Source organism: Nycticebus coucang, chromosome 16 (genome assembly GCF_027406575.1).
Source record: "Nycticebus coucang isolate mNycCou1 chromosome 16, mNycCou1.pri, whole genome shotgun sequence".
NCBI classification, from domain to species: Eukaryota; Metazoa; Chordata; class Mammalia; order Primates; family Lorisidae; genus Nycticebus; species Nycticebus coucang.
The window spans coordinates 72,300,799-72,589,156 of NC_069795.1; the positions used below are offsets into that span (position 1 = coordinate 72,300,799).

The 288,358-nt window shown below is 42.2% G+C and overlaps 3 protein-coding genes across 9 annotated transcripts in view; 1 reads left to right on the forward strand and 2 right to left on the reverse strand.

Annotated features, from left to right (window-relative positions):
- Positions 1-2,873: 2,873 nt before the first annotated feature.
- Positions 2,874-64,224, reverse strand: HSPBAP1 (HSPB1 associated protein 1). Of its 3 annotated transcripts, none has more exons than XM_053565495.1 (8): positions 64,055-64,224; positions 52,561-52,746; positions 43,423-43,604; positions 17,188-17,324; positions 13,688-13,859; positions 10,619-10,702; positions 3,670-3,780; positions 2,874-3,546 (listed from the first exon to the last, which is right to left on the reverse strand). In XM_053565495.1, the coding sequence occupies exons 1-8, from the start codon at positions 64,116-64,118 to the stop codon at positions 3,013-3,015; spliced, it is 1,470 nt and encodes a 489-aa protein (XP_053421470.1). In that variant the 5' UTR covers positions 64,119-64,224; the 3' UTR covers positions 2,874-3,012. The 3 variants fall into 3 exon arrangements, with proteins under 3 accessions (XP_053421470.1, XP_053421471.1, XP_053421469.1); XM_053565496.1 differs by having other exon boundaries at positions 64,038-64,164; XM_053565494.1 differs by lacking the exon at positions 64,055-64,224 and adding an exon at positions 61,615-61,715.
- A 967-nt stretch (positions 64,225-65,191) lies between these two features.
- SLC49A4 (solute carrier family 49 member 4) lies at positions 65,192-177,819 on the forward strand. The gene is made up of 9 exons (XM_053565240.1): positions 65,192-65,922; positions 76,597-76,690; positions 100,157-100,422; positions 108,199-108,328; positions 119,638-119,746; positions 129,455-129,522; positions 134,021-134,148; positions 159,645-159,827; positions 165,978-177,819. Exons 1-9 carry the CDS (start codon positions 65,583-65,585, stop codon positions 166,091-166,093), a joined length of 1,434 nt encoding a protein of 477 aa, XP_053421215.1. The 5' UTR covers positions 65,192-65,582; the 3' UTR covers positions 166,094-177,819.
- Positions 177,820-194,773: 16,954 nt separating this feature from the next.
- Positions 194,774-288,358, reverse strand: part of SEMA5B (semaphorin 5B) — a 117,347-nt gene continuing 23,762 nt past the window's right edge. For 2 of the 5 annotated variants that reach the window (XR_008374932.1, XR_008374934.1), the window contains exons 2-23: positions 234,394-234,597; positions 229,557-229,656; positions 225,505-225,550; positions 212,668-212,730; positions 212,212-212,310; positions 211,499-211,712; positions 210,534-210,819; positions 207,922-208,057; positions 206,652-206,859; positions 206,331-206,538; positions 200,426-200,543; positions 200,094-200,275; positions 198,952-199,095; positions 198,613-198,760; positions 198,265-198,490; positions 197,889-198,107; positions 197,267-197,437; positions 197,015-197,164; positions 196,667-196,711; positions 196,046-196,251; positions 195,126-195,831; positions 194,774-195,090 (exon numbers count right to left, since the gene is read on the reverse strand). Coding sequence is in view for 1 of the 5 variants with exons in the window: in XM_053565338.1 (XP_053421313.1) it covers positions 195,673-195,831; positions 196,046-196,251; positions 196,667-196,711; positions 197,015-197,164; positions 197,267-197,437; positions 197,889-198,107; positions 198,265-198,490; positions 198,613-198,760; positions 198,952-199,095; positions 200,094-200,275; positions 200,426-200,543; positions 206,331-206,538; positions 206,652-206,859; positions 207,922-208,057; positions 210,534-210,819; positions 211,499-211,712; positions 212,212-212,310; positions 212,668-212,730; positions 225,505-225,550; positions 229,557-229,656; positions 234,394-234,547 (3,282 nt within the window). In the remaining 4 variants the exon portion in view is untranslated. Of the gene's footprint in view, positions 195,832-196,045; positions 196,252-196,666; positions 196,712-197,014; positions 197,165-197,266; positions 197,438-197,888; positions 198,108-198,264; positions 198,491-198,612; positions 198,761-198,951; positions 199,096-200,093; positions 200,276-200,425; positions 200,544-206,330; positions 206,539-206,651; positions 206,860-207,921; positions 208,058-210,533; positions 210,820-211,498; positions 211,713-212,211; positions 212,311-212,667; positions 212,731-225,504; positions 225,551-229,556; positions 229,657-234,393; positions 234,598-288,358 lie in introns of all 5 variants that reach the window. The other 3 variants (XR_008374935.1, XR_008374933.1, XM_053565338.1) reach the window with 3 other exon arrangements.

Sequence of the window (288,358 nt, forward strand, 5' to 3'; positions counted from 1 at the left end):
AGGGGCTGGGCTCTCAGTGTGTATCTTACCTTTTGGGGGTAAGACACAACTGTAAGAGGAACTTTACCTAACAAATGCAATCAGTGTAACCTGGCTTCTTGTACCTCAATGAATCCCCAACAACAAAAAAAGAAAGAAAGAAGATTACAGGAAGGGGTACAGGTACAGTTTAGTAGTAAATCTGAAGGTCAAACTGATCCCAGCAAGTCACCCTACTGCTTTGTACCTGTGACAAATCTTGGGTTGGCTCTAAACCCAGAGATTCTTAAACATTTTTGGTATGTGGATCACATGAAGTGTTTCCTGAAATTGCAGGTCTGACCCTATCCCAAAGGAATCAGATTCTGTAACACTGTGGTGGTGCCCAGGAATCTGAATTTCTAGCAAATGATGCTGATATCCCTGACACCCAAAGCTGCATTAGGACTTTCATAGGCCCCAAGCACTTTTGCCTTTGTGGGATCCTTACTACATAAAAAATAGTAAAAACTATGATTTGCAACAGCATTGATATGAGCATAAATGTAACTGATTACATATTTTTCTGATTTTAAAAGAAATTAAAACATCTGTGTGGACCCCTAAAAGCATCACAGGCCTTTGCCACTGTGCCTATTTGGTAAGTCAGCCCTACTGATACCTTGATAATAGGACATTCAGGCATAAGGCTGAAGACTGTATTTTTGTTTAAAGATGCTTTCTCGTTGTTTCCCAGGCTGGATTCAAACTCCTGGGCTCAAATGATCCTCCTGCCTCAGCAAATGGAGTAGCTAGGATTATAGGCATGTGTTATTGCATTCAGCTGAGCTGGTATTCTTTAACTCCCTTGGCCTCTGGAGGGTTAATTAATCTATGGTTTCACTCACTCTGGTAGGTTCACCTGTGAAATGGAAGATGAAATGGGATCCAGCTACCCAATTGGCTGCTAGCCTCCCCTTTCAATATCTTTTCTCTCAACCAAGCTTTAAGATAGTTGGTTGATCTGTTAATTGTCTCATCATTGCTGTCTATAAAATCAGGAAATGATCCCCCACAGTCCATTTACTCTTAGAAATCTATTCATACCAAGGACTTAACTCTCTTCCGAAGTTTCTGTCAATGATTATTACCTCCAACTGAATTAAATTTTTTGTTCCAAAACAACTTTTAAACTTTTCTGATCCCAACCTACACTACAAAACTTTATCTCACATATAAAGTTTTAAAAGTTTTCAAATATATACACATATATAACTGGAAAGTTTTAAGTTTAAAGTTTTCAAATATATACACATATATAACTGGAAAGTTTTAAGTTTAAAGTTTTCAAATATATACACATATATAACTGGAAAGTTTTATAAAATATATTACCCTGAAATATATTTTCTAAAAAGTTTCACAAAATAATATACTATTCCAATTTACTGAAATTATCTACTCTATTCCATTTTTTTTATAATGCTGGTCTCACACACTAAATTGATTTTGTGACTAATGGATCACACTCAACAGTTTAAGAAAGTTGTCAAAAAAGTAGCAAGCATAAAAAGTAAAACATCTGAAGATGTCTATTTCTGCAATAGGCATCTACCTACCAAGAAAAACCAGTATCTCATTCCTGGCCATAGAATTCTCTACTATAATGTATTTGATGAAGTATGCAGACAAGATCTCATTTATTATTTGCTGAAATAGTTAATGAGCACCCACTACGTGCTGGACACTGAGACTTTCTGAGCAATGATCCGCAAGTTCCTGCCCTCGTGGAGTTACATTCTGGTTGACAGCAATAGATGATAAAGAAACACAGGGGTAAATACATACTGGTCAGAAGGTGGTAAGTGCCCAGAAAGGCTCTTTTTAAACCCTGTGTTCCCTAGGCATGATCACATAACAATGCTCTCCCTCACTCACAGAAGATACATCCTTTCTTTGGAGTTACTGACATCCTCAGCCTGGGGACAGTAGGATAAGGCCAGCAATCAATTCATCTCAAAGGTAACTTTGCTCATCTTTCCTATTGTGTATTTGTTTCATGAATGGTTACTCAGAGATCAATACACTTTCCTAACTTCCAAATTCTTTCTTTTTTTTTTTTAGGTATGTTTATTTATTTAATTTTTGTTTATTTATTTTATTTTATTTTTTTGGCCGGGGCTGGGTTTGAACCCACCACCTCCGGCATATAGGGCTGGCACCCTACTCCTTTGAGCCAAAGGTACCACCCCTCCAAATTCTTTCTTAAACAATAATAGTAACTATCCCCAGATTTTCTGCAATTTCACAAACTAAGCTTTTAGTCAGTGTTTCAGGAGTCAATATCATCCAGTCCTTTTTATTGCCAGTACTAGTTATCCTAGATATCCCAGTTCCTTCCAGAAGGAGGCCTCATACTGCACCCCAAACTACTTTTCTCCTAATTATTATCCTGCTCTGGATGGCATGAGTTAACCAGTTAGAATTCTGCAGGTGTAACAAGTGAGATTACCTCAGAGTGAGGCTAGAAATCTACCCAATGGGTCTATTAGACTAGGGGTTGGCAAAGTTTTTCGGTAAAGGGCCAGTTAATATTTTGGGCTTTCTGGGCTACATAGACTCTGCCACAAGTCAACTGTGCCATTGTAATCCTAAAGCCACCACAGACATTTGTAAACTAATGATGTGGCTGCGTTCCAATAAGCTTTATTTGTAAAAATAAGCAGCAAGCTGACTCTTGGTTGAGGCTGATAGAAAGATTAATTCCTAGTGGGAATACCTGGGACTTACATTTGAGATGGGCTGAAGGATGAGGTGAGGGAGAAAGAAAACACACTGAGGAAAAAAGGTCTACAAATAAAAAGGAGCTAGTTTGGCCAGAGAGGAATGTGCATGAAAGAAGGTGGCAACAGACTGAAATTTAATTAGGTAAGAATAAGTACATTTACAAACATGTGAAAATTGATCTTTTGCTGTTCCATATTTCATTTCACAATTATACTATTCAAAAATATGTAATTTTGAAAACATTATTTAAGAAGTCGTCTATTAGGATCACAAACTTCTTCCTTGTATCAAAAGTTGTGCCACTATCCTGGTTACTTGTGGATTCACCAAGCAGTCCAGCAAGTCATCTGTAGAAATAAATGTTTTAGAAGGGGCCATGGTTCTATTTGAAGCAATTTGTTCCACAATTGCATCCTCACAATTACTTATCATTTGGTGCTTTCTGGCACAATGCAATTTTCCAATCTGTTCTCCATCTTTGTCCGCCAAGTCTTTACCATTACAATCAAATAGGTCTCTTCTTTCTGAAGGTTGTTCTTCAGACCTCTGTGTTACAGGGACCAGATCAGGGCCAAAGGGACTCGCTGTCTCTGGTTTTACTGCTCCCTTGGTTGAGTTCTGACTATATGTTTGGCCCACCTCCATGTGGCTGCTCACATTTAATTCTTCCTCTTTTGTGGGCTCTGTGTTTGTTCCCAATGCTTGGGTTTCTCCTGCCTTAGATGTTCTGTAATGATCAAAAAGGGCAGAAACAGCTCCATTTAAGTAGTGACAATTCACTGCATGGGATGTTTCCTCAACCTAAGGGAAAAGAAAAACCCTTTAGAATGGTTATATACATTTAGTTAAATTTGAAAACAAATATTCTAGCCAGGGTTGGTGTACCACAAGAAACTGTCATGATGAAAACCAGAAGCAGCCTACCTCAGTAGGGTTTAACCAAGCTCTGGTATTTTGCGGATTCTCTGCAGTTTTTAGGGCACAGACAACTATGCGAGTGATGGCCTCCTCTACCCGAGCTAGGTGATCCTCTTCCTAAATCAAGATTAAAAAACACATTTTTTAATTATCATTTGTGTCTCATGGCTTAAAAAAGAAAAGAGTCTCCATTCAATTATTCATTCATTCAATTCATTTAGAAATGGGGTCTTGCCATGTTGTCCTATCTGCTATTGAACTCCTGACCTCAAGGGATCCTCCCTGACTCAGCCTCCAAGTCAGTGCACTCAGCCACTACACTCGGGGCAGTCTCTTTTAATCGTGTCCTATTTTCTGTTTAATATAAGCTTTATTACAGAAGGAATGAGTATACTATTGGTAGAAATACAGTTTTTCTGTACTCACTGTCATCTGCCATCTAGAAGAGTTGTAAACTATTTCAACAAAATTATGTATTCTGTGTATAAGACATAGGCCTTAAGTATGAACCACCTTATGATGTTTTCTCCAATTGTTTTTCTATTCTTTGACTTGAGGGATAGGATGAATGCTGCACCACTTGAAGAGAACTAGAATCTCTACTCTTCCACATCTATGTGATTCATAACAGGAATATCAGAGCCTGGAGTTAGCTTGAGTTACATAAGTATAGTAGGTTTAATTTGCTCCAGAAATCTAGGATCAATGTTAGGGAATCTAATGACATAATTTATTGCAACACCAGATATTTATTAAAGAGAAATATTATCTGATTATCTTTATCAATTCAATGCCCTTCTTAATTTTAAAAAAATAAGGAAAGTAATAAAATAGGAACTGATGGATACTTAATATGATAAAACATATACAACTCAGCCCCAAATCTAGTATTTCCCTTAAAGGAAAATCACGAGAGGAATTATCTATAAAGTCAAGAACAAGACAAGGATGCCGACCTCCCCCCTGCTATTCATTATTGAATTGTAATCAGGCCAAAAATGAAACCTCACAACAATTACAGGCAAACAAATTGGAAAGGAATAAGTAACATTATTTTAATTTTCAGGGAATCTGATAGGCATGTGAAAACCCATGAAAGTTAATAAAAAATTACTACAAAATAAAATAATTCAAATCAATGCAAAAATCAATAGCTATCATATATACTAACGATATCCAGTTGAAAGCTATGTGTACAGTGGAAGAGAAGACCTTACCATAGCAGCAATACAATAGTACTCCCTTAGCTACAGTTTGGCTTTTTACAGCTTCAGTTACCCAAAGTCAACCTCCGTATGAAAAGATTAAATGGAAGATTCCAGAAATGAAGAATTCATAAATTTTAAATTGTGTGCTGTTCTGAGTAGCATGATGCAATCTGTCACTCCTGCTCTGTCTTGGGACACGAATCCTCCCTTCGTCTGATGTATCCACACCGTATACACATATATACTACCTGCCCCTGAGTCATTTAGTAGTCTCAGTGATCAGATCCACTGTTGTAGTACTGCAGTGCTTGTGTTCAAGGAACCCTAATGTTACTTAAGAATGGCTCTCCGTGCAACTTGGATATGCCAAAGACAAGCTGTAAAACTTTCCCTTTAAATGAAAAGGTAGTTCTTGACTTAATCAGGCAAGAAAAGAATAGTAAATAAGATCTATGATAACAAGCCTATCCACGAAATTGTGCAGGAGGAAAAATAAATTTGTGCTAGTTTTGCTGTCACACCTTAAACTGCAAAATTTGCAGCCATACTGTATGATAAGTGCTTCATTAAGATGGAAAAGGCATTAAATTCGTAGGTGGAAGACACAAACAGAAAAGTATTCTAATTGATGGCAACTGAGTTTAATACTACCCTCAGCTTCAGATGTGGGATCCTATGAGAATAAGCAGGGCTTATTATATTAAGGATAAACTTTGAAATGTGCAAAGCTCATGCAAAGACAACTTTAAACACTCTTGTAATTAAAAAAAAAAAAAACCCTAAAACTTGGTCAAATGAAAAAACATTTTGTCCTTGGATAGGACAATTCAACATCATAAATCTCATGTAATATGGATTGAATAAAAATATCAATAGGTCTTTTTCCTGAAGCTAAATAAACTGAAAAAAATAAGTACAAGAATACTAAGGAAACACTACAAAAGAAAGGCAATGAAAAAAGTTGGCCCCGGGCGGCGCCTGTGGCTCAGTGAGTAGGGCGCTGGCCCCATATGCCAAGGGTGGTGGGTTCAAACCCAGCCCCGGCCAAACTGCAACAAAAAAATAGCCGGGCGTTGTGGCGGGCGCCTGTAGTCCCAGCTACTTGGGAGGCTGAGGCAAGAGAATCGCGTAAGCCCAAGAGTTAGAGGTTGCTGTGAGCCGTGTGATGCCACGGCACTCTACCAAGGGCGGTACAGTGAGACTCCGTCTCTACAAAAAAAAAAAAAAAAAAAAGAAAAAAGTTGGCCCTACAGATAATAAAAACATATTATAATAGGAAAACAGGAGGAAAGACCAACAAACAAAAGAGACTCATACATGTATAGATATCTGGTATATGATTAAGTAAACATTTCAAATCGCTGGAGAAAAAAAACACACTGTAAAATAAATGATGTTCCTGGCAATGCTATTACCATTTGGGAAAAGATAAAAATTAGATCCCAACCTTACATCATATACAAATAAAACCTCCAAATGGATAAGAGACCTAAATGGAAAAAAAAAAAAATGAAACAATCTAAATTATAAAAGAACACATTGGTGAATTCCTTTATGATATGAAAAAAAAGGGTAGATTACCTTGGCTTTCTAATTATGACTCAAAAACCAAAAAAATGGTTTTGCTGAAGCTGCGAAAGAAACAAGCACTCTTAGACTACTGTTGCAAATACTAAAGAGCACGATGGCAATGAAGCAGAATTTAGCAAACCTAACAAAATTAAAGACACATTTACCCTATACCTGGCAAATCCACTTTTAAGAAGCTCCCCCAAAGAAGTGCTGCAACAAATATAAAACAATGTCCTCAAAAGATTATTCACTGACACTCCAGAGACTAAAAACCCAAACACCCATCCACCCATGGGAGAACTACGAGTGACAGTGGAGCACCCAAAGATGGGATGCTATTTAGCTCCTGAAGGAAAAATGAAGATATCTCTGTAACACTATGGAGTGAAATTAAGGTTTATTGTTAAATGAAAAAAAAAGCAAGATGCAGAACCTGTAAATAGATTATTTTCTGTAGAATAAAGGGAAGAAAATAAGAAAATACCAATAAGCATATAAACATGTCTTTATTTATATACTTATTTACATATATGTATTCATTTATATACATATTTACAAAAAGATGCAATGAAATAATAAAAAATGGGAACAGAGATGACAGGGGTACTTCTCTAAATATACCTTTAATACTGTTTTCACAAGTTAAATGCCTTGAAAACAAATTGAAATTAACGAATGTTCCTGAATATCAGATTAGTAACATAACCACAAATGAAAAGTATATCTTTACAAGAAATTCTGAACAAAAGTACTTCGAACCCTCTTAGTGAAATACAATCTAATAATATAAAGAATTACAGGGCGGCGCCTGTGGCTCAGTGAGTAGGGTGCTGGCCCCATATGCCGAGGGTGGCGGGTTCGGACCCAGCCCTGGCCAAACTGCAACAGAAAAATAGCCGGGTGTTGTGGCGGGCACCTGTAGTCCCAGCTGCTCGGGAGGCTGAGGCAAGAGAATCACGTAAGCCCAAGAGTTAGAGGTTGCTGTGAGCCGTGTGACACCACGGCACTCTACCCAAGGGCAGTACCGTGAGACTCTGTCTCTACAAAAAAAAAAAAAGAAGAATTACAAAGAAATTTAAATTTTACTTGAAAGCTTTTGCAGTTAGTTTATAATATTAGTATTGGAATTTTAGAAGTATAAATTTGACATCTTAAAAAATATATTACTGGATAAAACAAATAAGTAAAGCTATTACTGTTATTAAGGACCCAGATTTTCAGTGTAAGAAGAGAGATAAAAATACAGAAACAAATCCTATAATGTAAGCTTGAATTAGAAATATATCAGTATTTGTCTACCTCACATTCTAGCTGCATCACTCAAAAAGCCTAGAAACAACAGACACCCCAATGGCAACGAACAGCCTTAGAACCCATATCTTGGTTTCTAAATACCATTCCCCACTAAAATTAACCATAGCTACCTGGAGAAATGATCACGTTCCAGGTTTGGAGCAAGAAAGGTGTAAGGGATCTTGGGACATATTCTTGTGCCAGATAGCAAGGATATACTTAAAAAAGAGCATGGGCCTACTTGAAGGAGTTTCACTAAAAGCACACACCAGACCCAAATTCAAAATTATCTTGGCAAGTAGGAATGCTTAACCAAAGCAACAAGTTGAGAATTAATAGGGATGGGCCTGGTGCCCATACCACAGTGGTTACGGTGCTAGCCACATACATGGAGGGTGGTGGGTTAGAACCTGGCCCAGGCCAGCAAAACAACAATGACAACTGCAACAAAAAATAGCTGGGCGTTGTGGCGGGTGCCTGTAGTCCCAGCTACTTGAGAGGATGAGGCAAGAGAATCGCTTAAGCCCAAGAGTTGGAGGTTGCTGTGAGCTATGATGCCATTGCACTCTACTGAGGGTGACATATGAGACTCTCTCCCCAAAAAAAGAAAAAAGAAAATTAATAGGGATGACTGTCAAGTACTGGATTTAGACCTAAAATCAGCTTACAGGCTAGTACAGGATAGGGAACAATCTGACATGATAGCAGATCATGCGAAAATCAGCGTGCATATTTTAGAGCTGACTATAAAATGAAAGTGAGATATGATTACCAAAAAATGCTAGTGCAATATTGCACTCTCAGTCATGTGAGGTAGAAATCTTACACTCTACAAAATGAGGCCTGTTGGTATTTAGTTTTAGGCATTATGAATTAAAAGGGCTATTATTCACATAATAGCTCTCTTCCTCCTCCTCATAGCAAATTCTTTTTAAATACTTCCCATAAGCCAGGCACTAATACATGCTTTTACATGTGTTGCTCAGTTTAAGCTTCACAATATCCTACTGAGAAGGGTTCAATTACAATCCTCAGGCTAGACCTGGTAGCTTGACCATTTTGGGAGGCTAAGGTGGGAGGATTGCTTCAAGCCAGAATTCAAGACCAGCCTGAGAAACATATTGAGACCCTGTCTCCATAAAAAAAATAGAAAAATTAGTGGGGCATGATGGTATGCACCTATAGTCCCAGCTACTCAGGAGGCTGAAGCAGGAGGATTGCTTGAGCCCTGGAGTTTGAGGTTGCTGTGAGCTATCATGACTCCACTCACCCTACACGACCCAACAGAATGAGAGTCCCTGTCTCAAAAAAAAAAAAAAAAATTATAATCCCATTTGCAAATGAGGAAACTGAGGTTTAAAAAGAGATTATATAACTATCTAGGTTAGACAGCTAACAAAAGTAACCTGTAACTTAAGCTGCCTTATTTCAAAATATATGACTAGAATGGTAATGAATCCGGAGGCAAAAAAGTCATATATAAACATATCATTAGGGTGGTGCCTGTGGCTCAGTGAGTAGGGCGCCAGCCTCATATACCGAGGGTAGCAGGTTCAAACCCGGCCCTGGCCAATCTGCAACAAAAAAATAGCCGGGCTTTGTGGCAGGTGCCTGTAGTCCCAGCTACTCGAGAGGCTGAGGCAAGAGAATCACGTAAGCCCAAGAGCTGGAGGTTGCTGTGAGTCATGTGACGTCATGGCACTCTATAGAGGGCGGTAAAGTGAGACTCTGTCTCTACAAAAAAACCCATATCATTAAAGAAAGCAGAGGTTTTGAGCTTGGAAGAAGAAAAGGAAACACATGGAGAATTCACATTTTAAAAAGATGACAGCTCTACTGTTTAACAATGAGTGAGCTTCCTTAGGAGGTGAAACATCTGACAGGGCATTGTTGATGTGATTTTCACATTGGGAGTAGAAGTGGACTCCACGGACTCTACCTTGAAATCTACTCCAATTCCAGTTCGGAATGCTACAAGTAGAATTTCTAACTGTGAGGCTACTGATCTCTCACCATACCACTCACCTAAGCCCCAAGGGTTATACCTGTTCTCTTCTCTAAGCCAAAGCAACAGCTTCCTATTACCATATTCCTTAAGATCCACTGATTCCAGCCCTTCTCATTACCAAAGAACAGAAAAAAACCAGACAGGGGAGAGGATGTGGCTGCCAATGACAGCAGAGAGATGCAATGTAGACTTTAGGGCAGGGAGAGCAGAGATGCGGTCAGGGCCTCTGGGTAAAGAGTGATTGCATTAATGTACACAGCTATGATTTAATATTAATAAAAAAATAAAAATAATTAAAATAAAATAAAATAAAAAGAGAGCACAGATGCAATTAAGGCTCCAGGCTGAAGAGACAGACTTCAGCAGAAAGGGCAGCTATTGTAATTGTCAAATAGAGCAGGCAACTAGGATTAAGCACAGCAGATTGGAGGGAAAAGGCCTCTGGCAGAAATGAAATGATAAAAACTTAACATGTAGAGCCAAGACTAAGAATTCTGCAATTAGTAATGACCTGAACCAAGAAGTGGATATATTCTGCCGGATGGTCAGGGATGGGACTAGCAGTGTAGGGCACATATGGCAGACCCAGCCAGGCCCAACACAATTTTCCTAACAACGCTGTTCAAGAGAGAGGATTCTACATACCAACATTAGGGCCTACTGCGTGTCCTTAAAAGACAGAGAGTACCACATCCCTGAAATTCCTATTTCAGACCTAACCACCCATCAACAGAGGATGGAATGCATAACCAAATTATAGCATTTTACAACAAAGAAATGCTGGCGGGTTACTTAAAAAATTAATCACCAAGTTGTATCTTTTATATCTTTTTAAAGCAGAAACTCCACTTATTTAAGAGAAATTAAAAAGTACCAGCTCAATCCATGAGTTTATACTGACAGTGACAGGATCAATGGATTCTACGTAATGCCACCAGTGTCTGGGAACAAAGAGAACCTGAAAACCAAAGAAAAAGTGGTTAGTGCAAGAACAGGACGTTGCATTTTTACGTCAGAATCAGACTTTCACTGAAGCTTCTAGCAATAAAAAAGAAATACAAAGGAATTCACAATAATATTGCTGAGGGACAGGGAGAGAAGAAAAAACCTCACAATCCTTTTTTCTTTTTTTTTCTTAAGATAGAGTCTCACTTTGTCACTCTTGGTAGAGTGCCGTGGCATCATAGTTCACAGCAACCTCAAACTTTAGGCTCTTGCCTCGGCCTCCTGAGTAGCTGGGATGACAGGTGCCTGCCATTAAATTTTTTCTATATTTAATAGAGACAGCGTGTTACGCTTGCTCAGGCTGGTCTCAAACTCCTGACCTCATATGATCCTCCTGTCTCAGCCTCCCAGAGTGTTAGGATTACTGGCGCGAGCCACCACACCCAGCCCTCTATTCTCCTTAATTGCCAGGCAGAAGCGGCACATGCAAAGGAGGTGGGATTACTGAGGGAAACAAAGTAGGTTAGTCTTATTCTGCAGAAGGAGTAACAGGAGATAAGGCAGGAGAATTAGGTTGGGTTAATAGAGGACCCTGAATTCAGAATAAGAATCTGGATTTTATCTTGTACACATTAGGAGTCACAGACAAATTCTGATTGGGGGATGGTTAAAATTGTGATATTAAGAGACAGTCTGGGATGGACAGGAGATTCTCATAATAGGTCACTTATTAAACATTAAGATAGGAAAGTGTGGCCAGGTGTAGTGGCTCACCCTGTAGTCCCACCCCTCTGGGAGGCAAAGGAGGTGGGAGTTGGAGACGAGCCTGAACCAAAGCGAGACCTTGTCTCTAAAAATAGTCTGGCCTTTGGTGGGCACCTGTAGTCCCAGCCACTCAGGAGGCTGAGATATAGGGTCACTTGAGTGGCAGAGTTTGAGGTTGCTGTGAGGTATGAAGCCACCACGGCACTCTACTCAGGCTGTCAGAGCGAGACTCAAAAAAAAAAAAAAAAAAAAGATAGAAGGTGTACTAAACAAAAGCAAGGGCCAGAGTCAAAAACTCATAGGATATGTCCCATGGAAAGGAGAAGAGAGCACATGAAGCTGATCTGAAGTTTGTGGGCTTCAGATTCAGGAAACTAGTGGCACTTGTTATCAACAAGGCAGGACAGGCAGATAGTGGATGAGTCCCTTTTAGGAAAATTGGGAACTAATGGGCCACTGGGTGTAGCCATTAGGTAATGAATGTCCTATCACACAGTATAGTTTCAGTAATGTGGGGAGAGAAAGCCGAGTTATGGTGAATTAAGAAATAGGCAACATGTAAGGAAAACTGAGGCAACAGACAAAACTAGTTATTCAAATGTGGCTTTACAGACAACAGAAAATGAACTGACAACCACTAAACACCAGTAGAATGACTGTGAGTAAAACGATAAAAGAGGGAAGTAAGTGTCGTGGAATATGTGAAGAAATTGGAACCTTTATACAATACTGGTGGGGATGCAAAATGGTATAGCTGCTATGGGAAGCACTTTGGCAAATCTTCAAAAAGTTAAATACAGAGTTACTATGTGACCCAGCAATTCCACTCCTAGGTCCATACCTAAGAAAACTGAAACCATATGTTCATATAAAACTTGTATATGAATCTTCATAGCAGCATTATTCATAATAGCCAAAAAGCAGAGATGCAAAGGTCCATCAGCTGATGAATAAATAAACAAAATGCAATATATCCGCACGAAGAGGTATTATTCAGCCGTAAAAGGAAACGAAGTGCTACTAACATCTGTAACAAGGATGACCCTGAAAACATTATGCTATGTGAAAGAAATCAGATACAAAAGGCTATGTATTATACTGGTGCACTTATGGGAAATATCTAGAATAGGCAAATCAATAGAGATAGAAGATAGATTAGTGGTTGTCAGGGGTTGAGGAGAGAGGTAAATGCGGGGTGACCACTAATGGGTTAAGGTAACTTGGTCAGGTGAAACTGAGTTGGCAGTCTGAGTGTGAAGAAAGTAAGAAAAGAGCCGGTGAAAAGGGCACAATGGAAGGAAGACAGGCAGAGGAGAGGGATAACTTGCAGGGGTCCTCAAACTACAGCCCGCGGGCCACATGCGGCGGTGTGATTGTATTTGTTCCCATTTTGTTTTTTCACTTCAAAATAAGATAGTGCAGTGTGCATAGGAATTTATTCACAGGTTTTTTTTAAACTATAGTCCGGCCCTCCAATGGTCTGAGGGACAGTGAATTGGCCCCTTGTTTAAAAAGTTTGAGGACCCCTGAAAGTCTACTTAAGAGATAAGAAAATCTTTCAAATTGTTAATAAATATCAGACACCAAGTGCCAATGTTGCAAAAAGAATTTTCCCCATTTAGTACAACACCTTTGGGAATGTTTCATAGTTATTTACGAAAGCAAAATCCATTTTTGTTTAAAAGTAAATAATCCTTGGGTGGTGCCTGTGGCTCAAGGAGTAGGGTGCCGGTCCCATATGCCAGAGGTGGCGGGTTCAAACCTAGCCCTGGCCAAAAAAAAAAAAAACCAAAAAAAAAAAAAAAAAAAGTAAATAATCCTCAGTTCCTTATTCCTCTGTTGGCATATCGCCTGGATGCATTCTGACCTGCGTTTATGTGTATGGGTTTGGTTCCTTCATAGTTGAACAGGTATTAACTATGAATAAACATTCCAGAGATACTCACTCATGCCTTGAACATTTTCTCTTAACCTAAATGAAAATGCTTTTGTAGGGACTTGTCTTCCTCCACAGTCCATTCTCCTTTTTACCAATAGGAGGAGCTGTGTTCTCTCCTCCCACCTCCTTCCAGGACCTGTGAAGCAGAGATGTCTATATTCCAAGCTAGTAGCTTAGGAAGCTACCTTCCAATAGCAGAGCAGAGGAAGCACACAGCACAAAGACACAAAGACTTGAGAGAGTTTCAGCTGTGGCATCCAGGGACAGGTCATTAATGTTTTAAAGCCCCATTACCTGGCCTGGGCTCAGTGTAACTGTATGTCTTTGAGCTTTCCGGAACTCAGGAAAACGCTTTAAATCAGGGTTGACAACATTGATTTTACTGAACACACTAGATTCTTCATAAGGGATTCTAGTTGGATAAAGCAAAGGAGTATCTTCAGGAGGAAAGAGATGCCATCTTTTCCTAATTAAAAAAATAAGATTAAGTTAGTACTCTGAACTTGAGGCAATACATGTAAGAATGTACTAGCTAAGAGTTCATTTTTACTAATTTAAATTCAATCATAAAGGAATACAGGTCACCTGGCCTGTCCTTAACTTGAGGTTAGAATCCCTTCTGCAGACACTTGGTGGAAGGTAGCATAGCAACTGGTATCTCATGACCCCCTGCAGCAGCCCCTTGTGTTGATAGGACAGGATCTAGTTTGTAAGACCTCTCTCATTACAAATCAAAGTCTGCCTCCTCATAAATCATTTCTATCCCTAATTCTAGAACTACCTAGAATAGCCCCCACTTCCAAATATCTGTTTTCTTATTTTATCCAGTGCAAATACCCAAAGCTCCATCTATGGATTAGCTCCATCTAATGTTTCCAGACTTCTTCTAGTTTTGGCTACAAATTCCTTAAGATAAACATTTGTTAAGTTACCCCTTATCGAAGAGACATGCACAAAAAATGTCACATAACTAAAAAGTAGTTGTATAACATAGGAATTTTCAAAAACAGAAAATTCTACAATGCTTCACTTACAATATTTTTGAAAAATGGTGGCAATAAAACTTAACTCACAAAAACTAGACATACCCCACTTTATGCTAACAGAGGGAGGACACTTGAGGCAAAAAGGGGACAAGTATGAAGAAAGAGGAAACAAAGACAGACAAAAATGAATAAATAGACAGAAAGTCATTTTGGAGCTCTGACGCAGCCTATCAATTTTCATAGCCATCAGCTTAAAAACCACTAAAGTTTACAACCTATTTGCTTCGATCTCAAAGCTCTGAAATGATAAAACTGCTCCATCCCACTGTACCTATGACAGGTGTGGAAGCAGTTTTCAGTGTTGAGTATACTTAGAATGTTAGAGCTGGAAGGGCTCTGAAGTGATGGTCCATCCAATTTCCATTTCAAAATAGTGGCAGAGAGACCCATTGTGCTGTGTCACTCACTAGGCTAGTGGTTCTTGGCAGACCCGGAAGGAGGTCACAGATCTTCTGAATTCTCCAGATCCCAAATGCTTCCTGTGTACCACAGCAGTATTTCCCAAAGGAATAGCCATAATGATAACCATCCATCCAATCTGCTTTGCTTGGCTTAAAACGTAACATATACACCCTTCTTTCTGAAAGGATATTCAATTACCACGTCATCCCCCTGCTTAATAAAAGTTTTCATGGTTCTGCATGCTGAAAAAATAGAGACTGAGCAGTGTCTGTCTGAGAGTCTATCAACACTTTCAGGCTCTAACGTGCCTTTCTAGCCCAATTCCCATCTCCAGTGCAAACTGGTAGGACAGCTCACAGGGTCCCAGGTTCCTCTGTCCCTCCTATCTGTCTGTGTCTTTGAACACTTATCCATCCTTTAAAGCCCATCACAAACGGTAGCTCCTCTATGAAATCTTTCCTAATCTTCCCAGCAGGAATACTATCTCTTCTATTTTTCAGTTTTAGAGCTCTATGAAACATTCCTCCAGGAGTGTCCAACTATTTTTCTTCTCTGCTGCACACTGGAAGAAGATAAGTTGTCCTGGGCCGTATGTTAAATACACAAACACAAACGAAAGCTGAGGAGCCAAAATAGGTCCATACGGCCTGCAGGCTGCAAGCTGGACACCCCTGCTAGAGCACGTACATTCTGCCTTGTATCACAGCTACTGGTGGGCTTGCCAGCACGCTACCGTAAGATCTTTCAGGTTAGACAAGGTGTCTTACTCGCTCATCACTGTACTTTCTATAACATTATGGTACCTACAAAGAAGGATACTCAATGGATAATTATTTACTGAAGTTATTTTATTGCTCCAGAGCTAAATGAGGACAAAAGGTATGTTCTATTACAAAGTTTAAAAAATATATATTAATTTTATATCATAGAAAAAACTCAATTTTTTTTTTTTTTTTTGAGACACAGTCTCATTATGTCGCCCTTGGTAACGTGCCATGGCGTCACAGCTCACAGCAACTTCCAACTCCTGGGCTCAAGTGATTCTCTCAGCCTCCCAAGTAGCTGGGACTACAGGCACCCACAACAATGCCTGGCCATTTTTTGTTACAGTTGTCATTGTTGTTTAGCTGGTCCAGGCCGGTACTCGAACCCACCAGCCTTGGTGTTATGTGGCTGGTGCCGTAACCACTGTGCTATGGGTGCCAAGCCAAAACTCAGTGTTTTTTAAAAAATATTTTTCCAACTTGAATTTCATTGGCTTGTTTCCCAATTCAGAACCCACAGAAAACAGCTATTTAAAATGATGCCTCTCTCAGCAAATTAAAGGTTATTACACTATCAACTCTGCAAAGGAAGAGACCATGTACATTTGATTCAGTGTTGCATTCATAGCATGTAGCAAGGTACCTAAGATATTCTAGGCCCTTTAAGAAAGATTTAATGAATATATTTTTACTATTCTGTAATTTTCTGAGTTCTTCAGATGTGAAATGTATCCACAGACATATTGTTTCTATTGAATCCACTCATAATCCTTATACATGTTTAACTCATCTTTGAACTTGCACTTTGCCATTTCTGTTTTTCCCTCTGTACTGCCCTATAAATATCCCAAACTGCCAGCAGAGAAGACTGGGGCATCATGAATTAGGGGGTAATAAGACTGCGCACACATCTGACTACACCCTCCAAGTGGCACAAAACCTTAAGACTCTCTCACGTAAGTCCAGAAACCAGGTATATCAAAAGCATTACCTGACTGAACCCTTGTATCTCCTACTATCCACAGACAGATGGAGATTAAAAACTGGCCTACAGTAACAATATATTGTATTATGTCTACAGGTAGACACCAACTAAAATTTAGAGTTGAAAGGATCCAGTATTTTTCAAGCTGGGCTCTCTGCCATCCCCTCAGGGGAAGGAGGATAATAGCAAAGTGTCTTCCCTTCAACACACTGCTCTGTGCCTATTTAGATTTGAAGAAAGGATGTTCCTGCTTTAAATAAAAGTTTGAAAAACTTACGAATGTATACTCTAATGTAAAAGAAACAAACAAAAAACTAAGCAGAGAACTTGTCTACTAATATGAGGGTGGAATCCCAGAGTTCTAGGATCAGCTCTCTGAAGATAATTCTCATCCTGGCTGACAAACACATAAGGAAACCACCATTTCACCTGTTCTCCTCACTTCACAAAGGAGGAACCAGAATTAGAGGTGAAGAGTTCTGCTCTGGTCATGAGGCAGGCTGACAGGGTGGGGCTGGGACCAGGTCTTGGGTCTTGCTGCCCACCCAGTGCTCACTCCTCTCCCTGTCCTCTCCACCCCACTCCCGCTCACATTACCTTCCTTGTACCTGGAACACTAAGTTGCAGCCATAGGAGTCCAGATGGCAGGGTGTATGGGACCCCAGGGAGCCGATCCACAAGGTACTTTCCCGTCCATTTCTTCCAGGAAACCCAAAGTCAGACCACTTCACATCCTGTTGGAAAGAAAGGTATAGTCCATCAAGAACCAACCAACTCCTCTATTGTACATTTTCACTTGCAAATGTTTCCTGGCACTGGTGATGTTCTCTTATCAAAAAATGCTACAGATGAAAAGAGGTTAGGTTTCCAGGGCAGTTCAAGAAATCTTTTCAGCCAATAATGTACTTGAGTAACAGCACTAATTGTCATTTAACAAGTATTTATTGACTACAACATTCGGGAACTGTTACAGAAGCTTGTGATGAATCGTCAAACAAAACAGACAAAAATGCCCACCCAGACCAAGCTTCTATTTTAGAGGCTGCATAAGGACAATAAACAAAAGATATAACGATGGAAATATCTAGGGGAAGAATGTTTCAGGCATTGAGAACAGTGAAAATGACAGAAACAGCATTATCGGGTGGTGCCAAGGCTCAAAGGAGTAGGGTGCCGGCCCCATATACCGGAGGTGGTGGGTTCAAACCCAGCCCCGGCCAAAAACTACAAAAAAAGAAACAGCATTATTTCAAGTAACTCTGAAACTCAATTTAGGAAGTCAGAAAGCAGTATTCCCTTTAAGCAGTGTAGATACTGTGGGCACAAGCAACTTACTAACTTTTTATACTTCAATGACTACATAGAAACAGATTTCTCCTAGGTTAGTGGAGTTACTTAAACTATTATCAATACTAGAGCCTTAGCTTATCCCTACTATATCAGAGCCTCCAGGTTACAACGTATCTTTGAAATACATATCTATAGATGACTTTTGGTATTACTCCCCAAAGTCATAAACTCCTTAAATGCAATAAATTTTGGAACAGAGCCAGCACAGTGCTCTGGACTTGGACTCTCTTTATTTCCAGTTCTGGGGACAGATCCTGCCCAAGTTAACTACTAGGAAAAGCCTATGCTTATATGGCAATAGTGAGTGCACTCGCAGCACAGAAAAGGAGGGTCAGACAGAAACCCAGATCCATAGGATTAAAAGTATTTATAAGCTGAAAAGAAAAAGAACATAGTAAGCAGGCATGAAGGATTTATTTATTGTAATCATGAATTTTCCTTTGGGTTTTAAAAAACAACGCCAAAAAACTAACGTGTAGATCATGGTCTTAAATGCTGACGCTTCTTTTCTTAGTATCTGCGATCTAAATTTTCTATTTTTAGAGGCAAGCCATCAATAGCTGTATTCAAAGAGAAAGAGGACTTAAAAAAAAACATTTAATAGTTTTGAGGAAGACTAGAAAGAGTGCTTTCATTCTTGTTTTGAGTAATGAAAATAGCTGAATACGTGCACATAATTAATGTCCATCATAGAAAAGGGAGTTTTTGCAGGGTCAGCACCACTATAAATACATGTGGCTCACTTGCAACAGTTCCCAAGGGAGGGAAAACCACGTTTCTTCTGTATACAGCCCATAAGCTCCATGTAGGGACCTGGCTCAGGGTCCATGTTTGAAATATTTTGGTTGCTTGGGAGGGAAAGAAGAATCTGCTCACCACAGGTAAACAGTTCAGGCCAATAACTTTTTTTTTTTTTTTGATTCAGAGTCTCACTTTGTTGCCCTCGGTATAGTGCACAGCAACATCAAACTTTTGGGCTCAAGCGATCCTCTTGCCTTAGCCTCCCAAGTAGCTAGGACTACAGGCACCTGAAACAACCTGGCTATTTTTAGAGACAGGGTCTTGTTCTTGCTCAGGCTCATCTCGAACTCCTGAGCTCAAGCAATCCACTCGCCTTGGCCTCCCACAGTGCTAGGATAACATATGTGAGCCACTGTGCCCAGTCTCAGCCAACAACATTTTTGAACATCTGACATATACCTGATATGATGCTGGGTGCTTGCAATATAAAAAGGCCTACCCTTCAAATCTAACAATGGGAGACAGTCCCATAAACAGAGCCTTTCAATCTGTATACTGTGGCAAGTGCTGTGACAGAAACAAGCAGAGAATACTCTAACATCACCGCACAAGGGCCCTGCAACCAAGCAAGAAACGTAGGGGAATCTTCCAATTAACATGGTCCTTGAACAATTTACCACAGCTCAGTCTGAGGAATTTAACTAAAGGTAGCTGAAAAACATTCAGGATAAAAAAGGAGATTTTTCTTTTTTCTTTTCAAAAATAATTTAATTAATGATCTTTAAAATTTTTCATAGTACACCTAAGATCCTTTCATGGCACACCAGTTGAAAATCACTGCTCTAGAAGGTGCTGGGCCTGGGAGCCTATCTCCTGGCTTCCCCAGGTGAGATCCTTTACATCTGGGTAACAGCCCACAAGCATGGAAAGATCCAGGCTGAGCTGGTCATCTGGGCACCATGGCACCACTGGGAACTGACAACCTCGGGTCTTTTCCTCGGGTAGAAGATTATCAAAAATGCATCACTTTTTATCATATTCTTCCCACTTAGTACACAGTACATTGTCATCACTGATAAATTCACTCATTCATTTGTTTATTTCTTGTTTTTTTGTTTTTTTCAGTTTTTGGCCAGGGCTGGGTTTGAACCCACCACCTCTGGCATATGGGGCCAGCACCTTACTCCTCTGAGCCACAGGTAAGAGTAGCCTATTTCTTGTTTTTAATGTTATATTCCATTTCCACTCTCCTCCCATGGGTCCTCTGCTGATGTGTTGAATGGGATCTTTTTGTTCCATATGTATCCTTGCTTTATGTGCATGCACGTTTCACCATGTCTTAGCTTCCTCTTTCTGTTCATTTTATTTTTCTTTACTTCTTTTTTAAGCTCAGGATCCCGTCTTTAGATCCATGCATGTGGGTGTATGTACACACACTGAGTTTATCACATTCTGACAAAACTTCCAAGGGAAGGGCGGAGGCAGAGGGGACAAAGCACGTGCAGGTTGTATCACAGATGAGTCAACACAGGAGTCTGGGGCAAGGAAGGCGAAGTCCCACCAAGCGGAGTGCAGGGTGTCAGGAGCTTTCTCCTTGGCCTGCATGCAGACCCACAAGCCCAGAACAGACTCCCAGCCCCCACAGACACCACATTCAAAACTATCAACCTGAAAAGGGGAAAGGAAAAAAGGAGCTGAGATCACAGCCCAGTGCGTCCTGACCGTGTCACTTGCTCTCTGACAAACTCACATCTTCAGGATGTCCGTGGTGGCCCAGCCTCACACGGTCCTACACAGGCCACACTACTGACGGGATTGGGAGTGTATACATGGCTCAGGTCACTTCTCTATCAAGTCACAGGAAAGTTCTCCTTGTGTCCTGGGCATGGAAATTTGGCCTGAAGGCTGCCGAGGCTGGGGGTGGGGTACACTGCTCATCAAATGTGACCCAGCTTTTTGGCAGCTCTACTTGCTCTCTCCACATCCATCCACACAGAACCAGAGGAATGGGCTGACTTCTTAATAAATCAAAGCCAGTTTCATTTTTTGAAATTGAAATTTCACAGGTCATCAGCCTACCTCGTGGCCCCCTGCCCTTGGAGAGGATGGAAAAATAATTGAAATCGTATGAGCCAGTTTAATTAGAAAAGTGAATGTGGTTTTGAGTGAAGGCCTGGATTCCTGGTCCTTGGTGGCAAACTTGACCTCCCCTTCCCAAGCCTAAACCCTATGGAGATAGGGTTCTTCTCTAACTTCTTGCCTGGGAAAACTATCTCAATTTAAGAGGCAAGAGGTTACCAACCTTCCCAGAGATCAAGACTGTTTATCACCAGAAAAAAATCCCTGAAAGGTAAACAATTCACCAACACAGTGGGGTGTATCCAAACCTGTGATGGCTGACTGCCCCCACCCCACTGCTCCAGCCCACTGGAGTGACCATTTGCTTGGGTGAGCTGTAGACACACTTATAGACAATACAATCTCATCGATGATCCCAGTAGTCAGAACTTGGTATGAAAAACTTTCATGCTTGCAAATGGCTCCAGAAATGATGACATGGGGAAAGCGGGGAGGGGCTATGTAACTTCACCTTCACTGAGGTTTCTTATTACACATTTCTGAACATTTTTTGGGAAATCTGATGTGTGGTTCCTATTTTAGCAGAGGCTACACCAAATCAGGTGGGGTGGTGGGAACAATTAGTTTGCTTGCTCTTACTCAACAGCTAATTGAGGAGTTAGGCAAACTTCCAGAAATCCATTCTTTGAATAGTTCCTACACTCTCATCTTGGACATCCTAAGTAACATGCAAAGAAATACGTGCTGGTGGCTAATGAAGGAACTTGGTTCTCCCTTAGTGGGTGTGCAGGAGTTTTGGAAGCTGTGCTTTGGGATTTGAGTAGCCATTTCACTCAAGCAGCCTTTTCTAAGTTCTAAAACGTTTTCTTTTACAACCCAGCCACTCACAAATCCCCCCAACTCCCTAAAGCTAGGAACATGTCCACACACTTCATAGGGCTTCCGTGGAAATCTTCTTACCCCGACAAAAAAAGACCCTTCCATGAGACCCTGACCCCAGCTGTGCAAAAACAACTTCCATCCCAAAGAAATCAAGGCAGGTGGTGTCTTTTTTAGTGATTTTTGTTTTTTTAAATTGTAAATGGACAAAAAATAGTCATATATATTTATGGAGTACAAATCAATGCTGTGATTTATGAATACAACATGGAATAAGTCGCTCAAAATACATTTACTTCAAATACTTAATCATTTTTGTGATGAGAACATTTGAAATATACTCTCTTGGTGATTTTGAAATGTACAATATACAGTAGACCCTCCATAGTTGACCACCTGCCTGCATTGACCACTTCCTTAAGTTGACCTAATTTTCATAGACCAGACACGCATCACATGGCCTCAACGGGAGTTCCTTATGTTGACCACCTCCGTATGTTGACCAGTTTGTCACACCTCTGGAGTGGTCAACTTACAGAGGTTCTACTTTATTTTTACCCTATTCACCACACTGTGCAATATATCTCAAAGGAAAATACAAACTTACTCCTCCTGTCTAATTGAATCTTTGTGAACCACCGGACCACCATGTCCCCATATGCCCACTAGCCCCAGCCGCTGGTAACCTCCTTTCTGCCCTGTGCTTCTTTGAGTTTGATTTTTTAGACTCCACGCAGAAGTGAGAACATGTGGTAGCTGTCTTTCTGCGACTTGCTTATTTCACTTAGCATAATGTCCTCCAATGCCATCCATGCTGTTGCAGCCCATTTTCAGATATTTACCCAAAATATTCTCAATTGGTATGTCAAAGAGATGCCTGCCCTCCCAGTTTCACTGCCACCGTGACTTCACTGTGAAGTCACGGAATCAGCCTAAGCTTCTGCGAGCACCTTGTAAACCTCAAATCTCCCACTTCCCAAACTTGAGGGTGGGGGGGGCGATTGGTGAATGGCTGCGGAATTGCCTCCAGCTGCCTGAGCTTTCCAGATAACCTGTTTTGACCCTGCAAACTAATTTCTCAGCCATATCAAATGCAGACCAGTAATGACCTCTAACAATGTGGACCTTAACAGCCAAGTGTCTCTGAGCCAGGATTGGTTTAAGCCAGATACGCATGCAAAATAGAGCTGGTAAAACACTAAAGATTTTTAAAATATCTCTTGTTAAACATGTTTTTCCAAGACCCCCAGCTATCTAGTATGCTTTCTCTTATTGGCTTAGTGAGGTGAACTACCATTCCCCCATAGACCTCCCTGCAAATTGCTTTTCAATAATCCCAACACAACCTGCTGGCAGCCATATTGTACATAACAATGCAACTCGCAAATACATCACCTGCAATTATAACTGTAGCTTTGATATAAGAGCAATTTAAAGATAGAGAATCTGGGTCTAATTAAGGCAGCTCAAGCTCAGACTGATAAGGGTCACCTTCATTACAGCTCAAGTGAGCTGAAAGCAGCCCTAAAGAGTCAGGAATCAGCTGGGAATATTTTTGAGTCCTTTCAAAGCACACCTCATTGTAAAACAGGACGCTGGCTCCTGCGTGTACTTCCACGGACTCATTAGCAGAGTTTTACTTCCTCCCTGGGTCTACCCCTGCAAAACATTTTCTCAACTTTTGAAAGAGATAATGACAAAGGGAGGTCCCATTCGAGAAGATGTTTTTCCCATATCAACCCAGTGAGCCCTCCTCCTTGAAACACTGCAGTGGCTTCCCACCCCTCATAGGATCATCTGGTCTCCTTGCTGTGGCCCACAGGATCCTACAGCACCGGGTCCCCTCTGCAAGTCCAGCCTTAACTCACTGCCTGCTCCCCTCGTTACAGGATTCGGCAGGAACCGTTCCAGACTCACTGTACTTATAATTGCTGTTCCCTCTGCCCAGACTGTTGTTCTCTGCTCTTTGCATAGCTGAGTCCTTCTCATTGTCTCAGACCCAGTGTCACCTCCTGGCAGAGGTCTTCTCTGACCATTCTACAGCCCAAAAGTCACCAGTAAAGTCGTCATACACAGGAAAACGGGAAACTGCAGCTAAATGTACCTTTATTTACAAAATATTCACTAAAAATTTTACAGAGGGGGCCAACATGTACAGAATATTTTGTATAATTTTGTAATGAATATTTTGTGAATAAAGGTACAGTATTTAGCCACAATTTCCCATTTTCTCCATGTATGGCAACTTTAGGGGCGACATTTGGTACACCCTGTATTTATGCCTGCTTCCATTCTGCCCTATTTGATTCCTTTGTGTGACCTCTTTGTTCACTTTGGAAATTTGGGGAATTTTTTTTTTTTTTTTTTGAGACAGAGCCTCAAGCTGTTGCCCTGGGTAAAGTGCCGTGACATCACAGCTCATCGCAACCTCCAACTTCTGGGCTCAAGCAATTCTCCTGTCTCTGCCTCCCAAGTAGCTGGGACTACAGGTGCCCGCCACAATGCCCAGCTATTTTGTTGCTGTTGTTGTTGTAGCCATCATTGTTGTTTGGCTGGCCCAGGCTGGATTCAACTTGCCAGCTCAGGTGTACGTGGCTGGCGCCTTAGCCGCCTGAGCTACAGGTGCCAAACCAAAAACAAAAAAAGGAGATTGTTTCTTAGCTAAGAAGAAACAAGTTAAAATAATTTTTTTTTTAATTTCAGATTGACATAAGGGTACAAACAATTAGGTTACATTATTTGTGTTTGTTAGTTAAAGTCCAAGTTGTAGTTGAGCCCTTCACCCAGGAAGTGTACCATATACCTTTACATTGTGCCTATTAGGTGAGAGAACACCAAACCTCCTCCCTCCTTCCCCCTCCCCACTTGAATGCAGTTGTGTTTTTCTCTAATGTGCGCATGTAGTTTACTCAACTACCGGTTTCGTATTAGTATTAAAGTACAATGGATACTTGCTTTTCCATTCTTGTGATATTTCCCTTGGGACGATATTCTCCAAATCCATCCAGGTAAATACAAAAGATGTAAAGTCTCTATCTTTTTTACGGCTGAATAATATTCCATTGTATACAGATACCATAGTTTACTTATCCATTCGTGAGTTGAAGGGCACTTGCGTTGATTCCACATCTTGGTGATTAATGAATTGAGATGTGATATATAGTCTAGTGCAAATATCCTCATGGTAAAATGACTTTTTTTCTTCTGGGTAATATCTAGTAATGGGATTGAGGGATCAAATGGAAGGTCTACTTTTAGCCCTCTGAGATTCTCCATACTTCTTTCCACAAGACTATATTAGGTTGCAATCCCAATCCCACCAACAGTATACAATTGTTCCCTTGTCTTCATACCCAGATTGGCATCTATAGCTTTGGGATTATGTGATGCTGTTCTCACTGAGGTAAGGTGATTGCTCAAGGTGGTTTAAATTTGAGGTAAGGTGACTGCTCAAGGTGGTTTAAATTTGCATTTCTCTAATTTTTAGGAATGATAAGCAGTTGTCATGTGTTTGTTGCCATTCGTCTGTCTTTTGGGGAGAAGGTTTTGTTCATGTCTCTTGCCCAATGAATAAATGGGATTGTTTGCTCTTTTCCTGCTGATTAGTTTTGAGTTCTCTGTAGATTCTGGTTATTAGCTCTTTGTCAGATTCTGAACATAAAAATATCTTCTCTCATTCTGAAGACTATTTGCTTTAATTGTTGTGTCCTTAGCCGTCCAGAAGCTTTTCAGATTGATCAAAACAAAAAAGGGGAAATAACAACAGATACCACAGAAATTTATAAAAAACAAAAACTTCTCTGATTACTACAAAAAACTCCATCCCCAGAATTCGAAAATGTGGAGGAATTGGACCAAAATATGGAATCACACTACCTCCCTAGACTCAACCAGGAAGAAATAGAAATCTTGAACAGACCAATATCAAGCACTGAAATTGCAACAATAAAAAAGCTTCCAACAAAAAAATGTCCTGGACCAGACAGTTTTACAATTCTACCAAACCTTCAAACAAGAATGTGTATTTATATTGTAGAACCTATTCCAAAATGAGAAGGAAGGAATCCTCCCCAACTGTTCTATGAAATCATTTTACCATAAGGATATTTGCACTAGATTGTTTATCACATCTCAATTCATAATCACCAAGATGTGGAATCAACCCAAGTGCCCTTCAACTCACAAATGGATAAGTAAACTGTGGTATCTGTATACAATGGAATACTATTCAGCTATAAAAAAGATAGAGACTTTATATCTTTTGTATTTACCTGGATGTATTCGGAGAATATCCTCCCAAGGGAAGTTCTATTTGTTCTATGAAGTAAATATCACCCTGATACCAAAACGAGGAAAAGACCCAACAAGAAAGGAAAACTATAAGACAAATTTCACTAATGAATATCAATGCAAAAATACTCAATAAAATTCTAGCAAACAGAATACAGCAACACATTAAAAAAATTATATGTCATGATGAGGAAGGCTTTACCCTGGGGATGCAAGGTTGGTTCAACATATGCAAGTCCATAAATGTAATTTACCACATAAACAGAAATAAAACAAAGATGTTTTGATCCTTTCAACAGATGCAGAAAAAGCATTCAACAAAATTCAACATCCTTTTCTGACAAGAACACTTAAGAAACTAGGCATAGATGGGACATTTCTTAAACTGAGAAGAGCTATCTATGACAAACCCACAGCCAATATTATACTAAATCAAGTAAAACTAAAAGTATTTCCACTTAGAAATGCAATCAGAATGGATGTTCACTACACCATTGATATTCAACATAGTGCTGGAAAGTCTAGCCAACACAATCAAGCCAGAGAAGGTTATCAAGAATACCCAAATAGGGGCTTGGCACCTGTAGCTCAGTGGTTAGGGTGCTGGCCACATACACAGAGGCAGGTGGGTTTGAACCCGGCCTGGGCTCACTAAACAACAATGACAGCCACAACAACAACAACAAAAATAGCCAAGTGTTGTGGCCGGCGCCTGTAGTCCCAGCTACTTGGGAGGCTGAGGCAAGAGAATTGCTTAAGCCCAAGAGTTAGAGGTTGCAGTGAGCTGTGACACCATGGCACTCTACCGGGAGACACAATAAGACTCTGTCTAAAAAAAGGTAGCCAAATTGGGAAATGGGGAAAGAGGAGGTCAAACTTTCACTCTTTGCTAAAGATATGATCCTATATTTAGAAAAACCCGGGAGTCAACCATAAGACTCCTGGAAACAATCAAGAAATACAGTAATATTTCAGAATATAAAATCCATGTCTACAAATCAGCAGTCTTCTTTTACACCAATAACAGTTAATCTGAGAATTAAATCAAAGACACAATACCCTTCACAGTAGCTTCAAAGAAAATGAAATACCTGGGAATATACCTAACAAAAGATGTGAAGGTACTCTACAGAAAGAACTATGAAACCCTGAGAAAACAAACAGTAGATGACATTAACAAATGGAGGAACGTAACATGCTCATGGCCGAGAAGAATCAATGTTGTTAAAATGTCTATACTACCCAAACCAATCTACCGATTTAAAGCCATCCCCATTAAAGTACTAATGTCATACTTTGAAGAACTTGATAAAATAGCTCTTCATTTCATATGGAATCAGAAAAAACCCTGAACAGCCAATACAATTCTAAGAAATAAAAACAAATCTGGAGGCATCACTTCACCAGACTTCAGGTTATACTACAAGTTTATAGTGATCAAAACAGCATATACTGGCACAAAAATAGATAGATCTCTGAAACAAAATAGAAAACCCAGAGATGAAACTAGCCTCATATCGCCATTTGATCTTCAATAACGCAAACAAAAGCATACACTGGGGAAAAGAATCCCTATTTAGTAAATGGCGCTGTGAGAACTGGATAGTCACATACAAAAGACTGAAACTGGACCCACATCTCTCACCACTCACAAAAATTGACTCATAATAGATAAGAGATCAAAATCTAAGACATGAAACAATAAAAATTCTAGAAGAAACTGTGGGAAAAACTCTTGACAATATTGGGCTGGGAAAGATTCTATGAAAAAGACCCCACTGGCAATTGCAGCAACAACTAAAATAAATACACGGATCCTGATCAAGTTAACTGACTCTATTTTAATACACTCTCAAGGAACTGATGGACTGACTCCTGGTGAACAACCATTCTAGAGACCTGCTTCACAAATAACCTCAGGAGAAAGATTTTTCTACAGGGATTGGAGGTGGAAGGTAGTTACTGAATGAGAAACTGAGGAGAAATTTAACGTCTTGTCTGGCACAGAAATGACTTACGAAGCTAATTATTTTGGAACAATTAGATAAGGTGGTAATATAAACTACCAAAAATTCAGCTGCAAATTGGCTGGGAACCCCAGACACAGTGTGCACAGAACCTTGTATCCATGGCATGTGACATTCCATGACCTGGACATCATACTAATGCACTGTCAGAAAGCACTTTATTTTTAAGCAACTGAATTATACCAAGGCTAGTATCAGGCCTCCTGTCTTTTTCTCACTGACTGTTGCCTAGCATGTCTTTTCAACCTCATCTTATAAGTAGATTTTAGGAAATAACCATGGGACCCTCCATTCACACATTCATCCCTCTTCAATTTAATCTTGTTTGTTTTACCTGATGGTTCACAATGTTTACATGACTTGCAACCTTCATCTTTTGTCCTAACTTCTCTCTGATTTATCACAACTGACCTTTAAACATGTATGTTCAATTGCTAACAAGTTATCGCTAGCTAGTTATTGAATCCTTACAGTCGACCAGGTCCTGACCCTAACATTTTGTATGAGGCTTCGCCTTTAATCCTTATGTGACTGAAGATAGTTTTGTCTATTTTATACAGAAATAAGGCCCAGTACAGGTGTTTTGACAGTACTATAAAAACAAAAAAGGTCAAGGCATTTTGGTTGTCACAAATAATAGGAAAGTATGCTATAAGTATTAAGTGGATGGGGACCAGGGATGCAGCTCAACATAACAAAGAAAGGTCTTGAATGCTGAAAATTTCACATGCTGGAAAAAATCTGTTCTTAAATATCTGAGGCTAGAACTCTACTTGACATATCATCAAAGGACTTTTTTGCATGGCTTTAACATTTTCTAGGAACATAATCATTAAGTAAGTCAAAGGAGGATTGTACTTTTGTTTTTGCAGCTTTCCCAAGATATGCCTTGTAGCTTTACCAAAATGTTCATCATATGGAAAAATTAAGTCACTAACAGCAGTGAAACTTATGACATCTGGGTCCGCAATGTATATGCCAGTATTAGCCTGAACTTCTATTGTCATCATTATGATGACTCTACATGCATATATATACAAATACATGTATTTAGCCCTTATCTCCAAATGCTAAATATAAATAGCATTGCAAATAGTTGGAAATATTCAATGCTTTTTTATTTTTTTTATTAAATCATAAACACATAGATCATGTATACACTAATGCATTTATGCAATACATTGCACTAATTTCATATAGAATTAGGAACACTTATATCACACTGGTTAATATATACCTCATCTCGTTTACTTATTCTGTTTACCTAATTGTATAAGACATTTATACTCTATACTAATAGATCCGACATGTACCCTTGCATTATGCACCATAGGTGTGATCCCACCATTCACCCTCCCTTGATCTGACCTCCAGCCTCCCTTTCCGGGGCCCCCTTCTCCATCCTTCATCTTAGGCCATAGTTGTGATCTATTCTTCATATGAAAGTGTGAGTGATTGTATTATGGTTTCATAGTAGTACTGAGTGCATTGGTTATTTTTTCTTCCATTCTTGAGATACTTTACTAAGTAGGATATGTTTCCAGCTCCATCCATGTAAATGTAAAAGGGGTAAAGTCTCCATCTTTTTTAAGGCTACATAATATTCCATGGTATACATATACCACAATTTATTAATCCATTCATGGGTCAATGGGCACTTAGGCTTCTTCCATGACTTGGCTATTATGAATTGAGCTGCAATAAACAATCTGGTGCAAATATCTTTGTTATAAAGTGATTTTCGGTCTTTTGGATATACACCTAGTAGAGGAATTGCAGGATCAAACAGCAGGTCTGCTTTTAGATCCCTGAGTATTTTCCATACTTCTTTCCAAAAGGGACATATTAGCTTGCACTCCCACCACCAGTACAGAAGTGTTCCCTTTTCTCCACATCCACACCAACATCTGCAGTTTTGGGATTTCATTATGTGAGCCACTCTTACTGGAGTTAGATGATATCTCAAAGTGGTTTTGATTTGCATTTCTCTAGTGATTAAAAGACGATGAGCATTTTTTTCAGGTGTCTGTAGGCCATGAGCCTGTCTTCTTCAGAGAAGCTTCTGTTCAAGTCCCTTGCCCAAAATGTAATGGGATTACTTGTTCTTTTCTTATTAATAAGTTTGAATTCTCTGTAGATTCTGGTTATCAAACTTTTGTCAGAGCATAACCTGCAAAATATCTTCTCCCATTCTGAGGGCTGTCTGCTTGCTTTACTTACTGTGTTCTTGGCTGTGCAGAAGCTTTTTAGTTTGATCAGATCCCAGCAATGTATTTTTGGTGTTACTTCAATTGCCTGGGAGGTCCTCCTCATAAAGTATTCTTTCAGGCCAATTTCTTCAAGTGTTTCTCCTGCACTATCTCTAAGAACCTTTATAGTTTCATGTAGAGGTCCTCAAACTTTTTAAACAGGGGGCCAGTTCACTGTCCCTCAGATTTGGAGGGCAGGACTATAGTTTAAAAAAAAAAAAACTATGAACAAATTCCTATGCACACTGCACATACCTTATTTTGAAGTAAAAAAACAAAACGGGAACAAATACAATCACACCGCCTCATGTGGCCCGTGGGCCGTAGTTTCAGGACCCCGGTTTCATGCCTTAAGTTTAAATCTTTTATCCAGTGAGTCAATTTTTGTTAATGCTGAAAGGTGTGTGTCCAGCTTCAGTCTTCTACAAGTCGTCAGCCAATTCTCCCAGCACCATTTGTTAAATAGGGAATCTTTCCCCCACTTTATATTTTTGATGGGTATATCAAAGATCAAATGACGATTAAGTGTCTGGGTTCATCTCTTGGTTCTCTATTCTGTTCCATACATCTACCTCTCTATTTTTGTCCCATTACCATGCTGTTTTGATCACTATAGATTTATAGTATAGTTCGAAGTCTGGTAGCTTGATTCCTCCTGATTGTTTTTATTTCTGAGTAATGTCTTGGCTATTGAGTTTTTTTCTGGTTCCATATAAGATGAAGTACTATTTTTTCCAGATCTTTAAAGTATGACGGTGGTGCTTTGATAAGGATTGCATTACATTTGTAAATTGCTTTGGGTCATATGGACATTTTAACAATGTTGATTCTTCCCAGCCATGAGCATGGTATGTTTTTCCATCTGTTATCATCTTCAGCTATTTCTTTTCTCCGAGTTTCATAATTCTCTTTATAGAGATCTTTCACATCCTTTGTTAGGTAAATTTCCAAATATTTCATCTTCTTTGGCACAACTGTAAAGGGAATAGAGTCCTTGACTATTTTTTCGGCTTAACCATTACTGGTATATAAAAGTTACTGATTTCTGAGTATTGATTTTGTATCCTAAGATGCTACTGTATTCCTTGATCACTTCTAAGAATTTTTGTGGTTGAGTCCCTGGGGTTTTCCAGGTATAAAATCATGTCATCTGTGAAGAGTCAAAGTTTGATCTACTCTGATTCTATTTGAATACCCTTGATTGCCTTCTCTTGCCTGATTGTGATGGCTAAGACTTCCATTACAATGTTAAAAAGCAGTGGAGACGAGAAGCAACCTTCCCTGGTTCCTGATCCGAGTGGAAATGATTTCAATTTTACTCTATTCAATATGATATTGGCTGTGGATTTGCTGTAGATGGCCTCCAACAGTTTAAGAAAAGTCCCCTCTATACCTATTTTCTTAAGTGTCCTGTTCATGAAAAGATGCTGGATATTGTCAAAAGCTTTTTCTGTATCTATTGAGAGAATCATATGCTCTTTGTTTTTTAGTTTATGTGATGTATTATATTTAATAGATTTACGTATATTGAACCAACCTTGAGACCCTGGGATAAAGCCCACTTGGTCATGGTATAATTTGTTTAATGTGTTGCTGGATTCTGTTTGCTAGGATCTTACTGAATATTTTTGCATTTATGTTCATTGAAGATATTGGTCTATAGTTTTGTTTTCTTGTTGGGTGTTTTCCTGGTTTGGGGATCAGGGTGATATTGGCTTCATAGAATGGGTTGGGAAGTATTCCTTCTTTTTCGATGTTTTGGAAAAGGTTAAGTAATATAGGTACTAGTTCCTCTTTAAAGGTTTAGTAGAATTCTGATGTGAAGCCATCTGGTCCTGGACTCTTCTTTTTTGGGAGATTTTGTATAGTTGATTCCATTTCAGTACTTGATATGGGTCTGTTCAGCATTTTCAATTCTTTCTGATTGAAGTCTAGGAGGTTGGCGTGCTTCCAAGTATTGGTCAATTTCTTTCAGACTTTCATATTTCTGAGAATAAAGTTTTTTATAGCTCTTAATTTTTAAAAACTGAACTTTTTCCTACAGCTGCAAGGATCCGATCAATTATGTCTTCTTATGTGTTGTGCTTGACTACACATTGAAATACATATTTGCTTAAATTTTTCTGTATTTTAAAGCTTAGGCATTTTAGCAGTTTAAAAAAATTAATTACCTTACCTGTGAAGGTAATTATGTTACCTGAAAATTGCATTTCAGAATAGCAAAGGGGACACAGGATCTGATAGGAGAACTATGGTTATACCATTTCTGCAGCTTTCTCAGGGTGGACCACATATCTCCATACCTTTGTTCCTGCCACTGCCTCTGTGTGGCTGGTCTTGTCATTGTCCCAATTCATATTTTTCATACCCCAATTAATATTTCTCTTTTAAGACTCAGTTTAAATGTCACTTCTTTCAACCTTTCTGTTCCCCTCCAATGCAAAGTTAGGCATTCTCTCTACTGGACTGCCAAAGCACTCTGCACATTCTTTGCTTCTAACCCATTCCCCTCCTAGCAGCAACAGTGATCTTCTTAAAATCTATTAATGAAAATCTAATAACTCACATCATTCCCTTGTTTTGCATGCAGAATTAAATCCATATACCCTCTACCATCTCATTGGTAGCTCTGATGAGTATGACTACAGGGTTTCTTGGCCTTGGTCATTAAGACTTAGGACAAAGCTCAAGTTTAAACAATACTCCTAATACAGTGTGAAGAGTACATGTGGGAATACTTAAGGGAAAGTCGTCTTGATATGCTTGCATTACTAGTAATAATTTTATAATTTTGAAGTCAATATTCAATTATTAATTGTTAGTAGATTAGAAATATTATTAGGAATAGGGAACTAAATATGGACAAGGGGAGACAATAATAGAGGATTGATGAGGACGCAATTTCCTGGCTTTGAATGAAAAGCGTGAGACTCTGTTACTTTAATATCCTGAAGCCTGGAGTGTTGAATATCCCCTCTCCCCCTCACCTGCCTGTGTAGCCTTGAGACCGTTTTTCTGCCAGGGTAGGGCTATGTGCTCCAGGAGAGTGCCTTTTGGAAGTTAAGAATGTTTGAACTTTGTTTAACACAGAAAGACTTGCTGCAAACCAAAAAAGAAGAAATACCTCTTTTTTTCTGTCACCTTAATTGGGCCAGAGGAGTCTGTCTGTCTGGACACAAGGCTGTCAGAGTATTGAAACATCACATTTGTGATGTGTGACTGTGAGTCAGCTAGGATTTGGTCCTTGCATCAACCTCTAATTGACTACCTTATCAAGACTCTGTATTGGGCGGCGCCTGTGGCTCAGTCGGTAAGGCGCCGGCCCCATATACCGAGGGTGGCGGGTTCAAACCCGGCCCCAGCCAAAATGCAAAAAAAAAAAAAAAAACCAGAAAATAGCCGGGCATTGTGGCGGGCGCCTGTAGTCCCAGCTGCTTGGGAGGCTGAGGCAAGAGAATCACTTAAGCCCAGGAGTTGGAGGTTGCTGTGAGCTGTGTGAGGCCACGGCACTCTACCGAGGGCCATAAAGTGAGACTCTGTCTCTACAAAAAAAAAAAAAAAGACTCTGTATTACGACCATATACCTTTAAAAAGTAAAAAGTAGCCAAGTAAATCCATGTAATCAATGTAATTAGTTGTGGAGTTAGTCCAGTTATAGAAATGCAGGAAGAACCATGACAGGATTGTTTGCCTTGCCTTCATAAAATTTATGATTGTAAATTTATGACTTATTTCACATTGATGTATGAAATAAATACAGAGCTAATCTGATACTCAAAGCGGCATACTGGAAGCTTCATGAAGAAGGGTGTGCTGCCTCCTGAATCCCCACTGCTCTTAAAACTATCTCTTTGTCTTTGTCTATTATTTCTCTATTAATTCTCTATAACTTTCGTAATAATTTTCTGTTGGTTTCTCATCCCACCAGGCCCCTAGGAAGTAGACTCATAATATGTTGGGGCTGGTTCCCTGACACAGTGACTGACGACAGCCATCTGGGATAAGCAGCACAGAATTTAGCAAGCCCTCGCAGAGTCTGCAACAACAGAAGAGGAATATCCCATATCACAGTGTGCATTTGAGTTGGTTTCTAGTTTAAAATGAATGTGGTATCCATTCAAAATGATGATATACTGGTTTTTGGAGGTCAGCTTCGTCATATACCTGATCTGACTACTCACTATGTTTTTCAGTGTAGTCACTGAGAACTTACACATTAAAACATGTTATTTTATTTTTATTTACTTAATTTAAAGTTCTTTAAATTAGAGGTAAGATATTTTAAAAATTTTTTTAAATTATTATATATGCATGTGATTACATCACCTACAAATTGCATTTCAGGATCATAAAGGGAATGTAGGATCTGAGAGAACTGAGAATCACTGCTGTACCACATCTACTTGAATCAACACATACTGACTAATTACAAGTGACATGCTAATAAAGGACTAAAATTCAAATTCACTTGTAAGACAAAAACGTCTCTACTACCGAGAACTTTACAATCTTCATGAGGACACTAACCTGAAATAACAAATAAACTACAAAAAAAAAAAAGCCTGAGGTCAGGTTCTATCACTGTTGCATAACTACACAATAAATTAAAAGGTCAAGAATGGCTGAAATTTGTTTTTACCCTTCTCCATCTTGGTTCCTCAATATGGAACCAATACATTAGTACTTAATAAGTAGATCTGAACTTTGTTCCTTTCCCTCCCTCTGCTTCAGGGAGGATAGTAGCCTACCAGCCTATCAAGTTAATCACTAAATAAAATGACTCAGCCAGAGGGCCTGCCCTTGAAACTGCTAACCCTATGGCTGCCTGAGAACTGTTAAGTTCTCTGACTTGAAAAACCTTCCTCTCCTGCTGGGAAGGGTATTCTTAGCCATGCACTAAGAAAGACCTGAGGACAACGGGAAGAGGGCAAGGCTCACCCTTGGAATCCTCCCTTAGATGATGCTATTTTCTCCCAGTTCCTATACTTGCTGTATGTAGAGACCCTGGAAATCTGGTTTCAATTTTTCACTGAAAATTTTTCTATACACACTATGGGGCAGGGGTAGGGAGAATTCTGTGCCTCTCCATCTCCTCCTCCCATTCTTCCTGTCCATAAGCAGGGTATGGCAGAAACTGCTCAACCTTCTTCATATTTAATCCCTGATTTCTTTCATGGAAATAATATACTCAGCTAAGAGGCATCCACATCCAGCCTCCCTCATAGCTAAGCGGGGGCCTGAGACTGGATGCTAACCATGAAGCAGAAAGTGCTGGGTGGGACTGCTGGCAAATTGTCTAAAAGGAAGACAGAGCCCGAAGTATACTTTTGTCCTTCCTTTCTCCTTTCTGGTATACAGTATGATAACCTGGAACATAAGACAGCTTTGAAGAATGACGCCATGCACTAAGGATAGAGAAGAGAAGAACTTGAGTTCTTCAAGTGTGACAGAGCTTCCTGGCCAGCCTACCTCCAGACTTTTCTTACATGGGGACAAAAAAAAAAAAAAAAAAAATCACCTTTGTCCATTTAGTTAGGCTACTTCCAATGTGGCTTTTCCATTATAAAAAACTAATCCTACTCCATACTGATTCAGGAGGTTAACCCATAGAACCTTGTCTTTCCCCACAGTGAACACAACAAATGCTCAAATATTGCTGAATTACTCATATAGGTAACTAGATCTATTTTTATCCTTACTTGAGGGAGCTCCCAAGTCTATTCTAATTAACAAGTTAAATAAATATTGAAAAATCAAGCACCATTTAAAAAGTACTATGCAAGTACCCAAAACTTCCATAATTCTATGGCCTAAACCAAAGAAGTGAAGAAAAACTAGTAAGATGCTTAAAATATAGAATGATGCCCTTTTCTGGCACCCCCACCATATAAACCAATAATCCCAAATAATGCATTCTTAAGCCGTTCAGTTCTAAAGGACAGTATATCACTTGGTAAAATATTTAAAGAGTATTTTCACATATTCATTAGTCAGTGAAATGATGTGTAACTAAAAAATAGTAAGACTAATTTTATTTGCCATACACAGAAGTTAGTTGTCAGAAATCACAATTTAAGGTCATCTTTCAGGTTATAGGATATTTTCTAACTATATCAGTATATTTATCAATATATATAAATATTATATGTTTATCAGTACATGAATTTAGTTCGTGGAAGAAAAGGAAGAGTTAACAGAAGGAAACTCAAGTAGAGGCTATAAGTAAAAACTTGTAAAACTAGAAGAAAGTTGAAGAGAGCTAAGAGTTTCTTACGAAGACTGAAAAATGCTACACTGATTAACTAGAAGCCACAAAAAAATTGAAAAGGCTGAAGCCAGGGCTTAAGTCAAAGCATTCTCTGCAAGGCCCTAAAGATAAGAGAAATATCAAAATAAGAAATGGTAAAAGTAGGAAATAAATATGCTTGCGCAATCATTCAAATATTTATTATGTACTCGGGACTATGTTAGTAGTTTGTTTGGGAGAACAAAAAGGTATAAAACATAGCCCAAAATAACAATCCAAATAAAACTATAGGAATGAAGCTGGATATATGGATGTGAGTACAAGTGGTTAAGATGAGGTTAAAAGGCTGTATCTGAGCCAGGCTCTAAGACCTAAAACTTTAACAGGTAGAAATTGACTCACTGGATAAAAGATTTAAACTTAAAGCATGAAACCGGGGTCCTGAAACTACGGCCCACGGGCCACATGAGGCGGTGTGATTGTATTTGTTCCCGTTTTGTTTTTTTACTTCAAAATAAGGTATGTGCAGTGTGCATAGGAATTTGTTCATAGTTTTTTTTTTTTTTAAACTATAGTCCGGCCCTCCAAATCTGAGGGACAGTGAACTGGCCCCCTGTTTAAAAAGTTTGAGGACCTCTACATGAAACTATAAAGGTTCTTAGAGATAGTGCAGGAGAAACACTTGAAGAAATTGGCCTGAAAGAATACTTTATGAGGAGGACCTCCCAGGCAATTTTAAGACCTAAAACTTTAACAGGTAGAAATTGAGAGGGCCACGAGCAAAGGCCAGAGGGTAAAAGAAAACAGAGGCCAGTGAAGAGACTGGAAAGGGACTTAGGCAGGACGGACAGGTAAGATCGGCCACATTGGGGAGGGTCTTAAATCCTATCCCTATGTAATTTTAAGTCATAAAATGTTGAAATATTTTAATTTTAATTTAGAACATGACTTGAAAAGTATTTTCATATGAAACTGTTTTAGAATTAATTAGAGAAGTCAGAACTAAAAGAATAATTACAGAAGTGATGTTGTAAAGCAGAGGTTTTCAAAGTGATCATAAGACTCCTTGGGGGGGCGCACTGAGACCCTTTCAGGGGATCTGTAAGGTCAACACTATTTTCATAATACTACTAAGGTATTATAATAGTGCAAAAGCAATAGTGGATAAAATGTTATTATTGAGATAGTAGGACCAATGGATACAATGGTGCAAAAGCAATAGTGGATAAAACTCTTATTATCAAGATAGTAGGACCAAAGTGTAGTAGTAATGCTGTATTTTTTAAAACAGCTTTATTGGGGTATAATTGACATACAACAAATAGTATCTATTTCAATTGTATAATATGATGAATTTTTACATAGATATATAGCTGAGAAACCATTACCACAATCAAGATGACTAACGTTTTCATCAATCCTAAGGTTTCCAAGTGTCCCTTCATAACCCATCCTACACCCTCATTTTCAGACAATACCTACTTTCCATCACTATAAATATTTTGTAAGACTGAGAATTTTACAGAAATGGGATCACAGAGTAAGTACTCCTTTTTCAAACTGACCACAAACTAAACAAAGGAGACAGACAAAGTAAATATCAGATCAAGGAAACCCAAGGTACAGATAAAAGTTTAATTCATTTCATCACGACAAAAGTTCAATTCATCAAGAAGATATAATAATCCCAAATGTGTTGGAACCTATTAACAGCTTGAAAATAGATGAAACAAAAACTAACCAACCTAAAATGACAGAAAGGCAAATATACAATTAGAGTTGGGGGATTCCAATACCTCTTTCTATATAACAGGTGGAACAAATATACAGACAATCAGTTAGGATAGAGAAGATCTAAACAATCAACTTGAACTAATGGACATGTATAAAAGACTCCAGCCAACAAAAGGATATGTATTATTTTCAAATGCACATGGAACGTATATCAAGCCTGACTAAATTCTGGGCTGTAAACAAAATTCAGTAAATTTAAAAGGACTTAAATCACACAGAGTATGTTCTCTGAAACACAACAGAATTAAATTAAAAATCAACAACAGGAAGATGGCTGGAAAATCTCCAAATACGTGAAATTAAACATTACAACACTGTGAGAAGCCCAAGGTACGTGGAGAGGCCCAATAGCAGGGGTCAGCAAACTGTAGTCAGAGGGTCCAATGTGGCCTATCAGCCTGATTTGCATGGCCTTAAAGCTAAGGATGTTTTTCATATTTTTAAATGGCTGGGGGGGAAATCTAAAGAAGGATAATATTTTGTGATATGTAAAAAATATATAAAATTTTAAATTTTAAATAAATAAAATTTTATGGAAACACACACACACACACAAAAGAAATTAAACATTACACTTCTAAACAATCAGTAAGTCAAATAAAGCACAAGAGAAATTAGAAAATATTTTGGGCCGGATATGGTGGCTCACACCTATAATCCCAGCACTTTGGGAGGCTGATTGGAGGCCAAGGATTCAAGACCAGCCTGGCAACAGAGTGAGACCTTATCTCTACAAAACAATTTAAAATTAGCCAGGTGTGGTGGCACACACTTATAGTCCCAACTATTCAGAAGCCTGAGGCAGAAGGACTGCTTGAGCCCTTTGAGATTGTAGTGAGATAAAATTGTGCCACTGCATTCCAGCCTGGGTGACAAAGACCCTATCTTGCCACTGTACCTCCAACACTCCCAATAAATGAAAATATTTTGAACTGAATGAAAATGATTTTGGGGCGGCTCAGTGCCGGTAGCTCAGTGGTTATGGTGCCAGACACATACACAGGGGCTGGCAGGTTCCAGCCCAGCCTGGGCCTGCTAAACAACAACTACGATGAAAAAAAATAAAAAATAAAAATAGCTGGCCATTTTGGCAGGCACCTGTAGTTCCAGCTACTCAGGAGGCTGAGGCAAGAGAATTGCTTAAGCCCAAGAGTTTGAGGTTGCTGTGATGCCACAGCACTCTACCCACGGTGACATAGTGAGACTCTGTCTCAAAAACAAAAGTATCAAGTATACTGAAATGTGTAAGCATTTGGAAAATCTACATATTGTATTTTACACTGTAAAATGTGCCCCTTTTTGGCCCAAATTTTTGAGGGAAAAATAAGGATGTGCTTTATACACGGGTAATATGGAAATCCAGGGTCATAGGCCTTCCCACCTGGGCCCACCATGCACTCGAGGCTCCAGTCCAGGCTTCAGTCAAGCACTGCAGTCAGGGGAGTGGGTATTGGCAGTGCTGTGATCATGTGAGGGGAGGGCCAAGGCCCAAGGTCTGTCCACAGGAAGGGGACTAGAACTCCCATGTAGGCCCTAAGGAATAAACTGGCTACCCATGGGCTGAGGAGCCTCAGAAGCTCCCACCACCAGATAGGGGGGTGACCATGTCTACTGTAGCCCTGACACAGCAGGGAGGAAGGGCTCCTGGGAGAAAGGGAGGCGGCCTTCACAGAGAAGGCTGTGACAGGGTAGTGAAATCTGCACATTTACCAGGACAGCATTAGCTCTCCCGGCCATGAGTCAGCCACTTTCTCAGGGACCTTTTCCTAGAAGTTTGAGCCAAAAACATGGGAGCACATTATACACAACATACAGTAACCCAGTAAACCAATACTTTCCAAATGGCCAACAAATGACATCACGTAAGATCTATCCTGTGTAAGACAGACCAATAGATTTTATTAATGGAGTACAATGAGTTCATTCATTATGGTTTCAAACTCTATACTGCAACTAACAAACCTTTAAGAAACTGCCCTTTGTCAAGTTTGTGTGGTTAAATCCACAATTATCTGAAAAGGCTGTTAAAATACTCCTCCCCTTTTTAGCTGCATATGTGTGTGAGGCAAGATTTTCTTCCTATACTTCAAACGAACCAACAAATTGCAACAGCGTAAATGGAGAAGCAGATACAAGAATCTAGTTATCTTCTGTAACCTATAAATACTGCATGTACAACCATTATGTACCCACAATAATTAAAAATTAAAAATAAAAAAAGAATCCAGTTGTCTTCTTCAGCCAGATGTTAGATTTACAAAAATGTAAAACAATCTGCCTTTCTAATGACACCCCCAAATTTTTTAATATAGTCATTTTCTTAAAAATATATTATTTATGTTAACATACTTGACATTATTTCAAGTTAATAAGTATGTGGAGGCTGGGCCCGGTGGCTCATACCTATAATCCTAGCACTCTGGGAGGCTAAAGCATGTTGATTGCTTGAGATCAGGAGTTTGAGACCAGCCTGCACAAGAGTGAGACCCCCATCTCTACTAAAAGTAGAAAAACTAGCCAGGTAGGCACCTGTAGTCCCAGCTACTCAGGACTAGAAGTCAGTGCTGAGACAAGAGGATCTCTTGAGCCAAATACACTGGGGTTGCTGTGAGCTTTGATGACACCACAGCCCTCTATACAGGACAAGAGTGAGACACTATCTCAAAAAAAAAAAAAAAATGTTTTAATGTTTAACTACTCACCATTTTATGACATAACATAAAAAGCTTGAAGTAGCATGTAATAAGACTTGGTGACTGAATGAACTACAGTATAAAAGCAAGACAACAACTTAGGTATGTATGATGTAAGACTCGGTGCTCTGAAAATGCTGAGATAAAAGATGATATAATCTTAATGGAATTGGTTATTCACAGAATTGCCATAATGTGAGCTGACAGAAAACTCATTCAACTAAAAATATCAGATTTTATAAGGGCTCAATTAGAATTCTAGCATTACCAAAGGCTGCCTTTTATATTCACACTTAATGGACAAGTCACTTATCTACCCAGTGCTGCCTTGCCTGGGATGGGACAGAACAAATGATGGGATCAAATCAGAGATTCCATCAAGGCAAAGTGACCCTAGTCTCAGTATAGGTGGAAGGCCCCAGTACCATCTGCAGAGACCCAAAAGGGCTGAAGGTACTTGATCCCTCAGTAGGCACAGTAGTAATTAAAGCTCTGGAGTAAAGCTCTGGAGGCAGATTACTGGGATTATACCCTTCTTAATTGTATAATCTTGGAAAAAGTTTACTTAACCTCTTTGGCCTCATTTTTCTTTAAAAAAGGGATAATTATCAGATCATAGAGTTACTTTGAGGATTATAAATGTAAAGTACCCAGAAAAGTGATAAGATCAACTAAGTACTTGATAAATATTCTTGTTACACAATGTTTACATGAAATATGAAGGAAGAAGGACTAGACTAATCCACAGAGCAGCAAGTGGGGAGTATAAGAAATCTAACAGAGTACTAAAAAGTTAACCATGATTTCCTACATGTTTCAGGTTCTTTAAAGACCTATAGTGATCACAACTAAGCTTACACAAAAAAACACCTACCTCAAAATTATCATTTAAAAATGAATAAATAGTAGACTTTGTAGGGGGTTGGGATTCAGAACCATTACTGAATGGTTTCAAAACCAATGCATTTCTTTCATAGCTATGAGAATAAAAATATATCCTCAACTAATGTACGGGGCAAAGCAATGCTGTATATTTTTCTTCCTTTTTTTTTAAATAAAAAAGCAAAATTAAGCCATGCATGGTGGCATGCCTATAGTCTAGCTACTTGGAAGGCTGAAGCAGAAGGATCCCTTGAGCCCATGACTTTGAATATAGCCTGGGCAACATAGAAGACCACATTTCTAAAAAAAATAATAATAATAATAAAGGACAGCGACAAAATATTGGTAGCTGTATTATAACAACTAAGTAAACATTAGCATTTACATCTTGACACAATGTGAGAAAGAAAAATATAACCTGAATGGAGAACTACTCAGGAGCCAAACAGCTAGCAGCCTCTGTGAGAGGAATGTCCAGAGTGGGGGTGATAATTACAGGCTGGAGAGGAGCAGGGGATGAATGGTCTAAGTGATGATATTTTGTTTTGTTTTTATTTTATTTATTTATTTATTCTTTAGAGACAGAGTCTTACATTGTCACCCTGGGTAGAGTGCCATGGCCTCACACAGCTCACAGCAACTTCCAACTCCTGGAATTAGGCGATTCTCTTGCCTCAGCCTCCCAAGTAGCTGGGACTACAGGCACCCACCACAACACTCAGCTATTTTTTTGTTGCAGTTAGGCCGGGGCTGGGTTTGAATCCGCCACCTCAATATATCGGGCTGGCACCCTACCCATTGAGCCACGGGCACCAGCAGGTCTAAGTGATGATAAAAGACTTCTCTCCACAAAGGTCTAAGGGCAGGATAAGGGACTCCAGACCTTGACCTGAGTAGAGGCAAGGCAGAGTCATCCAAACTGCTCCCATTCCCACCCCACATCCAAGACACATGGAAACCAGAACAGAGAGATTACAAATCACCCCCACAAAATGAACTGGCAGTTTGAGGTAGAAAACACTTGAAGGAAAGAGGTAGTCTGGAAACTGCTGTCAGTTATGTCAACACATGGCAAAGTTACTCCCACACTTCTGCAGGGTTTCTACTACCGAAGACTAGGACCCAGTCTTGGGTCATAAACCACCAGGGAATATAACTGTCCTGAACTCTCAGAGCAGGCCAAGTGGCAGCAGCGGCCTGATCACAGCTTGAGGAAAGCTTCTTCGTAGTCAGCTTTGTACTTCCGTCTGCCTCACTGACAGAACAAGAACTTACACGAAGTCAGGAAGAAATGAAGTTTTATACAGAATCTATGCTTCTAACATGCTCCAAACCAACTCAGACACTGTTTACAGGCAAAAGAAGGGTGTGCTGGAAGCTTGGTGAGTAGGAAAAGAGAAGGCTGCCCACCTGTGTGAGGCAAACGTTACCCTTTTCTTGAACAAATTGTTTGACTTGAATGGGTAAAATACTCAAGACTCAGAGTGACTACTTATGAGAGAAAAAGGCAATGAAGGAAGAAGATGCCAGAAAGATTCTAAATTACAATGTTTTCTCAAGAACAAATTCTTACCAAGAATAAAATGAATGCACTCACTTACCTGGAAAATATCTGTCTTGTCTTCAAATAGACTTACGAAATATTTATAATCAGCATAAGCCCAGAATTTAGAATGATCAAAATCTCTAAATGGTCCAGAAAGACTAAAATAGTCACAGTTCCAGGTCAGAAACTCTTCAAGTGTAGCTTCTACATAACTACATGTAGTTTCAAACTGAGGAACTGCAATGTAAAAAAACACAACTTTAATGTAGAATGAACACATTTTCTAAATATTGGGTTTTTAAAAAGAAAGATAATTTCAACAAAAACTTAAGTATCTTAAACACTAGTTAAAAATTAATTTTGGGCTCAGAACCGGTAGCTCAGCAGCTAGGGCACCAGCCACATGCACTGGAGCTGGTGGGTTCGAATCCAGCCTGGGCCTGCCAAACAACAATGACAACTACAACCAAAAAATAGCTGGGTATTGTACCAGGCACCTATAGTCCCAGCTACTTGGGAGACTGAGGCAAGAGAATAGCTTAAGCCCAAGAGTTTGAGGTTGCTGTGAGCTGTAACACCATGGCACACACCAAGGGCAATAGTGAGACTCTGTCTCAAAAAAAAAAAATTTTTTTTTAAATAAATAAATATTAAAAAAAAATTAAATTTTGTACTTGCTATGTAATTAGAACCATTTATAACACAATACTTATGATCAAATAAACATGTGTAAGTATAAAACAAGGGTGTCTAACACGCAGCCCTCAGACCACCATGTGGCCAAACACAAATTGTAAACTTACGTAAAACATGATGGTATCTTTTTATAATTTTTTTGATGGAACTCAACTGGATGGTTCCCAAGCATGAACTTTGTAGACGTCATGTCACAATGTCACATAAATAAACATACAACAAACTTGCTATTTGTACACATGTGTGGCTTCAGTTTTACAGTAGTGTGCAGCTTCCAGTGAGTTATCTCCCCAGCGCAGATGGTCGAGTTGACACCACCAAATATTACAGATATTCCTGGTAACTTGGTGAGGCAGAAATTATCAATAATATTTCAACCTCCATTGCAACATTAGGCATTCGATGTTATTTAGAAATCAGGTAAGCATTTTTATTTGACTATTAAGGGCACCTGCACACCTCGGCAGGAACGCACACATTGCCCACCCACCACACTTTACAATCGGTCATTGTCCTACAGACAGATGAGATATGGAAGGACCCCAATGCTGATGTCTATATTCCTGTCAATTAATTTTCATAATAAAATTAAACACAGTCCCTTATCTATTATTATTTTTTTAATCCTAGCTTCTACAACCTCTCAAAAGAAAACAGAACCCACAAAAAGAAAAATTATGGATGAAGGAATATTAGTCAAAAAAAAGTGGATAGATGACTGATCACTTTTTTGTGGAGGCAAATGGTAAGGCTCTCTGCTTAATTTGTAGGCAATTTGTGCAAGTTTTCAAAGACTATAATTTGAAAAAGCATTTTATGCAAAAACATGCTGCCAAATTCTATGCATATGAAGAATTGTGTCATAGGATGGTGACATAAAATGTCATAAAATGGTGAAACTGAAAAAGTCTCTCTTCTCAACAAAATTGTTTTTTAAAGTTACAACTCAGCTCGATTCCATTGTAAAAGCTAATTATGTGGTAGCATAGTTATCAATAAAAAATCTAAATCATTTACTGATGGTGAGTTTATCAGGCAATGTATGGAAAGCACAGAAGGTATAATTTGCCCTGGAAAAAACGGGGATATTCCTAAAATCAGTTTGTCTCACCAGACTACAGCCAGGTGAACTGAAAAAATTGGAAAAATCTATCAAAAGAAGTTTGGAGAGTAAAGCTGCTAATTTTAAATTTTATGTTTTGGTGATAGATGACAGGGCTGCTGCTACAAATAGGGCTCAACATGCCATTTTTATTAGAAGTAGTGATGACAAACATAATGTCACTGAAGAAATAGCTTCTTTAGCTCCACTGAAAGATATGACTAAATCAAGAGATTTATACGAAGATATGAAAAATGTGTTAAAGCGATTTTTTTCCATTGTCACCATATCTGGTATAGTTACTGATGGTGCCCTAGCAATGGTAAGTAAAAGGGAGGGATTTGTACAATTAATAGAAAACAATGCAATTGTTGCCCAAAACTCACATTTGATGAAGTATAGTTGCAGAGTACGTCAAGAAAATTTATTCATAAATGCTTCAAAAATGGATGTCATACAAATCATCATTAAGACTGTGAATTTCCTAAGTGCCAAGGGATTGAACCATCACCAATTCCAGGAATTCCTTAAAAATAGCAATGATGACTATAGTCACATCATTTACTTTTCAGAAGTAAGCTGGTTAAGTCCAGGCCAAATGTTGAAAAGATTATGATTTGCCACATATTATCAAATTGTTCATGGTATCAAAAATCAAATTTGTGCCAGAACTTGACGACAAAAACTGGCTTACAAGTTTAGTATTTTTAGCAGATTTAACTGCTCATTTAAATTAGTTAAAATAAGTATCTTCAAGGTGAAAACAAACTCATCATTACAATGTTTTAAACCTTAACAGCATTCCAAATGAAACTAAAATTATGGCCAGCTCAAATTAAGGCAAACAATTTTATGCAATTCAACAATCAGCTAATAAACACAGTCCTGAGAACAGCAAAAAATATGCAGCCTTGCTTTTTGATTTGATATGAGAATTTGAAAACAGATTTCAAAATTTCCAAGACATAAGCAATATTTTGGATCTTTTTGTGACTGAGTACAGTGTAGAGTTTTCCAGAGGCTACATGACATGTGTTGATCAACATGTTACCTACCAATTTTCAAATGGTATACATAGAGTTACCATCCACCACTCAACTTAAAAGAAAAATTTGAGGGCGGCGCCTATGGCTCAGTCGCTAAGGCACCGGCCCCATATACCAAGGGTGGCGGGTTCAAACCCGGCCCCGGCCAAACTGCAACCAAAAAATAGCCAGGCGTTGTGGCGGGCTCCTGTAGTCCCAGCTACTCGGGAGGCTGAGGCAAGAGAATCGCCTAAGCCTAGGAGTTGGAGGTTGCTGTGAGCTGTGTGAGGCCACGGCACTCTACCGAGGGCCATAAAGTGAGACTCTGTCTCTACAAAAAAAAAAAAAAAGAAGAAAGAAAAATTTGATCATGTCTCTTTACTGAACTTTTATAGATCCTATCTTTCCAAAGACAAATATCTCTCACTTCACAATCATGCCTTATTCATGTCATTGCTTTTTGGACGCACCTATATTTTCAAACAACTATTTTTAAGAATGAAGCATATTATGAGTAAAATTAGAAGCAAAGTATCTGATGAACACCCTGAGAACACACTGAGAAGTGCAACTACTTCCACCAAACCAGATACTGAGGCATTAGTTTGTCAAATACAATGTCAAATATCCCACTAGTATTATGTTACCTACTTTTCTGTTACTTTTATGATAAAATTTTTCAAAAAACCCCAAAGATGTTCTATTACTCAGATAGGTACATTTTCTATATTAGTGGTTACAAACTTGGGACCTGCTGGATGCTTTTTAAAAAAATCTCTGAATAGGTCACGGCATAATTAGGATACTGTGTGAGGACTTCTTTGCTTATTTGTGGTGGCAGTACCATGAAAATCATGCATGGGCCTTTTTATTTGCTTATCAGCTTTCATTAGTGTTTATGTATTTAACGTGTGGCTCAAGACTACTCTTCTTTTTCCAATGCAACCCAGAGAAGTCAAAAGGTCAGACACCCCTTGTATAAAACATGGGTTTAACCTTAAGAAAACTGTCTTCTATGACAGACTGAATTAGTAAACCAGTGGAATATTTCAGATTATCAATTTTTCAAGACTTCTTGGGAGGGGGGTTCTGTGAGGTCAAAACTGTTTTTATAATAATACCAAACCACTATTTGCCTTTTTCACTCTCATTCTCCCACGAGTACAGTATAGAGCTTTCCAAAGGCTACATGACGTGTGTTGATGTCACTGCTCTGACAACTCGTGGAATAATTGCTTAGCTTCTTATGCTTTAAAATGCCTCCATTTTCGTTTCTATAACCCACATCAGCAAAAACACATTTGGATACTCAATATTTTTTAAGTATTTAGGGATCTTAATGTAGATCTTGATGTAGATGAGCTACCACATTGTTTGACACATAGCTGAGCTCAGTAAATGTCAGGCACTACTAGTATTTCTTCTTAGTCATTCATATACCAACTTGAACCCCTTTAAAAGTTAGCTGAATCAGGGCAGCGCCTGTGGCTCAAGGAATAGCGTGCTGGCCCCATATGCCGGAGGTAGTGGGTTCAAACCCAGCCCTGGCCAAAAACTGCAACAACAAAAAAAAAAAGTTAGCTGATTCAGTAACAGGAAGAGAAGGGCATTCCAGATTCTTCTTTCAATGTCTGTTTTATTTTCCCTCCTTTTCTGCCTGAACTGCTTAGGATTATCCCATCATGTTTTTTCCCTTTTCTTCCTTTTTGCTAACCCACAGACTGTCATAGAGGTAATAGAGGCAGAGTGTAAGTCAAAGAACCCTCCTAATTCATCTACTTCATCAACTTGTCACGTGGCTTTGAAAAGCAGGAGAACTTTACTAGGACACATCTATTTACAAGATACAAATCTACATATTAAAGAGCTATTTAAACTGTAATAATTTTGTGAGGCACTTAGGGACTAACATGCAGTAAACCATCCAGCTATCTATCTATCTTTTTTTTTTAGAGACAGGGTCTCACTCTGTAGCCTAGGCTACAGTGCAGTGGTGTCATCACAGTTCACTGCAACTTCTAACTCCTGGGCTCCATTGATCCTCCTGCCTCAGTCTTCCAAGTGCCACCAGGCAGGGCTAATGTTTCTTTTTCTCTTTTCTGGTAGAGATGGGGTCTGGTTCTTGCTCAGGCTGGCCTCAAGCAATCCTCTAGCCTTGGCCTTCCAAAGTGCTAGGATTATGGTTGTGAGCCACCTCACCCAGCCTATGATCTCTTAATATTGCTAAAATTTTGACCAAAAAAAAAGTGCATGTGGTAGGCAAGAAAGCCTCATAATCCTGGGAAATAGGAGTCATTTCTAAATCATTTAAGTAAACTCCACATCAACCTAAAGACATTATACTGTCTTCTAAGTTTCACCTCCTAGAATTTACAGCAACTGACCTTTAAACTGAATTTAAAGGCTTCAGTGGAGCTACTTGCCCCTGGGGTGAACCAAGCAGAGCTTTTTAGTTAGGGCCAGTATCATAGACAAGTCGGCCTTGCAGCCCCCACTCGAGGACTGGCCTCATTAGAGACTCCACTTAACTGTCACAGCAAGCTCTGCATGTTAAAAAATGAAAATCTACAAATGTAAAAATTACGTATGAGATTTCTACTGTCAGGAGAAAATTACAAAGAATGGAATGAATGGAAATAACAGACCTTTTCATTTACATGATTTTAAAATGGATTCTTTTCACTCTTTCCATGTAGTAACAGCACCAGAGGTACTGTATTGATTCTGTAATGATAATTTTTCTGGGTAGTACAGTTGTTCTTCTTAGCTTGTCTTATGCAAAGGACTTATTCCTTTCTCATTTTATCAATTTTGTTCCTTCATTTATTGTTGAAGTAGCGCAGACAGCTATAACTTTCATCCCACTTAATAAGTGTTAGGTAAGAAGCAGCTCAACTGAGCACAGGATTTCGCAGTAGCAGGTAAATTGAGTTTGTTTTTAATTCTCATAAAAAAGGGTCCTAAATTTTTTTTTTTAATGGCAAGTAACAAATATGTCTTCTTTTTGTTACTTTCATCATTTTACAACCAAGAAAAAATTCATGGGAGCTCGGCATAGCACTTTTATTCATCATTCTATCCCCCATTTACAGATGTTTAGGGTTATTTCTACAACTGTTTGCCAAATTACTGTCACTGCTTATATATCTTGGAAAACAAATGTGATCCAAAATGTTTTCAAAGAGCTATGTGATGTTCAAGATCTGCTTCCTAAAATAAACTAAGGAACACATGACCTTCAAAAATATCAACTATTAACACTACTAATTTAAGCATTCCAGGAAAATTGTAACCAAGACCTAAAACAGAAATAAGAAATATATTCAACAGAAAAGAAACAAAGTTATTACTTTTAAGATCTTATACCTGTCTACTTAGAAAACTTACAAGAACAAAACCTACCTAGACTAATAAGTAGCTGAATACAAAATAAACACTCAGAAATAAAAGGCTTTTATCTATGTACTAATCATAACAGTTAGAAAAATATAATAGACAAAAAATTACTTTCAGATGAGTTATAACAAATTTATGATATTTTAAGAAACTTATAGACCTATATGAAACTAGAAATATTTTTACTGAGAGACAAATAGACTTGATAAATAATTACAACTTATTCCTGTGTAGAAAGATACAGTGTTATAACAATGCAATTTTTTTTCCAAATTAATTTACAGAGCTTAATGAATTATCATTTAAAATCCAAATAGGATTTCTTTAAAGTTAGTGCTTTGTGTAACTATATAGTTCACTTAGGAGAATAAAATTCAGTAATATTTAAGAAAGAGAAGAGTAATTAGGGAGGATAAATTGTGCTTTCAAATATTAAAATATATACCAGTGCTAAAATAGCATTTTAAAATTGCTTTACTGGTCCTAAAACTGATAGCTTAAAAAGTGGCCCACCAAATGATACTGGAATATTCAAGAAGATAGCATATAATAATGAGTTCCAAAGCCAGTAGAGTAAAAAAAGGAACATACAGTAAAATAAAATTTCCCAAGTGAGCAATTTGTAAAAAATATCCAGGGAACACCAAATATGCAAATGAAAATGAATATGAAATGGATAGAGTAAAATGTAAAAAGGAAATCATTATTCTATTAGAAGAAAACATTGGAATATTTATCTATATACAGAATAGAGAAGGAATTTCTAAAGAAATGAAGGGGGCAGCTCCCGTAGTTCAGTGGGTAGGGCACCGGCCACGTGTATCAAGGCTGGCGGGTTCAAATCCAGCCCAGGCCAGCTAAAACAACAATGACAACTACAACAACCACAAAAAAAAAAAAAAAAAAAGCCAGATGTGGTGGGCCACTGTAGTCCCAGCTACTTGTGAGGCTGAGGCATAAGAATTGCTTAAGCCCAAGACTCTTATTTGTAATTTAAAACTTGTAAGCAATCTAAATAATCGAAATAGGTAAATTTTAAAATAAATTATGATACTACCAAACAATGAAATATCAGGTAGCCACTTAAATAAAAGTCACATTTAATGTCAAGAGAAAATGCTCAGGATATGTTAAGCAAAAACAAGCAGGCTCTGAAAATACAAGTTTATTTTTAAAATACCAAAAGGCCTGCATGAACATATATCAAAGTATAACTAGTGATTATCTCTGGGTAGTTCCATAGTATTTTTTTAATTTGGAGAGGGCCTTTCTATTTTTTCAATTTTCTTTACAATGAAGACGTCATACTTTTTATTTTTAAATTATTTCTATTTAAAAATAACACTTGTTGCTGGGCGCAGTAGCTCACGCCTATAATCCCAGCACTGTGGGAGGCTGAGGTGGGAGGACTGCTTGAGCTCAGGAGTTTAAGGCTTGTCTGAGCAAGAGTGAGACCCCAACTCATGAAAAAAATGGAAAAACCCAGCCAGGCGCCATAGCAGTGGCTTTGGAGGCTGAGGCAGCAGGAGATGCCCACAGCCCAAGTCTGAGGTTGCAGTGAGCTATGATGCCCTTGCACTCTGCTCAGGACATAGGGTAGAACTCTGTCTCGACAAAATAAATAAATAAATAAATAATAATATTTGTTGAGCATTTACTATCTGCTAGGCACTATTATAAATGCTTTATGCGTACAAAAGCATTTAATCTTAAAAATATTTCTAACATATAGAAAAGTTAATTGGCTTACCCAGGGTCAAATAGCTTAAATTTGAAGCAGTGCAGGCTGACTCCAGAGATGGCACATAAAGTGTGTGTGTGTATATTAAAGCATCCATGTCTGAGAAAATTCAAGTATATTGATTCATGTTGTAGTATGTATCAGTGCATCACTTCTTTTTATTGCCAAATAATATTCTACTGTATAAATACGAACATTTTGTTTATCTACTCATCAGTTGATGGGCACTTGAATTGTCTATTTTTGGCTACTAAAATAATGCTCTATGAAGATTCATGTACAAGTTTCTGTGTGGAGATATATTTCCATTTCTCATATATCTGTCATAGGAGTATGGGGATTCTAGACATCAAAAGCAAAATAATTCCATGAGCTACACTACCAGGTCAAAATGAGAGAAAGAAGCTTAAAGCAGCTAGAAGGGATGCTGGGGAATTTTCTAGTTCCCCCAAGCTATTAACAGAAATTCATAAGCCATTTCACCACAATGCCTAAAACACTACAAATTTCTAGACTACCAAATGTACCCCTATTGATATACATTATGAATACCAGACAGCAGTTATGAACTTCTTTGAATTAGAAATAGCAATGTTTCTTTTCTTTTGTATTAACTCAATTTTAGAGTTAATGGTAATCACTTTATTTGACAATAGGGGAAAAAAATGAAAATTTTAGATGTCTTCATAGAGAAAGAGGAAGCAGGCAAAAATCTATTTGCTTAAGAGAATAAAAAAACCAAGCTTTACATATGTTTCATGTTTGTGCAATGCAATACATCTCAACAACAAAGTAGAATATAAAATTGTAACCAAGTAATTATGCAACTATAGATAGGACTGAAGCCACAAATAAAAAGACACACTGTACATAAGTAATAGTGGGCAAGACTATTAGGTTGGCATTGGTATTTTTAGTCACATGGAAACAAATAATTTCATGCTAATAAATACTTATTAAGTGTCTACCACATTCAATAAAACAGGATAATGTCTAGCAATGTACACATGATACATGAACAAATATATTTCATAGGCTGTTAAAGGCTGTTTAGTCTTAAAAAAACAAATAAACAAAACCTAGGATGAACTGTTCTTCCAAACTTCCAATAAAATTTTCCCATCTACACAATAAATGACCAAGAAAGAATTCCCTAAAAATAAGGAAACCACTGCTGAGAATGTGATAATGCTATTAAAGAGACATTATTATCAGGATTACTTATAGTGCTACCTGTGCTTATGCTTTTCATTCCCATCCTGAATCGCAGCTGTTTGCCACGAAGAACCTCAGAAAGGTGGGTAGCATTCCAGTGCCGTGATGGCCAATCACAAACCATGTTACAGAAGATTGCAGGTTTTTGTAAAGACATTATAATTTCTTTTGCTTTCTCTGGAGTAAAAGGTTTGACATGTTCACCTAGAAAGAGAAATGAATAGAGCAACAGACAGAAAACTATAAAGTTGTTTCATACAATATGAAGAAAAATGGCTAATATTGTTTCTATTATGGCAAACCTTTCTGTGTAATTCCACTGCATTTACACTTCACTTATTACTGTTTATATAAATATTTGGCCTCAAAAGACCATAATTCTGAAGTGATTTTTCACATATTAAATTTGGCCCTGCAATCCCATTATCAGGTATCTACCCAGAAAAACAAAAATCATTTTACCACAAAGACATTTGCACTAGAATGTTTATTACGACTCAATTCATAATTCCCAAGTCATGAAGCAATCTAAATGCCCACCAACCCATGAACGGATCAACAAACTATGGTATGTGTATATCATGGAGTATTATTCAGCCATTAAAAAAGATAGAGACTTGGGCGGCGTCTGTGGCTCAGTGAGGAGGGCGCCGGCCCCATATGCCGAGGGTGGCGGGTTCAAACCCAGCCCCGGCCAAATTGCAACAAAAAAATAGCCGGGCGTTGTGGCGGGCGCCTGTAGTCCCAGCTGCTCCGGAGGCTGAAGCAAGAGAATCGCGTAAGCCCAAGAGTTAGAGGTTGCTGTGAGCCGTGTGACGCCACGGCACTCTACCGAGGGCGGTACAGTGAGACTCTGTCTCTACAAAAACAAAAAAAAGATAGAGACTTTACATTTACCTGGATGGAGTTTAAATACATTCTTCTTAGTAAAGTATAGCAAGAATGGAAAAATAAATATCCAATGTACTCCATACTAATATGAAATCAATATGTAAACATGTTCCTAAGAACATTAAAATACTATTATAGTCCAGTTTGGGGGTGGAGGGAAGCAGGAGGGGGGAGGACATATGGCACAAGGGGGGAGGGGATGAGGCGGGATCTCACCTAATGTGTACATTGTGAGGGTGCATAACACGCCCCCTGGGTGAGGGGCTCTTCTACAAATGGAATTTTACCCTGGAAGTGAGAACAATGTAACCTAAATATTGCACTCTCATATTAATTTGATAAAGTTTAAAAAAAATAAATAAATTTTACTTTGTTAAGATAGAGTCTCACTCTGTTGCCCCAGGCTAGAGTGCTATGGCCTCAGCCTAGCTCACAGCGACCTCAAACTCCTAGGTTCAAGTGAGCCTCCTGCTTCAGTCTCTAGAGTAGCTGGGATTACAGGCATCTGCCACAATGCTGGGCTAATTTTTCTATTTTAGAAATATGGGGTCTTGCTCTTGCTCAGGCTGATCTCAAACTTCTGAGCTCAAGGGATCCTCCTGCTCCAGTCTCCCAGAGTGCCAGGATTACAGGCGTGAGTCACTGTGCTCAGTCCATATTAAATTTTAAATGTATAAATATTGGTAAATGTTTGTAATTTTCAACATCAAAAATGAAGTTTTAATCCTAAAAAAAGCTTTCCATGGTTCAGCGCTTGTAGCTCAGCCACTAGGGCACCAGCCACATACACCGGAGCTGGCAGGTTAGAACCCAGCTCAGGCCTGCCAAAGAACAATGACAACTACAACAAAAATATAGCTGGGTGTTGTGGCGGGTGCCTGTAGTCCCAGCTACTTGGGGGGCTGAGGCAAGAGAATCGCTTAAGCCCAAGAGTTTGAGGTTGCTGTGAGCTGTGAAGCCACAGCACTCTACCAAGGGTGACATAGACTCTGTCTCAAAAAAAAAAAAAACAGGCTTTCCAACTATTTCTTTAAATTTAAAGGGATGCAATTTTTTGAAATTATTATTTTCCAAATAGCAGGCTACGTAAGAAATGCTGACGGGAATGACTCTAGAATTAAGTTGCTGGAGTTAGCAACAACTGTACTTGTTATATCATATGTTTATGCCAGAAAGACTGTTGGATTAATACAGCAGTCATTTGGGAGGGAGATTATTTTAAAAGGATAAAGGTGCACTGAGATGGCCATCAATATTAATCCTGATTTCAAGTGCACGCATGAACAGTACAGAGGACCTGTACAAACCAACACTGTGACTTACTAAGTACTTAAATAAATTTCATAGGATCACAGAATGTTAATCCTAGATAAGACAGTAAAATTAATATTTTTAAAATAAAATAAGTTTCTCTTTAACGACATCTTAAGATGGAAAGTTTAACCATCTTAAGATGGCTAAGTTTTTGAGAAAAGTTAAAAAATGCTTCATACTCTAACCCTGGAAACATATTTATAATTCTCAAGAACAAGCAGCTAGTCTTCTATTTGTGTTACTTAATGTGCAATTATACCTATTTCAAAAAAATTTTTAAAGCTTATAAATAATCCAAATTTCTCTATTACTCAACCTTCTTCTAAACTGTCTGATAAAAGGAAAAGGGATGGGGATGGACTCATCAAAGAATTTGAATAATTTGTGCTTGTCTAAATGTAAGACTTATTTTTAAATGAAATGAAAATGTAAATCAATTTAGCACCCTTCCTCTGAGAAGATAAAACTTAGAATTCTTTCCTAAATCCTCAGTGAAAGTGTGTGGGCCCTAAGACCCCTGGGGCTGACACCTGAGAGCAACCTGTTATCTTCACAGTCATCACTCAGAAGTCAGAGGATCAGTGTGGATGCTTACAGGGAAAATGCAGGGAGTCAGGGTATGATACATGCAGTGAGGAACAGAGAAGGCACCCTTAGTTCTCAATGTGAAAGAAGCCCCAACTTTATCTTTAAGTGACGTTTATATAGTGAAGAACCCTGTAAAAGATAATAATATGTGACCAAAACTAAAATTTTCTGTTTTTCCTTGGGATGGTTTCTTTTTGATTTTTTTTTTTTTTTTTTACTCTATATTTTTAAGTTTTGCTAAACCATTGTGGGGGAGATAAAATTTCTTCTCTCCCTCTTAGGGTCCACAGCTGGGACTCACATAAGACAGGCTAAATGGGGAAAATTAATATAAACTTAATTTACTAATTTTCAAATCTACATGGGAGCCCTTGCAAGAAAAATGAAGACCCAAAGGAGGAGTCAGATCCTAACACTTATATACTAGGTTGGACAAAGAGTAGAAAACTTTGAAGCCACGGCAAAGACAAAGGGACTGGGTCAGTTAACTGTGGAAAAGTGACTAGGAAGATAAAGGTTAGTTTAACAAGGTTTGTTTGTACAGATTTCTCTCAGCCTTGATTCTCCATCTCTGGTTACAAGAATTTCTTCTATTTCTCCTGGTACAGAGAGGGCAACTTTCTCATACAAGTTTCATCTCCTGCTTTTGGGAAGAAAAAGGAAGGTCAGAGTATCTTCTTGCATCTGCTGTTTTTCAGAGCCTTTACCTCAAAATAATCAGTATGCCAAAGCAACAAATTGGGAGATGGCATATTTTGATCCTCTAGTACATTCATGATATGCAGTATTCTGCTGTTCATAAATAAGAATTGGAGGTATCCTTTGGTAAACAAGTAAGAAAATGAAGTATAAGTCTGAAAGAATCATCCTGTAATCTAGTAACTCATGTTGTAGGAATTTACTCTAACAAAATAATCATAAACTATATACATATCCATATTATACATAGCATACACCTACACACAAAGTATCTACCACATTATAATAACTAAAAATATAAATAACCTATGCCCCAGGGTAGAAAAATATTTACTAAATTGTGACGGAACAATCTCATGGTACATTATATCCTTAAAAATGAGAATGAAGTCTGTGTGGAAATGTGTAAAGATGTGGGATGAAATGGGATGGGATGGGGAGAGGAGAGCCTGAGATGGACTCAGAGAGCTACAATAGCCAAGAGAGAACCTGAACAACAAGGGGTGGCAGGAAGGAAGGTGGAGATGGTAAAGATGGAGAAATACTAAGAGAAAAACATCACAGACTATCACAGGGGGTTCCCAACTTCTTTTTTCTGTGCACATTGGAAGAATAAGAGTTGTCTTGGGCCATACATTAAATACACAAACACTAAGGAAAGCTGATTACCAAAAAAAAAAGGTCCATGCATGCTTTTTGTGATAACTGACACCACAGACAGGTAAGCAAAAAAAGTCCTTACAAAACCAGCATGCAGCCTGTGGGCCACAGGTTGGAAACCCCTGGCCTATTACAACCGGGGTGGTGGGTCAGAGTGAGATTTGGCCAGAAGACTAAGGTTTCCAGACTTGGTGATTTGCCATAAGAGAAAAGTTAGGAGCAACAGCTCATTCTGTTGAAAAGATAAACAGTTTGATTTTTGAACATAAGCATCATAACGACCATGTATTTGTTTGATGCTTAACTTTTTAGTGTCCCAGAATAAGCATTAAAAGTGCCCATCTGATCCTAAAAGAAGCTGGTAAAACACAGGCAGAGAGATTTTATTTCCATTATCCAAAGAAAGAAATAGAAGCTCAGATGTCCAATCAAGTCCTCTATATATTGCAAGGCCAGTGCTCTTTCCATTGCACGATCCCATTCCCGAAGAATTACAACTGTGTAAATTGGGGCTAAAAACTCAGGAGACAGAATATAACCGGCAAAGATAAATATGTTCAGGAAAGCTTACTTCACAGACAATAATTTACGTGTGCTCTGGGGAGAAAGCAAGGCTTTGGGGAGCATGTGCCTATGTGAAGGTGGGTGCTACACCTGAGTAGAGACTGCTAGTTCCCCATGACACCGATTCTTTCCTCAGACAAACTTGAGTCAGGCTTTCAATCTTGTGCTAGGTCCCTCTGTGCACGCCCTTGTAAAATCCAGTTTTAGCAAAGAACTGTGCTAAATCTTTTCTTTTGGGAGTAGGAGGGAAACAAAGTCTCCCTCTGTTGCTCTGACCAGTAGTATCACCGTAGCTCGTAGCAACCTCAAACTCCTGGGCTCAAGTGATCCTCCTGCCTCAGCCTCCTGAGTAGCTGGGACTACAGGCACATGCCACCGCATCCAGGAATTTTCCTATTATTTTTTTGTAGAGAAGAGGTCTAGTTCTTGCTCAGGTTGATCTTGAACTCCTGAGCTCAGGCAATCCTTCTGCCTCAGCCTCCCAGAGTACTAGGATTATAGGTGTGAGCCACTGTCCCCAGCCAAGAACTCTGCTAAGTCACTTTATAAGAACCACCCCCACACCTGGTATTGAGTATTCCTGATAGCTGACCAGATTCCACACCTTCTATCAACCTCCAAATGATGTCTGATCACCCTGGCCTGCCTTCAGCAAGAATCCTGTTACGCTGGTTTTGCCAGAATCCCCCTCCCCTACTACTTACTCCTTGGCTCTAAATTCCTACTTCCCCATGCTGCAATTGGAGTTCAGCACAATCTCACTCCCCCACATGTAAGATTTTATTGCAGTAGTCCTTATAACCAATCGTGATAGTCCTGCATAATGTTTTCCTTAATGTGCTTTAACAAGTATCTCTGGATACTTTTTTCTTTAACACCTACTTACCCAATACTCATTCTCTTCTTCCTTACTTTAAGCAAAGGGAGTGACTGAAAAATTATATTCCCAGACAGTAAAAGCAGAGCTGTATCTGAAAATCGCCGAGTCAACCTTTTTGCCCTTGGCCTCCTCTCTTATATGTTGCCTAGAAAGCAGATTTAATGAGAGACAAAAGAAAGGCCAAGGAAATTGCAAAAATTTTTGGCCTGCTATTGGCCAAAAGAATGGAAAGATACCCATTTTTGTGTGACCAAATACCATTAGTAAATGTGTACCTCCATAATCCTTTTCATAAAAAACAAACTCTCATAGTAAAGACTCTTATTGGTGCAAAAGACTGTAAAATATTCAACTTGTGAGCATTTTGTTTCTAGAACTTTAAAGAGCAGAGAAAATGGAAGCATCAGTCCTTTTGGGGTAGGGATTTATTTGTTCTGCTTATCTTACATCAGAGCCAATAGATCACATGGCTTTGATTTCTGATTCTCACATTTAGGTAGACATATCTGGTTAGCCTTCCACAAATACACAGGCAACAGTAAAAATTAAAACTGTTTTGACAAAACAGCTTCAAAGAAATACATCTGTTTTCCTCTGGCATAATGTAAAATTTTTTAAAATGTTTAAAGATCTGATCTAAAATTCCCAGATATCTCAGAGATTATTTAACAGTAGACTTTAACACTAAAATATGCTGAGAAAACATCTGGCCTACTGACTGGTATTTACTAAATGCCAAAACATTTGCCAAATGAATGAAAGTGCTATAATAAAGTGTGAATAAAACACAGTAGTAGGATGTTAAACATTAATAGAAAATTAGCACATTTACAGAACTTCAGGCCCATCAGTGAAATAAAACAATCAGCTGGTTGTGAGATAAATTAATTTGGCTTCTAATAGTTTAATCAACAATGAACTGGTACATTTAATTAACAAATTTAAGTGTTACAATTTCCTATGAAGAAGAAAGCAATGCTATGTTGTATTAATTCAATAGCCTAGGGATGCACCCAGTCATTCAGTGCCAGGAGCATTTGCAAAGAGCTATAAAAATTCCGAAACAACATCAACAGCCTTTAAAGGATAAGTATATTTAGGTCTAAACTTGCAGCAAGGAAGAATTTCTAACTAGATGACTTAGAAACTGCTGAAAAAACAGACTAGTGATCTAGGTATTGCACAATAATCTTTTCTCTCTTCAAAACAGCATGTTACTCAGTCCATTTATTACAGCCTTAAGGACAATTAACTCTTTGAAGATAGTGAAGCACCACTGAAAAGCCAATTGCTTTTTTCTCCACTTTTTTTAATTAATGCAAAGTACAAGATCATTTGAAACCTAATTCCTCTAAATTTGCTAGACTTCTGCTTCAGTCAATTAACACCTGCCCTGGATTTATATCTGAGATTTGGAATGTAAGACAAGAATAAGGAACATTTACCAGGCTTCCAAAATACTCTCTGAACACTGATAGACTACAATGAAGATCTGAAATTAAAATAATTTTGTCTCTCATGTCAGATGTAATTTAACAGAAAAATTATAGCTACTAAAAAACCTTCGGAAGGTGACATAAGAGTAAGTTACAAATTATAATACAGAGAATCACTTTAGTGATACATCATGAATTAAAAACTGGGTCTTGGCATGGTGAGGTAATTTATATCTGAATGCATACATGTTGAGTGTATGGTCCTTTCCCATGGAAGAAATCACAAATGTTAGTGTTGTGGCTATCTGACGTAACCTTGTCAATACCATTGCTGGGTGTGGCAGTGAACACCTAAGGTTCAGGCTGGACACCTAAGACAGTAACATGCCGGACAGTTACTAAAGGTTCACGAATTTTTTAGTTTCTGCCCATCATGCCCAGATTACCTAGAAAATTTGTCTTCTTAAAAAATGGCTCATAAATAATATTTACAAATGCAAAAGTAATACTAGTCTTAAACCTAAAGTTAGGAAAAATAAATCTATTTAGGAGTGCTGTCTCAACCATTCCTAAAGGTTTTTGCAATGTTCCCAGAGTATCTTCAAAATTTCTACTAAAAGTTTTCCATCTAACTTTACTAAGTAAATTTTCCATAATTCAAAATAAATGATTATTTCATCTTACTGTTCACTAAAAATATCCAACAGTAGGGTCTTGAAGAAATATTTCCATATAATAGTTCACACAGAATTATTATAAAAGCCAAGCAGTGGAAGCAAAACAAACATCCACTGATGGATGAATCGATAAGCAAAATGTTTAGGCATACATAGAATATTATGCAGCCTTAAAGAGGAAGGAAACCTGGTCCCATGCTACAACATGATGAACCTTGAAGATCTTATGTTAAGTGTAAAGAAGCCAGACACAAAAAGACAAATACTGTATGATTCTACTTATATGTATAAGGTATCTAAAGTGGTCAAACCCATGATTTTCCTCTTCTTCACTTCAACTTTTCTGTCTTTAGCCTGCCCTTCTATGGACTCAGTGGACACAATCTTCCTCCTTTTCACCTGTGTTCTCTGTCACCACTCCCACTCTAGTAGAACCAGTCTCCTCACATTCCTCCCCGCCCTCCACCACAACATGCCATGGGCGTTTCTCCACTTACTTCTCCCTAGACTCACCTTATCTAATCTTCAAAAACTTATTCTAGGAAAGACAAACCAACCCAATTTAGTTCTTTTCTATTTCAGCCTCCAGAGCACTTAATACGTATAACATTAAGTACTATGCCCCACTGATTGCATCCTACCTCGCAGATATATCTAACACTACAATTCTTTTTGTTTGTGGCTTTTTTTTCCTGAAAATGATTATTTATAAGCTATATAAGGGTAAAGACTGTCTTCTGTCTCACCATATGAGAGAATCCCCTGTTTGCAGTGTGCATCCAAATATTTTAAAATAATGGAGTGGTAATACATTTGCTCAAAAATGAACTTTTCTATGACTCTCATGATAGTCCTCACTGTACTGAACATACTGACCCTTTCACCTGAATTTATTTCACATATGTATTTTTCTTAACTTTTGTATACATCAGCCTTATCTAATTTAAGGCAAAGTATTCTCTCACAGACTATCTTTTTTTTTTTTCTATTTCAACATTAATCAGTCACCAAGGCTGGCACTTTCTATTAACATTAGTAATGCAAATGGTCACCATTCTTGAATACCTAATTGCTGCCAGACACTATGCTAGACAATCTATATACATTATCTTTAATTTTCACAATAATCATGCATTTTACAGAGGAGGAAACTGAGGCTCAGAGGGATTAAGTAGCTTGTCCTCTAATCTTTCCCCGCCAATCTACACTCTACCCTCAGTCAGAGTGATCTTCTGCCAACAAAATCTGATCATGTTACTTCCCTGCCTAAAGTTCTTTATGGCTTCCCACTGTTCTAACATCTGGCTCCATAACTGAGCATTAAAGTGACCTTCAGCATCCCTTTTTTCTCATCACTCCTCACCAACTTCTTTCAGTTCCTGGATCATGACATGCTCTTTCTCCTTTTGCCTCTGGACTTGGTATGGAGCTCCCTTTTTCATGCATTCAATCAGTATGTATTAAGTGCCCACTATGTACATGGCATTGTACTTGCTGCTGGACACAAAGTAGTACTTAGGATCTAATGGAAAAAACAAATAATAAACAAATAATTACAGATTGTGATAAGTAAATGACAGAAATAGATGCTATATAAAGAACACCTAAGATTTGTACCAGAATGTTTATTGCAGCCCAAATCATAATTGCTAAGTCATGGAAAAAGCCCAAGTGCCCATTGATCCACAAATGGATTAGTAAATTGTGGTCTATCTACACCATGGAATATTATGCAGCCTTAAAGATGGAGACGTTACCTCTTTCATGTTTACATGGATAGAGCTGGAACATATTCTTCTTAGTAAAGTATCTCAAGAATGGAAGAAAAAGTATCCAATGTTCTCAGCCCTACTATGAAACTAATTTATGATTTTCATATGAAAGCTAGAACCCAGTTATAACCTAAGAAAATGGGGAAGAGGGAGAGGGAGGGGAGGGAGGAGGACAATGGGCAGAGGGAGGGTGTTTGGTGGGATTATACCTACGGTGCATCTTACAAGGGTACATGTGAAACTTAGTAAATGTAGAATATAAATGTCTTAACAATAACTAAGAAAATGCCAGGAAGGCTATGTTAACCAGTGTGATGAAAGTATGTCAAATGGTCTATAAAACCAGTGTATGGTGCCCCATGATTGCATTAATGTACACAGCTATGATTTAATAAAAAAATAAAAATAAAAAGAAAGAACATCTAGGGCTGGAGGTGGAAGGGAACAACCCTGGCTGTCTTAAATAAGTCTGGTAATGTCTGGAAAGATTGAGAAAACAGCTATATGAAACAGGAGGGAGGTGAGGGACAAGAGACACTGCTAAAGACATAAGCAGAGCTCAGACCCAAGATTTTTATGGCCACGATTAGGAATTCTTGGTTTTATTCTAAGGGCAATAAAATTCATTTAAGAATTTTATATAAGGGAGAGTCACTTGTTACTGCTGAATGGAGAAGGGATTGAAGGGGACAGAGATACAAGTCAGGAAGGCATAGTAGTAGTTAAGGTGAGAAATGTGGATAATTTGGACTAGAGTATGAAAATGAAGGAGAAAAAAGGAGATTAGATGCAGAATTGAACTGACTTACAAAGCCATCTGCTAAAAGTAAGAGAAGCAGAGAGATTATAGAGAGAATTGTTATTGAAGAACGTTAGAAAGTAGGCTTTCTAGAGAAACAAAGATCAGAAAGATCTCAGGCCCATACTGAGTGAATATTCAACAGTCTGGCAATTTTCATTTTATAATATCATCAATTTGTGCAGGATTTTTCTAGCTATAGATGCAGGTTCAAAGAGGACAAAAGGTTAGGTTCATCTGGAGTAAGAGTTTTCTCTCAATAAAATGCAGAGAGGGACAAGAGAATAATGTATTTTCAAGGTAGAGCTTACAACTAAAAACTATGACATGCATATGAAACTGGAAAAAGGCAATCAGTGGACAGAAAATGGAAGGATCAACGGATTGGGGGTACACATGAAGCTCAAGAATTGTCTCCCTGGGAGAAAGGGGTCATTTAGTAGGAGGTTATAATTTGTTTTTCTGCTTGGTATGGGTATCTCCCCCTCTAGGCAACTATTTGATCACCAAATACATCTCTCCTGCACTTTTCTGCTCCTTGTCTTCCTCAGCCCCCAGCACTACTACCTGATTTTGTCACTATCTCATCCAACCAGAATAGCCCATCTCAAATAATTTCTTCTTTCAAGAATTTGTTTTCCCCACTGGGGTCCCTTCTCCCAGTGGGTGTACTGTAGATAATTCATGTGACCACATATCAAGTCATTCTTTTTCTTTTCTGGGCTCCTTTACTCAATGTAAGTATTGAATGTTCCTTGGGAAAAGGAACATCAAACATTCAAAAGCCTCCAGAGGCCGTGGCACTATCCAGAATAGGGATCTCAGGCTCAAGAGCTTCCAAACCTCATCTACTTGCTAAACCAGGGTTCACTGAAATCGAATCAGAGCTCATATACCCTGTCTGCAAAATCCCAAATTATTCCCATTCACCTCAAGGGCTGGCTCCAATTCCACATGTTTAAGTTTAATCCACTGACATTCAAAACACCGCTATGAGTGAAACAGCACTGGTAGAATACACAGATACGAGGATCGTACGTTGATCAAAAATCTGAGTGCCACAATTCCAGAAATGCCACGTTCATTAGAAAATACATAATTTCCCTCATAGCCTAATGCAAGACCAGAGAAACCTGGGCCGGGGTTAAGGAAAACGGCCACCCGAGAGGTGCCATGGAGAGTCAGCTGGCACCGGGTTAGCACTCTGGGTCTCACCTCAGTCTGCCACATACCTTCCTCCCGTCCAGCGCCAGTTGGACCGGTCGGACAAGCGGTCGCCCCCGAGTGCGCGGCCATAGCTATTGGAAGACGGGCTGTGTCGGAACCCAACCTGGAGAGGGCCGGAAGTGTGGCCAGAGAACAGGCCAGATCCGGGGTCTGGAGCCGCACTACAGGAAGAAGTTCCCGCCGCTCCTGCAGGTCTCCACCGGAAGCGCTGGCACACTTGGGGGTCACGTGACGGGTGCTGGGCGGGGCTTGTGCCTTTGTTTTGATTCCGGGGATTTGAAATGCCAGCACGTGGTGTGGGTGGTGGCGCCTTTTAAAGTCCCCAGAACTCAGCTTTTTTTATAGTCTTAGTTCGTTTCCGCTTCTCCTTGTTTTCTAGTTAGGTCCTTACCGTCCGCCTTGGCTTTTATCCACCCAACAGGATTGGAGTTTTAGTGGGTGGTTTGTTGTTCTGTGTGGCTCCGGACGGTGAAGTGGGTCTCTGCCTTGATTTACAGGGCAACCACACGTTTACTAGCCTCGAACACTAGGGTAACTCTGCGCTTCTCTTCCACCTGTCTTGCCCTCTGGCAGCCATGGAACGCCATCTGGTTTTCGTGGCTGCCGGAATGCGACCCTCAGGCAAAGCAGTCTTTAATTGCGTTCCGTGTGACTCCTTTCCCGACTCAAACAAGCCAGATTGCACGACTTAGGTTTTTAAGAACACTGATGGACAGCTGTCAGGGCTTCTGGATTGGTATATCAAAATAAACAGCTACCTGATAAATAGATCAACAACTTCCACCTTTCTGTTCGTTTACTCTTTGATCAAAAACATAACCGGAGATGGATCTAGGTCACTTTGAGACAAAAAAAACTGACAGCATTAATCGGCATATCTTTATTGCTCGCCTATTAAGTGACAGACAAAATGGATAGAAAGATTGTATCTTTTTTATATACGGATGAAATTGGCCAGTTTACAATCTCATTTGATATGTAACACACAAAAATAACTAAACGGGGCAGTACTAACTGAACGTGGAAATCAAACAGGAAATTCCTGGGACTCAACAACACCTCAATTTTACCTTATCTCCTCCTATAATAGAATCAAGCGTTAGGTTAAGTGACAAGGGGTCACCAAGTTACTGGGCGCAAGGTTTAACTGAGCACTTCCTCCAACAACCCCCGGGTTTCTTAACAGCCTCCCTAGCCGTTTCCTTCTCCCCAGCTGTGCTGCACTCCTCTGATGCGTTCCTCCCAGCTATGATTTCGACGTCTCCCGACCCTCCCTGTGGGGCCCCGGCTCTTGGCCTGCTCTGACTAGCCTTTCCCCACCGCCCTCCGGGGAGGGCGGATCCCGGCCTCCTTGCAGCCTGCCCCGCCTCCTCCCCCGGCCGCTCGAGCAGCGCAGGCGCAGCGGGCGCGGCCGGGAGGCTGAGGGCGAGCCCAGCAACCTCCGCCTAGCACTCCTTCCGCGGCTTCTGCGCTGAACTTGTCGGCGGCGACGCGGGCAGCACCGGGCTGGGGGCCCGCGGGCGGCGCGTTGCCATGGGCTCGGGCTGGAGCAGCGAGGAGGAGCGGCAGCCGCTGCTAGGGTCCGGGCTCGGCCCTGGGCCGGGGGCTGCCCGGAGAAGCCAGGAAGCGGCGGCGGCGCTGCCCGAGGCGGCCCCGGGTCCCGGGCGGGTGTACGGGCGCCGCTGGCTGGTGCTGCTCCTCTTCTCGCTGCTGGGGTTCGCGCAGGGCCTGGTGTGGAACACCTGGGGCCCCATCCAGAACTCGGCGCGCCAGGCCTACGGTTTCTCCAGCTGGGACATCGCTCTGCTCGTGCTTTGGGGGCCCATTGGCTTCCTGCCCTGCTTTGCCTTCATGTGGCTCCTGGACAAGAGAGGTGAGGGTCTGGGAGCGCCGGCCGGCGCTGTCACTCCTGGGAGCTGGCTCCTGTCCGAACTCCAGGCCTGCCAGTCGCCTCCCTTGGCTTCGTTGTCTTAGGGGTTGTGTGAGGTGACAGAGTGTTGCCGGCATCCCATTCCTAACTTAGGAACCCTGCGTCCCCACAGCGACAAATATGGGAAGGCTGCTTTGCAAGTATTTGTTTTTATCAAGGCCCTTTATGCAACACCAGGGATTTAAGCGATCTCTAAACCTTCAAGTTTTTGCGTATCGTGGGCATCAGAGCCTGTGCACATGCTGTGTATGTTTTTTTACACCTGACAAAATGACTAATGCATTTACTTCAAAGATGTTGGGGGATGTTGAGGGCGAAAGGTCAGAAAATAAACTGATGATGCCCAGATGTAAGGAAGTTGAGTTGGCTTTGTATAATAGGTGACTCCAGCCTAGAGCTATTGGCAAACTCAGATCTGAAGCTCTGGTTTGTGGACGGTGGTGCACGGCAGTTTTGAAATGTGTGTATGGACCAGGTGACTTTTTCAGTACAGATTTATGACTCTCAGGTAAAGCTTACAGATGAGTGAAGACTATCATAGAGGGGTCTCTGGACATCTCACTTTGTCACTTATCGGTGTGAATCTGTGAGGAGGGAGAGAAAGGTCACAGGGCTGAGAATCAAGGCATTAAATTATACCACATAAATGCAGGTGAATGGTTGATAATGGTGGTCCACCTTTAAGAGGCTGTTGTGCAAGATTTTAGATTCATTAGTTAGGTAATGATTAGGAACTACTTTGTATAGTTTGTGTTGCAACCTTTTGTAAATTTTGTTGAAATGATTTCTTTAGTCATATTTGGAAAGTTGTCAGGCTGCTGGAGCTGCTATATCAAAATACCATCAACTGGGTAGCTTATAAACAACAGAAATTTCTTTATCACAGTTCAGGAGGCTTGGGATTCCAAGATGAAGGCTCAGGCGTTATCAGTATCTGGTGAGAGCCTGCTTTCTACAAAGTGATCTTTTCATTGTACTCACAGGGAGGAAGGGATGAGGAATCCCCCTGGAATTATTTTGTAAGGGAATTAATAACCAGCTATGAGAGATCTACTCTCATAACCAAATCACCTCCTAAAAGCCTCTCCTTTAGTCCACCACTTTAGGAATTAGGATTTCAAAATACGAATTTGAGGGAGACAAAACATTCAGACTATGGCAAAAGTCTCAAGTGTAAGTAGGTGTAGAACTGTAATCTGGTACATAGTTAACGCTCTAATTATTTGTTATTACGAGAATAAAAGGCAGGATTGGTATTAGCAGATATGCTCCCTCCTACCCTCCCGACAGTTCTTTATAGGAATCCATACGAAAAAGACTAAGGAATTGTTGACTGTGAATTCATGAGTGGTTAACGATGTAGCGTCACTGCTAAAATAAAAAGAAGACAATTTTCAGCCTAGAAGTGTGGTGACAGGAAGAGAAATAGTTTGATATGCTCTACATTACTGTGTAGTTCCGAGCCTTGATCTTGAGAAGGCCATTTGACAGCTTGAAGTACTTTAAAGGTTGTGTGATGTGAATGACAAAGGGTGTAAAAATCATGTCTGTAAGATGAAGGGAACTGAATATGTCAAGCTTCAAAAAGAAACTTGAGGCAGAATATAGAATATGGGAAGATCAAGTGAAAGAGGAATTATACTTTATGTATAGTTTTAGAAGGAACTAGATTGAGTGACGTTACAAAGAATAGAACTCAAAGCAGTATAAGGAAGAACCTTCTAAGAATTTAAGATATCCAGCCCTGGAAGGTTATGTCTTTTTTTAGATTTCAGATTAACAGGAGGGTACAAACAATTAGGTTACATCGTTTGCATTTATTAGAGTCCAAATTGTAGTTGAGCCCTTTACCCAGGAAATTTGCCAAATACCCTTCCATTGTGCACTTTAGGGGAAAGCACACCAATCCCCTTCCCTCCCCCCCACTTGATTTTAGTTTTGTTTTTCTCTCATGGGGCTTAAAGTTGTTTGTCTACTGGTTTCATATCAGTATTGAGTATATTGGATACTTGCTTTTATGCTTGTGATACTTTACTAAGGAGAATATTCTTTAACTCCATCTAGGTTTAATATGAAGGACGTAAAGTCTGCATCTTTTATGGCTGAATAGTATTCCGTGGTATACACATACCACAGTTTATTAATACATTCATGGGTTGATGGGCACTTGGGTTGATTCCACATCTTGGCAATTGTGAATTGAGCTGCAATAAACATTCTAGAACAAATGTCCTTATGGTAAAATGATTTTCTTTCTTCTGGGTACTTAGTGATGAGATTGCGGGATCAAATGGAAGGTCTGCTTTTAGTTCTTTGAGGATTCTCCATACTTCTTTCCAAAAAGGCTGTCTTAGTTTGCAATCCCACAGCCGTGTAAAAGTGTTTCCTTTTCTCCACACCCACACCAGCATCTACAGGTTTGGGACTTTGATGTGGGCTATTCTCAGAGAGGCTAGGTGATATCTCAAGGTGGTTTGGATTTGCACGTCTCTGATTATTAGGGATGAAGAGCATTTTCATGTGTTTTTGTTGGCCATTCATCTGTCTTCTTGGGCAGAGGTTCTGTTCATGTCTCTTGCCCAATGATAAATAGGATTGTTCACCCTTTTTTTCTTGATTAGTTGGAGTTCTCTGTAGGTTCTGATTATCAGCTGGAAGGGTGTATCTCAAGTGGTGTAGAACTTTCAGATAGAACAAATGCTTATGCTGAGGATGTGTGCTATGTGCTGAGTAAGAAAGAGTTTGTTCCTGAATGGAGATTTTCTTTTTCATTTTTTGTCATTGTTGTTGTTTACTTTTTAACTAAATTATGGACTGTATACATTTCACTAGTTTTCCCATTAATGTCTCTCTCTTTTTTTTTTTTTCATGTTCTAAGATTCAACCTAGGATCCCCTGTTGGATTTTGGATTTAGCTATAATTTCTTCTTGGTCTCCTCTACTTTGTGACAATTCCTTGGTTATTTCTTTATAGGGTTGGCTAAATGTAGGGGAAAATGCTATTTTGTAGTTCTTTTGTATTTTTTCTCTATATCAGGAGCATTTTTCAGTATTACTTCCAAATTTTAGCCTACCTTATTTTTATCATAGAAAAATTTTAATTTTCACCCCCCTTATTATTAATATAATTGATTTACTATCCATTGCCATATAAATTATAAACTACCTATTTATAAAACAAGTTACTGCAGTTCTTCCATATTTCCTGTGGCTATACGGTAAATTCAATTTTATATTTCCTGTTAGATGAAGCAATAAGAAGTACATTTAAAAATTCTCTCTTTTAGGGACTTTACCTAGCAAATGCAATCAGTGTAACCTGGTTTCTTGTACCCTCAACGAATCCCCAACAATAAATTAAAAATAACAAAATTCTTTCTCTTAGGAGGTAGTTTTTGTTTTCAGCAGAAGAAAGCAAATACACTTTTTTTTTTTGTAGAGACAGGGTCTTGCCATAATTGCCCAAGCTGATCTCAGACTTCTGCCCTCAAGCAATTCTTCCTCTTTGGCCTCCCAAAGTGCTAGGATTACAGGCACCCAGCCTAAAGCTAATACACTTTCATATGTTGGCTGTCCTGCTGCAGGTGTCCTATCTTCACACACAGAGAACAGGTTCTGGGCCTCCCTAGAGAGTGGTTAGTTGTCTGGCCTTCATACTGCTGTTGGCCCCTCCTAACTTAGCACAGAAGACCAGTTATCTTCCTGAGGTGGGCTTTATACCTACCTACCCCTTTTCATTTACCAGCAAGGAGACAGAAAAGGACTAGCTAGGGAGATAATAGAGCCAGAAGCAAGTTTGCCCTCAAAGAAATGGAAGAAAGTTTCAAGGAGGTAGCAACTAATTGTGTGTTACTACTGAGGATATCATCACAGAACTCCATTCAACTGTGGAGATAACGGGCAGCAAACAAAATTGAATATTTAGTACGTCAGATGGTGATAAATGCTTTGGAGAAAAATAAAGCCGAGTAAAGGAGGAAGAGGGGAATGTGATTTGGTAGTATTATACTTTATATAGCATGTCAGGGAGGCCTCACTGTTGAGATGCGTTTGCTCAAACTCCTGAAGGACAAAGGATGCCTGACATGTCGATTCTGAACAGAACTTTTGGCTAGGGCAAAAAGAATGGCTAAGACAAGTGTTCTAAACTTGTCTGGCATATCCAAGAAAGAGCAGCAAGGCCTGTTGACTGGAGTAAAGCCAGTGAGAGACACCTTCAGAAACATGGAAGCCACGTCATGAGGTACCTTATAAGTCATTGTAAGGATGTTGGCCGTTGAGGAGTGAATAAGGCTTTGAGCAGAAGAGTAATACGATGACTTTTCCATTGCCTTGAGAACAGGAAGACCAGTTAGGCTAGTGAAATAACCCAGAAGGGAGCTGATTGTGGTTTCTAACCAGGGTTGATAGTAGCAGAATATTTGAGAAGTGGTTAGATTACAGATAAATGTTGAAAGTAGACTCACCAGTATTTGTCGATGGATCAGATATGGGGTTTAAAGGGAGGAGAGGATTCTTAAGATGTTTCTGAACCTTTTGGTATTGGTAATTGGGAGAAAGAATAGAGCTTCGTTTCACTAGAAGATTGTGGAAGGAGCATTTTGGGACTAAATGGTAATAGAGATCAGGGATATAAAATGCCTATTAGATATCCACGTAGACAGATTAAAATGTCAATTGGGATGTACAAATAAGTTGTTCAGGGGTGAAGTCTGCACAATAAATTTGGGACTTATCAGCCTATTGATGGTATTTAAAGTCACAGGGCTGGATAAGATTGCCTGTGGAGAGGGTTTTAGTTTCCCCAGGGAAGAAAACTGAGCTATGGAGCATTCCAACATCTAGAGGTTGGGGAGATAAGAAAGAACCAGATAATGAGGGCTGAGAATAGCGTCTTAGATTGCATATCTAAGAGATGCATATAGAGATCTTTGGTGCCCTTTAAAAGAATCATCTCAGTGGAGTAGTGTAGAAAATTCAAAATTAAATCTTTTTTTTTTTTTTTTTGTAGAGACAGAGTCTCACTTTATGGCCCTCGGTAGAGTGCCGTGGCCTCACACAGCTCACAGCAACCTCCAACTCCTGGGCTTAAGCGATTCTCTTGCCTCAGCCTGCCGAGCAGCTGGGACTACAGGTGCCCGCCACAACGCCCAGCTATTTTTTGGTTGCAGTTTGGCCAGGGCCGGGTTTGAACCCGCCACCCTTGGTATATGGGGCCGGCGCCTTACCAACTGAGCCACAGGTGCCGCCCTCAAAATTAAATCTTAAGGAAAGAAATTGAAGATAGTGAATTTAGACGTTTCTTTCAAGAAATTATGCCATAAAGGGCAGCAAGAGAAATGGCAGAGTAGCCAAAGGAATTGTGGCTACTGAAGTGTTTTGTTTTTTTTTTTTTTAAGGTAAACAATATCAAAGTGAAATGCAGCATCCTATAGGAACCAATAAAAGGGGGGAAATTGGTGATGCTAGCAAGGCAGGGAGGAACCATTGTAGCCATGTGCTTGAGTAAGCAGGATGGGATGCTGACCCCCAGAGCACTGGTAGACAAGGTGGCCTTAGAAGCATTAGCTCCTAATTCTTCAGTAGTAGCACAAGAAAAGTATATAGATGCAGATGGCGGGTGGTAAGAGCTACAGAAGTTATCTTGGCTTATACACTAGAATCTCTTTGGTCAACATTCAGAGGTGGCCATGGTGGAATAACAGGAACTGGATTTATTCTTTCATCCTATCTAAAAATTAAAAAGGAAAAATTAAAACATATGAAACTAAATAAATTTCAAACAAAACCGAATGTGTGAATCAATGGTTTTCAGACATGAGATAACAGGCCAGGGCAGGACATTGTCCCCTACGATTGCTTCAGCTTACTGCCTGGAGACAGTTTCCAAGCCAGCAGAGCAAGGATGGGGAGCCCAAACAGAGCCCAGTAGTTTTCCTGAGTTGAGACAGATTTAAGATTTTGAAGAGGCCAACATAGCTAGAATTCTTAAGATAGAATACCAGAGAGGAGGAAGCTTGAGAGAAGAAGTTCTGTATCTATACGGAGTTCCCTTTGAGTCTTCAAAAGAGTACTAGTCAGCAGATACTCATGAGAAAATTACCCAAGACTGGAAAAAGAACCACCAAAAAGAGCAGGCAGAACAGTTTCCAAAGTTTCACGTAAGGTTGGGAATAGTTCACATTCCCAACAGCTGGGATGGAAATCCTCTATAAACATACAACATGTGTTCAAGAAGATGGAAGAAAGCGTGAAGTAAGGAGAGGCATGGAAGACATAAAAAGACCAGTACTGAACTCCTAGAAATGAAAACTAAAATCAATGTCGGATATTGAAAAATACACTGATAGGATTTAATAGCAGATAAAACATTCCAGAAGAAAACATCAGTGTGAACTCGAAAATACAGCAATAGAAACTATCCACAATGGAACACAGAATTAAAAACTGAAACAATCAAGCAAAGAAACATGAGCATTAGTGAACTATGGGACCAGGACAATTTTAAATGACTTGATAAACATGTAATTAGGGCATGGAGTGTGATGGGATGGTGCCAAAAAATTTAAAAGTTGAAGAAATATTGGCAAAAAATTCTAAGCTTGATGTTATTTATAAACCCACAAATCTAAGAAATTCAAGAATCCATTAGAAGCAGGAAAACAACTATACCAAAGCATGTCACAATCACCTTGCTTAAAACCAGTGATAAAGAGCAAGTCTTAGAAACTTGGATAGAAAAAAAGACTTGGGGGCCGGGCACTGTGGCTCATGCCTGTAATCCTAGCACTGTAGGAGGCCGAGGCAGGTGGATTGCCTGAGCTCACAGGTTCAAGACCAGCCTGAGCCAGAGTGAGACCCCATCTCTAAAAGTAGCTGGGCATGTGGCTGGTGCCTGTAGTCCCAGCTAGTAGGGAGGCTGAGGCAAGAGAATCATTTGAGCCCGAGAGTTTGAGGTTGCTGTGAGCTATGATGGTAGGGCACTCTAGAGGGGAACAAAGTGAGACTCTTGTCTCAAAAAAGATTTGGGTGGCTTTTGGGCAGGGAGGGTGACAGTGATCTAGAGGTGGCAAGGGAAGCACTCTCGTCAGGTAAGAGATTTTTCACTGGGGTAAGAGGTGGAGAAAAATGTTTGGAGAAGAGCTTGAGAAGGTAGGAATCCCACTGATTATGTCTGAGCATTCCAGAAGGCAATAGAAGGTTGCAGGAGGTGTGGAGGTGGTGGAGGGATAAGGATAACTGGTGAATCTTGAATCTTTTCTTTCTGATGTGTGCAAAAAAACCCCAGCTGGGCGTGGTGGCGTGATCCCAGCACTGTGGGAGGCTGAGGCAGGAGAATTGCTTGAGCTCAGGAGTTTGAGACTTGTCTGAGTGAGAGGGAGACCCTGACTCATTAAAAAAATGAAAATTCCAGCCGGGCTTTGGGGACAAGTGCCTGTGATCCCAGTGGCTTCCAGAGGCCGAGGCAGCGGGATGCCCACAGCCAGAGTCTGAGATTGCAGTGAGCTATGATGCCATTACCCTCTGCTCAGGGAATAGGGAGGGACTCTTGTCTCAACAACAACAATAACAACAAAAAGAAAAACTGGCATGTATTAATCCTTATAATTGGACTGGTAAGGCTGTGAGCATTGTGGGTAGGGAGAAAGGGGTCCATGCTTCTACAGGAGCAAGCAGAGTTCATCTTCAGTCCTGCTGATGGATGACAGTGTGGGGTCTGGGAAGGGTGTTCTTAGCAGACAAACTTTTTGTTGATTTTCATGCTTCTATTGTATGTGTATTTGTGTGTGTGTGTGTGTGTGTGTGTGTGTTTTCCCATCAACTTTGCAACCCGATTCTTCAGACACCTGTTGTGAAAGTTACATTTCTGTATGCAGTGGGACCCCAGCAAAAAGAGTTATCTCATCCATTGAAAGGAAGCTTCCTGGAGTGTCTGGATGCCATGTATTAATAGAAAAATTATTTTTATTTTTAATCATGATTGTTTTTCTGAAATTGTTCTAATGTTAACTTTATCAGATGGCTTTTTCATTCCCATCCTGCTACCATAATCAATCACTTAGGGTCTATTTATATAACAGTACTACATGTCTCGTAAGGCTATTTTCCTGGGGTCCTCATAACTCTTCTCCCTAGAGGAGATGATATCTTTTTAATTACATGGAATTATAGAGTCATGCCTTGTCAAGATATGGGTAACATGAAGAAAGCATTCTATTCAAGATTGAGTGTCAACTAGGATAGATTAAACAACACTTGACAACAATTAAAAACATGTAAGAAAGCCACCAACTTGTATGTGTCAGATTGCTTTAATAATCAGCTTTTTAGCCTGGGCGCAGTGGCTTATGTCTGTAATCCTAATACTCTGGGAGGCAAAGGTGGGAGGATTGCTTGAGGCCAGTAATTGAGACCAGCCTGAGCATGAACGAGACCCTGTCTCTATAAAACAATAGAAAATGTAGCCAGGCATGATGGTGCATGCCTGTAGTCCCAGCTACTCACGAGGCTGAGGATCATTCAAGCCCATGAATTTGAGGTTGCAGTGAGCTATGATGAGGCCACTGCACTCTAGTTCAGTGACAGAGAGAGACCCTGCCTCAAAAAAAAAAAAAAAAAAAATTCAGCTTTTCACTTCTTCATTCTTAGAAGTTCATATTACCTATTATGTTGTCATATATTTGGTCAAAAGCATGGTTAAGAAAAGTATGGTAGCCTCCAGCAATAACAGTATAAAGCCTTGTTATTTGGACCATACGGCCATAAACAGTGCCCCACTGCTGCTTGCTTAGTGTCTACTCACCTTAATTATAAACAAACTCTTTAGAAAAAAACAGACATCAGGTAGAATGTAAGTCATACAGTCACAAATCTGTAAAATTCTATTCAGTATCTCAGATGGTACCCTGTATAACCATATAAGAATAACGTTATGCAATTTTAGGATATTTATGACTATGTATATACATTTCATTAATTACACTCCGTTTCCTGTGGCTGTGATGAGGTTTTAAAATCTGTGTTCTGGTACTCTTTCTGTATTCCTTCTGTCTAATAAAATCCTATCTTACCACTGGGGGGAAAAAAATCTGTGTTCTGGGGTGGCGCCTGTGGCTCAAGGAGTAGGGCACTGACCCCATATACCGGAGGTGGCAGGTTCAAACCTGGCCCCAGCCAAAAACTGCAAAAAAACAAAAAAATCTGTTCTGTTAGTAGAAGCAGTAAATGTGCAGTATGTGTGTATTCCTTACTACTGAGTTGTGCATAATTTTCTGTGGTATTATTTCTGCCAAATTGTATTAATCATATTCAGATTATGTAAGAGTATTTATTAAGTTAACTCAGTTCCTATTACAAATTATCCTCAATGTAGCATGTGTGCTTGAACTGGATCTCAAGTTTATTTTCCTTGCTACGTTTGAGCTGTATAATTATAGTTTTGTTGACTTTCAATTTCCTTCAAGCAGAGAAGCTCTTTGAAAACTAAACATTTAACTAGCTACCATCTGCCAGAAAAAAAAAAAAGAGAGGGAAGAAGAAGAAGAGAAAGCTCTGGAAAAAAAAAAAAAAAAGAAAACTTATATTCATCAGTTTCATTCTGTTCTCTGTGTGAAATGCTTTCAAGGCAATGTCAGATTAGGGCGAAATTTGAAGGAATGTGGCCACCTTTGCCATAGACCTTAGTTTGAGCCACCTGTGTGATGTAGCCACCAAAAAACAGTAAGGTAATGTTAGCTCAGTGTTAAGCATTCCAAGAATGGAAAGGTAGAGTTCTATTATTAAATATATTCTGCCATAGCTAGACTATTGTGTCTATTTCTTATTACCTTGTTTGTTTATTTTTGTTTTTATACTTCTATATTATCTTTTGCCCTTTTATCCACATGACCAGCCAGTGGTACACATTTTCAAATAATTGTATTTTCAATAATTGTATTTAGAATACAAAGGGGAAAAAACTATCTGATTCAAGCTATCTTCTAAAGTGCTTATTTTTAATACCATTTTTCTTTAATGAAAACCAACTAATAAATCAAGAAAGACTAAGAAGACTGTTTTTTGTATGAATAAGCAAAGAGTTTTAAAGGACTACTTCCTGTGACTGTTAAATAAGCATTAGCTTTTCTTGATTATAAGATAAAATATGTGCCTGACCAGGCATTGTTTTTTTGAGAAAGCAATAATCTGTCACCTTAAAATAAGGACAGTTTTTAGAGGTTTTTTTTTTATTAGCAGCTTGAATTTGAAAAAAACTTGAATCATTATATTAGAGATATAAAACTAAAATACCTAGTCTTTTAAATTATTTTCTGTATTTTTAGTATTATATCTAAACAGAACATTCTAGACATTCATTTAAAAAAATTAAAGCTAGTAGAACTCTTTCCTTTATCCTTGATATGATCATCTTAATTTCATATTAAAGTTGTTAATAGAATCATTTCATTTTCAGCATGTAGGGTTGGTTGGGTTTTTTTCTCATGTTGGAAGCTATAGATAAAAGTCATAATATTAGAATATAGTTATCAGTATGATTGAGTAAAAATAAAACTTTAATCTTAAAATTAGCCTTAAGAGAAAAATAGAAATAACGTGGATGTTTTTATTTCTTTTTAGGTCTTCGGGTAACTGTGCTTCTGACATCCTTCCTTATGGTTTTGGGAACTGGTCTAAGATGTGTACCTGTGTCAGACTTAATGCTTAAAAGAAGGTAAATCCTGTAACTAACTTAAAAATATTTTCCTATATTTTCTTTTTTATTATGACTATGTTACATATGTTTATTTATAAGCTTTTAGTAAACAGTTGCACTTTTAAGAAGATCAATACAGGGTCATATTTATAGAAGCATGTTTTTTTTTTAACCCTAATGGTGGACATTTATTAATTGTCATATGTCATATACTAGTTGTTGTAGAAATGAAAAATATAAGTTAATCTTCATGGTATCTAGGAGGTATGATAATCATAAGAAAATAATAGTATAACATACTATGTAAAAGGTCTGACAATTAATTTTTCAAATTTCATCATAGAAAAAGTGCTATACCTCATTGCTGAATATCACTATGATCACTTTTGAAGTACTCTCCTTGGGAAACTATGCACCAATGCCAGTGCCTAGTCCACCCTTCAGAGCAATTTTGGAACTCTTTTTTTTTTTTTTTTTTTGGAAGGGCCATCAGTTGTTGTCGTATGAGGTCTGACAATTAAATTCACAAACTCATCCTAGAAAAAGTGCTACACATACCTCATTGCTGAATATCACGTTGGTCACCTTTGAAATACTCTCCTTGGGAAGCTGTGCACCAACACCAGTGCCTAGTCCACCCTTCAAAGCAATTTTGGAACTCTTTCTGGAATGATTATCATGCGGTGGTATGGCATACAAAAACATGCAATAGGCAGCACCCGTACCTCAGTGGGTAGAGCGCCAGCCACATACACTGAGGCTGGCGTGTTTGAGCCTGGCCCAGGTCAGCTAAACAACATTGTCAACTACAACAAAAAAGTTGGGCATTATGGCTGGTGCCTATAGTCCCAGCTACTTGGGAGACCGAGGCAAGAGAACTCCCAAGTAGCTGGGACTATAGGCGTCCACCACAATGCCCGGCTATTTTTTGTTGTAGTTTGGCCGGGGCCGGGTTTGAGCCCACCACCCTCAGTATATGGGGCCGATGCCCTATCTACTGAGCCACAGGTGCCACCCTACAGGCTGCTCTTCTTTTTTTTTTTTTTTTTTTTTTTTTTTGATTTTGGCCAGGGCTAGGTTTGAACCTGCCACCTCTGGCATATGGGACCGGCGCCCTACTCCTTGAGCCACAGGCGCCGCCCTGCTCTTCTAAGAATAGACTGAAACTGGAGGTCACAGTCAAAAGTAAGACCAGCTGTGAAATCAGTATGGTAAACCAGGTGAGAGATGATATTGGCTTGGGCCATCATGATAGCAATGGTGGTGGTGAGAAATGGTCAGATTCTGATAGTTTTAAATATTATATTTAAATATAATTTTATTCTGATTATATTTTGTTTTATTCTGATTATATTTTGGTCCATTTTATGATGGACCAGATGTGGGGAATAAGAGAAGAATCTACAATGACTCTATGCTCTAGGAAGTTGTGGGAATGGAAACAACAGCACAGACATGAGAGAGAGCCTGAGAAAGAAACTGGATGCAATTGGGGTTTCACTGTAGGGACCCTGAAATTATTGATTCCATTAATAGACAGGGAAAAAGTCAGGGAGAGCAGGGGGGTGGATTTTAAGGACAAGATGAGGACTTTCACTTGGAACACGATTTTTCAACTTCAAAATAAATGTTCATTTTTCAATTTTCAAAGTATGTTCTCTTTCCAAAAAATGTAGGGTACAAGTATTCGTATTTTAAAAGGAAGACAGAAAAATCATCTGGGTTTTTATGGAACACTAGTCATCATTTCCCATCCTTCTGAGATAGATTTTTAACACATGAATTTTATCGATGTGTTTGAGATGCTTTTGATTTTTCGAATGTCTAGGTGTTTTCTTAAGCATTCACAGTTTTTAAGTACAAATTTCAGTATAAGCTTGAAGTCAACAATGCACAAAATGCCTGTTAGTATTTTTATTAGCTTTTCTTCTGTTTTGGGCAATTCATACTATTACTTCTTTATAATAAAGTATATCTCTTTATATCCTTTCCAGATGCAAAATTGTAGGAATTATAAAGAGTTGACTTTCCATCTTGGTTGAGAAACTGGTATAAAAAAGAAATAGAATTTATAAAGAAATGTAAGCAAAGATAGAACAGATGAGAAAGAAAGAGTTCAGAGAGATTGAATCTTTCATAAAAAGGGAGTATAAATTGAATTTTCAAACTTACATGTTCCATCTATAAAGAATATAGGAATATTAACCCCTTGAAATACGACTCTATTGTGTGTCCATAGAGTACTTAAAAGCAGTCGCATTAACGATGCACTATGCAGCTCTATTTTTAGTAGAGACTGGATCTTACTGTTGCTCAGGCTGGTCTCTAACTCCTGAGCACAAGGGATCCTAGCACTTCAGTCTCCCTGAGTGCTAGGATTATAGGCGTGAGCCGTTTTGCCCAGCCAGAAATGACTTTTTTAAAGAATCCGAGAGCTAAAAAGGCCTTCCTACTAAGATACAAATCCCAGAAGCCATGAAAGAAAGATTTAATACACCTGACTATATAAAAATGTAGAATTATCTTCATGATTAAATGTATTATAAAATAAATTCAAGTTACATATTCTTCTTAGCAAAGTATCTCAAGAATGGAAGAAAAAGTATCCAGTGTACTCAGCCCTACTATGAAACCAATTTATAGCTTTCATATGAAAGCTATAACCCAATTATAGCCCAAGAATATGGGGAAAGGGGAAAGAGAGGGGAGGGGAGGGAGGAGGGAGGCTAATTGGTGGGACCACAGCTACAGTGCATTTTACAAGGGTACATGTGAAACTTACTAAATGTAGCATTTAAATGTCTTAACACAATAACTAAGAAGATGCCATGAAGGCTATGTTAACCAGTTTGATGAAAATATTTCAAATTGTATATAAAAGCAGCACATTGTACCCCATGATTGCATTAATGTACATAGCTATGATTTAATAAAAAAAATCAAGTTAAAAACTGGAAAATATTTGTAACAATAAGACAAATGGGTAATTTCCTTAGTTGAAAATATTCCTTTCAAATCAGTAAGAAAAATAGCAACTCAGCAGGATAATGGGTAATGGATAGGAGCAAGCAGTTACAGAAATTGAAATACAAATGACATAAACTTTTCATCATAATTAAAGAAATGAAAGTTAAAACAGCAGTTAGATGTCTTTTTACTGGGAAAGATGAAAAAATATGATGATGTTCTGTGTTGCCTAAGAGGTAGAGGAAAACAGCATTGCTGGTGTGTGAGCAGTTTGGGCATCCTGTATGGAGGGCACTTTGGCTTTTATTTATTAGATCCAAATGCACATGGCCTTTAATCTGGAATTTGCACTTACCGAAAATTAACCCACATACAAAGCTTTATCATCACCTTGCAAGGATTACCATATTTGTTCAGGTTTGCCTGTCTTTGAGAAGGCTAGATGCAACCCAGATGTTTCTATAGAAGATTGGTTGTGGTGCAGTGTATCATAGATTAGTACATAGCTGTGAAAAGAAATAAAAGTTCTACAGGTCTCCAAGGTACATTATTAGGTAAAGAGGCAAAGTTTAGAACATCGTGTTTAATATACTCCTACTTAGAAAAAAAAAATGGGAAAAGGCCTATTTTTGGAAGAAACCATTACCATTGGCCCTTTCTAGCATAGGGGCCTAAGGAATTAAAAGTCTGGAGTAGAAAGAAAATTTACTTTTTATTTGATGCTTCCACTCTTGGGAATATTTTTACCATGTGTGTATATTGCTTTATATCATGTTATATATGTATATAGTTAAGTAAAACTAGAATGACCACATCATAGCTTTAACAATAAGGAAAGATAAGGAAGGGTTAAAGTATATATAAATTTCTCCAATATAGAAATTTCAAATAAAATACAAAATGAATAATATGTAGAGTTAAAAACTAAGAGTCTTCTCTGTAAAATACATAAGATTCTGATTCCCCTGGATCAATGTTTTTAACCACAGACTACCTGCTTATTAAAGATACAGATCCCCGGGCCCCTGCCAGCCTACTCAGTTAGGCTCTGGAGTGAACCCTGAGAATGATCTGTAATGGTAACAAGCTCTTTTAGTTATCTTATGCCCTTTTAAATTTGAAAACTACCCCTCTGGGTACATAACATCTTCACTTTAAGAGTTAGTTGACTTAAGCAGATTATATTGCGCTTGTCCATCCTACAGTGTAATCCCATATCGTGTTTAATGTCTTATTTTAAAGCTCATTAAACTTTAGTCTCTGTTTAATAAATCCATTTGCCCCAATTTGACTTTTTGTATTAAAACTCTAGCGATCAAGCTTCATGACTATATTTCCACAGGGTGGTCAAACGGGTTTCATATAAGACAGGTGGGTAAGAAAAGCATTTAACAGTGGGGAAAGAGGAGTAAAAGATGTATATAATTATCTTTAGACCTTTGAGAAATACTTTCTCACCTTCTTTTATTGTCTTTTGAGATATGATGGGTATTTCTGAAACATTTTTCTCAAAAGCCCACAATGTTGTAAATGAACTTTTTTAATTTTTTGTCTAATATTTTATACATTTAAAGAAGTAGATAAAACATACATGTACAGTATGTACATACATGTACATTTGAAAAATCATCAAATAGATACTTCTGTAGTACCATCACTCAGCTTAGACTCGAGAAGTCCTCTCCGTGCTCCTTCCTGATCATCATTCTGTCCCTGCCTCCTGTACATCATTACAATCAGGAATGCGGATAGGATTTTCAAAATAACCTCAATTGAAAGTTATTAGGAATATACTGATGATGGCGGACAGGACGGACGTGTAGCCCACCTCTCCCAAGCCACCAGTTGTTCTTATATTGCTGTTGTTGTGGCTATTGCTTGTATGTTTATGTGTCTCCGTCTGTCTCTGTATCTATGGGCCCATGTGCCTGGTAACCTTTGTATCTGTTTATTTGTTCATTTGGTCTCAATGAGCTTGGTGTTACGACCTCAACTCTGAGCTCCTAACACTCCCCTCCACTCTCACTCCGTGATCTGGAGACCTGCCCCCCCAAGAGTCCAGACTCTTGGGTGAACTCTCAAGAGGTATAGACAGGACCTGGACTGCAGCTGGCCAGTGCTGACTCTGTAGCAAAGGAGCGAGAAGACGACAGTCGGCTGAGAGGGAATTACACTGGAGCTGTGGTGCCCCGAGGTGCAGAGCAATAGCCGTCTTCAGCAATAACAAGGCCCACCCCCAGATATCCCATAGCCTCTCCTCCTGTCTTCCTGGGCAACCAGATGAGGCCGAGCATCTTCTCAGATGGCAACCACCATGGAACAGACCTGGGACTGAAACACAGGCCCCGTGAGTAAAGGGTTTTCCTGAGACGGTACCGACCTGGGTGGAACACGGGGACTAGAAAACACACCCGCAGAGCCGGGAAATTCCCAGGGTGGGGCTGATCCAGAGGACCGCTCCACTGAGCCTAAGACGCACCCGGCCCTTAGGGGATCACTAGCCTATAGACAAAGGAGGCCAAGAGGCTACAGCCAACAACTGATTGTGCTGCGAATACAAACCCCGCAGGACTAAAGACAGGGCCTGAGGCACAGGTTCTGGGAACTCAAATCAGCCTCTCCTCTGAAGAGGAATCTGGCAAGGTCAGAAACAAACTCTCACAGGGTTGTTCCCTTCACCCAGTAACATAAACTAAGCATGGGGCTGGAACTGAGTGAACACCTCCAGCCTCCATCAAGTGCCCGAGGTTGACAGGCCACACCACCCCCTGCTGGATAAAGACAGAGAATAGCGGCCTAGTGGAGCAGACACAGACTACCCTGTGACTTAGGCAGGTGCAAACCCCTAGAGTATCTGCTTACTGCAGACAACTGACTGGGTCACAGCCCTGTGGGGCTAGCAGCGACTGGGTGTGACAGAGCTGCAAGGTGGGGAAGGAGGCATCAATCTTCCCAGACTGATCTATTTACTGGTGGCTCTTCCTGACTCCACGCAGCACTGGAGCAAGCCATTTTAGAGCAGTCACCAGACCCCTGTGATCTAGTTCCCAGGGACCTCTTGAACTCTCCCACCCAAGGCAGCTGCTGACTGAGACATTGACTTGGACCTTTTGAACTAAGTCACTCACCTGGGAACTATCCAGGTGGTGCCCTGGGTGTGTGGTTGTAGGAAGGTTTGATTTTCCTTTTCCATTTGTTGCCTGTGGTGGGTGGGGTGACTTAATTGCTGGTATTTCTCCACAGCTGAGACTTCAACCCAGAGTAACTGTTTCACTAGGGTCACATAGAAACAAGCTGAAAACAAGACAGAACCACTTAGCCCCTCTACACCAAACAGGGCCCCAGTTTCTCAGGCCACTGCACTGTACGGGTCCTCAACAAAACACCAGAGGAAAATCAAAGGGAGTAAAACAATTATGGGGCGGAATCAGTGGAAAAACTCTGGTAACATGAATAACCAGAATAGATCAACCCCCCCAAGGAAAGATACGGCAGATGTAATTGAAGATCCCATTCACAAACAACTGGCTGAGATGTCAGAAATCGAATTCAGAATTTGGATGGCAAACAAGAATAAAAAATGGAATTAGGAATTCATGGAGAAATTCAAAAGCTGTCTCAAGAATTTAACGAATTTAAAAACAAAACCACCAAAGACTTAGACACACTGAAACAAGAATTTGCAGCCCTCTAAGATACGAAAAATACAGTAGAATCCCTTAGCAACAGAATGGACCAAGCAGAAGAAAGGATCTCCGACATTGAAGATAAAGCCTTTGAACGCTCCCAAACTCTCAAAGAGGAAGAGAAATGGAGAGCAAAAATGGATCAGTCACTCAGAGAGCTCTGGGATAACTCGAAGAAGGCAAATATCTGTCTCATAGGAATTCCTGAAACAGATGAAGTGGCCTCACTGGGTGCAGAGGCCCTTCTGCATGAAATTATGAAAGAGAATTTTCCAGACATGCCTAGAGAACCTGAAATTCAGATAGCAGATAGCTTCAGAACCCCAGCACAACTCAACCCCAATAAGACATCCCCCAGGCATATCATAATTAACTTCACTAAAGTTAACATAAAGGAGAAAATTCTCAAAGCGGCCAGGTGAAACAAATCTATTACCTTCAAAGGGAAGAACATTACAATGACTGCAGATCTCTCTGCTGAAACTTTTCAAGCCAGAAGAGGGTGGTCATCAACGTTTAATCTCCTCAAGCAAAATAACTTTCAACCCCAGATCTTGTACCCAACTAAACTGAGTTTCATTTATGACGGAAAAATTAAATGCTTTAATGACATACATATGCTAAAGAAATTTGCCATAACTAAACCAGCTCTTCAGGATATTCTCAGACCTATCCTCCATAATAACCAACCCAATCCTCTACTACAAAAGTAAACTCACTCAGAAACTTCTGATCAAACTCCAACTTCCACAATGGCAAAAGGATTAAAAATGCCCACTGGACTTTCAAAAAACTCAATACCCCAAATTTCACCAAACTTATCAATACTCTCCATTAATGTGAATGGCTTAAACTGCCCTCTGAAGAGACATAGGTTAGCTGACTGGATACAAAAAATCAGGCCAGACATTTGTTGCATACAAGAGTCACATCTTAACTTAAAAGACAAATACAGACTCAGGGTGAAAGGATGGTCATCCATAGTTCAGGCAAATGGTAACCAGAAAAAAGCAGGAGTTGCCAATTTTATTTGCGGATACAATAGGATTTAAACCAACAAAAGTAAGGAAAGACAAAAATGGTCACTTCATATTTGTTAAGGGTAAGACTCAATATGATGAGATTTCAATGATTAATATCTATGCACCCAACCAGAATGCACCTCAATTTATAAGAGAAACTCTAACAGACATGAGCAACTTGATTTCCTCCAACTCTATAATAGTCGGAGATTTTAACACTCCTTTGGCAGTGATGGATCCATCCTCCAACAAAAAGCTGATTAAAGAAATTCTAGATTTAAATCTAACCATCCAGCATTTAGATTTAGCAGACATCTACAAAACATTTCATCCCAACAAAACTGAATACACATACTTCTCATTAGCCCACAGAACTTACTCCAGAATCGATCACATCTTAGGTCACAAGTCTAACCTCAGTAAATTTAAAGGAATAGAAATTATTCCATGCATCTTCTCGGACCATCATGGAATAAAACTAGAGATGAGTAACAACAGGAATCTGCATGCACATACAAAAACATGGAAGTTAAATAACCTTATGTTGAATGATAGCTGGGTCAGAGATGAGATCAAGAAGGAAATTGCCAAATTTCTGGAACAAAACGACAAGGAAGACACGAACTATCAGAACCTCTGGGACACCGCAAAGGCAGTTCTAAGAGGGAAATTTATAGCACTGCAAGCCTTCCTCAGGAGAACGGAAAGAGAGGAAGTAAGCAACTTAATGGGACATCTCAAGAGACTGGAAATGGAAGAACACTCCAACTCCAAATGCAGTAGAAGAAAAGAAATAACCAAAATCAGAGCAGAATTAAATGAAATTGAAAACAAAAGAATAATACAACATATCAATAAATCAAAAAGCTGGTTTTTTGAAAAGGTCAACAAAATAGATAAACCTTTGGCCAACCTAATCAGGAAAAAAAGAGTAAAATCTCTAATCTCATCAATCAGAAATAACAAAGACAAAATAACAACAGACTCCTCAGAAATCCAAAAAATCCTTAATGAATATTACAAGAAACTTTACTCTCAGAAATACGAAAATCTGAAGGAAATTGACCGTTACTTGGAAGCACGTCACCTTCCAAGACTTAACCAAAATCAAGTGGAAATGTTGAACAGGCCCATATCCAAGTTCGGAAATAACATCAACCATACAAAATCTCCCCAAAAAGAAAAGCCCAGGACCAGATGGTTTTATGTCAGAATTCTACCAAACCTTTAAAGAGGAATTAGTACCTATATTACTCAACCTGTTCCAAAAGGTAGAAAAAGAAGGAAGACTACCCAACACGTTCTATGAAGCAAACATCACCCTGATCCCCAAACCAGGAAAAGACCCAACAAGAAAAGAAAATTATAGACCAGTATCACTAATGAATATAGATGCAAAAATATTCAACAAGATTCTAACAAACAGAATCCAGCAACATATCAAACAAATCATACATCATGACCAAGTCGGTTTTATCCCAGGATCTCAAGGCTGTTTCAATATACATGAATCTATAAATGTAATTCAGCACATAAACAAATTAAAAAACAAAGACCATATGATTCTCTCAATCGATGCAGAAAAAGCTTTTGATAACATCCAACATCCCTTCATGATCAGAACACTTAAGAAAATTGGTATAGAAGGGACATTTCTTAAACTGATAGAGACCATCTACAGCAAACCCACAGCCAATATCATATTGAATGGAGTTAAATTGGAATCATTTCCACTCAGATCAGGAACCAGACAAGGCTGCCCATTGTCTCCATTGCTCTTTAACATTGTAATGGAAGTTTTAGCCACCGCAATTAGGGAGGAAAAGGCGATCAAGGGTATCCACATGGGGTCAAAAGAGATCAAACTTTCGCTCTTCGCAGATGATATGATTGTGTATCTGGAAAATATGGAAGTGATCAAGGAATACAGATACAGTATTCTAAGGAATACTCTTAGAAGTGATCAAGGAATACAGCAGTGTCTCAGGTTACAAAATCAACATTCATAAATCGGTAGCCTTTATATATACCAAAAAATAGTCAAGTTGAAAAAACAGTTAAGGACTCTATCCCATTCACAGTAGTGCTAAAGAAGATGAAATACTTGGGAGTTTATCTAACAAAGGACGTGAAAGATCTATATAAAGAGAACTATGAAACTCTAAGAAAAGAGATAGCTGAGAATGTTAACAAATGGAAAAATATACCATACTCATGGTTGGGAAGAATCAACATTGTTAAAATGTCCATACTACCCAAAGCAATATATAATTTCAACGCAATCCCCATTAAAGCTCCACTGTCATACTTTAAAAATCTTGAAAAAATAATACTTCGTTTTATATGGAATCAGAAAAAACCTCGAATGGCCAAGACATTACTCAAAAATAAAAACAAAGCAGGAGGAATCACACTACCAGACCTCAGACTATACTACAAATCAATAGTGATCAAAACAGCATGGTACTGGCACAAAAACAGAGAAGTAGATGTCTGGAATAGAATAGAGAACCAAGAGATGAATCTAGCTAATTACCGTTATTTAATGTTTGACAAGCCAATTAAAAACATTCAGTGGGGAAAAGATTCCCTATTTAACAAATGGTGCTGGGTGAACTGGCTGGCAACCTGTAGAAGACTGAAACTGGACCCACACCTCTCACCATTAACTAAGATAGACTCTCACCGGATTAAAGATTTAAACCTAAGACATGAAACTATAAAAATACTAGAAGAGAGTACAGGGAAAACCCTTGAAGAAATTGGGTTGGGCAAGTTTTTTATGAGAAGGACCCCCCGGGCAATTGAAGCAGCTTCAAAAATACACTACTGGGACTTGATCAAACTAAAAAGCTTCTGCACTGCCAAGAACACAGTAAGTAAAGCAAGCAAACAGCCCTCAGAATGGGAGAAGATATTTGCAGGTTATGTCTCCGACAAAGGTTTAATAACCAGAATCCACAGAGAACTCAAACACATTGGCAAGAAAAGAACAAGGGATCCCATCGCAGGCTGGACAAGGGACTTGAGGAGAAACTTCTCTGAAGAAAACAGGTGCACGGCCTTCAGACATATGAAAAAATGCTCATCATCTTTAATCATCAGAGAAATGCAAATCAAAACTACTTTGAGATATCATCTAACTCCAGTGAGACTAGCCTATATCACAAAATCCCAAGACCAGAGATGTTGGCGTGGATGTGGAGAAAAGGGAATACTTTTGCACTGTTGGTGGGAATGCAAATTAATACATTCCTTTTGGAAAGAGATACGGAGAACACTTAGAGATCTAAAAATAGATCTGCCATTCAATCCTGTAATCCCTCTACTGGGCATATACCCAGAAGACCAAAAATCACACCATAACAAAGATATTTGTACCAGAATGTTTATTGCAGCCCAATTCATAATTGCTAAGTCATGGAAAAAGCCCAAGTACCCATCGATCCACGAATGGATTAATAAATTGTGGTATACGTACACCATGGAATATTATGCAGCCTTAAAAAAAGATGGAGACTTTACCTCTTTCATGTTTACATGGATGGAGCTGGAACATATTCTTCTTAGTAAAGTGTCTCAAGAATGGAACAAAAAGTACCCAATGTACTCACCCTTATTATGAAACTAATGTAGGTCCTTCACATGAAAGCTATAACCCAGTTACAACCTAAGAATAGGGAGAAGGGGGAAAGGGAGGAGAGGGAGGGGGGAGGGAGGTGGAGGGAGGGGGATTAATGGGATTACACCTGCGGTGCATCTTACAAGGGTATATGTGAATCCTAGTAAATGTGGAATGTAAAGGTCTTAGCAAAATAACTAAGAAAATGCTATGAAAGCTATGTTAACTAGTGTGATGAAAATGTGTCAAATGATCTATGAACCAAGTGTATGGTGCCCCATGATCATATTAATGTACACAGCTATGATTTAATAAAAATTTAAAAAAAGAAAAAAAAAATAGAAGGGAAAACCTTATGTATTGTACCTCTCTCACTGTGGCCCTAAGAACACTTGCTTTAAGTTTTCTCTTTATGATTGGAAGTCTGCGAATACTATGCATGAATAGTATTTATGCATTTATGTATTTATGTTGCTATGGAACCATAGTTTTCCAGTTTCTTAATCTCAACTCAATTTTTTTAAATGCTTATAAAGGCAAGCTAATGTAAAAAAAAAAAAAAAGGAATATATTGCAAATATTTATTTATTCTTTTCTTTGAAATAAGGATTTCCCTTGGCTTTTTTCTCTTAATAACAAAAGGGACAAATAGGGTGGCGCCTGTGGCTCAGTGAGTAGGGCACCAGCCCCATATACCGAGGGTGGTGGGTTCAAACCCAGCCCCAGCCAAACTGCAACAAAAAAATAGCTGGGCATTGTGGCAGGCTAGCTACTCGGGAGGCTGAGGCAAGAGAATCGCCTAAGCCCAGGAGTTGGAGGTTGCTGTGAGCTGTGTGACGCCACGGCACTCTGCCAAGGGTGATAAAGGGAGACTCTGTCTCTAAAAAAATAAAAGGGGACAAACAATTAAAACTTTTATTTTATCTGCAACAAAATGATTAATAGGAAAAAAATAGACCAGAAGCAGATATTGATAATAATATCAATTATCAAGCAGATATTGATAATAATTTGACATGTAATAAAAAACATAAATCAATAGGATTGCTAAATAAATCTTATTTTATTAAATGGAGGTTTATCTGGTAAGTGTTTTTGTAAGTTGATTACATGTTAGAAAATAAAATTTTCTGTTTACCATGTATGAAAATGTATGACTGAGGGATTGGAGAACTGCATGTTTAAAATGAGAGAGAATAAGGGAAAATTAATATTTTCTGTTCTTTTTTTCTTTTGTTCTATCCTTAAATGAACAATTCAGAGAGAAAATGAGTCTTATCCCTAAAGAGACTCCATTTTTTCAAGCATAAAAACAGTGAATGAAATCACAAAGGGAAATCCTATTTGTGTCCTATTTGTGATAGGACCTGAGTTAGGCTAACATCTTGACTGTATCAACATTATGAACCTTTATGCTTCAAAAAAGATCGTTAAATTATAGTATAAACTGGGAGAAATAATTTATAAGTATGACAGACAACTGATACATAAATATATGAGAATTTTTGAAAATTGAATAGAAAGACAAAAGGACATAGACAAGGCTAACATGTTGATTCTCAGATTTCATCATTTAAATTTATAATTCAACAGGCATTTATTGATAGTCTATGTATGTAAGGTACAGGCTAAGCTATGTAGAAAGAGACCAAAAATATAGAAGCTCAGTAAGACAGAAGTTTATTTTTCTCTCAAAAGATAGTGGGCTTTTCAAGGCAGCGAGGCAGCTTTGTTCCACAAGGTCCTCCAGGGACCTAAGTTCCTTCTCTGTTGTTACTCCAACATCCCCTAGGGTGATATCCTTGTCCTCATCATAGAAGCAGGTGTCTAGCCCATGGGAAAGCAAAGTAGGACATCCAAGGCAAGTGACTACATCTTTAGGTGGTGACTCAGGGGTTGTATGTATCATTTCTACTCAAGTCTCATTGGTGCAGACTTATTACCAGGTCACACCTATCTGCAAGAAAGGTTGGCAATGGAGCTCAGTAGCCATGTACCCAGTTAAACTCACAGATGCTACAACAAAAGAAAGAAGGGAAAATAGGTATGTAGAGATAGTTAGGAGTCTCTGCATCAGATACCGCTGTGTATTCATGTACTCCCCTCTTCCTATGCAGAGAACATATTCATCCTTCCTCAAAGGAGAAAACTCAAAGTCCTGTCCAGTTATTGCATCCACCTCGAAATCCAGAATCTCTGGGTTCTGTCTCATCATTGTGGCTCTCAGAGAAACTCATTTGATTGTTGTTTGTGGTTTGGCTTTGTCCTCTGGCAGTCTCTTATTTAAGTCTATTATCTTCAGGGGCCACACCTGAAGTGATTGTTGGACACACTGTGCTTCTTGAGGGCTACACAGTGAAGGCTTTCCCATTTCACTGCTTGGTGCTGGTTTGGCAAGCTGAAGGTTGCTTTATGGATTAAGAGCCTTAAACTTTTATAAAAGTGTTTTGTAGTGTCTTGGCAATATGTATGCTTCCCTCAAACACTTAGTAATCTTCTGGTCTGTTTACATCTAGTAGGTTCCAGGTAATTGTAACCACTGGTTTTACTCCTGGTTATTTACACCTATTATACGAGTGTGTGTGTGTAAAACACTTGTTATACTTCTGATTATATGTAGTTCTGGTTATACCTGTTTTTTACACCTTTATGAGCTTTTGTGCTCAGCCCATCCCATTCCTCAATGTAGTGGTGCCTACCTTGATACTATCTGAAAATAGGCCTGCTAGGAAAATTACACTCTTAACCTAATCTTTCTACTAGACTGGCTCTGAAAAACATTTTATTTCCTGCCATTTGGATTCAGAAGCAACCTGAGGCTTCAAATTCCTGGATTCTCATTAAATTTAGATTGCAGGCCTCAGGGAAAGAGAAACTCTTTAGCAGAGCTCTTGTCTTTCCACCTCTGCTTGCAAATCAGCTAATGCTTGCCTGGCTTCATATCTCTGTCCCATAGCGTCATCCTAAAATCGTAAAGGGGCAGGAAACAGTAATGTTCTGATTTTTTTCTAGCCAGTCCCAGATCATCACAAACATTGGTATTGCTGCAGCCACAAGTCACCAGCCCATGTGCCTTTACAGCCTACAGCCCAATCCCTAAGTCAGTTCCAAACACGTTGTGTCTTTGTGAATGCAGCACCTCAATTCTTAAACTAAGTTCTTGATTAGAAAACAAGTTAAGCAGCTTTATAATGAGGAAACCACAAAATACAGTGGCTCAAACAAGATAGTATTTCTTTCCTATAGTCCAGAATAAGCAGGTAGGCCAAGGCATATAGGCAGTTCTGCTCCACAAGGGAATCTAGGGACCTGCATTCTGTATATCTTGTTCCTCTAAGGCAGTGGTTCTCAACCTTCCTAATGCCACAGCCCTTTAATACAGTTCCCATGGGTCACGACCCACAGGTTGAGAACTGCTGCTCTAAGGAGATGACCTTGACAGTATATTCAACAGTTCATTAGAACTGTAATCGCACTGCATTCCTCAGGAGGAGGGAGGCCAGGAAGGGCGCTTCTTGTCTTCATGGAGTTGATCTTGAGGTCTTCCCACCCTAATGTCATGGACTTGAATTTAGTAATGAGCTAGCTGCAGGTGGGAAATGTATGTTGTAGTTTACCCCGGCAAAAACTTGGGGTGCTCTGTAACTAAGTAGACACTGGAGGATAGGTAATTGTCTACACCATAGGCATATTGGCTACCAATTTGAGAGGAAAAGTTCATTTTGTATCCTTACTTCATACCACGCATCAAAATAAATTCAGATAATCTAAACGGTTTAGCTGGAAAACTATATGGGAAATTGATCTGGTTTCTACATGGGAAAGGTATTTTTTCTAAATATGAAAATAAAGGAAAATTATAAAGAGAAAAATTGATAGACTTGACTACTTACAAATATGCTTCAAAAAAAATAGACCAACTGGAAAAAGTATTTGTCAAAGTAAAAGCAGTAACAAGGTAATGTAGATAAATATATAAAGCATTCATTCAAAATAAGAAAATACAGAAATATAAATAGAAAAAGGACTAATAATCATAAAAGGACTAATGTAAATTAAAGACCAGTTTTTTGGTCTAACAAGTGTGGTAAAGAGAATAATGTCCCCCCAACCCCGCCATCTGCATGTTCCAATCTCCTGAATATATTAGGTCCTATGGCAAAGGAGAACTATGGTTGCAGGTGGAATTAAGCTTGCTAATCAGCTGGTCTTAAAATAGGGAGATTATCCAGGATCATACAGGAAGCCCCAGTGTAATCACATAAGTCCTTATAAGAAAGTCAGAAGAAATAGAAAAGGGCTCAAGTTGCAGTTGTTGGTTTTGAAGATGGAGGAAGGGAGCCACGAGCCAAGGAATGTGAGCAGCAGATTCTTTCCTGGAACCTCAGGAAAGGAACAGAGCCCTACTAGCACCTTGATTTTACCTGTAGAGACTCATGTTGGACTTCTGATTTACAGAACTGTCAGATAAATGTGTTGTTTTAACACTAAGTTGTGATAACTTGTTAAAACAGTAATAGGAAACTAACATACCCAGTTGTGTGTTTGTGTGTGCTCAATGCTGATAAAGCATATACACTCAACCACTACTGTTGTGAATGTAAATTACAACAAACCCCTCTGAAAAACAATTTGGGAGTATATTTCGTAAGGCCTAAAAGGTTCATACATTTTAACTTACTGACTCTAAAGAAATAATCTGGAAAGTAACTAACATTGTCACACCAGCATTATTAATATCAGCAGATAGTTATTGGAAAAAGCTACCCAACATTAGGAAAATGGTTAAATGAATTTTTGTAAGTCTGTGTAATATAGGATATCACAAAACCATTAACAAATGCCATTATAAAGAATTGTTAGGCTGGGCACAGTGTCTCATGCCTATAATCCCAGCATTCTGGGTTTCACATATGGAAGGATCATTTGAGACCAGGAATTCAACACCAGCCTGGGCAACATAACAATACCCTATCTTAAAAAAAAAAAAAAAAAAATCTTAGCCAGGCCTGATGGCGCATGCTTGTAGTACCAGCTACTCAGGAGACTGAAACAAGAGGATCACTCAAGGCTGCAGTGAGCTATGATGGTGCCACTGCAACTCTAGCTGGAGTGACAAAACAAGAAAACCCTGCCTCAAAAAAGAAAAAAAAGAAGATGCTAAAGTTATAATGATATAGTGAATAGGTAAGTACATTCAATATGCTATCTGTGATCATCTATGCTTCAGTAGTGATTGAGTGAGAGAGACACATTGGAGGAAAAAAACTGAAAGAAAGAAAGGCCAGAAAGTGAGAATATTAGTAGTGGTTGTCTGAATTGGGATATCAGATTTGTAGATGATTTCTTTCTTGTCTGTGCATTTCTTTTCAAAATTTTCTAGTATGAGTATATATACTTTGAAATTAAGAGGACAAAATGAAAGTTATGTGACAAGAAAAAGGTATGAGACAAAATGGAGGGAGGTCAACATCTCTCAGAGCAGGAGTAAGGCCATTTTCCCCACTGTATTACTGAAAGATTATGTATTTGACCTTAATAAAAATCCTGGGAGACAGATAAAGTATCTTCAGAGAAATTGAAACAGAAAGGGAATGTGATTCACCAAAGATTATATTTACAGTTAATAAATTTAGCCAAGACTAGAAGCTGAGTCTTCTAATATCTTATCCGATATTCTTTTCACTGTTTTTTATGTATTGTCTTCTGTAGCTGATACTTGGTAAGTCATTATTACAGACTTCCTTAGGACCAAGTTTATATTCCTGTTAGTGTCTAACTACAGTGGGTATTTAATAGATATTTTTATTCTACTCCTAATTGGCCAAAATTATTAAAATTTTTATAGAAGAAAACTGAGGCTATGATAACAAAATCTTTAGAAGGCTCATTACTTTTTTAGCGTCATCTCTATTTCTTCTTTCCTAACTTCCTTTTTCCTTCAGTTAATTCATAACAGCTCTAATGTTTTGTTTTGTTTTTGCCCTGTCTTTTCTTGGGGTAGATAATCATGAGTTTAATTTGATGTGGGATAATTAGGAATTTTCAGAGTTTCTGAAATGTTGTCATACTGAGTTTTAGAGATAAGTATTTTTATGGATTGTAAATTATTTCATATTAAAAATACATAGAATTTAAGAATACAGGACTTCACTGCGGAAATATCTGTTACGTTTCTAAAAAGCCAACTCTAATGTTATCACCAATGCAGGTCATAATATACTTCTAAAATGGATCTTAGAATAAACATATGCCCAGTGCTACAAGCCTTTGGCTCTAAGAATCTTGGATTTTCTTAACATTCAGTGATTTTTATTATTACTGTCACCAAAGAGAACCTTCAGAATGAAACCATGTAAGAGAGTGGAGAGATTTGTAGACTGGTGAATCACAGTTCTAATTGTGATTTCTAGTCCTGGCTTAGCCAGTAGCTAGTTATATGATTGTAGCTCTCTCCAGTGCTTTTTAGAGAAAGGAAAGTTATAAAATTATGCATGTCATTTTAAATGTGTTATTAACCTTTCTGGAAGGGGATGGGTTACCTAGGTAAGGTGTGAAGTCCCTTCCAGCTATAAATATTTTAATTCTAAAGCATCATATTATTATAAAATTTAAGAATTGTAGATATTTGTTCCAGGTGGTCACAAAGCAAAAGGTTAGGATACCAGAATATTAAATGCAAGATAAATGTCAAGTATCTAAGAAAATATGAACTGTAGTTTGAACTTTGGCTATTGGCATTTGTTTGAAAGCGATAGTACATTAAGAAATATGAAACGGAATGCGACTGTGGGCTAGTGCCATCTCACATGCCACTGCAGACCTGTCCGCTCTGTGGGCCGGGGCACTGTTGAGGGCAGAAGGTGCCCAGGACAGCAGCAGGACTCTTAGGCACCTCTCCTGGCCTCTCTGGGTCCTCTCCAAGGCCTGCCGCAGACCAGCAGCCTCAGCAGTCCTGATGCCAGTGGGCAGCACCCCGTCCTCCCTGTCTGAACCATCTCAGTTTGGCCAACGCAGGAGAATCCCAGACATCTTCACAGTAGTCTTCCTCTCAGCCTGCTAGGGACATTCCTTTCTCTTATCTACTCTGCCTGGCTTTCAGGGATGGGCAAATCAGGTAAGGAGAAAAAAGGGAAAATGAAAAAACTTGAGGAGGAAAGAAAAGGGAGTTTGGGGGGGGGGGTGGAGGAACAGGGGCAGGAAGGTAAGAAGTCAGCCCAAGGAGACAGGGATGGAGAAGGAGGGAGCACATCTGCCCCTGACAGCTCTCCCAGCTTGACTGGTGCAGAAGTGGAAGTGCAGTCAGACCCTTGACTGACGCCAGGTGCCGAGGTACTGCTCAGGCAGCCAGAGTTTGATGCCCTGAGTTAGCTAGCCTACTTCTGGAAATAGTCTTTCTGCTACAGAGCTTGTTGCTGGGGAGAGAGACTGCCTCCTCATGCCCCTAACTTCTGCCCAAGTCCCCTGTCCTTGGACAGTAATGCCACTTTGGCTTTACCATCCTAAAACATCTTTGTTTAAAGTTTATTTTGAGAAGACTTGTTAATCATTTTGTTTTTTGTATTGTTGAATTTAAACTTTTAACAATTTATAAATGGTACTGATCTGATGTGTGCATCTAGAAACTTCTTGAGGTTTTGGAAACGCATTTCAGTGACTGCAGGTCTCTGTACCTGGATCAGTCCATGCCTTCCTGAGGACATCCACATTGCCTCAGCTCCATGGGAATGGGGCCTGTGGAGATTGAGAAACCACAGTCCTGACCCACAAGGAACTTAACTTTTGCTTAGCCAAATAAAACTGAGGCATGTAAGGATGAAATAGAAAATTTAGCATTAAATTATGATTGACTTCTCTTTACTGAAGATGGTGAATCACTTCTCCTTTTTATTAATTTTTTTTTCTTTTTTTTTGAGACAGAGTCTCACTCTGTTGCCCAGGCTAGAATGCAGTGGCATCAGCATAGCTCACTGCAACCTCAAATTCCTGGCCTGAAAGGATCTTCCTGCTGTACCCTCCCAAGTAGCTGGAACTATAGACACACACCACCACACCGAGCTAATTTTTTCTGTTTTTAGTAGAGACAGGATCTTGCTTTTGCTCAGGCTGGTCTTGAACTCATGGGCTCAAGTTTCTGAAAGCCAGCATCTTTCACAAATGCTTAGAAAGCATGAGGACAGTAACTAATTGCATTTTATTTTTTAATGTTTGAAGGCAGAGAGACTTTTCTGTTCAGATTGTTCATGTGAGTTGGGTGTTTTTTCTTTTTGGTTCACTAAGCTTCAGTTCACTGTACCTCATTTGTTAACTTTTGTTCCTACATCTGTTTCTTCTAGAATGAATAGTTTAAATCCAAATTTTTATTTCCTCTTAATTCTGACTTTCATCCTCAATATTTCACTGAAACTGCTTCTACTCAGTTCACAACCTCTGCCTCGTTGAATTCAGTGGTTACATTTCAGTATCATAAACAATCTTTCTGTTTGATTTGATACCGTTGACCACTCATTCTTATCTTTTTGAACTCTTCTCCCCAGAGGCTTTCTTCTTTCATTTTTTCCCTGCCTTATGATTTTTCCTTTCCAATCATTTTTCTAGATTCTTCTTGCTCTGACTATTTAAAAAATGATATTCTCTAGTGTTTGTTAACCAGCCTGGTGAAACCCCAATGTATATCCCATAGCTCAGGCTTCTTTCCTTACCGTCTGGCCTATATTCAGCCACTTAATAGACATTTTTACAGAGTTATGGGTACACCCCAATATCCAATCATTCACCCAGCCATACCTGTTGTATTACCCTAGCAGTTTTCCAGACCATCCTTCCTCCATCTCCTCACCGTTATTGCCAGTACCACCTTACAGTTCTGCCACCAGATCCTTGTCCTGGACTTCATGGCTGAGAGTGTCCTGTCCTGGCTTTCCTTCAGCCTTGCCATTCCCTATGGGTGAAAAGTTCTAGGGCCAAGGGGATGTATGCACCCTCTCCTCCACCTGCTAGTTTAGGCATTGGCTACACAAGACTCCAGAAACAGGCCTGGTAACAAGCCTGTTTCCCAGATCTGCTCTTCCAAGGGGAGACTGCATGCCTGGTCTGTACTTCCTAGGCTTAAGGGGTGACTAAGCGGCAGTTGTTTGGAAGGGGATAGATAGAGTTTCACCTTCACCTCCAGGTGAAGCCCCTGATGTTATAGGCCAGGGCCAGAGGTCAGAAGAGAAGGAGGACATGCTGGGGCTTCTGTCTGTGCTCTTGTCACAGGCTCCACCACCATTAGGGCCAGGCCTAACTATTACTTTCTTTTTCTTTATAGGTGTATTCCTCCTATAATGCTGATAGGCCACAACCTATTCTTATGGGCAAGGGCTTTAGCATTTAATTTTACATTCTCATAAGCCTATCACATGCCTTACCAATACACAGTGAATACTCAATACATGTTTGCTAAATTAAATAATGAATGCACCTTGAATATTTTATAATTATTTCATTTCCTTTATTATCATTTTAAAGAGTTTATAGTAAAGAGTTTGTATGATTTTATTATATTGTAGGGCCAGAATTTTTCCAGAAAAACATACCTCTAATTTTGCCTTACCATTAAATAAAAAAACTAGACTTTAAACTTAAAGCAGAATTTTATTTTTAAATATGTTTTTACAAATTAATTTCATAAAATAGGGTAAGTTAATAGTAATGGTAGAAAATAGTGTCAGGCAAATGTGAAAATCATGATATTATAAGTTCATGTAATATCATGGTCACCAAGATAACAGTGCTTACAACTAGTTGTAACATATTAGTAACTGCCCAGCCCTGAGAGACTCTGGGATATAAATGTGAGAAGGAGGAGGATTAAGTTCTGAAAAACTAAAAGATGCTAGCAAAAGTGAGACTGGGTTTTCCTGTAAGGTTTCTCATGAATTCAGAGGCTAATTCTAAGATCCTGTAGGTTTTCCTGCTGAGCTCATTTGTAAATAATGTGTATATAATGGCTTTTAATGCAAACGACATGTGTTTATAATTAATTTTTAAACACCACATCAGCCTGTTTTAATTCCTGAAATGAGTTTTAATGATGATAATTAATATGCCCAGCGTTGGCCTCCCAAGTTCAGTGACCTTTAAACTGAGAACTCATCTAAATGTCCCTTCTGGTATTCCTGCTTTGGATACTGCTTGAACACATGTATAGCATGTTGTAGTAAGAAATATTCTGATCTAAGAACTGAGTAAACTGAACTCCGATAACCCTAACATTATCTCAAACTCACACCTCCTGTGACTCCTACGTGTGCTGCTGGAATAATACTCTGTGATTCCACTGAAAGATAACAAAGAGTTAAGCCCTGGAAATAATTTAAGTTTTGTATACACTTATCTTAACTCTAAGGAGTCATATTGTTTCTTGTTTGTTTCTATTATTTCTTCCATGTTCACCTTCTACCCTTATATTTTCAGTCATAATCATTTATTCTAACCCTTCTCCTTTTAGTTGACATGAGTCTTTCAAACACCTCATCAAAGGTATTCAATATCAAAGCATTACCTTTATGAGAGGTCACACACTGTCTCATTGTTGTGCCATCACGAGTCATGGGTAAAACCACTTAATGACATTGCTGCAAGAACATTTCTATGATGAAATTGCTGTGGGAGAGCTTCTAACTTTTATGACGACAGATATGGGCAGCCCTAATTCCACGTTTCACCTCCCACTCACTTCTGCTTGTATGTTAGGGCCCTTCCTCTCCCCATACACTTGTTTATCATATCTTTCTGCATTCAGAATACTTTTTTTCTAAGTGGCTTAAGATGGCAATTGCTCAAAAAAAAAAAAAAAAAAGGATTTGAGACTCACATGACGCTTAAAAAGCCAAACAGGAAAAGGAAAAAAAAAACCAGTATTATGAAAACATCACATGTACTGTCCCTTCCCTTTCTTCTAAATCCACAGCAAGAGAGGTTGATGTGCCTCCATTTCTTGTCTATACTTCTTTGGACTTCTGGCTTCTTTTCCCTGCCAAAGCTGTTATTAAATGTGAATGTGTATGTTGGGGTGGGAGCATTTGGAGTGAAGCATTTGGTCAGCAAGGAACAGGTGTGCTTGATAGACTATCAAGAAAAGGTGAGCAAGAAAACACGTGGAAGGGAAGCAAGACACTACTTTTCACTCATCCTTACAATTAAAGTCAAAATCAAAGTATGCAGACGAGAAAGGGACCAAGGGATCCTGTGGTTACAGTACCTCCACCAAACAGATCTCAATAAATGTGGATTGAACTTAAACCAGTATCTTCATTTAATAGAAGAAATGGAGTCCCACACGGTTATACATTGCCCAGGACTAGCTCTGAGTTTGGCCAGAACCAAGGTCCTGCAATTTCTCCACCAATTTTTCTTCCCTTAAAAGATACCAGAATAACTTTTTTATTTAATTTCTAACACCTACTAAAGAGTAAGTATGAAATGTTGAGCTCAATTAATAAGTGGCAGTTTAATGGAAAGAATATGGATTTTGGAGTCAGACCTAGATAATAAATCTCAGCTTAGTCTGTAAGCACTTGGGCAAGATTCTTTTTTTTTTTTTGGAAACAGTCTCCCTCTGTCACCCTAAGTAGAGTGCCATGGCATCATAGCTCACCGCAACCTCAAACTCTTGGGCTCCACGGTTCTCTTGCCTCAGTTTTCTATTTTTTAGTAGAGATGAGGTCTCACTCTTGCTCAAGCTGTTCTTGAGCTCCCAAGTTCAAACAGTGTACACTGCCTCGGCCTCCCAGAATGCTGGGATTACAGGCCTGAGCCACTGCGCCCAGCCTTGGGCAAGATTCGTGATCTTTCTAAACCTGAGCTTTCGTATCTCAATAATTGGGGATAATAAAGTGGCCACATACTGTTATTGTAACAATTAAACAAGGTTATAAGAAGTACTTTGGTGTGTGGCACAAATCAGAGACTTCAGTAAATAATTGTGAAATGAATAAATGGTGGTTATTACTATATTTGATAACCCTCTTAGAGAATCAACATACTTTTCAGAAGGTAAGTCAACTAAACCTTTTAGATGTGTTAAATTCTTTAGATAAATATAATTATTACCATATTTAAACTGTTGTTTGCCTAATTTCTTTTTACATTAGAAAATGTCTGCTTCAGATACCTCACAGTCTTTTAATTTCTTTAATTCCAGATTAATTCATGGAGGACAGATGTTGAATGGATTGGCAGGCCCAACTGTAATGAATGCAGCACCGTTCCTTTCCACGACGTGGTTTTCTGCAGATGAACGGGCCACTGCCACAGCAATTGCATCAATGCTCAGTTATCTTGGTGGAGCTTGTGCATTTTTAGTTGGACCACTTGTTGTTCCAGCTCCCAATGGGACATCACCTCTTCTTGCTTCAGAGAATAGCAGGGCTCATATTAAAGATCTCATAGAGACTGTATTATATGCAGGTAATTTGAAGTTTATTTTCTTCCTGTTGTTCTTTGTCTTTTATCCCAGCCCTCTACTTTTTGTATACCGGATCACTTCATGTGAAATACTTAGGATGACTAAAACATAAATATGTACATAATGTGCTTTCCTTATCATCTCATGTGGAAATGCCTATTTAAAACTTAGGCACTTCCTAGGAAGTTAAGTTTAAAATGTATTCTTGCTATATGGAAGGTTATATCTTAATTTTACTCTTCTCCCCATCTACAGTTAAGCACTGTATAACATATTTTCTCTGTCTTCTCTAAATATCTTATCAGCATATAAAACTAAATCTCATGATTGACAATAACATCTATTAGTAGATGTTAATCCCATTTTCACCGTTGCAGTCTTCCCATTATTTGCCATGTTCTCTGTCCTGTGTACCTTGATCACCTGCATTTTATTCTTCTCTTCATTCCCTACTCTCTGTGTGTTTAGTGTATTAATCTGGGATATTGACCTTCCCCAAACATCCTCCCAGATACTTTCTCTTTTTATTTCTAGAGTCGAGTACTAGTCTGAGCCCTAGTCTACTTTTTTTTTTTTTTTTTTTTTTGAGACAGAGTTCACTTTGTCACCAGGCAACCTTCAGCTCCAGGGCTCAAGTGATTTCTCTTGCCTCAACCTCCCAAGTAGCTGGGACTAGGGCAGTGGTTCTCAACCTGTGGGTTGCGACCCCTTTGTAACAATGAAAATACATCAAGGCGTTAGGAAGGTTGAGAACCATTGGCTAGGGGCATGTGCCACCACACCTGGCTAGTTTTTCTATATTTGGTGGAGTTGGTCTCAAACTCCTAGTCTCAAGCAGTCCTCCCACCTTGGAATCCCACAGGGCTAGGATGACAAATGTGAACCTCTGCCTAGTCCACTCTTGTATTTCGGGCATTTGCTATATACTAAGCACTTTGCTAATCACTAGGAACTGGTAAGGTCAATAGTGAGATAGTTATAATACAAATAGAGATATATAGAGGTTGGGACCTATAACTTGCCTGGGTTTAGAGAAGAGGAGTCAGAGAAGACTTCACCAAGAATGTAATAATTAAACAAACGTAAGAATTTCATAGGAGTTCACCAAGTGTTCAAGTAGTTTAGGGTATTTACAAAGGAAACAGCAACCACAAAGGAAGGGAAGCTATGGAAGAGTTCAGCATGTCCAGGGAAATGCACAGTTTTTTATTGCTGGACTAATGTAAATGTGTGTGTTTGGGTATAGGCTACAAGTGGCCAAAAATGAAGGTACAAGGATAAGGGACCAGATTATGCTGAACTTTTTATTTATTTAGTCACTTACCAATTTAACAAACATACTTTGAGCCTTTGTGGTTCTGTTACTGTGCTAGACACTGAGATAGATATTTTTCCTTCTTACACTGCCCTGAATGATACAGACATATAAATGAATTGTTGTGAAACAGAATGATGAGTGGTATAAATCCAAGGCCTACACTTGTGCTCAGAGTTTGGACAAAGAGCCCCTCACCCAGATTTTGAGGGTGAAGTAGAGCTTCCTGGAGATAGAGCATCTGAGATGGAAGCTGGAGGATGAGAGAGAGCCACGGATAGTAGGCATGAGGAAGAGGGCACTAGAGAGGGAAGCCAGGCCCCGCAGCCCTTCTAAGCACAGCTAGAGGGGTTGAAGTTCACCATGTAAGCAAAGGCCACATTCTGAAGAACTGTTATGTCAGAGAGTTATATGATGACATTTACTCCTCAACATACATTTTAGAAAGTTTAAAACTGAAAGCAAGAGTAGTGGCAATATAGGAAGCATTTATCCCCCTCCCCCAATAGATAAGGAAAAACTTGAAATGTAAAAATAATAAAAGTGAAAGCAGATGTGGTCATACAGTTTTTTTTTGTTTTGTTTTTGTTTTTGTTTTTGTTTTTTTGTAGAGACAGAGTCTCACTTTATGGCCCTCGGTAGAGTGCCGTGGCCTCACACAGCTCACAGCAACCTCCAACTCCTGGGCTTAGGCGATTCTCTTGCCTCAGCCTCCCAAGTAGCTGGGACTACAGGCGCCCGCCACAACGCCCGGCTATTTTTTGGTTGCAGTTCAGCTGGGACCAGGTTTGAACCCGTCACCCTCGGTATATGGGGCCGGCGCCTTACTGAGTGAGCCACAGGTGCCGCCCCATACAGTTTTTTTAATTGAAAGCCTAAGCAATGACTGAATCTTTTAAATGACTGGGTTTTAAGTGCCATTAGGCGTGTTTTGATGCTGTGCACATCCTTTTGGGTCATGGTTTCGATGCAGTCAAGAAGCCCTCACACAGAGCTTCCCAGTATTCCTCTAGTGCTTTCATATTTGCCAGTTTGCCTTTTGGAATATTGTCCCATGATTCTTCATTCCATTAAATATGCTTTGCTAGACTTAAGAGGTTAAAGACTCTTAAATTACTTCAGACAATGGCACTATAAGAAAAGTAAACTACAGATAAATTTTTTTTTATGAATGTAGACACAAAAGTCATGAAGAAATACTAGCAAGCCAAATACAGCAACGCACAAAAAGGTTGAAATACTATTACCAAGTGGGATTTATCCCAGGAATGAAAGATTTAGTTTAACCTTCAAAACTCAATATATATAAATAACATAAATAGATTAAAGAAAAAAATGACTTTTAATAGATACAGAAAAAGCACATGATAAATCCAACACCCTTTCAAGACAGAAACAATGAACAAACTAGGAATAGAAAGGAGCTTGTGCAGCCTAATTCAAAGCATCTACGAAAACCCCACAGATAACATATTTAACAAAGACTGAATGAATGCATTTCATCTAGAATAAAAAAAAGGCAAGGAACTTTTGCTATTTTTTTTTTTTAACATTGTGCTGGAGGTTCTAATCACCATCACTGAGCAGGAAAAAGAAGTAAAAATATCCAGATTGGAAAGTAGGAGATAAAAAAGATATCTATTAAAAATGATGTGGTTTTAAATATAGAAAATTCTCTGAATCCGCTAAAAAACATTAGATCTTCTAAAAACAAGCTCAGCAAAGTTTTTTGATACAAGATTAATATGTAAAATATCAATTATATTTCTGTATATTGGCAGTGAACAAGCCAAATATGAAATTAGGAAAACAATTCAGTTTATAATAGCATCAGAATAAAATGTTTATGAATAAAATCAACAAAGTGTAAAATTTATGATCTGAGAGCTTCAAAACACTGCTGAAAGAAATTTAAAAAGACTTAAAAACTGGAAAGGAATTCCATATTCATGGGTTGGAAGGTTTAATTTTGTGAAGAGATTCCCAAATCTATCTGTAAATTCAGTGTAATTTACACTGTTAAATAGCTAAAACACTACTGAAAAGAACAAAATTGGAGAACTTATGCTTCTAATTTTCAAAACTTACTACAAAGCCACACTAATTAACACAGCATGGTGCTAGCATAAGGATAGATACGTGAATCAGTAGAATAGAAGTGAGATTCCAAAATAACAAACCATAACATTTATTGTTTATTGACTTTTCACAAGGGTACCAGGATAATTCAGTTAGGGAAAAAGTCTTCAGTAAGTGATACTGGAACAACTGGATATCTACATTCAAAAGAATTTTAACCCCTTTCTTATACTGTACATAAAAATTATACCTAAATACGAGAGTTAAAACTATAGAACTCTTAGATCACAAACTTTGGTCAGGCAAAGTCTTTTTATAAGGGACACCAAAAGCACAGGTGATAAAAGAAAAATATATAAGTTGTGCTTCATCAAAATTTAAAACTTCTGTACTTCAGAAGACCCCATCAAGAAAGTGTGAAGACAACCTGCAGAATAGGAGAAAATTGTTGCAAATCGTGGATCTGAAAATGGACTTACAGCTACAATGTATAAAGAAGTGTTACAACTTGACATAAACAGACAACTCAGTTAACAAGTATCAAAGAACTTGAACACATTTCTCCAGGGAAAATATATATATATTTTTTTGCTCTTAAGCACCGCATTGTTTAATCAAGCTGTATTATAAATAACATTTTAAAATTGCTTACATACTTTAAAAAATTGCTTAGCTAGTAACATACATGTTCTGTGTTTGTTACATGACTTTGTCATCATCATCTGCCCTGTTTTAATAAGTTTGCCCTAATTTCATCAGCAATTCTCCTTATACTTAGCCTCATGCATGTTAATTCTATTATCTTAAACCTTCTGCCCTTATCTTGGATTCTGAAGATTTGCTTTACTTGTTTGTTCGTTTATTTTTAATTATTATTTTTTTTAATTTTTTTTAATTCATTTGTTTTTATTGTTAAGTCATAGCTGTGTACATTAGTGCAATCAAGGGGTACAATGTGCGGGTTTCATATATAATCTGAAATATTCTCATCAAACTGTTCAATGTAGCTTTCATGGCATTTTCTTAGTTACTGTATGTAGGTATTTGTATTAGTTATTAATTTAGTATGTTTCGCCTGTACCCATTCTAAGATGCACCGTAGATGTGGCCCCACCCATTACCCTCCCTCCACCAAAACCTCCCCCCTCCCTTCCCCTTCCTATATAAATGGCCATAAAGCACATTAAAAAGTGTTCCAAGTCTTTAGTCTTTAGGGAAATGCACACCAAAATTATAGTAAGATACATTTTACACCCCGTAGGATGGCTGTGACCAATAAAATGGAAAATTGGATGAAGTGGAGGAATTAGAACCCTCATATATTGAGGGAATGTAATGGTGTCACTTTTAGAAACAGTATAGCATTTCCTCAAAATGTTACACAGATTACCATATGCCCCAGAAATTTGATTTCTAGATGTATACCCAAGTGAAATTAAAACATCTATCTATGTAAGAATGTATGTTTGTAGCATCATTATATATATGATATAATAGCCAAGAAATAGAAACAACCCAAATGTTTACCAACTGATAAGCAGATAAATACAATGTGGTATATCCATACACTGGAATACTATTTTACAACAAAAAAGAATAGAATACTGATACATGTTCCCATGACCCTTGAAAACATTACACTAAGTAAAAGAAGCCAGTCACAAAAGACACATATCCTATGATTCCATTCACATCAAATTTCCAGCATACTCAAATCCATAAAGACTGACAATAGATTACTGATGCCTGTGGCTGAGAGATTTGGAAGTAATGGCTGTGGAGTTTCTTTGGGGGATGATGAAACAATTCTAAAATTATTTGTGGTTATGGTTGCCCAACACTGTGAATATGCTAAAAAACCATTGGATTGCACACTTTAAACGTGTGAATTTTACGTTATGTGATTATATTTCAATGAAGCTGTTTACAAAAATGCCTATAGAAAGATAATCAAAGAATATGAACAAGGCAATCACAGAAGAAAAAATACAGGCCCAGAAAGGTGGCACCATACCTATAGTCCCAGCTACTTGATAGGGTGAGGAGGGAGGGTCTTTTGAGCCCAGGAATTCAAGGTTAACAGTGAGCTGTGATCATGCCTGCACTTTGGCCTGGGTAACAGACCAAGACCCTGTCTCTAAAAAAGAAAATGAAAAGAAATGAAAATGGCCAGTAAGCATATGGAAGATGCACATTTAGCATTATTAATAATTAAAAGAACAATGAATTTAAAAAATTGTTAACTTCTTGTTGCTCCTCAGATTGACAAAAACCAAGGAGAAGGAGCACACAAAAGAAAAAAAGAAGAAAGAAATCTGTTAACAGTTCTATCTTTAAGAATCAGGAATCTTTGGATTTCTAATTGAATTAAATAAGACTACCTATGGTTAAGTGTCTTAAAGGAATATTGTCCCTTTTGCTGAGAATATAGCCCTAGGATTTTTAGGTCATTAAATATGAAATATATGATTTTGAATCCCAAGTTTAGTTTATTATATCTCAAACAAGAAGCAGTACAATTAATCAAAGTATGCACCTAAGCTATCAGCACAGTTTTGCCATCTTAGTGGTATGCCAGCAGCAAAGAAGCCTGGAGAGCTAATGGTGATGAAGTCATGAAAGACATTTTCCATAGCTTGTTGAGAATTGAATATTTTTCCTTGCAAGAAGTGGTCCCAGGGCTAGAAGAAATGGTAGTCTGTTGTTGCAAGGTCTGGTGAATATGGTGTATAACAGAGAGCTTCCAAGTTCAGCTTCTGTATTTTGAATGTCAGACTTTGCTGCTAGCTCACGTATAGGTTGAGATAGATTCACTTCCACTACAGCTTTCACCTCTTCATCATCCACGTTGGTCTCAGGCCACCCACATGCCTCATTTTCAAGATTAAAATCACCAGAACTGAACTTCTCTAACCATCCACATACTGTGCATTCATTAGCCACATTCTTCCCAAACACTTCATTGGTATTTTGAGCTGTCTGCACTGCACTGGTTCCATAATAGAACTCATGTTCAAAAATAACATAAATTTTTGACTTATCCATGGTTTCACAAAAATTGCTCTAAAAAAAATTTGAAAGATAAATCACAAGGCAAATTGTGCCTCTGAAAGAATGAGGATGTATTCACAATAAGAAAAAAAACAAGTGTCGAAGTGTAATGTCAGCAATATCAACTGTCAAACGTATTACTAAAGGAAATCAGACATTTCATATTTAATAACCTAATAGAATTACCCAGCCAAAAGGACCTCTAAAAATCACTAAATTCAGTCCATTGGTTGACCCAGTAAGAGTGAGGGATTCACCCATATTCAACTTAATTAGTGGCATAAGCAGGTCTATACTCCAAGTGTCCTGACGTTTCTGCTAGTGCTGTGCTTTTCTACTAAATTGTGTATAGTTATCAAAAGCGGGGACTTCCAAGTGCCAGCACTGGGGAGGGAAGGATCAGGATGCCTAGCAACCCTCCCTATTATAATGGCACCAAACTAAGATTATTTGGATGTTCATTTTACTTCTCTCTTTATTTTTGAGACAGAGTCTTGCTCTGTCCCCTGGACTACAAGGCCATGGCCTCAGCCTAGTTCACAGCAACCTTAGACTCATGGGCTCAAGCAATCCTCCTGCCTCAGCCTCCTAAGTAGCTGGGACTACAGACGCCTGCCACAACACCCAGCTAATTTTGCTGTTTTTAGTAGAGACCAGGTCTCGCTTTGCTCAGGCTGGTCTCAAACTCATAAGCACAAGTGATCTTCTGCCTTGGCCTCCCGGAGTGCTAGGATTATAGGCATGCACCATTCCTAGCCTGAATGTTCATTTTACTTCTGATTGTTTAATATTCGGCATTAGTCTTGTGTTTAAATTCTCTCTTTCTCTTGGTTTCTTATTTTTAAATGCTTTCTTATTCAAATTTCCTGTGCAGTCTGTAAGTTGGATCTGTCCTACATTGTGCATCAGAATATCCTATCGTTGATCATTCAAATTTCCTATTCTGTTCTTACCAGTTTTCTGAATCATTTTTTTTCTTTCTGAATACCATGCTTAATAGACAGTCTTCCAAGACCTAGTACTATTGGTTTTTAGTGTGTTTTCTCCATAGGGCAACCCTCGTTTACTCCCTCAGTCTTTTTGTCTATGTGCTATACTGTAGTACATGTACCATCGTGCTTTCTTGTTTATACTGTGGCTTCTTTCCTGCGACCTGCTGAAATTTGTTACTCCTAGACTGAGGTATAGCAGCCAGGTACTTTATTTTGCTTATGCTTATATTGCCTCTGGCTTAGTTGATGTTCAGTAAGTACTTGTTAGATAAATGAATACTCAAAGCTTTCAACTATTTGTGTTGCCCAGTTAACATTTTATTTATTTTCTTTTCTTTCAGAATTTGGAGTTGTCTGCTTAATATTTTCTGCAACACTAGCTTATTTCCCACCCCGGCCTCCTCTTCCTCCCAGTGTTGCTGCAGCTAGCCAGAGGCTGAGTTATCGGAGGAGCTTTTGTAGATTGTTAAGGTAAATATAGTTAGAATCATTGGACTGTTCTGATTAATACCTTCAAGATAATCTCACTTTTTTTTTTTTTTTTTTTTTTTGTGTGAGGTAGAGTCTTACTCTGTCACCCTGGCTACAGTGCAGTGGCATCATCCTAGCTCACGGCACCCTTGACCTTCTGAGCTTAAGTGATCCTTTTGCTTCAGCCTCTCAAGTAGCTGCGACTGCAGACATAGGCCATTGTGACCAACAAATTTTTCTGTTTTTAGTAGAGATGGGGTCTTGCTCTTATTCAGGCTGGTCTTAAACCCCTGACCTCAAGCAAACCTCCAGCCTTAGCCTCCCAGAGTGATGGAATTATGGTTGTGAGCCACTGTGCCCAGCTTAGATCTTTGACATTCTTAGAATGGTCTTACACACTATAGGCCATTATTTGGAACTTAAAGATCTAAGACTTTTGTTGACTATATTTTTAGTCTTTTTCTCGTAATTTTTAACAGATTTCCATATCTAAAAATAATTTTTTTTACCACCTATCCATCCAAAATAGTTTTCTTTTTTTTGCAAGAATCCAAACCATGTTATAGCTGGCCAAATTTTAAGTTCAGATCTTAAGTCATTTAATTGTCTGTTGACATTTAATTGTGATTTCAGACACCTAATTTTCTTTATTCTTTTTTGATCATTGAGAAGAAATTTTATGTAATATTCAGTATGTATTTGCTGAAAATGACCCTTTATATTATTCGCTTAATTATCTTAAATTTTCTTTTCACAGCAGACATTTCGTTTTGCTCTGCTGAAGCAAAGTGCCATTTCCATTCATTGTGAAATTTGCAACATACTTTCTTCCATTTCAGTCTGTTTATTTTCTTTCTATATGAGATATTTAAATAAGCAAATTACACTGTCATTTTAGTGTATGAAAAAATAATTAGAACTGAATCGGTTCATTGACACAAATAAGATCAGTGATGGATTATAATACTAGAAACAAGACAGGCCCCAACTTGTGCTCTATAATAATATCTTAGCATTGCAGCTGTTAAAGCAAAGTATAGTCCTACTAGAAAAATTAAGTTGTGTTTAATGGAAAAATATTTTCCACTGCTTTTGTTTTTAAACTTAGATTTTAAATTATTTAAAATAAAATAAAATTAAAAACTCATTTCCTCAGTTACACTAGACCCATTTCAAGTGCTGTATAACCCTGTTTTTCAAATGTTAGTTTACAGCCAACTAATTTAGTGAGTTGACTGTTATTCTTTTTTAAGCAAAGGAGAATGGGATAAAATAGGAAATATTATTATATCACACATAGGAAGGATACATACATATGGTTTTGGGACATTTGTTTCAAAATATACGTATGTATATTGAATAGGTCACAAAGTAAAAATAAATTTTTTACTCTGGGGTACAGTAAAAAGATTTTGAAAACCACTTCTCTGCAGTACCTGGTACATTGCCTTCCACATAATAGGTAAAGAAAAATAAGAATTAAGTTGAATTGTGATTGATAGCACACATTTTCAAGATGATAGTTATAAATGGTAGGTTTTTTTTTTTTCTTTTGAAGCTATTTAACTTTTTTTCCCATGCAAAGCCAGTGGTAGACGTTAGATAGCAATAGCTGGAGAATTGGGTGGGGTCATATTATGAAATACTAATATATTCCATGGAAAATGAGTCACTGAAGGATTTTAAGCCCAGGAATTGTGTACAAGATTGTTCTGATAAGGAAAAACAATAATTTAAATCACCCTGTCCATGATATACCCTATGTTTACTTCAGTTACTTAGAGTCAAAATCTTCATTCTCTATTTAAACCATAAAGTATAAGATCTTCCTTCTGTATAAAAAGCCCTCTTCACATGGGCCTGACATTCCTTTTTCTCTTTCCTTACTTACCTGTTCTTGCTCTGTGATTGCCATCTTCTGCCTTTGGGCTGTCATGAGTTCTGTGGGCCTGTGGTGTCCTGTTCCTCTAGCCTACCAATATAATTTTCTTTGGTCTTGCGAAGAACTCCTGAAATCATCACTTTCTGGATTAATCATAGTAACTGTCTCTCTGGATTTTGATTCCACTGTCGGGCAAAAAGTCCAGTTAATGGTTACGCACCAAGGTTTCTACCACAATTATTTATTTATTGTCCATATGATTCCCTTTTCTTAATATGCTATAACCTGTATGCCCTAGTACAAACATTTCTCTTCCTTTATATGATGGCTTAATGTTTGATGATGATGGTTATCGCTTTTGTCTTTTAGCCTTCCTGAGTGGAGAGTTGAGTTAAGCATATTCCTTACTTCCAGGCACATGGACACATTTATTCAGTTATTTTTTCTTTTATTCTTGGGCTTATGTTTCTCCTTCGTATTTTCCTGTATCTCCTAATCTCTATGCTTTTGCAATACATGTATTGTTTTGTATGCATCTATATTTAATTTATCTAAATTATGGCATATTATACATCTTATTCTGTTTGACTTTTTCTACTAAGCTTTTTTTTAACTTTTTCTTTTTTCTTTTTTATTGTTGAGGATTCATTGAGGGTATAAGAAAGCAGGTTACACTGATTGCATTTGTTACATAAAGTCCCTCTTACAATCGTGTCTTGCTCCCAAAAGGTGTGTCACACACCAAGACCCCAAACCCCCTCCCTCCTTCCCTCTCTCTGCTCTCCCCTTCCCCCACCCCCACCATATCATTAATTGTCCTCATATCAAAATTGAGTACATAGGATTCATGCTTCTCCTTTCTTGTGATGCTTTACTAAGAATAATGTGTTCCACTTCCAACCAGGTTAGTGCAAAGGCTGTAAAGTCTCCATTTTTGTAATGGCTGAATAGTATTCCATGGTGTACATATACCACAGCTTGTTAATCCATTGCTACGTTGGTGGGCATTTAGGCTGTTTCCACATTTTGGCAATTGTAAATTGAGCTGCAGTAAACAGTCTAGTGCAAGTGTCCTTATGATAAAAGGAATTTTTTCCTTCTGGGTAGATGCCCAGTAATGGGATTGCAGGATCAAATGGGAGGTCTCGATTAAGTTCTTTGAGGGTTCTCCATACTTCCTTCCAAAAAGCTTGTACTAGTTTGCAGTCCCACCAGCAATGTAAAGTGTTCATTTATCTCCACATCCACACCAGTATCTGCAGTTTTGAGATTTTGTGATGTGGGCCATTCTCACTGGGGTTAGATAGTATCTCAGGGTGGTTTTGATTTGCATTTCTCTAATAATTAGGGATGATGAGCATTTCTTCATATGTTTGTTAGCCATTCGTCTGTCTTCTTTAGAGAAGGTTCTATTCATGTCTCTTGCCCATTGATATATGGGATTGTTAGCTTTTTTCATGTGGATTAATTTGAGTTCTCTATAGACCCTAGTTATCAAGCTTTTGTCTGATTGAAAATATGCAAATATCCTTTTCCATTGTGTGGGTTGTCTGTTTGCTTTGGTTGTTTCCTTAGCTGTACAGAAGCTTTTCAGTTTAAGTCCCATTTGTTTATTTTTGTTATTGTTGCAACTGCCATGGCAGTCTTCTTCATGAAGTCTTTCCCCCGGGCCAGTATTTTTCAGTGTTTTTCCTGTGCTTTGTTTGAGGATTTTTATTGTTTTGCCTTAAATTTAAGTCCTTTATCCATCTTGAATCAATTTTTGTGAGTGGATAAAGGTGTGGGTCCAGTTTCAGTCTTTTACATGTGGATATCCAGTTCTCCCAGCACCATTTATTGAATAGGGAGTCTTTCCCGCAGTGTATGATCTTGTTTGGTTTTTCAAAGATTAGAGAGTTGTAAGATGTTAGTTTCATTTCCTGGTTTTCTGTTCAATTCCAAATGTCTATATCTCTGTTTTTGTGCCAGTACAATGCTGTCTTGACCACTATGGCTTTGTAGTACAGCCTAAAATCCGGTATGCTGATGCCCCTGGCTTTGTTTTTATTACTAAGAACTGCCTTCACTATATGGGGTTTTTTTCTGGTTCCATACAAAATGCAGAATCATTTTTTCCAAGTCTTGAAAGTATGATGTTGCTATTTTAATAGGGATGGCATTGAATTGGTAGATTGCTTTGGGAAGTTTAGACATATTAACAATGTTGATGCTTCCCAGCTATGAGCATGTTATGTTCTTCCATTTGTTAATATCCTCTGCTATTTTCTTTCGTAGGGTTTCATAATTTTCTTTATAGACGTCATTCACCTCTTTCGTTAGGTATTTTCCTAGGTATTTTATTTTCTTTGAAGCTATCGTGAAGAGAGTTGTGTCCTTAATTAGCCTCTCATCTTGGCTGTTATCAGCATATACAAAGGCTACTGACTTGTGGACGTTGATTTTACATCCTGAGACATTACTGTATTTTTTGATGACTTCCAGGAGTCTTGTGGTTGAATCTTTGGGGTTCTCTAAGTATAAGATCATATCATCACAAAGAGAGTTTGACCTCCTCTGCACCCATTTGGATTCCCTTTATTTCCTTGTCTTGCCTAATTGTATTGGCTAAAACTTCCAGCACTAAGTTGAATAGTAATGGTGCCAGAGGACAACCTTGTCTGGTTCCAGTTCTAAGAGGAAAAGCTTTCAGTTTTGCTCCATTCATCCTTTAGGTTGTCTATTTGCTTTGGTTGTCTCCTTAGCTGTACAGATGCTTTTCAGTTTAAGTCCCATTTGTTGGAAAAGGATGCTGGATTTTATCGAATGCTTTTTATGCATCTATTAAGAGGATCATATGGTCTTTGTTTTTGCTTCTGTTGATACAGTGAATAATGTTTATGGACTTGCATATATTAAACCAGCCTTGCATCCCTGGGATAAAACCTACTTGATCATGATATATGACTTTTTTGATAATAAGCTGTAATCTATTGGCTAGGATTTTGTTGAGAATTTTTGCATCTATATTCATTAGTGAAATTGGTCTGAAATTCTCCTTTTTAGTTGAGTCTTTTCCTGATTTGGGTATCAGGGTGATGTTTGCTTCATAGAGCATGTTGGGGAAGATTCCTTCCTCCTCAATTTTTTGGAATAATTTCTGCAATGCGGGAATAAGCTCTTCTTTGAAGGTTTGATAGAATGCTGGTGTGAAGCCATATGGATCAGGGCTTTTATTTTGTTGGAAGATTTTTTATTGTTTCTTTGATCTTAGAGCTTAAAATTCATCTGTTCAGGAACTCTGTTCCAGGCTAAGTCTAGGGAGAGGGTGTGATTCCAAATATTGATCTATTTCCTTCACATTGTCTAATTTCTGGACATAGAGTTTCTGGTAGTATTCAGAGATAATCTCTTGTATCTCTCTGGCATTTATGATTGAGGTTACTAGAGATTTTAATTTTCTGTTTCTACTTAGTCTGGCCAAAGGTTTGTCTATTTATTTTTCAAAAAAACAACTTGTTTCATTAATTTTCTGAATGCTGCTTTTGTTTTCAATTTCATTGATCTCTGATTTAATTTTGGATATTTCTTTTCTTCTGCTGGGTTTAGGCTTAGATTGTTCTTTTTTTTCCAATTCCATAAGATGGTGTATGAGTTTGTTGATGCACTCTCTTTCTGTTTTTTGAATGTAGGCATCTAAAGCAATAAATTTTCCTCTCAGAACTGTTTTTGCAGTATCCCACAGGTGTTGGTAACTGTGTCATCATTGTTGTTATGCTCAAGGAAGTTAATGATTTTCTGTTTTATTTCTTTCTGCACCCAACTGTCATTCAACAGAAGGTTGTTTAATTTACATGCCTTTGTGTGGAATTGAATTTTTTTGTTGGAGTTGAATTCCACCTTTACTGCCTTGTGGTCTGAGAAGATACAAGTTAAAATTTCAATTCTTTTGATTCTGTTGAGGTTTGTTTTGTGTCCTAGAATATGATCAATTTGGGCGAAAGTTCCATAGCGTGATGAGAATGTATATTCTTTATCTTTCAGATGGAATGTTTTATATTGTCTATCAAGCACAATTGTTCTAGAGTCTCATTTAAGTCCCTTATATCTTTGTTTAATTTGTGTTTAGTGTATCTGTCCAGCTCTGTAAGAGAAGTGTTAAAGTCCCCTGTTATCATGGTATTATAGGATATCATATTGCTCAGACTGAGTAAGGTCTGTTTCAAGAATCTGGGAGCAGTTAAGTTGGGTGCATAAATTTTTAGAATTGAAACATCTTCTTGTTTATTAAAATGTCTATTTTTGCCTTGACCAATATAAAGTGTCCATCTTTGTCTTTTTTCACGTTAGTTGCTTTAAATCCACATGTATCTGTAAATAAGATTGCAACCGTTCTTTTCTTCTGAATTCCATTTGCCTGACAAATTGTCTTCCAACCCTTAACTCTGAGTTTTACTTTGCCTTTTGAAGGTAGGTGTGTTTACTGCAGACGGCAAATGGATGGCTTATATTTTTTAATCCAATCAGCCAATCTGTGCCTCTTCAGTGGAGAATTCAACCCATTAACATGTATTGAGATAATTGATAAGTGTGGTAGTGTTCTATTATTTTGTGAGAGTCCATTGCTTAGTTTTATCTTTTGCATCATTGTGGAAGTTAGGTTCTGTCCTTTAATTTCTGAGTTCCTACTTTGCTGTTGATCCACCGTGATAGTCAGTATGTAGAACAGGTTGAAGTATTTCCTGTAGAGCTGGTCTTGTGGCAAATTTCCTCAATGTTGCATGGTAGTAAATGATTTGATTTCTCTGTCAATTTTAAAGCTTAGCTTAGCAGGATATAGAATTCTGGGCTAGAAATTCTTCTGTTTAAGTAGGTTAAAGGTAGATGACCATTGTCTTCTTGCTTGAAAAGTTTCATTAGAGGCTCGGCGCCTGTGGCTCAAGCAGCTAAGGCGCCAGCCACATACACCTAAGCTGGCAGGTTCAAATCCAACCCAGGCCCGCCAAACAACAATGACAGCTGCAACCAAAATTAGCCAGGCATTGTGGCAGGCACCTGTAGTCTCAGCTACTTGGGAGGCAGAGGCAGGAGAATCGCTTGAGCCCAGGAGTTGGAGGAGGTTGCTGTGAGCTGTGATGCCATGGCCTCAACCTAGGGTGACAGCTTGAGGCTCTATCTCAAAAAAAAAAGAAGAAAAGAACAGTTTCATTATAGAAGTCTGTAGTCACGCTGATGGATTTGCCCCTGGAAGTCAACTGATGCTTAATCCTGGCAGTTGCAAAATCTTTTCTTTTGTCTTGACTCTTGACAGGTTCATCACAATGTGTCTTGGAGAAGCTCTGTTAGAATTGAGGCGACCTGGAGTCTGATATCCCTCTGAAAGGAGTGTGTTTGAATTCTTTGTGATCTTTGGGAATTTTTCATTTATTATATTCTCTAGTATGGCTTCCATTCCCCTGGGGCATTCTTCTTCCCTTTCTGGGATACCTATAACTTGTATGTTTGAATGCTTCATAGAGTCCCATAATTCTGTCAGTGAACGTTCTGCTTTCTCTCTCCTCTTTTCTGCCTCTTTAACTGAAGTTATTTAACTGAGTTATTTCAAGAGCTTTGTTCTCTACCTCTGAGATTCTTTCTTCTGCATGGTCTAATCTGTTGTTGATACTTTCTCTTGCATATTTAAGATCCCTAATTGACTGCTTCAGTTCCTTCATCTCTTCTATATCCTTTCTATATTCTTCATATTATTCATCTTTTATTTGATTCTGTTTTTGGATTTCCTTTTGGTTATTTTCCACTTTATCATCAGTTTCCTTCATTGTTTCCATCATCTGTATTCTAAATTCCCCTTCTGTCATTTCTAACATTTCTTTATAGGTGTAATCCTCTGCAGTAACTACCTCATGATCCCTTGGAGGGGTTGCTCTGGACTGGTTTTTCACATTGCAGGATTTTTCTGCTGATTCTTCCTCATGAGTGTTTTCTTTTCTCTGTTTCCTTGCCCTAATTTCCTTTTACTTCCTCTTGCTCTTTAAGTTACTGTGCCTCTGGCCTAGGGTTTCTATGAGTCCTTTTGGTATAAGACCAGAAGCATGAGAAGATTGAATAGCAAGAAGGGGAAAAAGATTAAAAAAAGAAAACCAAAGAAAAGAAAAAAGAGAAAGGAGAGGGGTTGAGTGAAAGGAAATATTGATAAAAAGAAGAGAGGCACAGAAAGAGGGAGACAGGAGCAATATAGGTATACAGTAGGGTACCTTGACCCATCTTAGAAACCCCCAACATCTTGGGGTGTTGGGTTTGGTGGTTCCTTTGAGGTCAGCAGCTCTTTGCCAGCCTGTTCAGACATAGTACCTCACCTCCACCAATAGAGAGGAAGGACAAAATTGATATAAATCAAACCAAAACAAGCAAACAGAAAACTTTATGGGATAAAAGTTTTTTTTTGGGGGGGGGGGAACAAAATAATAGGGATAGAAACACTAGCAAAAATGAAGTTCTAATTGTTAAAGAAAGCAACAATGGAAAATTATGTTTAAACTAGAAAAATGAAGAAAGAAAAGAAAGAAGAAAAAAGAAAGGAAAGAAAATTTAGAGGGAAACTGTTGAAATTAAGAAATAAAAAACAAAAACAAAGCAGCAGTATGTGTATCTTGCTGAATATTGTCTGGGCAACAGGTGATCTTCTAGGGTATGAGATGTTAGTCACAATGCTTGTACAGCTATACAAAATGGAGAATGGAGTCCTCTGCTGATTTCTCAAACCCCGTAGGGTGGAGAACCTAAATCTTTCCTCAGCCCACTTAAAAAGCACTTTAAACTGTTAACCTTGGCTAAGCAGAAGCTTTCCCAGGAAAGCCCTTCTGAAGTGGCTGCCTGCTTACCCAGTGTGCCAAAACTGGTCTCACTCTATGCCCCTGAGGGCCAAGGCTGTAAGGCGTCTCAGTCCCCGCCTTTAGGCTGCTCAGACACTAGATTACTCACCCAAGGTCTCCCGCCTGATCCTGGCTCTGCCACCCTAGGGCGGAGCTTGCTGGGGCAGTTCTTCCACAATGGCTCCGCGGCCCACAGCCAAACACTATTAGGTCTGTCCAGCTCAGTGCCTCAGTCCGTGGCCCTAAACACCTCTTAAAGTACTCCACATTCTCGCCCAAGTTCTCCCAAGGTACTTCAACTGAGTGCCAAGTCCCAAAAAAAAAAACAGCTCACCAGTAAGGCCTTTCCAGTTTGCAATCTCACTGCTGCTGTACTTACGGCTGCCGGGGGGATTAGACCAAATGAACACATGCAACCACTTGCCAGTTCTCCACTGCTTTTATTCTCTTCCTGGGGTCCAGAATTCTTTTGCTGACTCCCTCTGTCCCCAGCGGGATGTTTCTGGGTAGATCCCACCATCCAGAGATGCCTGGAGTCTTCTCTCCCCAGTCTCACCATGCCCAGTTGCAAGGAAGCTGTTTCTCGGCCCCTCTCTTGCTCCTCCCTCCCTTTTTTTTTTAACTTTTTGTTTTGAAATGTTACAGAATATACAAAGGTGAAATAGTATAACCCTTAGAACCTAGTATCAACAATTATCAATTAATAGCCAATCTTGTTTCATCTCTGTTCCACCTACATCCTGCTTTCCTGTATCATGAAGCAAATCCCATAAGAAAGATCATTTCACATAGAAATATTTCAACATGTGCAACACAAGTTAAGAATATAAAGACTTTTTTTAACATAAATATACCATTATCTTACCTAAAAGCTTTTACCAGTAATTTGCTAATATAAATCAATATTTAAATTTCCAGTTGTTTTCATAGTTTTGGGGTTTTTTAAATAGTTTGTTGAAATCAGGGTTCAGATTAGGTCCACACATTGTAGTTGATGCGAATGCCTTATAATCTACTCTGGTTCATAGCCTTGTATCTGTAGGTTTCTTTTCTACCTCTCTCTTTTTCCTTATAATTTATTTGTTGAGGAGTCAGCTGTTTTATCCAGATGGTCTAGATTTTATTGATTGCCTCCACATACAGTTTGACATATTCATCTGTCCTTTGTGTTTCCTGTAAGTTATCAGTCATAGGTATGTTCTAATTCACGTTTTATTTTTGCTTTTGTTTTTCTTTTACAAGACTCTATAGGGGATGGCTACCTTCTTTCATCAGGAGGAATGTGATATCTGGATAGCTCTCACTTTGTGATGTTAGCACTCTGTATTCAAGATACAGCCCTATTGCTATGTCTACATCTAGTTCTTTATACTCTGGTATTATCACATTTTATCTACCAACTCCCATTGTGTGCCCAGACTGCCTCTAATTTATTAATCACCACAAATACTACTATAGTGACATCTTCATGCACATCACCATAGACCTAAGAATTTCTTTAGAAAATAGACCCCACAGTAGGTTTGCTAGGTCACAGGATAGTCTAAACTCAGTTTGCCAAGTATTACCATACTGCTTTCAAAGATGTCTGCACATAGGCCAGGTGCAGTGGCTCACCCTGTAATCCTAGCACTTTGGGAGGCCAAGGCAGGAAGATCTTTTGAGCTCAGGAGTTCAAGAGCAGCCTGAGCAAGAGTCAGACCTGTCTCTACTCAAAAATCCAAAACTTTTTGAGCTCCTTAATACACAAGCAAATGCTCACTGTAGCATTTTGGAGTTGGGATTTTCAGATTAGGGTTACTAAGTGGGTAAATTTAATGCAGATATTCAAAATGTAATGAAAATGGTATAGCCACACTAGAAAATGGTTTGCAGTTTTAAAAAACAACTTAACCTACTACCATAGGTTGAATATCTCTTATCCAAAATGCTTGGGAACAGAAGTGTTTTGGATTTGGGGTACTTTTAGATTTTGGAATATTTCGTGTAAAAAACATTTGGGAAAGAAAATTATATTGGCTTATATATTTGTGAAATATTAATATTTGGGGGCAGTTACCCAGAAAAGTGATTACATAGATAATTGTGGGATGAGGGAAAGGTGTAAGAAGGAGAGTTTTCCTCATATTTTAATGACCTTTCAGTTTTAATTCATTTGAATTGTATACCCTGTTAAAATTTTATATTAATACAAACTTTAATTAAAATAAAACAAAAATGAAAGCTGCTATCTGAAAACAATACAACTAGAAAATCACAGTTTTCTTTTTAATCTCGTCTTTTTCTTCTATCTTGTTTATAAGAAGAAATAGTAATTTATCCTTTTAATAAGAGCTTTTTTTAAGTAAACTACCTATTCAGTTCATGAAATAATATTATTTATCTAAGAAACATCAGTTTTAAACAATATGAACAATAAAAATAAAAATAATTTTATTTTTGTTAATATTGTTAATAAACTGACAAATATTTTCTATTTCTGATTCTGGTGTTCCACTTTCCACATGATTTGTATTTTTCATGAATAAGAATTTAAATTCTAGATTTTTAATTTGTAATGTTCTATTTTTCTTTCATAGCAACTTGAGATTTTTGATGATTGCTTTAGCATATGCCATACCACTTGGTGTATTTGCTGGCTGGTCTGGAGTTCTGGACTTGATTTTAACACCAGTGCATGTCAGCCAAGTAAGTATTTTATTTCTTTGTGTGTTGTAGGTGTTTTGCTTCATTTAATTTATAAATACTGGTTATATGTGTTCTTAGTTTTAGCTTCAAAGACTGGGTAAAACTTTGTCCTATTGTTGCAAAAGTAAGAACTATATGGCACAGTTGAAAATAATGTTGATTTTCTTCCTTGATTTTGACAACTGCCATGAATTATTGATGATTCTAATGAACCAGAAAAGAAAAAAAAAAAGAAAATGTTAGTTTTGTTTGACTTCTCTGTATCTTTCCCAGAGTTAATTGAATATTTGAATATCCTTTTTTGTGACATACCTGTTCTATTGCCCACTGTTGGGCTACCCCTTTCCTACTGATGTGTAAAGAAGAGAGATGTACAGAAGGAAGCTCCCCAGAAGATTTTGGGGGTTTCCAGTGGGTGTTAGCTAGGAAATGGGCTGCACATATAAAGGGCAAAGCTACTAGAAATTGTTCCAATTGAGAAGTCAGCTCTCAATTTAAAAGCTGACTAATTTTAAGATTATCAATTTATCGTTGATCTCATTGGTTTCACTATGACACAACTAGGTGGCAGTCTTTTTCTAAATGTATTTAGCTTGAGGTTTATAGGCCTTCTTAAAAACCAGATTTGATATCTCCTATTCATTTCTGAAAGTTGTTAGAAAGTAGCTCTTCAAGGCTTATGGTCCATTATCTCTAATTTCTCTTTTAGGTACTCTAACTATGAATGTTAGAGCTGTGTTCCCTGTGTTTCTTACTCTGTTTTTGGAATTTACCATCCTTTTACTTTTCTTCAAACTGAGTATTTTATTTAGCTTTTCTTCTAACTCTCTATTTCAGTTTTTAGCTCTAATATGCTATTAAATTCATCTATGAGTTAATTTTAATTACAGTATTTTTAAGTTATAAAATTTCTATTTGGTTCTTTTTTATACTTTGTAAATTTCAGTTTTTAAAGTTTGTATTTCATTTTTTCCCCTTTTTTAAATTACAGGTTAATGCGAATATACAAACAACAAGTTCACAATATTTGAATTGGCTAGAGTCCCTCCTATAGTTGTGTCTCTCACCCAGAAGATGTGCCATACACCCCTACATTGTGCACATTAAGTGAGAGCATACCAACCTCCCCCTCCTCCCCTCTCTTCTCCTCCCCTCCCTTCCATATTCCCTCTCACCCCAACTTGAATTGATTGAGTTTTTCTCCTAGGTGGGCATGTATTAGATCGTCTATTGGCTTCATATTAGTATTGAGTACATAAGATATTTTCTTTTCCATTCTTGTGATACTTTACTAAGAAGAATGTGTTTCAATTCCATCCAGGTTAATATAAAAGATGTAAAGTCACCATCTTTTTTTTATGTCCTAATAGTATTCCATAGTATACATATATCACAGTATTCCATAGTATATATATACCATAATCCATTCCTGGATTGATGAGCATTTAGGTTGTTTCCATATCTTGGCAATTGTAAATTGAACCTCAGTAAACAATCTAGTGCAAATGTCCTTATGATAAAGTGATTTTTTTTTTCTTCTGGGTAGATACCTAATAGTGGGATTACAGGGTCAAATGGAAGGTCTAATTTGAGTTCTGTGATGATTCTCCATACTTCTTTCCAGAAAGGCTATATGTGCAGTCCCACCAACAAAGTAAAAGTGTTTCCCTCTCTCCACATCCACTCCAGCATCTACAAAGTTAGGACATTGTCATATGGACTAATCTTACTGGGGTTAGGAGATCTCCCAGGGTGGCTTTGATTTGCATTTCTCTGATGATTAGGGAAATGCTGAGTATCTTTACATATGTTTGTTAGCCATTCATCTGTCTTCCTCAGAGAAGGTTCTGTTCATATCTTTTGCCCCTGTGATAGATGGGATAGTTTGCTCTTTTTTTTATTGATTAATTTGAGTTCCTATATATCCTAGTTATCAGTTCTTTGTCAGATTCATTATATGCAAATATGTTTTACCATTCTGAAGGTTGTCTATTTGTTGTGTCCTTAGCTGTGCAGAAGTTTTTGAGCTTAAGTCCCATTTGTTTGTTTTTGTTGGTGCTGCAATTGCCTCTGAAGTCTTCTTCATAAAATCTTTCCCCAGGCTGACATGCTCAAGAGTTTTTCCCACACTTTCCTCTAGGATTTTTATCATTTCTTGTATTAGCTTTAAATTTTTTTTTTTTTTTTTTTGTAGAGACAGAGTCTCACTTTATGGCCCTCGGAAGATTGCCGTGGCCTCACACAGCTCACAGCAACCTCCAACTCCTGGGCTTAAGTGATTCTCTTGCCTCAGCCTCCCGGGTAGCTGGGACTGCAGGTGCCCGCCACAACACCCGGCTATTTTTTTTTTTTTTTTGGTTGCAGTTTGGCCGGGGCTGGGTTTGAACCCGCCACCCTCGGTATATGGGGCCGGTGCCTTACCCACTGAGCCACAGGCGCCGCCCATGCTTTAAATTTTTTATCCAACTTAAGGCACTTTTTATAAGTGGTGAAAGGTGCAGGTCCAGTTTCAGTCTTTTACCTGTGTTTATCTAGTTCTCCCAACACCATTTATTGAATAAGGATTATTTTCCTTATTCTGTGCTTTGGTTTGGTTTGTCAAAGATCAGATGGCAATAAGATACTGGTTTCATCTCTTGGTTTTCTATTCTGTTCCATAGACTATGTCTCTATTTCTGTGCCTATACCATGCTGTTTCGATCACTGTGGACTTGTAATATAACCTAAAGTCTGGTAGAGTGATGCCTCCAGCTTTGATTTTATTACTAAGAATTGCCTTGACTATAGGGGATTTTTTTCTGGTTCCCACATAACAAAGAACACTTTTTTCCAGTTTTGCAAAGTATAATGTTGGTGTTTTAATGGGGATTGTATTGAATCTGTAGATTGCTTTGGGTAGTATAGACATTTTAACAATGTTGATTCTTCCCAGCCATGAGCATGGTATGTTCTTCCATTTGTTAATTTCTTCTGCTACTTCCTTTATTAGGGTTTCATAATTCTCTTTGTAGAGGTCCTTCACCTCTTTTGTTAGGTAAATTCCTAGGTATTTCATTTTCTGTGAAGGGACTTGCATCTTTGATTAGCTTCTCAACTTGGCTGTTATTGGCATATACAAAGGCTACTGATTTGTGGATTTTTATACCTGAGACATTACTGTATTTCTTGATCACTTCCAAGAGTAGTTCTGTGGTTTCGTTTCTGGTATTTTCTAAGTATAAGATCATGTCATCAGCAAAGAGCAAGACTTTGATCTCCTCTACCCCCCACCCCCCACCCCCTTTGGATACTCTGTATATGCTTCTCTTGCCTGATTACATTGGCTAGAACTTCCAGTACTACTATGTTGAATAGTAGTGGCGATAGAGGACATTCGTGTCTGGGTCCAATTCTAAGTGGAAAGGCATTCAATTTGATTCCATTCAGTATGATATTAGCTGTGGGTTTGTTGTAGGTGGCTTCAATTAGTTTATGAAATGTGCCTCCTATGCCTATCTTCTTAAGTGTTTTTCTTATGAAAGGATGCTGAATTTTATCAAATGCCTTCTCTACATCAATTCAGAGGATCATATTATGGTCTTTGTTCTTGCTTTTATTGATATGGCGAATTTATGGATCTGTATATGTTAAACCAGCCTTGCATCCCTGGGATCACTTGATCGTGATGTATAATTTTTTTTAATAAGTAGCTGTTTTTTAATTTTAGCTTAGCTAAAATCTGCTAAGATTTTATTGAGAATTTTTGCATCTATATTCATTAGTGAAAGTGGTCTGTAGTTCTCCTTTTTAGTTGGGTCCTTTCCTGGCTTAGGTATCAGAGTAATGTTTGCTTTGTAGAACTTATTGGGAGAAAATTTCTTCCTTCTCAATGTTTTGGAATAGTTTCTGTAGTATAGGTACAAGGTCTTCTTTGAAAGTTTGATAGAGGGCAGTGCCTGTGGCTCAGTGAGTAGGGCGCCAGCTCCATATACTGAGGGTGGCAGCCAGGTGTTGTGGTGGGCACCTGTAGTCCCAGCTACACAGGAGACTCAGGCAAGAGAATCACCTGAGCCCAAGAGCTGGAGGTTGCTATGAGCTGTGACACCACAGTACTCTACCAAGGGTGACAAAGTAAAACTCTGCCCGCCCCCCCAGTCCCCGGCCAAAAAAAAAAGAAAGAAAGAAAGGTTGATAGAATTCTAGTGTGAAACCATCTAGTCCGGGGTTTTTTGGGTTGTTTTTTTTAATTATTTTATTTTTTTTTTGATCTCAGTGCTTGATATTGGTCTCTTCAAAAGATCTGTTTCTTCCTGGTTAAGTCTGGGAAGATGTTGTGATTCCAAGTATTGGTCCATTTTCTCCACATTTTCAAATTTCTGGGCATTGAGTTTCTTGTAGTAGGGATAATCTCTTGGATCTCTGTGTTATCTGTTGTTATTTTCCCTTTTTTTGTTTCTGATTAAGGTTATTAGAGATTTTACTCTTCTGTTTCTAGTTAATCTGGCCAAAGGTTTATAGATTTTATTTATCTGTTTAAAAAAAGTGAACTTTTGTTTCATTAATTTTCTGAATAATTCCTTTGTTTTCAATTTCATTAGTTTCTGGTTTAATTTTGGCTATTTTTCTTCAGCTAGGTTGGGGATTGGATTGCTCATCCTTTTCAATTTTATTAAGATGATTCCTTAGGTCATTGATATGCTCTCTTTGTTTTTCAGGTTTAGGCATCTAATGCAGCAAATTTTCCTCTGAGAACTGCTTTTGCAGTATCCCACAGGTTTTGGTTTCGTTGTTGTTATGTTTAAGGAATTTAACAGTTCTCTCCTTTATCTCTTCCTTGACCCAACTGCCATTCAGCATGAGGTTATTTAGTTTCCATGCCTTTGTTTGGGGATGAAAAGTTTTATTATAGTTTCGTTCCATCTTTATTGCCTGTGGTCTGAGAAGATACAATATATTATTTCAATTCTTTTAATTTTGTTAAGGTTTTATTTGTATCCTAGGATATGATCTATTTTGGAGTATGTTCCATGGGTTTACAAGAACATATATTCATTAGCTTTGGGATGGTGTGTTCTGTATATGTCTATTAAGCCCAATTGTTCTGGGGTTGCATTTAAGTCCTGGTATTGTGGTTTAGTTTCTGTTTAGAGAATCTGTCCAGTTCTGTCAGAGGGGTGTCCCTAGCTATTATGGTGTTATGGTATATCATATTGCTCAGACCAATTTAGGTCTGTTTCATAAATCTGGGAGCATTTGAGTGTCTAAATACTCTCACATGAAATGTCCTCTTATTTTATTGTTTTTCTTGACCAGTATGAAGTGACCACATTTGTCTGTCTTTAGTTGCTTTAAATACACTTTTATCAGAAAATAAGATTGCAACCCCTCATTTCTTCTGATTTCCATTTGTGTGAAATATTATTTTCCATCTCTGTACCTTCTGTGCTGGTTTTCCTCAGCTCCAGACCTCCTCTCTGGTTCCTGGAGTCCACCGCTGCTTTACTGTGCCCCTGTTTCTGGGTAGTTTTTTGCTGCCAGAAGTGGCAATAGTTTTCTTTCCCCTATCTTACCACCAGTGGCTTGGCTCCAACAAGATGACAAATGGTGGGCTTAGCTAGTATAATGAATTTGGCATCCACATGTCCCCTTTCCAGTGTGGAAGTCTCAAGGTTGTTAGACTTCTTACAGGATGTCTCAGAATCCCAAATAAAAGATTATAAAAAGGATGAGTGGAAGCTGCAAGACATTTTATGGTATACTTTTTTTTTTTTTTTTTTTTTTAGTTAGAGTCTTACTTGGAACCCTTGGTAGAGTGGCGTGGCATCATAGCTCATAGTAACCTCAAACTCTTGGGCTCAGGCAATCCTCTTGCCTCAGCCTCCCAAGTAGCTGGGACTACAGGTGCCTGCCCCAATGCCTAGCTATTTTTTTTTTAAAGAAGGGCTATATTTCATATTTTTATCTCTATGTGTTCAATTATATTTGACTGAGTGCTAGAGATGATATATAAAAAGATGTAGAGATAATTTAAGCTTCAAGATGATGTCATTTTCTTCCAGAGAGAATTTATAAGTTTTTTGCTGGCAAGAATGTAGGAATCACCTTAATCTGGTTTCAGGATTGAGAACATTTAAAGCTGGGCTTTAGTCCTCAGAATGCTCTTCTATTTCCAGTTCCCCCCAGTCTTAGAGTATAGCCCTTTAGAGTACCCATCTGAAAGCCTGGAGTTTTCATAAGGCCACTCCACCCCACAACAGGCCCCCAAGCTCCTATTTTTTCTTTCCTAGGATAATGAGGTTGTCAATGACTTCTCAGCCCCTTAGCTACCTTTTCGGAACTCAGCAGACAACTCTGAAGGAAAATTGTCTTCAAATACAAGGCTTGTCTCTCTGTGTTTCTTTTGCATCCTAAATCGTGGTTTTATAATTCTGTATTACCTTATTGACTCTATGATGCCTTCAGATAAATTTCGCCCCAGGTTTTCTAGCTCTCAACGAAAATATTAATCCATATTGCTGCCTACTACACCTGTCTTAGTCTCTTGAGCCTGCTATAACAAAATGCTTTAGATTGGGTAATTTGTAAATAATATAAGTTTATTTCTCACAGTTCTAGAGACTAGGAAGTCCAAGATCAAGGCATAGCAATGCAATATATGGTGAGGCCTCATTCTGTGCCTCCAAGATGAGACCTTCATGCTGTCCTCACATGGCCCAAAGGGGCAAGGTAGCTCTTTTCAGCCTCTTTTATAAAGGCAATAACCCCATTCATGAGGCTAGAGCCTCCTAAAGGCCTCACTTCTTAATATTATCACATTGGAGATTAAGTTCCAAAATAAATTTTGGGGGTACGCATACATTTGGTCTATGGTCTATAGTAGTATTTTTACAATAGGAAGAAAGCCTTCTTTTTGGTTTTCTGATCTATTTTTTCTGGATGGCAAGTATTCCGAGTGTGCTCAGCTCTGATAAGCAAAAGTGTTGCACCCATTTACATAATATTCATCTTGAAGATCTGTGCTTCATTTTATAAATCTCCAAGTAACTTTTTCTGTACAGACTTAGATACAGAGATCATCAATTATATAAGATATTAAAGAGAAATTTAAAGTTAAATGAAAGCAATAAATAAATAAAAGCAAAGAAGTATTTATTTATCGGGTAGGCTTTTATTAACTAATGTGAATGTCATGGCCAAAGGAAGCAGAAAAGCACAAAATGGCCTGAAAGGCCCAGCACTGGTATAGTCAGATGCGCAGTAGTCCTTACCCTGGCACAGGAGCCTACTTACCAGGGGGATATATAGAAACGTTTGCAGATGCCTAATAGCATTAATTGGGCTTTGGACAATGGATAGTGATTTGCCTCAAATGCCAATGATATGAAAAACTGTAGAGATCATTTAAGCTTCAGGATTAATTTTACCTTTATCTAAAGAGCATTTATGCTTGCTCCCAGTGGCAAACAGTGATAGCACAAAAGACTTGTGTAAAGTGATTGTATTACTTAGAGTATGCTAAGCTGCTATGAGAAATAAGCCCCCAAAATTCTGAGACTTAAGAAGAAATTTGTCTGGGCACAGTGGCTCATGCCTGTAATACTGACACTTTGGGAGACTGAGGTAGGAGAATTGTTTGAGTCCAGGAGTTCGAGACCACCCTGAACACAACTGAGACTCCATCTCTACAAAAAATAGAAAAATTAGCCAACCATGATGGTGCACTCCAGTAATCCCAGCTACTTGGAAAGATGAGGCAGGAAGATCGCTTGAGCCCAAGAGTTTGAGGTTGCAATGAGCTATGATGATGCCACTGCCTACTAAGCCGAGCAACAGAGCAACATAGTATCTCAAGGGAGGGGAAAAAAAAGAAGAAGAAATGTATTTCTTATTCAGATAGCAATCTAGGACAGTGAGCATAATACATGTAATCTAAGACAGTTGTCCACAGTTTGGAAATCTGTTTTTCTCAGGGTAATTTAGAGATTTACACTACTTTGTCCCATAGAACCTCGTCGTTATATGCATGGGTGCAGCTGAATGACCACACCCAGATTGCAGCTGGCAGAGGGAAAGAAAGCATAGAGGAGGCATACTGCTGTCTTCTAGCTTCTAAGGTGAAGCTGGCATATGTCGCTTCTGCTCACTTCTGTTAATGAGAACTTAGTCACATGTTCACATGTGCCAGATAAGAGCTGGGAAGTATAATCTAGCTAAGTACCCAGGTAGAAGAAATAAACAGGTTTGGTGGTCAGCTGGCAATCCCTATCACAAGTATAGTAAAAAATATGATTCAAAAAATAATAAAAGGTAGAAGTTAGAATGGACAATTCTCAAGTGCCAGGTCAAGTTTAGACATTCTTATAGCCAGAAGAAAAGCCAGTAACTATTTCTAAGCAGGGAAGTGGTATGATTTGGACAATAGCAGACAAAGAGTATTCTAAAGAATTTAAGAAGCTATTGCAGGTGTCAGGAAGTAAGAAATAAGGTACAGAAAAGCAAACATGATGTTCGTGGGAGGTGGGGGAAAGGAGACATGATGTGCCAGTGTTGTTAGGGACACATGGAACTTCATTGATAGCAACAACTAACATGTATTGAGCGCTTTGCATTTATTTACTTATCTAACCCTCCAAAAAACCTTATCCCCACTTTACTAATGCAGAAACTGAGTATGAATTGGAACAAAAGCCAAGCCATGAAGTTAAAGATACACAAGTGTTGAGGAAATATAGGCAGCATTTGTAGATTTCTCTAAGAAAATCATGGCCATGAAGGTAAGAGAGATAAGAGATGGAGAAGTATCATTGGGTATTAATATGTGTAATAACAGCCTGTGTTTACTGAACACTTTCTGTATGTTGGCCACTAATCTAAGTACACAAATTTTCTCATTTAATCCGTTTTACAGATAAAAGGACATAGTTTATCCAGAGTCACAAAGCTAGTATATGGCGGGTCTGGAAACATTTCTCAAGAGAGAAACAAGCTGTACAATTGAAGCCTGACTCATCTGCTCTTTCTGGATCCACTCTCTTGCTCAGCCCCACATGTCTCTATTTCTTTCTCTCTCTCTCTTTTTTATTTTTGGTTGCCTAATGTTATAGCACCTATTTATTTCCTGGTAGTTTCATGTATGTTGATAATGTTGAACATCTTTCATTTTTTCTTGTTTCCTTGAGTTTCTACGACAATGTAAGGCAGTAACTTGAAAAATATTTGTTTGATGACATTGACAATTTTGTTGGTTTAAATATTTAAATAAAAAGTTAGGCTCGGTGCCTGTAGCACAGTGGTTACAGCGCCAGCCACATACACCAACGCTGTCGGGTTTGAGCCCAGCGTAGGCCAGCTAAACAACGAGAACTGCAACAAAAGAAAATAGCCAGGCATTGTGGCAGGTACCTGTAGTCTGGGAGGCTGAGGCAAGAGAATCACTTGAGCCCAAGAGTTTGAGGTTGCTGTGAGCTGTGACGCCATGGCACTCTACTGAGGGCAACATAGCAAAACTCTGTCTCAAAAAAAAAAAAAAGTTAATCAGGACATTTACTTAGTTAAATTTGTGTTGAGTAGTTATATGTGAATCCATTTTTATCCATTTTTTAATGCTATTTTCAAGATGTAAGATGTGTTACCATTTAGCTATGAACATTGCTTAGAGGATTTTTTTCATTCCTTCTCAATTATAATATGGTAGTCTTATATTAAATGTGTCTACTACTTTCTTAACAGGTCGATGCTGGCTGGATTGGATTTTGGTCTATAGTTGGAGGCTGTGTTGTTGGAATAGCTATGGCAAGGTAAGACTATTTTATGTTAAACGTGTAAGTAGACAGAAGAGGGGGGAAAAAGCCCAAGGAAAAATAGGCTCCCTTAAATAAACATAAAAATTCAGGGAAACATAAAACAGGCAAAGGTCAGAAAATAGCCCTTGTTCAGGTTACAGGAAAACTCAATATGCAGTGGATAGAATTGGCCACCGTAAGAAACCTTCTCAGGAGTAGTCATTCTAAAACTTTTTTTAGAAATTGGAAGTATTTGCAGTGTAATTAAGCTGCCTCTCTCCTTTTCTTTCCTTGTTATTAGAGGACATTTATAAATAGAACCCAAAGAAATGTGATGTAGTAGTAAAGGCAAATTAGTAGTTATGGAGACTAGCAAAGCATCGAAAAGAATCATTTGTAAGAGCATCTCTAGAACTTTCCATGAAAAGGTAGTATCCTGATTAGTAAATGCTTATTTCTGGTCTTTTTTTTGCAGATATGTCCCTATGGTTTTTCCATTTGATGAAAAAATTTCTGTAAAGACTTCCAGTTTCATCAGACTCCCTATGATCTTAACTTATTATGGTAGCCCATTTTTTTAGAATGAGTCAGAAGGGAAAAAGGTCTCATCCATCCTAAAAAAAAGAAAAAGAATGAAAATGTCACTGTTTTAGGTATCAGCCTATCACACTGCTCTTGATGTTCCAAAGAGAGAACATTCATTCACTTCTTAAATCATTTTACCCTGTTTAATCAAAAAGAAAACTGGAGGGGAGGGAGGGGGGAGGATGGGTAGAGGGAGGGTGATTGGTGGGATTACACCTGCGGTGCGTCTTACAAGGGTACATGTGAAACTTAGTAAATGTAGAATACAAATGTCTTAATACAATAACTAAGAAAATGCCAAGAAGGCTAGTTAACCAGTGTGATGAAAATATGTTAAATGGTCTATAAAACCAGTGTATGGTGCCCCGTGATCGCCTTAATGTACACAGCTATGATTTAATAACAAAAAAAAAAATACCTTAAAGGAAGAATAAAATTCTTTAACAGGTAAAAAGGTAAAAAAACAAAACTGGGCAGTCAGCTTTACCAGAAAGAGGAAAATCTAATGACATGTTTGGAGAGATCAAAGAAGATATGTAAATCACCTCAATATCTAAATACTTAATTGTAATTGACATGAGATAATATTATATCTAAACCTTATAGTTTGCATAGTGTTCTGGATAATGAAAGAATAAATTGATGCAGTAATTTCTAAATCACTTTATTTCAGGTTTTCCTAAGTTAAGAAAATGTAAGAATATAATATTAAAGCTAAAGAAGTGGGATTGGGAAATACTATTTGTAAGAAATCACTGATACTAAAGTACATTGACCTGTCACATTTTGACAAGAATCATACCTAATTTTTCTAATTAAATCTCCAAGCCAGTCTCAATGAGTCATCGTTGATCAATCCTATTCTGAGCACTAAATAGGTCAAAGAGGGAACCATTATGTATCAAAAATGACATCTTACATACTTTATTTTCTTTCGATGCCCCTTAATTTTAACTATATATAGATGGAACAGGAGGGGGCAATTAGAATGAGGACATTTCTACTTTTAATTTGTTTAAATGGAAGTTCTGAAAAAATCAGGACTCCTCTTACTCTGGGATCTGAAATCAATTTTAGTTGTCTCCATGGCCTAAAATTTTTAATTATTTTCCATTATCATTTTTGGGATTCCCTGGAATGGAATCTCCTTATAGACATGAGTGCTTTGAGTGATTTTTTTTTTAATTACGTTGTTAAAGGCCATTATTCAAGGTTATACTTTAATGATATCAGTCTTTTTTTTTTTTTTTTTTTTTAGAGACAGAGTCTGATTTTGTCGCCCTCGGTAGAGTGCAATGGCGTCACAGCTCACAGCAACTCCAGCTCTTGGGCTTAGGCGATTCTCTTATCTCAGCCTCCTGAGTAGCTGAGACTACAGGTGCCCGCCACAACGCCTGGCTATTTTTTGTTGCAGTTTGGCCGGGGCCGGGTTTGAACCCTCCACCCTCTGTATATGGGGCCAGTGCCCATCTTACTGAGCCACAGGCAACCACCCTACTTTTTTTTTTTTTTTTTTTTAAGACAAAGTCTCACTTTGTCATCCTGGGTAGAGTGCCATGGCATCATAGCTAACAGCAGCCTCAAACTCTTGGGATCAAATGATCCTCTTGCCTCGCCTCCCAAGTAGCTAGGAATACTGGCACCCACCACAGCTATTTTTAGAGATGGGGTCTCACTCTGACTTAGGCTGGTCTTGAACTCCTGATCTCAATCCACCTGCCTTGGTCTTTCAGAGTGTTAGCCACTGCACCCGGCCCATATAAGTATGTTTGAAAGGACTAGCTCCCCAAAAATAGCAGGCTACAGTAGTCAGTTTATTCTTGTATCTTGCAGTTCAACTCTGATTTGTACCAGAAAGTTTTTTGTTCTCTCATACCCTGTCATCTTCCTACCTGACAAATAAGTATACTTAGCACACACAAACGGAAATCACGAAAGTGTTTGATAAACATAGAATTAAAACAAAGTTTTTTGGATTTTCTTGAGAAATGTTTCTGTCTACCTGTGGAGCCTTTTTCAGAGTATGTAAGAATTTTCAACTTGTGAAATATATTAGATACAAACAAACCTAAGTCACTGGGCAAATGTGCATTCATTTTTCCCACCAAAAGATGGCATCAGCTCTCACAGATACTCACATAGATCAGCTCTCATGTTAGTCTAAAAAATGCTTACCAACATGATTAACAATGTCAGATAAGTGCAAAACAGAAATATTGAAAGCGTTGAGAAAGACAGTTACATAATTATACTAGAAATTAAAATCAATTTTCAAAAGTTTAAAGTGGAAAGAACATGGTAAATGTTATATTGGCGATGGAATAAGGACAGAATAAATTGTTTATAGTCACAGCCTATACAGTCAACAATTAATCTGCAGGTGAGAAAAAGCAGTTGGCAAATGGAAAAAAAAATTCTGGCATAATTGAATGATAAGTATTTCTACCAGGTACCTTTTAGTTTCATGTTGATTCAGAAAAAGGCAGAGATTTTGAGAACTTAAGATACTATAAAAGTCCCAAGCTTTCAGAATAACATTCACTCTTTCTGATGCTATATTCTTGCATCCAGGAAGGTTACAGTCTGGTAGAAAAAACAAAAAAGTAAACAAGACAATTTCCAATAGATAAAAAATGCTATGAAGTGGCTCAGCACCCGTAGCTCAGTGAGTAGGGCGCCAGCCACATAACACTGAGGCTGGTGAGTTTGAGCCTGGCCCAGGCCTGCTGAACAACAGTGACAACCGCAACCAAAAAACAGCCAGGCATTGTGGCAGGCGCCTGTGGTCCCAGCTGCTTGGGAGGCTGAGGCAAGAGACTCACTTAAGCCCAAGAGTTGGAGGTTGCTGTGAGCTGTGATGCCATGGCACTCTACCAAGGGGGACATAGTGAGACTCTGTCTCATAAAAATAAATAAATAAATAAATGCTATAAAGAAAGAAAGCAAAGTGGAAACGTGAAGAGGAGAGCTTCCTCAGTGAGCTTGGAGGGCTTGTTAAACCAAGATGAATGATCTGAGGCATAAGAGTGCAGTGTGAAGGTGGGAGTTATTGTGCCAGCATTCTAGGCAGATAGGACAAGGACAGAAGCTTCAGGTTGCTGTGGGAAGCAACCTTAGCATGTCTGAGAAACAGACACATGGCTGTCCAACTGGAGAATAGTAAGGAGAAGGGACAGCAATGACAAGGACCAGATCATGTCGGATCTCAAAGGGTCTGGTGTAAGCATTTGTGTTTTTTCTGTAAATGAGTTTTGAATTTGGGGACAGCCATCTTTGCAAGTGTAAGTCAACAAATTAGCCTACTTTCTAAAACTGGGATAACAAGTGCTCATTATAGGATGTTTGGAAAGTATAGACAAATGTAAAGAAAATAAAAGTGGCATTTAAAAGCTCAGAATCCATCCTACGAGTTATAGATCCTGAGCAGAGGTAACATTTTGTGTGTTTTGTAAGAGAAAAAAAAAAATGTATCACAAAGTAACCTCATACTGGGAAATTTGTTAAAAATCAAAACAAGAAACTAGCTTTAAAAAGAATGTATGGAGGTAAGGTGGCACGGTGGTTTGCACCTGTAATCCCAGCGCTCTGGGAGGCCGAGGCAGATGCATCGCTTGAGCTCACAAGTTAAGAGACCAGCCTGAGCTGGGAGACCCCACCTCTAAAAATAGCTGGGTATTGTAGAGGGCTCCTGTACTCCCAGCTACTTGGGAGACTGAGGCAAGTTGAGCCCAGGAGTCTGAGCTTGCTGTGAGCTATGATGCCATGGCACTCTACCAGGGGTGACAAAATGAGGCTCTGCCTCAAAAAAAAAAAAAAAAAAAAAAAATGCACGGAAAATTCTTCAAGTAATTATTAATGAATGTGTGTCATTGATTTAAATAATATTTTTAAGTCCAGCTAGAATTAATAGAACATTGTTTCTTTTCAGGTTTGCAGATTTTATCAGGGGCATGCTGAAACTAATTCTTCTCCTCCTGTTTTCCGGGGCTACATTATCATCCACATGGTTCACCCTGAGCTGTCTGAACAGCATCACACACCTGCCTTTAACCACAGGTGAACAAAAGCTATTTTTTACTTCAAATAAATGTTTTTATGTAACAGAAGCATACATACACTGACAATAGGAATTTTTCTTGCTTTCTGTAAGTAATTGTTAAATATATCAAAAGATTTCCCTTGTCCAGTCATGCAGCTATCATCCCATCTAACAAGCGTCCAAGAAATAACTAAAACATATTTTAATTGGTATTTTGCAGATGGAAAAGAAGTATACACATTAGCATAAGCACATAAAGCATAAGAAAGCCTATATTTTTAAAAATTCATATTGGATCATAATGCCAAGATTTTTTTTTTGTACAAATGTCTTTTTTTTTTTAATTTTTGATTTTTTATTTATTTTTTTTTAATTTTTTTATTGTTAAATCATAGCTGTGACATTTGTGCGATCAAGGGGTACAATGTGCCAGTTTCATATACAATCTGAAATATTCTCATCAAACTGTTCAACGTAGCCTTCATGGCATTTTCTTAGTTACTGTATGTAGGCATTTGTATTCTGCATTTAGTAAGTTTTGCCTATACCCATTCTAAGATGCACCGTAGGTGTGGCCCCACCCATTACCCTCCATCCACCCTGACTTCCCCCCTCCCTTGCCCTCCCTTGGCCCTTTCCCCATATTCTTGTGCTTTAGTTGGGTTATAGACTTCATATGAAAGCTATAAATCAGCTTCATAGTATGGCTGAGTACATTGGATACTTTTTCTTCCATTCTTGAGATACTTTGCTAAGAAGAATATGTTCCAGCTCCATCCATGTAAGCATGAAAGAGGTAAAGTCTCCATCTTTCTTTAAGGCTACATAATATTCCATGGTATTCATATACCACAATTTGCTAGTCCATTCGTGGGTTGATGGGCACTTGGACTTCTTACATGACTTAGCAATTATGAATTGAGCTACAATAAACATTCTGGTACAGATGTCTTTGTTATATTGTGACTTTTGGTCTTCTGGGTATAAACCTAGTAAAGGAATTATAGGATCGAATGGCAGGTCTATTTTTAGGTCTCCAAGTATTCTCCAAACATCCTTCCAGAAGAAATGTATTAGTGTGCATTCCCATCAGCAGGGTAGAAGTGTGCCCTTTCCTCCACATCCATGCCAACATCTCTGGTTTGGGGATTTTGTTCTGTAGGCTACTCTTACAGGGGTTAGGTGATATATCAAAGTAGTTTTGATTTGCATTTCTCTGATGATTAAGGATGATGAGCTTTTTTTCGTGTGTTTGTAAATCATGTGTCTGTCTTCTTTAGAGAAGTTTCTCTTCAAGTCCCTTGCCCACCCTGAGATGGGATCACTTGTTCTTTTCTTGCTAATAGGTTTGAGTTCTCTGTGGATTCTGGTTATTAAAACTTTATCGGAGATATAACCTGCAAATATTTTCTCCCATTCTGAGGGCTGTCTGCTTGCTTTACTTACTATGTTCTTGGCTGTGCAGAAGCTTTTTAGTTTGATCAGGTCCCAGTAGTGTATTTTTGATACTGCTTCAATTGCCCAGGGGGGGTCCTCCTCATAAAATATTCATGCAGGCCGATTCCTTCAAGAGTTTTGCCTGTGCTTTCTTCAAGTATTTTTATAGTTTCATGTCTTAAGTTTAAATCTTTCATCCAGTGAGAGTCTATCTTAGTTAATGGTGAAAGGTGTGGGTCCAGTTTCAGTCTTTTACAGATCCCCAGCCAGTTCACCCAGTACCATTTGTTAAATAGGGAATCTTTCCCCCACTGAATGTTTTTAATTCCCTTGTCAAAGATCAAATAATGGTAAGTAGCTGGATTCATCTCTTGGTTCTCTATTCTGTTCCAGACATCTACTTCTCTGTTTTTGTGCCAGTCCCATGCTGTTTTGATCACTATCGATTTATAGTACACTCTCAGGTCTGGTAGCATGATTCCTCCTACTTTGTTTTTATTGCTGAGTAATGTTTTGGCTATTCGAGGTTTTTTCTGATTCCATATAAAATGAAGTATTACTTTTTCAAGATCTTTAAAATATGACAATGGAGCTTTGATAGGAATTGCAATAAAATTATATATTGCTTTGGGTAGTATAGACATTTTAACAATGTTGATTCTTCCCAGCCATGAGCATGGTATGTTTTTCCACTTGTTAACATCTTCAGCTATTCCTTTTCTTAAAGTTTCATAGTTTTCTTTGTAGAGATCTTTCATGTCCTTTAGTTAGGTATACTCCCAAATATTTCCTCTTCTTTGGCACTACTGTGAAAGGAATAGAGTCCTTGACCGTTTTTTCGGCTTGGCTGTTGTTGATACATATAAAGGCTACAGATTTGGGCGGCGGTGCCTGTGGCTCAGTTGGTAAGGCGCCGGCCCCATATACCGAGGGTGGCCGGTTCAAACCCGGCCCTGGCTGAACTGCAACCAGAAAATAGCCAGGCGTTGTGGCAGGCTCCTGTAGTCCCAGCTGCTCGGGAGGCTGAGGCAGGAGAATTGCTTAAGCCCAGGAGTTGGAGTTTGCTGTGAGCTGTATGATACCATGGCACTCTACCAAGGGCCATAAAGTGAAACTCTGTCTCTACAAAAAAAAAAAAAAAAGAAAGAAAAAAATAAATAAAATAAAGGCTACAGATTTATGAGTGTTGATTTTGTAGCCTGAGACGTGGCTCTATTCCTTGATCATTTCTAAAAGATTTGTAGTAGAATCCCTAGTGTTTTCCAGATACACGATCATGTCATCTGCGAAGAATGAAAGTTATATCTCTTCTGACCCTCTGTGGATACCCTTGATCACCTTTTCTTCCCTATTGCAATGGCTAAAACTTCCATTACAATGTTAAAGAGCAATGGAGACAATGGGCAACCTTCCCTGGTTCCTGATTTAAGTGGAAATGATTTCAATTTAACTCCATTCAATACGATATTGGCTCTGGGTTTGCTGTAGATGTCTTCTATTAGTTTAAGAAATGTCCCTTCTGGGCGGCGCCTGTGGCTCAGGGCGCTGGCCCCACATGCCAGAGGTGGTGGGTTCAAACCCAGCCCTGGCCAAAAACTGCAAAAAAAAAAAAAAAAGGAAAAGAAATGTCCCTTCTATACCAATTTTCTTAAGTGTTCTGATCATGAAGGGATGCTGGATATTATCAAAAGCTTTTTCTGCATCAATTGAGAGACTCATACGGTCTTTATTTTTTAGTTTGTTTATGTGCTGAATTACATTTATACATTTACGTATATTGCACCAGCCTTGAGACCCTGGGATAAATCCCACTTGGTCATGGTGTATAGTTTTTTTGATGTGTAGTTACATTCTGTTTGTTAGGATCTTATTGAGTAGTTTTGCATCAATATTCATTAATGATATTAGTCTATAATTTTCTTTTTTCTTTTTTTTTTTTTATTGTTGGGGATTCATTGAGGGTACAATAAGCCAGGTTACACTGATTACATTTGTTAGGTAAAGTCCCTCTTGCAATCATGTCTTGCACCCATAAAATGTGACACACACCTAGGCCCCACCCCCCCTCCTTCCGTCCCTCTTTCTGCTTCCCCCCCTCATAACTTTAATTGTCATTAATTGTCTTCATATCAAAATTGAGTACATACTATTTATGCTTCTCCATTCTTGTGATGCTTTACTAAGAATAATGTCTTCCACTTCCATCCAGGTTAATACGAAGGATGTAAAGTCTCCATTTCTTTTAATGGCTGAACAGTATTCCATGGTATACATATACCACAGCTTGTTAATCCATTCCTGGGTTGGTGGGCATTTAGGCTGTTTCCACATTTTGGCGATTGTAAATTGAGCTGCAATAAACAGTCTAGTACAAGTGTCCTTATGATAAAAGGATTTCTTTCCTTCTGGGTAGATGCCCAGTAATGAGATTGCAGGATCAAATGGGAGGTCTAGCTTGAGTGCTTTGAGGTATCTCCATACTTCCTTCCAGAAAGGTTGTACTAGTTTGCAGTCCCACCAGCAGTGTAAAAGTGTTCCCTTCTCTCCACATCCACGCCAGCATCTGCAGTTTTGAGATTTTGTGATGTGGGCCATTCTCACTGGGGTTAGATGATATCTCAGGGTTGTTTTGATTTGCATTTCTCTAATATATAGAGATGATGAACATTTTTTCATGTGTTTGTTAGCCATTCGTCTGTCATCTTTAGAGAAAGTTCTATTCATGTCTCTTGCCCATTGATATATGGGATTGCTGGCTTTTTTCATGTGGATTAATTTGAGTTCTCTATAGATCCTAGTTATCAAGCTTTTGTCTGATTGAAAATATGCAAATATCCTTTCCCATTGTGTAGGTTGTCTCTTTGCTTTGGTTATTGTCTCCTTAGCTGTACAGAAGCTTTTCAGTTTAATGATGTCCCATTTGTTTATTTTTGTTGTTGTTGCAATTGCCATGGCAGTCTTCTTCATGAAGTCTTTCCCCAGGCCAATATCTTCCAGTGTTTTTCCTATGCTTTCTTGGAGGATTTTTATTGTTTCATGCCTTAAATTTAAGTCCTTTATCCATCTTGAATCAATTTTTGTGAGTGGGGAAAGGTGTGGGTCCAGTTTCAGTCTTTTACATGTAGACATCCAATTCTCCCAACACCGTTTATTGAATAGGGAGTCTTTCCCCCAAGGTATGTTCTTGTTTGGTTTATCTAAGATTAGGTGGTTGTAAGATGTTAGTTTCATTTCTTGGTTTTCAATTTGATTCCAAGTGTCTATGTCTCTGTTTTTGTGCCAGTACCATGCTGTCTTGAGCACTATGGCTTTGTAGTACAGCCTAAAATCCGGTATGTTGATGCCCCAGCTTTATTTTTATTACTAAGAACTGCCTTAGCTATATGGGGTTTTTTCCGGTTCCATACAAAACGCAGAATCATTTTTTCCAAATCTTGAAAGTACGATGTTGGTATTTTGATAGGAATGGCATTGAATACGTAGATTGCTTTGAGAAGTTAGACATTTTAACAATGTTGATTCTTCCCATCCATGAGCATGGTATGTTCTTCCATTTGTTAATATCCTCTGCTATTTCCTTTCTGAGGATTTCATAATTTTCTTTATAGAGGTCCTTCACCTCCTTCGTTAGGTATATTCCTAGGTATTTCATTTTCTTTGAGACTATGGTGAAGGGAATTGTGTCCTTAATTAGCTTCTCATCTTGACTGTTATTGGTGTACACAAAGGCTACTGACTTGTGGACATTGATTTTATATCCTGAAACATTACTGTATTTTTTGATGACTTCTAGGAGTCTTGTGGTTGAGTCTTTGGGGTTCTCTAAGTATAAGATCATGTCGTCAGCAAAGAGGGAGAGTTTGACCTCCTCTGCTCCCATTTGGATTCCCTTTATTTCCTTGTCTTGCCTAATTGTATTGGCTAGAACTTCCAGCACTACGTTGAATAGTAAAGGTGACAGAGGACAGCCTTGTCTGGTTCCAGTTCTAAGAGGAAAAGCTTTCAGTTTTACTCCATTCAGTAAAATATTGGCTGTGGGTTTGTCATAGATAGCTTCAATCAGTTTTAGAAATGTGCCACCTATGCCTGTACTCTTCAGTGTTCTAATTATAAAGGGATGCTGGATTTGATCAAATGCTTTTTCTGCATCTATTGAGAGGATCATGTGATCTTTATTTTGATCATGATGAATGACTTTTTTGATGATAAGCTGTAATCTATTGGCTAGGATTTTGTTGAGAATTTTTGCATCTATATTCATGAGTGAAATTGGTCTGAAATTCTCCATTTTGTTTGGGTCTTTTCCTGGTTTTGGTATCAGGGTGATGTTTGCTTCATAGAATGTGTTGGGGAAGATTCCTTCTTCCTCAATTTTTTGGAATAATTTCTGCAGTACAGGAATAAGCTCTTCCTTGAAGGTTTGATAGAATTCTGGAGTGAAACCATCTGGACCAGGACATTTTTTGGTTGGAAGCTTTTTTATTGTTTCTTTGATCTCAGTGCTTGAAATTGGTCTGTTCAGGAGCTCTATTTCTTCCTGGCTGAGTCTAGGGAGAGGGTGTTATTCCAAATATTTATCCATTTCCTTCACATTGTCAAATTTCTGGGCATAGGGTTTCTGGTAATATTCAGAGATGATCTCTTGTATCTTTGTGGAATCAGTTGTTATTTCCCCTTTATCATTTCTGATTGAGGTTACTAGAGATTTTACTTTTCTGTTTCTTGTTAGTCTGGCCAATGGTTTATCTATTTTATTTATTTTTTCAAAAAACCAACTCCTTGTTTCATTAATTTTCTGAATGATTCTTTTCTTTTCAATTTCATTGATCTCTGATTTGATTTTGGATATTTCTTTTCTTCTACTGAGTTTAGGCTTAGATTGTTCTTCTTTTTCCAATTCCATAAGATCTCTTGTGAGATTGTTGATGTGCTCTCTTTCTGTTTTTCGAATGTAGGCATCCAAAGCGATGAATTTTCCTCTCAAAACTGCTTTTGCAGTGTCCCACAGATTTTGGTAGCTTGTGTCTTCATTGTTGTTATGCTCAAGGAAGTTAATGATTTCCTGTTTTATTTCTTCCTGCACCCATCTGTTATTCAAGAGAAGATTGTTTAATTTCCATGCCTTTGGGTGGAGTTGAGCATTTTTGTTAGAGTCGAGTTCCACCTTTAGTGCCTTATGGTCTGAGAAGATACAAGGTAAAATTTCAATTCTTTTGATTCTGTTGATATTTGTTTTGTATCCCTGGATATGATCAATTTTGGAGAATGTTCGAATGTTCCATGGGGTGATGAGAAGAATGTATATTCTTTATCTTTGGGGTGGAATGTTCTATATGCGTCTATCAAGCACAGTTGTTCTAGGGTCTCATTTAAATCTCTTATATCTTTGTTTAATTTCTGTTTAGAGGATCTGTCCAGCTCTGTAAGAGGAGTGTTAAAGTCCCCTGTTATGATGGTATTATCAGATATCATATTGCTCAGACTGAGTAAGGTCTGTTTCAAGAATCTGGAAGCATTTAAATTGGGTGCATAAATATTTAGAATTGAAATGTCTTCTTGTTGTATTTTTCCCTTGACTAATATAAAGTGACCATCTTTGTCTTTTTTGACTTTAGTTGCTTGAAATCCACATGAATCTGAAAATAAGATTGCAGCTCCTCTTTTCTTCTGAATTCCATTTGCCTGAAAAATTGTCTTCCAACTCTTGACTCGGAGTTTTAATTTGTCTTTTAAAGCCAGGTGTGTTTCTTGCAGACAGCAGATGGATGGCTTGTGTTTTTTAATCCAGTCAGCCAATCTATGTCTCTTCAGTGGGGAATTCAAGCCATTAACATTTATTGAGATAATTGATAAGTGTGGTAGTATTCTATTCGTCTTATTTGGTGAGAGTCCATTGCTTAGTTTTATCTTTTGCATCAGTGTGGAGGTTAGGCTCTGTCCTTTGATTTCTGAGTTCTTACTTTGCTGCTGATCCATTTTGGTGGTCAGTGTGCAGAACAGTTTGAAGTATTTCCTGTAGAACTGGTCTTGTTGTGGCAAATTTCCTCAATGTTTGTATATCCATAAATGATTTGATTTCTCCATCAATTTTTAAGCTTAGCTTAGCAGGGTACAGAATTCTGGGCTGGAAATTGTTGTGTTTATGTAGATTAAAGGTAGATGACCGTTGTCTTCTTGCTTGGAAAGTTTCATTAGAGAAGTCTGCAGTCACTCTGATGGATTTGCCTCTGTAGGTCAACTGGCGCTTACTCCTGGCAGCTTGCAGAATCTTTTCTTTTGTCTTGACTTTGGACAGGTTCATCACAATGTGTCTTGGAGAAGCTCGGTTAGAGTTGACGCGACCTGGGGTCCGATATCCCTCTGAAAGCAGTGTGTCAGAATCTTTGGTGATATTTGAGAAATTTTCCTTTATAATATTCTCTAGTATGGCTTCCATTCCTCTGGGGCATTCTTCTTCCCCTTCTGGAATTCCTATAACTCATATGTTAGAACGCTTCATAAAGTCCCATAATTCTGACAGTGAACGTTCTGCTTTCTCTCTCTTCTTTTATGCCTCTTTTACTATCTGAGTTATCTCAAGAACTTTGTCTTCTACCTCTGAAATTCTTTCTTCTGCATGGTCTAACCTGTTGCTGATACTTTCCATTGCATCTTTAAGTTCCCGAATTGACTGTTTCAGTTCCTTCAGCTCTGCTATATCCTTTTTATATTCTTCATATTGTTCATCTCTGATTTGATTCTGTTTTTTAATTTCCTTTTGGTTATTTTCCACTTTATTAGCAGTTCCCTTCATTGTTTCCATCATTTCTTTCATTGTTTTCAACATGTATATTCTAAATTCCCTTTCTGTCATTCCTAACATTTCTTTATTGGTGGAATCATCTGCAGTAGCTACCTCATGGTCCCTTGGCGGGGTTGTTCTGGACTGGTTCCTCATGTTGCTTGGAGTTTTCTGATGATTCTTCCTCATGAGTGATTTCTTTTATCTGTTTCCTTCCCCTAATTTTCCTTTCACTTCCTCTTGCTCTTTAAGTTCTCGTGCCTGTGGACTAAGGGTTACAGGACTAGAAGGGTGAGAAGGTTGAAGAGCAAAAAAGGGATGAAGGAAAGGAGGACCGAGTGATAAGAAAAATAGAGAAAGGAGAGGGGGTGGGTAAAAGGAATATTAACAAAAAGAAGAGAGTCACAGAAAGAGGGAGACAGATTAATATAGGTGTACAGTAGGATACTATGACACAACCTTAAAAAAACCTTCTGGGGGTGCCCAGTTGGGTCGTTCCCTTGAGGTCAGCAGCTCTTTGCTAACTTGATCAGACACAGTACCCCACCTCCACCAAGTAGAGAGGAAAGACAAAAATGCTATAAACCAAAGCAAAACAAGCAAACAGAAAACTTTACAGGATAAAATTGTGTGAAAAACCAAATAATAGCGGTAGAAACACTAGCAAAAATGAAGTTCTAGTTATTAAAAAAGGCAGCAATGGGAAATTATCATTAAACTAGAAAAATTGAGAAAGAGAAAGGATCTGTATGGAAAAGGTTGAAATTAAAAAATGAAACAACATCAAGAACATCAAAATAAACCAAAAAACAAACAAACAAACAAAAAAGACACAACCAAAAACAAAGCAGTACGTATAAGTTATTGAATATTGTCTGGGCAACACGTGGTCTTCTGGGGTATGAGATGTTAATCACAGTTCTGATACGATTGGAAGCTGCTGATTTCTCAAACCCCAGCAGGTAGACACCCTAAATCTCTCTTCTTAAAGAGAGATTAAAAGGCACTTTGAACTTGTAAGCTTGCTGAGCAGAAGCTTTCCTAGGAAAGTGCTTGTCGCTGGAATCATTGCTGAAGTGGCTATCCACTTACCCAGTGTGCCAAAACCGGTCTCACTCTGCCCCTGAGGGTTAGGGCTGCAAGGAGGCTCAGACCCCACCCTTAGGCTACTTGGTCGTTGGGTTACCAGCTCCCACCCGATTCTAGCTCTGCGACCCTGAGGGCGGAGCTTGCTGGGGCAGATCCCTCACAATGGCTCCCTGTGACCCACAGCCAAACACTAGCTCCGTCTGGCTCAGTGGCTCAGACTGCGGCCCTAGACAATGGCCAAAGTTCTCCGTACTCCCCCTCAGGCTCTCCCCAAGGCAGTTCAACTGAATGCCAAGTCCAAAGACACCAAAACAGTTCACAGGTAAGGCCTTTCTGGTTTGCAGTCTCGATGCTACTGAACTTACAGTTGCCAGCAGGTTTAGACGGATTGAACACACGCGACCACTTGCCGTTTTTCCACTGTTTTAGTCCTCCTCTTGGAATCCAGAAGTCTCTCGCTGACTCCCTGTATCCTCACAGGGGTGATGATAGGCAGATCCCACCAGCCAGAGATGCCTGGCGTCCTATCTCCCCAGACTCACGGTGCCCAGATGCAAGGAAGCTATTACTCGGCCGCCATCTTGCTCCGCCTCATTACTAGCTATTCTGTTGTTTGGTCTATAATTTTCTTTTCTTGTTGGGTCTTTCCCTGGTTTGGGATCAAGGCGATGTTTGCTTCGTAGAATGTGTTGGGTAATATTCCTTCTTTTTCTATATTTTGGAAGAGGTTTAGTAATATAGGTACTAGTTCTTCTTTAAAGGTTTGGTAGAATTCTGACGTAAAGACATCTGGTTCTGGGCTTTTCTTTTTAGGGAGATTTTGTATAGTTGATTCTATTTCAGAACTTGATAATAGGCCTGTTCAACATTTCCACTTCATTCTGGCTAAGTCTTGGTAGGTGGTGTACTTCCAAGTATTGGTCTATTTCTTTCATATTTTCATATTTCTGAGAGTAAAGTTTCTTGTAATATTCATTAAGGATTTTTTGAATTTCTGAGGGGTCTGTTGTTATTTCATCTTTACCATTTCCGATTGATGAAATTAGAGATTTTAATCTTTTTTTCCTAGTTAGGTTGGCCAAAGGTTTATCTGTTTTATTAACCTTTTCAAAAAACCAACTTTTGGATTTATTGATCTGTTGTATAATTCTTTCTTTTTCAATTTCAGTTAATTCTGCTCTGATTTTGGTTATTTCTTTTCTTCTGCTGGATTTGGGGTTGGAGTGTTCTTCTTTCTCCAGTTGCTTGAGATGTCGCATTAAGTTATTAACTTCCTCTCTTTCCATTTTCTTGAGAAAGGCTTGCAGTGGTATAAATTTCCCTCTTAGGACTGCCTTTGCAGTATCCCAGAGGTTCTGGTAATTCATGTCTTCATTGTTGTTTAGTTCCAAAAATTTGGTGATTTCCTTCTTAATCTCGTCTATAACTCATCTATCCTTCAGCATAAGGTTGTTTAGCTTCCATGTTTTTGTATGGGTATGCAGGTTCCTGTTGTTATTGAGGTCAACTTTTATTCCATGATGGTCTGAGAAGATGCAAGGAATTATTTCTATTTTTTAAATTTGCTGAGGTTAGATTTGTGGCCTAGTATGTGGTCGATTTTGGAGTATGTTCCGTGGGCTGATGAGAAGAATGTGTGTTCAGTTCTGTTGGGATGAAATGTTCTGTAGATGTCTGTTAAATGTAGATGGTTGAGTTTAAATCTAAGATTTCTTTGCTTAGCTTCTTTTTGGAGGATCTATCCAGCATGGCTAAAGGGGTGTTAAAATCTCCACCTACTATAGAACTGGAGGAAATGAAGTTGCTCATGTCTGTTTGAGTTTCTCTTGTAAATTGAGGTGAGTTCTGGTTGGGTGCAGAAATATTAATAATTGAAATCTCATCATATTGAGTATTACCTTTAACAAATATGAAGTGTCCATCCTTATCCTTCCTTATTTTGGTTGGTTTAAAGCCTATTGCATCTGCAAATAGGATTGCAACACCTGCTTTTTTCTGCTTTCCATTTGCCTGAAGTATAGATGACCATCCCTTCACCTTGAGTCTATATTTGTCTTTTAATGTAAGATGAGATTCTTGTATGCAGCAGATATCTGGCTTGAGTTTTTGTGTCCAATCAGCCAACCTGTGCCTCTTTAGGGGACAATTTAAACCATTCACATTAATTGAGATCATTGATGAGCCTTTTGAGAGTCCAGTGGACATTTTTAATCCTTTTGCGACTGTGGAAGTTGGAATTTGATCAAAATTATCTGGGTGGGTTTACTTTTGTGGTGGAGTATTATACTGGTCTTTATGGAGGATAGGTCTGAGAATATCCTGGAGAGCTGGTTTAGTTGTGGCAAATATCTTTGACATGTGAATGTCGTTAAACTATTTAATTTCTCTATCATAAATGAAACTCAGTTTAGCTGGGTACAGGATCCTGGGTTGAAAGTTATTTTGTTTTAGGAGATTAAAAGTCAGTGACTATCCTCTTCTAGCTTGAAAGATTTTAGCAAAGAGATCTGCAGTTATTCTAATATTCTTGCCCTTGTAGGTGATAGTTTTCTTTTGTCTGGCTGCTGTCAGAATTTTCTCCTTCATATTAACTTTAGTGAAATTGATTATGATGTGTCTGGGAGATGTCTTATTTGGGTTGAGTCTTGCTAGAGTTCTGAAACTGTCTGCCATCTGAATTTCAGAATCTCTTGGCATATCTGGAAAGTTCTCATTCATAATCTCATGGAGAAGAGACTCTGTGCCTTTTTAAGCCACTTCATCACTTTCAGGGATCCCTATAAGACGAATATTGATTTTCTTTGTATTATCCCAGAGCTCTCTGAGAGAGTGATCTGTTTTTGCCTTCCATTTCTCTTCCTTTCTGAGCGTTTGGGAGCGTTCAAAAGTTTTGTCTTCAGTGTCACAAATCCTTTCTTTTGCTTGCTCCATTCTGTTACTGAGGGATTCTACTGTGTTTCTCAGATCTTTGAGGGCTGCAACTTCTTGTCTTAATGTGTCAAAATCTTTGGTCATTTGGTCTTTGAATTCATTGAATTCTTGAGACATCTTTTCGGTTACTGCTTAGAATTCTAATTCAATTTTATTTGCTATCCAGATTCTGAATTCGATTTCTGACATCTCAGCTCTTTGTTTGTGCATGGGATCTTGTGCTGTGTCTGCGCCATTGATCCTTGGGGTAGTTGATCTACTCTGATTATTCATATTGCCAGAGTATTTCCTTTGATTTCGTCTCATGATTGTTTTTCACCATTGCCTCTGGCCATCCTCAGAGTTGGGATGATGTCTCTCAGAGATTAGACCCGGGAGGATCACTCTGTTGTTGCTGGATCTTTGTAGGGAGTGACCCTGTGTAGCTCTTCTGGGTATGCCCCAGCCAGGGAGTTTTGGTTGTGGGAGCAGCTCCAGAGTGTGACACCCCCAGATCCAGCAACAGGGCAGGGGGTGGTGCACATGGTTCTGGGAGTTCCTGGAGACCAGTGACTTTGGCATAGAGGGCCCAAGGCTCCAGCAGTCTCTGGCTAGGAGAAGGGCTCTGCACAGTGGCAGGGAGGGCTCCAGAGAGCATGCGGCTATCAGAGTCCCTGGCCAGAACAGCAGGTGGTGTGGAGGCAGGGAGGGTACAGGAGGGAGGACGTGTGTTTGCGCGGCTCCTGGAGTTCCTGGTCAGGGCGTTGGGAGCCCTGGTGGGCAGGGCAGCGGGTCCCTGCACAGCTCTTACCGGGGTCCGGGAGGGCGCATCTCTTCTGTGGTTCAGGAGGGTCCCAGCACAGCTCTTACCGGGTCCGGGAGAGTGCCAATCACGGTCATGGCGCATCTCTTCCTAAGGTCCAGGAGGGTGCTGATCGCGGGTCCCAGTGCAGCTCTTCCAGAGTTCCGGGCGGGTGTCGATCACGGGTCCTGGTGCAGCTCTTCCAGAGGCCCAGGTGGGTGCTGATCTCTGGTATCTACCCAGCTCTTCCAGAGGTGGGAGGATGCTGATCACGGTCCTGTGCAGCTCTCAAGATTTTTATCTTGGCTATAGTCAACATGTCCTTGTAAACATTAAGGAAAAATAATTACAATATTTAAAGTACACTTCATTAAAATTCTTTGAGCCAGAAACTATAAGTTTATTTTATTTTATTACATCATCAACACAAAGCAAAACTTACTAGGAATATCTATTGAAGGTATGTTATAGCCCGCTTACTCAGTTCTAGCTTATCTGAAATATTTATAGTTGCTATTGTTGTTTTTATTATTATTAATATCAATTCAGGGTCTGTGTGAGTTTTCTGTTACTCCTATAAGTTCTGCAAGTTTAGTAGCTTGAAACAACACAAATTTACAGTCTTACATTTCTGTAGGTTAGAAGTTCAACAAAGGTCTCACTGGGCTAAAATCAGAATGTGAGCAGACTTTAGGGAGGAATTGGTTTCCTTGCCTTTCCAACTTCTAGAGGCTACCCACATTCCTTGGCTTATGGCCACATCCCATCCATTTTCAAAGCCAGCAAGTACTTTTCACACTACATTATCTGTGCCTTTCTTCCATATTTACATTTCCCTCTGAATGCTCTCCTTCTGCCTTACTCTTCTGTCATAGTAATTTTTAAAAGATCCAATGATAGAATAATGTCTTCCCTTCTCTAAAGATATGACAGGTTATTCTGTAAACCAAGGGAATCCTATTATTGCTTCTTTCCAATAACAAAAGATTATCATGCATATTTTAATTTATTTGCAAGTACTAGTCATCTTTTGTATTATGTGTTTAATTATAAGATTATGTGTTATAAAGGTAGACTGTAGGATTGTTATAACAAGCATTTATATGAATAAAAGTAAGAAAGAATCTGAAAGTAGCTCCATGGGGTCCTATTGCCCAGGGGCATGTGTGTTCCATAGGAATCCATAAGGAGGAGGATTCCTTTTGTCTATGTATGATTAAGAAATACTGTGGGCCCCCTTTTGGATCTCTATAACAAAAGAACCAGCAGTTTATATAGCAGAGGCACCAACTCTTTCCAGGGCATCCATTTATTTAGGCTTTCCTACCACTTTTTTAGTGATAACAGGGCAATGGAAAATGTTGCATGTGGTCCTATTTTCCCACAATTACCACTGCAAACTCCAAGGACAACACAGGGATGGATATTCAACACCTGTGACGCTGCTTGAACCTCTAATTCCAAGGAGTTCCCAGTTTTGGCATTAGATTGTGTGGTAGTCTGTTTAATGACATCGTATCTTTACAGAGTTAGTTTTTTGGCAGGTGCTGTGAAAGAAAGCAAGTGCCACACGAAAATCAGTGTGGAACATGACATGAGGGTAATAGTATCCAATCTGATTCTAAGATACAAGAAGTCATGCAGTGCTCTCAGGTGCACACATGCCATTAGTAATTTTGGTTGCTTAAGAATGAATTAAAAATATTTCTTTTCGTTTATAGGTATTATCTTTTAATAGTTACTAAATGGTTAGGACATATATATTTATCAAATTATTTTAATCTAACTACATGATTAACAGAATTGTTAGCTATTTCTTTTGGCCGTGGTGCACCGTGAAAAAATTACTGAGACACTACACTAAGAGTGCTAAGAAAGGAGGAAGTTTGGAAACCTGTGCTCACACCTTCCTGCCAGCAATTCCTCTCTTCTGTGTACACATTGCTTTGCCTGGAAAGCCAAGTTGTCCAGAGTAATAATTAGACATAGAGTAAAATACTATGCACTGTTTTATACACTAACATTCCTACATTGGACTTTTGAGCAATTTTGACAAGTGTTCTGAGCCAGAATTTCTTTTTTAATTTTATTCTGGTATAATTTCATAATTTAGCAATTGTACAACATTCTGGTAGAACAGTCTTAGTTTACAACTCTTCTTATTCATGCATGGCATTATATTCAGATTTTTGCGTGATACTATATGTCAGGTAAGCATCTGTGAGATTCAATAAGTACATAGTCATGAGTTTATAATGAACAGATTTTTTTCCCTTGAATTAAGTATAGAATATTCGTTATAAGATAGTACATTCATTAAATTGTATGTATTTTTTATTTAACATGGTAAAATTAACAGTTTTGTCTCTGGGTGACAGTTTCTATATTTCTCTTTTTTTTGAGACAGAGTCTGTGTTGCCCTGGGTAGAGTGCCATGGGGTCACAGCTCACAGCAACTTCCAACTCCTGGGGCTCAAGTGATTCTCTTGCCTAAGCCGCCTGGGTAGCTGGGACTACAGGCACCCACCACAATGCCCAGCTATATTTTTGTTGCAGTTTGATGGGGGCCAGGTTCGAACCTGCCAACCTCGGTATATGGGGCCGGCGCCCTACTTACTAAGCCACAGGCGCCACCCACTTTCCCCCAATTTTAAAAGTAAAACATGTTCATTATATAAAGCCAGACAATAAAGAGGACTAAAAATTAAATTCACTCCTAATGCTATCACCCAGAGGAAAATATATTTGAAAATAATATATCTTTTTAAATCTTAAAAGAAAATTGAAGGACAGTGCCTGTGGCTCAGTCGGTAAGGCGCCGGCCCCATATACCAAGGGTGGCCAGTTCAAACCCGGCCCCGGCCAAACTGCAACCAAAAAATAGCTGGGCGTTGTGGCGGGTGCCTGTAGTCCCAGCTACTCGGGAGGCTGAGGCAAGAGAATTGCTTAAGCCCAGGAGTTGGAGGTTGCTGTAAGCTGTGTGAGGCCACAGCACTCTACCAGGGGCCATAAAGTGAGACTCTGTCTCTACAAAAAAAAAAAAGAAAAAGAAAATTGATATGATTGACCCTTGTCAAGACTATGTTTTCTCAATCTGTTGAAAATAATTATATTGGACAGAAAGGAAAGCAGAATCTAGATTAAACCAAGGCCAGAATTGAAAAATTAAGCTTGATGTAACCATTTTAACAACCACCAAATTTGTATTGTAAGTCAGTTTTTGAATATCACTTAGATATTCCTGAAATGTACATTTTGAATCTATAAATACACTGGATGTTAAGGACTAGATTTGGTCTCATTTCTTCTCTGAATTATCATAGCCTTTTTTTTTTTTTTTGCTGATATAACATAATAGTTAATCGAGTGTGTCTTATCTTCTCTACCAGTCTGACAGTCTGAAAATCTGGAGCAAGGGCTTGTGCTTTATAAATTCTGTTCCTACCCTGGTACCTCACATGGGTTCTGAGGAACAAACGAACCAATGAAGAATGAAGCATGAAACATATGTTATCTCCTTTTAAGTATCAGTAGAGATGACATATGGCCAGTGACTGAGGCAAAAATCTCAATCAGTGGAGATTTATTAATACAAATGGGAGACTTGCCTGGGAAAAACACTAACCCCAGGGAGACCTGCAAGTATTTTTCCCAAGGGGAAGTTGGAACTTTCAGCATTTAAAGTCATACAGAGGCTGGGCGGGATGGTTCACACCTGTATCCGAGCACTCTGGGAAGCTGAGGTAAGAGGATCTCTTGAGCTCAGGAGTTTGAAACCAGCCTGAGCAAGAGCAAGACCCCATCTCTACAAAAATCAGGAAAATCAGCCAGGTATGATGGAGCACGCCTGTGTCCCAGCTATTTAGGAGGCTGAGGCAGGAGAATCCTTTGAGCCCAGGAGTTGGAGGTTGTAGTGAGCTATGCACTCTGGACTGAGCAACAGAGTGAGACCTTTTCTCAATAAAGAAATTTTTGTTTTTTTTAAGTAAGGCAAAACGGGGAGCAGGAAGGCTGATGCGGCAAAATGGTTACATTCTTATGAGGCCCAGGAAATCTACATTTTACATAAAATTAGGGGAAGGTTAGAAAAAGGGAGTGAAGGTAGCATCAGTTATATAGATGTTCTTGGGTAAGTGGAAGAATGTCTTATTCTGTGTCTCCAGTTCTGTTACCTGTAAAGATAAACTTGTTTAAGTGCTAGACATCAGTCTCAATTTTCATGTCCTTATTTATGGGGGAGTAGCAAAGAATTTTCTTAATGAATGATCCGTGGGGCCAGTTCTTCACAGGTGCCTGAGGCCTTTACCTTTTCTTTTGCATAAAGAGTTGGGAGGAGTGGCACTGAGATTTTTATTTTCTTTTTATATCTTTCTGTTCTTCAAAATCTTTCCAAAAAAGCACTGTAGAAAACAGGAGTTTGTGGTCATCTTTGTTATTGAGCATTAGCTGGAAGAAAGCAAAAGGACACATGTTAAATGGAACAGTGGAGAATTTGAATAAATTTCTCACAGGTACTCCTATTGCTTTTGTAAAAATCTAACCTAATTCCTTTTAAATAAAACAGGTTTCATGAAAGAGAACTTGCTGCAAAATCTAATTATAGGCAAATACAGAACTTTAAGCTGGTATTCAGAGTCAATAATGACAAATTCATGTTTCTTTTTGACTAGTCATTCCTATTTTAATCAGGAAAATCTCTAGTCTTTTTCCTCTTTGCTAGAGAAGTTGATATTTCTATTATGGCTTTTTATATATATCAATAGAATCTACATGAAAAGCATTTGAAAATATATGCATTAATTATATCTATTGACATAAGAAATTAAAAGCCAGTTAATTTTGTTTAATCCACATGTTATAAGTACTACTGCTGTCTCATTAAAACCTATTGCAACCTGGACAGCGCCTGTGGCTCAAAGGAGTAGGGCGCCAGCCCCATATGCTGAAGGTGGCGGGTTCAAACCCAGCCCTGGCCAAAAACTGGAAAAAAAAAAAAAAAAAAAAACGTATTGCAATTTTTAGTCCACTGACTTAATATTATTGCCATCATTACAGAAGCAAAACTGGGTCATTCCAGTCTGTCCAAAAAGCATGCTATTTTGACATACATTTTTGCATCCCCTTGTAAGCTTGTCCACAATCTGCCTTTTTTTTCTTAGGGAAACTTAATTGTTAAAATTGAATTTCATCTTTATTAATTGAGGCACTTAGGGCAAATAAATAAGCTCAAACTACATAACTTGAGTTTCAAAATCTTGAAGGTTATGCTATAAACAAAATTATGAAAACACATTATTCACCTTATCTGAGAACTAGATGTCTGGCAGCCCTGTTAGCCACAACTCACCCAGTCATTTTTTTACTGAACAGATGAATGCTTTGAAAATGGCATTTTTGAAAAATGTTAGCACTTTAGTGTTGAGTTTGCTGAAATAATATAATTTGACTGTTTGACATACGTTGCCTTAGGAGAGATTATTCATCTAATTTTATCTAAAGTTACTAGAGTGCCTGATGGTGATATCAGAAATAAGTACTAGATGGGGGGTAGGGAAAGATGACTAGATAGAAGCCCCTTGGGAATGACAGCTGACCACAAGGTGACTTCAGTTGTGTTGAAAGACATGCAACATGTATAGGCTGTCTTTGTATGTATTTTCCCTATATTATGATAATTATGCACCATTTTAATAGCATGCAGGAAATAAAAGCATGCACTTACCTAAAAATAGGGAGGGGTGAAAAAATTAGGAAGGAGGGGTGGGGAAAGGAAGACCAGAGAGAGGGAAGGAGGGAGGTGGGTCAGGCCTTGGTGTGTGCCACACCTTTTGGGGGCAAGACACGATTGCAAGAGGGATTTTGCCTAACAAATGCAATCAGTGTAACCTGGTTTCTTGCACCCTCAATGAATCCCCAACAATAAAAAAAAAAAAAAAGGAAAAAAAAAAGAATGATGAGTATGATTAAAAATGTACACATTACTTTTAAAATTAGGGATTTCAGTCTTTAAGGAAAGAAGGCTAAGGAATGACTTAACTATTCTCTTCAATTTTATGGACTAAAAGTGACTGTTACTCATATTTATGACTGCTCAAGAAAAGAAAGTAGAGTCTGGGCACAGTGGATCACACAGTGGAAGGATTGCTAGAGGCCAGGAGTCTCAATATAGTGAGACCCCTACTCTAAAAACAAACAAAAATAATAATAATTAACCAGGTGTGGTGGTGCATGCCTGTAGTCCCAGCCTGAGGCAGGAAGATTGTTTGAGCCTAGGAATAAGAGGCTGCAGTGAGCTATGAGCATGCCCCTGCACTCCAGCCCCAGTGACAGAGCAAGACCCCGTCTTTTAGGGGAAAAAAAAAAAAAGAAATAAAAAGTGGAATATGGATTAAAAGAAGAGAATGGATTTGTGAAAAACCATATCATAAGAACATGGAATGTTCAAAGGGACTATTGAGGAAGATCAGGTAATGTTTATCCATGGATATTATTAAGAAGAGAAATAAATCTTCAAGCAGAATCCATGTTTCTTGTAGTGAAGGGCTTGACCAGGTGATCAGTCAGTGTCCCATGATTTAATAGGCCCCTTCAGAATCATCATTAATTCTTTGAGAGCTTGAAAGCTTCTGATAAACCTATGTTTATGGTACTCTGATTTCACAGCCAGTCTCTTCTCTAGACTCGCTCTTTCAAAGAATTATTAGTTGTATCACTTTTGCAAGATAATTATGATGTCTTCTAGCCATAAGGGACTGTCTACCTTTAAAGTATGCCAACAAAGAGGCTAACCAAGGGACACATGCAAATTCATAACATGCAGAAAGAAAAATCATAGCCATTAATGACTCTTGCAGCAAAAGGTGGTCCAGCCTCTTTTGGAACTGCAGTTTCCTGTATTGTAAATTTTAATTATCTCTAGATTATAGATTATGAAGGGCATGGTAATCATTTTTTAGGAAGAACATGTGATCCTAAGAAAAGAGGCACAGCTCAGTGCTAAAGAAATGTGTTTGTATATTTTATATACTCGACATGCTTAAAACCTATGGAAAAAACTGTATAGTTAGCAAACATTGTGAATGTTTCTCCTTAAACACATGTCTTTATTTCCAAAAGTAAGCATTTTCAGTTAAAAATCACTATTTTTAATAAAGGTCTAATCTAACAATTTCTACTTAACATTCCTAACATTGTCATGAAATAAAAGTTTAATCAGTATATACAATAATGAAAGTTTGTCCAGTAAAATATATTAATGTTATAAATCTACACTTTAGGGAAATTTCTTGATTCTACTCTGTAAGATAATTTGTAATAAAAATCTATAATGTTATTTTATAATGTTTCTTGTTTCTTAATAAAAACTGTGAAAAAATCTTCTATTTTTCTTATCTATATAGAAGAACCTATAAGATTTTTGTTTTTAATATCCTGGTTAAGCTCTCCTACCCACATATATTTAAATTTGTTATTGATCTACTTAAATTAACTTTAGTCATCATCTGATATAATGATAACTTTAGTTAGCACTCAGTGTACACATATTAATCTCTTCTATAACATCCCAGATACATGTGCATCTGACCATACCTTGAATGTCTCCCACAAGAGGAAGACATTACCTATTTTGTTGCTGGTTAGGTCTGGGTCCTGGAAGATTCTTCTTACAATAAGCTGTAGCTGATTTGGAGCAACAAAGCTTGCATAGAGCAAATCAACTCCCTCTCATTCATTGATGGCCCTCAGAACATTTGAAGACATCAGTCATGTCTGGCCTTAACCTTTAATCTAAACACCCCCTAATTCTTACAATCATTCCTTGTCGGACATGAATTCCATCCCCCTCACAAACCTGATCACTCTCTTCCAAGCCTACCTTAGCTTCCCAGGGTGCTCTTGGCACACTTTTCCTGCTACGCTCAGCCCTAAGACTGGGAGGTTATTACTTCTCATGGTTAGACATAGCTTTTCTTGAAAGAGAGTGTAGAGTGTAATTATCTTCTTCACACTGTGCCTATGAATGGCTGCTGAGCCAATAGGCGTCTGTCATAGTGCTTTAGAGTAGGAGTGATTTGATGGTAGAGTGGGTTCTGTTTACTGCTCTAGTATAGCAGCTTATGTATGATAGGCATCTGATAAATGTTTTTGAAGAAAAGCTTAAGCTAAGTTTTCTCTCATAGTACTTAAGATGTTATTTTGGACCAACTTTATATTTATCATGATTAAATTCATCTTTTTCTTTGTAACCTTTTAATGCTGTCTGTTTTTTATTCTGTCATCTGTTTTATGTGCAATTACTTGCAGCTTTTGTGCTGAATACAGATTTGGAAAGCATGCCTTTTGTGTCAATACTGTTGAATTAAAAAATACTAAGCCTTGTTATTTTTTTTTTTCAACCTGACACAGTGGATTGGTAGAAAAAATACTAGCATCTGCAGGCCTTAATTATATTGTTATTAGCACTGCTGATTTACCTTGTTTCAAAATAAGTTGTTTTCAACTTCGAGAACGTAAATCACTTCATCTGTAAAATACTTCCTTTGCCTGCCGCAAAGAGTTGATAGGATGATCAAATATGATAAGATATAAAAGCAGTTTTTTTTAATTGTATAAATCCAAGATTGTGAAGTTGCTGTTGTTACTGATGATATCTTGAAAATCTCAATAGATATTGAGTGGGATAATTCTTACTCTGATCTGCAATTTTGTGGTTTGTTTTATTATTGCTGATCATCTAAAGTTTGAGTGTTTTAGTTCATAAAAATATATTCATACATAATTTTGTTTCCCTAAAGTTTAGTGATTTGGTTTGTCAGGGAACAAGGGTGGGGAGGAGTACTTTCTAGGTTATAATTCAATTCATGCGCTTGAAATACATACATTTTGTGCTAGACAGGACTTTGTTTTTTGCAATTTAAAATGTAGGCCTATGAAATTGTATTAGCATCTTTGAAAAAAATCTGCATCAGCACTTCCGTTGTGCGTGTTCTGCTCAATTACCTTGACTTTTTAATTGAAAGGTGGTTGATTATAATTTTAGTATCAGTATTATAGAAAGTCATGGAAATATTTAATGATCATGTAGTTTGAACCCTCTCTGACAAGCAGGAAATTATCTTGTCTGCCTGACTTTTAATAGATGACATTCACCCACTGGATGTATCAGACTCTAAACTGAAAACTCAAATGGGAAGTCAAATTCAGACTTGTAATAATCAGCCTCTTCTTTATGCATGTCCCAGAATGCTGTGGAATATATTGAATCAGTCCTGACAACAGCTACCTTTTCCCCATTCTGATTATGAAGTTCTTAATTTAACCCCTTCCTGTGTAAATGATTTTTATTTTTTAGTTTCTGCAACAAAAGGTGATGTAAGCATATCCATCCAGTGTTAAAAAAAAATAAAAGCCCTGTTGGTTATCACTTTTATAGTAATAACTAGAAGCAAACACCGAGATTGAGGCAACTGAATGAAAATACTTAATCTTTCATTACTACATATAGTAGCCCATTTATCCTGCATACAGTAGGGATTCTAATAAATGAGGTGGGAGTATTTATGTCAAGGTCTTGCACCAAGGCAGAGTTTATAATGGGTTCTGGGTGTAGATAGCAGCTCCTTGGATCAGCTTATCTGTTGATAGCTGTTGCTAAATCACTGAGCCACGAAATTCATGAAGTGGTATCAGCTATCAGTTCATTAGTTTGCAATGAAATTTGTCTATTCATTCTGTTAAATAAGTAAGATATACACATAGTAAAAAATCCAAATTCAAATGATAGAAAAAGAAAATGCAGTGAAAAGTTTCCTGTGGTCCCCAATTTCCCTCTCTAAAAGCAAGCCAGATTGCCAGTCTCTTCTGTATTGTCCCAGAGAATTATGTAGCCTTACAAACAGATAATGTATATCTTTTTTTTTTACTATAATACATTTTTCAGGACCATTCTTTTTCATTTATGTATCTCAGATGTCATTAATATTAGTACATAGTCACCTTATTTTTAATGGTTATATACTATGCCTTTGTTTGGATGTTTTATAAATTTTCAACCAACCCAGTCCCTATTGGTGGACATTTAGCTTGCTTTTTATCTTTTCATACTGTGGTTTTTCAGTGAATGTTCCCTATGTACCTGTACCCACAGAGCTATGGTATAAATTCCTAGAAGTGGAATTACCAGGTCAAAGAGGAATAACCTTACTTATTCTGATAGACACTTCCACATTACTCAACAGAAGATGAACTATTTATAGTTTCATCAACAATATTTAACCACAGCAGAAATTTTATCCTTCCAGTGACAGTTATTTATGCCAGTTCTTCCAAGTTTTCTTCCGGAAATCTTTATGAGTGTGAAATGAGGACTGAGAGAATTTCAGGGTCTTGAGCAGTTTGCAGACAGGCTCCCCACCCCCCCCCCAGCTTTATCAGACTGGACTTCTCTGACACATCCCACATCTCTTTCTATCATGTGTAATAAAAATTAGTCAAATCACATCTCTCTTTTCAAGACTTCATACTGATAGTTCCCTTTCAGTATGTCCTTATCATTATATTTCTTTCCTTTTCTGCATACAATTATTCTATTATGTACAGGTTATGGTTATTTTTAAATTATTATGTTTTAATTTTCTGATTACAAATTACATGTAGTAGTGAATTTCCTTCAGAAATAAAAATATAGCAAGGATTATTTCTAGACATGTTTCCTAATGACAGCTAATTCCATCAATAGCTTGTGAGTCTTTACTCCTAAGTAGCACTTGCTGGTCCTTAAGAACTTGATCTTTCCTGTCATTTACTTCAGTATTTTCTCGTTTTAAACTCCCAGGCTCATCTGTGTTTGGGTCAGTAATAATCCTCTCTGCTTTGATTACCACTGATTGATCAGTAAATTATTATAAAGTGTTTTGGAAATACAATACAACACTCCGTAAAAGCTACCCGTGTGCTCCATCCCTAAACTTCCTAATGTACCACTAATGAGTTTTGTGTAAGGAGAAAATGTTGATTAGTTTCTGTGATCTGTATCTAGCAAGTATGTCATGAGCATGAGATGTTAGGTTGTGTTTTGTTTAAGAAGCTCTTGAAAATTATGTCATGTTTTAAGTGGTATTTATTGTGCCAGATGTTTCCCATGTAATTGTGTGAACAATTTGGTTCGTGCCTTAGCCAGCAGTGTGTTCTTTATTCACTATGTAATTCTTTTTGCTCTTTATTTTCATTATCTATCTTCTATTCAAAGAAAAGTCAAAGTAATTACCAGCTGTTGCGTTATTAGAATATACTAAAAATTTTATCATCCCAAAAGGCTAGAATAATTGGAAGGAGAAGCAGGAGAAGAGGTTAATTAGAGAAATCTTATTAGAAATCAGTGGCTACTATTATTGTTTTACCTCTTCACCAATGTCACAGACTGTTAATGATGCAATCGGTTATGGTAAATTCAGGTAATTTCATATGTTTTATGAATGCATGAATAATACATAATAGATTTAGAATAACTCAAAACATTCCACAGTTCTTAAGCAGAAATTTTCTTAAATGTTTTATTTGAAAATACTTGTAACCTTAAACTTAGAATAAATTTTACTTATTTTCAGTGGATGTACTTCTTAGGATGTAAGGACTTGTTTTAGATTTCTAAATAAGATATTTTTTCCTCATTGTTTCTGTTTTCATTCTCAAAATTATTGAAGGTTTTTAGGCAGACAGTAGCCGCAATGATAAAATTATTTGGAGAGGGATTTATTTCCTTAAACATTCTTATAAGATTAATATCTTTATTCAGCAGATTTTGGTACAAAATAGTGTTAATAGGCTTTTTATAGGCTAATCGGGGATCATGACCACTATTTTATGCATTTCTGGGTGAAATTTTTTGTGTTCAAAAAAATGTTACTTCTTTCTTAAACAAAAAAAACTATTGACACAAAACTCATAACTCATTCCAAAATTGAGGACTTATTTTATTGTTAAGTAGTTGTTCAGGAATTACATACTGAATAATGTTCATTTTGTGCTTGAAAGCAATTATTAGTCAATATCTTTAAATATGTAATTTTCAGTAATATTTAATGTTTACTTTTAGGTTTTAAATTCTCTTTAAGATTATAGAATAAGTTAGATTTCAAATTAAGTTACTATGTTGCATTTATCTTTCTGTTTGCCAGGAGTGTGACCCAAATAAGGGAAGAGTCTTTTAATGATGTTATAGTGATAAATTGTTTTTGTGCTTTGGAATAATCCATCAGAAAGGAAAATCAAATAAACTGGTAATCATCCAGCAAGACAGTCTTTTTGTGTGTACTCCAGAAAACCTGAGCAAAGAGCTGACAGATGTGCAATGCTTTCTCAAATTTTTATCAACTACTGTTGAAAAGAGATGAAATTCTAGAATCAATACTTATGAAAGAGAACACCCAGAACATCTGTCTGGTATGACTCCATGCTACTTCGGTGAAACTAAATGTTCATGTTTTTTATTTTAGTGACATTGTATGCCTCCTGCATTCTCCTGGGAGTGTTCTTAAATAGCACCATACCTATATTTTTTGAGCTTTTTGTGGAAACTGTCTACCCTGTTCCAGAAGGAATTACTTGTGGAGTTGTCACTTTTTTAAGTAATATATTCATGGGAGTACTTTTATTTTTCCTCACATTTTATCATACAGGTAAGAAAACTTTTTTAATGTACTATCTAAATGTGTCATAAGTTTGTGGCACTGAAAATTTATATGGAGATTTAAATTGGAAATTTATATGGAGAATTCATACTAAGGCATATTACCTTATGTGTGCTTTCACTGCCAATAAAGGAAAATATCCTCAATTGTTTTTCTTGAAATACATTGTAGCCCTAGTGTACCCTTACCCCTAGACCCTAGAATTTCTGAATTAATTAACCTAGGCTGCGGCCCAGCTCATTAGGTGATTATAATATGCAGATTCTCACTGAGAACCACTGGTCTACTGCTTTTTAAAAACTATTTAGCATCTACTATCTTAACACAGGGTGTAAATTAATGTCAGGTTAAATATGGAGTTTAAAGCCTGAGGGATGAATAAGAGGAAGTCGCTCAGTGTAAGAAATGCTTTAAAATGTGGCACTCCAAGAGGCCAAATTGTTAATAAGAATCTTTCTGACAGGCTTGTAATTGAAATAATAACCATGCTTACTTTCGTAACTGGAAAAATCTTTTTCAAAACTTTCAAAGCCAGCAAACAGAATCATCTCTGGATTTGTGGATGACTTCTGTCAGAGCACTTTCACCTAACAACGAGTATAAGTAAACAGACTAGATTGTTTTATATCACTCAGCAGTGTAGGTACAGTAGGTTTTAACTTTGCTAAACCCTGTAAGAGTTGGGTTTATCATATGAGGGAAAAGGACATGGTTGAAATTAGAAGAGCTGTCCTTACTCTTCTCCCAGAAACACATGTTTCTACTAGGGAAAAATGCTATCACCAGAGAAAGGTCTTCTAAACAGAATTGTCTAACAATGATTACAACTCAATTTTAATTCATTTCAGTTTTGTCACAATTGAAACAAAGCAGCCTATTGCCTCTCTTTGGTAAAGCATCAAAGATGGCTGTGATGGGACACAATTACAAGAGGGACTTTATCGAACAAATGCGAAACATGGTAACCTAATTTTTTGTACCCTCAATTAACCTGAAACAATTAAAAAAAAAATGGCTATGTTGCCCTCTAGGATAACAGCCTAGACAGTTTTCCAGCCAGTTTTCTTAGCGTAGCTTTGCTAAGTGGTCAGTGCAGCCTAGCAAAGTATGTTTTTTCCTGTCAATCAGAAATAAGAGTGTTGTCCTCCTAGTATTTAAAAACAACAGTAGATGCCAGATAATGTTATCCCTTAATAAATCTTTTGCTTGTGGTCTCTAGTATATAACAAACACGTATTTATTGATCCATTTAAGGCAGGGAAGACACCAGTAACAGTTAACCACCACTATCCTGTCTTTCTACAGAAAAGCTCAGTGCATGTCTGGTCATTGCGCTTGGACAGTAGGGTATCTGTCATTCTCCTAGGTCTGGCTGCAGTTCTGATTTGTTCAACAGAGATTGGTGTCTGATGTGAATTAACTAGAACTGGCATTAGTCACTGCTCAGTCCTCTTGCAAATTCGTAGTGACCAGATAAAAGCAGATATTTTTATTTCTTTGACATAGACAGCAGAAGAAGCGCTTGGCATCATTTCTGCCCGTCTTTATCTCACTGATATAATCGAGTATTTATCTACCTGGGGGGAAAAGCTTCCCTCTTTTTGGTTGGTTTCTGATCACATACTCATATACATGTCTGTATATATGTTAAAGTTTCTACCTGAACTCTATGACTATTGTGAAAAAAACAAAACTTTAATAATTAATTTTAAACACAATTTTAATCCACCAAGATGATTTTTAGGGAAAAAATCTCATTAAATTTTGGCACTGTAGACAGTTTATGAGAAGATAAATCTGAAAGAGCCTCGGCCAGGGCACAGCTGGCACTCGCCAAATGTTTATTTTCTTCTAGTTAATTAGCTGATTGATATTAGGAATTTAAATATCTAGGGTTCTGTTTTTAAAGAAACGCTTTTATGTGTTTATTTGTGAGTGTGTAAATGAATACACACAAACATACCCCACATCTCTCCAAGGCCAGAGTTACTAGAACTATGAAATCTGTGTTGAAATTCTTTTCATATATGGTTAGTTGATCTTGCCCTAAAAGTACTGCAGCAGAGGTCCACATTCTTTATGGACTAAGATACGATAACGTTATATATAAATTGCAAATCTGAAAATTCTGTAAGGCTGTTTCCTAAAAATAACTTACAATTCTACAGCCTCGTACCCGAAACCTGTTAAATGGTAAATTAAATTCCCTTTCATTAAAACCAGTGTTCAAATGTCCTAATGCAGTAATTCTAAAACTCACCCAGAATTTAGTTGTATGTCAAAATCCAACTATTGTATGATAAGAATGCCTGGTTTTTAATCATCAGAAAGATCTGTGGTTTTTTAAGTCACTTCTCGAGGAAGCACCAAATTTGCTACGAGGTTCCCCATCCTCCCCAATGTGCTATCAGATCAGTGACTCACGCATCAGGTAATTTCTCAGGGCTGTACAGACTAACTCCAAAATGACCACATTAGAATGCCTTACCTAGGTCCCACTGGCGATCTGCTTGCAGATGAGGGGCACTGTCATTGAGGGTGAATGTTATTCACGCTCCTGTACTAATACCACTGGCTGATTTGGTGCCGACATCAGAGGATCTCCACCACCTGCTTTAGATCTGCTTTGAGTACCTGGAATCATGTCAGAATGATGTCTCCAAGTTTTTATGACTTAGATTTTTTCAAGGTTCCCTTCAAAAGAAAAGTTGTTACTTGTTTCTTAATATAAACATCTTTATAAATCTGTTGCTTCCTGTGTTTGCTTTGAGAATCTTAGCAAGTCAAGGTAGCACAGTGCTAATAATGTCATAAAAAATCAATTTGAGAATGCCATTATGTCCTTTATGTACTCTGAAAAGTATTATGTTTTACATTCTGAAGTTTTTATTATCTGTTATTTTTTTATTCTAGAAGCTTTGCAGCAGGTTTTGGTGAAAAGTATAACAATTTTTACCTCAGTTCAGGTTGTATCATTGCTCAAAAGATTCAAGGGTCCAGACGCAATGGTTCACAGTTCCCAGCACTTTGGAAGACTAAGAGGGGAGGATCACATGAGTCTAGGAGTTTGAAATCAGCCTGGGGGGCAACATATCGAGACCCTGTCTCTACAAAAACAAATTTTTAAATAGCCAGGCATGGTGATGTGCGCCTGTAGTCCCAGTTACTCAGGGAGCTGAGGCAGGAGCATCATTTGAACCCCAGCAGTTCAAGGCTACAGTGAGCTATGATCGTGCCACTGCACTCCAGCCTGGGCAACAGAGTGAGACCCTGTCTCGTAAAAAAAAAATAATAAAACAGGGAGGAGGAGCCTTGCTGAGGTGAGAGGCATTGAGTAATCATGGTTACCAGGAGAACAAAGAGTGGTTCCATGTGGACTAGTGAGGAGTAATTTTATATCTAAGAAGTAAAACGATAGAATGATGGTAAGATCTGGGCAATTTAATATGGAATAAAGGAAGCAGGACATCAACGTGGAGGATTGTGGCGTCAGCTGTCTGCTCACCTTGACTGAGAATGGAGATGATCTTGTTAAATTGCCATAAGAAAAAGAAGAAAGTTGGTTCTGGAGAGGTAGCTGGAAACAGACAAATACTCGGAGATGGTGGTAACTTAAAGTATGGTGTCACTGAAGAGCAAGATGAGGTAAAAAGTATAGTAGCACTTCAGGAGCAAAAAGATAAGAGGATAAGCAAAATCCCCATGTGTTCTGTCCCAACAGAGCATCACCATTTGGTGCAGAACCTACTTCAATGATTGAAATAGAGTCCCTGTCTAAACTGTAAATTGCCAAAAGAGTACTCCAACAGCTGTGCAGTGGATGGTAGAAAACAACAGGAGTATGGGTGGGGTGTGGAGCCCTGCCTTCAGGTGTGGATGGATATGCCTCCAGTAAAAGGGAAAGGGAAGGAATGTTAGAAAACCGCTCGCTGTAAAAGATAAAAAGGGTAAGAGTCCAAAAATTGCAATAGATCGTGATTCTTTTCATCTGTCATATGACATAAGGCTCCAAAAGGACAGCTGTTGACTTTGCTGCTGTTGAGCCAAATTAGATTTTTAAGCAAGCCGTTTTCTGCTTATTAAAGCACCTTAGCTGTGTTTTATGTGAATGACTTCAGCTGGAAAATGTAGAGGTTTTCCTGTCTCTGAACTTTTGCTTTCAGAAGAGGCAAATAATTTCAAAGAGGCAATTGATGCAACCAAGTGAATTTACGGCGAGTGGATTTGACTTTTCAGAGAAAGACATGCAGTAAAAACTAATCAACAAATTGTGACACTGAAGAGCAATTATGAAGCGCTTTTAGAAATTTCATCAGAACCCAGATAGAAGGAATAATTTTACAACTCTAATAATAACTCTGAAATAAAAGGTCTGTTTTGACAATATTTCACAAATTTCTCAGTTTAAGGAGAGCAAGGACAGGCTGATTACTGCTGCACGTGTGTTGCTCTAGCTCCCCATAAAACGCCATCTCTTAAGATTTAAAAAATGTCATTGTTGTAAACCATGTTGTCAAGTACCATACTTTCTTTTATCTATTGCTTAAAATTTGGCCTCACAGTCAAAGCGCTGTCTTTTAATACAAACAGTATACTATTGTCTAGTTTTTACTGCTTTTTTTTCTTATTTTTTTTACCACTTATTTTTGCCTAGTGAAATTATCAGAAATCCAGGTTATACAGTTAATATAAAAGCAGAAAATGCCTGGTGTGTCATTTCAAGGAAGGTCGATAAAGACAAGATCCCACAGGTCACAGCTTCAGTCCAAGTAAAGCACAGAAAACAGCTTTGCATAAAATTACCATTGACATATATGTCTTTGTTACATACTATAGAATAGCATGTCTGACTTTTAAAATGTAGTAATTGAGAGGTGGGGGAGGCTGCTTTTATAACCATATTATGGAAAAAAGGTATTGAGGACCGTTTCTTACTGGTTGTCTTTCTAATTTTCCATTTCTGAGCATAAATTGCTCTTTTAGCCATATGAATTATGGATTAAAGCAAAGCAGCAATGTGGAAATCTTTAGGATGCCTTTTGAAGATTAAGGTAGTATTAGCATTTTGTAGACGTACAGAGGGAAACTTTAAACCTACAGCAGTGACAAACCAAAAAAAAAGGCATTAGGAAACTTTTTTCCTTCTTTTGTTTGTTTGGGGTTTTTTAATTGAAAATGCCAAATGGGTATTAAACTAGAGAAGTTGTCCCTGTCACCTCTACCAGACTCTTTATGCCGAGGAGCTGTTCACTCCAAAGCCTGGGGATTGACTGACAGGCAGGATTGAGGTAGAGGATGGCTGAGCCACGCACAGCTCAAGGCTCCCTGGAGCTCGAGGAAGCAGGTAGAGGCGCCACAGTTGGATGGTGTGTGTTGGGAGCAAGTGGCCCGGGATTGTCCTCTTGGAGAGTCCTGAATTCATGAGAACATTTTTAAAGAAATGTATTCTTAATACATTAAATCACATAACAGAATTGCCTGTTTAGATGATTCCTCTAGATTTTCCAGTAATTGATTATAACCGTTCATGCTAGTAGGAAAAAACACTAGAAAGAAATAAGCCAAAGTATTCATGGTGGTCTCTCAGGGGGTAGAATTATGGTTGATTTTTTTAATGTGTTATTTTATTTCTCTGTGTATTCTCTAATCTGTTTTACAATGATTTCTATTTAACATTTTTGCTAAGAAATAAGCATTTCTATCCAAAACATATAAAAGTGTTATCTCAAAAGTCAGGTGATTTTCTTACTTGTCTTTTTCATCTATTAGGTATATCTAAACAGGGATAAGAGTAGATGGTAAAGAGAGCATTTAAAAAATAATTAACAAACTAACATTTAAAGGTGCTTTTTCTTTGAAATAATAGATTTATTTTGCAGCCAAAGTCAAGGTGGATTAAATTGATGAAAAGTTATTAACCATATTGATTAAAAAGCATTCCACATGGAAGCCCTCTAATATATTACACACATCACTTAGTTTCCAGATTGTCCGTGTTTATTGACAGCCAGTTTCTGGGCCTTCCAGGGTGCGTTTATTATAAGTGCTTTTAAATGCAGAGCAGATTCCTTCTGGCATACAGGTGGTGTTCTGCTAGTGCTGTATGAATGTTTAAAACTGCATGTTTTTGTCTTGCAGAGTTGTCTTGGTTCAACTGGTGCCTTCCCGGGTCATGTTTGCTCAGTCTCCTCCTCATTCTGTGCTTCAGGGAATCCTATGACAGACTCTATCTTGACGTGGTTGTCTCAGTTTAACAGCACAGACTTGGAGGAGTTAAAGGAGGCTGGAAGTCAATACTGCACACTGCACATTTGCTTGGAGTTGCACATCTAACGGGAAGAAAAGGAGAAGAAACTTCATTCAGAGGTTTTGTTAGGTTACAGATTACCACATTAATTTAATTACTACAAGGGAATGATTATAGGGGGCTTGAGTGGTGATAGGGGACTTTAAAACTCCACAAGTGGCATACTAGTGCCTGATTCTGGAGTTGGAAGGATGACGTCTTACCCTAAAGCATTAATCCCCTCCATGTTTCGTGCCAGTGCTAAACTACTGATTACTTGTAATTATGAAAAGAAAACAAGGGTGTCTTATCACAAGAAGATAACCCCTACCCTAAGTCACGTATCAAAATAGGAATAAATGCCACTAACTTCTAAAGAAGTTCAAATCCTGAATCAGATTTTAATTATAAAATAGCCAAGAGATATATTAATAATAGAAATTAGCCTTGTGTACACTACATTTTTTTCTAATAAAGCCATTTCCTATATGACTCCTTATCTTTGATCAGGTCAGAAGCCTTTGGCGATCTTTATTACGGTGAGCAAGTGCTTTCCAGTGACTGCAGAGCACAGGCACTGTGCCTCCCTCTCAGCTTATCTTTGTTTCTGTGAAATACAGTTTCACCTACTAGGCCCTTAAATAATGATATTAAGGGTGACTAAATGTTTAATATAGTTGCATTAATTGTTGTATGAAAAGTGTAATTTCATTAGGGTTTAGCTCTTTGTTAAAAGTAAAATGGCAAATCGCACAGAACATACAGTGTCTTCTGTTTACACACAGTGGCATGAGTTGTAAGGTCCAGAGCCCTTATTTACCAGGGTTAGATTTTGTTAAATGACCTTTGTGTGAAGTTAACAATTTATAACATTGAAACTTTCAAATCCGTTGATTGATTTCTAAGTTACATCCTTGAATTTAAATTTAGGTTGTAAAATACTCGATTGCACGTGGTGTCACTGTATGTGAGGGGGCAGCATTTTGCCAGTATCTGTTTTCTTTCTACAGATGATAGCTTTCTTAAAAATAGCAATTCCTTTTTGGATGGCTCTCAGACAGGTATTTCATTATGACATAAGATACGCTGCAGCGGGAGTATGATATCACCACTCTTCACATTTATATATTACAATTTCCTTCACACAGAAAAATCATTCTCCCCAAAAGCCACTATTACTTTACCTTTATTATTCTCAGCACCCTCCAGTCCCCCTCCTTTTTTCCTCCCTTGAAATTGTATCTTCATTGTCAGCTAATTATGTATTGTCTTTTTCTGGAGAGACAAAGAGCAGGCCAGCTGATGTTGGCCAAGGTGGCCAAGTACAGCTGAGGAAAGCTGGTCAGCACATATTTCTGCTCATCCCCGTGTGCGGGCACACCACCACCTACGGCACCCCGACTCCCAGGTGCTAGGCTATGCATTAACTCGCCTCCATTCTACAGAAGGATTCCAGTACTGCCTATGTCTTCTAAGACCCTAGGTTATGAAACTAGGAAAGTAGAAACCCCTCAAATGTGCATGTGTCTTAGTCATTTTCAAGTCGTCTTCCTTTATAATCACCCTGCTCACTCACCAGAAACAACTAAAGAAACTCAGTTAACTTGCTAAAGAGAATAAGAAAAACCTATAAAAGCTAGGCTTAGTTCCAGTTAACTCTTATCATTCTTCTTAAAGAAAAGTGAAATAAAAGGAAGGCATAACTCTTGAAGATGATTGAAACCAGCCACTAAAGGTATCTGTGCACGACTACTACCCCTTTCTGTTTAGGAAGAACATAGAAAAGAAAGGGAAGAATCATGAGGTATTTGGTTTTAGTTGGGACAATTGTGTTTTGAGATATTGCTGTATAAAATTCTACTATAAGAGTTCTGTTGTAGAACGTTTTAATCATGGTTAACCCTGCATTTTGTAAAAGAGACAGGGTCTTGCTATGTTGCCCAGGCTGGACCCCAACTCTCGGGTTCAAGTGATCCTCCTACTTCAACCTCCCAAGTAACTGGGGCTACAGGTACACAACACTGTGCCTGGCTTAATTCCACTTTTAACACAAAATAATACTTTAAAAGTAGCTCCTAAATGACTTTTTAAATTAGTTCCAAACATCCCAAATGGGAGTAATGAAAAATTCTTGCAGTGTGCTGGGCACCAATTCTTATTTTTAATAAAATACATAAGAAGCAATCCATTCCCCCTATTTCATTAGTATCCACTTACCCCTCCAGCAGATAATTGTTCTAATCACAAACTGCAGCCATTTTAAGCAATCAGAATTTCATATACCACACCTAATAGGAAGGGAACCAAAGGGCTTCGGGGTGGGGGGAAGATTACACATCACTTACTTGAATATTGCAAATGATATTTTCTTAATTTCTAGCATGCTTCAAAACAGACCAGCTGTCATCTTTGCATTTTATAAACAAATATTATAGAATCCAAATGAAATCTTATAGCTGAAATAAATCTTAACCCTTCACTATTCAAGCCTTCATTTTAGAATTTGTAGAAACAATCACAAGAGGTGAAGTACGTTGCCAAAGGTCACAATCCTAGCTAGTGGCAAAAGTGGAACAAGGACCCACATTTTCTGATTCTCAAACCATTTGTTTTCCTTATCTCACAGAATTACAGCTTAATTCAGACCATTTTGGGTATTCATGAATACTCTTCATATTCAAACATGATGGGGCTTAAGAGTAAGCTCCCGTTATTGAGTAGAGGAAGAACAGGGCTTAAATGGAGGTGATTATTTATTTTGTAAATAAAATTATTCTATTTCTTCATCACTATCCTGTAGATGCCCTGAAATCTCTTAATACTCAGCTTGCAGTGACATAATGTAAAAAAGATTCTGATGAATAATTCAGTTCTCATAAACCAAGTCAACAGCATTATTAATTGGTAAGAACATGTTGTAAGTTCCCCACGGCTTATCAATTAATACTTCACAGTTTATGGGAAGAAGCATTTTTTAATATAATCCATGGTGGAGGTATAGGAACAAGACAATTGCAGACACAAATGTATTTCACTAGAGGATGGAGCTAATAACAAGAGAGAATCAAACACAAATGTAATTTTGTATATTTAAGCATGTATGGCCTAAGGGCCAAGTTTATTCATAGATCATGTATTTGTGTTTAATTACTGAGATGTTTACCGCTTGTTTTGTGAAACCTTTCTAATGAGGGATCCAAGCTAAGGGATTTTAAATTGAAGAGATTAAATTCCCATCTACTTATCTTTTAATTAGATTTTTTTACTATTATTTTTACTAAAATTTAGGCATTCATCTTAACTATGTAAGTACAAGCTTCATTTTAGACTCAAGATTGAATTAAAAACAGCAAATTTGCTTTAAAGTTAAAAATCTCATTCAGTTTTACATTTGTCCCTGAAATAAGTACAGGAACTAATATGGTTATACCATATTATCAAGCAAATGCAAAAGCTGTGATAGGAAGAAAATGTCCTATTAAAAAAGAAATATAGAAAACTATGAGAATATTTGATCAGACCTATTTTATACATATTGGAAAAACATACAATTCTACTTTAATTTGTAATTATGTATTAGGGAACAAGATTTAAGTTATTTCTCTATAGTCCAACAGTTTGCTAGTCTGTGAGGCGATGCAAGCAGTGCTCAGAGGGAAAGAGTTGTGCCAAGTTGTGACACTGAGGGTGTCACCTCTGGCCGGAGGATGGGAGTGATACAGGCAGGCACATAGCCCTAAATCTTTCTGATTTTAATTTTTTCTTGGTCGGGACTAAAACAGCACCAGCTCCTTGTTTTGCTTTATGGTTTTCTGAGGCTCTGACTCATCCTTATTGCCTGGTAGCTTTCTAAATCCTTGGATGAATATGACTGCAGCTCCATACCCGAGACCCTCTGTTTCCTTGAACTGACCTCATCCCCTCGCTGGTCTTATTCCTAAGTAGTAAATAAGGTCATATGCCTAGACTTCCTTCTCCCCAACAGGACACCAGCACCATCAGAACATAAGTGAATTTAACAGTTCTTCTCACAGCTAAGCCTCATAAGTTAGAATATTTCCTTGAAATATGAATTTCAAAGGCCTCTAGCCAGTTTCTGTAGTTGGAAGTTTAGAATATGAGTTAGTCCTTAGAACCTGGTAGACCTCAAACAATAGCTTTCTATCTTAGCCCACTCTTAAAAAGAGACATCAAAAAGTTACCCCAGCTCCAGCTGTGCATTCAACAAAGGAGGACTAAAAAAATTTTACATAGCTGAAAAAATGAAACAAAGCATAGGATTAGCATAAAATTGATTTCAGTAACTTTGTGATAAAATGATAAAAACGTATCAAATCAACTTAGCTCTAAATATGCTTTCCAGACTTAGGACGCTGTAAGGCTTGGGACTCCAAAGGGGATACTGGAAAATCAACCCCAACTTCACAGTACTCTTCAGGTTCTTCTAAAGTATAAAGGAGGCTTCTGCATGCTTGAACAAAATGGCAAGGATAACTCAGAGATACTTTGAGTTTATCTTAATATTAGAAAGAAATACTTTGTCAGATTCCTGTTTACCCAGATGGAACATAGAATCAAAGAGGTTATCTGATTCAACTACATCATTTTACAGATAGGAAACACACATGTTTGAGTTTAAAAACATGTTGAATATAGGTTTTAGCAGGTCCCTCAGCTCCTCGACCAGCATTCTCTCTATGGATGATCAATATGTTACCCAAAGTAAATATTTTTTTCATTTATATTTTAGCGTTTTGAAAATTATATAAGAAATTCATGAATATGGTACCCATTAAAAAATAGTACATGAATATAAAGTGAAGTCTACCTCCACACAAACATGTCTAATCCATTCTCTCCAGAGGGAATCATGTATCCTTTTGGAAACTTACCTATGCATTTACATATATATGTGTAAAAGCTTGGGAATTTAAAAATGAGTCATCTGAGGGACTGTTTCTTGGACTGTGTTGGCATAAACTTTATGAGCAGAAGCAGGAGTTTCTGAGATGGTTATTTCCCTGCCAGATGAGTCTTATCAAATGTAGCACACTGTGGTTACATAGACATTTCGCAGACCTGGTTATGTACCATCAAGCTCCATCATCCTCTGGCATTTCAAAGTGAGTTCTAGTGTGCACTATTCTGTTTTCTTAACAGTATCTATTTTTAGACCCATCAACTAAGCTCCCCATGCTATGAGAGAAGAAAGTGAATGGCCCACCCCCAAAATCCAAATAGATCCTCTTAACAGGGCTTTCCTGGACCCCTCATCTCTGCAGAGGCACACAATATTATAGAAAACAAAAAGTCAACAGAATAAGCTTGTGGCAATTCTAATTTTTACAAAATAATAGCTAATGGAGATTCCTAGTAATCCTTAATATTTTTCTGCTTCCTTTGTTGGCCTAACTTTCAAGCTGCCAGTATCACTGATGGACTGTAGCGGGGCAGGGACTTAGCTTCTTTCCGGTCCTGTTGCCCACCCATGACCTTTCTGGTCATGTCTTCTTATTTCTGACCATGCTTAGAAGCAGACTGTGAAACCCAGGTTTCCTGAGTTGCCAGCACAAGAGAAGAGCTGGCCAGGCGGTTTCACTGTAGGCTGGACTGGAGAGGACATGGAGAAAGAGCACTGGCCCAGGAGCCCGAGGGCCTGGTTCCTCCCACGCCTGGTGACTTCAGCTGTTTGACTTTGAGCAAGTTACTTTATGTCTTATGTATCCACATCTCTAAAGTGAGGGAGTGAAAAAAGAAACCATTCCTGGGTTTCTACCAGAAATTCCAGTTCCTTCTTAAGAATTATAATAGAAAATGACCGACATGCAGTCTGTAAAACGAATGCGTTTGCTGGCACTTTCCTGTTTGCCGTTGTGCAGTGGCCCTCTGATGAGCTCTGCATGTGAACTGTCACACTGCATACAGGTTCAACACGAAGAAATGGCTTTTTCAGCATCCGTGCTGCAGGTGCTGTTCATTTTCCCAAAGGACTTTGTATATGAAATGCAGAGTTTATTAAATTTATCAAATGCAATAAGAGAAGATCTGTCATCTGAGACAGCATTCTGAGAGCTGGGTCAGAGTACTGCATTTGCTCACCAGAACCAGATCAAACCAGACACCAGTTCTTTGGTTCATTTTGATTCATCATGAGGTTTGTACCTATAGAAATCAAACTGTCAGGTCAGACAGTAAAGCCAGTCTTAGATCTCTAGTTATGGCATCAAAGAATTGTAAGTCACTTTACAAGGATGTCCTCTCTGCATGGCTACATCCTTCCAGTAGACTGTGCAGAGTGAGAATATAGTCACCATCTCAAAGCAGTGATATACACACAGATGTTGGTAAACAAGGCTTCATTGTGACTATAACACAGGGATAAACGTTGTCAGAGGCTGGACAACTTTTATACCTGTGTTATAGTTACAATGACTCATACCTGTACTCCTAGCACTCTAAGAAGCTGAGGCTGGAGGGTTGCTTATTGCTTGGGCCAGGACTTCAAGACTAGCCGGAGCAAGAGTGTGACCCCATCTGTACAAAAAATAGAAAAATTAGCCAGGCATGGTGGCACACACCTGTAGTCCCATACTCCCAGCTACTCAAGAGGCTGAGGCAGGAGATATCACTTGAGCCCAGGAGTTTGAGGTTGCAGTGAGCTATGATGACACCACTGCACTCTAGCCCAGGCAATAGAGCAAGGAGTGGGGGGGGAAAAAGCTGTCTGAGAAATGAACCACAAGTGCAGCCTGGGAGTTAGGAGACCTGGGTATCTCTTCTTTAGCACAGCTACTGAGCCCCCTCTGTGCCTTGAACAAGTCACCTGTTCTGTCAGTTTTGGCTTCCCCACTTCTAAAATAAGAGTGGATAAAATAAGATGTCAGAGTAGATGTTACTTTCTGGTGAAAAGTTTTACAGTCTCTGATCTACACCTACTGGTCACATACAACAGAAAGTAGAAAACAGCCAGTGCTCCCAGTTCATACATTATCTTTTCGTATCAGTGAGGAACTTATACAAGCTCCTATTCATGATGTGTTGTAGGTGCCAGGCAATTACAGACACTCGGACTGTTATCAATCCTTTATTCTTTCATTCATGTGAGCTCTCATTCATTCTGTACGCAGGTGTATGTCTGTAAAAGAGAATCAGAAGAACAAAAGATGTTTCTGCCCTTCAGGGCCTTCTAGAAAGATTAAAAAACAAATACTATTCTGAACTAACAATTACCAAGAAATAACGACAGTTTCCTAAATACTTAATTATGCCTAGCAGGAGCCCACATATTTTTCTCGTGTCGTCATGAACTACAATTCATTCCAAGAAAAGGATATTCTTTTCTACTGACATTCCCATCATGGTGGGACTTGGATCTGTCTGGGGGCAGGGAATCAATTTTGGCATGAGGAATCCCAAACCCTACCATCATTCCATGGCTGTGGAATGGGTTGTTATTCCTCTGGAAAGTGGGAATGTTGTTGCCACCCCCAACTCCCCCTTAAGACAGAATTTATCAAATGCACACTAAGATGGACGTGCTCACAAGGCTTTGTCAGTTTCCTCTCTTTCCTTTCTAAAGGAAATTTAAATTTTAACAAAGAATAAAGACTAAATACCAAAAGGAGGTATTTCTCATGATAGGATTTGAGATATCAGCCAGCTGGGTAGAGAAGGGATACTTTGGGGGTTGGAGACTGAGAAGCGCCTCAGGTCTCCACTTGTGAGTAAACAAACCTAAGCTACTCTCAGTGCCTTGCTGGTGAAGTCCCAGCCTCCTAAGCCTTTGCAGAAACGCAGAGAATGCTAAAAACAGCAGGTTTTGGTTCCTGCCTATGATTTCATTTACGACCAATCCTCACAATTCCAAATGTACTTCCCTCCCCTACCAGATATGTGTTATTTTGGAGGCTTATGAAAATTAAGTATTAGGAAAAGTCTGCCTCTGTTCTACTAAATTGCATCCACAGGTCCCAAACAAAATCGGTTCTGTGGCCTGCACCCATAACTACCTATTTCTGTGAAGGTCTGTGACTCAGAGAGTACCTGGAAAAAGGCACAAGAGGTGACTGATTCCACCTTACCTGCTTGCTGCAGGGAGGACGGGGCCTGCTCTGGGTGTGCGTGTTACGGTGCTCAGTTCCTTCTTAGCCCTTCCTCGAATTCACTAATTGACTTCGTGCTGCTCTTCCTGATCAATAAGTTATTGCTGAGAAATTGTTTTAGTAAGTCACGTGTCTCCAGTAGAGCCGTCCCTGCCCTGCTTGCCCCACTGTCCTTTGGGCTTTGGGCCCAGGATCCTTGCTCCTTGTCCCAAAGAACCCCCACCCCAAGCCCTCTTCTCCTCTTTTCCTGATTGCACTTGACCTTTCCAGGGAGGTGGCGGGAGTGAAGGGGGAATCAATTGATATATTAACCCTAATATAAATATGTCACCCTTTTCTATTTCAGAGAAGCTCCTTCATATTTATATATACATAATATATGTATGTGTGTGTGATATATAGTTTGTTTGTTTTTTTTCCTAAGCTTAATAGAGACTGCCCAGTGGCAGGAAACTCCATGCTGCGTTCTGGTAGCTGTAATTGTTCTTCCATCTAATGGGGGAGAAGATTACTCTAATGAACCAGCTACTGATTCCCTTACCTATTCTCTCTTATTTTATCAATATTCCTTTATCAGAAAATTCTTTATTATCTAGATAGGTCCTGAAGTTTAGTTCACTTTTTACAAAAAAACTTTAATTTTTCTTAGAAAAATAGTCTTATCTTACAGCAGAGTGTGATCTTCCTCCTGCTTTATAATGCAGTCTGAACATAATGGAGCACTAAAATAGGCATGGATTCCATCACAGCCAATATTAAATGCTGGGAGATGCACATCATATAAAGGTTTTAAAAAAAAAAAAAATGCTTCCTGCTGGCCACTGAGCTAGGCACTGAGGATACAGAAACAAAAGAAACCATCTTGGCCTTCTGCTTTTCATTCCAAGGAGTCAATTCATAAAAGCGAATAATTCAAAGCCAGCAATACCCCTCAAAGGGCTGTGGAAGGCTTCGGAGCTCATCTCTACAGCTGTTTTCCTTCCTGTATGGGATCTTAACTCTCTTTGGAAAATATGTTTTAAATCCTGTTTTCTTAAGCTGTGGAGAATCCCTGCTGTCTCTAAACAATGTGTAAGTTATGTACGATCTTCAGAGAGGAAAATATGTCCCTGGACAGCCTTTGAAGGGAAAGGCAGAGAAATCTGTTTTGATGGCTTGAAAGTCAGTTTTTAGGGAAAGCTAATAAGCTTCCAAAGTTTTCAGATCTGCCAGCAGTGTTCATTCAGGCCTGGAATTAGGCCAAGAGAAGAGCTTTCCAGCAAAGGCAGCACAGGAACCCTGTAAGGAGATCTGTGAGACCATAGTAGGAGAACATTAAAGTATAAGCCAGGCCTGGGGACGTATTTGTTAATGTGTCTGCTGAGCCAAAGTGCAGGAGGAGTCTTGGAGGCTTGGAGTGATGGTGGAGGCAGGTTCTGGAAAGCAGAAGCCCCGAACTGGCTCATTGTCACTGAGTCATCTGGCCCAGCCTCCTGCCTTCTACGTGGGGCTTGCAGAGTGTCTGGCCAAATGGTGTTTCAACTCCCGTGGGGCGGGGATTCTACACCCTCCCTTTGTCATCTGTTCCAGAGCCTCTCTCCCTTACATTTTGCAAATTCTTCCTTTTAAAGAATAGAGGTGAGAGAGAGGGGTCAAGAAATAGTGCCAGAGGGGATAAGCAGAACAAACTAGAGCAAAGGACCCCAGAACAAAGGAATTGTAGAGTTGGAGGTGTGGAAACAGCCTCCACACTTCACACTTACTCCTCTTAAATATGAGCAGCTGACTGCAAGGCCTGTGGGACTCAAGAAGGTGGAACCAGCCATCTGGGGCCCCTGTCTGGCGTAATGGAGGTTCCTGTTCGGCTCCCAGAGAGCAGTGTGAATGTAGACACCCACCACCACCCCAGAGGAGCTGTGTTTCATTCAGAAGTCTTTAACTTTTACAATCCCCCCTCCCGAGGCCTATTGGATGATCGAAGGCCTGCCTTCAGTACCCACTTTGCTGTTTCATGCACTCTACCAGAGTTACTACTTTCCATGCCAATTCTTGGATACAAAAAAAAAAAATCTTACATAGTCTGAGGGGATTGAGATGCAAGTAAAGTTACTGTCTCTTACCCCATCCACACTTTTCCATCTGCCTCCATCCTCTGTCACACCCCTAAAAGCTAGGCAGAAAGCCTGTCCAACCAGAAATCCCTCTCCAAAGCCCAAGCACTTTATTGTTCTCCCTCTCTGTTTCCAAGCTGTGGTATACACGTATTGACCTAATTTAATGGCATGAGTTATCTGGTTTCATGGTCTGCACACATTACAGTCAGGGCAGGAGGCAAACTGTAGAGGTAGGGTTGGTGCAGAAGCCAGGGGCAGAGGCCTCTGCTGGTGAGGGGGAGCCCGCAGCACTGCACCCTGGGGCTCCTAGCACACCCCTTGAATTCCTCTGTCTCTTCCCTGGGCCTTGGGCCTTGAGTATGATTCCAATTCATCCCTCCCCCATTCCCTCTTTCCAGTCCCAGGCTACACTGACACTCCAGACTCCTTTTCAGTCTGTAGAACGATGTCCTTTTCTGTTTCGGATCTGAGTCCATCTTGGAATTTGTTTTTGGCTGAAATGGCCGCAGTTGAACCCTCTGCCAGAGGGAAATAGTACTCCAGCAGGCTGCTGTAGACATCCTGCCAGTGGAGATCGAGTAAGAGTGAGTCAAGACAAGACTGTCCCAGATGGCCTGACTTTAAAATAGCAACACCCAGATACGGGTTGTACACAGGTTCACTGAGGGCAGGTGCTCTCATGTGACACTCATGTGCCTGGATAAGCTTTCTTCTCCAGCACAATAGATGATGCAGATGGGAACGATGCAGGGGTCAGGGGAGCCTAAACCTGCTCACACTAAGACTTGATGCTGGGGCATGTGCACAGCTCTGTCGCCTGCAGGTCTATGCAACAGTCAGAGCAGAAATGTATGGTGAGCTCCCCTCTGAAGCGCATCACACCTATGAAGTGTTCTGTGCATTTTTAAATAATTCTTACCATGTAAAGATTGTATTACATTTTAATAAAATTCTTTTGCATTTTACTTTTGTAATATTTGGGATTTTATAGATTTTTATTTTATGGCCAAGTATACTTTTGTAAGGAAATGTTGAAGTCTTGAGTATTTTTATTCTTTTAAAAAACTATAGTTAATGTCAACTGTAAGCACTGATAAATATTATTCATGTGCAATTTTCCTTCTTTCTAATCCGGACTTTTTAAGAAACTGTGTTTTGGCATAGCGTTTTATTTGAAGTGCTGCTTCGTTTTACACATTGTGAATACTGAAGATTGTGAAAAATAAAGATGCATTTACAATCTCTGTGCTGTTACATTGTAGAAATGGTAATGTGCATTGCTTTGCCAAAGTGGTAATTAAATGTTTAATGGTTTAGAACTCCTAGTTCAGAATAGGGCTTCTAGTCATCGCTCACGGAGCATGAGCTTCCAAATAAGCCTCTGTTTCTTTGGAAAACTCACTTCAGCATGGCGATCTCCCGTTCTGTTAGGAAATACGGTTATGTTGACGTTATGGTGACTGTGCTTGTGGTTTTGCAATAAATGTGTATTGAAAGCACTTGTGATAACGTGGTCTGCATTTTGTTTTTAATCAAACTCCAAATGGCAGTAGAAGTGGAGCCAAAGCTCCCTGAGCGTTCGGGCAGCAAGATGTGGTGGGAAAAGCACAAGCTTGGAAACAGAGGAGGCTGGGCCAAATCTGCGCCTCCACAGCAAGCCCCGGGACTTAAGGATCCCTTTATCTCCTTTGGAGATCGGCATCTGCATCCATTTAAAAAGTATAATTAAATTGAGGAGGGGATAATTATATTTACACACCTGGGTTTTGTGATGCTGGACTAAAGTGAAGAACTTGTCTAGCACCTGGTGCATTTAGACTGCCCCGTAATACCCTCTGCCTCCTTCCCCTCCCTCATGGGTACATGCACAGAGCATCTCTCTTACGCCATATAAGAAGCAGAATTCTTGCCCCAATTTTTTGAAATAACTTTTCCATTATAAAACAATACACAGTTGTTGAAGATTTTTTTTTAATACAGAAAAAAATGTTTACTTCTTGTTAGGAGTGTTCTTTAATATAGTACAGATCATACTGTATTTTTGTTTCCTATCCTTAACATTATATCCTGAACATTTTCCCATAATAGGGGAAAGTTCTGTAATATAATATATTTCATTTTATTGTTGGACATTAAAGTTGTTCTTGAGGAGATGTATTCTGGGGAATGCATCATTGTATATTTATCCTTGTCCTAGTTTCTGATGATTTTCTTAGAAAAGATACCTAAAAGGAGCATTCCTTGGCTCAGATGTGAAAACTTCTAGTTCCTGACATGTGTCCCCAGATTACTTCTGTATCCAGCCTCACTGGGGTCCCCCAGCCAGTGAGTGAGTTCCAGGGATTCTGCTGGGGACAGGGGAGGTGTGGCAGGAGGTGAGTCACACTGGCTTCTCCTTCCCCTTCTCCACTTCCTATAATCACACACCTCAGCCTGGATAATTCTTTAATTCTTCCCTAATGTTAAAACACTGGGCTTCATGATCATTAAGACCCCGTTCAATTCTGAGTTCTAGCAAGTAAGAGGTAGAAAGAGATGGAGGGAAGGAGGAAAACTCCTTGGGATAAATAGAAATAGGAAGGCCCTGTGAAGGAGACTTTTGTTTTCACTAGTGGTGTCTTAGAGGGCTGTGCCGTGCATAATTTACTGGATGGGTATCATTTGTTCCCAACATCTTCGGAATTCTGTCAATGAAGCAGTGTCCGTGAGGCTCAAGATCATATTTTCCGTAATTGCTTTGATATACCCATGGCTCAGATTGCAGAAACAAGCCTGAACCGCCAATGCTTAACTCAGTAATAGTGGTGGTAATTCTGGGTGCTGGATCTGTGCCTGATGCTGTTTTAAGCACGTTCTGCATTCAGCCCTCACAGCAAACCCAGCGTGCGTTATATTAGCTGCATTCTGCATAAGAGGAGGAACTGCCGCAGGGTATTATGAGCTGGTGAGCAGTGGAGCTGGATTTGAGCCCAGGCTGTGTGGCTGCCGAGTCCACTCCAACCAGGAGGCAATAGATGCTGTGCAACCCTTTGTACAGCTAACAAGGGTCATGCTACACCCTGTCCTATAATCCCCTGTGAGGTAAGTGCTGCTACACCCACCTCACACAGCACCACTGGGCTGGAAGCCAAATATCCAGGGTCATTCCTCTGTGTCAGGGCCCCTCAGATCAGGGCAGTGAGTGCAAGAGGCTCACAGGCGTGAGAGATTTAAGGAAACTTAAGGATCACCTTTCCTAAAGCCATCTAAGACAAGATGCTCCTGCTGACGACAGGTCATGGCTGTGCTCTGCTTCCCACTAGCCCTTTCATATCCTCCCTTCTCCCACTTTACAAACAAAAGACACATCTCACACTTAGCACTACTACTGTGGAGGTCCTAGGTTGTAAAAACCTCCTTGCTACCCACCCCCCCAAATTTGGGAGGACAATAAGAATATGTGTCCACAACGCCTCATTTGTGTTCATAACGTCATCGTGAGCCCAGGGTGAGGCTCCATGTCTTCCCTTTCTGACGTGTATTTCTGCTTTGGACGATGCAGCATTACAGGTGGGGTGCTTTCCCTCAGCTTGGGATGTTCCGGGTTCAGATGTGTTACACAGTACAGGAGCAGAAAGAAGGGCAGTTGTTATTTAACAGCCTCGCCTCTTCCATTCCCCAACTACTCCTGGGGGTGGGTTCTGAGAAAGCAAGGAGAGCATCAGAGAAACAACGTGGGTGGCAGAACCTTATTCCTTCCACGTGGCACTCACATGCCAAGGCTTCACGCCTGACCCATCTGGATTCCAGGCTGGAGTAGAGCATGCTGCTCTTAAGCTCATCCTCTATGCCCCTTCACCATTCTCAACAGTGAGGAAGAGGCTTTGACAGTTTTTTTCCTTCACTGTGGGCTTGGTCTGTGTCCCAGGGGCATGTGAAGTTGGACAATTAAGTTCATGAACTCATCCTAGAAAAATAGCTACACACCTCACAGCTGAATATCACTAGGGTCACCTTTAAAGCACTCCCCTTGGGAAGCCATGCACTGAAGCCAGCACCTAGTGTGCGGTTCAAAGCAATTTTAGAACTCTTTTTTTCTGGAATGGCCATCAGAGCTGTCATCATACAATTGCCTGATAAGTTCAGGAACTCATCCTAGAAAAAGTGCTTTGAAGGGTGGACGAGGTGCTGGTGCCAGAGCATAGCTTCCCAAGGGGAGTACTTTCAAGGTGACCATAGTGGTACTCAGCACACTTTCCAGGCTAACTTGAGAATGTGCCCATTAAAGACTGAAACTGGCCTGTGCGGAAAATTGTTCCCTCTCTCCTGATTTCTCAGAAAGTCAGATGATACTTTAGTTTCCATTTGGTGACTTTAGCATGAGTGACTCTGAAAGACTTGGGGCAGAACCCCCCACTCAGCCTGGAGCTCTGACCACCCCAATCAATCGCAAGAGACGTCGCTTGATGCAAAAACGCAAGAGGATTTTTATTCCAGTATACTGGGACTTGACTCACAACTCTTTTAGGAGCCGAGAAGTCAAGCCCCGCACAGCAGTTTTTTACAAGCTTATAAAGGCAAAAACTACAAAGTAGGCGGGAATAGCAGACATGCCAGGGGCTCTAATAAAGTAAGAGAGAATACACACAGCTGGGACTCTAACTAGATAAGAAGAACTCTAGTTCACTATTCAACTGTCTTAAGACAAGACTAACAGTCAAATATTTGCTTAATAGTAAACATTTGCTGCAGCTCCTGGGGCTATCTCCTGGAACAGTTACAAAAGGTCACATTCCTAAGGTAGGGAGTGAGAAGTGGTCACATTCTCATGGTAATATTTTCTTTCAACTCCATTTTGATTTTAAGCTTGTCTGTTGCGGCCTAGTGCTGGCTTAGTCTAAATCAATGGGCTTCTGTGATTTTCATTTAGCGGCATACACTTACCAAATGATCAGCCATTCCACTCCTCAATATTTACCCAAGAGAAAATAAAGTATATGCTCTCTTCAACTTTGACAATTAATAAATACAAATACTTGAACACAAACACTCATAGCAGTTTTATTTGTAAGAGACAGAAACTGCACATGATACAAATATCCATCAATACATAAATGGATAAACAAATAGTGGTATATCCACAAAATAGAACATAACTCGGTGGTAAAAAGGAATGAACTATTGGCGCATGCAGCTTCATGAATGAATATCAGAGTGATTATGTTGAGTAAAAGAAGTCAGACAAAATTAGATAGTGGACTCATGTACCGGATGATTACATTTATATACAACTCCCGAAAATGGAAACTAATCTATAGTGACAGCAAATTATGATTGATGGGGATAGGGAATGGAGATGAGGGGTGGTGGGAAGGAGGGATTTTTAAGAGAGTAACAAGTGCGTTCACTATTTGGGTGGGTTTGTACCTGTGTCCACACTTCTATGTCACACTTGAAACATGAAGCTAACTGTATGTCAACTCTACTTCTATAAAATGCTTTAAAAAGTGTGACTAAATGTCCAAGAAAATGTAAAATACTAACTGAACTCTTACAATGTTTCTTTCACTTGAAAGTGTGCTATTCATCTGTACAGCCGGGAGTGGGGGTGATAATGAAGTTCATCTGTTGTCATTCTTACAACAAAAAGTAGCTGAAGTAACCTGCTGTTAACCAGTCAGTTATCATTTCTATTTTTTTTTTCCTTCCCCTCGCAGCGAAAGTAACCAATCCACTCTCAGCCCTTCTCTGGCTATAAAAACTTCTCCAGCTCAGCTCCTTGGAACACTTATTCTATTTTATGAAGTATTGCCTGATACTAGAATCTCAAAAAAAGCCAATTGAGGTCTTTAAACTAAATCTGTTATAATTTTGTCTTCTGACAATGCTTAACTATTTAAGAAACTGCCAGGCTGTTTTTCATTTTACATTCCACCAGCAGTGAAGGAGAAGTCGGGTGTCCCACACCCTCACCATTCCTGGTGTGCTCAGCCTTTTTCATTTCGGCTATTGTAATAGTGTGGTGCGGTATCTCGCTGTGGTTTTATGTGCATTTTCCTTGCGACTAAGGATGTTGATCATTTTTCCATACGTTTATTTACCATCTATGTTATCTTCTCTTGGGAAGAGTCTCTCTTCAAACCTTTCCCCACTTTTTTTTATGGTGTTGTTTGTTTACTTATTGGATTTTGATAGCTCTTTCTATGCTCTGAATTTGCAAATATTTTCTCCTAGCTTGGGGCTTATTTTTTCATCCTTTTAACAGAGTTTTTTAAAGGGCACAAGTTCTTAATTTTGATGAAGTCCAATTTATCAATATTTTCTTTTATGGGTTGTACTTTTGGAATTATATCAAGTCCTTGCCTAGCCCAAGTGTGGAAAGATTTTCCCCTATTTTTTCTTTTAAAAATCATTGTTATTAAATTCTGCCAAAAGATTATCAAATACTATACATGCATATTCATCTTTTACTAGGGTACAGTTCTTTTTATTATCATTGCCAACTTCTCTAGTTTTTTTTTTTTAATTTCTGCCATAGATTTCAATGTCCATGCTATAGCAAGAGAACACTGTGGATTTTGTACATAATTCTTGTAACAACAGCCATTAATACGTGTTTTGCAAGCCCTAAACCTACTGGTGTTCTAGGGCACATGCGTGTTTTCATTCTCTTTCATGTTCTTTCTCTCTCTGCTGTTAATTTTTCTAATGTTTCTCATGCCAGTAATCATTACATTTATTTGAAACTACTAGTCTTTAAAATTTTATTTTGGATTTAATAACTGTCAAAGTTCAATTATCTTTATAATTTTTTATAATAATCCTCAGGGTATTTAAATTCCAAATTTTTTTTTTTTTTTAGACAGGATCTTGCTCTGTCACCCAGGCTAGAGTGCAGTGGCATTGTCATTGTTCACCGCAGCCTCAAACTCCTGGACTCGCGATATTTCTCTTGCCTCAGCTTCCTGAGTAGCTGGGATTACAGGTGCACACCACTACACCTGGCTAATTGTTCTAAATTTGTAGAACTGGGAGCTCTCCCTGTGGTGCATCTTACGAGGGTACATGTGAAACTTAGTAAATGTAGAATACAAATGTCTTAGCACAATGACTAAGAAAATGCCAGGAAGGCTATGTTAACCAGTGTGATGAAAATGTGTCAACTACACTTGGATAAAATTCTATAGGGGATATAGAATGATATACAAGTTTAAAGACTAAAAGGACCAATGTAATTTTCCCAGTTGTTAAAGGACTTTTCCTGTGTTTTTTTAAGTGTTATGCTTTTTATAGATTCTATTGATTACATTTAAAAGAACCATTTTATTTTTTAAATGTCAGTATTTACAATAGACCAGAAATTACATCTTTTGGAGCTCTCTAAAGTTTGACGGAAAATTCTAGACATCAATGTAAAAATTGTAAGAGTGTAACTAAATTTTTAAAAATTCCTTTCAGAAATTACATGTTTTTAAAAAAGTTACGATGATAGCTAGTGCTCTACTCCCTAGTACCTCATGTGAAAGAATAAGGGGGATCCTGAGTGTGCTGGCTAAGAGCTGGGAGCACTCCTGTGAGGAGGGAGATGTCAGGGAACCAGATTTACCTCAGCACATAAGCTGTTTTCCTGGTCCTGTTTGGCAACTCTTTTCTCTGAAAGGGAATTTAACACATTAACTGCCATGTCAGTTGTGTTGAACTGGTGCTAGTTTTGAGCCTGGGGCCTCATGTAGCATATATGTGGGTCATAAAAGTTTTGAGGTACACAAAAATAAAGGAACATAAAATCTGCATGTGTAGAAACAAATGCAGCCCTCCCATCAACACCCATAAGCCAAGCAAGTCGAAACTTGCCCAGGTGAATCAGAAAGGACGCTGTTGACTGTGTTGCTTGGAAGTGAAGTGATGGACCAAACTATTTCAAAACTTTCATAATGATCTATGTATAACTCGCACATCTCTTGACCTAATAAAACACTATAGTCCCAAAGAAAAATATTCTTTCTAGTGTGTCAGTGTATTAAAGGTAAAGCTCACAGACCAAGAGAACCTTACACCTGATGGGTGAAGAATCTCCTCAGCAGGGTATTTGAGTGAAAGGAGAGGTTGGAAGGGAAATCTGGCCCAGGGATGTGAGTTCTGAGCCACACCCAAGGGTGGCCATTGAGATAGACTGCTCCTTTGGTTACAAGAATCACAGTGTCACTTCAGCCATCTTCAGAAAATGGTGATCTGACTGGAGATGTGGGCAGGAACCAGCTACCCTTTCTTTCTCTCTCTGTCTGTCTCTGTCTTTCTCTGAGCCAGCCCCATCTCTGTCTTGTGAGTCTCAGTGTGTCTGCTCCATTCTTCCATAGTTACTAACCAATCTTAGCTTTATTCCTCAGCCAAAAGCCCGAAGAAAACCATTCTGATTGGCTTAGCTTATTTCTTGCTGGGCTTCTGGGCAGAGTCCTTCTTACCAGGCTGCCCTGTGGTAAGCAGCCAATCAGTAGTCATCCTGGTGCAAACACCTGCTTAATGTCGCTTGTCTGATGGAAGGAGGATTGGGTAGGGGAAGGAATTGTTTCAAAAATTGAGGAATAATGGACTTGACCATGACTGACACGTCCCCCAGAGCATCATTCCTTGAGGTTGAGATGGAAGTCTGGTCTTCCCATGCTTACTTATCTCAAGCCCCTGACAAAAATCAAGTAGAAATAACAGCTTTTATATCACCAATTAGGGACCATGTTCTCATATAGACATTAAAGTGAAGATCAAGAGAACACAGGAACTTTCTAAGGCCAAAAAGATGCCCTAAAGAGCAGGAGGGAGCCTGCTCCTGGCCCAGATCACAGGACTGGCAGTTAGGGGAAACCAGGGAGGAATCCCAGGAACCCTGGGCCTTGTCCCAACTCCTGAGATAAGGAAAGGTGTGTGAGAAGGGAGGGAGGGTTGTAGAATCCCAGGCAGCTTTGATGTCAAGGCCTTTAGGTAATCCCTCTGTCCAAAATGCCCTAGTACAGATCCTGAAAGCTCCAGCAGCACTTCTTTGAGGTCAGGCCCTGAAAGCTTTTATACACTGTTCACGGCTCACACTTAAGCCTTGGTATTTTAAAGAACAGGGACCCAGGAGACCTAGGATATCAGAACAGATAATTTTTGTTTTTTTAAGTTTGGGGGTTTTTTTTGAGATAGGGTCTCACCCTATCTCCCAGGCAAGAGTACAGTGGCAAGATCATAGCTCAATGCAACCTCAAACTCCTGGGCTCAAACAATCCTTCCACCTTGAGCTCCCAAAGTGCTATGATTATAGGCGTGAACCACTGTGCCCAACCAAAACAAGATTTGATGGCAAAAAAAGAACAAGTATGAGCGAGGTCCTCAAGAGGCATCTGACCAGGGCCATGGGGTGAGGGGGGAGAAAACGAGCTCCTAGAGATAAAGGCTAATTTTCTTGTCCCCCAGAATGAGCCCTGCCACCAAAACTGGAGAATCTCCTCCAAAAGATACAGATAAAATTACAAGCTATAACATAATGTTATAATAAATCAGGCAAATCTATGAAAATTTAAAATACTCATACCCCGTTTCCCCGAAAATAAGACCTACTTACAGGAAAGATAAGACATCCCCTGAAAATAAGATCTAGCGCATCTTTGGGAGCACACCTTAAAATAAGACACTGTCTTATTTTCGGGGAAACAGGGTATGTATACCTGAGTAATTCTATTTTTCAGAATTTATTCTGTCATTATATTTGTATACACACTGTAACAAAATATCGAAAACGGGTGGTGCCGGCCCCATATACTGAGGGTGGCGGGTTCAAACCCAGCCCCGGCTGAACTGCAACCAAAAAAAATAGCCGGGCGTTGTGGCGGGCGCCTGTGGTCCCAGCTACTCGGGAGGCTGAGGCAGGAGAATCGCTTAAGCCCAGGAGTTGGAGGTTGCTGTGAGCTGTGTGAGGCCACGGCACTCTACCGAGGGCCATAAAGTGAGACTCTGTCTCTACAAAAAAAAAAGATCGAAAACATCCTAAAAGTACATCATTAGGGATTGGTTAAATAAATGGTGAGGCAATCATTAGGGAAAGACATTTAACAATATATCCACCCCTGAGGATATATTGTTAAGTGAAAAAAATATGGTGCAGAACAGTGTCTACAGGTGGGCCTATATGTAGCTCAGAATGCACACTGGGTGAACATTACCATGGCTAAAATTGAGAATGAAACTCCATCTCAGAATGAAACTTCTGGGATGCAAGAAAGAACCTGAAATTTCATCCTAAAGAATGTAATTATTCTTATAGTTTTGCTAATGATCAGATTTTAAGTTTGACATCACTGTGCAGGAGCTGGTCAGCTGCAAGATGGTCCTTGTGGTTGCTTTACTGCAGCTTTCTCATAACAGAGAGGGGCTCACTGTCCACTGAGAACAGAAAAGAAAACAGATATTTTTTAGCAGTTATATTTTCCTGTGCAGTTTAATTTCTTTCCTTCATTCTCTTTATATCCATTGTTATTTCTGAATCAAAGTTTATTTATCATGGATATTATACATGATTCGGTCATTTTTTCTGCTTATGAAATGCAGAAGGAGAAAGGCTGACATTCTGTTTTTTAAAAATTCATTTTTATGACATATGATTTTCAAACAGAATTTATTCCTGAAAGACTCATAACCTAAATGGAATTAAAGATCAAAAATTAAACATAATTGTCTAAAGTTATTTTATTTGCTGTAATGAATGTAAGACAGACACCAAACCAGTTGACAAATATTGGAATTATGATTTAATCAACTCTCCATTATTCTGCCTTGTATTTGAAAATTGTTTAACATTTATTGGCTCACAAAGACTATAATGTTCTTTCAATATTCTTTTTAACTCTCAGGCTTTCCTCCAATTTATTTGCTATTAGAAAGTGCTTAATTGTTTTTGAAGATAAAACTAGCAGCTTTCACAATTGTCATTAATTATTGCAGCATTCTAATTTTATGATGCTAAATATACATAAATAGTTCAAATGATTGATAGAATGTTAACACAGGAAGCATAAAAGAGACTTTCACTTCAAGTTTCATCTAGACATTTATATTTTGTCTATTAATAAATCTAATAGCATGACTATTACTAATGTTGATATGCTGATTAGATATAATAATAACCTTATATAACCTTGACTATAGATCGGGCAGAAGCTCGGAGGTATTATAAACGAGCTATTGAGATGTTCAAAAGCTGGAGTAGAAGGCCAGTTTGAGATTTGGGGGAAGAATATCAAGGCCAAAGGGAAATTTGGTGCATTTTATGTACATACATACATAAACATAAATATATATCTGTGTATCCCTTATCTATCTGGCTGTGTCAAGGAAGGATCTTGAAGCTTAAGAATCAAGAATGAGAGACTCACTTTCTATTGTATATCATTTTGTCCTGTTTGATTTCTTTTGACCTTGTACATATATTTCTTTTGAATACTCACTATGCCCATTTAAGATATTAATTGAATAATAAACATTGAACAAAACTTGTAAACATTCAGGGAAGGAAATGTTCAAGGCTGCAGGTCTTGGAATTTGGTGTGACTGGGCCACCTTTAGGAGAACTATGAGCCACTTCTTGGAGCCTGTGTCCCCAGGAGTCCTGGCAGGGAGATTTATCCAGGTGGGGAAAGTGGGCCCTGTGTGTTTGTAAGTGCACCGTGCCATGCAAAGCTGACTAGCAATGTCCCAAGTGTGGTGCGGGTCCTGTGTTCTACCAGCCCTGGAAAATGAGATAGAATCCTAAAGGAGACATTTCCCTTTGGGATAGTTGGAAGTGGAATAGTTGGAAGGATCTAATGGGTAGCTATGAATTTTCTAACACATTTCAGAGTTCTGAGGCCAGACCCTGAGTCCTGAGCCTCCTGCAGTCAACACAGCCACACAATTAGAGGCTCAGCCCCCAAGGACTGCGTGTCCTATTGGCAGCTCAGGATGTAGAGAGAAGCTTTGCCAGAGAAGGTCTGTCTGGAGTTGGTCTGGCTGGAGCTGGTTTTCTCCAGTGAGTAGACAGGATGATCATGTGATGTAGGAGGCCAGGGTGGGCCAGAAGCAGCTGGGCCCCAGGGCCCCAGAGAACACCCATCTGGTAGACCTCCGGTTGAGAGACTCCTTCCTAGAGACTTCACAGCTCTGGATCCAGGTGAGTGACCTATTGTTTGCTGTTGATGGCCCAGTATCTCTTCTCTTCTGGAGCTCCTGTTTTGGAACATTGCAACTCACAGAGACAATGTTCATCTAGGTGGCTCGCACCAAGGAAGTCATTCTCCCAGGTTCCTCTGTGAGGACCACAGATTTAGGATGCTCAATTCCCCAGATGACCCAGCCCTGAGGAACACAACTACCTCTATGGCCCAAATTCTGTTCAGATGATGAATGGCCATTACACTCACTTGTCGTCTCTTTTTATAGTTTGTTTGTTTGTTTGTTTCTTTCTTTCTTTTTCTTTCTTTCTTTCTTTTTTTTTTTTTTTTTTGAGGCAGAGTCTCACTATGTCACCCTCTATAGAGAGCTGTGGCATCACAGCTCAAAACAACCTCAAACTCTTGGGCTTAAACAATTCTCTTGCCTCAGCCTCCCATTGTTTTATTATTTCTAACCCGAATTGTTGTTAACACTGAGGAGTACTTGTTACCTACAAGCTTTCACTTCTGAACATTTATCCAAAGGACACAGAAATATGTAGGAGGTCCATAATAGTATTCTTTGATAAAGGAATATTTGAAATGAATGAGAATGGTTTAAGTAAATTATGATAGGCCAGGCATGGTGGCTCACACTTACAATCTCAGTACTTTGGGAGGTCAATGAGGATCACTTGAGGCTAGGAGTTCAAGACCAGCCTAGGTAATAGAAGGAGACTCTACCTCTACAAAAACTAGAAAAATTAGGGCAGCGCCCGTAGCTCAGTGGGTAAGGTGCTGGCCACATACACCGGGGCTGGCCAGTTCAAATCCAGCCCGGGCCAGCTAAACAACAATGACGATGACAACTGCAACGACAAACAACAAAAAAAATAGCCGGGTGTTGTGGTGGGCACCTGTAGTCCCAGCTACTTGGGAAGCTGAGGCAAGAGAATTGCTTAAGCCCAAGAGTTAGAGGTTACTGTGAGCTGTGATACCACAGCACTCTACTGAGTGTGACATAATAAGACTCTCTCTCAAAAAAAAAAAAAAATTAGAAAAATTAGTCAAACTTAGTGGCACAAGCCTGTAATCCCAGCTACTTAGGACACTGAGGCAGGAAGATCACTTGAGCCCAGAAGTTTCAGGCTGCAGTGAGCTAGGATGACACCACTGTACTCCAGCTTGGCTGATAGAGCAAAGTCCTATCTCTACATAAGTAAATAATGACAAATTTATGTAATAAAATAATACATTTATATAAAAGAAGAGAATAAATTTAAGTACTAGAATGGATAATCCTTTTTGCTTTTGAGATGGGGTCTCACTATGTTGCAGGTGCTAGAGTGTCACTGCATCATCAAAGCTCACTGCAACCTGGACTCCTTGGCTCAAGAAATCCTCCTGCCTTAGCCTCCCAAATAGCTGGAACTACGGGCATGTCACTACACCCAGTTAATTTTCTTGGTGGTTTTGGAGCGACATGGTCTCACTATGTTTCCCAGGCTTGTCTCTAACTCCTGGCCTCAAGTGATCTTTCCACTTCATCCTCCCAAAGCACTGCAATTACAGACATAAGCCACTACACCCAGGCAAAATTTCTTGAATGAACATATATCATGGTTATAATCAGTGTATAAACACTTATTTAAAAGAGAATTTTACTTTTTTCTCTCCCAATATTCACCCCAACATGCAGTTGGCACCAAAATCTCCAAGCTCTATCCCTCTGATATTGTCTGTGCCATGATAAAAATTTATAATATAGATGAAAATCAATATATATGATTAAACCTACATAGAGTGTTTCAATTACTATGATTATATAAATACTCTCATAGTTGAACCAAGTGATAACCAATGCTTACATTTCCTTTCCTTATGCTCTTTTGTTATTCCTGGTGCTAATAATGATCTCATTTTTGGAGGGAGGGGGATGTGACAGGGATAATTCAAAGGAAAGGACTCTGGATGACTGTCAGAGTGCTATTTCTTTTTTTTTTTTTTTTTTTTGAGACAGAGTCTCACTGTCGCCCTTGGTGGAGTGCTATGACGTCACAGCTCACAGCAACTTCAAACTCTTGGGCTCAAGCGATTCCTCAGCCTCCCAAATAGCTGGGAATACAGGTGCCTGCCACAATGCTCAGCTATTTTTTTGTTGTAGTTGTCATTGCTGTTTAGCAGGCCCGGGCCAGGTTCAAACACGGCTGGCGCCCTAACCACTGAGCCCAAAGTTCTATTTCTTGACCTGGATGGTTGTTACAAAGTTGTTTGCCCTATACTCACTAAGTTATACTGCTGGTTTTTAATGGTTTTTTTGTATCAGTGTTTTGTTTTATAAAAAAAGAAAATAGTTTACATAAATCATGAATCAAGAATATGATTTTGATCATACTCTTTTTATATTTGCCTAGTATTCTTTGAATGCAAATTTAAGTCTTCCCATACTCACCAACAGTTTTGTAAAATAAATCTTCATACGACTTTTCATACAACTTTCCATACAAACCTGCCACATAATCTGGAATTTTTGAGGACAATTTTCATCGTATTCTAGCTTTAAATTTTTGTAAGAAGCTTTATACCATTCATATTCCTAATTTTTTTGTCTCTTGTTAGAATCTTTTTTTTTTCTTTTGCAGTTTTTGGCAGGGGCTGGGTTTGAACCCGCCACCTCCAGCATATGGGGCCAGTGCCCTACTCCTTTGAGCCACAGGTGCCACCCATTAGAATCTTCTCTTTTAACCTAGTGTTTTGAAAAGTCGTATTTATATGCCTCAAGGTAGATCTTTTTCATGCTTGGTGCTAGGTACTGGGTGGGCCCTTTTCTCAGGAGACCTTATCCTTTGGTTCTGGTACATTTTCCCATATTCTTTCTTTAGTAACTTTCTCCTCTAAATTTTTTCATGAGATGTTTAGACCTCCTAGACAGATACTCCAATTTTCTTATCTTTTATTTTCCATCTCTATGCCATTTGGGTTAACTTTCTGGGAAATTTCTTCTATCATTAAACACTCATTTACTAATTTATTTCTGCTATCATAATTTTAAATTTCTGTGGGTTTCTCTTTGTCTTTCTTTATTACATCCTGTTACTTCATGAATGTGTTACCATCACTTGTTTCTGATGAGTTATGGTGTCTTTGAAGTGTTCTCTCTAGATTGTCTGTTTTCATTGATTTCTTTTTTATCTATTTGTTTTGGTCTCTCTTTCATGTTGGACCTTTGTCTCTGATGTCTGTGATCTTTATCTGCCCATTCGTATTTTAGAGTGATGCTATAGAAGCCAGCTGCAAGCTCTGTGTACAGGGTACTGCTGTAAATGAATGTACTTTGCCGTAAGACTATATAGCACAAATGACCAGCTGGTTTATTTTGGAATCTATAGCAGTGATTTTCAGCCCTTGTGCCATGGGACACTGGTATGCCATGAGAGGCTCTTAGGTGTGCTGTGAAAAATTGTAAACATCATTAATTAAATTGTTTTCTAAAGAAGTTCAAAGCACAGTGAGTATATTCTTTTTTTTGGATCAACATAATGTAAGTGCGCTGTGAAAGTTTACCTATAGGTTAAGTGTGCCATGAGATAAAAAGGGTTGAGAAACACTGATCTATAGGGTTGTTTGTTTCTCCAAAGAACCAGCTTTGAATCTCCTGCCAGAGGAGGAGGAGGTGGATCTGGGCTGCCAGTCCTACAGTTAGCTGGGAAAAGCAATGGCTGAATCTCATGGATTACCATAGTCTGTCCCTTTACCCTCCAGCTGCCTGACAGCCCTCACCACATGCCCACCTCTGTGTCTCGTATCCCTGTGTCCAGGGCTTCTCTGGCTTGGTGTCTCCAAGGAATATACTTATCAACCCCTGTGACAAGAGAGGAGTGATGGCCAGGTTGTAAGGGTGGAGCGTGAAGACAGGTTAAAATCCGTCCATGTGGATTTTTGACCAATCCTTTTCTTTTCAGTCCCCACTTTAATCCTACCTTCCTCACACCTGGTTCTTTCTGAAATCATCTGGGTGCTTAAGTTGCCCCACATCCACTCTACTAGATGACTGACTGCTCTTCCTCCATTTTCTTTCTTTGTGTCTTGTTGGGGTTACAGATACAGCCTGGTTTCATTTAAAATAGTGACAGAGCTTTTACTCTTTTTGTGTTTGGGGTGATTCTGATGGAAAAGAGAAGAAATGTCTTCGTTTCACCCTTTAAAATTCCAAATCTCAGCTGTGGTTTTTAATATAATTGTGATTATATTTTTGGTTTTCTGTATCCTCTGAATTTTCTGCAATGAACATGTATGACTTTTATAAGAAGAAAATGCACAAAAGAAGTCATTTAAACATAAAAGGATGCCAGAAAGCCTGGAGCACTCGCTTCTGCGTCTTCCTCACTCTCTTGCTGAGCCAGCCGGGCCTTCATGCCTCAGCTCCCTAACACCTGGGAAGGAGCACCACTCCCTACTTGTTGGGAGGCCCATCTGGAGTTTCTTACCTCTGGGCCAGGGCTTGTTGCCAACTATGCCATCTCTCTGGGAGTAGTGTGGATCCTTCATGCGTCAGAATGGTTATGCCTCCAAAGCTACAAGGGTTTTTTTTTTTAATTTTTTTTTTAATTTTTTTTTTGTAGAGACAGAGTCTCACCTTACCGCCTTCAGTAGAGTGCCATGATGTACACAGGACTCACAGCAACCACTAGCTCTTGGGCTTCCGCGATTCTCCTGCCTCAGCCTCCCAAGCAGCTGGGATTACAGGCGCCTGCCACAACACCCGGCTATTTTTTGGTTGCAGTTCAGCCGGGGCTGGGTTGTGAACCCGCCACCCTCGGTATATGGGGCTGGCGCCTTACTCACTAAGCCACAGGCACCACCGCTACAAGGGTTTTTGTTTGTTTTTAAGACAGAGTCTTACTATGTCGCCCTGGGTAGAGTGCTGTGGCATCACAGCTCACAGCAACCTCAAACTCTTGGGCTCAAGCAATTCTCTTGCCTCAGCCTCCCAAGTAGCTGGGACTACAGGCACCAGCCACAACGCCCAACTATTTTTTTGTTGTTGTTATAGTTCTTGTTTAGCTGGCCTGGGACCGGGTTCAAACCTGCCAGCCTCAAAGCTACAAGTTTTTATAAAGAGAATTCAGAGTATGTGTGAGTGTGTATGGATATGGCCATGGCACATAAAGTTTCCATTCCACCGATAGTATTCCAGTGAATAAAGGATGGTTATTACCTGGGAATTCTCCATAACCACCTCCTACAGACCTGACTAATCCCTCCACTTAGAAATACCATGAATGGCATTCTGAGGCATGCCCCTGGAACCCTTTTGAACATCACTGTCTCTACCAGGCCCAAGGGACTGTGAGACTCCAAGACCTACAATGCCCTGCAGGTCCCCACAAGCTCTAGAGCAGTGGTTCTCAACCTTCCTAATGCCACGATGTATTTTCATTGTTACAAAGGGGTCAAGACCCACAGGTTGAGAACCGCTGCAGTCTAGAGGGTCACAGGACTAACTGGAACAAAACAGGAATCCCAGAGCTGCAAATACCCATGTGTCTCTGAGCTCACTCTTATGAAGCTCCCCAAGGCTGAGAACACTGCCATTTCAATTGTCCCAAGTAAACAGTAAGATTCCAGGCTTGCTCTTTCCTCCTTCCTTCCAGGCACCTTCAAGCACTCCTTCCTACACTCCCAAAGAGTGCTGCCTCCTCTGCCATTGGGATGTTAGGCATTACAGCCTGGCCTACAATCACGTTCTTCTGGGAATTCTGTGAAACTTGATCCAGCCAATTAAGTCAGGAAATTGCTCTCTAAATTCAACATGTCCATGGCAACACGGATGTGGTGGGTTGAAGCCTCAAGGTCATTTTTATTTAATCTAGCAAAAACTACATTAGGTTTCTCCCACCTCGCAGATTTGCTTACTTCTCAATTTTGGTTTTATTAAACTCAGCAGTGTAAATACCTCACAGAAGAATTCTCATCAACATTCTCTTGCTAAACTCACATTCTCTACCCCGGAGCTACTGCCTGGAAGTGATGCCGGAGGAGAAGGCGGATGCTCTCCCGTCCTACTGCCTTTGGTGTATTTCATGCCCTCCTTGTGAATCAAGTCCCAGAAAGCATTTAGGACAATGTGTGTGTGTGTGTTGTTTGTGTACAAACACCCACAAATGCAAACATATCTATTAAAATCAAACTCTACTTGGGTCATTTCCTCCACCTGGGAAAGACCATTTGAAACCCCAGCGCCTTGCTGAGAGTGACTTGTCCATGCAGAGAGGAGCCCACACACATATGCATGAAGACAAAGTTACATTTGGAGACTGGATATCATCTTTAATTAATAATGCCACAGCTCAACACCTTTTTTGTTGCAGTGGCATCTTGTGATTGTGTGTGTTCCTGAACAGATGAGGGGCCAGCAGAGACTTCCAAGCAGGTCTCAGCTGACAATCTTATTGAGCAGCAATTGGCAGACAGTCTCCACAGAAGCACAGTAGCCAGACTCTTGCCTCCTGTAGCCCTGAGCCACTCATCCTCCTGGGCCACCTGAGGCCTGTGCCAGCCCAGATGAAAGAGTTTCTCAGCAAAGACCAGCCTCCAGTCCCCAGTCCTCACTGCCTCACCACAGGGATGTCCCTGGGTGAAGTATGGACTACTAGGCAGAGGTGGACAACCTAGGCTGGCCTTGGTCCACTGTGTCACACTAGGGCAGCACCGCAATGGCCCATACATGGGCTGAGAATCCAGAGCTACTGGACCATTCAACTAATTTCTTTCAGAGATAATCAGGATGTAGCGCAGGCCCTTCTTGGGGCCCTCCAGAGAGGGGCAGACTCAGCTCATGGTGGCCACAGGCAGTTGTTTCCAACCCAAACCCAAGAGCTTGTCCTCTCACCATCTCCACTCTCTGATTCCTCACACACCCAGCAGTTCCGCAGCCAGGCATGGCAGGGGAGGGTCAGCGTGATGGTGGGTTGCAAGGCAGCCATGGGAGACGCGGGCCGGGCTGGACATGGAGCCACATGCCAGCCTGAAGCCAGCCCTCTCCACCATGGTCCACTCCAGCCAGAGCTCTCTAAAGCTGGATGAGACCCCCATGAGCAAGGCAGCAAGTTCTTGGCCTAGTGCAGAGGGAAAATAAAACTGGCTCCACTGTCCCATCTCCACCTGCTCTGTGCCTTAGGAAGGCAAGGAGCCCAAGTCCCCAGGATGATGGTATCAGCTGTTAGGGAAACATAGTTGTCCAGGTGAGGCCTCGGGCCGAAAGCTGTGTTTGTTCAGTGGGCTTGGGTAGTAGGTGGTGGTGTACACATTGGTCTGCTGCAATGGATAGAAGTTGGCTCTATCATCAGGGATCAAGTTATTCTTGTTCAGGGTCTACGGGAGGAAGAAAGAGGTGAGGAGAGAGGTGAGGGAAGAGACAGGCCAGGGAGACAGGAGTCCAAGAGTGAGACACGGAACATTCAGACTCTGCTACAGTTCTCTGACCACACCACTGCTTCATCCCAGTGCCCAGCCCAGTTACACCCAGTTTAGGACCCGCATCCCTGCACCCTTCGCCCTACCCTATGCTTCTACAAGAAGCTCCCACCTTGAACTCCATGGGCGTGTACTTCTCGTTCTTGGGGGTGCCCCCACCCTTGTAGTGCAGATGGTTGGGGGTGGCGGGATGGACAAGTGTGGACTCCTGGGACTGCCGCTGGCAGTGCTGACAAGATAGGTACACTGCCAAGGTCAGAAGCCCAGAGCCCAGGAAGCAGGAGACACCCGTGGCCACCAGATGGATGAGACTGAACCCTGAGAGGAGAGGCAGGAGCTAAGGGCCACTGTGTCTTCAAGGGAGACTTTGCCTCCCTGGCAGCAAAAACAACAGGAGACTCTGAGACATACAGGAAAGGGCTTTGAGGCCAGAGCCAGAGGAAACAGGGAGGCTGGCAGCCTGTCACCAGGGGCCTCTTACGCAGCATACCCTGTGGCTTGAGTCAGAGGCGGCAACCAGTTGGATAACCTTTCCTTGGGTACAGACTGATGACAGCTTCCTAGCTGGGGGGCACAGCTACCCACGGCCACCACCCTACCCACGACTTCAAAGCAGTAGGGGACCCAGTGAGGCATGGATATCTGGAGTGGGAGGTGGGAAGAATCCAGACTTTGGAGCAGGACGTAGGAGGGGAGAAGAACAGCAAAATGAGATCGGGCTGCTTCCTTTTACCTCCACAGCTGGCGGCCTCCTCCATGCTGGAGGCTGGCAAGATCACTGCAGAAAGACCATGGACAGGGTGTCGGGCAGAGAGGAGTGGGGAGGAGCCCTCCTGAGACAGGACCCCAGGGTCAGCACTGAGCTGCAGGCCTAGGTCTGCGGCCTTCACTCCCTGGCACCAACCCTAAGAAGGGCTGGCCAGCAGTGCAAGTGTGTACACTGAGGCAAAGATGTGAGTGCTCTCTTGATGTCTCCCTCCCACCCCTGTGTTTCATTCTGCACCCCTCACCCCCCAGAAAAAGAAAATTGGGAGCTTATGCTGGGGACGGTTGCTATGAAGGTGCTGGCAGAAGGACCTACCAGGAATCTCGCTGTAGGGGCAGAGGCGGCTCTGGCTGCTATTCCCAGCACAGGTGCTGGGCTCTGGGACAAGTTCCTCACAGTGCCGGCTGCGGCTCTGGATCCCCTCCTCAGTACACACACTCCACTCAGACCATAGTGACCAGCCTTCTGTGGGTGAGAGGATGGGATGAGATTAACTGCCCAGGAGCCCAGGGTGGGGATAAGAAGGCTCCATGATGCTCCCCAGCCCTCACCAGATGCACTTAATACCTGGGCAGGCCTGTGTGGCACACAGTGCCTCCTCCGTGTGGAGCCCCAGGCAGATGTCCTCACCGGGGGAGGGCGCGGGGCTGGTGCAGGAACGTGTGCGTTGGTAGTGGCCCCCGCCGCAGGAGGCTGAGCATGGGGACCATGAGGTCCAGCAGGACCAGGCACCTCTTACTGCAACAGAATGAGGTGTATGAGGGGGTTACAGAGGCAGGTAGAGCCCAAGTCACTCTTCTGCCCACCCCAGGCCAAGCCACTCTGCCCTGGGCCACAGTGACCTCAGCATCCACCATCCCTGTCCCCATCCCTGCCCTGGTCCACTGCTAAAGAGTGACTCCCCCTGCAGGGGTAGGAGAAATGCAGGCAGCAGCTGAGATACCTGGAGGGAAAAACCAACTCCACCCAACCAAGCTCCTTATCTATCACACTTGGGAAACAAAAAAGTGACAATGAAGATGAGAAAAGGCCCGATTCACAGTGGGGGGTTGGGGGGTGGGGATATTGCTCTGGGGTCCCCTGCACAGAAGTGACAGGGGGAAGAAGTAACCTGGGCATGCAGGTTTCTGGGTAGGCCAGGCGGCTCCCCAGGAAGGGATTGCCAAGAATTCCTTCCCTGCGGGGTTACCTGGGCAAGCCTGGGGGTTGCAGTCCTGGTACTCGGCGGCGTCGCCCACACAGGGCAGGCCCCCATTGCGGGGCTCCGGGTTGGTGCAGGTTCTTTTACGGACGCGGAAGCCCAGCTCACAGTCTCGAGAGCAGGACGACCACGGGCCCCAGGCGGCCCAGCCTCCGCTCACCGTGTGCGGGGAGGCGCTCCCGCTGCGCAGGAGATCCTCCACCAGGGCTGCGGAGGGCACGGCCTCAGCGACCAGGACGCCGGCGGCCGCCCCCTCCACCGGTCCCCAAGCCTCCCCCAGCTCCCGCGGCCCCACTCCCCTCCTCGCCCCCGCCGCCGGGGGTTTCCAGGGAGGGTGGCCGGTGCGGAGGGCGCAGGGCTGTACCGTCGGTGTCGCAGGCTCCGGAGCCGTCAGCGGGGCAGGTCCTAGTCTCCGTCCTTCTCCGGCCAAACTGCAGGCCATGGGGGTCGGACAGGGGCGCGCGGCACGTGAAGCGGAAGCGCTGCTCCTGCCGCGCCCCGCCCTGCGTCACGTTCACTGGCAGCCACGGCGTCCACGGTGTGTTGCGCCGCACTTCGGGGCAGCCCTCGGGGTTGCACGTCTTGAACTCCTTCAGAGTGGGAGCGAGGGTGGTGTCACAGCCCGCGGCCACCGGGTCTGCTCTCCGCTTGGCCAGAGCCCCGTCCGCGCCCCCCGCGCGCCCCGAGCCGCACCCTGCGCCCCGGCCCTCACCAGGCCGCAGCCCGGACAGGAGTTGCCGTTCTCACAGGTCCGACGCCGCGACTGCACACCGCCTCCGCAGTTGCTGCTGCACTTGCTCCAGGAGCCCCAGGACGCCCAGAAGATGGGCACCGGGCAGGGCGTGTGCTCGTTACAGAACCTGGGGGTGGGCAGGGAGGCGTCACCAGGGAGAGGTACCTCTTCTGTGACAAGAAGTCCCCGTGAGTGAGAGAAGAGGAAGGACAAGCACCCTTCTCCCACGCCATCACCGGGAGAATACGGCCCACTTTCACTCAGCTGGACCTCAGGGCACGCCAGTCCTCAGAACCCCCCAGCCACGCCCTGGCTCACCGTTCCTCGCGGCTCTTGCCCACGCAGATGCGGCCCCCGTGGCGGGGAGCGGGGTTGCTGCAGCTTCGCTGGCGGACTTGGAAGCCAATCCCACAAGACGTGCTGCACAGCGCCCACGATGACCACGGGGTCCACGCTCCATTCCTGGTGGGGTGGAGGGGACAGAGACAGTTGTCCCTCTGAGCCCTAGCTTCTCAGATCTAGTTTGCAGATAGATTTTGTATTGTTGCCAGGAGGGGCCAGTGGCATAGAAAAATCAGCTCCTAACTAGGTCATCTCAGGCAGACCCATTCATTCCTCAAGCAAGTATGAGAGCCTTCTAACATATATCAGGCTGAGCTAGGGCTAAGGTCACAGAGACCTTCCTTTCCATCTTTGTTGCCCAATCCTTGTCCTCAAACCACATTCTCTCCCCTGCTACTGCACATGGCTTTGCCCCAGCCTCAGGTACTACTCAACTCTCGCCTACTTTGACTCCAATTTACAAATCTGGGCTCTGCCTCCTAGAGGCTGATAAGCCTGGGGGAGTAACAACACCTATGTGATGTAGAGCACACCCTTAGTTTCAAAGTGAGGATAATCCCATGAGGTTGCTGCAAGGGTTAAATTAATAAATGTATATTAAATAGTTGTTCTAACAGTGCCCCAAATTAATAGGTTAGTTGTTACAACCATTTTATGGAGTAAAATGGTAAAAGCTCTGTACACACATTAATCTCACTCAACCCTCTCAGCAACTGGCTTGTGGGTACTGTAACCTTCACTGAAAGAAACTGAGTGGTTAGGTGGCTTGGCCATGGTTGCACTTCCAGACAGTGGTAATCCAGGATTGGCACCAGGTCTGCTTGCCTTGTTTATCCCATGCTGTCCCTCTTATTCGGGACAGCAAGACTTACTGAGACCAACCTTTGTTTCAGAGTGATTCCGTGCCTGTCTAGCCTTCCTGTGTGCATCAAGAGCCCCAAGGCAGAAACTGCTCTCCCACTAGTGTGGAAACTCCTTCAGGGCTCAGGTTTCCTGTCCTGGAACAGCCCTAAGTTGTTTCCATTCCTTGGCAAACCCCTGGGTGGGGATGGCCCATTTCCCCAATTTTTCCCACCCCAGGCCAAGGCAGACATCACACAACCCCTGTCCTCACGTACCTAGAGCAGTTGGCAATGTGCATGGCTGGCCCCAGGCAGTCGAGGCCCCCACAGCGGGGACGAGGGGAGTCACAGGCTCGGGCCCGACACAGACAAGAGCCTGAATTGTCCCCATCTAAATGCTCACATGGTTGCCATGGTGACCATGGACCAAAGCCCCCATCCTGTGTCACATTCCGCACCTGCAGACACATGGGGGGGGCAGGGCCCCTGTCATCCAATGTAGGGGCAGAGAAGGCACAACATCCCAGGGGATTTGGGGGACACTGATGGGAAGTCATAGCCTTAACTGAGGGAGAGGTCTGAAGTGGGGCGTACGGGGAGATTCTCACAGGACAAGCTGTGATGTTCTGGGTCCAGAGGCTCATGTTGGAGCTGTCCTCCAGCGTGCTGCAACGTTGCTGCTTCCCGTCCCAGCCGCAGTACGGGTCCCGTGCCCCCAGGCATGCCCTGCCAGACAGAGGTCCTGGGACTTGAGCCCACTGGCTCCCCAGCCTCCCCTGCATCTCAAGAACACACCTGGACACTCCTGTCTAGGCACCTCTTTGCATCCAGCTGCCATCCACAGTAGTAACTAAATTCATTGAGCTCTTACTATAAAAATCACTTGAAGCACTTTGCAAGCAGGAATTAATTTAATACAGCAACTCAATAAGGTAAGAACTGTTACTCTCCCTGTGTTATATGGAGGAAACCAGAAGATCTGACCAAGGACTTGAACCCTCATCCTCCAGAGAGGGGACACTTAACCAGGAGATTGTGCTGCTTGCCTAAGTATGGGCCTCCGTGCTTGTCACCTAGGGCCATAGGAGCAGGCATACTTAACAGAATCAAAAAGTCATGCCTCCCTGCCAGGTGCTATGATCACTTAGGCATAAAAACATTAGAGATGCAAAAGGCCTTAAAGATAGTTTGGCCCAGCAGCTCTCAACCCTGGCTGCATGTTAGAATCATAATAATACCTGCGCTCATCCTAAACAAGAATCATTGGGGATAGTGTGGTTTTTAAAAGTTCCCTGAGGGGGTGTAGGTGTGGAGAGAAGGAAACACTTTTACACTGTTGGTGGGACTGAAAATACAGCCTCTTTGGAAAGAAGTATGGAGAATCCTCAAAAAACTCAAAATAGACCTTCCATTTGATCCCGTAATCCCATTACTAGGCATCTACCCAGAAGAAAAAAAAATATTATCATAAAGATATTTGCACTAGATAATTTATTGCAGTTCAATTTACAATAGCCAAAATGTGGCTAAATGTTGTTTAGCCAAAACAACCTAAATGCCCATCAACCCAGGAATGGGTTAATAAACTGTGGTATATGTATACCATGGGATACTATTCAACCATTAAAAGATGGAGACTTTATATCTTTCATATTAACCTGGTTGGAACTGAAACACTTTCTTCTTAGTAAAGTATCACAAGAATAGAAAAGCAAGTATCCAATGTACTTATTACTAGCATGAAGCCAGTAGGTGATCTAATACATGCCCACATGAGAAAAACCCAATTCAAGTCAAGTTGCAGGGAGGGAGGAGAGAAGAGGAGGGAGGGGTATTGGTGTCCTTCCACCCAATGAGGACAATGAAAGGGTATAAGGCACACCTCCTGGGAGCAGGACACAACTACAATAGGGACTGCACCTAACAAATGCAAACATTGTAACCTAATTGTCTGTACCTTCATATTAATCTGAAATTAAAAAAGAAAGTTCCCTGAGTGATTCTAATGGGAGCCAGACTGAGAATCACTGGGATCTGTAATACCACCTTTTGTTTGCACAAAGGCAAGGGGAGAAGGGGGTTTCCGGGATCACACAAATTGTATATAGTGGAGCTGGGATCAGGCCTAAGCTTCCTAACCACACTTCCTCCCTCACACTTCTGCCTCTCACTCAAGCCTGTGTCTGTTTTCACACACTGTGTGACTATGGGCCCATCCTTCAGAAGACACCTGGGGCATCCACATGGTTGTGCCCAGTGACAGAAGCTAGAGTCCAGTGCTTTAGCCACATGAGAATGAGCTAGGCTGCTAGGACAGGCTTCATATCCCAGTTCCCCCTTTCCTGGCCCCCAAGGCTGGTCTTTCCACGATGGCCCAGCACAGATAATGATTCACACAAAGACTCATGCCCCAATGCCTCCACTTCTTATAGTCGAGAGCTCCTTTCTTCCTTTCCTCCTTTGGATTTATTCATGTAACGTATATCCTTTACTTAAATCTCTGCTAGTAGAACTTCAAAGGGGAGAAAAAGAGTCTGTGGGGATTAACAGAATCTGGATTTTCAGCCTATTGCTAGGTAAAGAGATTATTAGATCTTAGGGCCAGAAAGAGGGTCCCTACAGCACCTGGAGAGCCCACTGCCATCCCAGGGGATACCTGGATCCCTTCTGTCTCCTTCCCCAGCTCCCACTCCCTTCTGAGCTGGTCCACTGGAGGTCTAGGCAGGTGTTTCCAACCTTTTTATTTTTCTCTGCAGCACATTGGAAGAATAAAAGTTGTCTTGGGCCGCACATTAAATACTATTGAAAGCTGATTAGGCAAAAAAAAAAAAAAAAAAAGGTTTATGCATCTCTGCATACTTTTTGTGATTTCAAATACCACAAATAAGCATAAAAAGTTCTCACAAAATCATGCAGTCCAAGGGCTGCAGGTTGGACACCCTGGTATAGAAAGAATACAGGGCAGAGCTCAGAAATGGGGGTTAGAAAACAAGAAGCTTTGGAGAAGGCAGTACTAGACTGCAAAGAAGTTGGGGGAGCCTAGACAGAGTCCACACAATTATGTGAATTTTCAGAGGGATTTTTTTCCATGAGCCAAAGGGCCTCAAGGATGCTAAAAACTAAAAGGATACACAAAAGAGCCAAGGGTTTCAGCTTTTGGTGTCTCAAGGATAGAAATTTTTCTTTTTCTCTTGAAGCTTCTGGGACAACCCCTAGCAGCCCAAGTGAGCCCATCTCTGAGCCCTTTTCTTATGAATAACTACAGGGGATGCCTGCCTCCCTGGCTCAGGTGGAGTGAGTGACAACACACTCCATTCACTGCTTTGATCAAAGACCACTTCAAAGCTTACAGAGCAAGGAATGCTCTTAAGAAAATGGAATGTCCAAGCAGAAAAGAGTTAAAATATGTCTCTGACTGTAGAGATGGGTGGCAATTTAGAGTTCTTTTCATAAGAGGAGCCATCAGACCAATAATATATCACCGTGTCTTTTTTTACTGCGGTGTCTCAAGCAGCCATTACAAAAGGGAACAGGTTCATTTCAGGAACTCCAAGGCAGAACAGAGATGGTTTGGGGAAGGTACAGCAGGCAGACTCTGGCACCTGGGTAATTGTCTCACAATGGGAGCTGTCCAAGGTGGAAAGGGCGTCTTAAGAGCTTATGAGCAAGTGCTTGAGAATGGGTCTTCCCTGGGTTCACAGGGCAGGCTAGGGAGGTCTGTGAGTGAGATGGGGTAGAGGACCCCAGTACCACCACCAGGGGCAGAATAAAAGAGGAAGGGGTGGTTCATGCATAAAATCCCCATTTTGTAGAGCCAGCCATTGGTTTATTCCCTTTTCTCCTCCTGCTCCTCCTCTTGGAAGCCCTGGTCCCTCTCTGGTGGGGCTTGATCATGCCCCATGGGGTTAAGATTTGCCTGATTGAAAGGAGGCAGCTGGAGGCAAGCCCCTGGGTCCTGGGCAGAGGAGGGGGCCTGAAAAGGACTCTGCTTACCCACCCCTATCCTCCTGCCAGCTTTCAGAGGAATGGGGGAAAGGGATGAAGTGTCTTATCCTAGGACTCTTATCCTAAAACCCAGTGACAACACACTCCATGCTAGGACAACTTCTGATAAACTGTGATTGGCAATAGGCTCCCAGATTCCTGGAATGCGTAGCTTGCTGGCTGTGTGTACTTGTTCTGAGCATTTCAATAACCTCACGGTAATGTGACCTTCCATTTTATACTTAGTATTTTTTGGATCCACCTGTAGCTTTTTGGCAGGGTTTGGTTTCCTGAGTTTGGAATAGGAGTCCGTGATAGGACAAACGTTTCAGACTCCAAAATGGCCTCTTTCCACCTTGCTCCAGGGTAGGAGTGCAACAGGCACCCTACACAACTTCCCTATCCCCTCTCTGCTGAATGTGTGGGTAAAGAAATGTCGTGGAACCTTCCTGTCTGCTGCAAGTCCCTGTTACTTCAGATCTGGCTTAGATCTGCACTGGCTCGCCCGGTGTCCATCTGCCCCACAAGAGTGCTGCTCACCACTGTCTGACTGATATTTTCACACTGCCTGTGGCTCCTCCCCACTGCTCCACACCTGCTTCACCACCTACAGCCATAGGATTCAAGTCAAAACCCTTCCTGGGAACCTCTCAGCTGGCCTCAATCCATTTTCCAGTTCCGTTCTTCATGCTGCTCCTGCACCAAACTCTTCTCAGGCCAAATAACTGGTCAAGTGAGGGATTGGTCGTATGCAGACAGCCACTTTGTACCTTGGGCTGGGTGGGCTGATAGAGTATAACAAAATACTGGGATACCAGGTTTGCTTTTAAGGATTTATAATTTCTTGGAGCACAAGTAGATGTGAAAGCTTGTGATTCACTGCCAAGCAGTGCTGTCTGTATTCAATGTCGCAGATTCTGAGACTCCAAAACCCTAGGAGGCTGGGGGGGCTCCTAAATGGGTTTGTGGAAGGAAGGGAATAAAAATACTAGCTACCACTTGTGACTCACTGAACTGGGCACTTGGATGTAAGTCCTAACTCCTAAGTTATAACTTATAACTCTGCCTACATTAAACATCATTGCTCCATCAAATGTCTCTCCATTTTCCTTATGAGAGAGTTAAAGCTCAAAAAGGTTAAGCAACTTACTTAAGATCATACAGTCAGGTAAAGAGCTGAGATGGAGCCCAGGTGTGTCTACTTCCAATATGGAGTCCTTCCCACTACACCCCACTGTCTTCCCCAAAAGTCTAACACTGGCTAAAGGTTCTCTCCCCAGCCAGATGTCCGGAGGTTTGAGGAAAGTGCGTGTTCTATTTCATCTTGCCTCCTCCAACAACCCTGCAAAGTGCCTCGAACACAGTAGGGTTTAGTAAATGTGTGGTGTGTCACTGATGGAACCATGCAGGAGGCTGAGAGGAGCTGGAACGTCTGCCTCTCCCACTGCCCTTCCGAGGCTGCCACCCATCCCCTCCAGCCTCCTCCCTCCCCTGCAGGCCTCTGCCCAGCTCCCAGCACAACCCTGGCACTATGGATGCCATTTGTCTTGTGAATCTTGAAGACAGATGGCACAGCCATGAGGACTCTCAGCTGCGAAGGCTTCAGAAGCTCATGTGGCTGTGGCTATGCTAGCTTTTGATTATCTTGCAACAAGGTGATGCAGCCTGGGAGAGCCTCGAGTGGTAGGACTCTGGCCTACATCTCCATTTGGCTTGAAAGAGGTTTTGATTTCCCCCTTAAGCTCTGATGTCCCAGTTGTCAAATCTGTGAATCCACCTGAAGCCTATGGAGACCGGATCTCAGCAGCAGTGGGAAGCTGGTGCAACGCCCCCACGTGGCTGCTCCCCTCTACCCTACCCACACCTAGCCTGCTCTGCGTCTTCCAAGGAAGGAAGAAAAAGGAGCAAAAATTTAAAACTGGGAAGGGCTGATCAGTTCCCACCTAATGGGTACAATGAAGGAGTATAAGGCACACTTCCTGGGTGAAGGACTCAATTTAAAGTTCGGACTTTGCCTTACAAACACAAATAATGTAACCAATCGTTATGTACTCTCATACTAACCCATAATAAAATAAAATGGGGAGCTGACTCAAAGCATCATCTCCCATCACCCCACATCTGGGCAGTAAGTGCTGTGGTCTCCAAGTTAAAGACCTCTCTCTGAACCGAAGGGACTGAGCATAAACCAAGCTGGCGGGAAATGGCGCCTAACTCTGAGGTTGACAATTGGGGATAACAACAGCCACCAACATTTGCTAAGCGCCTCTTTCCCCAGGCAGTGAGAAGTGCTTTATGTAGATTAGCCCCATTATCCCTCACAGAACCCCATCGAGTACCTTATGAGGAGGAACCAAGATTCAGAGAGGTTTAGTGACTTGTCCAAAGGCACACAGTTGGAGACCGCGGGGGGATGCTATCCCAAATCTCCCTGACTCCAAAGCCCTACCCCGAAGCGCCACCTCTGCAGTGTGGCCGCGTGACTGGCCTGGAGCTCCCGGAGCCTGTCCTCCCAGCCGGCCGGCTTACCCCTGGCTGCGGTAGGCGGCGCACCTCTCCAGCGGCACTCGCAGCACGCCGTCGCTCAGCCCCACGAAGAGCGCGCGCGCGCTGGGCAGGATCCGCAGGCTGCGCAGGGGCTCGCGGCGCGCAGGGGGCAGCACGTGCAGCTCCTCCAGGTAGCAGCCGCGGAGGCTGCGGCTCGCCGTGGACAGTGCCTTCAGGATGGTGCCCGACTCTGGGGGCGCGGGACAGACGAAAACAGCCTTGAAGGCCTGGGCAGCTCGCTGCCCCATCCCCGCCCCTTGGCCTCCTTCCCACCTGCAGCCCAGGTTGGGCCGGGCGGCTCACCGGTGCCGATGTAGAGCACGTGGTAGAGCGTGTCCTTGGCCTGCACAAGGTCCACCACGAGGTGTGAGAAGCGCACGCTGTCCTGGGTGACACAAGGCTCTGGTGTCACCGGCTGCACGGCCTCGCTCATCAAGAAGAGGCGCTGTGCGTCCTGCAGGCTGCGCTCCGTTAGGTTCTCGTTGGGGCCAGTCTCCAGCAGAGTGCCGCACTGCAGTGGGGAGCTGGGTCAAGGGCGCCCAACCGCCAGGCTGCCGCGCGACCCCCACCTCCTGTCTCTTCTTAACCCAGGTGACCACCAGCAAGCACTGATTCTCCAGCATTCCCCTCGGCCACCATTCCTGCTGGGTCCCCTGTACCCTTTCCAGGGAAGGATACTGTGGGGCCTGACCACTCCTAGCACCCAGACCTACTAGAGATGGGGTGAGTGTGGACGAGTGTCCTGTGGTTTCATGCAGTTGTCATTGGTGCCCCTCGCCCTTGCTGAGCCAAGTCCTGCCTTCTCTCTCCTGTGACCCCACCTAAAGTGAAGCTGGAAGGCAGCTGCCTTTTACTGAGCATCTACTACATGCTGGGCACATCACCCTTTGCATACGTATGTACAATCTATTGTGGTATGATCTCTGGTTCTGGATAAGGAAAAATAGGCTCAAGAGGCTTGGGTGGCTTTCTCCAAGGTCACACTGAGACAGGCTAGATCTGGGTCAGGCTTGCTGGAGGGCAAAACCTGAGGTCCTTCCCAGCTCCACACCACCCCTGAGCAGGAAGTTGGACGGACATGAAAGTCAGCCATCAGCAGACTCCTCTGCTCCCTTGCTCCTTCCCCATCTCCATCGCAGCATGGGAGATGCTCACACTACCCCTGTGTGGCAGGGCCCTAACCACGCCTAGCACTCAGAGACCTGCCAGGCATTAGTACCCATGCTGACACGTGGTGACCAAACTCCAGCTAAAATCCCTGAATTCCAGCCAGACAGCTTGTATAGTGCTCTCGTGGTCCCCTATCCTGCAGAGAGCTGAACCCCACTCCCTACCTCCTTGGAGGTGTGGGCTCAGGGTGGTTCAGAGCTTGCTCTGCCTCCTCCCTAATCTCCCCTTCTCACTGACAGTCTTAGAGGTTACTACGTTTTAGGGAACCACTGCAGGCCCCAGAGATGGATGTAGACCAGCCGGGACAAGTTTGGTGTTTGTCTGTGCTAAGCAGTTGGAATTGGCTTGTGACTGGTAGTCTGGGCAGTGTGTGGACAAAGGCAAAGGCAGGGAGAAGCTGTACCTGGAAATTGGGGATGGGGTTGGCGATGGGGAGCCAGGCAGCCCTGGGGTTCTCCTGGTAGCGAAACGGGCCATTGAAAGCCTGGGAGATGGCACTGAGGTTGAAGGCGCAGACGGCAGAAGCGGCAATGCTGTTTCTGAAAGGCAGGAGATGATGGGACACTGCTCTCCTATAGGCCTTGGCATCCTACTCTTGTGCCCCATAGCCAGCCATCATGTCCAACTTCCAAGGCTTATTAAGCACCTATTATGAGCCTGGCACCTTCTGCAGCATGGGGGTGTCTCAGGAGGAGGAGATGTGGTCCTCACACGCCGCACCCCCCTGGGAAAGACCCCCTAACTAGGAGCACTGGGCGGATCCTTCCAGGCTACCTCCTTATGACCTTCTCTTATCCAGCAAGTGACTGAAATACAGTCAGTGGTTTTCAAGCCTTTTAGTCCCTAGCTCACAGTAAGAAATGTATTTTACCTTACAGCCTGATATAGTACAGATCTACAATGAAATCCATGAAACGGTATTCACCCTCACTAGCTACCTGTATGTCATACTCTCATGTTTTATCCCATTCTATTCTGATTAATTAATTCCACAGCTGGTACTGAACCACTGATTTATGCTGTAGCCTGCAATACCCCGAGACCAGATGGCCTCTGAGACCCTTTCAATCTCAGAAACACATGCTTCCATGACTGATGTGAGCAGTTCTCAGAGACAGCACCACTACACCGAAGGTTTCTAGTCCTACTCTTTGCATTTGGTCCCTCTCCCAATGTTTCCATGTCTCTCCCCCTCTGCCTAGTTTCGATGCTGCACCGCCCTGGTAGTCTTACCTACAGCCTGTCTATCTCCTGATCCATTCTTTAGCAGCAGCCAAAGGGAGCGTTTCAAAATGCACCTCTAAGCTGGTCTTTGGCCTCCTTCACACCTGTCAATAACTTCCCCTTACTCTTTATAAAGATTAAAACCCTTAAAGTGGTCTGCAGGGCCCTTCGGAACATAAGCCTCCTTGCACTACCCTTCAGCCTCCTTTCTCATCTTTCTCCTCCTCACCCTCGAAGCTTCTGCCATGCTGGTCTCTGCTCAGTTCCTGAAACATTTCCTCCTATCCCAAAGCTCTGCGTGTGTTGTTCCCTCAGGCTGGAATGCTCTTCTCCCCTAGTTAATTCCTGCTCATTCTTTAGACATCCCTTCCTGCAGGATGCCTTCCCCCCACTCTGTTAAGAGGTTTCTCCACTCATGGCCCTTTCCCTTTGTAGCATTTATCACTATTAAAATTGGTTGTTTAACATCCATCACCCTGGCTAGAATGTAAGCTCCTTAAGGATAGAGCCATGGCTGGTTATGCTCCCACCAGGACAAGACCTGCATGGAGAAGATGTACAATAAATTCACTATTTAGAGTCCACATGGATGTCATCAGTTTCTCCCCAGCTACTCCTGCCCTCTGCTCACGGCCACCCACCTTCTGGTGGGAGGGCTGGGAACGTGAAGTCCCGGCCAACTAGCTTTCAGTTTGGAGCCTGTGTGGCCTGTGCTGCATGTCTGTCCCCTGGCTTGGATGGCCACTCTGCTCCTGCTCCCTGTCCCCTCAGACTAGCCTGGCCCTTCTCCATTGCCTGCTACTCAAGGCACAAGGTGGGCAACCACACTATATGGCTCACAGGTTTCTAAGGTCCTTACGAACAACACTGAGAATCTGTCCCTGGTTTCTGGTGCCTCCTCATCATTCTCTACACCAAAGTCACCTGACTGGGTTAGATGCTGCACAGGAAGAAGTGGTGGGAGGAGGGTCTTGTAAGAATCACACTTCCTCACGCCTAGAAAGCAAAAGGCGCTAATTCCCAGCCTGTGATTTCCAGAGCAGTCTAGGTGGGAGGTGAAAGCAGAACTTCCGGAAGATTGCTGGTTGGACTGAGCAGAATCATAGAGTCCTGAGGGTGGAGAGACCTTCAGGAATCCCCGTGGAACCTTCCTGATGGGCTGCCGGGCCTCCTGGGTGGCATCCCCTCCTCCAAGGCAGGCTTTACCACTTTCATTTCCAGCAAGTTCTTCCTTCTTCTTTTTGTTTTTTAATGGAGATAGAGTCTCTGTCACCCTGGGTAGAGTGCCATGGCATTGCTCACAGCAACCTCAAATTCTTGGGCTCAAATGATCCTCTTGCCTCAACCTCCCATGTAACTGGGACTATAGGTGTTCACCACAATACCTGGCTATTTTTTACAGATGGGGGTCTCAATCTTGCTTAGGCTGGTCTCGAACTCCTGAATGTAAGCAATCCACCCACCTCCTCCTCGTGAGTGCCAGGATTACAGGCGTGAGCCACTGTGCCCAGACAAGCTCTTCCTTCGTGGAGCTGTACACAGCTCCTATCACTTCCCTCACTTCTGGCCTAGGCCTGCCCTTCCCAGCAACCCAGCACCAGCGCTTACCCCTCCAGAGGCAGTAAGTCACAAAATCCTCAGACAACTGGTACAGGAGGCATGACAATCCCCATTTACAGACGAAGAAACAAGGACTCAGAGAAGGGCCTGCCTATACCCCCCAGCTGTACAGCCAGTCTGGACCAAGTCTAGACATCATGAGGAAGGGAGTGGCAGGGGGCGGGGACTCACACGTTGGTGGTGAAGACCCCATAGATGAGGTCCTGCTCGGGCAGATGGAAGGCACTCTGCAGCTCATTGTAGTAGAAGGGGACCTCGCCTGGGCGGGAGCAGTTAAGCCGGGCTTTCATGAACGTGGTCCACGTGTCCTCCAGTAGGAACCGGCCCCCCACATCATTCTTGCACACACGGGCCACCCGAGAGTACACAGTGCGTCCACAGTCATGCTCCACCGCGTTCTCACGCAGGAAGAAGTATGCAAACAGCCCGATATCATAGGCTGCCACAAAGTTTGGCTCTGGGGGCAAAAGAGGAACCGGGGGCAGGCCAGGCCCATCGGGAAGGGGTAGAGTTGAGAGCACTGACAACTTCATCTTTCCCAGATGGGCACCCTGACACCCCTGTCCCCCACCACCTGCTTGGTGACCTGGGGGCTCTAACCCTACACCCACCTCTACTACAAAGTGCAGCTATAATGACAGTTAACATGTGCCACTGAGTACTCACTGGGAACAAGACACTATCCTATGTACTTTTGATGGGTTAACATCTCTCAACAACTAAGTATCTTTATCCCCATATTACAGAGGGGAACACTGTGGCACAGAGAAGTTAAGTAGTTGCTTAAGGCCCCAGAGCTCGTTAGGGAAGAAGCAGGAATTTGACCTCTATGGGCAAGAAAATCTAATGGCCCCCTCTATAATCTCTTTTTATCCATAACATTTTTTTTCTAATCAACTCCTAACACTCTCTCCCCACCAGTAGCCCACCCTCCCTCCATCTGTTCTGGGTCCTCAGGACATCTGTGATTTCATCTGGGGTCCATCTCCAGATGCCCTGCTCTGGACCTGTTCCTTAATGAAGCAAGTATGAGCCCTTGCAGAAGTGAGGGCAAAGGAAGATGGATGGGTGTCAGGGTGGGCTGGCAAGGATGGAACAAAGACAGCCCCCACCTCTGGCGCTGGGGGCCTCCTTACCATTGAGCCACTTGGAGTTATATTGGGCAGTGCGAAGTGGTGGCCCACGGCCCAGGCTTCGGTAAATGGCAGGGTCCCGACCTGAGAAGTCGATGACAGTGGCCGCATAGAGCTCCCCCTGGGAGGAGATGACAGCTGTGGAGTTGTGGCGAGGGTCGTAGGGGCAGCGGGCCACACCATTGATCTTCTCAATAGTCCGGCTGAGGTTCCCCACCTGGGCATGATGGGGGAAAGGGGACACTTTTCCCTGAGGCCCTGGGAGCTGCCTGTTCTTTCCACTTCCCCGGTCTCTCTAGGCCTCTTCTCCTCCACTGTTCTCCTCACTGCCCAGCCCACAGTCCCTCAAGGAGCGAGCAGCCCTCAAGGGGCCGAGGTCCTGCCAGAAACGCCATCTATCTCCCACCCTAGTCAGCACCCTCCAAAGTAAGGTTGACCAGTAAAATACAGAAGATCCAGTTAAAGCTGAATTTCAGGTAAATAGTAAATAATTTTTCAGAATTAACTTGTTCTAAATACGGTAGGGGACATGCTTATGCTATAATACCATTTGCTATTTATTTGAAGTTCAATTTAACTGGGCATTGATTTTGGTTTGGATTTGGGGTTTGGTTTTTTGCTAAATTTGGCGAACCCCCTCCAAGACTGTGTGCCTGGGCAAGAGAAACCCCCGCTTGTGTCCCCTTCTGCCTGTTCCCTGCCCGGAACTGCCCCACCTGTCTGCTGGAGCACACTGGGGAAAAGGCATGGGTCCCACACGTGAACACCTTCCGGCCAGTGATGATCAGGACGCGCACGTAGTTCTGACACTCCTCCTGAGGTGAGATGGAAAGTAGCAGAGGGGCTCAGCACTCCTGGTGTGACGCTGGTGTTGTCCCCTCACACCACCATGTCACAGATGCCAACACATACTCTAAAACACTCCCTTATACCGCAGATCCCCCCTGCCCTCTTGTCCAGATTGCATCCTTGGACATGCTCTCCCGCCTAGGCCTCCTGTCCACATCACTGCCCGCTCAGATGCTCAGGGCTACCTGGCCACAGGGGTGTATCATCAGCTCAGGACAGGCCTCTCCAGCAGGGGACCTCATGCCCACACCATGTCCCTCCATCCCTGCAACCACAACCTCCTGCCAACTCCACATGAAACCCTGGGACCAGAGGCCACATACCTCAGTCTTCCCTTTGCTTTGGCAGGAGCGGCGTGTGTCCTCGCTGGGGGCCCACTCTGTGGCCTGTGGGAGGAACACATAGATATCATATGGCCGTGCCATTTCCTGCCTCTTACCAGCAGGGCAGACAGCAGCCGGTGTCTGGAACGCACGTGTCAAGGGCAGCCTGCAGGGTAGGGGTTCCTCTCACTACATCCTCGTGGAATTGGGAGGGCTGCCAGATCTTACCCCAGGGCCTTGAGCAAATGGACAGCCCTTAGCACAACACCCTCCCCACCTGCTTGGGACCAGGGAAGCCTGGAGTAACAACTGTCCTGTGCTTCATTGTCCCCATGCAGCTCTGTCTTAGGATTTGCTCCATCTTTCCTGCCCCAGGTCCACCAGGGAGCCGGCAGTGGCCAAGAAGGACCTTCAACACCACCCTAGGTCCTAAGTGGGAGACAGAAATGTACTTCTGTTATATGCCAGATGTGCCTCCAATGAGCAGGAGGCAGGAAGGGAGGAAAAGCTAGATTCTGCAAACCTTAGAGATTTAATTTTCCCACTACAACCCTGCAAAGTGTTTTGTTTTGTTTTTTTTTCATTAATAGATAAAGAAACTGAGGTTCTTTGTGACTTGCATAAGGTCACACAGCTGGTATATTGTAGAACAGGGACTAGAACCCACATTCTTCTGACTTTATGGGCTATGTGTGTTTTTTCTCTTTACCCTTTGTCCTAAGGGCCTGGGATTCCCCCTTTCCTAATTTGCTACCCCCCACCATGCTATATACACTTCCTTTCTGGTTTCCCACGTAGTGTCACTCGTGGTCTGCCCTGGGGTAATGTGTTTCGGGATGCAGCATTCACCCAGGGAAATGGAGGACAGTACCAAGTTCTCATAGGCCCACGGTATTAGGAAAAGGCTACCCTGAACCACAGGATCCCTCCTGCCCCCCAGCACCTATTCTGCTCCCACTCTCTCTGAACAGTCACTGAAAGGAGTGATGCCCTTCCAGGCAATGTCAACAGCCCTGGTGTGGCTCATCATGTATTTCTGGGTCACATGTATAAACATGAACTGCCTACCTGTCCTGGGAGAGGGAGCCCTAAACAAGCTGCTTTCCCATCCAAATGGGGGGCGGGGGGAGAAACCCACCTGCTTTTAATTTCTAACAAAGCTGCCTCTAGATGTGAAGCCACTGGCTCCAGAGCTCCAGAAGCCAGGGTGTGGGAGGAGAGATAGAGACCAGGAGAGGGAACAGCAGAGCTGCTCTCGGCTTTCCAGGCGGAGAAGGCTGCTCTGTACCCAGAGAGGGCTGCTTTGTGGGGCAAAGGGGACTGACTCCTGCAGACCCTGGACTCAGTGCTGAGTGACAGTTTGGTCAGGACTACCACCAGACCTGTGGGCAGACTGTGCTCAGCCTGTCATACCAGGCCAGGAGCTCAGGTGTCTGTCTCCCAAACCTTGGAGAAGGGTGAATCACCCCTGGTGTCTGGCCACAGAGCTGCAGGTTCATCTGGACAGAAACAATTGAGCATTGTTGTACTTAGGACACACCTGCTCCCAGGTTCAGCCTGATGTGAGAGAAGAGAGGGACATGAATAAGACATCTCCTGGCCTCTGGGGGCAGAAAAGAGCAACGACCCACAAACACCGCAGATGTCCAGGCTGAAAGCTCTGCACAGTGGGCAGCTTCGGGAGGACTTCATAGGCAAGGGGTCCTGACTGGGGACTTGGGTTCCCTGAGCATAGGGTCACATTGAAGGGGTCTACCTAAGGGGGTGGGGTACCATTGGGTGGCACTGTGAGCAATAAATAGGAATTAAAGTTACACAGAGCTCAACAATGGGACAAGCGCTGCGCCAGGGACTTGACACACTTTCTCTTGGATCCTCACAAGTCAATGAAACACATGGCCCTTTACAGGTGAGGAAACTAAAGCCCAGAGAGGCTGAGCAATTTGCCCAAGGTCACGTAGCTAACAAGCAACAAACCCAAGATGCAAACCCAGACAATTGTCGCCAGAACTAAGCTCTTTCTGCTATATCCTGCAGCCTCTTATGTGGAATAGATTTGTTGAACCCAAAGTTAGACCATATGGCCTGAAAAGAATATGTACATTTATAAAGATAACAGCACAGAACAAGCTTTTCTGAGTAATTTTATTTTAATTTATTTTAAAAATTATTTTTATCAAGGTAATGATACACAGAGTTTAAAAGCATTAAAAAATATTATTATTACTTTTTGTTGTTGTTGTTAAGCAGGCCCAGGCTGGGTTTGAACCCACCACCCCAGGTGCAGCATTCACCCAGGGAAATGGAGGTGTGACCTCTGTAACCACTGAGTGCTACGGGTGCCCAGCCTAAAAAATTATTAATAAAAACACCAGTGACTCACTCCTTCCACACTCCAACACTATTTCCAAAGGACAATTACTTCTAACTCTTTGTAATGTTTCTCTGTGCTTTTTTAAAGTCAATTTCTCAAAAAATGTGTGTTTATATTTTGGCCTCCTGTTATGGAGGTGAAGATTTTTCCCACATACCCCACCCCACATCACACATGCTTTTTCCTTCTTTCTATCCTCTCACTATAATTACATCATAAATGACAATCAATGACATTATTGACATTATTGTAAATATGTAAAAATTGTTCACTGCTGCCAGCGAGAACCCCAGATTTCACTGAATGTAAAATGAATGTTCAATTTGTAATATGAACCACTAAGAAATAAAATACATTGCCAATCAAATTCTCTTAGTAATTAAAATTTTAGCGTAAACACATTGAAAATGTTATTAAGATATACAATGTTTTAACAATAAAAAAAAGAGATGACTGGATCATAAGGGCTCTGCTTTCATGAATGGATTCTTTTTTTTTTTAATGATCAGTGATGCCAAAGATAGTATCTTTTCAAAGAAGTAGCTCTTTAAACAATTATATTTCATTCATGTAATCAATGGATTTTATTGCGTAATTACTATATGCTAGACTCTGTTCTGACTGATTGGCATTAAAACATACAAACACAAAACCATGAAAAATAAACAGATCTGAGATTTAAAAAAAAGATATATATTTGTGGAGGGAGGGGGGTGGGGTCTTGGTGTGTGCCACACCTTTTGGGGGCAAGACATGATTGTAAGAAGGACTTTACCTAACAAATGCAATCCATGTAACTTGGTTTCTGGTACCCTCAATGAATCCCCAACAATAAATTTAAAAAAAAGATATATATTTGTATCATATATAGTACAACCATTTTTTGTTCAAACAAAAAATAAAAATGCAAGTAAAATTATTCTTTTAAACCTTTAAATTCAATGTTCATCTCTTCTCAATCGCTTTTCTATTCAGAGCTGTCAGTGCTCATTTTTGTTGTTACTTTGATGTATCAGTCTTTGGACTTCCCAGGTGCCACTGATTCAGTAATTCTTTTATTCCTTCCTTCCTTCCTTCATTTATTCATTTGTTCATTCATCCACAGCCAGGGTCTGACTCTGTCACCCAGACTAGCTTACACTGTAGCTCACTATAGCCTCAAACTCGAGGTCTAAAGTGATTCTCTAGCTGAGACTCTAAGCATGTGCCACCACAACTATCTAATTTTTCTGTTTTTTGTAGAGATGGGGGTCTTGTTGTGTTGCTTAGGCTGGTTTCAAGCTCTGGTACTTAAGCAATCCTCCCACTTCTGCCTTCCAAAGTGCTAGGACTACAGGTGTCAGCTACCTCCCCTGGTCAGATGCAGCAATTTTTTTTTTTTAAAGACAGAGTATCACTTTTTTTCCCTCAGGCTAGAGTGCCGTGGTGTCAGCCTAGCTCACAGCAACTTCAACCTCCTGGGATCAAGAGATCCTCCTGCCTCAGCCTCCCAAGTATCTAGGACTACAGGTACTCACCACCATGCCTGGCTAGTTTTCTATTTTTTGTAGAGACAGGGTCTGGCTCCTGCTCAGTCTGGTCTCAAACTCCTGAGCTCAGGCAATCCACCCACCTCGGCCTCCCAGAGTGCTAGGATTAGAGGCATTAGCCACTGTGCCAGCCTGATGCAGCAATTCTTAGCTTTCCATTCTGGTTTCCATGATTGCCATCCACCCCATCCTGAAAGTTCAGATGCTGGCACTTTGTTGATCTAACCAGAAGGTACCCACTGAAGGTTTTCTTACAAACCGGAACTCATATTCCTTCATATGGTCCTAAAATTGTTTGTGGACCAAAATGTCACACATTATTCCCAGCATAATGACTGTGTTCATGCCTGCGCAGGCAATGACATCAGGATTGCCTCTGGCCCAGGGTGACTATAACTGAAAGACACATCCCAATTTCAGACTCATTAAAATGTAAAATCATGTGCATCAGAGAATCAATGAAACATTCGTATTCTGATGAGGTTTGCTTTCCTGAACCACTTTTTGTTTTTCCTGGGTAATTGTCTTGATTTTCTTCGTTTGCTTGCTTTGCATGTACCTATCACAGATTTTTTTCCCCCAAATATCCAACAGGTTTTACAAATCCCTCTCAACATTGTTTTTGTAACTACATGTACAGATTATTCAGATAATCTATTAGTTTCCATCTTCTTCCTCATCCCCCAATCTCCCGCCTCCTGTCCCCGTGTACTGGTTGCTCGTGAGACTCCTGCCCAGCTGTAAACTTTGAACTTACCTTCTTGCCTCTCCTGTTGTCTGAATGTCATGTTTCTTTCTTTCTTGATTTACTTGCTTATTTTGGTAGAACACATCTCCAGTATCTTCCTAAGAAAAGGAACATGGTAGGTCAATGCTTTAAATTCTTGTCTGATTTATTCTCTCTTCATACTTGATAGTTTTGATACAGAATTCTAGGTTGAAATTTTTTCACTCAGAGTTTTAAAGGCATTTATTCCTCCGCAGCCTTCTAGAGTCCAGCATTGCTATGGAGGAGTCTGATTCCCCATCCTTGTGATTATTTTTGTAGTGATTATTTTTCTGTTTCTGTAGGCTCTGGAAACTTCTGTTTCTGTAGGCTCTGGAAACTTCTAGGATCTTCTGAATTTCACACTGATGTGCCTCAGTATGGTCTCTTTTGGGAATTCACCCAACCTTTTCACTTTGAAGACTTGTCTTCTGTTTTGGTAAATTTTCTTATGTTATTTCATCCTGAATTTCTTCCTCACCTTTTCCTCAGTTCTCTTTTGTGGAACTCTCATGAATCCAATCCATTGCTGGCCCTTGTGCATTGATGCTCTAGTTTTCTAGTATTTATCTTATTTTTCATTTCTTGGTCTTTGTTATTTTAATTTCTGGTACATTTTTCTCCAACTTTATCTTCTAAGCCTTCAATTCAGTTTTTATTTTCCCAATCACATTTTTAATTTCCATACTTTAAATATATTATTTATTTTTACTTATCTATTTTTATTTATTAAATTATCTCTAGTTTTTTTTTAAATTTCTGAAATATATTTTCAGCAGCTCCTTGATAAAACCTGGAAAATTCATTACTTTATAAACAAAATATTTTTATATCTCTCTCCAAAGATGCTAATTTTTTTAAAAAATGTTTTCTTGTATTTCTTGCATTGTCTCTTTTTTACAGGTTTTTTTTTTTTAATTCTGTTTGCTTGTTTGTTTTGGTCTTCTTTTTCACTTAGAGGCTTTCCTCAAATGTTTGGTGATTTGGGACTATTTGTTCATACTTAAATCATTAATGATTTCCCACTGAAAGGAAGCAGGACTTCTTGGAGAAATGGGTGATTCCAGGCCTGGGTCAGCAAACATACAACCTGAGCTGGGAACATCTTGTCCATATCGGATAGCAAGGATGCAATCAAAGATGATTATGGTCCAGTGGTAAGGACCCCGAAGCCAATTGGAAGAACCCTCCCCCCCACACACATACACTGGTGGAAGATGGGATAGTGATGAGAGGTAATTGCAATGGATTGAAATACCTCAACAATGTTTCAATCCATGAGTCTATAATGATAATAATAAAAGATAAATTAATTGACCACCATTGAAAGATATGAGCAAATCAGCTTATTATTTGAAAACTGGTCAATAAAGACAGTATCAAACATTTATCCTACCTTTCCTATACGACTATATCATTAGGTAACCAAATAGTAGATGAGGAAATGTTTGTTTTCGTGGAAGTATCCCAGCTAATATATTGTAACACCCAAAGAAATAAGGGATCTAGGAAATGATCATCAGTTATTGCTAACATCAAAAAAAAGAAAATCAGACACTATATGTCCCCTAAGGAAAGTACACAATAACACCTGTCAAGTAATCTTGCCAGAATTTAAATCGAATGAGGTCTTTAGATCTAACAATCAATTCGCAGGTGATATAGAACAAAGAGGAACATGTTAAGTCAGACTATTGCATTACAAATCATCAAAATCCAGACCCTGGGGAATTCTGCAGGACAAATGAACAGGCTTCTTTAATAAAAAAGTTGCACAAAGAGAGATAAAGATGAAAGAGTGTTTAAAAGAGACATCAGAAGAACTCTGGGGGCCAAGACAGGTGGATTGCTTGAGCTTGGGAGTTCAAGACCAGCCTGAGCAAGAGTGAGACCCCATCTCTACTAAAAGTAGAAAACCAAGCCAGGCGTTGTGGCGGGCCCCTGTAGGCCTATCTACTTCATAGGCAGAAGCAAAAGGATAGTTTGAGCCCAAGAATTTGAGGTTGCCGTGAGCTATGACGCCATAGGACTCTACCGAGGGTGACAAAGTAAGACTGTCTCTAAATAAGTAAGATGTAAGAGACATATCAATAAATTGCAACATATCTGGATCTTTATTTGGATCCTGATTGAAACTACCAAAATTATTCTAAGACTTTATAAGACAAGGAAACTTAAACATTCACTGGATATTTAGTGATATGAAATTATTATTAAGTTTAGGCCATTTAAAAAATTCCCATCTTTTAGAAATGAATAGTGAAATATGTATGGATTTCATGATGTGCCTGAGATTTGCTTCAAAGTGGTTCAGGCCCAAGAAGTGGGAGTTGTAGATCAAACATTTGGCCATGAGCTGATAACTGCTAAAGCTTTTAAGCTGCTCCATGTACTATTCTCTACTTTCATGTCCCTATGAAATTTTACATGATAAAAATGTGTATTTGTTGGCTTGCTTGAGGAGTAAACTCATCAGCTCATCAAAAACTCCATGGGTGGGGCTTGTATAGACTGATGGGTTTCTCTCAGAGTGCTACATGGGGTGGATTTTTCACTAGGAGATCCTCCATGGTGTATTTTAGAAGTCTGGTCTCTTGGAGTTATTGAATTTCTCCTGCAAGGATTCCTCTGATCTCCTGCCTCGGGGTTGGGAGGGGAAAGTAAACTTTCACTTGATCTCTTTGTTCTAGTCCCACCCCCAGCAATGCCCTTTGTTCTTCCCAGGGTCCCTAAATATGGAGCCCTTCCAGGTCAGGTCTGAACTCAGGGGTTCAAGACCAGCCAGAGCTAGAGCGAGACCCTGTCTCTAAAAATGGCTGGGCATTGTGGCAGGTGCCTGTAGTCCCAGCTATTAGGGAGGCTGAGGCAAGAGAATCTCTTGAGCCCAAGAATCTGAGGTTGCTGTTAGCTATGACCCCATGGCACTCTACTAGGGGGGACAAAGTGAGACTATCTCAAAAAATAAATAAATAAAAATATGGAGCCATGTGAGTCTCTGGAGAAAGGATCTTCAGTCTCCTTTTTGCGGGTGAAGGAAAGTGGAAGAAGGGATTGCTCTTCAGGTAGGAGACCTGGGTTCTAACCTCTCAATTTAGAGAATTTCAGTCAATCCCCCCTTTATCTTTGTACTCACCCTCACATTCCACAGTACCTGCCACCCAGTGTCTGGGCCCTCCTGGGGAGTTAGATGCTTCCCTGCCAACCTCCCCTCTGTAAGCAGTTCTGCTCTGTTAAGTCAGGCCTCATCATTCCATTCACCTTCCCTCTCATCTCCCCAGAATGTCTTTAATCTCCTCTCCACTGACGTCTCTTTTGTTCTCTTTGTCACTATGGATGTGTACTTTTTAAAATTACTCACTCTTTTTTAGTGGGTTTTGTGGAGGAGTGGAGATAGACATGTCTGATCAATCTAGCACACAGAATGCTTTAAATGAGAGCGGTCTGAGAAATTCGAGGAAGGCGTTCTCTAGTAACAGGGTACTTGTGTGGTTTCCCACTGGGTGAGGGAGCAGGTGGGACACCAGTGTATGTGGACTCTGCAACTCCCCTGGACACTCGGAAGCCAAAGGTGATGGATGAGCATCAATACATCTCCTGAGCATGAAGCCCACCTCTCCGTGGAGTCTAAGTTTCAAACCCCTCCATTGCTGCCAGATTTGAGCTTAGAATACGTTGGAGAACTGGAGGATGTGGAGATAGGCTGGAAGAGAGTTCAGGAGTTGCCCCCAGTGTCTGCCCAGGCCCAAACAAAGCCCCATTATTTGTCCTGACACAAATTGCACAACAGTCCTCATTTCTGCCTCACAGGACATCTGGCAACCCAAGACCATAAATCTGTTGCAATTAGGCCTCCAGCCAGGTTGTCCCCTGGAACTGTTCTGGCAAAGGTCGCTTGTGAGCTCCTAATTGCCAAATCCAAGATGGCTCATCAGACTGGTCCTCTCAGCAGCCCCAGACACTGCTGATCACTGGCTTCCTTGTCTTTCCCCAGACCAGTTTATTAAGTTACACTGATAAATAACCATCATAGGTGAGCTGATTTGATTTTGCCCACTCCCCCAATACACCACACTCATCTGCTCCTAGCCAAGCCAAACCCACCCCCACTTCAACGCTTTGAGAATTGGAAAGCAGCTGGGTATTCGATTTCCTTTAAGAAATAGTCATTTACATAAATTGTTTAATAGGGGTTAGGTACTTAGCAGTCCTTTAATGGACACTGGTTTGCAAACTGCATTTAGATTTTTCTTTACAGAATGTTAATTATTTAAACTATCAATAAAACCTGTGGAGTTTTAAGTTTGCTTAAATTATGCCCTGAGACCAAATAGGAGGACCAGTTGGCCCCATCGTGGGGCATTTTATAACCAAGTGTAGCCCCAGGCCCCAGGGAGAATAAAGAAAACTGGGCTGAGGGGCCTTGGCTCCACCTCCCATCAGCAAAGTGGTGCCGCTCATTTTTAGCTGGTGAACCACTTGTGACATCAGACACTAAGGACTGAAAGCTTATAGGAGACCAGATAATTAACTTCTCAACTCATCCTAGAAAAATTACTACATACCTCACTGCTCACCTTCGAGGTACTCCCCTTAGGAAGCTATGCCCTGATCAGCACCTAGTCCACCCTTCAAAGCAACTTTGGGACTCTTTTTCTGGAATGGCCTTCAGAGCTTATGAGGTCTGACAATTAAGTTTGTGAACTCATCCTAGGAAAAGTGCTACATTTACATATACTGCATTGTTGAACATCACTACTATCACCTTTGAAGTACTCCCCTTGGCCATCTGGTGACCATAGCGATATTCAGCAATGAAGTATGTAGCACTTTGTCTAGGATGAGTTCACAAACTTAATTATCCAACCTCATAGCAAGAACCCTAAAGCCCCCAGAGAGGGCACTGGCAGGTGATCACTGAAGTCAGGCTTTTACAGTCAAAAGTCAGGGCTTTTGGAGTGGTGCCTGTGGCTCAAAGAGGTAGGGCGCCGGCCCTATATGCCGGAGGTGGCAGGTTCAAACCCAGCCCTGGCCAAAAACTGCAACAAAAAAAAAAAAAAAAAGTCAGGGCTTTCTCACCAGGCCAGACAACAGAACAGAAGACCTGGCCCTGAGCACCAGAGGCCAAGGTCTACCCCAGCCTCTTGCTTGTTCTCTCGCATTTATGGACAGATGGTACCCCCTAAGGTGGGTATATTTATTTTCTTAGGGACATAACCTATATTTATTTCCTTAGTTCTGTCACAGTGAATTTAGTCTGAAATCCTGAGGTCATATCCCTAAGAAACACCTAGGAAAGATACTCAAACCAGTTCCCAGTGCTCTTAGGGAGAGTTTACAAGGTTCTTCAGGGGACGCCTCTGAGCCCCTCCCCCAAGCGTGAGCTTTGGTCTACCATAAGATATCTGCCCCTGGCTGAGACTAGATCAACACTGAGCTGGATGAATCAAACCCCAGGACTCAGTCATCAAGCTCAGAGTCCTAATAGTCCTAAGATAAGGTATATGACTTATGACCTGGAGGTCAGCTGCCAAGAAGGCCTAGGCAGACCAAACCAGCTGGGCAACCATCTACATGAAAGCTCATTGAGAGCAGTAGTTCCTAAGTTTAGTTACACATTAGAATCTCCTGGGAGCTTTTAAAAGTCCTAGTGACCAGGCTATACCCCAGAGCATTTAAGTCAGAATCTCAGGGTGGGACACAGGCACCAGTGTTTGTCAAAGGTCCCCAATGATTCTACCATTGGGGAGCTCCTCTTCTGGCAGCTGAAGGGGAGCCAGAAGCCTAGAGTCAGGCAGCTCTTTCCCATACTGATTCATGGTACCCAGCTGTGCAAGCCAGAAACCTAGACTGTCACCACCATGGCCCAAGCAGACCTAAACCTTCTAGGGCTGCCAAATTCTCCAGTGTCACCTTCTAGGGCTGCCAAATTCTCCAGTGTCACTGTCTCCGGGTCACCTTCATACAGAAGACAGTGTGCTTGGGGCTCCCTGGAGTTGTGTAATGCTGGCCCTGAGTGATCCTGCCACCTTGAGAGCCCTTCTCATTCTTCTGTCCATCCCCACTGCTGTTGCCTCCCTTCAGTTCTCCCATCCCCCGCAGGACTACTGCAATTGTCTGCTATGTGGCTCCTACACTAATCCAGTCTCTGCACTGGGCCAGGTGAGCCAAACACCAAATCTGGTTATGCGGCTTCTCTGCTTAAAACCCACTAATGGATCCCCATGGCCTTCAAAATAAAATATGGACCCCTCAGTACAGCAAGGAAGACCCCCTGCAATGTGGCCTCTCTCTCTTCTGGGCCTCTTCTCACCCCCTCACCGTATTCACGCTCCCAATCGCGCCCCTCCACGAGGCATGCTCTTTCACACCTCTGTGCTCCCCCCTCGCTGCCCGGCAATGCATCCTCTGAGCTCCAGCTCAAGGGCAGCTCCTCTGGGAAGCCTGTAAAGAACCTGCTGGGCCTCTGATCACCCCTGCCCCGTGCTTCCCCCACCACTGCCATTACTCCTCCACATCTACCGCTTTTCCTTCTTCATCACTTCACCCTCCCAGAAGACCTTTATCTGCAGACCAAGAGAACCAAATACAAAGCTGACTTCCTGGCGCTTAGGGCAGGACCCTTGGGTCTACTTCCCTCCACCCACTTTGAACCTCCTCTGCCCTGGCTGCACCAAGCCCTGACCTGCTGGGTTTGGTATCTTAGCTTCATTTTCTGTAGATGTCTATTGGAAACTAGGCTGTGGGCTGACTGCTTACCACCAAGCTGACAGGTCTCTGGATGCTGCCTCTGGGAACTTCCCCTGGCTCTCTGCAGCCTGGATCCCAGGAACATGCACACTGATCCCCTCCAAGAAAGGGAATCATATGTGGTCTCTATGTGCATGCTCCCTGGGGCAAGGAACTGGGCCTGATTCACCTTTGGAACTCAAATACCTACTACCATGTCTAGGACTGAACCTAGTGTTTAGTAGGTATCACTAGCTACTGGCTGGGTGGGTGGGCAGGCTGGCTGGTGAAGGTATGGACAGAGGGACAGAAGGACAGAAATCCATGAACAGCATTTCCTTTCAATTTGTTCTAGTTCTTCTGCACCCCTCCCCTCCAATAGGCATGCCATTTCTCTCTCTTCTACCGCCCTCCCTAGCAACCAGCCAAGAGCTAAAATGGCCCCCAAAGTGTGGACCCCAGCATAGAATGTAGCACCTGCTCCCCAAGGAGTTCTCCCTTTCCCTAACTTCACGGTCTCAGTGAAATTCGGTGCCAAACAACACAGCACTCGATTACTCCTAGCTCCTCATTCATCATTCTTCTATACCTCATTCATCATTCTTCCTGGAAGGCAGAGACTCTGCTTTTCTTATGGTCCCCAAATCCCAGCTCAGACCTGGTGCACAGTAAGTGTTCAATGAACACTTGATCATTGGAAGACCAAGAAGCCTCCCAGACATGAGAACTGAGTCTCTCCCCTCACTAAAGAAGAAGAGAGAGCCTTCCTTTCTCCAGAATGTTCAGCCTCTGCAGAAATGGTTTGGCATCTGTTTCTCAATCTGGGATAAATATTCTGGATCAAGGAGTCCCATTAAAATGCCTCTCAGAGTACTTAGGGAATTATGCTTGGGGAGTCCTTCTTGGCAGCAGATAATAAATCAATCAAAGTTCAGTGAAGATGCTGAGTTAGGGTAGGATCACTCAGGGTGGGTGAGGAAAGTAACCAGAAACACACTTTTCCTAGAGGCCCAAACTCAGAACCCCATCCCCACCTGCCGTGGATGTAGCCTCTGGGCTTAGGATGACCAGCCATTCCAGTTTGCCTAATATTGTCCCAGTTTTAGCACTGAAAGTTCTGTATCCTGGGGAGCCCCTCAGTCTCAGGCAAACAAGGACAGCTGGTGGCCCCAGCCTGCTGCCCCGCTCCTTCCCAGACACTCCTCTGGATGTTGCAAGAGCCCTGCTTGTGGCTCCATGCATGTGGTGGCCGCTCCACACTGGCAGGTATCTTCCCTGCAGATACCCTGACAGCCAGCGTCTGAGTCCATGGCCACTGAGAAGAGCAAGTGGTTCCTGTTTTCCATCCCAGAGATGAACTCTAAATCTCCATACTGGTGTTGCCCCGCCCCGGCTCCCAAATCCCAGACCTTACAGGAGGGGATGGGAGGAAGCAAACTTACCTGCAGAAGGGACACATTGGCAAGGCTGAGTCTGAAGAGGTAGTTCCTGTGAAAACAGAAGCCCATGTCACACTGGTTCTGCAGGCAGGAGCCCAGGAAGCAGCCTGAGGGCTCAGGTCCCCTGGGTGCCGGGCCGGGTGCTGACTGCAGGAGGAGCTTCACCTGCATGTGCTCATTTAATCTTTACTGAACCCTGGGAGGAAATCTAGGAAACTCCATTTTATAGGCAGGCAAGTCCCGTATTGTCTCTGCCCCCAGCTGACCCAGCAGGACCATGGAGGAACCCCTGAGCCTACCTTTTGCAACTGTGGAGCATGTTTCTGTTAAAGCTTCCCCCTTCCCTGGCCTGCTACCTGGACACCCCTTCCTCACACAGGCTGGCCATCTCTCCTGGCTCCATTCCCTGGGCTGCTGAGTACCCTGAAGTCCCTTCTATAGTCAGTGACTCTGGATCTGATCTCTCCACGGCCCTCTCCCTGGACCACCCTTTCTCCTCTAGCCAAACGACCCCACCTACCACCTCACTTTCCTCTCCCTACAGTCCAACTCACAGGGCTGCCAGACTCATCTTCCTCATAACGCTGTGTTCATCTAATCAGGCTGCTACTCAAAACCTTACATAACAATAACAATGATACTACTGATAATAATAGTATCAGACACTACTGAGCACTCATAAGGGTCAGGTACTGTCGAAATTGCTTTGCAAGGACTCTGGGGCCAGAAAGCCAACACACATAAGCTCAGAACTTCGGAGTCACGAGAGCGGCAGAACCACTGGGTCGGAGTGTAACAGGATGGTGATTTGGGGTTCACAGAACACACCCTGTGGCAGAGACAGGGGGAATCCAAGCTCAGCCACCAGCTGGGGGCCTTCCAAGAGCCTCAGTGCCTGCATCTGAGAAACCAATGCCTGTCTTTCTTATTTCACAGAACCATGGACACAGGGGAATGGTGTGATGCACATTAAAAGGCTTTATTAATGTCCAGCAGATGTAAAAATCTTGGTTTTACATAAGAATTCTCTCTCTTTCTCTTTTTAACACTAGGCTAGAGTGCAGTGGCGCCATCACGGCTCACTGTAACCTCAAGCTCCTGGGCTGAAGCCATCATCCCCACCTTGGCCTCTCAAAGCGGTGGGATTACAGGCATGAGCAACCATGCCTGGTCCCAGAATTTTCTTTCTTTCCTTCTTCTATCTTCTTTTGGCATTCCTCTCTTGGTTCTTGAGCTTTTTAGGAATAATTACTTTAAAAAGTTCTGGCCTTCCTCTGCTGTGCTGAGAAGAAGAAGGTCATGGAGTGGGCCAGGAAGAGAAGGAGGGGCCCTGATGAATGAATCCCAGGGTGAGGGAGATGTTTTGGGCAAAGAAACTTCTCTTCCTTCTCTGGCTCTAGGCCCAGACCCCACTCAGCTTCTTTGCTGTCTTGGGGCTGCAAGGGCCTCATTGGGTGACCTTGGTGCAGGCCTCTGCTTTCCCTCCCCAGGTCTTTAATAGAGTTCTCATCTCCCCTCCCTCCTGGCCTGGGGACTTACAGCTCTGCCGCAGCTGTCTGTTCAGGTAACACACACATCTGCTCACAGCTTTAAAAAATTAGGGGAAACATTGCATCACTTTATTCATTTTTATCCCATCAAAAATCATTCATCACAAAATTGCAGTCAGCTCTTCTGGGAACTGGGAGATGAGAACAGAGAGAAATCTCTGTAGCCTGACCCACCCTAAATCCCTTATGGAACAAGGCAGGGTTATGAATGAATAAAAAAAATTTCCCTGGCCTGAAGTCCAGAGGTTGGGAAGAAGGGAAGAAAATGTCAGGCAGAGAAGAAAAGAGGAAGGAAAGTAACCTGGAGTCAGGAATAGCAGTGTGACCATGGTCATAGAGTGACTTAACCTCTCCACACTTCAATTTCCTGGCCCACAAAGTAGGGGTAATCATAGAACACACCTCATGGGTTACTGTGACGATGAGATGATTCACTGCATGCACCACTGACTACATGTATTAGATTATTTAATACATGTGTGATTTACGACATTTACTACACATACTAGCTGATTTACTACATAAATGGTACATAAAATAGTGCCTGGCATATGACAGGCACAGAATGAACGGCAGCTTTCAAAATGCTTTCACAAGGTTCAGAGTGGAGTCTTCAGATGCTACCATTTGGGTTTCAAAAAGTGCACATATAAAACTGCTGAAATTGGAATCAGGTGAAAGGACCATATGAGCGCCAGCTTCCTGATGGAAATGCTGTCCTACATTTATGTGAGATGTTAGCACTGGGAGAAACAGGGTGAGGGGAAGCCAGGGTGAGAGATCTCTCCGTGTTTATTTCTTACAACTGCACATGAATCTATAATCCTCTCAAAATAGAAGGTAAAACAATTACCCTCTGCTGGGAAAATAGAGTCCATCCTTTTGTATACTTGCTTATGTACAGATTACCTCCGGGAGGACAGACAACCTCCCCACAAGGCATGTCTCCAGAGAGGGGTCCTATTTATGTGAGGGGGTGGCCCTGCTTTTCACTGTCATGCCAAACACGTAATACTCATACAAAATAATTAGTTAATTTTTAAAAAGTAAAAAAAAAATGCTTTCGGGCGGCGCCTGTGGTTCAGTGAGTAGGCGCCGGCCCCATATACCGAGGGTGGCGGGTTCAAACCCAGCCCCGGCCAAACTGCAACCAAAACATAGCCGGGCGTTGTGGCGGGCGCCTGTAGTCCCAGCTGCTCAGGAGGCTGAGGCAGGACAATCACATAAGCCCAAGAGTTGGAGGTTGCTGTGAGCCGTGTGACGCCACGGCACTCTACCGAGGGCAGTAAAGTGAGACTCTGTCTCTACAAAAAAAAAAAAAAACATGCTTTCAGCCCCAGCTTCACATCAGCCCTGTGCAGCTGATAACACAGACTGTAACCCAATCTGTATAGATGCGGAAACTGAGGCTCACAGAAAGGTCAAGACCAGCCAGGACAAGCACCCAGCTCATCAGATTCTAGTCCAGACCTCTGTTCTTGACTTACTTCCTTTTCATACAGCAAATGCAGGGTGGGGACACTAAGAAAAGCCCGAAGGGCACGGGCGGTCCTCTACAGCACAGTCTCGAAGTGTGCAACCCAGCAGCCACCCCCTCCAACTCGAGATTCTCTGGGTCAGAACTGAAAAATGCTAGAGCAGGCAAGGGTGATAACACAGACAGACCAACAGGAAAACTCTAGCCCCAGGGTTAGGAGAGCTGGGATCTAGTCTGCATCCTCTGTTGTTATTTTGCTGTGTGATTTAGGAAGGTCACCTTCCCCTCTCAACTCTTCTGCTTCTTCATGTTTAAATGAAGACGTTTGGATTGGACCAGGATTCTCAGCCTGAGTGCGCATCAGAGGGCTTGCTCATACACAGGTTGCTGGGCCTTTCCCCCAGGAAGATGCCCTTTGAGACCTTCTGGAGTAAGCCACCACCGAGCATTCTTTCCCTACCAGAGCTGATAGTCTATGATTTGTGAGGAATGATCTCCTTCTAGTCCACCCCAGAAAGTTCCCACAAGTCCTCCCTAGAGAGTATTGTTTGTTGAACAACATGTTGGGACAGTGGCCCAAAGGAGTCAGGCCACAAGGAAGTGAGGCCTTCATAAAACAGGCACGTGGCCCCCTTTGCCCCAGGCGCAGGCAGCCAGCTGACCGGCAGGGGGCTCCTGGGCACTTTCTCTGCACTGAGCTCCCAGGGAGCCCACCAACCTGCACGTCCTGGCAGCAAGCCAGGGCCAGGGCCAGGAGGTGGCAAGTAGGGGTCCTGCCCTCACTAACTACTAACCCCGGAGGTATGCAGCTGGCTGAACTCAGGAGGTCTAGAGGTCACCCTGATCCCACCCAGCCACCATACGCTTCCTTCTGTGGGGGACAGACATTCACACACGGAAAGGCCCTGATAGGGAGGATGGGGCCCAGGACACAGGTCTGTCCGAAGTGGGCTCATCCAGAATAATATTCCCTCCACCCAATTCTAAGCTCCCACATTCCAGGCCCCAACGCTCCTGCACCTCATTACCTGGCTCCCACGATTAGCTGGTTTCTGGAGGGATCCAGAGCGAGCTGGGAGAAATCTCGGGCTCCTGGGTAGGTGAAGTTAGAGACCCATGGCTTCAGATCTGGTGGAGGGAGATGCAACCCTTTCGTTACTGTTGGGCCCGGCTCCCAGCTGCACCAGCATCAGCCAGAGAACAGGAGGGGTGAGAGCTGGGGTGAAGTGCGCCAGAGGCTCCACCTGCTCATGTCTGTGTGGCCCTGGGACAAGGGGTGTTGCCACTGTTCCTGCTACACTCCCTACCTCTGAGGAAATTCCACCCTCCCCTAAAATCCTAAAATCACCTTTGAACTCCCAGACCTTCACCAGCTATATCAATAGGCACTGGCAAATCCTGTCGCACCTCCAAAGTGTCTCCAAAATCCACTCACTTCTCTCCCACTGTACCCCCCCATCCAAGCTGCCATCATCTCTTGCCTGGACTGGTGCCAACAGCCTCCTAACCAGCCTGGCTTCTGTGCCTGTCCCTCCAGTCCATTTCCTAGAGAGCAACCAGAAAGATCTTTCTCAAATGCAAATGTGGACATGTCACCCTCCAGCTCTGAACTCTTCCAGCTCCCAGCTGCCCCCAGGAAAAAGCTCCAACCCCTTCAAATGCCTGTGGTCCTCTCAAGTTAAATTCCTGGCACTATAATTATTTAGTGATCAATGGAAGGAATGATGCCTCATCTTTTACACTCCCTTTAAACTCTCTGCCCCAGCCACACTAAATGATGGACGATACTACATACTTTCCCAAATCCAACCGGTAAGAGCCTGTTCACTTCTGTCCCTGCCTCCTCCAAGAAGGCTTCCCTGCCTCCCTCAAGCCAGGATTAAGGGCGCCCATGGTCTTCTATTTTACTGTCATCCTAGCTCCTCACGCTGGGGGTCTACCCTGGTAGGGGCCAGGAAAGACCTTTCTTCTTGGATCCCCAGGTCCAGCCCAGCACCCATCAGTGTTTGAATGAATGTATGAATAATCCTCAACTCTACTATTGAATGAGAGGAATCAGATTCTCAGGACAAGTTTCTGCAGAGGTGGGAGTCAGTGGCTGTCCCTGTGTCTAGGGAAAGCTCTTCCCAGCCAAGGCCTTTCAAAGGGACTGGGTGAGCAGAGAGGAGACCTTACAGCCTCTGGACTTCTCCTCTCTCCTGTTGCAGACCGACTTCTCCCATCTTGGCCCATAACTCCTAGTTAGTGTTCCTGTAAGGAGAGAGCCATGGGGCTGGGGGTGGGGGGTGGGGGCAAAGAGGAAGGAGAAATGTGGGGTGCTGCGCTTTCTCCCCACAGTGCCTTGGCAACTGGCTCATAGAGGGCCCAGGGGGGAGGAGGGGAAGAGTGTGTGAGAGAGAGTGTGTGTGAGTGTATGTGTAATCCAAGGAAAATAAATCATTGCTCATTATCCCTCCACTACAGAGTAAAAGCAGCCCTTCATTTCTGCACGACAGGCAAACACTTAATCGCTCCCTGGAGAACTGGAGGTTTTGCAAGTTGGATGTTTTTCAGAAAACTGTGATATGCATGATTAAAAAAAGAAGAAAGAAATTCTGCAGCAAAATGAAACAAACCACTGGGGCCTGCCTCTGCCCCCAGCAGGTGACTATGGGTTGGCAAGAATTACCACATAGCTGTGATGGCATCTGGGCAATATAGGCAGAGGGAGTGGATCTGGAGTCTGGTGGGCTGGGTTTTTTGCTGACCTCGGGCCACTCTCAGAAATCCTGGTATTCTACTACCTTAGAAATGAAACCAAGGGTCCTCCTCCTCCAGGAAGCCTTCCTAGATTAGAACGTCTCCTCCCCCAACTCCCACCCCAATCTTTGTTCCACATTCTCTCTGCCCTTTCTGTTCCATTCACATTGCATGCTACTGTCACTCTGAATGTGCTTGTCTTTTCTGTGTGTGTGTGTGTAGAGGGGCTTTGCCTGTTCCCTTTAGACCAGGTGCTCCCTAATGGTAGCAAACCAGTTACATTTCAATTCCTTCCATCCCTTCCTACAGGGATATTCCAGATGTGGGCAGCTGAATGTGGGGGAGGTGATATAACTGGTCTATCAGTTGGGGACCTGTCAGTTTAGTCTTCATTCAGGCCTTTTCCTGGGAAGAGAGAAGAGGAAAAAACAATGCAGAAGCTGGGGTGACAATGGGGAGGTGGGGGGTATCGAGGGTGGGCCCCTTCCAGGGCAGAACAAGGAGGAAGGGGCAAGGGGAGAGACATGGCCAAACACAGTGCCACCATCCTGGGGGAAGCTTGGGAAAGGAGCCAGCCTTCTCTTATTGAACAGGCAAAGGGGACCAGAGGGAAGGCTGTCTTTAAAACACCAAGCACGTTCTGAGCTCCCTATGCAGTGAAAGATTTGGACAGAGACTTTAAGAGAAAAATGACATTCTCCATGACGCGCCTGTGCTTTTAATTATAGTCAATTCAATTACCCACCTTGTGGATTAACCACTGCCAGTGTTAACTCCAGGCTGGCTTTGCCCTGCCACCTGGAAAGGTGACACTGTGGCAAATGGGCCAATATGCAGGCCAAGGAGAAACACAGGTGGGCCGCCCTCAAAAGAAACCCACAGGAGAAAATTTAGCCTTACAAAACAGAAGAATGGCAGTCAGATCCTACAACTGACAACTCCTCAAGGGTACTTAGGGGTTATTCACAGATCAGTCAGATGTCAGGGGAGAGGGAAACTCACAGCTAAAGGCTAGAGGCCTATAGATCAGTCAGAAAGGAAGTGTAACATGCGGTGGGTCTTGGAATTTGGGTGCTGGTGCTGGGCTGGATTAGGCAACTTCTCTGGAACACAGCCCACCCATATGGAGGGTGTCCCTACTGTGTGCTCAGCAGTGCTAGGGAATGTGGAGAGATGGGAGAGCCAGTTCTGGTCCTGCTCCAGGGCCAGCTGGGCTGGGGGACCAAAGGCAGTGACCTTTAAAGAATACTAGATAACTGAGCAGTCAAAGGAAACCTTTGTTTGCCTCTGAGACCCCATAATGTCTCCTTCTGTGTCTGGCACCAAAAAGGGCTCAATAAAAATTTGGTGAATGAAGAGGAAAACTCAAAGCTGTCAGGAGGAGGAAGGGGGTGGTATCCCTTCATTCTGTAAGAGGGTGGAGTGGGAGATCAGATCCACTCAAATCGTACCTGAACATTAAAAATAATCTCAAGGACCCCAGGCATGCCAGAATGGCGTCTCCCACCTGTCCATCCCCTCCCTCACCCAACCTGCCCCACTACAGAGCTGCCTAGTGGGGGGGGCAGGGAATGCCCTGGTCTCCTGCCCTTGTCCTTGCCCCCAGAATTAGCCAGGCCAATAATGTTCCTGCAAAGCCCTTGAGAGTACATGTTTCAGTAGGTGTTGCCATAGGGGCCCCATGTGAGGAGGCCAGCCCTAAGAATCTCTTCCTTCTGTCCCCCATTTGGTCCTTCCCTTCAGTGACAGCTACCAGCCCTCCAGAAGCCATCAGAAGTCTGAGGGTGTGCACGAGTTTTGTAGGCTTAGGACATTGTTAATTTACTTTAATCCACTTAAGCCTTCAAAGCCTTGGATCCCAGCTCAAACAAGGCAGCGCCAAGAAGACAGCTGGAAACCTTCCTCCCAAGGGGAACCAGCCCACAGCTGGGAATCCCACTCTTCTAAAACACCCCAGCCTCCCTATCTATCAGCCGCCAGCTCTCACCTGTAGTATGACCCCTGCTGCCCCTCAGACCCCAGGCCAGGCCTTGAACCCACTGGCTGATTTTCCTATTTTGGCTCTATCCTGCCCAGCTGTGCTTGTGGTGTGGGATCCACAGCGTGGCCTGCATGGCATCAGAGAGCAGAGCCCCTGCTTGTCCTGCCATGGGCAGAGGGAGACTGATGTTGAAGGCCAGCTCTGACGAATCTCTTTACCCTCTGGGCCTCAGTTTACCTGCTTATGAAAGGAGATGACAGTCTCCCTGCCCTGTATACCCGACGGAGTTACTCTGAGGAGAAAACAGGCTAGTGTTGATCAGACTTAAGAAGCTGAAGACCCCTGAGACTACATCTGCAGATCCCAGTGTGAGCGGCCAGGTAAGTTGTGGATCTTAAAGTATTAATGTGATCATAACACAACCAGGGCCCCCCACACTGCTAATAGGTCATGAGAGAATATCTGAGATGCTCTGGTATTTGTTTAGCCTTTTCGATTATCATCAAATGTATATACTAATTACAGACAAGCCCACGGAGAACTTATGGACCCCTTGGAATGTGTCCAGTATGTCCAGTGATTCACAAATCCCAGTTTGGGAAACACTGTAATAGGCAACTCTCACGCCCTCCCTTGACAAACAGAAGGAATTATGAGTCATCAGGGCCCCTCTGGCTGAGGATTTTCAGACCCTAAAGACCAGCATCAGCCATCTTAGAGCAAAAGGAAGCTTTCCAGAGAGTTCCAGCCATTTCCTAATCAGTGAGTCATCTTCACTCTTTCTCCAGGAGAAGCCAAGGAATGGAGTGAGTCTATGGTTCCAGAAAAGCTGAAGCCAAGACCACCAACCAACCCTGGGTGACCCGACCCATAGTGTCCACAGCTTCATTCTGTAGCAAAGGAATTTCCCCCAAAGAGTCCCCTTCCCCCAAGTCAGCATGGATAAAGGAGACACAAACTAGACCCCACCAGCCGACTACTGCCCATTATTAAAACATCTATCACCAGAGGAAGAGTCTCAGTACCTTGTAGGATGTGAATCTCCCAAATACTTCCAAAAGCCAGGAAGATCCTGCTGAGGCCTGACCTAAGTCCTTCAGGACACAGTCACTGCAGAAAAGGACCAGGGGGAAGTCCACTCTCACCTTCAAAGGCCACGGTGGGGTGCTCCCTCAGGGTACACAGCTGCTGCTCACTGCTGGGCTCACTGGCGACGTCCTGGGAGCTGGACAGGTGGAATACCAGCAGTGTGAGGCTGGACAGCAACAGTGAGATGGCCAGGGGTCCCATGGCCACCATGGTGGGCCCCTCAGCAGTCCTGGCTCCCGGAGGCAGGCTGGGACGAAGACCTGCAATGCAAACACTGTCTCACCAAGGGCTCTCTCTGCCAATGCCTACTTCTCTCAATTTCCTCACGGCTGCAAGCAGCCCCACGGGGTTTTTAAATAAATGTATATTTTATTTATGTTACTTAGAGTTTTCTCTGCTACATTAATGCAAAGTTATAGATCATATCTTGAAAGCTAATATCCCTTGTAATAGTATTCTGGACAAAACTGACAAATTATAGAGCCTTTTCTATTATGATCCCAAATGGTTTAAAATTAGTTTTAATGATAAAAGTGGCAACTTAGGGACCTTAATAAATAGAGCTGGGGCAGTGAGTAGCCATTTGTAAAAGGATTAATTTGGATCCATAACTCACATCTTATATACTAGGAAAAATTCCAAGTTAATAAAAGATTTAAATGTTAGGGATAAAAGCATAAAAACACTAGAAGAAAATTTGGGCAGAATCCGTACCTTGTAGTGGAAAATTATGACTCAAAATCCAGAAGCCATCAAAGAAAAGATTGACAAATTTGACTATATTAAAATCACAAATGCCTGAATGTCCCTCTGCCCCCAAGAAACAACATCAAGAAAAATCAAAAGGGAAATGAAAGATTAGGAAAAATATTTGCAATTTATATCACAGGCAAGGGACTAATATTACTAATATATAAGGAACTTCTAGGAATCAAGAAGAAAAAGACCAACAGTCCAGTAGAAAAATAGCAAGGCATATGAATACAATCAGGGCTTAAAATATGACCGACACTTTTTCTCACTCATAATAAGAGCAACACAAATTAAAACTAGATCAAGATACTACTTCTCACCTATCAGTTCAGCAAAAATCCAAGTTAGATAACACAGTCTTTTGGTGACGGGGTGGAAAAGGGGCTGTTGGTGTGCCAAGACAGCATGACCCCTGTGGCAGGAAACCTGGCAATATCTTTCTTTTTTTTTTTTGAGACAGAGTCTCAAGCTGTCACCTTGGTAGAGTGCTGTGGTATCATAGCTCACCGCAACCTCCAACTCTTGGACTCAAGTGATCCTCTTGCCTCAGTTTTTCTATTTTAGTAGAGATGGGGTCTGGCTTTTGCTCAGGATGGTCTCAAACTTGTGAGCTCAAGCAATCCACCCGCCTCGGCCTCCCAGAGTGCTAGGATTACAGGTGTGAGCCACCACACTTGGCCCCTGGTAATATCTTTCAAAGCCACAGATGCCTTTACCCTTTGCTATAGCAACCTAATTCTGGGAGGCTAGCCTTCAGCTACTCAAAGTGCGGTCCACAGACCAGTGTTGATTCACAGGCTATAACAACTTCATGTTAAGATCAGTGCAGAAATTAGAGAGTCCGTGTTTAAAAATCTTCATCGTAATGTGACAGAGTAATTTTATGTGTGTTGAGCCTAATAAAATACTTGGGCTTATATTTTGCATGTTGTTTTTCAATTCATTTCCCTAGTAATTCATTTTTATTGCATTTTACATAAGTATCTATCTGTGACAGACTGTAAATTGAAAAATCAAACCTGCTTCTTCACCGCAGACAGTTGAGAAACAAAAATAGACCACAGAGGCACCTGTACATGCCCACAGTGACTTCTGTCCCAGATTGTTCACTGTGTGTGGCATTCTTTGAAATAACAGAAGGGCAGGAAACAACCAAATATCCAGAAACAGGAGACTGCTTACATAAACTACGGAAATGATCTTCATAATGAGATACTATGCAGCTGTAGAAAAGAATGAAGATTTTCTCTATGTTTTGATATGGAGAAATCTTCAGGAATATTAAGTGACAAATGCAAGGTGGAGACCAGGTTAATAGCATGCTGTGTTTTGTGTCAAAGAGAGGGAAAATATAAAATATATATTTACATTTGCTTGTACTAGCATTAACTTAGACTAGAAAAATAAACCAAAAGTAATGTTCGAAAGGGTACCCACTTTTGGCTAGGTTAACGTATTAACTCTTCAATAAAATGTTTAGATTTTAGAAATCTTTTTAGAACACTAGCTTTGCTTCACTAAACTCCCAGTATGGGGGAAGCCCAAGGATTCCCTGAGGCCTAGCCCGGCCCTCATCACCTTCCTCCTATCTCCTTGAGTACATTACAGTGTCACCAAGCCCTGCTAACCTCCTCACAGATCCCTGAGCTGGGGAGTGACCTTTTGGAGTTACCTTCTCATCTAAGAAATGAAAGGTTGAACTAGGTTAGGGCTTCCTGACCACAAGCATGGTGAATCAGAATCACCTCCCCTTGGGACGGAGTCCTGGAATGGCAGGTGAGGGTTCCAAAGGTGAGGGTGATGGGCCTCTCCTAGGGTGACAGCCAGAGGACTAGAGGCCCCGGGGTGTCCTTCCCACTCTCAGACTTTTGCCCCTTTGCCTCTTCCCTTCCTACTACAACCGCTTTACTCTAGGTCTGGAAGATTACAGCAGGAGTATTTTCTTCCTGCCAGTTTCTTCAACACGTGTGTGAAAGAGGATGATACCCATGCTTGAACGGCTGCAAGGCTTTCAAGGAAATAACTCAGTGATACCAGTGCACCCAGCAAGGCCCCTTCTCCCCTACTCTGCCCCATCTTGCACCCCACAGGGAATTAGTCCCCACAGCACCTCTTTTATCTCCTCAACCTCAGGCTCAAACACCTACACTCTCTGCCCCTCCCAGGAAGGGCCTGACCACGTCTCTCAGCAGAGACCCTCTAAGAGGAAGGTTTGGTCCAAACTTATTCCCTGGAGAGGTTTTTCAGACTGCCTCCCACACTGAAGGGCTAACCTGGGTCCCTCCTGCCATGTGGGTCTTGGCACTGCTGTCCCATCCTTGATGCCCCCCCTTTCTCTGACACTAATCTCTGGCCTCTTAAACAGGGCTACAGAGGTGGGGGGAAGAGGGAACCCAAGGGCAAGGCCAGCTCTCTGGTGCCAGCAGCCAACCTGAGGTCAAATTCCTGTTCTTCTCCTTCCTCTGCAGTTGCAGGGATTAAAGGAGTCACAACTTTTAAAAGGCCTAGAACAGTACCTGGCAGACAGCAGCTCTCAACTCGTGTGATTCTGGTGCCCTGGGGAAGGGGAGGACTGGGGAATTTCCTTTTGCCCTTGGACCTTGGTGCTAGGTGCCTTCTAGTCGAATCTCCAAGTAGGCACTCGCTGTCCTCCCTGCTCTGTGCCTGTGAGGCCCATGGACATGGATGTGGGGGGCTGCACCAAGGGCCTCCCTACTCTGTTTAGGTTTGGCCAATGGAGGGAGGAGGCAATAGAGTGAGGGCCTGGCCTGCAGTCCTTCACTGCTTCCTGGCTTCCAAAACTGCTGCCTCTCTCCTCCCTTCAGATCCAGGGCGGGGCGCCTCCTTGGTTACCAGCCCCCAGTGCCCGCACAGTGAGCCAGCCCATATGTTCCCCAAGCCCTCTTCCCACACCTTTGTAAACACTTCCTTTATTAAACTGCCCTCACATTTCCCAATTTGAGTGTGCCATCTGTTTCCTGGGGGGACCCTGACTGAAAGAACACCTAATTAGAGATATTCAACACATATGCAAATACCAGCTTTCTAGCTGGGCCTTCTCTCCCATCTGCCCCATAAGGGCACCTAAGGTGGCAGGACAACTGCCCTCCTCTCATTATTCCTAACCCTCTCCCCAAGCTCCCTGCCCAGGCCTTCCTGCCTCCCCACCCCAGTGCTGACCTCCACCCTCAGAGCTCCCAAGCCTGGCCCTCTGTGTGGCCACATCCTTGAGCTCCAGAAGCTTGAATTAGGAGCGCATCCTGAGTCCCTTCCCCTCCCCCAGACTGCAGGCCTTAACGTATGTAAGTTCTGCAGCTAAAATTCATTGTCATTGCAGTTTTTATGTAAATGTGTCCTCCAAGTCCCTCCCGAATCAATAATTGCTAGATTAATATCGCTGCGTCCACCTGGGCCCCAGCACAGCACATCTGTCTACTGCTTCGGTAGAGGGAAAGGAGGCATAGGACGCCCGTGGGGGAGGAAGGGACGAGGGCAGGGCCTGGATGTCCAATCTCCTCTACCAGCTTACTGTCCCTCTGGGGGGAAAGATCAAGGAGCTGGGGCTTGCAACTTTGCAAATATCAGCAGAACAGGGGGTGTCGTGATGAAAAAAGGAGTAATCATCAATCCCACATCACTGGGAGTGCCACAAGGTCTGACTTATTCAGCAGAGTTCTAGAGATGTGCGGGAGGAGATGTGACTTCCCAACTTCCAAGAATTCCTCATCTTTGGAAATCATCTCCCATCCTACCCCCATTCATAGTCAAAGGGGTAGGCCCCAGCAGCCTTGTGGGAAACATGACCCGCACCCCAGCCACAGCCACTCGGACCAGGGTGGTCAAGAGATCAAAACACAGCACATATCACATAGCACAGTAGGGGCTATCCCATGGCAATGTGGGTATATGACTCCAAGGGTTAAGCCAGTCTTTGCGGAGGAAACTGGAACACATAAGTGAATGCCAATGGGGCGGCCATCTTCCACCTGTCCTGTGGGCTGGGGACAACTTGTGGAGACCAGTGACAGGAGACAGAGAGTGGAAATACACTGGGTTACTAGAATGCCGACAGCCCTCCAGGTCCGAGCTCCAGCCCTTACCTGAGGTCTGACTATATTCTACTTCCATGAGCCACCCTCTCCCAGATCCTTGTGACGCGATTTCCCATTTTTCCTAAAGCAGGTTGGAGTTGTGTCACGCCAGCAGCAGCCTGCAGGCACTGGCTCCTCAGGGTCTGGCCCCTGCCCCCTTCCTCCTCTCTGAAGCAGCCTCTGCTCCTTGAGGGGCGGCTGACAATCTGCCCTGCCCCAAACCTTTCCTGGTCTTCCAGACAGAGGTGGCCAGTGAGATGCGTGAGGAAGAAGTCAGTGGGGCTCGCAGGGAACAGCTCTACGAGGTCTTCCCTTCTTCTTGCCTGGTCCACAGACAGGATGAAAGGTACTACAGTGGCCACCTGCATCTGGTTAGTGAAGGTTAGCCCTGTGCTAAGGATGGTGGTGCAGAAAGGTAGATGGGACCTGGGATGCTGATGACAGAATCTGCTGTTGTCTGCCTGCCTCCAGACCTCTTTCCTGTGCTTGGCCATTGTACCTCTGCCTCTTGTTTCCTTGTTGGGGAGAACAATAACCCCCACTTCACACAGCTGTTGCAGAGATTAAAATCAGTTATTTTGTCTAACATGTCTAGAACAGCATTTGCCAAAAGGTAAGCATTGTGTAAGCACCAACTATTATTATTATCATTAGAGAATAATAGTCTTCATTTGTGTAAGCCCTTGTTTTCAGGTCTCAATTATCATTAGCCAAGCACCATTCCTATCCCATACAGTTTGGTTCCTCATACTTACAAACAAATATAGTAGAACACCTGTAAGTTGACTCCTCAAGGGACTGTAACAAACTGGTCAACATCTGGAGGTGGTCAATATAAGGAACAAGGCCTACTGATATGTACATGTGGTGCATGTCCAGTCTATAAAAATTGGTTCAACTTAATGAATTGGTAAGTGTAGGGAAGTGGTCAACTATGGAGGTTCTACTATATTTCTAAGACAAACAGAAATTTCTATTTCTATTATGTCTGTCTGATCTGATATTAAAATAACTCCAGAATTCCTCCACCAGCATTGTGTAGCAAGAGACCATCCAATTTTTCTGAGGATTGTATAGTATTATGGAAAACCTTTAGGTTGGGAGGCTTACCTAGTTGCAAATCTTGGCTTTATCACCTATAAAACAAGGCTAATAATTCTTGCCTTAGAGAATGCTTTTGAGAACCCAAAACTCACTCTGGGAGGCTGAGGCCAGTGGAGTGCTTAAGCTCAGGAATTCAAGAACAGCATGAGTAAGAGCAAGACCCTGTCTCTACTAAAAAAAGATAAAACTAGCCAGGCGTAGAGGTGGGCACCTATAGTCCCAGCTACTTGGGAGGCTGAGGTAAGAGATTTTCTAGAACCCAAGAGTTTGAAGTTGCTGTGAGCTATGATGCCATAGCACTCTACTCAGGGCACAGAGTGAGACTCTGTCTCAAAAAAAAGTACCCAGAACTAATGTGGCACAGGGTAGGCCCTTTATGAATCTCGTTCATATTAGTTTATTAGTATATACAAAATATTCAACTAGTGATCTAAGTGCCTGTCCCAGGTTCAGCATGTGCTGAGACCTATATGGATGAGGACGTGGGGGAAGGGGAGGCCTACATGACAAAAGCATGGTCCCTACCTTCAAAGAGCTTACAACCTAAAAAGGAGAGTAGACATGTCCCTAACAAGCAGAGATAGTGACCCAGGGGCCTAGATCTGGATGGGGAAGGGGGCACAGAAAGCCTGGGCTTTGCCCTGCCTCAGGACTACTTGTCACTGGCACTATGGCAAGGTGTTCTAGGAGTGGGGGAAGGGAAACACAGCACCAGCTGACTTCTGCTATTTTGGGAAACCCTCAGTGACAAGGAAAGCATTTTCCCAAGTCTTTGGCCAGAGCTTCTCTTGCCTTCTCTCACGCTGAGGCCCCAATTCCCTGCGGGTTCTCGATTGGGGTCACTCTAATGGTGCTGGAGGCGTGTGAATGTGTGTGCCTGCATGTGGGAGAGAACACACACCCAGCAGACACCCCCTTGAGGGCTCCTTGCCTTGTATAGGACTTCCAGGTTCGTTTCCTCGGTGCTGATAGTAGGAGGAGGATTAGCTGAAACCATGGCAGGGATGGTGAAGAAGAGCAGAGAAGAGCAGAGGGCCAAGGCCAGAGCTGTTGGGAGCCCTGCAGTTACAGAGGGACCTCTGCCCTTTGCTTGGGACAAAGGGTGAGGGAGACTGGGGCAGAGAATGTGTGCATTAGGGCTCAGTCCCCCACAGAGCCACCCAATACATCCCTGCTGCCAACTGTGCCCCCCCCACCACCACCAGACAGCTGGCTGCCCTGCCACCCTAAGGCAGGAGGAGCTGAGTTGTTGCACTGAGGACCATCATGCACTCATCCTTCCACCCAGCATGTGGATGAATGAGGGGGCCCAGCTCTCCTGCAGTTTTCAGCCTGCAAAGTGGGCCAAAGCACAGGCAGATCAGCAGGACGCAGATTATGAGAGTGTCCTGAGATGGACAAAATGCTGGGGAAATGGGTGAGCGGGCTGCCATGGGAGGTCTAAGAAGCCATCTGCAGAAGGTAGAATTTAAATGGGGGCTTGACAGAAACAAGGGTGGAGCTTCTGCAGCCATCAGGGGTGAAGCACATTGGGGGTGGGTGGTGGTTCCCTGGACCACCTTTGTATAACCTGGAGAAAAGGCAGAGGAAGGGGGAGAGGAAGATGATTCTGGAAAGGAAGACCGAGAGTAAATCATGGGACCAAGTCACGGTGAGCCTTGAGCACATACGTGAAGTTTCAGGAGGTTCTCTTCTGCTCAAAAGCAGGGCTTGTTGATAGTTTGGGTCAATGGAAGGAAGAGGTTGGATCTATGCTGTGGGAAGTTGGTGGCAGAGGACCAGGGGACGGGTGAATTAGAGCAGGCTACTTGTCAGTAGGGTGGCTCTGAGAATTGGGATTGGGCACTTGGAAGAGAACCTGGTCTCGAATTCAGCCCCCCTGCACCTTTGTGGAGGACACACCAGCCCGGCTGCAGGACTCCCCGTCAGAGGGAGGGAGAGACTTCAGGGCCAACTCCAACTCCGAGTCCAAGTCAGAGCAGTGGGATGGCTGGAACTGCTGCCAAGGCGGAGATACTCCTTAGAGCAACCGTGAAGAAAAAGGAAGGGTGTAATCAGAAAGAAAAAGACAACGTATGACCCTGTAAGATGAGGGCATGAATACAAATGGCTGGAGCATATTGACAGTAAGCCAGGGGCTGTGCTAAGCGAAACTCTTTCCCTGCGAGATCTCATGGCAGCTTTGCAAGAAGGCTGAGATGCCACAGTTAAGTATCATTCCCTGTTGACAGCAGGAAACAGAGGTTATCAAGGCCAGGGCACTTGCTGGAGGCCCCAGCACTAGTTAAAGATGGAGCTGGGCTTTGAACCACGCCCTGGGCCACTACACTCAGAGTCCTCCCTCGAGGAGAAACTGGCCCCAGCCCTATCGACACATTCCACGGCCCTGGCTCTGCACACTCTCCAAGCAGCCCTCTGAGTTTAATTTGGTTTCCTGACTTGGCTTCTTTATTAGGGACAGCGCTTCATGGCTATAAATGATTAAGCTGACTTCCTGCTGCAAATCAGCCTCCTGTGAGTTTGGGCTGTGGGAGCCAGTCTGACCAGGTCCCAGCAGCTCCAGAGAAACAAATCCTGGAGGTTCCACATGGACAGAGCAGAGCCCAGAGCCCAGAGCGCTGACAGCCACCTGGCAGCTTCCCCCAGCCAGGGGTGGGGAGAAAGATACTTCCTTTCATCCTCACCTCAAACTCAGGCCATGAGGACCTTTAGGGAAGGGGACTCGGACTGCTCCTTGTCCCTCAGACCCCTCCCTTTTTGCCTCCACGCAAAGTCTCCATTTGGCTGTCTGCCTAGAGAGAGGGAGAAAAAGAGAATGAAAAGAAAAGGAAATAGAGGGGAAAACAAGAGCAGGAAAGAATGTATTCTGTCTGAGGTTTAGCAGGGAGAGGAAGGCATTGGGAGGGCCTACTCTTCTTCCACTTGCCCTGGGCCTCAAAAACCATGGCCCAGTGTGGGCTTCTCCGGGGAGGCCACAGGCATCTTCCCACCCACCTATCACTCACCACTTGGGGGGCCAAGCTTAGCCAAACTCGGCACAAAGATAAGATTGAGATGCAGATTCCTTCTTATTGCTCTGAATAGAGCAGATTGGATACGGATTTTCCTCTTTTCTTCCCATTTAGACAGTCTGGGGCCCAGAGGGAAGGTTGGGACCAGATGGGGAAGGGGCAGAGTCTCAGAAGACTTACCAGCACTTTTCAGGTCTGGCACCTGGGGGGTGAGGGTATGAGAAGCCTCCCCCCAACTCTCCTGCCCTTTCCCAGGGGACAAGTTCATTCCCTGCCTCCATATTCTGAAATCTTGGCTGGGCTGGGTTGGGCTCTCTCCTACATATTTTCTCAGAAACCTCCAAGTTGTGCCATCAGTGCTCAGCAGTCCTTCCTGCAGTCCCATCCACATCCCTCCAGTGGCAACTAAACCCATGGATAAAATCAAAGGAAAATGGGATAACAGAAAGGTTGCCAGGAAGGGCTCTTACAGACCATATACTTTAACCATTATAGACCAAGAAACTGAGGCTTGGAGGAGAGTATCTAGCTTGAGATTAGCCAGGGAGCTATGGCAGAACTGATACTGAGTAATAATAACAACAAGAAAATTATCAACAATAACAACCACGTTACCTACAAAGACCACCACATTATGTACAGGGCAGTGTTTATGTTCTTTCTATTAAACCATTTAAGGTGAACAACAATCCTGTGAAGCAGGTACTATTATCAACCCCATTTCATGGATAAGAAAACTGAGGCACAAACTAGTTAAATAATTTGCGTAAGGTCATTCAGGTAGAAGCTGGATCCAAATCCAAGCAGTTGGGCTCCAGAGCCTCCCCTTACCCCATCTCAGCATATCATGCCAGACTCAACCATCTGGGATGTAGCATTAACTGACAGAGCCTGTGAGTGGAGTTCAGGCCACTCCAGGATCATTTGCAGGTGGTGAAGCCTCCTAGGAACGGTCTACTATCTTCTGGGTGTGTGTGATCACGATTCCTGGAATTGCTCCTATGAACAGAGTTTGTCAACACAGGTCAGAACTGAAAAGCAGAAAGTAAAGGGAATGTTTACATCCTTGAGAAAACAAGTGTGCACAAAGCGAAGGCAGTTTTGTAGAAGACATGCCTGTGGATGGACCAAGCGCATAAGGAGAGAGCCTAATGTTAGAGGGATAGGGCCGTGGGCTAGAACCAGGCCATCACAGAAGTGCAGTGTGGCTTAATAAGATAAGGGAAGAGCAGGCCTGGGACATGCCTTGCACAGAGCAGTATTGCAGTGGTGGTGGCGGTGGCTGCACTAAGGTGATGTAATGATGTTTCCCAAATGTTCTATAATATTTTATTGTTTGGCAAGGCAAAAGACAACAAAGGAGACTTGCCTACTTTAATTGCTGAAATTAAATGCTAAGGATGTTGCCAAACACAAATCAAGCTTATCTATTCATTAGAGCAGCCTCCTTTTCCTCATCCCCATGGGCAGGCCCTCTCCATGGAAACATGTCACTATTAGATATTCAGTTGCTGTATAAAATGAAAGCTGCATTTGAAAACATGCCTCCAGTCCCCAAACAGACTGCAAATCCAGCTAAAGACTGGGATTTTCTTGGGATTTCCAGTACAGATTCACTCATTCAGCATAAACCTCTATCAGGAGGGCCGACTTCTGCTTACTTTCCCGAGCCAGGTGCCACAACATAACGACAGCTAGGTTCCCTGTGATTCAAAGAGCTCCTACAGCGATGGCTGGTGGTGATGGTTATACAACAGGATGAATGTACTTAATGCCACTCCACTGCTCACTTAAAAATGGTTAAAATGAGTGGGTGGGAATGTAAAATGGTGTAGCTGTTATGTAAAACAGTATAGTGGTTCTTCAGAAAATTAAACATAGAATTAAGCGTGATCCAGAAATTCCACTTCTGGGTATATACCTAAAAGAACTAAAAGTCGGATATGGAAGAGATATTTGTAAACCCATGTTCATAGCAGCATTAGTCACAATTGACAAAAAGGGGAAGCAACCCAAGGGTCCATCAACAGATGAACAAAAAATGTGGTATATACATCTGGTGGAATATTATTCAGCTTTATAATGGAAGGAAGTTCTGACATGTGTTACGTGGGTGAACCTTGAGGACATTACTCTAAGTGAAGTATCCAGTAACAAAAAGATAAATACCACATGATTCCATTTATAGGCAGTACCTAGAGTCGGATCTATAGAGACAGGAAGCAGGATGGTGGCTGCCAGGGGCTGAGGGAAGAGAGAGCTGAGTTAATGGGGGCAGAGTTTCAGTTTTGCAGGATGAAGAGCTCTGGAGAGGGATGGTGGTGAGGGTAGCACAACAGGGTGAGTGCACCTAGGACTACTGAGCTGTACACTTCAAAATGATTGAGATGGTCAATTTTAATGTTCTGTATATGTTTTTGTTTTTTTTTAAAGAATAGCTTCTAAAATACAGTGGGCTGAGGTCCCCAGATCATGTGGCCTCCTTCCTGCTCTCCCCTTACGCTCCCCAGAGCACACTTACCCTGATTAGTGAGTAAAGCAAGCTCCCTACTGTCCATCCACACCTTGGCTCTCTGGCTGGGGTATCAGGTGGCCAGGGACTAAGTGGTGGGCAACAGCAGAAGTGGGAAAGCCACAGGAGATGCCGGCTGGGAACTAGCTGAAACCACTCACTGCCTGGGGAGGACTGTGGTGAGTCGACAGGTGTATAATGAACTAGGCAAAAGGGCCAGGGTGAGGTGTGAGGCCAGGCTGACGGATGGACCATCGGTTGTCCACTGAATCCTGTTGCTGCTTTAACAAATTACCCACAGGTGTGGCTTTAAAAATGCACATTTGTTATCTTACAATTCTGTAGGTCAGAAGTCTGACAGAGGTCTCAGGGGCTAAAATCAAGGCGTTGGCAGGATTGCATTTTCATCTGGAGACTGTAGGGGAGTGTGATTATGTGGCGCACATTTGTGTGTGTGTGTGTGTAGGTTTTCATCCTGCAGCCCTTACTGCAGTCTTTTGTGATAATGTTTGGGTACTTTAGGCTTCAGGAAACAGAGCCTCTCTCTCACCTTCTCCTGCCCTGCTTTCCCCTGACCAACATAGGACTCTAATCTGATTGTTGAGTCATCAGAGAGAGTTCTGCCCCATACCCTGGAAGCAATGCTGTGCAGAGAGGCCAGACGAATCTGGACAAGCCTTGCTGGGTTTCCCCCTCAGTCTATTAGTCTGACTTCTCATTCAATCACATTTCCACGTGGTTGTCAATCACACCGATGTAATGAAGCTTCCATAAAAATCCCAAACGACCCGGTTCTTCAAGCTTCTGGATAGCTGAATGCATAGAAGCTCCTGAAGGGTGGTGCCCAGGGATGGCATGGAAGCTCTGTCCCCTTCCCATTACCTCAGCCTGCACATCTCTTTATTTGTATCCTTTGTAATGTCCTTTGTAATAAATTAGTAAATGTAAGTAAGGGTTTCCTAGGGTTCTGTGAGCCACTCCAGCAATTAATAACCCCCAAAGAGGGTTTTAGGAACCTCAACTTGAAGCTGGTTGGCAAGAAATTCTAGAGGCCTAGACTTGTGACTGGTGTCTGATGAATGCAGGGGGCCAGTTTTGGGGACTCAGCCCACAAGCTGTGAAATCTGATGCTATCTCCAGGTAGATAGTGGTGGAATTGAATTAGAGGATGCCCAGCTGGGGATAAGTCTTCTGTGTTGACTTTTGTAGTGTGAGAACAGAGGAAAGACAAGGTTTGGCACTTTTTCTGAAACAGGGAGAATCCATCTCCTTGCCTTTTCCAGCTTTAGAGGCCACCCACATTCCAGCATTAAAGCCAGAAGCACTGCAGTTTCTGGCCTTTCTTCCACTGTTCCCACTCTCTTGGACCACAGCTGGGCAAGGCTCTCTGCTTTTAAGGATCCTTGTGATTACCCTGGGCCCACCCAGATAATCCAGGACAATCTCCCCACCTCAAGATCTTTACCCGAATCACATCTGCAAAATCCCCTTTGCCATGTACAGTATCATATTCACAGATTCCAGGGATAAGGACGTGGACATCTGGGTGGAGCATTATTCACACTCACTCTGGGTACTCCTAGATAGCCATTCACACATGGCCAACATATTTCTGGCATCCAAAGACTCATTTGTGCCTGAATCTCTGAAGAAGGAGGAGCAGTAGCTGGTAGACGTCCCCAGCAAGGCCACACAGTCTCCAAGAGGAAGCAGCAGTTACTGCTGAGGGGACATCAGGGAACTGGCCATGTGGGAGAGGGGGGTGAGGGAGGAGCAGAGGTGCTCAAATGACAGGCACAGAAAAGGTAACAGTCTGTTCCTCGGGAAGGAGAACAGCCACAGGATGCCCAGGCGAGACTGTCAACTTACAGGTGACCCTCACTACACAAAATGAAATTCATGAACACTGGGACAAAAGTTATACCAAAGGGTGATTAATTATTATTCACTTCTCAGAAGGATTTTCCAAAGCATTCTTCAAGTAATGAGTTCCACTGTGTTCTTAAAATAGGCTTTACACCCAATTCTTCAGTAACACATAAGGGGATGCTTGTAAAGCTATGGAAGCGAAGTGAGACCAGTAACATCTGCTGCCTTGCGTTCTGTGCTGGTGGTGGTAGAGGGAGAGGGAAGGAACTGCCAACTAGGATAGGGGGCTCAGCCTCCACCCCTGAGCCCCTTCCCTCTGTCCCCAGGAAAATGATCCTATTTAATGCTCACGCCAGCCTCACTCTCATTTCACACATGTACCATCCAAGGATAAAGAGGAGCGGGGGAGGTCACTGACAGCAACAGGGCAGGGCTGGCCCCAGGACTCTCTGCGTCCCAAAGCCCTGTTCCTGCCACTCCACAGAGAGAAAGATTTCTCCCAGTGACAAGTGTGTGTTTGGGTCGGTAACAGAAGCTGCATCCCTTCTACAGGTCATTCCCAGGATGACCCGGAAACTTTCACTTATAGACAAAGCTTTTATTTCCAAAGTTATTAGAGATAAGAATTGGAAGAGCCTGAAGAAGTAAAAAAGAAAAAAAAAGTACTGTGATGTAGGTGACTGATTTCATGTCACACTGGGGAACCACCTGTAGTAGATGAGGAGGACAGTAGTGAACATCAGAGGGGACAAGGGCTTTGGCTGAGCTGGACTCCCTTGGCTTTCTGGAAATACTACTTGGGCCTCAAAACAGATAATATAAAGCAGTGGTTCTCAACCTTCCTAATGCTGCGACCCTTTAATACAGCTCCTCATGTTGTGGTGATCCCCAACCATAAAATTATTTTCGTTGCTACTTCATAACTGTAATTTTGCTACTGTTATGAATCGTAATGTAAATATCTGATATGCAGGATGTATTTTCATTGTTACAATGGGGTCGCGACCCACAGGTTGAGAACCGCTGATATAAAGGAAGGCACCATAAAAATATCGGCCCCTGCTTCTACTTCTCTTTTATTACAGGTTTCTTCCAACCTCTCCCTTGATACCAATTTTCCCTTCTGGTTCTTTCTCCCAAATGTGTGATTCTCCAAGGTTCTTTTCTCAATTCCCTCTCCCCTCACTATGGCCGCTTCTGCCTCATCTCAGCCCCTGTCCAGCCCCTTACCCCACCCAGGATTTCCATTTCCACCTCTGCAACAGCTTCCCAGATCTCCAGCCCCTCTCTTCTGAACTCCAGACCACCTGGCCATCCGCCTCAATCTCACCCAGGCATTGCTATTACAGCCTTCCCCAAATGAGTTTGCCATCTCTTTCCCTGGCCCCACTCCTTCCACATCCCCCATTTCTGTCATAGGTCCTGTAATCCTCCCAGGTACCCTGGCTCACATCTCAGCATTCTCAAACTCTCCCTCATCTCCCACACCCAAACCATTGTCCAGTCCTGGCACTGGTGTCTTTGTGGATCTCAGTTCCGGATGTTCTCAGGGCTGGCAGGTGACAGGACACATGAGCTAAGTGGGTGGGTTGGGGGCAGGGGATGCTGGAGGGGCAGCTGCTACCCAGCTCTCCTCTTCCCCAGCTGACTCTTGCCTTTTGAGGGTGCAGGCCCACACCTGCCCATTTTTTAAAGAAAACCTATACATCTGGATTTATGTAGTATTTCCTTATTTTTGAATTCTGGCCACCACTTGCATTTTTGAAATCCCTCTGTGCACTAAACAAAACATGTCTGTGACCTCTGGGCTTCAGTCTCTCTCCCACTTCTCTCCGTTCTCAATGCCAGTATGCCAGTATGTCCATGCCTCCGTCCTGGACAAGGGACCGCCTCCTCCCAGGTCACCCTGGCCTGCTTTCTCCCTCTACCCTCTGCTGGTCTCAGCCCCACTGGACAAATGTTGAGCTCTTGAGCTTTACACTCAAGGCCCTCAGAGGGAGGAAAGTGGTGAGGGTGAAGGAGACAGACAAGTGAAGGCTGCTGCCACTCAGGGTGACAGAGCCATTAATTAACATAGTTAAACATCTGGTGTTTAATTAACACTCTCCCTTCTCTTTCATTCTCCCTCCAGTAACTTTCCCAGAGTGGGTGAAACTGAGCAGAAACCAGACAGCAGACTCCCGGCTGAGTCGGGAGGAGAAGGAGGAGGCTGGTGTCCCATCCCAGGTGCTGAAGGGTAAGAGGACAGCAGCCTAGCTTGGTAGCCTCTGAGACCAGGCTGGGAAGACACAGGTTGGTGGTTCAGCAGGAGGGGCTGGGATTAGTCCTGAAGTTTCTTAGGCAGGAACTGGGGGAAGAAGCTCAGTGCCTAGGATTGCAGGAGGATTGCCCACTGGCAGTCTTTGTTTTTGCTTATGTTTATGTAGTGAATCATATTTATTGATTTCTGTATGTTGAACCATCCTTGCATCCCTGGGATGACACCCACTTGATCATGGTGGACAATTTTTTTGATGTACTGTTGAATTTGGTTTGATAGTATTTTATTGAGGAGTTTTACATCTATATTCATAAGGCATATTAGCTTATGCTTTTGTTTGTTTAGTTATACCCTTTCCTGGCTCTGGTGTCAAGTTGGTACTGGCTTCATAAAACAAATTGGGGGAGGGGGAGTTCCTCCTGTTTGATATTACGGAATAAAAGGATTCATATCTCTGATCACTCACAAAAATTAATTCAAGATGGATAAAAGATTTACATGTAAGGCATGAAACCATGAGAATGTAAGAAGAAACTTTTAGCAACTTTTCTAGATACAAGCCTAGGTGAAGAATTTATGAAGATAAATTCTCTCCTTAATGCTAATGCTGTCGGTTGCCTCCCTGGTATTCATTCTTCCATCACCCTTGACAAGAAACCCCCACACTACACAGAGGGGCAATGTTCCTGGTCCCAGGTGAGACCCTTGCTTTCCCAGCCCCTCTTGAAGTGAGAGGTACCTATGTCTATAGTTCTGGCCAAGGAGAAATAAGCAGAGATCTGCCACGGACACTGGGATGGCATTTACCTCCTTAGCAGAGAACAGACCCTGTGAGCACAAACCCCTTCCCTCCTCTCCTTCCTGCCTTGCCTGTGAATGTGATGTCTGCAGCAGCCATGTTTTAACGATGAGACAGGAGGGTACAGAATGCCCTGATGCTGCTGAGCCAGTGGGCAAAGACCAACAGAAGGTGTCACTTCTGAACCCCTTCAGTGATTAAATGAATCTCTAAGTTTAAAGTTATTGTAGGTGGTGTTTTCTGTTATGTGCACCCAAAAGCATCCCTAAGGGATACAATCCCTCCTCTAACGCCTCCTCTCTCCAAGGAGGTAAGTGACCACTTGTTTAATTAGAGTGAAGTCAAGAGCAGACACTCTGCTCAGAGCAGGGAATCGGGGTTGGAAACAGGCCATGGCTACATGAGACAGGTAGCCCTTCCCTGAAGGCCGGCCTGGGACACTCCTTCAGAAGTCCCCTCCCACCTCCTCAGTTCCTGAAGTACCTACCTACTCTCTTATGTGGCACTTAATCAAATCTCCCCATTTGCTCCAAATCTGGCCCCTGGTTAGACTGTAACCATTGTGAGGCAGACACCACCATCCTTTTAAAGCCCCCAGAAACTACCAGTGTCTTGAACAAAAACCTAACAATGTCTTGGGCACTGAAGATGGTTGATAAATGTTTTCATCTGCGGTTCATGCTTTGGAGGGTGCTAAGAGGTTGATAACTTAAAGAGTTTTCAGAAAAGAGCTCCCCTAGAAAAGAACAGATGTCTGTAGTACTGCCTGCAATTTTGCTGTTAGTCATGGACTATTTGGACTAGCTGAGTCACCTTAAGTAAAACATGTAACCACTTACAACGGTTTTGTATAAGGGGAATAATCATAACAAACCCTCTTTTACAGTGCCATTGTGAGACTCGAGTTAGCCTGAAAGTTCATTGTAAGCATGTTTATTATAGTAAGCCTTTAAATGTAATTAGTCTTGGAATTATCTCAGCAATTATTCCTTTTTTTTTTTTTTTTTTTGAGACAGAGTCTCACTCTGTTGCTCAGGCTAGAGTACTGTGGTGTCTTCGCTCACAGCAACCTCAAACTCTTGGGCTCAAGCCATCCTCTTGCCTCAGCTTCCCAAGTAGCTGGGACTACAGGTACCTGCCACAATGCCTGGCTAGTTTTTTATGTTTAGTAGAGATGGGGTCTTCCTCTTGCTCAGGCTGGTCGAACTCCCGAGCTCAAGTGATCCATCCACTTCAGCCTCCCAGAGTGCTGAGATTATAGGTGTGAGCCACTGTGAGCTGGCCTCACCTTTGAATATATTGTGTAGGCTTTAGGGTGGCGAAGAATCTTAGACTACCCCACTCTCTACTATCTTCAGAATTATGTGAGGAACTTCTTAAGTTTAATTAAAGTGGCATTTCAGAGGGAAGAGGCAAGCAGGTGCTCTTGGTGCCCTACCTGGATCCCTATTCTTGGGCCAGGGCACCAACCCTCCAGCTGCTGCCAGAAGTGGCTGCCAATGGCTCATACTTGCAACCTCCTCCAGAGGCCTGCCCTTGGCCTAGGGAAGTCCCCTGTATACTGAAGCCCTCGGCCCCTAGTCCATGGCCCTGGGAAATCGCTGACTGATGGAGAGTATAAAAGGCCGGCACCCATGTCTCCCAGTGCAACAAATTCATCCTCCAGGCTCGTTCCTCTGCCCTATCCTGCTTCTGCATGAAGGCACTGCCTAGTCAGTTGCTTGCTCAAGAATCTCAGCTCAGGCTCTGCCTCTGCAGCACCTGACCTAAAACAGGCCCTTAGGGGGACTTTGCAAATGAAGACTGATGAGGGGGTAGGGGAAGAAGCTGGCTGGTGTCAAGACCACACTCCACACACTTACTTCTCAGTTGGCCGCCCTCTTGCTCACCCTGGGTACAAGGGAGTCCGTGCAACCAGGCCTAGCCCCCAACCTGCCCAAGGACTGCAGCCTTAACCAGAGTTGGTGTCGATACCTCCATCCTCCAGGCTTGCCTGACCACCCTAACTGCCCCCCTCTCTCCACCGCCCAGAAACATTTCCCCAGAAAACCATAAATCCAAAAATCAATGGGTCTCCATGTCACCAGATTATCAGGATGGGCCCCCAGGAACATTTAGGCTCATAGACTCAAAGTATTAGCATAGGAAGACAGCATAATGCCCCTTCGCAGTTTAATTTGGATTATACTTCTGCATCTGCATCGTGCCTCTCCCTCTTTTTATAATTGTGGTAATTATGGTCCGCTTTATTCTCCTCTAAAGCATTTACACAGCTGGACAGAGCTGGAAATGCTCAGAAGCTAATCCCCACCCCAGGCTCTTTTGCTGGGGGCTGGCCTCCCAGAGACAGAGAGGGCTCGTGGTCCTGGGGGTGACCTAGTGGTGGGCTGGGATGTTATGTGCTGGTAATGCACAACACTTCAAACCAAATACAGAAGCTCAGCCAGCAGGACCTGCCTGCTGGCTTTAGGAATAAGGAATTAGTCCACCCTGCTCTTATTCCCTGCTGGGCCAGGTGGTTCTGCATGTCCCCCCGTGTTGTGCCTCTTTGGTTGGATGGGTGGGAGGAACAGCAGTTTCACAATATACCTGCCCCATCCCAACCCCCTTCCACACACAACACACAACACAATTGGAAACACCCGTCTTTGTATGAAAGGAAAGGGGCAATCAGGTCAGTTCATCTCTCCTGTGGTAACAATGCCTGTATGGGCATCTGAGGTCATCCTGACCCCTCCAGGCAAGACAGCTCCTCCCTCAGTCCAGGGTTGCTGGATTTGGGGAGGGGAGGGGTCCTTTTACTCCAGAGAGTCATCTCTTTGTGACCGCAGGAGTGTCTGGTACCTGTCATCTCAGGACATTCTTGCACCTTTTTCTGCTACATGAGTCAACATTTTCCAAGGCCCAATAAATACTATAGGTTGCAAGTCTTAGGGCAGATCACTCTTTGGGGAACCTCTCTTTTGCGTTTTCTGTGGCCTTTGGTCATTATTTTTTAATGTTTACCTTTACAAATGTAAGCATTAATTATTCCTCGCCTCCAATTTGCCAAATCCCCAGATACCAGGTCTCTTGGTGAAAATACATGGTCTCTATGCTCTAATAGTTTTAATTATGTCTAAGCTTCATTGTGTTCTTTATTCTGACCATGTGCTGATTGTTTTACAAATATGATCTCATTTTATCCTCACATATGCCTGTAAAACTGGCTTTATTGTCTTTTTAGAGACAAAGAAACTGAGGCCAGGGAGGTTGAATGTCTTGCCCAGAGTCACAGAGGAAGTAGCAAAGACAGTATCTGCCCTCAGGTCTGTTCCGTGCCAAAGCCCGAGCTTTCAGCCAGCCTTTCTCCCACCTTCCCACGGGGGTGCTTTGAGATAGTTTCCCCAGGAAGGAAGACGAGGGGGCTCAGTGCTCTCCCCAGGCTGTGGGATACAGAGAAGGAAAGCCTCCCAGGTCTATATATCCACAGCTGAGGCCAGCCCAGTTCCTCTCCCACTCCCAGAGCTTCCTCCCTGAGTGCTGTTCCAAGCTGAGTCTGGATCCATTTTCTTCATCTCTCCTGGTCAGAGTGCCCGCTGCTGCCAGGGCCAGAGGTCATGATTCTTCATTCCGGCTCCTCCAATGACAGCTCTCAGCTCCACTCCCATTCTGCCAGACATCACAGCTCTGGGGTCCTCCCAGCCTTCCTGGCACCCATCTGCACTGATATCTCCATGCCCTGCTCACTGCTGTGGGTGTTGGAGTCACTGGCCCCTTCTGCTCTTCTGAGCTCTCAGGGAGACTTTTCTCACAGGGAAAGTCACTGCTCATTAGCTGTGCCAATGGCGGGGGTGGCAGAGAGCAGTGAGGCAAATAATCTGAGGTAGTGGGGAATGTAAGAATCATCTCTATTTGGCTCTGGAAGGTATTTTTGGACTTACAGTTGAATGTGGGTGTGTGTTATGTGCTGGGAATTCACAACACTTCAAACCAAATACTGAAGCTCAACCAGCAGGACCTGACTGCTGGTTTCAGGAATTAGAAAGCTGTCCACCCTGTTCAGATTTCCCGCTGGGCCCGGTGGCTCCGTCTCTCAGGCTGGCATTCAGGATAAGCTGAAGAGGACTTGCTGCCTCTCCAGAGCTCAGACATGCCCCGGCCCCTGAACTAGAGCCTGGGCTGCAAATGCAGATGTCCACAGGGCTGGGCAGCCAGATGAGGCAGCTGGTGTAACACAAAGGGGAGGGGCAAAATAAAGACCATCGACCCTTCGGGAAGGCACCGCCAATCCTCAGGGGCAGCTGCTACGCATCTCCAGCTGATGACAGAAGCCAGAGAAAACACATCTGTGAAAGAATTTGGCCCACTGACAACTCCTTCACAATCTCCAGCCTCGCTGTTCTCACACTAGTGCACATCAGAATCTCATGGAGAGCTTGTCACAACAGATTGCTGGGCCCCTTCCCCAGAGATTCTGATTCAGTAGATAGATCTGGGATGGAGCCCAAGATTTTGCATTTCTAACAAGTTCCCAGGTGATGCTGATACTGATAGTCTAGGGACCACACTTTAAAAACTTCTGTTATAGCCAGACAGCTATAGAATAGGGGAACTTCATTCTTCCTTACTTTTAATAATTGTTGTCCTGTTTTCAGAAAGTGTCAATTCAAGAAGTAATCATGTCCTTGAAATGTGGAAAGTCAGATGTACTCAGAAGAAAAGATAGGGCATGTATTTATTAAATGTTACATATGCATCAGAAGTTTTCATGAAAAATATCTCATTTAATCATCACAGCAGGTATTATTGCCCCTACTTTACTGCACAGCAGGTATTATTGCCCCTACTTTACTGCTGAGGGTCTAAGGCACAATGTTAATGACTTGCTCAAGATCACACAGCTAGGAAGTGACAGTTGTGGGACTGAAATCCACAATCAGGCTTACTCCAGTGCCCATGCTTTTCCCAAGCAATCAAAGTCCACAGAGAAACAGGGCCCTTTTGCAACATATACCCTTTTTCTGGGTATATTCTTCAGGGCCCCCTCTACGTTTGTCTATCAGGGGCAACTCTCCAAGGAAAGGCCTTCCAAAGGGAAGTATCAACTATGACCTTGTCTTGCACTACCCAGTGGCCTACAAATCCCAGAAGACAGGATGGGCTGACCGGGGGACAGCATAGTGCCCTAGAAATGTCATGCCTGAAGAAGTCACTCCTGAATGAAACACCTTAGTCCTTGGAAATATGCCAGAGCAAGATGGGAGAATTTTCTGGTTAATGTCTGCAAACTTATAAGGGCAGAAACCATGTCCGTTTTGCTCAGTGCTATATCCCTGGCTTCTAACCCAGCACCTGACGTATTTGACACTGAATTATTTGTTGAATGAGAGAATGACTGAATGGTGGAAAGGGTAGGAAATCTTTGCTCTTAGCCAAAGGGACTTTGGATAATGTGCCCACTCATGGTTGAAAGTTTAGACACTCATAAAGCAACCAGCCTTGAGAAGGTAGATGTGGCAGGTGATAATTCTACTCAAGGTAATCGATCAGAAATGTTTTCCAAATCCATTAGGGGATGGGAAGCAAAGCTATTAACAGGTCTGCCAAGAGCTGGCAAGAATAAGGTCTTGTTCACCTCTGAATCCCCAGCCCTGGTGTCTTTTGAATGAATAAATACGAGCCTCCCATCCTGAACGCCCAAAAGGAATGTGTTCCCACGCTTGTTACTGGGTGGGTGGTGGCATGCCCTGCCCAGAAACCCTTCCCCCAGGCCTTCAGGAAGGCAGTGGGACATGGCATGGGTAGCTCAGGTGCTGGCCCCGATGCAGCCACCGCTGATCAGTCAGCAGATGCAGTGCCAGCAGAGCAGAGGCAGGCACAGTGCTCTTAATCCTTGGGCCCTGCTGTCTCCCTTCTCTTTAAAAAAGAGACAACAGTGACAGCAACAATAATAGCAGTAACAACAACCACTTTACAGGCTCGCCATGATGCCGAAACACTGAGAAGGCACCAAGAGTAAAGGAAATACTTAAAAATTCTTATGGATGGAATGAGCCTCCTGATAGACCCACGGTAGTGGGGTCACTTCTCCAATCTGCAGAGGTTTACAAAGAGTCCCTCACTGCTCCAGGTAGGAAGTTCCTCTACTTTCTGATTGGTTTTCCTCCTGCAACGCAAACCCTCTTACTCCACTGTCCATGGCTGACAATCAATGGAATTTCTCTATCACACCAGCCTCCCAGACTTTGCAGGAAACCAGCAGGAACAAACTTTTTGGAGTCATGCCCTCATGTTGTGGGGAGTGTGCATTGATTTAACTTACAATGCATCCACATCAACACAACTCACCCACATGGGAACATGAATGGCTTTGCTGCTCATGTGTGAAGCATGCCAGCCCCATCCCTGGCATATGGAGGCACACTCTGGATCTCTCCCCCTCCAGTTACATGTGTGCAAAACTCAGCCTGGACAAGTCATCCCCAGAATTTGAGTCAAATAGAAGTTATTGTTGGACTACACGCTATTTTGCATTATCTGTGCTATGGTTTGACTTTATATAGCTCTATATTTAAGGCAGTAGCTGCAGATGATTCTACAGATGCTATTGGGCCTGCACTAAGGAGAAAGACCCCCATTCGAGTCAGTAAGAGCAGGTGGGATGCTGGGACAGGTGCGGCGGAGGTGAGCAGCAGAAAGGTAGCATCAGGAATCACATGTATCCCCTGCATGTGGCTGGTTCTTGCTGCTCTTCACAGCCAGGCCAGGCTGCCATCACTCCCATTTAACAGACGAGAAGTCAGAGGCCCTGAGAGTAGCCATGACCTCAATGCTCAGAGCAGGCAGTTAGCCCTGCTCTGCCCTCCCTCTCCAGGCTCCCAGACGGATGCTCCCTTATTCTCCAAGTCAAGCCTTGAAGGCTCACACTGGATAAGGCTCTGAGCCACTTAGGGCTGGGAGAGCCCCTACTGACTCAGGACAGGTAGTTCACAGTGTTGAATTACATATATTGCTTTGGAAATCTAAGAGCTAGAAATGATTTGATCCCAATGTCCCTAGAAAAATCACTGTTTGGGGATTGAGCAGTATTGAGTCTGGGGCAGGAGAGAGAAGTGACGGACGTGCGTCCAGTCGGGGCCCTGACTCCAGCCTGCATCGGGTTACATTTATGTCCTTCTTGCCCTTTCTACTCCCAGATCCTAGTCAGAGGTGCCAAGCGTGGTGACCTAAAGCCAGTGAGCTGCTAACCCAGAGGACAAAGGCTGGTCCCAGTCAGCTTCTGTGATGTGGGCAGACCAGAGCAAAGCCCCACACCCACTCCCAGCCTGGCAGGCTGCGGCAGGTGATGAAGCCTGCCCCCTTTCCTCTTTTGGACAGAAAAAAAGAAAAGGAGCGAGGAGGGGTGTTATATGGACAGGGACTAGAAGGAATGAAAAAACTAAAGACAGTTCGTCTATAAGGGAAATGAAGGTTTATGCCATTGCTGTTACAATGGTGTTTGTGCAATAGATAAAAAGGGAAGGGGTAAAAGCAACCGGGGTCTGTGCTGGAGTCACATGATGCTGCAAACTTGGCGGACTGCAGATTCCCAGGGAGGGGAGGCAGTGTGGAGCTCAGGACAGAGGTGTTATGAGAAGTTGGGGAGGAATTCCTTAAATCCCTCTAAGATTTCTTCCCAGAGAGCTGTGAGTATTCCTCACCAGACTCAATTCCTGGTCATCTGGGTCCTGCCAGCTCAGATCCTGAACTTCCAGAATGTAATTGTGTTCCAGTGCGCCAGGGCAAGGCCTCTGGCCGGCTGGGAGCAGGCCGCCAGTCCCCTGAAGGCACATCCTGCCAGTGTCCAGATCCATCTGGAGAGCAAATGGTTGGCTGAGGGGAGCTGAGAGAAAGAGCTTGGGCACACCAGCCCCCATCTGCTCCCACACGTGACAGGCGCTTTCTGCCGCCAAGGAGGAGAAGGCTGCAGGTGGTTGGCTCATGAGGAGGGGAAGCTGGGAGAAAGAACAGGGCTCAACACAAACCCACTGTCCAGCACCAGCCAGAAGCCTTTCTGGGCACTGCTCCCAGCCCCACTCCCCTCGCCGGGTGTACCTTCTCTCTCCTGCTCAGATAGGTGAAAGACAGGTCTGAGTGACGGCCAGGCCTGGGAATGTACTACCACCATTGTCCCAAACACCCCCTCAAACATGTAAACATACACATGGGTCCACACCCACCTGTGCAGACCCCTAAGATCCGGATGGTTCCACAAAGCTTCTGCTGCAGTGCAGAGATGCAGCCTCACTGCCCGCCAGCCCTTAGCACCTACAAGAAAGCTGACGGGTCCTTCTGGGTTTGGGGGGTGGAGGAGGGCAAGGCCTGAGGACCTCTCAGGTGGGAAGTATCTAGGAGGTTAGCAGGCCATGGGGATGGGTGGGGAGCAGCACAGAGGGCTCCAGCCATCTATAAGAGAAGTACAGGGAGCCCTTTCTGAGCTGGTATAAAAGCAGCCCTTCTTAGAGATGGGAAGATGGTCAAAGGCTGTCAAAGCTCTGCCAGTGCTTCATGAATGTCTCTCTTTAAACTGGCCATTGGGACAAAGCCCCTCAAGCTCCACATTCATGGAACTCCATTGTAATAAGAATACTAGCTAACAGGCTCACTATTTGTAGGACCTTGTGACTCACCCTGCAGGCCCAACCCCACTCTCAGCTCTCTTTTTCCCTAATGGAACTGGAATAGAGTGGCTGGTAGAGGCCTGTTGGAGGAGCATCTGAGATACAAGAATTCCAGGAGGACACTGGAATTGTCCTCAGGTCCCAAAGACAGGAGGGTCATGGAAGGAAGCAGAAGCCACGCCATTTTCCTTCTATAAAAGCTTCAGTCATATGTCCACAGGTGTGGTCTGCAGGCAGCCATGGGGAATGCTGGGCAGTAACGAGGGATGGTGAATGGGCACCAGGCCAGGGGTGGGGTGCAGTGGAGTAAAGTGAGGCTCAGCTGAGTCCCTGCCAGCCAGGAAAGCTGCAGCCTTGGCTGGTGAGGAAGAAAAGTGACAGATGCTTCCCTGGCCAGCTGCACCTCTTTTAGCTCTGGCCTCAGCCCCAGCACGGGGAGGAAGAATGGTGAGACCTTGAGCCAGGAAATACTGATGTCTGCCTAAGGAGACAGAGACCAAGGCAGGGGGCTGCCAGCCTGCTTCTCCTCCCCACCACCCTCCCTGCCCTGGCTCAGCCGGGGTCCACACTGAGAACTTACACTACAAAACGCACGGCCCCAGGTTCAAATCTCTGGGTTTCCTCAGCCTCTCTGAGTCAGTTCCCTCAAGGGTAAGGCCAAGCAGGGCAATTGAGAAGATTAAAAGATAATGTTTGCAAAAGCACATAGCACTGTCTGGCACCTAGAAAGCACTCGATAAATGTCAGCCATTATTTTATCATCATTAGTAGTGTTGTGATTATGCGCACCTTCCATCTCTCACTCCAAACGCTCACAACAGCCTCCTAAGTATGCTTCCTATCTTTCATCTCTCCCCTCCAATCCATCCTACACAGAGCTGCCAGAACACAGTCTACAGCAATGACTTGGTCACATTGTTTTGCTGCTAAAAACCCCCACCCGCTCTCCACTGCCTACACGATCAAATGCAAACGCCCTGCATAGCAAGGCCCTTTCCATCTGCCACAAACTCTCTCTCCTGCCTCCTCTCTGTCCATTCCCCTTCTGTCCCCGCCTCCTCCTCTCCTCCCAAATCTAGCTACCCTTCACTCATTTGCTCACCTCAGTGCCTTTGTTTCTTCTCTTTCCTCCACTGACAATCAATCCTTCTCTTCCAAGGAAAACCTCCTCACCTTTCAAGGCTCAGACAAACGCCAGCTCACCTATGGAGCTTTCTGACCCTCACACAGCCAGTGGCTTCCTCTGCTGACAGCTGCTGCATGTGGTTTATATCCTCCCAGCACTAGCACTTACTCACCCTGTGTTGGGCGCTGAGGACCAGTGCCATCTGCATGTCCTGGGAACTTGTTTAAAATGCATATTCTCAGCCCCCACCCCAGACCTACTGGATTGGGAAATCTATGGGGGCCTAGTAATCTGTGTTCTAATCATCCTCCAGTCTGTGTTGCACACTCAGTTGGGGAATCACTGATGTAGGGTACCTGTATGCTCCAGGTGGGGCTTGGTACCCAGAAATAAGTGATAGGTTAGATCAGATCACCCAAGTAGCACTGAAAAACTATAGGTACTTGAGCCTGAACTGCAGAGTTTCTAATTTAAATGGTCTGTGGTGGAACTTATGCATCCATGTTTTTCCCCAACATTTTATTATAATATTTTCAAACATACAAAGCAGTAGATTATATGGTAAACAAACACCTGTATACTCGCCACTTAGATTCTTCTTTTAGCACCCCTGTTGCAATGAGACCCGCCACCTAGAGTCTATCATCAACATTTTGCTGTATTCCTTTTATCACATATCTGCCCATCATTCCTCTACCCATGCACTCATCCATTTTATTTTTCGATGCATTTCAAAGTTGCAGACATCATACACATCACACAAGCATATCTGAGTGACTTAAAAGCCCTCCAGATGGTTACACTGCGTAGCCAGAGCTGCTCTGATCCCAGCAGGGAAACTCTGACAGTCTCCTAGGTCTGGCTCCCACATGAACTGGGGATGATGATGATGATGATGATGATGATGATGATGATGATGATGATGATGATGATGATGATGATGATGATGCCCGCTCTGCCTCCCCATCCCACTGTCACAAGGACTGAATGAGAACACAGTTGAGAAAGCCCTTGTAAAGGGCTGCACCATAAACAAAAAATAATCCCTGACTCCAGACTAAAAAGCATCCAGGGTTGCCAGATAAAATTTGAATCTCAAATGACAAATAAATTTTTGTATAAGTATATCCTAAATATTGCACAAGACATACTTATACTGAAACATTCTTTATTGCTTATCTGAAATTCAAATTGAACTGGACGTCTGTGTATTTTTGTTTGCTAAGTCTGGGAGTCCCAGAACTGAGCCCTGTCCCATGGAGGGTAGTGAGGCTGGGAATTTCCACCTAGATAAGAGTCAAGGATGGCAACAGGGACCCTGCTCAGCCAGCCAGCCTCTCATGCTCTTGGGATTTAAATGTTAATCTTATCCAAAAACACCCTCACAAAAACATCCAGAATGTCTGACTAAATATCTGGGCACTGTGGCCCAGCCAAGTTGACACATAAAATCAACCATCACAGTCAGCAAATCTCAAAAGTATCACTGGGGAGAATCAATTAGAATGTAGATTCCCCAGGCTCCACCCCAGAGATTCTGATGCATTAGGTATGGCATAGTGCCCGGGAGCCAGAATTTTTACCATCACTCCAGGTGGCTCCTGTCCAGGGGCTCCATGGGCCCACTTTGGGAAGTGCTATTGCTGGCACTCAGTAAATATTTGCCAACTAAAGGAATGCTGGAGGTAAGAGTGTGGGCTGGAAGGCATCTGGGCCGGGGCCAGGCCACCCCTGAAATCCTGTGTCCTGGGAGCTCTGCATATGGCCCCAGTGGAGGGACTACAGATGGCAAGCCAGCCAGCCCATCCTGCCCCCCAGCAGGGATCCATGGCAGAGTCTGCAGACAGACACAGGAGACAGAGCTTTAGGCAGAGGGCGAGACTTGTGCCCACACCAGCCCTGGCCCCACCTGGGCCCCACAGTGCCCCCATCTGTCCCATGTGAGTCGATGGAGTGGACGTGCTCGGCCTCTCGTGAGCCGATGAGATCATGGCTCAGGAATCTATGTGCAGTCCATTGCCCCTGAAAAGAACCGCTCACTCAGCTGGGGAGGCGAGCAGCTGAATGTTCACAGGCCGGCAGGGAGGCGGGGCATGGGGCTGCAGGGACCCGCACAGCATCCCAAACACCTTCAGAAAGGAAGAAAATTGACCCAAGGCTGTAGAAACCCATTATAACACTGCCTGTTTTTTAATGGACTCCCATAGACTATGGGTCAAAGTCATGTCCCTGAAAACCTAATGACAAATTAGGTAACTGCTGGAGAAAGGAGGAGGCCAGCTGGAAAGGAAGCTGGGTGGTGGGTTAGGCCTGTCTCCATTCTAAGCCACTCAGAGGGACAAAGTTGGACCAGAGTGAGCCCTGCCAGATCCTCCTCAAGGGTGGAGTGGCAGGACAGTAGACTCATCCGTCCCGGCACCTTGCCCGACATGGAGTAAGTAGGTGCTCAACAAACGCACATTCAGCTCAACTGGGCAAAGGGTATAGTGAGAAGCGGAGAGGAAAGGAGAAGGGGCTGGTGGACGATCCCTCTTCTAGACCCCTTGGACACTGGTCACTGTGTCCTGCAGCTGTGGGCTGCTCCGTTTCTGCCCCTTCCATGACCTTAAACTCTACCCGCATTCTTCTGCCCACGGCCTGCCTGGCCATCTCCAGCCTGCCCTGTGATCACAGCAGCTGGAAAGAAGGTTCTAGAAAAAGAGACATGAGGTACAAAGGATGCCTTAAAAAAAGGATAAAGGATGAGTTTTCCCCTGTATGTCCTGGAAAGAATAATGGGACAAATGGAATGGGAAGTGGGGTGAAGACCAAAATGCTTAGGTCTTTAAAGGTCTATTCAGAGTGGAAGACCAGAGATGTCATCACCCTGTAGAAAAGATTTAAGTTAGATTGTACATAGACTGTGGAAAGACCCACCAAGGAGAAAAATCAGAACTAGAGGGCGGAGCCTGTGGCTCAGTGAGTAGGGCGCCGGCCCCATATGCCGAGGGTGGCGGGTTCAAACCCAGCCCCGGCCAAACTGCAACAAAAAATAGCCGGGCGTTGTGGTGGGCGCCTGTAGTCCCAGCTGCTCGGGAGGCTGAGGCAAGAGAATCGCGTAAGCCCAAGAGTTAGAGCTTGCTGTGAGCTGTGTGATGCCACGGCACTCTACCTGAGGGCGGTACAGTGAGACTCTGTCTCTACAAAAAAAAAAAAAAAAAAAAATCAGAACTAGAGCACTAGAGCAGAGCCCCCTCTGTCTCTGAGAGCACTCAGGGGTGTCTCCAGGAAGAAATGCTGCTCTGCTGGGCTGACCCCAGAAGCTGGCTGAGCAACCTGCCACCCCTGGCCACCCATTACAGCTTGCCATCCATGAACACTTGCCTGTATTTAGCTTATGCCACCTCAGGGATTATAAGTTCCATGTAAGTTTACTACCTGCTGTGCAAATAGCACTTACTCTCATTTGCACTAAGGCTGCATGTTGCCTGCTTTTAGGGCTGCCCTTCTCACTTATTCTGGTTTCAGGGGCTGGGTGATCACATCCACACATCACCCATCACAGCTTGAAGAGCAAGGAGGACTCACAAATGGGACGTCCCACTTCACTTTTTCCTTTCTATCCCAGGATCCTGGTAGATTGTCATCTCACCTCAAAAGACAAGGCCAGACCCAGGTGCCATGCTGCTTCCAAAACACTCACAATAATGTCCAGCTGGCTGGTTGGGCTTTTTGGCCAAACCAGCACATGGGGCCAAAGCTTTAGGGGCATGTTTCCAACTGCTTCTTAGATTTACTAGTTTATGTCAGAGCACTAATGATGGCCAACGTGTGGGTATGACTTTACTTATTTTTCCCAATATGTGTCCTTCATATCCAAGGTAAGGTGAAGTTACACTTTTTGGGGGGTCATACACAACAGCTCACCGGACGCTTCATCACTTGGAGCTTTTGACCTTACCCATATTTTGTATTGGACTCTGCTATTGATGAGGAACATTCCAAAAAGTATCATTTCCCTTCTGTTTCATTCTTTAAGCCAGTCTCTGACTCACGACCCAAAACTCCGTCCCAGTCCGGGATGACTTATTGTGGTGTGGCTCTAAAGAACCGAGGAAATCTCCCTGTTCCAGGTCATGGGATGCTAAGCAGGACTGTGTGAACGCAGTCTCATCTTCCCTGGAGAGCTTCAAGACCAGAGCCAAGGCCGATCATTCTGGCCAGCTTTTCCCAGAGGCTGGGAGATGGTCCAAATTATTGTTACTATTTTTATTGTACTGAAACATACGTAACGCATAAGTTACCATTTGAACTGTCTTTAAGTGTACAGCTCAGTGTCATTAAGTGGACTGTTGTGCTGCACCACCGCCACGCATCCCTAGAACGCACTTTCCCCAATGGAAACCGCTGTACCCATTAAACAGCAATTCCCGAGTCCCCAGCTCCTGAGAACCGCCTTTCTACCTTCTGCCTCTATGAATTAGACTACTCTCTGTTCTTCATCCAAGTGTAATCGTGTTGAAGAAGGAATGGAAGCAGGTAGTGGAGTGGCGCCCATAAACGTGGACACACACGTTTGTCTGTTGCAGGCTGGAGTGTGCAAATGCACATGTACTTGCACTCACCCTCCACATGACCTCCACGGATCCCAGGGGGCTGCCCTCCCTGCCTTTAGAAACAGTGCTCAGACCTCCCTGTGCATAGACACTGGAAGGGCTGGTCGGGTTGCAGGTGCCAGGCCCCTCAGAGTGCGGGGTGGTGCCGAGCAGGGGTTTGTGCACTGCGCTTTGGGAGACGTTCTGTGCCAGGGCTGCTCCATGTGCAACAAGGAGCAATTCGCCCCCAGCCTCGGCTCAGGTGTAGCTGGCGGGCATTTGACAACTCCCTGGAAAAACCAAGAGGTAAGGATCTGTATGGAAATGCAGTCACCCCATCCCCAGGGCAGATCTAACTTCCTACTCCCTTTCCCAGGAGGGTTCCCATTCTTTTCCTCTCAACACATTCCCAGGCAGGACATGGAGGACCAGGCAGTGGGCTGGGGGCTCTGCCAGACATTGCCGAGGGCAGAATGAGAAAACGCCTCGGTTGTTACACAGCTTGACCCAGGCCATGAGAGAGGAACACAGGCTCTGTTATTCAAGCAGAGAAGGCTTCTCAGAGGAGGTAGCACTAGAGATAGACAGAATCCTGACCATAGACAGGAGACGCAGTAGGGGTCGTATTCCAGAAGCAGTCAGGAAAGGGAGGTATGGGTTCGGGAGGCAGCCAGGATCCAATGTGACACGGACAGATGGGGAGACTCTGAGCTGGAAGTCTGAGTACAATTCCAAGGACTTTGCATTTGGCCATATGACCATGGCAGGTCACTAGTCCCTTCAGGCTGACTTCCTCACATCAGGAGCACAGCCAGGGTGACAGGAGCAGAGGCTGGGACCATGGAGGCCCTTGGATGCACTTATTCAGGGAGCAGCTGGGAGCTATGCAATGCTATAGAGCAGACCCCCCATGCTCCTCTTCTCTTAGACACAGGTTTGGTGGGGGTTGGAGAGGGTCTCTTGACCTCTTGCCCCTCCCGTGAGCTGCTGCTGCAGCTGATTGGCCCAACACCTCCAGCTCCTTGTTCATGTCCCACTTTGGGGATTTCCTCCATTGAGGGCATTGTCCTTGGACGAGGCTTTCCTCTGGCTCCTAGGATGACAAACAGCCCCCTCCCAGTACCCGTTCACAAAATAAGGAAATGCAAGTGCTAAATAATTCATAAACATGTTAAATAAGACTGGTTCTAGCCTTGATCTCCGGGGAGCACGCTGTTAATACTTCCCTCATTTAGCATCAGCTTGAGCCAGACATCATTAGGAAGGGAAATCTCCTTCTCTCTCTTTTAAAAAATCATGTAGCTTAAATGGTTTGGGATTGTTTGCTACTTTGCAGTATTCCTGCCACTGCTCTCTCCCATTACAGAGATAATTAAGAACTGACTATCGTTGGCAAAAAACATCTCACAGCCAACTTTTTATTTGGTTTGTTCAAGTGCCCCAGCCCTTCTCCTGCACCACTGCCCCCCAAACCTCCAGCCTTCCCTTTCTTGTCCTTGCAGAGCCCAGATCCCTTAGGGCCCCCCCTACTCACCCAGGTCTGCTGCCTGTAAACACACTTGTGGCCCCATGGAAACCACACACTGAATGGAGAAAAAGCAGAGAGACCATTCACTTTCCTCTTATTCTACTGCCCCATTTCCTCCAGGCACCTTGCCTGGTGTCCCTCGGGCGGAGGGCCAGAGTGTGTTTGTTCGGCTGCCCTGGTCACCCGGGAATGGGGTGGGCTCAGATCCCAGGCCTGTCCACCAGCTGGTCATTCTCTCTCTCAAGAGTCCCTTTCTGGGACCAGCTAAGGCAGGATTAAAGGTGTGAGGAAGAAGAGCATGCCTCTTGTCACAGGAGGCAGTTCACAGACACCACAGGTCTAGGCTCGCCAGCCAGGGTTGCTTCAGGATGAGGTGATTCTCCACCCGGCCGGCCCTGCCCAACCACAGAGAACCCTCAATCTCCTGCTGGTTGCTGGTAAAAAGAGGCCAGGGACATTCAGCCAGTCTAATTCTTTGAGGGCAGCTCCAGGCACTGAAGCCATCTGTAAGGCTAGTCTCCTTTATTTTCCTACCGCCAACCAGAACCATATCTCAGCCATCTCAATGCTATGGATTTTCTGTTTTGTGCCGTTTTTTCTTTCTGTCTCCACAGCACTGATTTCTAGTATTCTAAAATCCTGAAACTTCTTTTTACAATCTCACTTAAATCTTTTCTACTGTGAGTTCAATGCATTAAGGTTTGTTCTGGGCTCTGGAAACTGAAGTCTCATCTCCTCTGTATAATAAATTGTCAGGGGAGGAAAAAAAAATCTATACAGGTGGATAAGAAAGCCACACTACCTTTCAGAGGACAACACAGAGAAGCTTCTAGAAATGGCTGCCAGAGTTCTCCTTCTCCAGCTGGGGGCTGGTGTAAGGAGTTTAACCTTATGATAACCCATTACTAGAACATCTACATTGTGTGGTTTTCTATGTTTGTTTTTTAATATCTCAAAGTTAAAAATTAAAAGACAAAACATACCAGCAGAGTGTTCAAAATAATAGGTCATATCATCATTCAGGTCCCCTTGCTCCTAACAGAGCTCTTCTTTGGGGTAACTCCAACCTTTTTAGCATCTCCTCCAAGCCTCAGAACCTCTGCAATAGATGGTTGATCAAATCTTGGGACGTTTGTCCCAAGGGAAACTTTCAGGCCAAGTACTGCTACAGCACTTAAAAGATCAGAGAGCTGCAACCTCCTCCAACAGGTTGTGTGACTGTTTTGTGCTGGCTTCCTAATAAATATCTGGAGAGAGACAGAATTTGGCCTGAGATTGCCTTTCATGTTAACGTGGTAGTGAGGTGAGACAGAGGCCTGTGGCCCTCACCTGCCCCTAAGGATGGGAGGCTCCTAGTGTTTACCAAAAAGAACCCAAGGGTCAGGCAGGAGCCTGGCAGCCAGTAACTGCCCAATGAATGCTAGTATTACACTTGTCATCACCATTGCTGTAGGGGCAGAGGGAAGGGGAGTGCCAAGGGACAAGGTGGCAGATGGGGAAAAGGGGAAGACAGAGAAGCAAGAAAGTCACTCCAGAGTCTGACTCTTAGTAGAAAATCAGTCATCTGCCTCATTACTGGTCCTGAGGGGAGAAGGGTAAACACATGGCTAGCAAGGCTGACAGAGGCCACCTTTGCCTTGTGACAGTGTCTTCTCCTTCACTGCCTCCCCCAAGGGGCCCTATAGGCTCATTCACATAGGGCTATCCCCAGGGATTGGAGTCTCAGACATGGTCCCAAGGCCCAGGTGAGGGACCCTCCCCTCGGGGACTGTCTGCCCCGCCTCCCACCCCACAGCTAATGAAGCCTGGGAAAAGATGTGGAGGACTCCAGTTGTGGGCACTTTAGGTGAGCAGCTGGGGTTTGCCACAAAGTCCTCCCTCCTTGTCACTTGTCAGGTGAGGGCTGCCAGTCTGTCCAAGTCCCTTCACGTCCATCTATGGTCTTCAGTTTGGGATCGTGTCTTTGTCTGTTTCTTGCTCTGTCTGATACTCTTGAGCTCTTCTGCTCCACCAGAAACTTATGGTGGAATGTTGGGCACATCACAGATGTTTTTCTTTTTCGTTTCTTTTCTTTTTTCTTTTGAGACACAGTCTTACTTTGTCACCCTTCGTAGAATGCTGTAGCATCTAGCTCACAGCAACTTCAAACTCTTGGGCTCAAGTGATCCTCTTGCCTCAGCCTCTCAAGTAGTTGGGATTATAGGCGCCCACCACAACACCTGGCTATTTTTGAGAGATGTGATCTCACTCTTGCTCAGGCTGGTCTCCAACTCCTGAGCTTAAGCAATCCACCCACCCGCATTGGCCTCCCAGAATGCTAGGATTACAGGCATGAACCATCACACCAGCCTAAAAATGTTTTTCATGGAGAATAATGACAAACCTAGCATTATAGGAGGCCAAGGCAGGAGGATCACTTGAGGCCAGGAGTTTGAGACCATCCTCAGCAAGAGCAAGACCTCATCTGTACAAAAAATAGAAAAATTAGCTGAGCATGGAGTGTACACCTGCAGTCCCAGCTATGGGAGGATCACTTGAGTTGGGGAGTTTGCGGTTGTAGTGAGCTCCGATGACACTACTGCACTCCAGCACTTCAGCCTCATGACAGAGCAAGACTCTGTCTCTTTAAAAAAAATAATTAAAAAAAAAAAAGAATAATGACAAAGCAAGTTATAGAGGAGGAAAGAGGAAAGTAGATTTTTTTCTAAATGTGTGCAACTCAGGAGATTCCCCCAGGGACATGTCTAAAAACGTGAAGGCCCAGACAAAAATACATAAAGGAAAAAAAAATTTCTCCCTCTGTTTGTCCCAAAGTCGTTTTTGAAATACATGATTTCAAATATACTTCCAGGGGGCGCCTGTACTCAGTGGTTAGAGCGCCAGGGCTGATAAGTTCGAACCCACCCAGGCCTGCTACACAAAACAAACTAACAAACAAACAAATAGCCAGGCGTTGTGGTGGGCACCTGTAGTCCCAGCTACTAGGGAGGCTGAGGCAAGAGAATCGCTTAAGCCCAGGAGTTGGAGGTTGCTGTGAGCTATGACATCACGACATTCTACAAGGGTGTCAAAGGGAGACACTGTCTCAATTAAAAAAAAAAAAAATTTCCAAATTATAAAACTTTTTAGTACGAATAAAGTATTTAGCTTAGGGTACATTTTATGTTCCCAAACCATTTCTAAAAACTATTCTTGAAGATTTAAATTTAAGCAAACTACATCCACCTTTCATCTGCATGTAATGATGCAACTTGTTTGACATTCTTTTATAAATGACCTACAGAAAAATCAATTGTTCCTGGAATCCAAGTACATTTCCACTTACAAGTACAGAGAAAAGTAAAATGGATTACTTCAATGAAAAACAGGAAAGATTTTGTCCTCAGGAATTCAAGTTGTCATGAAAAGTACTAGATCTAGGATTTGGGGACAGAACTATGGAGAGGGAAGAAGGGAATGGCCACAGCATTTGACAGGTCTACCCCCCTAAAAACCTCCCAAACCCCAAAAGCCCAGCTGCTTACAGCTGCAGATAGCTGAAAGCTCAGAGGACTTAAGCCTGGAGAAAGCTGGGGGTCTCCTAAGCAACCCCTCCACATGGTGGCTGCACCACAGTATAGTCCCAATCTGCCTCCTCAGGCTCTCCCTGTATGTGAAGGAATTGGAGCCACATTGAAAAAACAGGGTGCAAATCAAGAAATAAATTACCATGAGAAAAGAGAAGCTTGTCTCAATTTAGGCAAATCTTCAGTTGTTTGACTCTGAGAAGATAAAAACCAAGCGTTAGAAGAATCAAAAATGACTCAAGGTGATGGCTCAGAGAATGGGGCTGATTTGATAAACTTCTATGGAGCAAATTGTGTGCAATGAGATTTAAAGGTTTCCCTCTCCTTTCTTCCCTCAATTTCTTTTCTGAAAATAAGTGCTTTTCTGTTTCTCGCCAACACCAAGTCCAGGAAACATAATGCTGGCCTTTGTCTTATTCTAAGTGTATTGTTACTCTCCTGTTCAAGGTTTTGCCTATTTCTTAAAAGCCATCAGAAGAGAGGAGATACCAGACTTCTGAAAGGGCAACTTGGAATTATTTTTATAACGGGAAACTTGGAATTATTAGCAGAACAAATTTTAACACATACAATTTGATAAATCTGACAAGCTAGTTTTATTTTTTAAATCAATTATATATAACCATTTTCATGTTCTGAAGCAAAGAGTCATGAGATCTTGTGAAAACCACTAAAACCAAAGTTTGTACATTTTGCATTTTCTTTCTAATATTGGAAAAAATAAATAATCCCTTTGTCCTGTGTTTCCCAAGGATGCTTAAATCTATGTTAAAACACTCTTGTTGCTCCCCATAAGGCAGAAGAAGAGGCAGGGTGGGGAATGAGGCAGGCTCCAGACAGGTGTGTGTGTGTGTGTGTGTGCGCGCGCGCGCGTGCTGGCCTTCAACCATCTCCCTGCAATGCAAATGGAAAGCAAAAGGAAAATAGAGAAAACACACACACACATACACACACTAGAAGGGGCATCCACTCAGCCAGGGGGAAAAAACCTCTCAGCTAAGGTTAACCCTATAACCTGCACTTGCCCCGCCCTCCTTAAAAAAGGCTTGAAATTCTTTCCCAAACTTTGCTGCACTTTCCATGAGAATGGGGATGTTGCTGCATAAAACATGAGCTGGGGGAGCAGTGAGTGAGCAGGCCGGGGGTGGGAGCAGAGGTGGGGAAAGTGGGTGAGAACAGAGAGGTGGGGGAAGGGAAGGGAGCCTGTTTTCTCAGACTGCATTTCTTACAGGCTCCTTGGAGACCAGAGAAAGGCGGGGAAAGGTCTCAGCTGGGACCCAGCCCTCACAGAACCAGTGGAAAATGGGATGCGGAGCCTGACCCGATAGAGCCAGATGGGCTGGGGTTTGAGGACCTCCAGGAAACTGATGCCAGCTGTCTACATGGAAGGGAGGAGAAAGAGAAAAGGGTTTGGGAGAGAGGAATGGCCTGGGAGGGAAGGAACGCAAGTGGAGGGGGGAAGCTCTCCCAAACAGCTCTGTGCCCCCCTTCCTAGTTGTGGGCTCACAAAGGGCAGGGACAAAGGTTCTGTTTCTTTTGGTGTCTTCACAGAATCCAGCAGCTGTTTTTGAATGGCTGCAGGTGGCAGACAGGATTCTTACCCTGTTATCAGCACCCCAGCAAATAGGATTTAGGGGTCTGCAAGAGGTCCTCTCCTTGCAAACCAGTTATTATTACTGCTTGAATTAACTCAGGAATGGGCTAAATGCCAGCAGCAGGAGAAAGATGTTAGGGATTCTGCTCCTCTGGGGATAGAGGCGTTATGAAAATCACTGGGGCACCACTCACACCAGAGGCTCAGAAAGGGCAGGAGTGTCTGCGATGGCAGGGGGCAGCGGCTTCCTGCGAATTGGGCAGCCATTCTCAGGAGGCCGGTGTGCTCTGTGGACAGATGCCCTGTATTGTTCACCAGATCACACAGCTACCTCTGCAGCCTCTTCCTGAAAGAAACCGGGAGAAGAGGGCTTTTGAAATTAACAGGGATGTAAACTACCTGAATCCTTTCTGGGAAAAACCTGGTTATAAATAGTGGGGTTTGTTTAGATTGGGTTTCTTGCTTTTTGTTTTGTTTTCGTTTCTTTTAAAAAAATTTTTTTTTGCAATTCACTGGTCACTAAAAGTTGGAAAACAATGAGACCAGTTGCAGAAGTGCAGTTGAAAGAGGGCCCCAGAGAGCCCTCTTTCTAGAGCCAAAGTCCTCAAATCTGAGCTGCAACAGAACCACCCTGAGGTCATGCTGAAATATGGGTTACTGGGCCCCAGTCCCTGAGTTGCTGATTCTGTGGTCTGGGATGAGGCCTGAGAATTTGCATTTCTAACAAGTTCCCAAGCAATGTTGATGCTGCTGATGCAAGGACCACACTGGGAGCACGAATGTTCTAGAAAAACTCTCATCTTTTGACAGGAAGAAACTGAGGCAATGGGGCCATCACTGCAAAGCCAGTTACTAACAGCCCTTTCCCTGGAACCAGAGAATGTGGGGCACCCAGGTCAAGCATGAAACTGCAATGTGGAAATGAGGCAGAAAGAAGAGGGGAAACTCCATACACTGTTAACAATCAAACCCCCTCTACAGGTAGGGCCATGTGCTAAGGTAGGGCCTACAGAACACCACCCGCCGGGATCCCACTAGAGGGTGCAAATGGGATACTGAGGAGGAAGTGATCAGCCCCAAAGTTGGACAGGCGGACAGCAGCAGGAGGAAGAGAGGAAGCAAACAGATTACGGAAAGCAATTAACCCAGAGCTGAGACAACACGGGGGAGCCTCCTGCCAGCCCTGGAGGGCAGAGATTAACAAAAATCCTCTCCAGGACTTGGCGGTTTGGGAGCAGCCCCGCTGTTTCCAGCTGTGACCTGACCCCACATCTGTTATCTCCCGAAGGCCTGGGGTGGGACCTGGAAAGCTCTGCTAGGAGAATGGCCAAAAACCCAATTAATCTCGCCTCAACTGGGCTCCCACAGCCCTGTGAGGGCTATCCGCCTCCATTCTCCTCCGACTGTGAGTTCCTCAAAGCCCAGACAGCGTCACCTAGTGCTGGGCTGGTAAGCGTTCAGTAAAGTTGGGTAAAGACAAGAATGCAGGAATGAATGCACTCCTCCTGCTCCGGAGGAAGCAGGCCCTGCAGCCTTCGGCCTGACTCTCTCTTGGTGACAGCCAATGGCATGCCTTTTACTAATTGGCATGGTATGGACAGGAGACCTTCTCCAATATGCCCTCTCCATCTCTCTCTCCCTGCTCCACCAGAGGAAAACAATCCTTTTGCAGCTGACCAGCACATGTTCTGAGAGTCAACACCCCTACACAGAAGACTGACCTTATGCAAATTGTCTCTTGCCCACCCCACTGCCCCTCAGTCCCAACCAGTTTCAGAAGAGAGACTTGGCTCCCACTTTTCCTCCCCCACTGTTTCCCAGCACCCAGGCAGAGGCTGTCAGTGGCCCAAGGAGGGCTGTGAGCTGGAGTCTGCTGCTTGATGTTGCCTAGGTTTGTGCCATAGGGAGCAAGGTCCCACATCCAGAGCTGCACTGTGGCTCCAAAGGGTAGTGTCCTGGCTTTGAACCTTCTCCTTGTAGCTGACCCTGGACAGACTCACCAGGAGGGCTTTCTGGCTCTGTGTCTGTTCTCATGGACACGTGCTGTGCCCTCAGTGGCAGCACACGAGGGCCTCCATGCTCTGAAGGACCTCTGTCCCTGCTTCCCTCTGGGTAAGTCTCATGGCAGTCTTAGAAGTTATCCAGATTCCAGCAGCTATTTTTGAATGGCTGGGAGAATGGCCAGAAAACCAGCCAAGAAGAACATAGATACAGGGTAGGTGGGACCCAGTTCTGTCCTGGGGCCGTGAACTGGCAAACCTCTGAGCATCACCACTCTGTAAAGCAGCAAATCACAGAAATGTTTGTTACTGCAAAGCTGCCCATTTGGTGAAATTTCTCTCCCCTTCTCCAAGGCCCATCAAGCCTTTCTGAGAAAGCTGGCCCCTCGAGGGAGTAAAGGTCGGAAAGAGAAGAGAAAGGTAAAGACTCCTAAACAGTAGTTGGAGAAAACAGATTCCATGAAGTCAGGCAGAGGCCATGCAGACTCAGGGCCCTAAAAGCAACATGCTGTGGCCTGTCTGGGGTGACTATAGATCCCAGGTAGCACTGTCCAGCTACCTCCCTGTTCCCTGCTCTTTAGATGCTGTTTAGGGACTTTAGGGACTGTGTAAACTTACCCACCAGAATCAAGCATCATCAGGAGATAAAATCTGCTGCAAATGGATTACACAAGGTATTTCAAAGCCCAGCAGCCTGATCAGGAGATGATTTGCTGGTTTGTGGCACCTGGAGCACCTCTCCGCTCCATTCCACAAGTCAGGATCTGGCTGTAATTTCTCTGCAACAGGAGGCTCCCCATAAGTTCTCCCTCAGAGCTAAGGGTGGGTGAGGAGCCTGCCTTCCGGCTCTGAAAACAAGGGTCACATCCCCCCAAACTCACTGTCAGATAAAAGTACCCAAGGGCTTCACAAAGAATGCACATGAGTGTGTACACACACTCATCACACTGCCTCATGGTCACAACATTAAGTTCTGGAATGTCTCCTTCAGGGAGCCTCCTGGCTTGATGAAGAGCAGGATCCTGGGACCCCACAGAGATTCTGATGTGAGAACTCAGAAGGTTCTTCTCCCCTTGCTTACTCTTCCTCAGAAGTACTTTGCCTTTAAGATGAGACTTAACCCAAGCAAGGCACGGGCCTGTCTCAGTTGGTTTATTTCTTTATTGGTGCACAACTTCATGTCTATCTCACTCAGCAAGCTCCCCAAAGCCGGGCTTACCTCCACATCCCTTATACACTAGCAGGGGTCCTCAAACTTTTTAAACAGAGGGCCAGTTCACTGTCCCTCAGACCGTTGGAGGGCCGGACTATAGTTTAAAAAAAAAACTATGAACAAATTCCTATGCACACTGCACATATCTTATTTTGAAGTAAAAAAAAACAAAACGGGAACAAATACAATCACACCCCTGCATGTGGCCCACGGGCCATAGTTTGAGGACCCCACAGGTTGCAGAAAGCTGCAAGCAAGTACTTATGTACATGTTTGCACGTGTGGGTGCACACTCATACCTGCTCTGGATGTGGAACACATCCTGGCCCTGATGATACTTTTGGTTTGGGGGCAGGTGTCATGAGGGAATGTGCTACCCTGAAGTGGGATTTTCTTTCCCAGACTTCCCAATGCACAGGTGGAGGCACCAAACCAGCACTAAGCCTCGCCACCACATTTCCACTTGGGAGATCTGGAGGGTGGTGGAGGCTGGGGAGGATCAGAAATGATTTCCCAGCCTAGACTGGGTGAGAACATGAGCAAGATCACACAAGCCCAGAGTCTACATGTTTGTACTCCCAGACCAGAGAGGTTATACTTCACTTGGCCAGGCTGAGACCCAATCTCATGAGGTCACAGGCCAGCTGAGGCCAAGGAGAGAAGACAGTAGCAGCAGTAGGGAACTGAACCAGCAGTTCTCAACCAGGAGCAGTTTTTCCCTAAGGGGGGTGCAACACAGAGTTTTTCCAAACACAACCCTCTGGAAAGTTGGAGGTGTTCCTAATGGGATCTCAAGAGATTATCTTGTCCAAACAGACTTATGGTATGAAACTTATAGAGCTATAAGTAAAGACTGTACTATCACAGGGAAAGAAAACATGATGACCACAAGCACTTCACAGGCATCTCTGTGAAGTCAAAAAGATAGTTGAGGATCCATATAGGAATACAGGAAGCATGACTCCATGCAGCAAGTGACAATCACATAGACCCCCCTATGTCCACAGCTGTTTCCCAAGCTGAAACACAACCATAACCACCATGACAAGGGTTCAGATGGCGAGGCAGGGGTCAGGGCAGTGACAGAGTGTCCCTAGGTCCCGAGGATTGAGGCTCCCCAGTCTCATTGTATCTCATTTTGAGCACGTTTGAAGTGGGGACCTGCTACTGTTTGCAAAACTGGTAGTTAAATGACCTTTCCTGGCAGTGCTGGTAAGGAGCTCATGGGTCAGGGTCTTTAAGGAAGTAAGCAAAGGGATCACAGAGCCAAGGGCTCTAGGGTGGTGATGTCAGGGTGGGAGGTGATAACCCACATGGCCCAGGAAAGGACAGGGCAAATCTCACTCTGCATTCCCAGCCCTTCAAGAGCAGAGGTTTGATAGCTAGAGTGCACGTTGGCCCTAAAGCCTGGAGCACCTGGGAGTGGTGGGTATTTGGGGGTCACAATCCCTCCATGTGCTCCTATGCCCATCTCTACCTAACCAGGAGAGGGAATTAATGAAAGAAGCTTCTCCTTCCAGGGTCCCATTACTCCTGATGAAAACACCTACAGCCCTAGTTCCCTAGTAGGGCCTCGCCTGTTCACCCATGTCAGCCCTGCCACTAGAAGTCTCACCCCTTCCAGCTGGCATTAGGTAAGACAAAAATAAACCTATAGAGCCGATCCCATGCACTGTGACTCACTTGGGCACAGGCAGTGAACACAGGAAGGGACATCTGTCCAAGTACTCACCCCTAGCAGCTCAGCTGTGGGCATCCAAAGCCCAGACACCATGCAGGGAAATCAGACAACAGGCCGGAAAAGCCGTGCTGGGGAAGCCAGCACCATCAGCCCGGCTGTCTGCCAGAGCCTGACAAGCAGCTGGGCTCTCCCACTCCTCCTCCCCGGCATGAGAGCTCAGGACCCTGGCCCAAGCGTGGGAACAGACCGGGAGCCCCAGATGTGCAGGCCCCCAAATACCTGAAAGGGGCTCTGGGTTTCCTTGGGCTGGTGAGGGGCCATGGCTTGAGTCCCCACTAGTGATTCTCTGTCCAGGGAGCTAAGACCAGAGGCATGTTTGTGTTCTCAGAGAGAAAACATTTCCCTGTAAAGTCAACCCAGGCCACTGTGCTCAGGTGAGCTCAGCAAGAAAACCTTTCGGTCCTGCCAGGCAGCTCCAGGGGGCTTGGCCAGCTGCAGGAAAAGCAGGACGCCATGCAGCAGCCTGCCCAGAACTGCTCTGCCAGTCTGGCTCCCAGTGCCAGACAAAAGCACTGGGAACAGCTTGCAGCCCAGCCATGACACACGGATCACCAGCAGCGCCCCCACCATCTCCGAGGCCTGTGTCCTCTCCTGAGTTTCCTCAAAGGCATTTGAGGATGGTTTAGGATGATTTATCCTCGTGGAGTGGACTGTTCATCCCCGGAATACACTAACTTTGGCTGCACCAGAGGGCAGTGGTGTAATGCTCTGGCAGAGAGAGAGAGCACGAGAGCCCCGTATCTTCCTGGGATGTCTATCTGTCCCTCTTTGATTCCCACAGAATCCCTCTCTCCTCCAGCATTCTGAGATGGGGGATGGGTGGTGAGAGATTCACAGATTCCAGAGCAGGCAGGAGGCAGCGTCCCTCTCGCCCCACCCACTTGCCACCAGCCCTGAGAGGGTGACAATGCCCCCTCCCTCTCCTGCTTCCTCCACAGCTGCTGCTGTCAGCAGTCGCTTCCCGTGTGGAGCACTCAGGGAACACCTTTGGGGCAGCATTTCACAAAAGGGAAGAGTCTGTGGCGCAGCCCCTTCTTTTCCCAGCCCAGGTCCCTTCCTGCTCCTGTTCGGTCATCATCCCTCCTCCACCCTGTGCCCATGCCTACCCTCCAGAAGCCTCTCCCTGCCTGCTCCCATCTCTGAGCCTTCCTGTGGGCCTGGGCAGGCAGAAGGGCCAACAGCGCGGGTCCCCATCCCTCTCTGTGCTGCCCAAGACGTGCCACAGACAGAGCGCCCGGCTCCAGCTTGTCTTCACAATCCATTTCAAGAGAACACGGGAGCGGGAGCGTAGTGGCGAGGAGGGAAGGGTCTTCCATGCCTCTCATCCTCCCTCTTCTGTAAGTTTAACCGCCTCAGGTCTGAACATCTCTGTTTCATATCTTGTCTACCACAGGGCTCCATCTGTGGCTTTAACATTTCCTTCCTCCTTTGCAAATGACTGTGGCTTGTTCTCAACAAGTGTACAAACTATTAGTCACTCTTGGCCTGCAAAACCAGTGGTGTCCCTGCCTCTCTTTCCCACATTTCCCTGCAAAACTCAGTTTGCACTGAAGGCTCTGCACAGAGGCGTGGGGAGGGAGGTAGCCAGGGTAAGGGATTTGGTGTTGGGGTGCTTTGGAAACAGATCACCGCAGGGGGTGCCACTCTAGGCTTAAGAGTCATCAGCTTGACCACACAAGGGGACTGCTTAGGTGGCTTGGAGCTGTGGGTGACTTCCTGGGCTCAGGGGTGAGGAAGACCCAGGACCATATACTTACTTAATCAACTGCATGACCTTGAGCAAGTTGTTAAATCTCTGAGATTTATTTTCCCTATACAACAAATGGGAATATTAATATCTACTTCATAGGATTGTTGTTAAGGTCAAATGAAAGGAAATAGGCTAAGTGGTGCTTGCAATGGCCTTTGAGAAATGCTGGAGTCCTAACTGCTTCTTCTGTGGGATCCTGAAAGACCCATTGGTCACTCTGGCAATGGGAGGCCTCCACGTGAGCTGCTTATAGAAGGGCCCAGCTCTGAGAAGGGGCCCTGAGAAGCTAATAGGAATATTTAGAAAAAGCAAAGCCAGGGCTGTAAATCAAGGGAGGAGAGGCAGAGGAGTGGCATGTTGGGAAAGTGAGCCCAAACAAGGAGGTAGCACATACACAGGCAAGCCAGGATGGGGACCAGGACCCTGGCGAGGGCTAGAAGAGGCGTGAGAGGAGCATAGAGTGTTGGTGGTAGAGAGAGTCCTTTGCCCCAGAGAAATGCTGGTCTGGGGTTTTCTGAAACAGAATCCAGAGAGTATTCAGAATGGCAGAGGGTAGCTGGCTCAGCACCAACAATCAGAAGCCAAAATAGATAAACTAAGGCCTAAATAGAACAAGACCAAGATTCTCCAGAGACCAAAAGAGAAGCAAAGTTAATGACCTATGTCCCACCAGAAAACCCTCAATAACCACCAACAGCCCCTGGGAAAAAGAGGGTGGCCACAACCCAAGCTTCTGCAGACAGGCCCCATGCAGAAGAGGCTGTCATCGTGGGTTGACTACAGAGGTCCCACTTCAGGCTTGAAACGGGCTTGCCTGGGACACACATGGTTCACACCAGGAAGCACCCTCTAGCAGATGTAAAGCTGAGAGGGCATGACATTAAGTCTTGAGAGGTGGGCCTAGGGTAGAGAGGAGGGATTGACTATGAATGCTCAGGCCAGCACCTTGAAAGAGGCAGCCGAGTTTCAGGGGGAGGTCATGGCCGGGAAGCCAGGCGGCTTGGATTCTACTCCCTATTCTACTAACAACTGGCTGGGATATTAGCCTTCTCTGACCCTATGTACCTTCTTCTTTGAAATGAGACCACATAGATGATCTTCAAACCTTTTTTTTTTCTGCAGCAGACCCAATTTTTTAAATGAAATCTTATCTAGAATATCTAGATCTAGATCAGACAGAAACAGCTACATTGATTCAGGGAGTAGCGAGTGGACCCTGGATGCTCAGTGTCCATCAGCAGCTTTCAAGGTAGCATGAAAATACTCCAGACCTCCTCAGAACATACCCTGAAATATCTGTAGCTGTCTTCATGGTTTTTTAGCCCCAGGAAAAAGTTAAGTAGACATCACTTGAATGGGCACCGGGCAGAGGGACCAGCATGACAGGGTCCCCGGGGAGGAAGCAGCCTCCCCTCTGCACACACACTCGGAGCACCTACTGGGGCTGCAGGTCCCACAACACAAGCTGCTGAAGGAGGGATCTGGCCTCAGTGACTATAGATGGCAGAAGGGAGGCCCTGGGCTCCAGGGTGACAAATGCAGGCAAGGCCAGATGGACGTCGCTGCCTTTGGCACTGTGGTTCCTCTAGGAAACACTGGGCTGCTTTTCATACCCCAGATAGTTGCAGGCTCCCTCTCTCCCCAGTTCAGCCAAATCATAAATCTAGCCTGCCAGGGGAGCTGCGGCCCTGACCCGGCCCTGTGCTTCCCACCTTGGCCTCACCTCATGCCAAGATGGGGATCCACGCATGAGCACCAGGACGGACATGGAGCTGGGCCTATGTGGACAGAGAGCCCTGTCTTGGTTTGGGGCTTTCCAGAATGTTTTTCACCCAAATTTCTCTCTCTTCTTCCTGTCCAGGATCTTGCCAAGGGCTGTTACTAGGCCTCCCTCACACCGGCCTCTTCAGCCCTTCAAGAGCTTAAGTCTGACACTGGGAAATTCCATGAGCCCTCAAAGCTCAAGGCCACCCTTTCCCTGACCTAGGTTTCCATAAAGGAAGAAAGACAAGCTTTCCACCTGCCCCAGCCCCTAGAGGAACACTCTTGCCCAAGCAGAGGCCCCTCAGCTGGAGACGCAGATAGGGCCAGGCGGGCCCCAACAGCCCCCAGGTTCTCTGTGTCCCTGAGGGAGTGGCGACAGCCTTGCCAAGGGAGGGCTTATTTCCTCCTTGGGCCACCTCTGAGTTACTTATTTCCCACTCCCACCCACTCTCCTGTGTCCACACCCCAGGAAAGGATCTCCCCTGCTGCCCCAGCCCCCTCCTCCCCCACTTCCTTTCTTGCCTCTTTCTTGTGAGTTCAACACATCACTCTGCGGCTCTTCCTGGTTTGTAAACTGCGCACTTCCCTTCGTAGCAATGAGGTATTCATTTCTCCATTTTTCAAGTGTAGAAGCTGAAGCTCAGAGGGTCTGACTGGCCCAAGGTCACAGACTTGTTAGTGATAGGGTGGAGATTTGACCGCCTGCACCCTGTGGGCTCCTCACCTTATCATGGCTTTCTTCTCCTCACCCCTCTTCAGCTTCTCCCAATTTTTCTCTCCTCTCCTGGAGTTCCACCCTCTTCTCCCCTTTCTCTCTAGCATCTTTTCTCCATCCTTCCTCTGATCCCCTGAAAAGTCTCCCCCTAACCCACGTGAGGTCAGAGCGGGTGGGGACCTTAGGCTCACCCCAGCCTGTCCCCTTGTTTACAGATGAGGTGACTAGAGCCACATTACCTGCTGGTCCCCAGGTCTCTCCTGCAGCTGCACCAGAGCACATGGGTGTCTGTGGGAGGCTGAGAGGGGTAATGGATTTCTTAAGTCATCCTGATTTTATTACTTGAAGCATTTCTAGGGCAGGACCCAGACAAATGCTCCCTCCCTCCCTCCCTGCCTCTGCAGCAAAGATGCTGCATCTCTGCGTAATGCTTGTGCCCTGTTTCACTTAGAATGGAAAGGTCAAGGTCTGTGTCTCTGCAGGCTGAAGTCTTTGAGAAGGTTACCGGCTCCCAGCCTCCACACAGTCCAGGAGACCCTGCACCTGCCCCACACCATGTAGACTGTCTCCCTGACATGGAGATTCCCCACCCCACCCCAGCCTCTATGGGCCACCCTATCTCTTCCTCACATCACTGCTTTGGGAAGTTGCCAGCTTGATGTAACCTCAGGCAGCAAACATCATCCAATGACTGCCACCGTGAGCTCGGTGACATACCTGGCTATGTCAGCTCTAAGCAACAAGGCCCCAATCATGCCAAGAAGACTGTGAGAGGGGCCTTCTTGCCACAGATTGGGCACCCCTGCCCCACACCCCAACCTGATTTTTCCCACTCCCAGGGGCCATCCCACAAAGCCAAGGCCCAGGGTGGCTTTGCAAACCTCTGTGAGTGTTCTGAAGAGAGGCCTGCCTCACCTGGGTTGGCCACTCAGAACCCCCAGCAGAGGTGGCTGCCAGGCTATAGGAGCTAGCCAGGTAGAGCAGAAGGACATGGGCTTTGGAGTCAAGTGCCTGGCTGAATCCTGATCTGTCAGTTATTAGCCCCTTGACTTTGAGCCAGGCACTGCTCTGAGCCTCCATTTCTCATCTGTTAAATGGGGATGATAAAAGTTTCAGGTGTGTTTGTTCACCAGGTGTAAGAGTATTAAATAAGGTGATGCAGGTGAACATGTTCTGGACATGGACAGGAGGATGGTTACTACCCTCTGGGTCTGCAGTGCTGCCAGCGTCCCACTGTACCACATGGTTCCCAGCCTATCTGCTGGCCCCTCTTTCTGCTGTGGAACAGTCTGCTGCCTGGTTTTCTCTGGTGTATGACTTTGTTCTCAATGCCTCGCCTCCTTCAGTCCCCAGGTAGGAGCCTGTGGCTCCTGGCTCCCTCCTCCCAGGGGCTCCACTGGGTGAAAACACACTGCCAGTCTCATCTGTTCAACTCATTACAAGATGTGGAGAGATTTACTTCTGAGGCCTTCATTATCACTTGTGTTCCCACTAAACTCTCATTAATTAGCCATTCTAAAGCTGTCAGCACAATTAAATAGACTCATTGACTTACAGACTTAGAGTTGGAAGAGAACTTCAGCAAGTCCAGCCCTTTCATGTTAGAAACAGGGAAAATGAGGCCAAGAGAAGGCAGGTGACTCGACCAAGGTCACACAGCAGCTTGTGACAGAGTTGGGCTAGAGAACCACTGAGTGCCAGCCCAGAGGGCCTCCCACCGTACCACTTTCGTAAAGGAAAACAAGGCAACCCCTCACCTCCTAGCATCTGTTGTTTCCCAAAGGAGCTATTGAGATTGAGGCATGACCCCAGCTGAAGAAAATATAAATGTGGAATTTTAAGTAGATTTTTAAAAATCCACTAAGGATAATGGCACATGTCCCGAAGGCAGATGGTGATCAGCAGTAGCATGCCAATGAACCTCGTGCCTCCTGGGGAGATGAGGGCAGCAAGGACCCTCCGCTCCTCCCCTGGGTGAGTGGCCACTGGAGGCTGGCTTTGTGAAGACCACTGTGGTCAGTACACATTCTGGGACCCTCGCCCCCAAACATCCTGAAACAGAATCTCCAGAGTAGGGCCCAAGAATCTGCATGTTGAGCACCACAGACAGAAAACAGCAAGCATCCACCACAGCCACGGGGACAGAGGGGAAGAGCACAGTGGAAGACGATGACTAACAAAGGGAACGGAGGAGCAGCCCTCCCGCAGGAGCTAATGGGCCAGGTGCCACAGGGAGGAGCTGGCCTGGGGACAGGGACGAGGAGAGCAGGTATCCGGGGGTGGCACAGGTGCCAACCCCAGGCCAAGGTTCTCAGTCATGGTGGCCACATGTCCAGTTCATGAGGCAAGTGTCAGTGGGACAATAGTATCAACCTATAGCCAACAGGGTAGCCCAGTTCCAGAAGTTTGGCCTGCCCTGTAAAGGACTGTGCTGAGCCACAGGAGGTGGGCCTGTGAGGAGCAGGGTAGATTTTGTATCCAAGAGCTCCTTAAAACTCAGGGCACTAGGCTGCAGCAGGAAGAGGGGAGAAGGGTGACGCTGGAGAAAAAGGAAATAGAGTGGGGAGAGACCATAAACTCAGACACCCAAGGCTTGACAGGGAAATCGTGGGAGAGTCTGCACATGGGACTCGCTCCACCTGCCTTCACATGACCTTAGCATCTCCATGCCCTCCCACACCTAGGGTGGCAGCAACTGGCCACAGCTCAGAATCTCTGAGGGTGAGCCTTGCTACAAGGGCTTGGGGAACAGGAGAATCGTAGAGGAAAAAAAAAAAAAAAAAAGAACAAGTCCAAGAATCACAGGCTTTGGAGAAAAAACTATCCCCTCTCCTCATATTTTTTTTTTTAAATCTTCACTGGTGGCAGTAGAAAATTCACACGAGCTATAGTGGCCCCGGCACAGGTGCTGGGAAGCCCTCCCTGTCATTTTCAGATGTGCCATCAGGGCAGTGGAAGAACCTTCTAATCTTTCTTACTTTGTACTCAATACATCAACCCACTTCTCTCCTCTTCAAATTCCTTGCAACCAAAAATCCAGACTGTATTTGTAATGTACTAAACAGCCCATCAGACAATGGGCCAAGTTCATATCCACTCAAGCCCTTGAAAGCCCAGGTCTGGTGACATCTGCGTTCAGACTCACAATGAGGTGCACAGTGACAGGAGGCTTGAACACAGGTAATCCACACAGCAAAAACAAGGAGGCAATGACACTCCTCGGGAATTTATTGGGTTACAAACTCTTTGGATAACTCTAAAATTCCACATGATAAGGTAAATGCTAGATGCTGTGCCTCCTATAAAAGCAATGTAAAACATAATCCTTGCCCCCAGGGAGACAAGATATACACACACAATGCCATTTTCTAAACAATGTAAAGTAAGTGTTCTCCACAATAATTTCTATAGCAATTTGTTTTGAAGAGAAGGAGGGATCAGCTCAAGAATCAAGGCGCAAGAATTGGAATGGGCTGCACATCTCAGCATGCCAAGAGCACCAGTGGAGACACAGGGATGCAGGAATCCAAGTTCAGGAAAATGCAAATGGTCTAAGCCCATCAGTCAATGGGGAGAGAGCAAGAGAAGAGGCAAATTGAGGGCATATTCTTGGGGCTCTGTGCTGGGTCACCTGGACCAACATCATGGGTGGGGAGAGAGCACAAGGAGAGCTCAATGTTAACTATTCAATTAATCTGGTGTGGTATATTCTGAAGCAGCCCTTCCCAATCTGGACAGACACAGGAGAATGCACTCCCTCAACAGCAGGCCTCCTGGGTGTCCTGCTCCCAAATGCCTTTGAGCAGATAAGTCTGTGAGGACATGTCCTAAGTAAGAAACACCCAAGTTTCACACTTCATTTTTAGCTGCAAAGCTTGAAAGAGCAGACAGAAGGAGGCAAACTCCTGCATCTACTCTATTGGTGAAAACAACCCAATGTGAAGAATAAGCACCAATTAGCCAAGTGAGAAGCTCAAGCTGGGAACCCTGAAAAGCTTTCACCTGATGGCAAATTGCAACTCCAGGGAGGGCAGTCGCATCGGGAGGTAGAGGCAGCTCCCAGCCAGAGGAGCCTCCTCAGCCCTGCCCTGCAGACGCTGATCCTTATGAGTTGTTTATGTCTCTTAGTTTTAGGGAGAAATATTCAAAGAAGGGCTCCTTTTTGAGCACAGGGTTATTCATTCCAAGAGAAAGTACTTTGGATGCCATTTCAAAATTAAATTTGTTAAGAACTACTTACAAAATTAAATTTCATATAAATCCACTGACCTTTCGTTTTCTTATCTGTGAAATGGTGATGACCCCAGCCCTATGATATCCTGAGGCAAGGATGAGATGGCACTTTGTAAAATGGGAAGTACAACATAAAAAAAAAATTACTAGCATTGATAGATCCTGGTGTATCTTTAACATTCCAATAAATCTATTAAGAGTAAAAGCCACTTATAAATCCCAACAGGAAGGGGAAAGCACCCTAGTGTAGACAGATGCATGCAGACTTCTCAAGTCAATTTAAAGGTTTTTTGAATGTCCATTAAGTGCAAGGTGCAGTGAAAAGTACCAGGGATAAAAAGATAAATGAGGAGATGCTACCCACTTGGAAAATCGCATGAAGAAATAAGCCCACTTCAGAATCAAAACATAAAATCAAACTTCTGAGAAACCAAACCGGAATTACAAAGTGCATGTACTAACACCTTCGGGCTTCACTTTCACAAACTCACTTACCATGAGTTTGTACATTTGATATTTACCTATTAGTATGCCTTTAGTTCCAAGTAATCAAAACCTCATTCAACTCAAAGGAGCTTAAACCAAAGAAAATATAATAATTCACATAAGAGGAAGTTTAGAGTTTCGAAAAACCCCACAGAGTTCAAATTTTTTCCATCTCTCCACTCTCTGCTGGAGTTCCATATCCTGCCTCTCTACCATCCCCAGAAGCCTCTTCCCAAAGAGAGGTTTTTGTTTGTTTGTTTTGAGGCAGAGAATCACTCTGTTGCCCACACTAGAGTTTGGTGGTGTCAGCCCAGTTCACAGCAACCTCAAACTCAAGTGATCCTCCTTCCTCAGCCTCCTGAGTAGCGGGGACTACAGACATCCCCCACCATGTCTGGCTAGTTTTTCTTTCTTTTTTTTTTGCAGTTTTTGGCCGGGGCTGGCATATGGGGCCAGCGCTCTACTCCTTTGAGCCACAGGCGCCACCCTAGTTTTTCTATTTTTAATAGAGACGGGGTCTCACTCTTGCTCAGGCTGGTATTGAACTCTAGAGTTCAAGAGATCCTCCTGCCTTGGCCTCCCAAAGTACAAGGATTACAGGTGTGAGCCACCATGCCCGGCATCCAAAGAAAATTTTTGAAGCTATAATTTGGCTGCCAAGAACAATCAGAGCAGACCTCCTTATTTTCATCTACCTGGAGAAATGACTTTCAGTAGCTCTCTAAGTTAAAGAAGAACTTTTCCAGAAATCAGTCAAAAGACTCTCCTCCATTGCCATTAGTCAGAAGTGTGTCATTGGTCCATTTATGGCCCAATGTCTAGTAGAGCAAAACATTGCAGGTGCCCTTAAACCTTTCAGGCCCATCTCTGAGGACTGAGGTCAACCCCAAATTTCACTGCTGTTACTCAGGGAGGGGGTGTGGAATAGATGATGAGAAGTTTACCAAGGTGCCCTACCTGGTTCCAAGAACTTTTGTTCTCCATTTTCCAAGCCCATATAATAAATGCAAATTAAAAGTGAAGAGAATTTTGCTTTAGGCAGACACATGATATCTAGCAAGAAGGCACATCAGTCAGCAAGAAGCACAGCTGGAAAAATGGAAAAGCAGGCACAAAAACTCAAAACCTCAGGGGGCCATTCCATATAAGAAAATTGTCCCCATACACCCCACTGAATTATAGCCCAGTCTGTTAATTAAGGTTCCTAACATACTCTTGGGATGTCAAGGAAAGGTTACATTTATGCTTGCATTCCTCTCTTTAAGAAGTCAGGGAGGTATGTCATACACTTCATAGAGAACCACAAACGTGACGGTAACAATTTTAAAGTGTTGCTGCTGGGCGGCGCCTGTGGCTCAAGGAGTAGGGCGCCGGTCCCATATGCCGGAGGTGGCGGGTTCAAACCTAGCCCTGGCCAAAAACCAAAAAAAAAGAAAGTTTTCAAGTGTTGCTGCTTAAAGGGGCAAATCTAAAGCTACTTAGAAAACTTCACAATTTAGAATGACCCACCCCAGCTTCTCTGAAAAGCTGAAATTTAGTGTGCAGACTGCAAATATAATACACCCTGGCAATAATAAGTCACAGCTGACCTCCCCGAGGCTCTGTCTTGCTGATGGAAATTGATTGCACCTATATCAGGACAGGGCTACTGATTCAGTGTTGCTCTTTTAGAACAAACATTCAGACTCCTAACCCCAACTAGACCTATTAAATCCTAATCTCACAGGTGGGACGTAGTACTCTGTCTTTTTTTTAAAGTTCCCCTAATAAATCTGATGATTAGCCCAACCAAACCTTAAATTACCTCCCTGAAAATCCAGAATACTCGGCAGGGAGAGCTCCCTAAATAGGAAAGCCAAGGACTCACAGAACGTGAAGAGGTCAGATCTTTTGCACTCTCTCGTGCCTTCAGAAAGGCCACCATGAACTATCAGAGAAATAGCGGAACCTCTGGGCACTCACCCCTTCGGGAAATAGGCACAATTCTGCCCTCCACTTCCACAGCAACCAGGAACAGATCCTCAGAGTACCTGGCTCCCCCCATCCACCAAGTACATCTCCTGCTCAAGAACCACAGCCAATCTCCCACTCAGACCATACCACTCCCTCCCCAGCCTTTTCCTGCCCTTAGCCTCCTCCCTGTCCCCAGCCTTGACAGCATCAGGGTCATGGAGAACCTGGAGGGGGGGTGCGGGTGTTGCAATGATAGCTTGACAGACATAGTCCCTCCCTCCCTCCCTCCCTCCCTTCCTTCCCTTTAACAGAGTCTTGCTCTGTTCCCCAGGCTGGAATGCAGTGGTACAATCATAGCTGTTACTGCAATCTCACTGCAATCTCCAACTCGTGGGCTCAAGTGATCCTCCTCCCTCAGCCTCCTAAGTAGTTTGGACTACAGGTGTGCACCACCACGCCTGGCTAATTTTTTCATGTTTGGCAGAGACAGAGTCTTACTATTTTGCCCAGGCCAGTCTTGAACTCTTGGGCTCAAGAGATCCTCCCACACTGGCCTCTGAAAGTGTTGGGATTACAGGCGTGAGCCTCTGTACCCGGCCACAAATTTGTTTTGTAATTGACTCTTCATTCCATCCCATCTCACTCTTTGAAGAAATGGTCTTCATTTTATGTTTAGTCCCAATCTTTCTCATTGCTGAGGCTGGGTATTGGAGGGTAGAATTAAAAATGAAAAGGGA

Excerpts from the sequence above, each read along its gene's own strand:
- HSPBAP1 (XM_053565494.1), bottom strand. The coding sequence starts at position 61,693 with ATGAAAAAGGGAGCTCCATACCAAGTCCAGAGGCAAAAGGAGAAAGAG. Across the intron at positions 3,781-10,618 it reads TAAACTCATGGATTGAGCTG|GAAGAGGATCACCTAGCTCG; the intron begins GTACTTTTTAAT and ends ATCTTGATTTAG. Across the intron at positions 3,547-3,669 it reads CTTGGTTAAACCCTACTGAG|GTTGAGGAAACATCCCATGC; the intron begins GTAGGCTGCTTC and ends CTTTTCCCTTAG.
- SLC49A4 (XM_053565240.1), top strand. The coding sequence starts at position 65,583 with ATGGGCTCGGGCTGGAGCAGCGAGGAGGAGCGGCAGCCGCTGCTAGGG. Across the intron at positions 129,523-134,020 it reads GTTGGAATAGCTATGGCAAG|GTTTGCAGATTTTATCAGGG; the intron begins GTAAGACTATTT and ends GTTTCTTTTCAG. Across the intron at positions 159,828-165,977 it reads CCTCACATTTTATCATACAG|AGTTGTCTTGGTTCAACTGG; the intron begins GTAAGAAAACTT and ends TTTGTCTTGCAG.